The sequence below is a fragment of the Triturus cristatus genome, chromosome 1_2, assembly GCF_964204655.1.
Source record: "Triturus cristatus chromosome 1_2, aTriCri1.1, whole genome shotgun sequence".
Classification (NCBI taxonomy): Eukaryota; Metazoa; Chordata; class Amphibia; order Caudata; family Salamandridae; genus Triturus; species Triturus cristatus.
This window is the reverse complement of record NC_140580.1, coordinates 1,017,862,032-1,018,150,389: the sequence shown is the minus strand read 5'-3', so window position 1 is coordinate 1,018,150,389 and position 288,358 is coordinate 1,017,862,032.

Genomic DNA, 288,358 nt, shown 5'->3' with positions numbered 1-288,358 from the left:
CGCCGGCTCAAGGGAAAACACAGGGATGCGCCATTCTTGTGAATACGGTTCACCACTGCATTTTTTAAAAGACAATGGACGGTGCTGCAAAATTCCTTGTAGCGCCACGCTGCTTCATTTCTTTGCAAATATGCCCCAATATCTCATCACAAAGGGGACTATGGCAAATTTCCCTATATTTCAGTCAATTAATTCATGAGATAATAAAGTTCCAGTGCACTATATTTAAATTAATTTCAATGGCCACTATTGCAAATTAGATAGAGTGTGCATAATTTGTATAAAGATTAAAGTGCTTGTTTAAATGATGTACCAAATGTAATATTTAAAGTAAGCTACCTATCTTGTTTTGCAATTCCGGAACTGAATATTTATCAATAACACAGCTTCTTATATTTCATGAACTCAATCCTCTATGCAGCAATCTCCTATCATCAAAACCATAGTAAGATTTCATTTTTCTATTCGCCCTTATATCCTATATTTTTGCTCACTTTTGTCCGGACTCCTCTAGTGTTTGGATTCAAAGTGCATATTGCAAAACGGACAAGACTTAAAGTGCATGGGGCACAAGACAAGATAACTCATGTCAACATGTAAACAGTAGACACCTAGTTCTTGGTGCAATGTGGACAGCTCTTAAAGTGCAAAACACAAAATGATCCTGGTCAACATCTAAACAGCGTAAACCTACGCCCATAGCAATCCGAGGAGTGATAATAATTCATCTAATTCAAAAATCATATATGGGGAAATTGGATCACAAGTTAATTTCAGTACTTCCTAAATTTATAACCGAAACATCACAAGTCAGTTCTTTCATTCTGTCTCAGCATTAGAACTCATGGTCTACTAGTGTCTACATTATTATCAGCTGACCAATCTAGGCTCATCATTCGTTGTTATTTTTCTCCTTCATTCCTGCTGGGATTGGATGGTTACAACCATTTATGCAGAGTAATCGTCTCTGATCCTGTTCCTCACATACTTCATGTGTTGCATTTCTTGATTTGTGAGGAAGCTTTCTCTAACAATTTTGGAACATGTAGTTATTTAAGACAATGCTACATCCTGTAGCTGTCAGACGGTCTTTAAAAGTCTGCGAATCTTTGTTAATACATTTGTGTTGGGTTGTGTACCCCTTTCCGCTTCTTTTTGCCACTGCTACTCTGCCCTTTTGTGTCTGCTTCTTGTTTTTATGCCTCGTCTTTTAATTCTCTGTTTTGTACTCTTATGCCTCATTGCCCTCTGCCTTTTTTCCCTCCCTTTCCCTACCCCTAGGACAAGTTACATTTTCCTGTGCTCTACCATTTCCTCCTCGTGCATCTAGTGCCCCTCTCCTGCCCCTGGACTCCACCCCCCTCCTAGGACTTATTTAATGGTAGCCACAGCAGTGATGTGCATCCCATCTGTGCCTGTCCACTCCTGGACCGTGCCCAGCAGCAGGAATCCTAGTCATACCCCAACCTGCCACTACCCCGCCTCATCTCTCCACAGCCTCAACCTCTGCTGCTGCTCACTGCACTGCTGCGATGCTGCACCACACCACATGGAAGGAACCTTCACTTGCACTGCCTGCCACTCCACCAACAAATCCATGCCCACTCTCAATTCCCTAAAATCCCCCACAACCACACCTACAGCACCCAGCTGCTCAGGCCTCTGATTAAACCCCATGCCTCACTGTCATGCATGATCCACAACACCAGCTCACTCAGCAAATGCACCACAGAGAACTAGGACCTGCTAGACAATAACACCCAGGACCGTCTCTTCCTCACCAAAACATGGCTAATAAAAGCGTTGGCACTGGACATTGCTACTGCCATCCCCACCGGGTATAAGATCCTCATACAAGACTTCCAACACAGGCCCAACGTAGAATGGCAATCATTATCAAGGACACCATTAGCTGTAGCACATCCGCTAATAGTGAAGCCAACGGCATGGAGCACCTCACCCTCAAACTTCAAATCACAGCCAGCTTTACCCTGTGTGCCACGGTGCTCTACAGGTCTCCTGGACCTTGCACCAATTTTACCTTCAACTTCACAGACTTCGTCGCACCATTCACCATTGACTCCAGCACATTCGTTGTCCTAGGAAACCTATACTTCCAAACATAGGACCTCACTGGCCCCAACTCAGTTGCCCTACACGAACGTCTTGCAAACCTCTGCCTTACTCAGCACATAAGTGATCCCAAACATGCGACTGGACATATTTTGGATCCTGTTTTCACCTCCGTCAGTGACATTACAATCCACAAACCAACACTCATCACCTGAACCAACCACGTCCTCATCAGCTTCAACATAAATATACTGCACCACAAATGACCAGCCAATGCAGGTCCAGCCGCTGCTGCTGGAAGAACATATCAGAGAAGGATTGGACTTCTGCCCTCTTCAAGGTCCACCCCTATTATACCAGGACCCTAGCAGAGCACATCAACAACTTAAATGAAAGCATCACCACCTGGACCAACACCCTTAACCCCGCAAACAAATCCAAACAGCAAAAATACAAACCCAAGCCAGCTAGTACACATAAGAACTTAGGATTACCAAGCAGCACTCCAAGTAACTGGAATGCAGGTGGAGAATGAGCCAATAAGCCGCAAAAAAGGTAGTCATCAAATACCCCTTGAGCCTCTACCACCAGAAGATCTGAAACATCAAGCGGGCACTTGTTAAATCCTTTAGTATGGATATAAATCTTCATGACACCAGTTCAGTTGTAGAGATTTATTCCAAGATAACAGCACCGACCGTTCAGCAAGATGTCTTATCTTAGAATGGATGATTCATGACATGCCATGCATCACTCCATTCTATGACATGGACAGAGTTCTATTACATCAGATTACAACACATCCCCTTTACAATAAAAGAGACAAATTAAACTAGTAAAAGAAGAACAAAGGAAAGAGAAAAAGAAAACAATTGCATTAATATAAAACTTAGGGGGATATTACCAAGAAATTGCGATAATTATCGCAAAGCGCGCTTAGCGCTGTTTTTTATCGCTGGATTTCATCGCGGAGATAACGCGTTATTATCAACGCTTATCTCCAAGGCGATAGAAAATCCAGCGATAGCGGCGAAACCCAGCAATAGCGCGAGAAATCCAGCGATAAATTCAAGGTGCTAATGAAAAGCTTGCTAATAGGCAGGTGAGGACTTAACTTTACAATCCACCTCCCATTGACTAGAATGGTTAAGTCAGGTTTTTAGCAGGTGTTAGATTCCAGCGATATTCAGTTGGATAGGCAATTTTCTGCACCTTCTGGCAGAATTACCTGCTTCTCTGTCATGAGTATTCACACAAAGATCATGACCATCAGGAGAGAAAGATGTAGGAGCATTGTGAGATTTGCCAGTATATCTGACCGGCCTGGACATGCTCCACATGCAACCAGTGTCAACCTTCACAATATTTTTCCTGATCCCAATGATGGTATAGGGACCCATGAAGCTTGAATTCCCCTTTCAGGTAAGTCTAGGGTTCTTCACTAGAACTCGATCATCAAGGCACCATTTTTTACCTTTCACAAGCATCTTAGAGTCATAACTCAATTTGCATTTCTGCTGGTAATCAGAAATTCTGGAGCGTCTCACCTCAGGAGGGAGATTCACTTTACTACATGCAGGTAACCATGATGGATTTAATTTAGGGAAACCTTTCCTTAATCTCAAGGCCTCAGAAGGTGAAATCAGCGTGATCGCATTAGGAACAGCATGTATCTCTCAAAACACTGCTGAAAGACATCCTTGATTCAAGTGCACGTTGAGCACAACACTTGACCACTCTATTCTTTCTTTCCGTTAAACCATTTGCCTGTGGTGCATACAGGGCAGTTTTCTGGTGGACTATGTCAAGATATTTAAGGAACATGCACATTTCTTGTGAAGCAAATTGCACCCCATTATCCGTGACTAAACATTTAGGCACGCCTTCAGACACAAACACATCTCTGAGGAAATCAATGACAGTTGTGTTTGCAGTAGACACACGCCTCGTCACCACACACTTGGAGGTATAATCCACCAACAAAAGGACAAACCTTTCGTAGGAGGGCATGAGTTCAAAGGGACCAATAATGTCCAGACCTAATTTTGACCATACAGCATCTGGGACCTCAACAGGAGATAAAGGCACACGGATGGTGACATGGGATTTAACATTGGATGCACAAGACACACAATCCTTGACGACTTCTTCAGCCATATGATCCATTCCCGGCCACCAGCATCAATCCCTCAGACGAGCCTTTAAGAGACTTCTACCTAAGTGACCTTCATGGGCAAGGTTAATTACCTTGCTCCTGAAATCAATGGGAGGAATCACTCTGTCTCCCCTCATGAGATTGTCACAATAAAACGATAAATCATCTTTCACAGACCAATAGCATAACAGTGCGCACAGTTCCTGGCCCATTCTCCATGGGAAGAAACTTTTCCATAGGACCTGCAAACTCAAGCATAGTGGCCCTTAATACCACATGTGTTGCACACTGACCCTCTGGCATAACAATTGGGATAACTGGAAAAGTGTGAAACGCTTCCACACCTAAAACACTTCGGTTTTTGAAGATCTGCCACATTTTTGTCATTGAAATCACCATCTACATTGGGAGAACGAGTGTCACGCTCTATTCTTGATGAGACTCCTTTTCCAGGACCACGCACAATACGTGTGTCCCTGTCCTTTCCTACAGTTTTGTTATTTTCACTAGATGAAACTAAACAGTCAGAATCCAATAAAGCATGTACATCTCATTGACCATCCTTCTTATCTTCTCGGTTCTTCCTTATCTCCTTCACCCATGTAGAGGTGTTCTCTATCCTTTTTACAATAGCAACGGCTTCAGATAAGGACGGATTCTCAGATAAGAGTTTTTTTTTAACACAGGTACATATTGGTGCACTTTACCAACTAGTCTCTAACCAGGGAGTCAGAAATATCTCCAAATTCACAAGTTTGTGCTAAGGTTTTCAGGGAAGCAACATAACTTCCCATCCGCTCAACTGGACCTTAAACCCTAGTAAAGAATCTATGACGTTCGAGGACTACAATGATGCGGGGACCAAAATATCTCTCCAACATAGTCATTGACATTTCGTAAACATCCGCTGGCTCTCCATCACCATTGCCAACTGGAATCAAATCCATACTGTCGTAAATGTTCCTTTCTTCTACTCTCAAGTTATGTAAGAGTATGGCTTGCTTCCTAAAAGCTGAAAACCTCTCACCACCAATGGACACTATGTAAGAATCAGAAAGGTTCCTCCATCTCTTCCAAGGAAGAATCGGATCACCTTTTTCATAAAGCAAATCAGGGGGTTGCGACATACTGGTTGTAGTGGCCATAATAGTGATATGGTATGACTCCTTGATAAAATAAAATGGTACAAATAATGTCACAATTTGTGGTAGAAGTTGAAGTTCAATAAATAATGCTTCAATACGAAAGTTTAGGAGAGGAAAATTAAAATTCAGTTCTACACCAAGTTACATATGTAAAAATATGTTGTTCTTACAGGAGCCAACTCAGTTCATTTTCTTTTTTTTCTACTGATGATAAAATCTGTGTGAAAACAGTACGATTTCAAGTATAAATGTCAATTCTCACCGCACTATAAAACCATCCGTGTTATGACGTTTCAAAAAGAAAACAATACAATGTCCAAGATATTGCCACTCTCACCACAACTTCCAAACTCTTCTCTATTGCTCCGTTTAAAAACGAGGTAAAATGGGTTCAAATACACATTCAAAATGGTGGCACGCTACGTAGTCACAACGCATTTCATACGCGTTGGAGTGCAGCGTGCGTTTCAGTGTGCATTTAACAGTGTGCGGCTGAAGCAGAGAGAGCGCGAGGTAAACAGCTAACAAGATGCCAGCGTGAGGGGGAGGCTAGCGGCACAACCGTTGCACAAGTAAGCCTCAGCAATAGCCTCGCGCTTATTCAGTAATAACCTCGTATTTAGAAAAATTATGAAAACTCACAGTTCCATCGGAGGCACACAATTACTTGTAGCCACTTTAAACAGAAATGCAGTCTTGAGAAACAATGGTTAGAGAGACAGCCTTCGGTGTAGAGTGGGCGGGCAGGGGAGTCGGTGCTAGTGTTGCCTGTCCCCAATCAGGCAAAAGCTATTCGTCGCCAATGTTAAATCGTTTAATATGGATAAAAATCTTCATGGCACCAGATTAGTTGTAGAGATTTATTCCAAGATAACAGCACCGACCGTTGAGCAAGATGTCCAGTCCTAGAATGGATGATTCATGACATGCCATGCATCACTCCATTCTATGACATGGACAGAGTTCTATTACATCAGATTACAACAGCACTCCAGCAAACCGCATCGATGCCAGCTCCAACAGCAGCAAAGACATTTTCTTGATCGGCAAAGATTTTGCCACAGCCACAGTCAGTAACATCACCCCAGTGCAAAAACTGTGCAACAACCACTCTGATTTTTTCAGCAACAAAACCACAGCCATATATGACAAATACGATCCTCAACCTGAACTTAACTTCATAGTCAGTCTTCCAATCTCAGCTGGAAAACACCCTGACCAAATGGAATGCCATGACCTCAGATTAGACCACCACAATCATAAAGTCCATCCACTCCAGGACCCACCAGAACCATGCCCTCACCCCACCTCCAACAATAGACTCATTCCATCAGCGAAGTCCCCACATTCAACCTCAACAGCTCCATCATGACAGTCCCGTTCCCGGAAGCCTGGAAGCATGCAGTCACCAACACATACTGAAGAAGCTAATGGCAGACCGAGAGGGGCTTACAAACTACTGGCCGATCTCCCTCCAACCTTTCCCAATTCTTGGACCTGGAAAAATTTCATCAACTCTTGCTTCAACGGCCACCTCATAAACCACTAGCTTCTCAACACCACACAGTCAGGATTCAGACCCAACCACAGCCCAAAGACAGCTCTCATTGCAGCAAGAAACAAGGTCTATATAATCCTTGAAAGAGGAGAAAGTGGGGCCATCATCCTACTGGTGCTGTCTGCATCGCTTGACACGGCCTCCCACCCGATCCTCATTAGACGTCTGCATGAGACTGGCAATCAGGGACCTACCCTCCAATGGATCTGCACTTTTATGACAAGAAGATCTCAGAAAGTTATCCTTCCATCATACTCCTTGGAGGCCCAGTAACTCATCTGCTGAGTACCTCAGGGCTTCTTACTTACCCCGTTAATGTCTATATGCCGCCTCTGTCCGACGTCATCCATGCCATAACATCAATATCCATGGACAAATCCCCCAACAAAATGAACAAATTCACTGCCTCCATGTCTGAAGTGGCCTCCTGGATGAAGTCAATCTGTCTCAAACTAAACACCAATAAGACAGAAGTGGTGATCTTAGGAAAGGAGGACTTGCTGTGGAAATCCACCTGGTGGCCTACAGACCCTTAGACCTACTTCCACCCAAGCCCACATGCCAGAAACCCTGGATCATTATCAATAACAACCTGGACTTGTCTTCCCAGGTCAACAGCATCACCGCATCCTACCTCCACACTCTGACAATGCAGAGAAAAATGTACAAATGGCTTCCCAAAAACACAAGAAAGACAGTTTCATGAGACCTCATCACCAGCAGACTGTACTATGGGAACTCTCTCTATGCAGGAGTCCCCAAACAACGCACAAGAAGACTGCAAACCATCCAGAATGCAGCAGTCAGGCTCAACCTCACATGCAGCACTCACATTACACCACACCTGAGGAGATTCCAATAGCTTCTGATACACATGTGTGAGAAATTAGGTTACTGATTGACTGGGGTGTGACCCTTCATCAAGCAGCGACCACAATCCTTGTAAGGGAAAGACACAAGGAAAACTCAAATTAACCTGTGCTCAGCCCCTGGTAGCTCGGCAAGGAGCAGTCGGCTTAACTTAGAGGCAACACTCCAAACAGTATTACAGTGATAACTCCACACAGAAAGGATCCCACACTAAGTTAGAGAAATAGAGCAAAATGTAAAAAATAAAACAAGACAGTAGAACAGGAGTAAGGAATTTGTAAAGATTTGAGTGAAGATCGCACCAAAAAGCTTAGAGCGCCCACTTGGGACAACTGGTCGTGCTGGGCCCAAGTCAAAGGCACACTTTCAGGCTGACCGCAATGGGGAACAGGTCAGAAACAGTCACAAGGTTGGGCCTGCTGCAGATTACCTGCTCAAATTTGTGCGACGAGTCGTGTTTGCGTTGGAGAGGGCTTCAAGAAGAGAAGAGAGTTGTGCAGGAGGCTGCTGGCATAGCACAAAGAGACGGTTAGTGTCGCAGTGGGCTTTGCTCGAGCTTCGCTTTGGTGGTACCCCACTAGCGGTGGATGCTATAGCACAAAGAGGCGGCTGCTGGAGCTTCGCATTTTAGTCCCCAGATTTGCAGTCAGTCACTGACCAGAGAAAATAAATATATGTTTAACAACATTGGGAGTCAAATTGATCAAGTCATCTACACCGAGAACTCTTTAACCAGTGACAAGTAGCCAACCCGACTCTCCTTTTGCTATCCCGATTTGGTATACTTTATTGGAAATCATGACCCAGCTGTCTCTATATCTTACAACGATGTTGTCCCTCCAGTAATTCCTTATTCGGTTGGAACTGCAGTAGCATAAAACGTTTCTAAGTATTTTTGGTCCAGCCTGAGTTGATCCCTGCAGGCACCTAGCTCACTATCGCTGGAATACCCAACTAGTTAAGTTGAAATATTGGTGGCCAAGATCACTTTTAATCAGAGTGTGCATTTGTGTGCAGAGGGAAGTGGTATTGACTATGCTTGCTCTAATTTCCAAGGGGGCAGTCCTTCAAGTGTCGTAACAGTCTCTCCTCACCTCTGTACAGTGAAGAGATGTAGCTGTTGAAGTGAGCCAGTTTTGTGCAGCGTTTAAGTTGGAGCCTGGCTGGTCTGGCTTCTGAGTAAGGTGAGATTAATTAGCAGGAATGTTAGGTCTGTACAACACGTGCTTTTAACAAGAAATGTGGGCCAAGGAATTATTATCCAGAAGAAATTGAAACCATTTTAAGTCTGCCACTTAAGAATGCAGTGAACATACAGCGGTTACTATCCAACTTCTGGCATTTAGTTTTCTGACATTCCCTTTTTTTACAGCACTGGTTTGCAGCCAAGACAGGAGTTGCAAGTCCCATCAGACCAGGGAAGGTGAAATACTGGGAATTCCTTCTCTTAGGGTAGAACAACACACTTCCGAACATGAATTGACAAAGCCAACAGATATGACTTTGTACGTCAGCTTTTAGGCTTTGGTAATTCTTGTCTTGTTCTGTCATGGTTTGAGCAAAATCTAATTGTTGGGGAAGCTAATGGCAAAACAAAAATATTTCTTGAGGTTAAAAAAACACACATTACTACAGTATTCCCTAATGCTGAGGGGGACTATGGGGCATATTTACAAGCTGGCGATAAAAAATGATCGCCGCTTTTGCAGCCGTTTTCGGCCGAAAAGTGGCGATAATTTTATCGCCTAATTAGCAAGGCCACGCTAACGTGTGAAACCTTGCTTTAGCGTGGGGATTCCTAATGCCCAACTTTGCATCTCTAATGAGATGCAAAGTGGGCGTTCCTGACCTAACATGACAGGAGAAATGTCGCTAAGCGACATTTCTTCTATCATCAAGCCCCACGCTATGAAGCATAGCATCAGGAAAAGTAGCAATAACCCCTGTTATCGCTACTTTCCTTACGCCTGCTTCAGGACTGACTTAGCCATGATATCCTATGGAAGGTGGATATCATGGCTAAGTTTGTGAGTCCCTATCAGCAAACTAACGCCACATTGCGTGAGATTATCGCTGGGTTTCCAGCGATAATCTCACGTTAGGCAGTTAGCGTGAGAATTTTTATCGCTGAGGAGAGTCTGCCACTTAAGAATGCAGTGAACATACAGCGGTTACTATCCAACTTCTGGCATTTAGTTTTCTGACATTCCCTTTTTTTACAGCACTGGTTTGCAGCCAAGACAGGAGTTGCAAGTCCCATCAGACCAGGGAAGGTGAAATACTGGGAATTCCTTCTCTTAGGGTAGAACAACACACTTCCGAACATGAATTGACAAAGCCAACAGATATGACTTTGTACGTCAGCTTTTAGGCTTTGGTAATTCTTGTCTTGTTCTGTCATGGTTTGAGCAAAATCTAATTGTTGGGGAAGCTAATGGCAAAACAAAAATATTTCTTGAGGTTAAAAAAACACACATTACTACAGTATTCCCTAATGCTGAGGGGGACTATGGGGCATATTTACAAGCTGGCGATAAAAAATGATCGCCGCTTTTGCAGCCGTTTTCGGCCGAAAAGTGGCGATAATTTTATCGCCTAATTAGCAAGGCCACGCTAACGTGTGAAACCTTGCTTTAGCGTGGGGATTCCTAATGCCCAACTTTGCATCTCTAATGAGATGCAAAGTGGGCGTTCCTGACCTAACATGACAGGAGAAATGTCGCTAAGCGACATTTCTTCTATCATCAAGCCCCACGCTATGAAGCATAGCATCAGTAAAAGTAGCAATAACCCCTGTTATCGCTACTTTCCTTACGCCTGCTTCAGGACTGACTTAGCCATGATATCCTATGGAAGGTGGATATCATGGCTAAGTTTGTGAGTCCCTATCAGCAAACTAACGCCACATTGCGTGAGATTATCGCTGGGTTTCCAGCGATAAACTCACGTTAGGCAGTTAGCGTGAGAATTTTTATCGCTGAGGAGATAAGCGTTGCTAATAGCACACTATCTCAGCGATAAAAATCCATGTTACCCGGCGATAATTATCCTCACGCTAAGAGCGCTGAGCGATAATTATCACTGGTTGTTGCTGATATGCCCTTATGTTCTGTGTGGATGTGTTCCCTGTAAAAGGGCAGCATGTTGCAACTCAAAGGGCAGACAACCAGTTTAACAGTATTAAATCTTTCCTTTTTTCCTTCTTACTCTTGGCAAGCTACATTTGATTTATAGCCACTCAAAAGAGGAAACACCAACCAGTAAAGCCTTTTCATTCTCTAAACAGGGTATTAGTTAGAGTAATGGATATCCACCCTAGAACTCAGTAGGGTCACATGGAACCAAAAAGCGATGCACCGTAGACAACATCAATCAATCAATCAAACATTCAATCAATCAGGATTTATAAAGCATAGCTAACCACCCAATAGAATATCCAGGCGCTTGCAGGTCTCTTCTCTGAGGCTTATTTAAACAGCCAAGTCTTTAAGGCTAATTTGAATTCTGGAAGTGAGGTGATGGTAAAGAGTTGTGAGGGGAAGCTGCACCAGGTCTTTGCTGTGATGTGGGAGAAGCAGCATCCTCCACTTCTGCTTCAGTAGATGCAGGGAGCATGGGCAAGTGAGAGGGAGGGAAAGCGTAGTCTTCTCCATTTAAGTTATGGTGGTTATAATTTGTGACATTTGACCTACATTGGAATGCTTGCTATAACGTATGTTCACTCCGAGCCAAATACTTTTGACCTGGAGTTCCATTCAGTAGGAAGATAGGGAGCATCTCACAGTACACTATAAGGGTGGTCCTCAAAACAACAAATCTTATGGTTTGAAAGGGAGTTCAGATGGTCAAATTGCTTTTGTTTGAGAGCAGAGTCAGAGGTCTTCAGCTAAGTTGCTTCAGGTGGTACAACCAAAAAATTATATGAAGATATAGATGAGGGTAAGCCAGCAAGCAATGGTCTATTCATCTCACCCTTCCATTATTCGAGATAAGTTAGTGGTTCCTTTGTCCATGCAGTATCCCTTCAGGATCCATTCTGGAAGCAACTAACTAATATAGATCTAATCCTGGACAGCAGGTTTTGTGTGTGGTATTGAATAACAGCCATGGGACAGTGTGGACCTGTTTGAGTTGGCTGCCAAGGGGATTTTGGGTGACATCTGATTCTAAATCACCTAGTTGCCAAAGCGCATGGACATGTGGTAAGGGAAATGGGCTTTACGTCGCATGTCAACAGGGAATACATGTGGCTTTAAAGGTGGTGATAAAATAATAAACATAAAATGAGAGGTTCTGAGTGTTTTGTTTCGGTGGGAGGAGTTAGACTTAGAAAAGGAGGGGATAGGAAATTAGAGGGTAAAGTATGGGTGTCCCACAAGCCCTATTTACCAATTCCCAGGGATGTCATTGATGATTTCATTTGTGATGTCATATGTCACATTGCAGTCAGTCATAAACAATTCAGTCAGAAATTAATTATGGCGATAGTACATCATGAGGCAGGGGCCTACAAAATCCGCTCGGATATGGGCAGCAGAACAGCGCAAAGGCAGTGGGAGCTGGGCTCTAGAATGGCAGAACTCAGGAGTTTGGGAGCACAGGTTCAAATGAAGTTTCCTGCATTGCTTAAGGTAATGTGGAACAATAAGATGCATAACTTCAGCTCCCCAGAGGATGTATATGTTCTCTTGCCGCAAATGAGGGGGTAGTCTCGTATAGCTTCATTTAGTTTTCTTATGGTTGGCTTGTTTAGTACGCCTCATGGCAGTAGGATTATTAGGGTCTTCAGATTTATAGTGAGTTGTGTGTGGAAAAATAAAAACCATAGTGTAAAGGGTGAGAATAAGGGTGATGGTTGTTAAAAGGGAAAAAAAAAAAACATATAAAATATAAAACAAAATAAAGAGCATGGATTTCCCCCCCAAAAATATAAGAATAATAGCGGGGGGGGGAGGAAATTTATGAATGCTGTGTGAACCTTGCCCGATTGCCATGCCTATCGGGTACTTGACTACGGTGAGATCTTTTCTTTTCGCTAATGGAATAATAGCGAGGCACTAGGTTGCTCCATGGAGGGTCCCATCTGGCGGTTTGGCGCCAAGGGATGGAAGGTGGGTTCCTCAAGGGTGGGTTTGGGGGGGCACAGGTGGGTGGGAGGGGGGAGGGAAGAATTGGAAAATTGTCCTCATACACGTAATAGTAAAGTTTAATGGCTCAAGTCAGGTAGTTCCTCTCTGGATTGGGTATGAGTAGTCTACGGGAGATTAAGTTCCTCTCCTGGAATGTAAATGGCCTTAGGAACCCCAGGAAGTTATCCCGGGTGTGTGAGTCTCTAAAGAAGAATGAGGCCCATATCTATCTATTGCAGGAAACCCACTTGGAATCCCAGGAATGCAAAAAAGGTTTCAATAAGCTTAGTTGGGTTCAGGAGGTGATGTCCTCAAATCAAAGGGGTTGCACAAGAGGGGTAGCTATGATCAAAAGATGTAATATGGGGATCAAGGTGGAGAAATGGGGCAGCAATCAATCCGGGAGGTGGATAGTGGCAACTCTCTCTATTTGTGGTATATCAGTAGTATTTGCCATCTATTATGGGCCTAATGAAGATAATCCGGGCCCTCTGTTGAATCTCCAGGCCAGCTTGTTAAATACATCTGCTCCAGTTATACTTGGAGGAGATTTTAATTTAGTGTTGGATACTCAATTGGACCGCACATCTAAAGTAAAGTATAATGTGCCGCCCAGAACCTTCTCCATACTTAAGACTCTTGTTAAGGAGCTTAGGCTGCTGGAAATATGGAGAGTGGATAAAGGGAATACTAGGGAGTACTCCTTCTATAGTAAGAAATATAGACAATATTCAAGAATCGATTACTTCTTAGTAGATCAGAATCTGCTCTCAGCTCTTAAGTCCATAGCCTACATTCCTGCGTCAATATCTGATCATTCCGTAGTTGACCTGGAGCTTAACCTTAAGCTTAAAGGGTGCCAGAGGAGATGGACTTTAGACAGGACTTTACTATTAGAGGAGAGGGTGAGGGTTGAGCTTGACGCAAAAGCAGAAGAGTTTTTTAGGTTTAACATAGCCTCCACCAGTGATCAAATAATGTGGGAGACTTTTAAGGCATATCTGAGGGGACTTTTGAGTTCCTTAATGATCAATAAAAGCAGAATAGCTAAAGAAGCAGATATAGATAGCCTCAGGAAAATTAAGGAAAAGGAGAAAGAACTGCAACTGGCAGCTTTCACTTCCCGAAGCCTTATGCCACAATTAGAGAGGGAGTTGGTTTCCTTGCAAGCCGATCTCCAAGCCAGGACTGATAAAACTGTGAAGGATAGATGGGATGCCAGTAACCTACAGCATTTCGCCTATGGTGAAAAAGTGGTTCTCTGCTGGCCTGGAAATCTAGAGTAGATAGGGTTAGGAACCATATCAAGAGCCTGGTCCAAAGAGGGTCCGGAGTCCTGCTGCAGGAAGATGATGAGATCAGGGAGGAGGCTAGATCCTTCATGCACGATCTATATAAGGAGGACACCGTTTACAGACCGGATGCTGTTAAAACATGGCTGAACCTGAGGGATCTCCCTCGCCTGTCTGAGACAGACAGGTTGTACTTATCAACTAGTATCTCAGAGGGGGAGATCAGAGAACAACTCCAAAAAATGAGCAGGGGTAAAGCTGCGGGGCCAGATGGGCTCCCCGTTGAGATATATTTGGGCATATCAGATAGGGTAGTGCCGGTTCTAAAAACTCTTTTTAACAAAATATATCTATACAGAGAAGCTATCCCCCCTCATGGTCGGAAGCGACAGTGTCCTTGATCCTTAAGCAAGATAAGGATCCTCAAAAAATTGAGGCATACAGGTCTATTTCATTCCTTAATTTGGACCTCAAGATCTTTTCTGGGATTCTGGCTGCTAGGATGGCAAAAATTATTAAAACTATCATTCATCCCGATCAGAGGGTGTTTATACCTGGAAGGCAACTCAATGAGCTTACCTTTCAAGCCATAGGGGCAATTGATGTTGCAACTGAAAAAAGGTTGCCACTAACTCTTGTTGCAATCGATGCCGCTAAGGCGTTTGATCAGGTCAGCTGGAATTATCTCTGGGAGACCATGCGTAATTTTGGTTTTCCTTTGAATTTTATTGAGGCTGTCAAATCTCTTTATTTAACCCCACAAGCAAAAGTTTTAGTTAACGGTATGGTTCGGTATTTCAAGAGGTACCAGACAGGGCTGCCCCCTGTCACCCTTATTGTTTAATTTATATATTGAACCCTTTGTCTGCTACCTTAGAGAAGATCCCCTTATTTTGCCTTTTAAGATCGCCGACCTGGAACTTAAGTTTGCTCTTTATGCAGATGACCTTTTAATGTATACATCTGACCATGTAAAAGCCATACCTAGGCTGTTCGAATTAGCTGGGGAATTCGGTAAGGTTTCTGGTTACAAAATTAATAGAGAAAAAACTGAAATAATGAGTTGGAATTGCGCAAATGCAATACCAGGGGCTAAAGGTCGGATGAGATATTTGGGGATCCACTTAGCGCAGAAGCTGATAGATACATCTAAGATCAGCTGGGAGAAGGTTTCTAAGGAGGTGGGTTGCCTATTGTCACGCTGTGCAAATTTACCATTGAACATATACGGGAGGGTGAACCTTGTAAAAATGATAATCTTGCCTAAGTTAACTTTTCTGTTTAATTCAATCCCACTTTCTTTCAATATCAGAGATCTTGCTACCCTTCAAGGTAAAATCGGGTCATTTATTTGGGCCACAAAAACACCGAGAATAGCGTGGAAAAAGCTGAGGAGAGGGCTAAAGATAGGAGGATTGGCCATTCCCGACCTACTTTCCTATTGCCATGCTTTTCATTTAAAATTTTTTTGAATGTTAGCAAACAAAGTGGATTCTTCCTCTATGGGCCGTTTGTTTCAGGCATTGTTGCATGATGTTCCGCAGGGACAGGAGTTTTTCCTCTATAAATTTGGGGACCCCAAGTTTTACAAAAAAGTTCGACTTAAGATCCTATCAGCTGCACTAAAAAACTGGGTGTATATTAGGAATATATTGCGAATACCATATTACACGTCACAGGCCCCAATCTGGGACTCTCCAGGTACCCCGGAATGCCTTCAGGACCAATTGTCAAAACCACTTAGATTAGCAGGCATCAGGCTGTGGGGAGATCTTCAGAAAGATTCACAACTTATCAGCTGGGACTCAATGTCTAATATAACCAGTGGGACACTGACGAGATTTAAGTTCTATCAATTGTCCGCATGGTGGGCAATACAGTCATGGAACAATGAAGATTTGAGCACAACCATTGACTCTATTTCTAGAACAGGATCATGGAAACGTGAAGTGTCCTTCTGGTATGGGGCTTTTAATAGATACAGGGGATCGTCTAGATTTAGAGTTGGAGAGACGATGGGGCAGTGCTTTCTCCGAAAGTGGGGATGACTTACGGAAACTCTGGTGTGACTCCTTTTCTATGTTACAGGCTGTGGTTAAACCAGCTAATCTCAGGAGAAATTATTTATACACCGCTTACAGAGTGTACTGGACTCCGGGTAAATTATCTAAGATGTCTGCAACGATCTACCACTGCCACAGATGTAAGTATCCAGCTGCTGATGACCTGCATATATTTATGGATTGCCCGAAGATCGGCCCCTTCTGGACTGAGGTATGTGGTTTCCTGGAGGATGTGTTGCACATGCAGATTGAAGTAAGGGCAAGGCTAGTTTTTTTCGGTCTTTTGCCAGACTATTGTTGAATGCCCCAGCCTCGAAGTTTGCATTCTATGTAGTAATCATTGCTAGGAGGGAAATTTGTAAAGTTTGGAAGCTTGAGGCACCTCCTTCCTTTGTGGACTGCCTAAAGAACATCATCATGACTATTCAATCTGATATGGCCTGTGACAACTCTAGCGCCCAAAAAATCTGGGCAGCACTAGAGGTCTGGAGAGGGAAGTAAGATCAGTCCTATGATTATGCCGGAGGTCTGTCGGTCCGGTCCTCCCCAGTAACAGTTGGTGCCCCAGGAGTTGTGAACGGGAGTGGGACCAGGATACAGCCGTATCTCTGGGAAGACTCTACCCCTCCTTCAGGCCCACCATTAGGGCGGTCTCCAATAAGGGCTTGTTTGGAGGGTGTGGAAATATTCCATCTAGAGCATTTTCCGATGGCATGTATGAGGACTAAAAAAATAAAATTAAAATAAATAAATTAATTATGCTTCGAGCAGCTAACAGTTTTTGGTTTATTTTCTAATAATGTCAATTAATTATGAATTTTTCAGAGAATGTCTGAGATTTGTTTTTAAATATATCTTAATGTTTTAGGAACAAAATCACACCCGCACCTAAAAAGATTTTTTCGCTTGCAATGACCATTTACATATTAATTGCATAGAAATACCAGCATACAAATAAAATTGACTTTAAATCTTAATAAAAACATATCTCAATGACATCGCTGGTAATGGGTAAAACACATTTCATGGAAATGTCTAGCACCTTGGAGGAGTTTAAGGTCTGCCCATGTTCTAAGTTGAAACTGATTATGTTTGATTATCTTCTTATGTTTGTGGGCTTTGGGGTGTTCCTTAGGTATACCAAGGGCACTATTCTAGCAGTCATACTCTTCATCTTTACTTGAAAAAAGTCTAAAGCCACCTGTAGTGAGTGGTGCTTGATGTACCTCCAATGGCAGGAGAAATGATTCAAGTTCCTCTATTAATGGATAATGTGAAAGGGCCAGATGATGTTGTCTTTCACCAGCACTATCATCATCACTGCCAATAAGTTCATCAGGAGAAATGCATGGAGTACAACAAGAGCTGGAAAGTGGAACAACTTTGTAAAAGTGGGTAATAACACTCACAACACTCTACTGCAAAAAGGTAAGTAGTGTGATCAGCTTAACATCTCATAGGAAATTCTCTGACTCTCTGTTGTAATGAAACTCTGGCTTCCCGTTCCCTGCACTCTTTTTCTTTTCCATTTATGTAATCCTGCTCCGCTTCTTTGTTTTATCATCCATGGTAATAATCCTCCTCTGCATCAGTTGGAATATTGAGAGGAGGCAGCTGAGGTGATTTTGCCTGAAGGAAGAGTGTTGACGTTGTCAGCATTTTGCTAATAAAACACTTGCTTTAAACAGTGTTTGCAATTACTTCACTCTGCAGGCTGCTTCTGGGACACTGGACCTCTTGCTCAAAATTAGCCATTGGAGGCTTATATTCATTGTTATATCATTGAGTCTGTGGGTTCATGTCTGTGCTTATTCCACACATACTGAAATACATAAAGAATAACAGGAACTAAGGGGCATATGTATCAACATCTCCATTTGCGATTCTCAAATAGCGATTTTTGGAGAATCGCTATTTGAGAATTGCAAAACGGGATGTATCTAAATTTTGCGAATTCTTAAAATTCCTTAATGGCGATTAGCAAATTGCGAAATCGCAATTAAGGAATACCTTCCCATTCATTCCTATGGGCCAGGAGGCCCATAGCAATGAATGGGAAGTCCTTCTCAATTTGCGAATCGCTATTTGCTAATCGCATATTGAGAATATTTTCAAAGGGGCAAGGGTGTCATGATGACACCCTGATGCACCCCTGAAATCAGCATGTGTACACATATGGCGCACATACATGCCCTAAGGGCATGTATGTGCGCCACATGGCACTTTGAAATATGCAAAAAAGTGCATATTTCAAAGAAATCGCAAATTACCACCACCTTGAAGTTGGTGGTAATTTGCGATTTCTTAAGGAGAAATCGCACAACTAGGGTGCATGTTACATTGCATTTAAGAAATCGCAATTTGCGATTTCTTAAATGCTTACGCAAACTTAAGAAATCGCAAAATTAGCGATTCCTTAGGATTGCGAGGCTGAAATGCCTCATACATCTCATTTTGCAATTTTGTATTCGCAAACGCTGTTTTTTTCCGATTCGCAGCGTTTGCGAATACAAAATCGTTTGATACATATGCCCCCAAGTGACTAAAATTCTTGTTGTTAGTAAAACATAGTTCATCAAACTAAGATAGTTGCTATATGCTTATAAGGAGTACTTTTTAGGTCGAGGACTACCGGTCTGCCGAAAGGCAGAACCGGAAGTCGGAGATTTTATGACTTGGAGAAGAGGGGCTTTAACCCGCCCCTCTTCTCCCCTGTTCTCCATTGGCTGGCCTCGTAGCCACTGGAGAAGAGGTCAGTCATTCCAAACAGGCCCGTCCTTTTCGGATCGGGGGGCGTGTTTTTTGCGAGAAGTCTCAAGGAGGAGACAACAGCAAAACACGCCCCCGAATCCGAAAAGGACGCTGCCTTTCTGCCCGATGCCAACGCCCGCTCTGATCAGTGTGTAAAGACTCTAGCCACCCTCTTCAAAGGCATTCCTTGTACGTGAAGAGAAATACACAGGTCTGTCCTTCGACAAACGCTGTCCTCGAGTAAAACACTTGCCATTTCATTTTACGAGACCTAACAAAACGAAAGTGATTTCAAATCAGATTGTAATTGCTCCGGTATGCAACGTTATATTACACAATGCTGAGTGTTGTTTATTTATTTATTCAGCCGTCATATTTTATGTTATGATATGTACAGCGTGCAACTGTGTGTTATACTAATGGTATGTTTGCCCGCTTTTTTCTTGTGCATTGCTGCTAGCTGGGTGGCTTCGTAGCGCTCCAAGGTGTTAGGGAATAGCATGGTATGCTATTGTGTGTTGTGCTGGTGCGCGCTGCTATAGCTGGGTGTCCTCGGTCCTGTGAGGAGAAAGCGTAGTTTAAAGATTGTTGCTTCTGAAATGAGGGCGCACTTGTCTGGGGTAGGAGTCGAATAAGCGCCCAACACCGCCCGCCCGTCATCTATTTGTGAAGGTTCCTTTGATTGGACACCAGTCAAACCGCTGCTTTACCACGATGTGGACACAAGTTTGTACTGTGCGTGCGGTAGCCGTGTTCCTCATCATTGTGATACGCACTGGACTCCGTGTTTTCGCACCCTGGGGTTCTTCACTTCTTAAAGGTGTCTCCTCCTTTTAACTGCCCACAAAATGACGAGATGACTTTACAGAATCGAGGCAGGCACTGCGCCCACACTGGAGGCAGTGAGGCACTCTGCCCCCAGAGAGAATTGTCCCCCTCCAACAGCGACTCAGGTACCCCACAGATTCGGTATTCTGTCCCCACTCATAGGCTCGGGCTGGTGCCCACGCTTCCGTTCCTCGAGTGGCTCTGCCCCAGTGGTACCCTGCGCAGGATTAATGCTCCGTTTGGTACCCTCACCCCATTTTCAATACATGCCTGCCCTCCACAGGTGCCTTTTTGGTGCCTCGCACTACGGGGGGTGCCCTGTTTCGTACCCCCACCCCAGAACATGCTGTGTTTGGTGCCCTGCCCTCCACAAATGCCCTGCACAGTAACCCCACTCTCTTGCCAAGTTGGATGGGTACCCTGTCCTCCAGGGGGCGTGGCCTCAGCCACCTTACCCATACTGACCCCTTGCTCCCCAGGAGCTCGGTTTGGTCAGGAACTTATCTTCAGAACCCCCAATAGCGCCTCGGTGTGGCACCGTGTGGCCTCGCGCAGCCTCCTCTCCTTCGCGGTGCTGTGAGCTCTGCCGCTCTTCTCTCCCTGTAGCCAGCCCAGCTGTGCGGACGACATCTGATCGGTGCAGTCATGCCCACCCCAGCTGTGCTGACGAGCGTCATTGGTCCGTCTAAACTCCCTCCACCCCTTGCTGTTCTGTGCTGATGTGGTGCATTCACCCCCCCCCCCCTCACCAATGGTCTCGGCATTGGTAAAGTTAGAGCTATTGGCATTGCTCATGACATTATTTTTGTTTGTTTTTGTTTTTAAACATTTAAAGAAACGGCATTGTCATGAGCAATGCCAATAGCTCTAACTTTAACAATGCCAAGACCGTTGCATTGTAAATGCTTGTTCATGCCAGTAACCACATTTTCATACTCTCCTCAGAGAAGTACAGTTTACGCGAGCAGCAGGTAATTGAGTAGAATACCCCATTAGTTCTTTAAAATGCGCTAGCAGGGAGAGAATAATATTATGCAAAAGCACACATATTAAAGGCTTAAAACAGGCAATGGATCAGAATAAGTGGATGAGGTATCATGGTCAAAAAATGTAGGGGCATATTCTCAAGAACGTGTGATAACCATCGCAAAAGTAACTTAAGGCAACTCTCAACATCGCAGTCTATCGATGGGAAAATTACGCCGTGTTAACTAAGTATTTACAACACGGCGGTATCATGCAATAGTCACCAGATAAGGCACCAAATGGCCACGTTAAAATCAATGCCCAGCCGCAAAAATTCGAAACACAAATGCTAAAAAAGCTGTGATGAGGTCAATTGCGATACAAAAATCTGCGAAATCCAGCGACAGGCCTGCAATTCACAGGCGTCAGGTGGGAAAATCACCATAAAAGCAGAAAAAAACAGACAAACAAATGCCAAACAACAGCGAAGCACAATGGATGTCGCCGGAGCAAGTATGGAGGAGAACCAGAACCCCAAAAGCCCCCCAGAGGACCTGCCTGGGACCTTGGGGTCAGGGAATGCCAAGGAGAAGAAGAGTAGGAAGAAGCGCTTCAGTCCGCAGGAAAACAGGATCCTGATAACGGAGGTGGTAGAACACCATCAACAACTTTGTCACCTCCACTGTATCATTGGCAACCAAATATGGACTATGGCAGTCCATCGTGGACAAGGTGAATGCAGTCGGAGTGCTGAAGAGGACAACGGAAGAGGTCAAGAGGCGCTGGAATGATGTCAAGCGCAAAACCAAGTTGAAACTCACCAACAACCGGAAGGCAGCAATGCAGACTGGAGGTGGGAGTCCTGCGCCACAGGAGGAGCTGGACGAGATGGAGGAAATGCTGTCCACAGTCATCAGTAGGGAGATGATGGCAGGAGTTGGGGGCCCAGACACTGCCCAACATGACTGGACACAACAGCAACAGGGTGAGTAGCGAACAGGGACTGGGGGGATGGTGGGAGATGGGCACAATGGCACACATGCACAATTGAGCTGAGCACATCTGCGGACAAACCATGCCCCAGCCCCTAGCCCCCAACTCCCACCAAGAGATCAATGAACACAAGTATGCAACATCTCAGCACTGTATAAGCACAGAAGTCAATGGCACAGCGCATGAAAGGGATAAGGGGCAGCAAAATCAGAGCTGCAGGGGCGACTCTCCCAAAATGCAGCACACACACAGAACATGCAGAGCACATGAACATTGACAACAGTGTGGCACAAACCGCAACTCGTCCACAACAGAACACAGGACACAACTGGTGCCGACTGGGTGTAGACACTGGCCAATCACAATTGGCATGGCAGGGACATGTGAGTTGATAACTTACAAGTACACACACACACGTCTGTTGTCAAAATGTCCACTGTCCCACATCAAATAGGCAGCTCCTTCCAAACAGCCACGATGTACACAGTCATGCCTTCTGTATGTAAACATGTACAATGCAACAACATACATGTTAACACATTGTTAAACTGCATCTCCCCTTCACATTGCAGAGGGAGAATTAACACCTCCTGCAGAGCAGCCCGAACCTCACTTCTCTGATGACGAAAAGGACCACCATAGCTTCGACTCCGACACCCTCCAACTGCTCGTGGAGAGCCTCCGCAGACCACTTCCAGGAGCTGGGCAGCCCAGCTGCAACAGGGAGACCCCACCCCCTATACAGACCACACAGCAGGCAGCACCCACCAACACGGCTGCCTCCCAGGGCCCCCACAAAGAACACATGGCCTTCCAATGCCGTATGTTGGTGTGCCAGGAGCAGCTGGCTGAACAGGTGCGGGTGGGCTTCAACTGCATGGCAGACAAACTAGATGCCATACGTGGGTGTCTAAGTCTCATAAGGGACCAGTCACAGTCCCTGACGGACACCCACAGGCAGCCCCATGCTCTCCAATGAATCATGGCTGACATCGCTGGAGCCCTGACTCAGATAATAGAACAACTGTCCAGTCAGAGTGGCTCTAGCAATGTCACACGGGAGTTAGAAAACATGCGGAGGTTAATAGAGAGCATGGAGCGGGCGAATGCGGAAAGAGCTGCTGCCACGGCTGCACACCAGCGAGTGGTAGCTGGGTTCCTCAATGACCTCAAGACCTTCCTCATGGCATTGCTGCTACAAGGCCAGGCACTGATGCATGCTACTGCTACCACTACATCCACATTTCCGCCCCCTGAAGTGTCAGTGCCACACAGTGTGGCAGACATTCCACCTCCGGCCCCTGAGGTGTCACTGACACACAGTGCTGGAGAAAGGGCACCACCACCCACACGTGAGGCACATGAAACAGCAGAGGATGAAGATGCGGATGAATCTGGCTTTGTGATAAGAAGGACGCAGTAGCATTCATCTACACCATAGGGCCTGTTTCTGCTTGGTTCTGCCCTCTGCATCATCACCTTCCACTGTCCCCGATACATTCTGCGAAACTCACCTTGGACCTCGACATGGACTGCCATATATCGTTTGATCGCCAATGGCACAGCAATCAGACAGCAAACTGAACACTTGCCTTTGGACTTGTCATTCCCTGAAGGACTCTGGCTGGCCCTCCATGGGCCAACATCGTCATGTGGGGTTTGCACGGCCCTGTACTGCTCCAGATGCAACACTCCACTGAATGTGTTTTAAACATTGATAATCACACAGATGTGTCGTGTCTATGGTCTTTCAAGTGTGGGAGTATGGATGAATGTAGGGTCAGTGAATTCTTCTTGCGTCCATGTGGCTCATGTTGTTGGATTTGGGTCACAGGGTGACACATTGCCGAATGTTGTCCGGGTGGCGCCGACGCAACAACAGGGACACATACATTTGTTACTTCCTTGTCCAGCCCCGTACAGAACCACGCCCCGGGGTCATTGTTCAAACACTTACGCTGGACTGGCATACGCCAGGCCAGCCCACTCCGCTTACGCTCACAGAGGGGGACGGCAATGCTATATGTCTCAGGTCTGCCCTGTAGTAATCTGCTGATCACAAGTCTAGTTGTCAGCATACCACAGCCACTCCCTCACAGCTGGTAGACACCAATACCACACCCATCCAGCACACACGTCACAGGCCATGTGACTCTGCCAATAAAGAGGGCTGGACGCACGTGCTCGACGCCATTTCCTGCCTCTCTCTGTGTGTATCTGTGTGGTGTACATAGGGGCCCAGGGGCCTGCAACATCACATTCCGCCAGCCCGGGGGTGACATGATGGTGTCCGCACCATGATGCCCAATCATAGAGGGTCCATGACTTCTGGGGCACAGACATGGTGGCACTGGATACACTGCGGCCGGCACAAGCACACCGCCACGGGACGGTGACTTTCGGTGCACTGAGGTAGGGGCACCTGAAGTGCTGAGCGGGTGTGCTGCCTGCGATGATGCCCCGTCCCGGCAGTCCAGACTGCTCAGGTTTTGTGTGCCCTGTTTGACCGCAGTGTAGGCCTGAGCCAGTGGACAGCAGGGGCCTACCGCCATGTGGCGTCGCCTCCTGGATCACAGAGTTAGTGGCACCTATAAGGCTGAGCGGGTGTGCAGCCTGCGATGATGCCGGGTGCATGTCCTTTGCCATGGCGATATCAAGACCCAGAATCAAATGTGAGACCTTATGGCCTGCCGAGCAGGGCTGCATGATGTGGAGGGTGCCATGTCCGCGGGCCTCGGGCTTGTGGCTTGCAGCAGCATGTGGTGGGCCCTCATTGCTACACGCCAAGGGCGGAAGGGGAGCAGTGAGGCCTGGGTGCACAGGGGCAGGCATGCACCGTTGGGCGGCGGGAGGGGCTGGGGTGCATCTGCCTGGGTGCGCAGGGGCGGACAGGCGATGATGTCTTGTGCAATTGTATGTTCTTTGCCATTCATTCATGTATCTGGACTCTGTTTCAGATGACTGAACTGTTTCAGATGTGTGACCTGGTGAACTGCACTACATACCGGCACGTGGTTGGAGACACACCGGTGGCAGCAGGTGAGCAGTGTGGCCTGGGCGCGCATTGTTGGCACTCTCTCTCCCTGTCCATCTCCCCTGTTATCTGGGTCTCTCTCCCCCTCTTTGTCCGTCTATCTTTCTCCCCCCTCTCTGTCCGCCTAGCTCTCTCCCCCCTCTCTATCCGTCTATCTCTCTCGCTCCCCCTCTATGTCCGTCTTTCTCTCTCTCCCTCTCTCTCCTTCGCTCTCTCTCTGTCCTTTGATGTGCGCAAGACATACCTTCTCATCATGATTTTTGTCTTGCAGGCTGTGACCTACGGATTGTCCCGAGGGGAGCCGCCATGTGTCTTCATTTCTGTTCTGTGTTTCTTTGAATAAATTTGCATTTGTAACATCGAAGGTGAATGTGTGATGCTCATGTTTGTGACGACACATGCATGTCACCAAATGTGATTGTGCGACATCAGGCGGATTATTTGGTAAATGATTCCGTGTAGATGATGTGGCATGTCTTTGGCCCCGGGGGGAGGGGGGGGGGGGGTTGCCCGGGGAGGAGGAGTCCTGAGGGTGGTGGCGGTGGGTGTTGTGGCCCTGTTGGGGCTCAGAGTTGCATGATCAGTGGCTCCATGGCATCTGCTGCCCTTCAGGTGTGACTCTGGGCTGGGCTTCATTTTGTGGTGCAGGCTGAGGTCCGACTTTGCACCAGGACAGAGCAGGTGTTATTTTCCTGCAGCTAACGCGCCTTATCGCCTGTTTTGTGATCTTATTACCGATCTGGCTGGTCATTGAGAATGTTGCGGAGTGGTGTTGTCGCTCCTTTTTGCACAGGAATGGCTACTCTGCATCTCATTAGCGATAGTTGCGGGAATCATCTGTGGCGATGTTTTTAGGGGCTGCTATCGCAGGTAAACTGGTGCTATAGGCTATTAGCACCAGCTTGTAAATGGGGTGATACATTTATCGTGACTTTGGCTGCGATAAAGTGCCGTTAACTCGGTGATAGCTCCTTGAGAATATGCCCCGTAGTTTAAAAATGTTTTGAGATTATTTCAAATGAAGTGATCCCATGAAGATCTAAATATTATGAATCCGTTCACCATTCTAGAGACACACAGAACTAAGACCTTGCAAGAAGTGACTAGTAATAAAGAATTATAATTATAGATAGAGAAAGGGGTTTATTGGTCTCTAAAAGTGCAAATGGAAGAAGCTGTCCCGCTGGGATTCTCCCATCATGGATGAAAAACTGGATCTCAAGCCTGGAATTCAACCACAAAGTAGTGGCAACTTTGCCACATATGCATAATGATGTTTCTATTCAATTCCAGGTCAAACTTGATGATTTGGAGAATACATTAAAGGGATATAATGTTAGGATTATTGGCCAGTGATGGAGTTTCTTGGATATGTGTAGTTTCACATCTTCCTAAGGCTCTCCTTGAAACACGAGGACCAAAGAGAATTTACCTAGCATTTCCAAGGCAAAATGCTAAAATCAACAAATTGCTTCCAACCCAGACCTATTTTTTTAATTAAATTGCTTAAGAGAGGGCACTATCTCCTTCAGGAACAAACACAATTTGACACAATTTTGAAGATTTACAAAGGAGGTGGAAACACAAGAGATCCATCAATATGATTTATGGACTTAATCCTGAAGTAAATATGATGATCCTGTCCACTTGATATCAACTGCGGAGTCCCCCAAGGATCATCACTCAGCCCCACGCTTTTCAACATCTACATGGCCCCCCTCGCCTCCATCGTCAGATAACACGGGCTCAGCATAGTATCTTACGCCGACGACACCCAGCTCATCCTCTCTCTTGAGAAGAACCCCGAAGACACCAGACTCTGTTTCCAAGAAGGAATCGGAGACGTAGGTGCCTGGATGAAAAGCAGCTGCCTGAAGCTCCACTCAGAGAAGACCGAGGTCCTCATCCTCGGACCCTCCACCTCCGCCTGGGACGACACCTGTTGGCCCTCCGACCTCGGTAGCCCGCCCATCCCAACAGACCACGCACGGAACCTCGGCATCATCCTCGACTCCTCCCTCACCATGACCCGCTAGATCAACGCCATCGCCTCCACCAGCTTCAACTGCCTTCGGATCCTCCACAAGACCTTCAAATGGATACCCCCAGAATACAGAAAAACTGTCACCCACGCACTCATAACCAGCAGATTGGACTATGGCAACGCCCTCTACGCCGGAATCAACAGAACCCTCCTAAACAGGCTGCAGACCATCCAGAACGCTGCAGCCAGACTTGTCCTTGGAACCCCGCAGCACGAACACGTGACCCGTCACCTTCATAACCTCCACTGGCTGCCCGTCGAGAAAAGAGTCACTTTCAAACTACTCACCCACGCCTACAAATCCCTCCACAACATCGGACCTAAATACCTCAACGAGAGAGTCTTTTTCCACGTACCCAAGAGGAACCTTCGCTCCGCAGACCTCGCCCTCGCAGAGACCCCCCGCATCTGCAGAACCAGAGCTGAAGGCAGAGCTTTCTCCTACGTCGCAGCCAAAGCCTGGAACGAGCTCCTAGTGAACATCAGACGCTCCCCCACCCTCCACACCTTCAGGAAGAACCTCAAGACCTGGCTCTTCGACTGAACCGGAGCTACACCCCCCCCCCCCAGCACCTTGAGACCCTCATGGGTGAGTAGCGCGGTTTATAAATCCCCTGATTGATTGATTGAATGAGAAACACCTTGTATTTGCGGTAAACATTAAAGGCAAACAAGCTGTTTGTTAAAAATGATATTAAGTAGGGTTGGATAAGACCTTATCAAACATATTCCTATTTGACTGTGGATAATGATTAGTAATAAATATATAAGGCATGTAAGGCACAATTTGAAGGTTTTGTTCTCTTTCAAAAGTATGATAAAGGATTTAGGGCCCCATGCATGAAACCAAAAACCGCTTGCAAACGGGCAGACTGGTATTTTTGCATTTGCGATGCATCATCCCAAATGAAAAAATCGCAACTTAAGGAATCGCTAAAATTGCGAGTATCCCTAAATTACGATTGCATTTAAGGAATCGCATAATGCAATTCCTTAAATGCAATGCATTAAGCAAAAAAGTATTGCGATTTCACTATTAGGAATCGCAAATCACCATCAAACTAAAGTTAATGCTAATTTGAGATTGCTTTGCATTTTTCAAAGTCACATTTTACACACACATGCCCTTGGGCAGATAACACGGGCTCAGCATAGTATCTTATGCCGACGACACCCAGCTCATCCTCTCTCTCGCGGAGAACCCCGAAGACACCAGACTCTGTTTCCAAGAAGGAATGAGAGACGTAGCCGCCTGGATGAAAAGCATCTGCCTGAAGCTCCACTCAGAGAAGACCGAGGTCCTCATCCTCAGACCCTCCACCTCTGCCTGGGACGACACCTGTTGGCCCTCCGACCTCGGGAGCCCACCCATCCCAACAGACCATGCACGGAACCTCAGCATCATCCTCGACTCCTCCCTCACCATGACCCGCCAGATCAACGCCATCGCCTCCACCAGCTTCAACTGCCTTCGGATCCTCCACAAGACCTTCAAGTGGATACCCCCAGAATACAGAAAAACTGTCACCCATGCACTCATAACGAGCAGATTGGACTATGGCAACGCTTTGTAAGCCGGAATTAACAGAACCCTCCTACACAGGCTGCAGACCATCCAGAACGCCGCAGCCAGACTTTTCCTTGGAACCCCGCAGCACGAACACGTGACCCGTCACCTTCATAACCTCCACTGGCTGCCCGTCGAGAAGAGAGTCACTTTCAAACTGCTCACCCACGCCTACAAATCCCTCCACAACATCGGACCCAAATACCTCAACGAGAGAGTCTCTTTCCACGTACCCAAGTGGAAACTCTAGGCCCATAGGAATGAATAGGAATCAATTCCTTAATTGTGACTCGACTCGCAATTTGCGAGTCGCAATTTGCGAGTCGCAATTAAGGAATTTGTAGGAATCACATTTTTTTGCGATTTCTACATGCATTGCATTTTGCGAGCTAAATAGCGAATCGGTAAATTTCGCTATTTAGAAATCGTAAAAGGCGGGCTTGATGCATGTGCCCCTTAGTCTCTCTTTTTTCTTTGCTCCATTTCACAAAATGAATTGTATTTATAGTTTCATGAAGTTAGCAAAGTACAAAAAGAATCTGTGAAGACGTTGGTCAGAGGAAAAGACCAGTATGCAGCCTCGAAAACCCACACTTATGATCCGTCATTCTTTTCTATAGTGTTAGACATGTTGGAAAATTGGGCAACAGACCATCGCCCTGTCCAAGAAAGAGCTGAGAGCTGGATACAATGACGGTAGATGACATTTATGGCAGGGGCATACCCTAAGTAGAAAAACACAATCTTTAGCACCTCAAATTGAAACATGTTGTAAGCTAGTTTGAAAAGAGATCTAAAAAAGAAGAAAATTTGTAAACATCGTCATGAGGAAAACTGTGTTTTAAAATCTCAACTGTTTGTAAAATTTAATTTTAATAAATGCGCCTTCAGATGTTTGTTTGTCAGGTCTTTGTTCTTTTTGGTCAAAGGAGGCTAAGTAAGTTCTACATCTTGACCGTTAAATCTGATTCTTTCCACAGGAAACCAATGTGCTGCCCCCTCAGGAAGAATGCAGAAGTAACCTCCATCCTTTCAAAACATGGAGTTGTGAATCCCTTTTTGGCCTGTATCCACATAGGCTGCTATGATGAGCTTACCTCTACTAGACCTACTTTTTAAAAAGATCTGCCCATTCTTCAAGTTTTTATACAGGAATATTGCATTCACAATACAGTAGTACCACATTTCACATTGCAACTCATTAAAACCATGCTCAATTACCACAAGAGAAATTTCGTAGTAATTCCACATCCATAAATGCGTACAAACTTTGGGAAATATTTTGTTTTTATGCAAATGAATCCCAATTAATACAGGAGAGACATCATGTAGCTTGAATACAGTCCAAGGGGTAGATTTACAAGAAGGTGACGCATCTGTAAAGATGCATCAGTTTCCCTGCGCCACCCTGTGAGACCCTTGCTCCACAATGGATGTGCGGTATTTACAATACAAAAATAACTATTGATGGACAGAATGCAGAACAATGTTATACATTCACCCCAGTAAAGAGATCTGGGCCTAAATCCATCGTTTTTTTGCTCACCATGCCATTCCAGTTTTAACCCAGCCATATGCAAATCAGTCTTGACCCTGTGCCCTATGGAAACAGTCAAGCCCGAACTGCCAGTCCAAGTCCTCCTTGGACTGGAAACAAACATCCTAGGATCGGTTTCGGGGTTTCACCTCTCTTCAGCCAGGATAGCTTCATTCCTGTGGCATGGAGAGCACGGGTCTCACGTCTGAGCATACCCGTCCCACTCGGGGTGACAAATGCAAAAAGAACTATTGACGGACAGAATGCAGAACAATTTCATACATTCACCCCCGTACAGAGATCTGGGCCTAAATACATCGATTTTTTTGCTCACCATGCCATTCCAGTTTGGACCCAGCCATATGCAAATCAGTCTTAACCCTGTGCTTGTTTCCAGTCCAGGGAGGGCCAGGCCTGGCAGTTCGGCTGGACTGTTCCCATTGGGCACAGGGTCAAGACTGATTTGCATATGGCTGGGTCCAAACTGGAATGGCAGGCGAGCAAAAAAAAGATGGATTTAGGCCCAGATCTCTGTACTGGGGTGAATGTATGACATTGTTCTGCATGCTGTCCATCAATAGTTCTTTTTGCATTTGTCACCCCGAGTGGGACGGGTATGCTCAGACGTGAGTCCCGTGCTCTCCATGCCACTGGATTCAAGCTATCCTGGCTGAAGAGAGGTGAAACCCCGAAACCGGTCCTATTATGCTTGTTTCCAGTCCAGGGAGGACCTGGCCTGGCAGTTTGGGCTGGACCGTTCCCATTGGGCACAGGGTCAAGACTGATTTGCATATGGCTGGGTCCAAACTGGAATGGCATGGTGAGCAAAAAAACAGCATAATACCTTGCTAGTATCTTCTTCATGCCATTACCTGCAGTACATTTGAGACACACAGATGTAAGAGGCAAGAACTGAGAGCTAATGGGCTGCAGGGAGCCATGATTGCCATTGTCTGCTGGTCGATGTTTGTGTATACTAATTGTAGTTATTCATTGCACTATAGAAGTCCTGGGACATTGTTGATGATTGCTAACTCATTGTGGCCAATTGTGGTATAATTCCAGCTGTCTCTAAAACAATTTTGGTGAAAATCTCAGCCACAGCATGGACAAACCTGTTTAATGGTGATGATAATTAATAGACATTCTTACAGAATTTATCCTTTTTATGAAAAAGAGAAACTTCTGTTTTGTGTAGCTATACATATTCATCCAACATGAATCTTCAGTTTCGTGGTGAAATATCTGTGTTTTCAGAAACTGGCAAGCTGATGTTTAGGAGAGGTTCTGGAGTGACCAGAGCCTATGTGGTTGAGTGGGCCTGCACACCTATTTTTGTGTACCTATGTTTCTTATATAGCAAAAATCTTTAGTGTATTTTAAGCGTGCTTTCACGTAAAGGGATGTGAGTCAACGTCCCTATCAGTAACGATGAGTGGGAGAGGTTCTGGAGTGACCAGAGCCTACGTGAATCACAGCTCGGACCCTCAGGTCTCAACAGGAGTAAACCAAAACATATACAAGTTGTGCGAAAAAAATTTTTTTACAATGAAGCTAGATGCTAATGATAAAATATGAAAGACAACAAACAAGTTCTGTTTAGCCGTGAAGGGTTAGAGTTTAACCCGAAATGCATTGGGATCTAATCTTTGTAATTGTTGAATGTTATTTTTTATTGTGAATTGAAACACAGAATCTTTATTGAACGTATTGTGGTGTTAACAATACCCATTAAGCTTGTTTTTCAATACAAATAACGGCTAAACAGAACTTGTTTGTTGTCTTTCATATTTTATCATTAGCATCTAGCTTCATTGTAAAAAATTTTTTTTCGCACAACTTGTATATGTTTTGGTTTACTCCTGTTGAGACCTGAGGGTCCGAGCTGTGATTCACGTAGGCTCTGGTCACTCCAGAACCTCTCCCACTCATCGTTACTGATAGGGACGTTGACTCACATCCCTTTACGTGAAAGCACGCTTAAAATACACTAAAGATTTTTGCTATATAAGAAACATAGGTACACAAAAATAGGTGTGCAGGCCCACTCAACCACATATTAAGCTGATGTTTAGGACAGTCTCTGGCTCTGTTGCTCTTAGTCTGTCATTGTGAAATGTGAATAACTTTGCCCTCTCAAAAGGTTCTCAAAACGTGTGACTTAACATCTCCTTTTAAAAGGCAGGATGGAAAATTGAAGTGAAGAAATATTCAATATATATATTTTGAAAAATGATAGGGAATATGACATTACAAAATATGATTAATTGTAATGCCTTCAACAAGTGTATTTCTCTAGCCAATTTTTTGAGAAATGGTGCTGAAACATTTGCTGATCTGACATAATTAATTCAAATATTTCATGAGGTATCTATGATAGGCACCAAAACCCGGAGGAAGGGAAGGCTTGCCAGAGTCAGAACTGACAATACAAACAAACAAGCATTTGCAATGCAAATAGGTCTCGCATTTGTGAGTTAGAGCTATTGACATTGTAAATGGCAATGTTTTTTACCTACACGTTTTATTTTTGGAGTGAATGTATGTAGTGTGCAAAATCCCTTGGAAAGGTCCTGCACTTCGTAATAAATATATTGAAAAAGACGCAAAGTGTGGATTGTGTCAACAATTGATTGGCACATACCTCATGGGTGAAGTGTTGCCACACATGCACACTCTGGTGCTTTACTAATGCAAAACTCATTAATAAAAGTAGTGCTTACAGACTAACCAACGTGATCTGGATCGGAGCATGTGAATCCGAATCCCGGCTTCTCTTTCATTTTCTAGACTATTTGACTCACTGTCCTGCGTCTTGGTTATTCCCCAAACACTGGGAGGCAATGAAGTTTGCCAAGGGGGCGGGGGTGCTTCGGGGGTACATGAAAATGTATTCATTGCCTAGTTGTCAAAGGTCGCCTGGTGCTATTAGTTAAAAGTGTGCAAATTTCATTAAGATATTAAGAGTACTTTACTCGCATCTATGAGAAAATTGACCTTAACTAAACAAAATGCCAGCATGCGTGTCAGTTTTCACAGTGTTTTAGACAGTACTGGTTGCTTAGTTTCATTGCATTCATTTTTGTATTTACTCTTTTACACAGCATCCAAAGTAGGTTACCTAACCCCAAAGCCCGAGTTGTTAAATGACCCATAGAAAGGAGTGTTTTATAGTTGAGCAAATGTGTCCAAATGTAATTTTGGTAGTGCCATGGAATGATCAGCCAATGAGGTACTTGATGAGCAGGTATTTAACTACACGTTCAAAACGTACGGTTTGTTTGTACACAACCACCTCTCTTAATGTGTTTATTAACATAGAGCTTCATCTACCAGACAGTGCTCACAGAGGGGCGACTAAAGCACAGAACAAAATGTATTAATTTATCCTGAGTGTGAAGGCACCCAGAAGGCTAAGGTGCCCGCCCGGAGAGGCTAGGGATCCCAGCGCTTCTACAGACTCTGCCGTGCTCCTCTGCACCAGCAGGGCACAGCTCAGAATCTGCCGCTTTTGCTAAGAATAGGTGAGGGGGATGAGGTTGGGGCATGCGGGAGTTGCCTGCAGATTTCCAGGTTATTGAAAGTGATGATTCTGATGTGAGGCAATGGAGACTGACTTTGCCTGTTTGTCTGCACCAGTCTACTTCTCTACCATCTACCGGGCTCACTGTCATGTATCCATTCATCTCTCTTTGTTAGAGGTGCACGAGCCAGTTTATTCATTAACAGGTAGAGCCAGCCGGAGACGAGCCAAGTGTATACGAGCCAGTGGGTGAGCCGTGAAAATGATCGGCATATTAATCATATAGTAAACATGATGTAAATGTGCGATAATGTCTCTTCAGAATTCAAAAAAGTGCATTTATTTAGCACGTCACCTCAGTACACAAGATTATAGCACTGAATTGAGAGGAAGTTATTAAAAGTGCTCGTTTTAAGCATGAGTTAAAACACTGCCGCTCCTCCCGCCCGACAATAATGCCATTTGTGAACTAAGAGGCGTCAGTTGCCATGCATACCCCAAATGTTGCCTAGAGTCTTATTATATTTAGAGTAAAATTAAAATCTAGTTCATTAAACACAAGAAGTTTTTGTACAGCACGCATCTTGAACTCGCATATTTCATGGTGGCAATAATAAAGATGAAAGCGGAAGTGCCGGCAGGCAAGAAAACGCGAACGGTAGTGGGGGGGCAGGGGAGGGTGAGAAGTCACAGCTGGCGGAGGGGGCGGTGGGGTGGGGAGACAGGGAAAAAAATAGTGTTAGGAGTAAAGGGGCCAATAGTCGTGGAAGGATGCAAATGATGAATGAGGGGGGACTAACAAGCCTCAAACCAATCGGAAGGCAGCATTTAAGACAAAAGCCAATGGGCAGAGAGTGGGCGGGGCTTCGACAAAGCTTCCACACTACAGTATATACTGCATGTCTTGCAAAGTGACGGCAGTGCATTAGCGCTGCAATGCTAGGCGAGACCTAAAAGAAAATAGTTTCAGAAGTAAAGGGGCCAATAGCCATGGAAGGATACAAATGATGAATGAGGAGGGACTAACAAGCCTCAAACCAATCGGAAAGCAGCATTTAAGACAAAAGCCAATGGGCAGAGAGTGGGCGGAGCTTCCACGAAGCTTCCAGACTACAGTATATACTGCATGCCTTGCAAAGCGATGGCAGTGCATTCGCGCTGCAACGCTAGGAGAGACCTAAAAATGAGCTATGATATGCATGCCCTAGGAAGTGGGTAATCATGGACGCAGGTGGCTCAAGAGTGTGCTGGTGAATATATATATCTGTGGTCAAGGGTCTGATTAGGAGATGGGTCTTTAAAGCAAAGTCACAGGAATTCCATACAATTTTCATGTCCTGGAAAAGGGCTGACGGTGGTCAAGATTCATTTCTATAGCCAGGGTCACTGGTGTTTAGACGAGGCTCATTGTTGGGTTGAAGCGCATGTAAGCTCTTTCTATGTGTGGGAGACTTTATACAAGGCCCGAGCATTGACAATAGCTCGAAAACAAATTCTAGTTTACTGGGCGTCAGTCCACCTTTGTAACTGTATTAGCTTTTTCATGTCTCCCTTTAGCTGAATTTACCTTGCTGTCCTGCTAATTCTTGCTCTGATTAGACCTTCTTTTCTCTTTACTTCCTCATAAAGTACAATATTCTATAGGTGACTACCAGTAGTGGCCAGTATCGGAGAAGTGTGGCGGGGTAGGGTGACAACGACAAAGAACAAAAAGGGGGTAACAAAAAAAGAACTTACCTGCCGCCTGCTGCCTGCCGGATCACTGGTCTTCTGCTCCTCTCGTGGCTTCACTGCAGGCACAGACTCCCAGCCTCCACTGCAGCCAATCCTGAAGCAGCTTTCATGCATGAGAGCAATTTCAGAAATGGGCTGAGCACCGAGGATTTGTGCTTCCAGGGACAATGGGAGCCTGTGCTTTGCTGTCTCTAACCCAGCAAAGCAGCTGGATTGGAGAGAACTTCAGTGCACAGAGACGGCCGGCCAAACCGTCATGCACTCTGATAGCAGTGTCCACCACTCCCTTCGGTGCCTGTTATCCCCCTAGCCCCGCCTCCAAGACGCGGCCTGGATACAAAATAAAACGATAATAAACCAAAGTTTATTATCGTTTAATTTTAATTTTTTTACGCTGCTGGCAGGGTGCGATGCTCCCCTGCTATGCCGCCGCTCGTGACTACAGACATTCAATTCAAACTCTAAGCAGCTCTGAGTTCTACTGAATAAAATGTCAGCATCAGTAAACTGCGAACTAGGGTTAAAATCTTGTCTCCAGCACTTGACTGAAAGTTGTGTGACTCTGATCAAATCACATAGTATTCCTGTGCTTGAATTTGTAAATATCAAGACATTATGCTTATATGTAATGTAATTATATGTTTAAAGTATGTAAGTCATTGATTAAACTATACAATTTACCATGTCTCCCACTCCCCGGTAATGTACATGAACCTTTTTCTCCCTAACTAGTTTGGTCTACATATACATACATTGCATGTTGGCCTTTATAATTGGTTTTATAGACACCTTTTGATGTTTCAGATGCTAAGTAGCATGAATTATTCATTTTGTTTGCTGCCAACTAGCACCATGTAGGATATAAAGCTTCATATTGCTATGAGTCCCCCTCAGTCTAGGCCTGAGGCATGGAAAGACTAACTTTTCAAGAGCAGTTAAACACTGGCTTCTTTCAGCTGTCTGTTCGGGCTCCCAACACAATGTATGCAAAAATGGCGGCTTTGATTTCCAGTGTTCTTTGTGTAATGCACCTCGTCCCTCTCCCTCTCAGGCCTGCCCCTTTCACTGCGCCAGAGGCTTTGTGAACCTTGCTGTCAAGAATGGAATCTATGTTCTGCAATTAGTTTGGAAGCCATTTCCTTCCCTAACCACAAAGCCTTGAGCGAATCTGGATTTCAGACACAGTTAACAAGTAGACTATGGAAAGGGTTCCCCACGAGCCAGCCACAAAGTCAGGCCCTTTCAAGTTTTGAACCACATTCAATAGTTCAAATTCGACCCCTCAAACGAGTGCATGCTTTTGTTTAAGATTTTTACCCTAAAACTACTGCTTCTAAAAGAAGGGATAGTTATTTCTGGCAAGAAGCGGTTCCTTCCTGACAGTGATCTTCGTTTTCCAGCTACGCCTGATGTCCATAATACATAGGAGCTGTGTTGTCGGGCTCTGTGCTGCCTTTCGTGTGCAACATCCCCAGACTCTGTACTGTATTGTGAGCCATATACTAGCCCTGCGTGAAATTTGTGTAATTTCCTTTGCAGACATGTTATAAATTCCACAAAATTATGCAAAATTACCGAAATCCCGTGGAAGTTAGGGGCGGTGCATATGTACAAACAAATGGCGCAGCATAACGGTGTGGCAAATTTTGCAGTGCCACGCTGCATAGTTTAAAAAAATGCAGGGATGTGCCGTATTTACAAGAATATGGCGTATCCCTGTGTTTTCCCTTGCACTGCAGCTAAATATAGCTGCTAGCACCAACACAGACATCCTTGCACCATAATGCAAGGATGCCTGCATTGCAGGAATCATTGTTTATGTGCAGGAAGGTGTCCCTTCCTGCACATAAACAATTGATAATGGTGATTTGCTACTTCTATGTGTGCTGCATTCCGCAGCACCCATAGAAGTAGTAAATCACCATTATTTAATAATTATTTTTGTGCAGGAAGAGACACCTTAATTCCTGAAAACAATCATTAATGGTGTTTTGCTCTATGTGTGCAGCACACACAGAAAAAGCATAAACGAAGAGCAATATGAGTATTTCCCCTTGTGGCGTCACTCTAACGCCTGCTTTTGCATGGCCCTAGTTTGTGGCACTGCCTCAGATTTACAGATCCTTGTAAATTATGGGACAGCATCAAAAAGCAATGGGTGTGCAGGGAAACACCCACAGCAACCTCCATATTTACAAAGTGGCCTAAAGCCATGCAAAGTGGCTTAACACCTCTTCGTAAATATGGTGCCAGGCATTGTGCCACCGGAATGTCAAAAAAGGTTATGTTCCGGTGGCTCAATACCCTTGTACATATGCCCCTTAGTCTTGCGTCCATTTAGGTGCAAAGACACAATAGCTTACAATTACACATGACATGAACAACAGACTATTGCGTTGAGGTCATTTGCATTATTCTCGTGCTATCGCAACAGTATTTTTACCCGAACTAAGGGGCAAATATCAATATTTCATGCAGCAAGTCACCTTGCTGTGTAAAAGGGCAGGAATGCACCATTTTAACATTACATAACGCATTCCTGTCTTTTCCTTGCACTGGCGCACTATGTTCTGCCAAGTGCCAACGCAGGCACCCTTGTGCTGTGTTGCAAGGGTGCCTGCGCTTTAGAAAGGATTGATATTGTGCAGGAACGGGCCGCTTTCTGCACAAAAACAATCCTCTGAGGCATTTTACTCTTTCTATGTGTGAATGCAGCACACATAGAAAGAGGAAAAAACAAGGAGAAATAAAGATATTTCCCCTCGTTACGTCCCCTGGGGAAGCGTAGCAGTTTGACACATTCCCAGGTCTACTAGTCATGGTAAATCTCACAATGTGCCAAAATCCATGGGTGACTGTGTGGGAACACCCGCGCTCCACCCATGGAAGGCCTCTCTGGGACAGAGTAACGCAATGCAGAGATTTGTGATGTGTTGCGTTACTCTAGAATTATCAAGCTACACAGGCCTTGAGTGGCTTGATAAATCTGACTTAGTGGTTGCGTCAAACTTGTGTCCCCTTGTGCCTCCTAGCACAAGGGCGATGCAACTCATTGATAAATCTGCTCCTAAATGTTCATTATGCAACATGGAGTAAAAGCACAATATCAGGCATTTCACATAAAGAGAGCGATGCAAAATGCTACATATTACATGATATTACATTAGCATAACAAAATTGCAACCGGGCCTCTAACATATGCAGACCTGTTTCAATATTTATTTCAATGTGTAAGGTCCTAGCTGCCTCGTCCTTGTACAATTTCTCTGTATGCACTGTACATAATGCAAAATCCTGCGAAAATGATACTTCTGAAAGCGTTGGGATTTTGAAGATATTTTAAAACAAGTTGAAATGCACACAACAAACAGAGTGAGCCATGTGCATCAAATAATATATGCTGGTGGGATTTCCCAGGTACCCCACGCCCCCAATTACTGCAAGGTGCCTCTGACACTAACTACTGACCAGAATCTATATAGAGCATAGTTACAGCATGTGTCAATGGCTAACTCCAAATAAACTTTGGTTTAAACAGGCAGACCACGTGTCAGAGGCTTGAAAGGGTCACCAGGGGATGAAAATCTACTTAAAATAAACACCATACCAAGACAAGCAAGCAGGAGAACATAAAACGCAGGTTAAAATAACAGAAAATCAGAACACCATATAGTCAATGGTAGATCTTGGCAACAGCTTGAAGTGCAAAAGAGAAAACACTTATTTTCAAGATATTTTGCAGGAACAATAAAATAATCCATACTTGCAATATGTTTAAAAATAGGATTTTCTGTTTCCGTTTGTTGTGGCTTCTGGTGTGATTCCCAGTAGTTTCTTAACTTTTTGGAAATCATTGTGTTCAGGAATATCATGTACATTGTATTAAACACACAATAGTCAAAATGCTCCTGTTTACCAACCCTTGTCTACTGGGGGTGTGGGGGGGATGAGGGGGGGGGGGGGGGGTTTAGGATTGAAGCCAACGTAGGAATGAGAAGTAATGCGCCCATACCCCGAGTGCAATAGGTCTGTGCCCATGGTTGGGAGGTGTTTGTTTCCGCAGTAGGTAGGGTTTCTCGTGTTATAGGTACACATCCTGCTCATGCTGGGCATTCTGCTCCTGGCTGATGATGCTGGATGTGTACTACTTGTCTCTGAGAGAATACGACGGCTACAGGCATGCTTATATAGACCTCTGATGGGATTGCTGCATCCCTGTCTCCTTCCTGTCTTCAACGTCTCGTGCTCACTGATGATTTGGCTCCCAATCCTGGAGGCTTGATTCCTAATATTCGTTGCCATGTTTTACCTACTGGGTTAGATCATTTAATCTGAGTAGTTTTATTAAACATTCCAAACTCAACCTGCCTATGATCACTTCCTGTGATATCGCCCCTTTCAACCTTTTCCTAGTAAAGAGGCTCTGGGCTGTGATTCAGTGCATCACAACATTGCTCCATGTTGGATGCTTGCTGTGAATCCTCTTGGTGCTTCTGTTGCTGCTACATCTCCTGTTGCCTTTCTTGGTCTGCTTGCACTAACCTCCAGAGGTTTCTTCTGCTCTCAACTTTTCCTCTGGAAGCTGGAGTTTTCTCCAGTCTGCATTTCTATCACTGTCCTACCTCAGTCATAATATATCATTCTAAAGTAGGGAACTAGTTAGGGGCCAGATGTATGACCGGCAAAATAGCGCCTCGCAAATTGCGAGTCTTTTGCGACTCACAATTTGCGAGGCACTGTTTTTCATGTACAACAGTGTTTTTAATACTGTTTGTGATTCCCAATAGTATCGTAAATTGCGAGGCTCATGAATATTAATGAGCCTCTCGCAATTTGCTAGCCCATTGGGAATGACAGGCCCTACCAGGGATGGTGGCCTGCTGGGCTCAGCAGACCACCATGTCTGGGATTGCTTTTAAATAAAGCAGTTGTATTTTTTTAAACGCAGCCCATTTTCCTTAAAGGAAAACGGGATGCATTAAAAAAAAAAAAGAAAATGAAATATTTTCGTTTCATTATTTAAGGGCAGGCAGTGGTCCCTGGGACCACTGTCTGCCCTTAAAAAATATTTTTGGAGCCAGTCACAAAGGGGAAGGGGTCCCCTTCTCATTTGCGACTTCATTACCACCCTCTTGAAGAAGGTGGTAATTTGCGAGTGTTTTGCGACCGCAATTGCGTTTGCAAAACATTCATACATGGCTCTGAGGTCGCTCTTAGAAAGGGAACACCCTTCCTAATAGCGAGTCGCAATACACTATTTTGCGAGTTGCAAATTATTTGCGACTCGCAAATAGTGTAAGTACACAGCCCAGACTGAAATAGCATGCGCAAACGGGTCGCAAACCCGTTTGCCTATGCAATTTTATGTCGTACATCTGTCCCTAGAAGACCTGCAGGCCATTTGCTGAAACCAAGAGAAGAAATACAACTTTAACTCTACAAAGACCAGGCATTGTGTTACGCTATCTTCTCAGATTGTGCACCTGATCATGATCATGGACAGTGTCAAATCTTACGCATGTATGAGCCAATGAGTCCCTAGACAGCAACAGTACAAATTCAAAAAAGTGCATTTCAAGGAAATACTCCTCAAGAGACGGGAATAAAATGAAACCTACGAAGGTTTATTAAACGAATGCAGCGGAAATACAGAAGCAGAAGGCAAAAATTAAATCCGTATCGGGAATTAGAGAAGCAAATGCAGCAGTAAAATGAAAAGACGTCAAGGCAAAAATATTCTAAAAATATCTCAACGTAATAAACAAACAGACATGGGTTCTGCTTCTAAAGTTAGGGAGTCAGAAGACTGACTCACCTCCAAAAATACCCCAATTTATAGCCTTGGCTACAGGGGAAGGCTGGGTAAATCGCACAGTCACCATGGTGTGAGCAAAAGTATCAATGAATTAGCAAATCACATGATAGAGTTATGCAACGCTTACAATGCCACCATCCTAACAGTAGCCCCTAACTTGCATATTGATGTGCCCTATTCCACCCTAATGTCTTCGGACGTGACAGAACAAACCAGTTACAAACACTATTAAAGTCAGACAAGCACATAGCAACTAGCAGGATGCAAAGGCTCACTCCCTGGTTCAGATCACCAAGTACAGCATGTCAATATAAAACACTATAAGCACACGTTGATTTTGTGCGATGAACCGCAGAATGAAAACAAGCATTATGGCTGCTTCTGAAGGCAAAATGTAGTCGAGGCCTAGTTCTGCCAAAAAGGGGGATGGGCGTGTAGTGCGAGAGTGCATACACAATGGGACATGAACCAATTCTTGGTATGGCATGAACCTATCAGGTGGTCTCACCCAAGGGCCACGAGAATAAAAGGTAATATTTTAGAACTGTGACAGGTTTATGCCTTAAGTATTAGTATAGGTTTCTGGGAAAAATTCGAATATCAAAGTCCAGTGTTGCGTTTTTAATATAATGTTTCTTTATTTATTCGTTGTCATAAATACAGGGGAGCAAAAGAACAGCCTAGTTCTGGCTTAGTTTTCAAAACATTGGAAAACGACAGTCCTATTTTAAATGCATGTTTTCATTTAGAGTACAGCAAACTACATGTTTAGCACATAGTTTTTAAAACGAAATCATTTTCTTCAATTGATACAGTGTACGGCGTGTTTATAAGTCCAGCCCCTCTTTAAAAAAACATAAACCCATATCTTAGTGTTTATAAAGCGCATTCCTACATAGCAGTGCATTGCCTTAAAAAACTGAAATATTGCAAGATACATACTGTTCTGCATTGGTAGTGTATCCAACGGCTTCAGGGAGGGTGTAATAGGTATTCTTGATATGTTTTACATTAATACATCTATCTCACAAAGGCCGTGCTTCAAACTTAATCATAGAACAATAGGTTCCCGAAGGAGTAAGTTATATGTACTTTGAATTCAATTGGTTTAAAAATCCAACCCATAATGAATTAAACAAAGAAAGCCAACATATAATAAGGAATACCACCAAATTAAATTGTGAAAAAGGTTTTTTATATATATAAAGTTCGCAAGACCGTCTTCAGTACTGAGTGACCAAAACAAAGCTGAAAGGACAGAGCCCCAAGTAACCAAAGAAATCACCAAAAGATTAAACCATGTCCTACTTTTGAAAGGTCAATCCAAAAATTATTTGGTGAAAAAGCTAAGGGCACATAGGTCTGTAATTCTACAAATTATTTATAAATAGGTTCACGAAGAATCTGACCAGCAAAGAGCGAGGCTTGGCCGCTCTCGAGGGGTTGGGCTGCCAGGCCTTGCAGCCCACCCCATGCCATACATAGCCTAAAACTATGCTCATTATGTGAATATTACTGTTCATGCAGCTAGTGGTTAAATCTTAAGGTGAACCGCATCAGGCCTAGCTAGTGTTGTCATTCAGGTGCAGGTGACACAACCGGTGGCCGGCCATGCCCAGATCTTGAAGGCAGTGCATCTAGTAGAGTCCAGCCTGCTGGAGACAGTTGTAGCTTGATGGATTTGTGCTGAGCAGCTGATGATGGAAGTGAGAGGGGGTGTTTACTGCTGGTAAGAGTGATGGTACACAATACACCATATTGAAATTAGGGTCCTGGTGCTGAGACTTGCAGGGAGGGTCCTGTTGAGCATCTGGAAACTGTGCTGCTGGTGTGTTAGGGTAGTCTATTATGCAGCACATGAAGCTACTGGGAATTGCAGTGTGCTTCCTGTAGAAGCTGCTCAGTGCTCTTACTCAATAATCAGCGAGCTGCTGCTATGGATGGCAGGGGCCAAAGAGTGATTAATGTTTATCTAATGAGACTTCGGTGTCTGGTAGAAGGGGTCCCTTTAGAAGGTGATGAGTGGTGGGTGGGACAACTTCCTGCTGGGCACCTGGAAAAGTTGTCAGCAGTGGGAGAACCTTAAGATGTAGTTGGTATAAACGACTCCCAACTGGGTAATAGGATCCTGGGCAGGAGGGAAGGCCAGTGCTGCACAGGTGGTCAGAATGATGGCGAGCGGAGCTCCTTGCTGGACATCTGGTTAGTTTGTCAGGGATGGTGCATCCTCCTAGGCAGCAGAAGAGGGTGCTTGTCATGTGGCATTACCTCCAGGGCATCTGGATAGGGTGTCAGCATGGCATGCACCCGCTGGGCAGCTGGTGAGGGGGCTGTGAAGGGAGCTCCCTGATGGGCAGTTGGTGTGTCTAATGGATAAGGGTGCTCCCTGCTGGTTGACTAGTGAGGGTGTTCTTCTGGGGTGTTACCTCCTCAGTAGCTGTTGAGGCTGCTTCTAAGCATGGCAAGTGATGCCAGTTGCTAATCTAATGAGATGCTGTGATTGACAGGGGTTGCTTTCTGATTGAGCCTTGGCTGGCAGGGGCACTCGATGGACTGAGAGCAGAATGTTTCTAGACAGTAAGAAGGCCAATAAGCTCATGTTATGTGATATTATGTTATGTTATGTTATGTTATGTTCAGGTCCACATGTATGCCTTTCATAACAGCAACACGGTTTGCCCAGGGTGAATGGTGTAGAACCATATAGCACCTCTATCCCTGGCATACTAACTGGCATTGTCCATTAAGGGATGATAGGAGGCCTCACCATTCTGGCATCACCCTGTCACTGAGAATCTCTGTAGGCAGAGAAGCAATCCAGGAATAGAGTCTGGGGTGGAGTAGAGCTATGCAGGAAAAGGCACATGAATGGGATTTATGGGATAGAGAAGCTGTAATGCACTGCATCTTTTGAATTGTTCACGCCAGCATGAGTGAAGTGTTTTAGTGCGTGCCGCTCCTGTGCATGCACTCCTGTTAATGATATGTAGTACTATGTTTGTGTTCAAAGTTGTGTCTCACGTGCGCGTTATGTGTGGTCAGCTCGTATTCCATTACTGAGCTCAGTAAGCTGTTGGGATCTAAGTTGGCTAGACGCGACGTGTCGTGGGCTGTATTATTCATGAATAAAGTTTTTCTCCATGAGACGCAACTGCATTTACCGTATTCACTTCATGTTGGTGATAATCTGCTTACCCAGCCCACTGACACACTTCTGGTTGGAATTTTGGTGACTTTTAGGCATTGCATGAAGCACTGCGAGGAGCTGCACAGCACCCACTCTCAACCGTGTGGTCATTGTTTAGCAAGCCCTACGTCGTATCCTTGAATTTGCTTGCAGCCGGCTTTTTGGATATGCCCTGCTCAACGTGGAAATTGGTCAACCCCGCTTCATTGAATTGTGGTTGGTTTGTCATTAGTCTTGGCCAATCAGTGAATGCCTCCTGTTCACTTCCTCATTCTACATGGTCCAACACTCTCATCCGGTGGCACCTTTTGACCTTACACTCCACACCAGATAAGCGCTGGATCTCACCTTTATATACATCGCTTAGGGGCTGCAATCCTTTACGTCAGCCATATCGGATTGGGCTGCATCCAGGAAGTTACGGTTATTTTGGTGTCATTTCGTTTTTTCTGCTTTCAAGTGTTTCACTCTATGGTTGCTGAATGGTGGTGTCATGATAAGACCTCAACTTTTGGATTTCAATTACTTATATCCAACATTATGGTTTGTTTTATTCAGATGCAGAGTCAGATGCAACAGCATCGAAATACTTTCATAAAAGTGCAGTACTTCAAGTAATCACTAGATTCCCCTCTTGAGTATGATTCAACTTATTGAAGTCTTTGGAAAACTGCAGTGAATAAGGTTACTACTAAACGCCCTTTTGGTTATACACTTTTGCTATTTAAATTAGTTGGAAGGGAATGAGTAGAGTGCCGTCTGCATATGATATGATGCTCAGTCTGTGGGATCTGACGATGCTGACCAGGGGTGTCATGTGGGTGTTGAAGAGGGTGGGGCTGAAGGTGGAGCCCTGGGGGCCAACATAGATGATTTCCTCAGGTTCGGAGGTGAAAGGTGGTGGGCAGACTTTCTGTGTTCTTCCAGTGAGAAATGAAGCGATCCATCTGAGAGCATCCCCTTTGATGCCTTGTTTTGTAACCTGGCGACCAGTTTGTGGTGGAATACGTGTCTAAAGCTGCTGAGAAGTTGAGGAGGATCAGGGCTGCCGTCTCCCCTTGGTTGAAAAGGGCGTGGATGTCATCGGTGGCTGTGATCAGTGTAGTCTCGTGCTGTGGTTGTTGCGGAATCCAGACTGTGATGAGTTAAGAATGTGGTTCTGCTCGAGATGTTTGACTTTTTCCAGAGACTTGGCTGGAAAAGGGAGTAAGGAGATGGGTCAGTAGCTCTTGAGATTGCTGGCGCCGGCTGATGGTCTCCTGATCAGGGGCTTGAACTTGGCATGTTTCCAGTCTTCTGGGAAGGTGTCCATGGTTCTCAAGGTGTTGAGCATGGCGGCGAGTTTGTGGATTATTCTGTCACTTACGAGGTTTAAAATGTGGTGTAGGCAGGGGTCCATGGTGATCCTAAGTGGATGGAGTTCATGACGGTGGCAGTTTTCTTGGGAAGTGAGCAGTTCCCATGTGATGAGTTGGTGGTCGGCGCAGGTTCCGGTGTTAGTGAATCGATTGAGGACGCCTGTAGGCTTGGGATGGGGTATGACGTTTGAGCAGTTGATGGATACCGTGTCATGGAAGAAAATGGTGAGGTTATCGCAGACCTCTTGCGAGGAGGTGATGCTGTTCTCTTAGGCTGCGGGGTTGGTGAATTCCCTGTTGATGGTGAAACATTCCCGGCTGTAGTTGGAGCTAGACTAGATGCGGATCACAAGCGTGTCTTTCTTCCTTTCCCTCAGTAGCTGGTGGTAGCGGTTTAGGGTGGTCTTGAAGGAGTTTGTCAAGTTGAGTTGGGCAACTGGGCACTGAGAAAAAACAAAAAAGTGATGGGTGGATTGCTTAATCACAGCCAATACAATAATTCCAACCATCACATTTGTATTTCCACATTTTCTAAATCACCAGTGTCCCCATTGCAGCTTAATAAAAATAATCCGTATGACTAATGTGATCTAGGTCCGTGAAACGGTTTGTGTCTGCTCCGTGAGAGCTTTGTAGCTAATGTACAAAATAATAATTTATGTAGTGCTAGGAGCAGTCAAAAAGTTAAAGCATTTTGGGCCACATGCATCAACGAGAAAACTGGTCGCAAACGGGCAGATTACCAGAATTTGCCCCTTTGCGACCGGTATTTTTGCATTTGGGATGCATCATCCCAAATGCAAAAATCGCAATTTAAGGAATCTCTAAATAGCGATTCCTTAAATTGCGATTGCATTTAAGGAATCCCAAATTGAGATACCTTAAATGCAATGCATTAAAGTTAAAATATTAGCGATTTTCAGCCTCATGCATCAACCCAAAATCCAGTCGGTAAAATACCGATTCGGTAATAGCTCCCGGTATTAAGGAAAAAATACCCAATCCCAATGCATCAACCCAAAAGCAGAAATCGCTATTTAAGGAATCCTTAAATACCGATTCTTTAAATAGGGATTCCTTAAATACCGATTCCTTAAATAGCGATTGCATTTAAGGAATCCCAAAGTGAGATTCCTTAAATGCAATGCATCAAAGTTAAAAAATTAGCGATTTCGCTAATAGGGGGAGCAAATTACCATGAAGATGAACTGCATGGTAATTTGCAAAAACTTTGAAAAATGCACTTTTGTGCATTTTTCAAAGTTTCATGTTGCGCACACACATGCCCTTAGAGCATGTGTGTGTGCAACATATGTGCACATTTCATTTTCAGGGGTGCAACAGGGTGTCCTTTTGACACCCTGGCACCCTTGAAAGTGCTCCCGCTATTAGCGATTCGGTAATACCGAATCGCTAATACAGACTGGCTTTACATTCATTCCTATGGGCCTCCAAGCCCATAGGAATGAATGGGTAGGTATTCCTTATTACCGATTCGGTATTACCGATTCGGTAATAAGGAATATTAAGGAATCGCTATTTGAATATCGATTCCTACATGCATAGCCTTTTGCTATTCCTTATTAGCGATTCCTTATTTTTCGCTAATAAGGAATCGCAAATGGCATTGTTGATGCATAGGCCCCTTAGCTAATAGGGGGAGCAAATTACCATGAAGTTGAACTTCATGGTAATTTGCGAAAACTTTGAAAAATGCACTTTTGTGCATTTTTCAAAGTTTCATGTTGCGCACACACATGCCCTTAGAGCATGTGTGTGTGCAACATATGTGCACAGATCAATTTCAGGGGTGCAATAGGGTGTCATTTTGACACCCTTGCACCCTTGAAATTGCATGAGCAATTTGCGAGTACCTACTGGTACTCGCAATTTGCTCATGCAATCTCCAAATCATTCCAGGCCCATAGGAATGATTGGGATGGAATTCCTTAATTGCGACTCGCAATTTGCGAGTCGCAATTAAGGAATTTGTAGGAATCGCTATTTTTATAGCGATTCCTACATGCATAGGCGTTTGCAATTCCTTAATTGCGATTCCTTAAAAATCGCAATTAAGGAATCGCAAAAGTCTTTGTTGATGCATGTGCCAGTTAGTTACACAAAAAGGCAGAATACGTGCAAGCTCGTCATGTGTGCACATGCACATCAAATCGGGCTGCACCAAATCACGAATCTCAAGGCTCATTTTCTGCAGTGCTTAAATTAACGGACACGCACACGACCTTAAAACAGTAAAGCTGGAAAGTGCGTGGCACCAATTTTGCCTTTAACACACTTATTTAAAGTGTTCAATTTGAGGTCACGGCCAAGGTTCTGGCAGAGCACGTAGCGGCTGCTTGTCTGGCCCCAATCCTTTTATTCCGCCCTACTATGCCCAACAACTGCAGTGGACGCGTCTGCAAAGATAAGGCACCATCTCTGTTTATAGCAAGTATGGCTCCGTCCGTAGCAGAATGACGTTTTAAAGTGTTTGCTGCTGCCCTCTCTCACCTCCCTCTAATTACATGCGACCTCTCGAACCTTCCCTGCTTCCCCAGGCCTCCTAAAGATCTCGTTACAGCTGGGCATGCTTTCTGTGACAGGAGAGGCGGTAAATTTGGTGTTGTTTAATTTTGCGGAGACATTCCCAGCTTTGATGCCAGAGAGTTTAATTATGTATGAAAAAAACAAAAAACTTCTAAGCTGGGATTTCTAAGAAAGCCCTCTCAGAGTCTGATTTAGAGCGTTTATCCCCATGCCCACGACCTGACCTTGAGGCTCGACGGTGATATTCGTTTCCACTTTGAAAGTGGAAGCTTTTCAGTCCACGCTTCTAATAGGCTAGTCTGGTGCAAAAGCTACGAGTACGTGAATTTAACGAGCGTGAACTTCTTTCCAGCCACGCCCCATTGGTCGGACAGGAATCCAGTAGACCAGTGGGCTGTTTTACATTCCAAAGCTCGTGGTGGCGAGCCAACAAATTAACAAGACAGAGCCGAGCCCAGGGTTTGGCTCGGTTCTTAAAGCCCGGGCACTAGCCGAGCCCTGAACATATGTATTATACTTATATAAACAAACTCCACAAAATATGACAAAATCTCTTCAGAGTTCAAAAACGTGTATTTCTTTAAAATGTTGAAGGTTTGAAATTATTAGGGTACATTATAGCACTCCACTGAGAACTATTTATTAAAAGTGATAGTTTTGTACAGCTGGTAAAATAAAATATTTGCCTCAGATCACACAATTTAAGCAGGGAAGCCGAGATTTATCTTGGTTTTATGGTTTTACTTTGTACAAATCAGACAGTAAATGAGTACCTATTTGTCTTTCCTTATCTTAAGCCTTTCGTTTTACCTTCTATTGCATTCTTCTTCAATTTGTAAAATACAGTGCAGTATTGAAGAGCACCGATTACATTACAGAAGGTTGAATGCATTCTTAATAGACATGGGGAGATTAAGTGATTTGCCCAGAATCACATGATGTTAAGCAGACGTGGAGACTCAAACCTGGTTCCCGACTTTCCTAGTTGGCATCTTTGGCACAAATACCAGATCCTGGATAGAGGGAGGGAGACAGAAGCCAAATGAAAGCTCGGCTCGTTATAGGCTCGAGGTTCCAACAGGACATTGAGTGGAGTTAGAACAAGCTCCAGCCTGGCTCGAGCCTTCTTTGCTGACCCACCTCTATCCAAAACAGACATATATGATGAAGAACAACGGAAGAATGACCCAATTTGAACATATTTTAGTCAAAATTAGCAAAAGCGACATGAGAACATTGCAGCCATAGAGAAAATGCGGAATTCATGGCTCTGAGTGAAAAAGATCTTTCAAATCCATGAGAGGTAGTGTCATGGATAAAGTATAAATGTATAGTTAGCCGAAGCCCTTCAATGTATCTGCAATCAAAATATTTATTTTTATCTTTTGTTCTTTGCTTATAGAGCCCTTGTGACACTTGAAGGCCACTTGCAAGCACTGGGAAGAACGTTTTGGAAAAGGTGGTTGATGTATGGATGACGAGCAGAGATGTAGGAGAAAGATGGAATGGGACCCTTCAGAACCTTTGATGCAATCAGGATAGAAGCTGAGACACAGCGAATGGGAATTCAAATAGAGGGCCCAGGGAAACAGAAGGCTCTGTCTCCATTACATTTGCAGTGTGGGTAGTGAGCTGTATTTTGGGTGCCCCATCTTAAGCATCCAGTCTGCTGGTAGTTTATGAAGAATCTGATAACGATTGGGCCTAACTCCTATTAATTTAATCTTCTACATCCAAACTAGAGCATGGTATGGTTTCCTTAAGAGCACTAGACAAATCTCAAATAACCACCAAAAACAACTGAAAACCCCCTCTAACCTTGGGTTCGGGAGCAGCGTGTTCATCGGCTTAAATCACTTAAATGCCTCATATGGGAAAGTAAGTGCTATATAAATGGAATTGCAATATAATACAATATAATACAATACAATACAATACAATATGTAACCCTCATGTCCCACACTAATACTAATGCCATAAGTATCAGTAGTGGGGCAGTCGATTACAATTCATTCAACCGGCATAATGATTTCCTTATATTATTTGACCCTCTCCCACTGACATAGGAGACAAGTGCTATGTGTCATGTCCATCATCCAGTGATGTACCAGTCCACAGCAATAAACCAGCCATCACCAACTGAGCAGGCATGGAATAACTAAATACATTTGCAATGTGCTGCTAGCCAGCGGAGGACTCTATTTAGTTCACCACTGCAGGTCCCAACAAGCTACATACTATGACCACTTCTTTACATCTCCCAATGCTAGTCAAATGTGGAAGGATGATATTTCAAAAGCCCACCACAGCACATTTCTCCACTGTATCGTCCTCCAACCTATGCCTGCTCAGGACTATAAACTTTAAACTTTAATACTATCTCGGAATGGGGGGCGTGGCTTGGCGCCCGAGGAGTATGGCGGCACACGGGTGAGGCTCTCCGGCTCACCTGGAAGACTCTGCGCTTTCGGGCAGCTTTCCTTTCTGTTGGGGACGTTTGCGGACGTCTGAAGACTCAGGGCAAGTTCCGAGACCCTCGGCGATTTTCCATGTGACTTAGTTCTAAGCAGCTTTATAGATCGCAGTGAGTTCTCTCGTGGCTCCATTTTTACCGCGGCCGCAATTTTGAATTTATCGCGTGTCTCCTCACAACAATGCCATAATGAAGCCCCAATTTATTAAACTCGCCTGCTTTCACTCCTAGCATGCCAGAACTGGAAATCTGATGTGTTTTTTCAAGTTGAAGTTGTGGAATTCAGCTCTGCGCCTTAATAATTGAATCCTGTTCAGGCACCTACAGATCAATGTGCAGAGCAGCCATTTTATAGTCAATTATAAACCTTTATAGCATCTCTTCAAAATATTGCCACAAGGTTACCGCAACTTACAAAACTCGATTGCCTTTGCTTCTCGCACATCTAGGAATGGGAAATTGCTGTTTTTGATGCTACAACTTTGTTACTCAGTGCTGCTCCTCAATAATTGAATTATGCTTGAGCACTTGTAATGCAATGTGCAGAGCAGCCATTTTGTGATTATCAATAAGCCTCTACAGCGTGTATCTTTATTCATTCCCATATCACTGTTTTGAAGGAGGCACGAAGTCTATTTCAATGATTTTTCAGTTCAAATAAAAAGAGACTTCCTTGCTCAAACATTGGAGGTACATTCATATGTCGCTGCATTGATTCTCTTCGTCACGAGTCCTCATCATTTTGTGTGATATTTCCTTCACTGTGCTTTATTTTCAGTGCATCAGCTTCAGTAAGGCGTGTTTTTAGCGTGATATATGGGCAGAATAAAAGCACCACACCCCTCACTTTCTAAAACAAAGCACATTTTTGTAAAGAATTCTAAGATTTTCTCTGAGTTCTCCAAATTAGAGGATTCTCTAGCATCTTCTCCTCAAAGTTTGGAGATAACAATGGAGCCTCCTCCCGCAGTTCCAGGGAAATCTAATACTAAACGACTAAAAAAGAACCCTCCATCACCACCTAAATCAACATCGCCAGTTTCCATGGAGTTATTGTTGGAGGAAATTAGAGCTCTTCGACCCTTCATGGAAGAGACTAATACCAAATTGCAAATCTTAACGGACAATTGGTCTCAACTTGAAACAAGGGTCTCTTCAGTTGAACAAAGCGTTACTTCCTTAAAGGAAACCTGTGTCAATGTCTCTCAACTCCATTCTCAAATCTCTACGCTTCAAAGAAAGGTTAAGGACTTGGAAAACCGCAACAGGCGAAACAATTCACTTATTTACTGCCTGGGAGAAGGACTTGAAGGATCTGATCCTCTTACCTTTTTCAAATCATTCCTCCCCAAATTACTTCACATGCCAGAAGGAACGATGCTCAACATTCAACGAGCACATCGGCTGGGATGTATTCCATCTCATGCTTCGCCTTCACAAAGACCTTGAGGAGTTATTTTATACTTCTTAGAATACACAGACTTATTGAAGGTATTATCAGCGGTCAAAGCTTCTCCAAGAATTACATGGTCAGGCTTATCTTTGTTTTTTGCACAGGATTACGCCAAAGCTACTGCTAACCGACGCAAGGCTTTTCTAAATATGAGAGCTGATCTTCGTTCAATAGGAGCCAGATATGTTTTTTTTCACCCCGTCTCTTCAAAGTTACACGCAATAACAGAACAACAACGTATGAAGATCCGCAGCGTTTACAAAGCTTCATAAACTTGTGCAAAATGACTACTATGGATTCCTCTGACCCTTCTTCTTCATTTAATGCTTGATACTGTATTTTTTCCAAATAGGTTGTTTGGGCTTCGTTCTCTTCCTTATAATATTTGGTAGTTCGAGAATTGAATGTCCTTGTTTTTGTTACATTTATTGTTGCTATTGCCAAGGTTCACATTTTGCAAATTTGTTCATTGTCATTTTTGGTTATTCCTGCTATCGTCCGTTCTAGCACTTTTTCCTAACTTTTATTATTTTCCGTCTCCACTGATTTTTTTCCCTTGTCTCATGGTGTCTTCCTGGTCTTCCGTTGGGCCATCCCGGGATGTGTGGTCTATTTCATGTGGTTTCACCCCCCTCCCCTTGTGTACCTGATCTCTCCTCATTTAGGTATGTTACCTTCGTACATTTCTGCCCTACGTTTGTTCCTAATCTTCTTTCTTTTTTTCTTTCTAAATAGTCCTTTTAATCTTTTTGTAGGTGTCGCTGACTTTTTCCTTCACTATGACATTTCTCACTTTGTTATCTTTTGTCCTTCGGTTACATTTAATATTGATGTTGTTAATCTCCAGCTCTTATTGTTAATCACTTCTGTTATCTTACAATTACTTTCCTATGTTATTCCTTTTAATCACAGCTTCAGCTATGTATCTTCCCATTTTATTGCTTTTTCTTATCCAACATACTGTCTCTCTTTTCCGCTTTCTATGCATCTTTCTCTCTTTATTCTAGTAATGGTACTTATGTATGTGATATTTTCCTTCTCTCATATTTTCTCTAATTGCATCATTGAATTGGATAATTACTGTTTCTTTTCGTAATTTTTTATTCTTCTTAACCTGCTATGCCATTGAAATTAGTATCGTGGAATGTTAGAGGACTAAATTCCCCCATAAAAAGACAGAGTCCTAACTCAGTCAGTCAGTCAGTCAGTCAAAGTTACTTTAATCGGTTCATAGCAAAAACCATACAAGTACGACGAACATAAAACAATACAATCATTTAAAAACATTTGACATAAAATTACAATCGTATTAAAACAAATAGTTTTTTACTCAGAAATCAAGAATGATATACACTATAACCATGTGATCTTTTTCCTCAGTCTCATTGATATTACTAAAAAAGTGGCTATGTTAAATATCTCCCAAGGAGAACCCAACATCTGGTTTTACCTGTCTGAAACCTTTATTTTTTAAAAGAGGAATAATGTATTTTTTACGGATTAAAGACAGGTGGTCACAGAAGAAGATAAAGTGCGTAGTGTCTTTTATGGAGAATCTGTCGCACGAACAGATCCCCAAATCCTTCTCCTTAGTCCAACCAGGAGAGTCAGTAAGTAAAAGATGGAATTTGTTCATTCTGAACCTGGTTAATAAAAAACGATGGTTCATCTTGTTGACAATACCCAAGTAAGGCTCTAAACTGTTAGATGTAGTAATCAGCTGGTGTGCCTTTACAGTGGGTTTGAGTAATTCCCTTTCTTCCCTTATTAACGTAGCCCTCTGTTTATAGGTGACTTTAGCCCATTTTAAATCCCCCTTTACTATGATGCTTGGATTTTCAAATAACTCAGGTCGGCCCAGGTACCTGGCTAGAAATTTAATATGGTTCAACCACAGTATAGTTTTACCATACTCTAAAGATAAGCAGTCTTTTAAAATTACATGGTTCAGTTCTAGTTCAGGATTTAGCCAAATTGAAATCCATTTCAAAAGTGGGGCAATAGCTATGCGATCAGTTAAGTAGTCAATCCCACACTCTTGATGGACGATATAGCCTGATGTTGAACAGGGAAGGGATAATAATGATTTTAAGAATCTATTTTCTACAACCTGTAGATCAGAGATATTTTTAAATCCCCACAAGTCAGCCCCATATAGTGCAATGGAGGTGCATTTTGCTACGTAAATGTTCAACATGGCTTGCATGGGCTTCACCCCCAATTTGCGTCCAAACTCTAAGACAGCAAGTGTGGCCCTAGCAAAAGCATTGCGTTTGGCAGGCAATTGTGGGGCCCAGGTGGACTTGTCGTCAAAAATGACACCTAAATAAGGGAATCTTGTGACCCGTGATAAAACATGACCTTCACAAAACATAGTTTTAACTCTCTTTGGATTGGAACCCACAAAAATCACATGGGATTTGGAGAAGTTCACTCCAAGGTCAAGTGCAATCATGAATTTAGCAAAGAATCTAAAAGATTTTGGAGCCCTACAGCCGTACGTGCTAAAAGTGCGGCATCGTCAGCGTACAATAATGCTGGGATGGCAAATTTGCCTGCCCTGGGAATATCCTTGCAAGACTTAGGTAATGTAGAACCCAAATCATTAATATATAGTGTAAAAAGCAGGGGGGCTAAAATGCATCCTTGCCTAACGCCGTTAGTGATTCCAATTTTATCCGTGGAATTGCCATGACGGTCATATCTGACCGTGGCGGTAAGGTCTCTATGCAAATCCGCTAGGAAGTAAACAATATTGGCATCTATTCCACAGTTAAGTAGTAACCCCCACAATTTTGAACGATTCACTCGGTCAAACGCCGAGGACAAGTCCATAAAGGCCAAATACAAGGCCCCTTTTTTTGCAATGGTATACTTGCCTATTAGAAGTTGAAGGTTCAGGCTCTGGTCTATGGTCCCGCGGCCCTTACGAAACCCATATTGTAGACACGAGAGAGTAGCTGTGTCTTCTAACCAATCAGTTAGTCTGCCCAGGACCACACGCCCCAGAACCTTCACAGCTGAATCAATAAGGGAGATAGGCCGATAGCAGCTGGGGTCCCCTCTGTTACCTTTTTTAAAAATGGGTATGATCACTGATTTGGACCAGGTGTCAGGAATCCCAGCGACACATACCCGGTTAAAAACATTGGTTAGAACTATGGACCAAGTCTCAGGATCAGATTTAAAGAGGTCCGCTGGTACGCCATCGGGGCCAGGGGCCTTATTACTTGTCATTTTACCGATGGCCTCAACCACCTCTTGCTTAGAGACTAATAAAGTATATGGGTTCACGGTGGTGGAAGAAATACTCAGTTCACCACTAGTTCCCATTTCGTAGACTGATTTAAAATGAGAGTGCCACGATTGTTTCCCGATGCCGCAATCTAGTTGATCGTTTCCTGTATCGGAAAAAAAGGGTTTATTGACCACAGACCAAAACTTTGCACTATTTCTTATTACATCCACACTGGAAAGTTCTTCCCATGCTTCCTCCCTAATCACCTTTTTCCTGGCATCCAGAGTTTTCTTGTATTCTTTTCTCAACCCCGAGACCAAAATCCTGTTTACTGGCTTAGATTTCAAGGCGGCCATTAGCTTTCTGTTAGCGGTTGAGCAGCTTTTATCAAACCAGCCTAGCTCTGCCTTATCCTTGTGTTTCCCAGGACGGCTCAAGTCTGCTAAGATCTGACTGCAGATAGCTGAATATGCCGCTAGAACCTCATCATCCCCTGCTTCGAGGTCCAAGCAAGTTTTTAACTCAGATCCTACCTTACTTTTCAGGTTGTTGTAAAAGTCGCCTGGAATTACTTTGCTCCATCTAATTCTACGAGCCTGATCTGATGGGCGAATATCGGATTTATCCACTGTTGTTGGAAGTTTAGCCGGTTTTTCAAAAATGTGGCAGAGACTTAGAGTCACGGGGTTATGGTCACTAAAATGGGACCAGGTCGTCATGTAATTTTTAATATTAGCACCCAAAACAGAACTAACAAAGATGTAATCAATAACAGAATCTTTCCCAGTTCCTTTAAAAGTGGGAATAATTTCGCCCTCCATAGACGGGAGAAACAAACCGTGGTCTGCCAAAATGGATTCGAGAAGATGTCCCACCGCTGTGTGTTCGAAATGTGCAGCCCTTGATTCGATCGGTCCCAAGGGATCCGAGGAGAGACAATGAAGTGGACAGCCATGGATGTTAAAATCACCCATCACTATAGTAAGGCAATTCTTACTGTTGAGTTTATTAGTCTCCTTGTGATCGGCTAAAAAACTTTTTAATGCAGCCAGGTGATCGGTCGTGGCAACTCTATCATATGAGTTATAAAAATTAATTACCAAAAAATCAGGTCCCTCATTCATCAGGATAAAAATAGCCAAACAGTTTGGCGAGCCTGTTTCTAGTTGAGAGAATGAGCCAGGTATAGATGCTGAGATTAAAGTAACCAGCCCACCCTTCGCCCTCCTAGAACTAGATGGGGTAGCGGATACAAAAAAACTCTCATACCCATCAATGTACAACGTGTCCTCAGAGTCCTAACTCATTTGGCTAAATTAAATGCAGATATAATATTTTTACAAGAAGCTCACCTCACAGAAAGTGAGTCATCAAAATTAAAAAGCGGTTGGGTGGGGGGAATATTCTATTCCAAGTGTGAAGGCAAACGCAATGGAGTCATGATGCTTTGCCGTAAATCCCTTAATTTCAAACTTATTTCACAAGAATCTGATGCAGATGGTCGGTGGCTTAATGTTAAACTGATGTTGAAGGATGTTCCAGTCCCTTTTTTCAAAGTTTACGCCCCTACTGGTGGTGATTCCTCTTTTTGGTCTTCAGTAGCTCAGCAAATCACTCTTTGCATGGAAGACAATTTTGTACCAGCAGGTGACTGCAATCAGATTTTTGATCCTTTTATAGATCGAAATTCTAAAGTTTCGTTCATTCCCCAAAAATCACACATATCTTTTATCCACACTGTTACACAGCATAGACTTTTAAATCCATGGAGATTATGTAACCCAGTCACAAGAGAATATACTTTTTATTCCCCGGTGCATCACTCTCAATCACGAATCGATTACTTTTTTGTATCTCATAACATATTGCAAGCACTTCTTAGCGCGGAAATAGGACCTATACTATTATCTGAGCATGCTCCTATTTCAATCTACCTAATCATTTTACCTGAAGCTAATGCTCCCAGAAGATGGCGAATTAACAATTCTCTTCTTCTGGACCCAGCATTTTCCCCCTCATTTATCGCATTTTTTGCTGAATATTTTTCCATTAATCAAACTGAATCCCTACCTTTCTCAACTATTTGGGATGCTTTTAAGGCCTCAGCGAGAGATTTTATCATAAATTACGTGGCCAGAAAACGTAATATTGCTCGCAATCGCACACACACCCAATTCCAAGACATTAAGTGACTGGAGCATTCTTTTTATACATCTAACTCAAAGGATGTTCTCAATGCCCTTATAAAAGCAAAACTACAGTTCAACAAGGAATCAACAGATAATGCCTCGTTATACCTATTGAAATCTAGTGTAAAATATTATGGTGTTAAAAATAAGGCAGGTAAAATTTTGGCCAACTATTTGAAAACCAAACACAACAAATTGAATATTGATTCTATTTACGATGAACATTCTACCTGAAAATTCAAGGATGCGTGTAGTAAAATAAACCAGACAGCTCCTGTAATAAGAAGACAGTTTATTAACACATCCCAAAGTGCCTAGCCTGGCGCTCCTCAGTACACCTCTCAACATTCTAAGGTGCACTCCCAATACCTAATCCAGGCTGTACCAAGGTAACTAAGGGGGGGGGGGGGGGGGGGATGGGAAGATACCAAGTGGGAAAGTTACAGAGACGCAGTATGATTATAACACATCTCCTTTCCCATGGAAGAACCATGGACGAGGAGGAGAACAGGGGGGAAAGAAAATTGTAAGATGACAAAGAGATGAATACAAAAGCAAAATCCCAAAAGACACCCTACATTTCCCACAATTATGTAGAACAATGTATACTCAAAGATTTCCTTATGGGTTATTTCATGACATAGTCCCCATGCCAACTGGGAGGTTTCGTGTTCCTGTCACCGTGCTTAACTACAGGATTACTGTCATGTATTCTGTTCCTTGCGTCCGACTTGTTGACATAACTCTGTTCTGAATAAGGAACTAGTCTATCCTTACTCCACATTTTCTCGTCAGACATAGTAACTACATTTTTCTTGACATCCTTTATCCTGTCCGGACCATAATATCTATTGTACCTGTTGGTACCATCAAGAGGCCTTTTAACGTAAACTAATTGACCAGCTTCCCATTCACGTGACTTTGCTCCCCATCTGCGATCATAAGCACTTTTATACTTATCTTGGTTGCACTCAATTTTTTGTTTGATTGAAAAGTCATCTTTGACAAAGGAACTGTCCTCAAATAACCAGTTGGGAGTAAGTTTCGATCCTGGTTTGCGACCTCTTAGAAGACAAAAAGGAGAATACCCCGTAACACTGTTAGGAGTGATGTGGTATGACCAGATAGTGTCTTTGATGGACTGAACAATTGGTTTGCTTGCAGCCATGGCCAATTGTATAGACTCTTTGATCATTCTGTTGCACCGTTCCACCAACCCATTTGCACGAGGACAGTATAAAGGAGTACGGATATGACTTATTGCCAGACTAGTAAGAAATTGTTGCATTTCTTCAGAAACCAGCTGTACCCCATTATCCGTGATGAGGGTATGGGGAATACCTTCATTGGCAAACACATCCGACATGAAAAGTATGATCGTTTTAGTGTCTACCTTGTTGACAAACTTAAGACTGATCCATTTTGAAAAATAGTCTACTAGCACAATAATGAATCTCTCTTGCAAACCTTGAATATGCAGAGGGCCAATAATGTCCATACCTACTTTCTCCCACGCTTTTATGGGCACATGAACAGGTTCCAAGGGTGTTTTCCGTGTGCTCTTGGTTTTATCACTGAGACCACAAGCATGACATCCTTTGACTAATTCTTCAATGCAGTTGTCCATGCCAGGAAACCAATATCCTGAACGAAGTTTGCTTTTGGTAAGGCTCCTACCCAGGTGGCCCTCATGAGCTATTCCACAGATGCGCTCTCTAAGCTCTCCCGGGGGAACAACCTTGTCTGCTTTGAGCACATTGATGCCTGTAATGGATAACTCATCCCTTACGTTCCAGAATGGTTGTAGCTCACTAGGCAGGTCACTACGTTTCTTGGGCCACCCCTTAATGATCTTTTCCTTAACCTGTTTTAAAGTACCATCCTTAGACATTAGCAACAGTGCAAATTTTGAATGAATTTGCACTGTTTTACAACTCATTATACTCTTCTGAAACAAATCCCACAGACCTCATGCTGTTACACTTCTTCTCAGCCATACAAAAAACTCTTTACAACAAACAAATGATGGACGGAATGCTGACAATGCATACATTCTCCCCCAGTCAAGAGATCTGGGTTAAATCCATCGTTCTTTTGCCCACTACACCACCCCAGTTTAGACATGGCCATATGCAAATCAGTCTTGACCCTGTGCCTCATGGGAACAGTCCAGCCCGAACTGCCAAGCCATGTCTTCCCTGGACCGGAATCAAGCATCCCAGGACCGGTTTCTGGCTATCAGCCGTCATCAGCCAGGATAGCTTGACTCCAGTGGCGTAGTGAGCACGGGTCCCACGTCTGGGAATACCCATCCCACTTAGGGCGAAAAGCGTTACAACAAACAAATGATGGACGGAATGCTGACAATGCAGATATTCTCCCCCAGTCAAGAGATCTGGGTTAAATCCATCGTTCTTTTGCCCACTACACCACCCCAGTTTAGACATGGCCATATGCAAATCAGTCTTGACCCTGTGCCTCATGGGAACAGTCCAGCCCGAACTGCCAAGCCATGTCTTCCCTGGACCGGAATCAAGCATCCTAGGACCGGTTTCTGGCTATCAGCCGTCATCAGCCAGGATAGCTTGACTCCAGTGGCGTAGTGAGCACGGGTCCCATGAGGCACAGGGTCAGACTGATTTGCATATGGCCATGTCTGAACTGGGGTGGCAGAGTGGGCTAAAAAACGGTGATGGATCAAACCCAGATCTGTTGACTGGGTGTGAGTGTTTGATTGGTTCTGATGCTCCGTCCATCACCACCCCCTTTTGTACCGCTTTGTTCGCCATAAGTTGGCAGGGTATGCTCAGACGTGAGTCCCTTGCTCACTTTGCCACTGGATTCAAGCAAGCCTGGCTGAAGACGGCTGAAATGCCAGAAACCGGTCCTAGGAAGCTTGTTTCCGGTCCAGGGAAGGCATGGCTTGGCAGTTTGGGGTGGACTGTTCCCATGAGGCACAGGGTCAGACTGATTTGCATATGGCTATGTCTGAACTGGGGTGGCAGAGTGGGCTAAAGAACGGTGATGGATCAAACCCAGATCTGTTGACTGGGTGTGAGTGTTTGATTGGTTCTGATGCTCCGTCCATCACCACCCCCTTTTGTACCGCTTTGTTCGCCATAAGTTGGCAGGGTATGCTCAGACGTGAGTCCCTTGCTCACTTTGCCACTGGATTCAAGCAAGCCTGGCTGAAGATGGCTGAAATGCCAGAAACCGGTCCTAGGAAGCTTGTTTCCGGTCCAGGGAAGGCATGGCTTGGCAGTTCGGGCTGGACTGTTCCCATGAGGCACAGGGTCAGACTGATTTGCATATGGCCATGTCTGAACTGGGGTGGCAGAGTGGGCTAAAGAATGGTGATGGATCAAACCCAGATCTGTTGACTGGGTGTGAGTGTTTGATTGGTTCTGATGCTCCGTCCATCACCACCCCCTTTTATACAAAAAACTCAGCAGACTTCTTCTGATCTCTCATCCTTGGAAACACAGGTAACACAACAAGAACTTTTAGCTGCACTCCAACACCTCAAAAAAGATAAGGCACCCGGACCAGGTGGATTCACTGTCGAATTCTTTCTCCATTTTTCCACACTATTACTAGCCAAATTACACCTTTTGATTAACTCCTTTTACTCTCTATGGAAATATGAAGGCTCCTTCTCAGAAGCACACATATGTCTAATACACAAACAAGGCAAAGATTCAAAGTATTGTAAAAATTATAGACCCATATCACTTGTCAATTTAAATTACATTTTTTTTTCCAAAGCATTAGCCCTACGTTTAGACTCCCATCTATCAAATATATTAGGCAAGGAACAATCCGGCTTTGTGAAAGGACAAGTAATCACAGATAATACAAGGCTCTTTTTTAATATATTATCTAAAGCTCCACATTTGAAACACTCCCTTGTAGCTAGAGCGCTAGACGCAGAAAAAGCATTTGATATAGTTGAATGGCAATACTTATTTTACACCCTCAAATGGTTTGGTTTTGGCCCAACATTTATATCCCTAATTTCACTGTTATATTCTAATCGCCGCGCTGCTATATGTGCTAATGGTCTAATATCATCATTTTTTTATCTTGGCAGAGGAGTGCGTCAAGGTTGCCCTTTATCCCCTTTTCTTTTTAATTTGGCCCTCGAACCCTTTATCTCAAAAATTCATCCAAATGCACATATACAGGGTTTTGAAACACCCACAACTCATGTTAAACTTCCAGCGTATTCTGCTTTTCATTTAAAACCCTAGTGAGTCGCTCCCTGCCTTTCTAAAAGATGTTCAATCATTTTAATTGATCTCAGGGTACAAATTAAACAGTGATAAATGTGAGATCTTACCCTTGACTAAGTATACTTATAAAGCAGATTTCAGTTTAGCTAATTTTACTTGGAAGTCCTCTCATATTAAATATCTAGGATTAAATTTCACACCTACAATTAAAGGCACAGTAACATTATGCATGAACAAATGCATCACAAGAATTCAGAGCTTACAACTAAATGGCATCCCCTTTATCTATCCTGGGGGGGTCGCCTGGATACTATGAAGATGATGCTTTCTCCTATAGTTTTCTATACCATTTCAAATATTCCAGTTTCAATCTCTGCTAAACTATTCAAATCTGTTACTTCAATACTTTCTTCCTTTTTATGGAACTATAAGAACCCCCGTATGTCTATTTCTAAGCCAACACGTCCTAAAGCTGAAGGGGGAGTTAATTTTCCCAACTTCTCTGCTTATCAAAAAGCATTTCAATTACGACAGGCCTCATATTGGCTGCTTGATTCTACAGCAGACTATCCCTTATGGACGTCAGTTGAAAATTATTTTCTGTCCCCTTTTACTTTTCAAGAATATCTTTCCTTTTCTCGTAAACCCCAAGCATTGTGCACTCCCTTATTTAAGCTCACCTCCAAACTTCTTGGCCCTCTATATCCCTCAATCCAGGACACTCTTGATTCTTTTCTTGCCTGAACCATATGGCACAATAAAACGTTATTGATACGCAATAGACCCTTTTATTGGAAAACATGGAGACAACATGGTTTAATATGGGTCCACCAATTATTCTCAAACTCAGATTTTTTTTTTTCTCGCTTCGGCAGCTATATAATCTACCCACCTCTTTCCTTTCTAAATACTATACTCTTCGCAAAGCTGTGCTTGACACATACAATCAGTTAGCTAGCAAACCATCTACGACTCATACTGATGATTTGCTTAGAGATATGTCCACTCTTTTACACACTAAACCTAAAGTTTCCACTATATACACTTTTTTACAATCTACAGGTACGATAAGACAAAAATGCAGCATTGAAATCGCTTGGGAGAAAGATTTTAATACAGAATGGCCTTTACCAATGTGGAATAATATTTGGACTAAAGTACGTAAATCCTCAAGGACATAACACAAACAATGTTTTACATATATAACAGGCTTTTATTATCTCTGCATATCTTAAATAAAAGATTCTCCACTGTACCAGATACTTGCTGGTCATGCACGTCTCCAAACGCTGATTTGTTTCACATGCTATTTTTATGTTTACCGGTGCAATATTTTGGGAAACGTGTCTGGTCTCAAATTAATTTAATTTTCGGCACCAACACCCCATTTTCTGTAATACACATCTTTCTGGGAAGCCTATCACCAATTTGGAACAATTGCGCAATCAATATCAAAATTATTGACTTAGTATTAGCGGTTGCGTTTCAACAAATAACAAGAAACTGGAAGGATTTCACGAAAATTTCCTACAAAGTCTGGTGGTATATTTGCCACAATCATAGATTAGATACATTTTTCACTTTTCCTATACGTATGGCTATGAAGCGAATTCAGCTATGGTCACCTGTTACAACGTTCTTTGATACTTGTGCCAAGCAACATTCCTTACCGCATCCTTCCCAACAAGAAGTACTTAAACCCCCATCATTTTTCTAGATGCTCCCCCAAATTCAACTTGAATATGTATTATATTATTCTTTATCATTTCAATGTTGTCGTTTTTATATTTTCATCTCACTCATGTTTTAGCTGGATTACATATGTGATGTATTGATTCATGATTAGTCATATGTACTATATGTTGACACCTCTTTACCTTTAATAAAATTCTTTTGAAACTGAAAAATACTATCTCGGAATGGACAGTCCAATGCAGTAACTAGCTAAGTGGAATATGATCATAATAAATACCATAAATAGACTTGCTTATCTGTTGCAACCTGACAGTTTACTGAAAACTATAAACTGTGTGTCTATCTCTGACACTTCTTCATCCATCACACTGCTAAGTGCTGCATCCCATAGCACGATAATCTCAGCTCAGTGGTCATCATGCACAACATGGAAACACTTCACACATAGGATCAAAACAGGCAGAACACTTCCAAATACACACACTATTTGGTGTAGGCAAATACAATACAATAACACAGCAAGGCATCCATCTAAGCATCAAATCTGGGTATATTGGGGCAGTCTCTTTGTGCTAGACTGGACAGGAAAGGGGCATGTCAAAGGTTTAGAATTCAAAGCTAGATAGATTTACAATTAGATCTCAGGGACCTGAGCATTTTTCTGAATTTGAGCTAATTTAATTTGTTTTAGAGTTTCTGCTGGAGTTTACTCTTTAGGGAAAGCTTCTAGAACTCTGAAAGTCTTACCACTGAAAGAAACCCAATTAAATAGGGGAATGATATGATGTTTGGAGAGGCTGAATGGAGAGAACGGGAAGGAGTATAACTGAAATGAGGAACAAGACAGCTAGGAAGTTCAAGTTGAAAACATTTATGGATAAGGCAGAGAGCTTTACGAGCAATTAATTTCTTTGTGGGCAGCCAGTGAAGAAATCAGAGAGTTCTAAAACATGGTCAAACGTTTGTAAGCAAAAGATAAACCTTGTCATAGTATTCTGAATGTACTGAAGTTTAGTCAGATATTTTGCTTTAGTGCCTAAGAATATGACATTATAATGGAGAGTTAATGAAACATTGATGGCAGATATTTGGTGAGTCATCCCTATAAAATGGAAAATGCGGCACAGCAAACACAATGAAATAAAAAATGTTGTAATAGTTTGAACATGAAAATACAGTGAAAGACTAGAATCATGAAAGACATCAATATAGCCGACTGATGTGACCGGTGCAGGGCAGGTACTCATAGAAAAAGCCTGTAGGGCATTATCCCATATTTAAGGGCATTGCAGGTTAAAATAAGTTTGAATTTAGACAGATTTAATTTAAGGTAGTTCAGAGTCATCCAATTGCAGACATTTTTCTAGGCTTAAAAGTAACAGATCTCTATCAATTATCTCAGCCTGACTGTCAAATAGAAGAGGGGAATGGAGTCAATAAGATCTATAGAATGCTTAACTTCTTTCTCAGGCCGCATCTGATGCCTGAGCACATATATGGTCTTATACAGCTCTTTAGGTGAATTAACGGCCTTGCCAATCTTAACATCATAGATTTCCATTTTTTCAATGAAATGGGACTTACTTTATGAAGTTGATGGCAGTAGCACACTTCCTCTTCCTAATTGCAATGCCTGTGCTAAATAGTTTCTGATCTCTGTAATTTCACTTTTTCTGTGTTATGTTCGGAATAAACATACTTTTTAAAAGCTTCACTGAAAAGATAAAGCATCAACAACTGGAAAATTAACATTTGTCACCACCACTCCATTCAATTTTGTCTAATTTATGAAGTGTAACTCTTGGGTTTAAAAATCTTTGTTGATCACATACAGCTTATTAAAATCAATTGAGTGGTTAAGGAATTGGAATTCAGAGGCGTGACCTCTTTTTGAGTAGTACCTTGTTTTTTCTATAGACCTCAGTCAGCTTGTGGTGCCTTCCAACAGCATGTTCTCTTTGCTACAGGACTCTGCTACTGTGAGTATACTCCCAGCCGTGATTTCTCAGTAGTAGAAGTCTATTACTTAGCAAATCTGCTGCAGCACTGTCCATTAGGTGAGTGCAGCAGTGTCACTTTACACAAGAGGACTGGGTGCATTAGCCCACAGTTTGCACTGCATGGGACTGCACATCAAATATGGGATAAAGGCAGTTACATCACACTTGCCCTACTCATCAAAGGGTAGGATGAAGGTGAATCATTGAGTCTCACTGCCCACACCCCACACTTATGACCAGAGAAGAACAAGTAGGATTAACGCTTGACACTGCCGTTGTTGTCCAGAGGCAATAAGGCAAGAGGGCAGAGGCAAGAGGGCAGGCAAGTTTGACAGATAAATGTGGCAGAATCATTTTGAGAATAACAAAAAGAATTGTTAACCGCGAGTGGGGCTACTTGAAAATACAGCTGCTAGTTTTCTGATCCCTCTCACCGTAAACGCTGAAAATTATCTGTCCCTGCCAAGTTAACACATGTGCGAAACTGACTAACCCAAGACAAAATGTAGTGATTAGTAGTGGTTGTGATTAGGGGTGAGCAGATTGTTCCCTTTCTGTCCCACGGAAATGGCCGAATTTTGAACACTCCATGTTTCTCTTTAACGTGGAGTTCTGGCCATATTCCGCCAATTGCCGCATGGTGGAATTTTTCTCCTATGAGGCTCCAGAATTCGTGAGCTAGATTTGAGTTCCCCTTGTGTTAATTCCTAATGCTGGCAGTCAACAGCGTTCGCAGTCATAGGGCCACCATTTGAGTACATTTGCTGCTGCTCGAGTAGATTTTCTACTATTTAAAATGATTATTTTCTACTTTACAGCAAAATCAACTTGAATGGCTGCGCGCTCTTGCGCAACGCATGGTGCCATTTGTGCTAATATTCTGCTACTGTTCGCGCTAACGGAGCTAAATTGTAGCACAAGCAGCGCTAGCTGCATATTTTTCACCCACCACCGGAATTACGTGGAATCTCGTTGAGTTTTTCTGTAACTCTGTGGAATTCCATTGAGTTAAACTCCGTGAGATGAGCCCACCCCTAGTTGTGGCACTAAAGCACACTGTTACCCAGACAACTTTCAGCCCATTAAATGTAGCCATCTACAGTTAACAATCTGCTTACTACTGGAACTGAAGTGACATTTGTAGCTTTTTTCGATCCACATGATAACAACTTGGAATGGTATGCTTTCCATTTAATTACGTACACTTGGTCAAATCAGCACCCACTCCATAGATCACGCATGTGCCAAATGCACTTCCTGTTGCAGGCAGCTGAATTTTCCCGAGCTCTGAGATAATAGTATTGGGGTTAGTGCCTGCTGTATTGCAGTAGCGGCTCCTCGTGGGAGTGCTGCGGGGCGGTGGGCGGGGCGGGGGAGGGGGAAAGTGGGGGGAAGTAAACTCCGGTTTACGGCCGAATGAAGTTAAGGAAATAAATAAATAAAGCAAAATAAAACGAATTACATTGCGCGGCCGATGGCGATGCAGCGCGCACAATGTAATTAATTGTATTTACTTATTTATTTACTTAACTCCATTCGGCCCTAAGCCGGAGTTTACTACCCCCCACCCTGCCCCTCCCCGCCTAACCGCCCCACCGCACTCCCACGAGGAGTCGCTACTGCTGTATTGTCTCTTTATGTCAGGCGAAACCTGTGCTTGATTTAAGCAAGCGGCTGCAAGTGGGGCCCAACAGCACTCATTTTTGTGGACTGAGACTTATTTTTTATCATCAGAAGTTGAGCTAAAGAAAAAGAGAGAAATATAGAAAAGCGGTAAAGAAGGAGAAAGAAAAAGATATAAACAATGATAAAGGGAGAAAGCAGGGATGGAAAAGAACCTGTAAGAGTGAGATAAAGGTGCAGTCAGTGTATAATGATGGATGGAAGAGGCATAGGATGGAATCAAATGTAGACATCTTATGTATTCTGTAACAACGACAGGATTCTGTGAAAAACCTTTGCCTCCAGCACTTATTCCTTTACAAACAAAGCACTATGCCAAACCTTGCTTTGACATGACGTGCTGCTCTATTATTCATATGGAACCTTCTGTGTGATGGGCAACTTCAGATATTTGGGAAACATGCAGGTCACACATTCAAATTCCAACATGACCAGCCCAGCTTTTATCAATTAGAGGCACTATTGAGTTGGAAGTTAAAAATAACCTGCATAGAGTAAAGAGTGAAAGCCAGAGAGAGAGACTGCTGAAAGTGAATTTGGAAACAGTGGCAGGGGATGAGAGGCTGCTGCAGGTAACAAGAGGAGAAAGAGCACGAGCTGGAAAAAGAAGACCTTGCAAGAGGGAGAGAAATAGAGGAAAAAGAGACATACAGAAAGAAAGTTACCTTAGGTGAGAAAATTAGAATAGAGAGTGACTGGGGGAGAGAATGTGACTTAAAGGGCAATGAGTGAAAAAACATTTAATCCATGAACTAGACAAACAGGAGGGAATAGAGTTTCCATGTTAAAATAAGAAGGTGACCGAGGTTCAGGTACATCAAAGAATGTGAGGATACGTTCTCAGGTATTATTAGAGCCAGACCCGAGTGAGTCTGGGTATTAGCAGTGGCCGAACCTTTGGAGGGGCAATGAATATTTCCAACATTTTCATCAAGGGGAAGTGGGAGTTGAAATGCTCCAAGCCACCCTCTCAAGAGTATGTTGTGCTTAATTCTGTATGGGGGTGGTGCTGCGTCCCACGTGTCTGAAGGTTCAAAAGTAACCCCTGCACTGAATGTGTGTAGCAACCGCTGCTTTGAATATGTGTGTGCCTCCATCAATGACTCGTTTTGCCTGTTACAGGGCAGGGTCATATCTCTGACCCATGGACTTTCTCAAAGTTAGATTATTCCACTGTTGTTCCCCAATGCTATACTAATATGAGTATACCATGTCCTCCCTTGCACCAGGACTCTACCAATATTTTACACTCACACGCGCCCTGGTTCCAAGCTATATGTTTCTATTAGTGACAGCAGTGCCCTCTGCATGGAGTCAGACTCTATTAATGTTTGTATGATCGCAGCAGGCTGCCTCGTGCTATTAGAGTGTACCAATACGAGTACGTCACCACCATCCTCTGTATCATGCCATAAGACAGCACCATTGTGAGTCCGCTCATAGGAGCTCCTAGCAGCTGCTTTCCTATATTTCATGATGTGGGTATATCAACAGCATTGTAAAACAGAGCAAACATATCTGCTTTGAGGTTTTTTGACAGGAAGTGTCTGAGTTGATCCATGTACTTTGAATGTTCCACAGTACAATGCCTTCGGCCACTGTTGTCATATATGATATACAGGAACAGACAGCGTCCAGCCTGTGTTTACAGTTTCAGAAGCTTAAACGGAGCCCCTTAATTTGCCCTAGGTGCATTTTTGCCCTGCTGCAGGATTCCAGCAGTTCACTCTGCCTCGGAGATGCTAATTATGGGCAGATGGAAGGTGTTTGCAACTTTTATGCAAATGAGCAGTAATTACTTGAGACACGATTCTGGGTCCCATGGAAGTAACTTCTTCAAGGTAACCAGTTGGTAAGTCAAACTCTAGAAGTGAAATTATAAGGACCCAAAAGCGTCACAAAAGTATCTTATATGTGCAAAGTTTACATTGTGCAGTGTCAGACTTTGTACACACGAAATTCCAAAATACATTGTAGAACAAGCTTTGGAAAAGCCAATAGGTCTCACCTATGCAAAAGCAATTGGCTTTGTCAATATGTTTTACTTGTCATACTGCACACCAGTGTGGCTGCTTCTCAGCATGGCTAAAAGTGGGGTAAAGGAGAGTGGAGTGAAGTGTCTGTCGTAAAGGAGTAGAGTGGAGTGTTCTGGAGTGGCATAGAGTGGTGTAGGGTACAGTTGAGTGGCATGGAGTGTCATGGAGTGGTGTGGAGTGTCGTGGAGGGAGTAGAGTGTTGTAGAGTGGAAGGACGAAGAGTGGAATAAGAGTTGAGTAGCATAGACTGGAGTCGAGTGTTGTGGAGTGTTGTACAGCGGAGTGGCATAGAGGGTGTTGCGTAGAGTGGAGTAGAGTGTTGTAGAGTAGAGAGAAGTAGATTGTTGTAGAGTGGAGTGGTATAGAGTGGAGTAGTGTAGGAGAGTAGAATGGCTTAGAGTGGAGTAATGTGCTGTAGAGTGGAATGGTGTAGAGTGGAGTGGCATAGAGTGCCATAGAGTGGATTGGGCTAGACTGGAGTAGAGCGGAATGGAGTAGAGGACTAGTGTGTTGTGGAATAGAAAAGAGTAAAGTGGCATGGAGTGGCATAAAGGGAGTTGTTTAGAGAATTGTAGAGGAGAGTAGTGGTGCAGAGTGACATAGAGTGGAGTAGAGAGTTGTAGAGTGGAGTGGCATTGATTGGAGTAGAATCGGGTAGTAGAGTGGAGTAAATTTAATGGAGTAGACGGTCATAGAGTGGATTATCGTAGAGTGAAGTTCCGTAGAGTGGAGTAGAGTGGCCTAGAGTGAAGTGACGTAAAGTACAGTAGTGCAGAGTAGACTGGCATAGAGTGTATTGGTTTTGATTAAAGTGGTGTAGAGTGCATTGGCATAGAGTGCAGTGATGTAGAATAGAGTGGCTTAGAGTAGAGAGGCTTAGAGTGTAGTGCTGTCGCGTAGAGCGCCGTGGGGTAGAGAAGATTGTTTCAAAGTAGAGTGAAGTGGCACAGTGTGGAGTGGTTCAGGGTAGAGTGGAGTGGTACAGGGTAGAGTGCAGAAGTGCAGAGTAGAGTGCAGTTATGTAGAGTGCAGTGGCATGATGTGCAGTGGTGCAGAATAGATTAGAGTGGCCTAGAGTGATACACAGTAGAGTAGAGTAGCATAGAGGTGAGTAGTACAATGGCATAGAGTGCAGTGGCATAGAGTAGAGTGGTGCAGAGAGTACATTGGTGCAGAGCAGAATAAAGTGATGTAGAGTAGTGACGTAGAGTGCAATGGTGTAGAGTGATGTAGCATAGAGTGGTGTAGGGTGCAGTGGTGCAGAGTTGAGTGGAGTTGAGTTAAGCGGCACAGAGTGCATTCTTGCAGAGTAGAGTGATGTAGAGTGCAGTTGTATAGAGTAGAGTAGAGTGGTATAAAGTATTGTGGTGCAGAGAGCAGTAGCCTAGAGTACAGTAGTGCAGAGTAATATAGCATGGCATAGAGTGCAGTGAAATAGAGCGCAATGGTGTAGAGTGGCTTAGCATCCAATGGTGTAGCATGCAGTAGTGAACAGTGCAGTGTTGCAGAGTAAAGTGGTGTTAATTTCAGTGGGGAAGAGTAGAGTAGAGTGGCACAGAGTAGAGGGGTGCAGAGATCAGAGGTGTAGAGTGCAGTGGTGTAGAGTAGAATAGAATGGCATAGTATGCTGTGGCATTGAATGCAGTGGCAGAGTGACATAGAGTCCAATAGCATAGTGTTGCAGGGATGAGTATAGTGGCATAGAGTGCAGTGGTGCTGAGTAGTTGGCATAGAGTGCAGTCATGTAGAGTGCATTGGTTTCGAGTAAAGTGGCGTTTAGTTTGATAGAGCGCCATGAGGTTTTGAAAATTTGTAGGGGTGCATCATAATCACGTATAGTCCGCATCCACACATATATTTTATGTTGTATTAACAGATGATCATTAGAGAAGTAAATGTAATAATAAATAATGTGAATGTAATGTTAGAAATGTAATTCCTGTTAGTCGAAAGAGTAAAATGACTTTTAAAATGTAACCGCCGATTTCAAAGTGTCTAACGAATTAATTCATGAGCAATGTAATGCAGTAGATTTAAACGTGCACAACATTTAAGGCTGTAGGAATGATTACTTATATATTGAATGTAACGAAATATAGTGCTATTCAAGTGTAATGTACATCCCTAGGCAATTTATAAATTTGTATTCGTCATAGATCTATGAATATATATGCTTTTCTAGTGCAAGCAGTCAAAAAACTGAGTGTAACAATCAACATAAAAAACAATAATGAAAATTATGTAAAATTAAAAACAGGAATTTATTACAATATTAAAAATACAATTCGTGGCACATGTTAATCTCATATTACATATCTTGTTCTCATATTTATACAATGTTTCAATGATTTATGAGCATTTATACATACATCAACAAAATTGTATCAATTATCTTAAAACAATTACATAAACAACAACAACGTTCATTGTGGCCGAGAAAATTAAAATAGTGCCCTGCCCTAGGAATTGCTGTATCAATTCGACAGGGGGTCCTTGTTACCTTTCATTATATGAAATATAGTGCTTACAGATGCAACGTTATTAACGTGTGTCGTTTTTTCGATGTATAGAGGCCTAACTGAATGTCTATGATTTACTATGAGAGGTCTACTCGCATTTCTTATGTTAGCTGAATTGTGCAGGCCAAGATGTACTTTCCCTGGGAAGGCTCTCATTTGGAGGTAGTCAGAGAATTTCAAGGGCAGGTAAGGATTTTTCTATTCTCAGGCTTCTGTTGCAGGTGCAAGGACATCGTCCTCGTTAGCTAGGACTAACCTTTTGTTTTAGGAGTTAGGTATGGAGGAGTGTTTGCTACAAGAGTCTCCAGGAATGTAGATAATGAGAAGGCGATACTTTCGGTGCTGAAGGAGCCTGGGACTCAAGGACGTTTCAACCGTTATTGGACAACATACAGGTTTCAATGGAAAATTACCTCCAGAAGATGTTCATCCAGAAGAGGTGTAACGAAGGCGTGTCCTCCATGTTGTGTATTTTGTATTAGGGACAGTGCCCCGAGGGATGAGTGTAAGAGAAGGAACAGATGAGGGTAGAAGGAAGAGATCGACATTGAGGAAGGAGGCTTAGAACAAGTTTGGTAGCTTTAGCTACTGACCCCGTCAACGTGAGTGTACTTCTTAGGATGTCTTCACGAGCTGACACCTTTTCTGAACTTGCCTTAGGAAATGCTAAGCAGGGATGTCACTTTAGTGGTAGAGTAGGGACAGACTAATCAATTTCTTTGTAGGTATTCATGAAGACTGATTTAGATATTGGAGAAGTTATCTTTTGCTTGATATTTTTAGAATTCATTATCCTTTTTATGCTTCATCGAATTAGGTTGCTGCGTAGATTAAAGTTTGTATTAGTGCCCATGTATTTTCTTAACCTCGTCATGAGGTGCTTGTATGTACAGATATTTTTGGCTTTGTAATAAATCCCCTAAACCTTAACTCGGAATAAGTGATTCATTAGCGTTGGAATTATTTGTTTACTGATCTTGTTTGGATGGGTTAGTTCTCTCCCCTTTACACTCCACAGCAGATAAAAAGATCTAGTCGGCCGAGGATTCTTAAGAGATGGTAAGATAAGATAAGAATCCGGCGTTATCAGTTGGTAGCAGAGTAGGATAGTTATCTCTGTAGTAAGGCGAGATCTAGTTTAGGGTAAGTCACTATCAAGTCCCCATAGAGCCCAAGTGATGGTGATCCAGTGGATCGTGAGCGGAGGACGACTGCGTTGATGGAAGCTGACGAAGAGTAACGGTGCGGCGAAAGCAGCAGTTCGTGGGAGAGTGAGTATGAACAGGGTTGTGTGTCTGTTAGATTTCAGTGTTGTGTTGATTGTGTGATGTCTTGCGGAGTTGGCGTGAGAGTCGAGTGATTATGGTTTCGGATTGTGAGCACGTGCGGTCCATGAGATTTGATTTTGATATTCCGGGATAAGAGATCGTGGTGTAGAAGACACTCAGAGTTGAAATTGTCTGACCAGGGATTGTGGGAGTCATGAGATGTCGTTGATTGACCCACCGGTGATAGGGAAATGTGTGTGTGAGTGCGTGAGTAACTGACGCAGGTCGTGGGTTGCTGTATGTGGAACATCGAGTGTTTGGATTCTATCGATTAAGTACATGACTGTCCGGCCGTTCGTGGGCAGATAGTCTGAGGCAGTTGTCCGGTCGTTTCGCGGACAGACGATTACCGGAGTTGAGGTCGACAATTGTATGGGACTGTCCAGTCGTTGGTGTGAGAGACCAAACTTTTTTATAGTCCAGCAGCGCCAGGGAACAACGCTCTAAGCTCTCGGGTTCTCCTGCCTGGATTACCAATATAACAGAAACACGGGATTCTTCTAGATGGCATCAAAGATCGATTTATTGGCTGCAGCCAGTAGCAGAGGTCCAACAAGTACCACACAAGTAGGTTGCGAGGAGACTGCTCAACAATACAAAGCAGGTCGCTCTTTTTATACCCAAAATCATGCCTCAGGCAAACATTCTTTGAAGTGCAGTTGGTCGCACCCCATGTACCCAAAACAATACTTTATTATTGATGACAATCCCATGTGTCCGGCCTCTTGGCTAAAACATACGTTCTTCTGGGGTTGAAACCGGACCAACCTAACATCCTCCTTTGAAGAGACCGTCCACTCATAACAAACAAATGGTCACCTCCCCACCATAAACAGGTCATAAAGGAAGGAACAGAAACGGAGGAAAGAGATAGTAAGTAAGGTTGGGCAGGTGTGTGCGGGTCATATAAGTTTATACAACACTGGCCTTTGATCAAAACCTCGCTTAACTCGAGGGCAGGTACTGGTTTGGCAAGTTTCGGCCCCAGGCAACAGCGTCAGCTTTCGCCAGGTCATGAGTCAGCGCAAGGCCAAACTGGGGGGGGGGGTGGACGTGTCATGCAGGGTCAGGCTGCCTACAGTGAGGGCAATGAAAACAAAATGGATGCCGTGCACAAGATGGAACCCGTGTGTTCTTTAACGAGACTTACTAATAGGCAGCAAATTCATCGGGAAGCGCGACAAGAACACTCGTACATACCAAACTCGCTATTTACGATATGCAGATACCAAAATCGTAACGGAGCCATGATATAAACACACGGGTTCAGAATTTACGGAACCACAGACCCTCCTTTTGCCCTCATTTAGGCAATAACCCATTCTGAATCTGAGTCAATATCAATCTTCATCAGATCATCAGTATGTTGCTGAAGCATCATCCTACCTCTCTGTTCCTCCCGTGAAGCAGGCGGACTGCGCACGCATACCGTAGCGCAAAGGCTACACAAGGCAGGACCACACTGCACACAGAGGCAACAAGTGAAAAGGACTGCTAGAGCCATTCCACTGATCGTCAGAATTCTCCATCCCCACGTGGACAACAGTCCCCAGAACCAATCAGTTAACGACCAATCTCCTTCGGCCATATGTATAGACTCGGAGATCTTATGTAACCTGGAAATGGCCTTGTACACTGTTGGAGCATTGTCTGGTATGAAGACACAGCAGCTCGATTGGATCACTTTACATACTCCCCCTCGGTCAGCAAGTAGAACATCTAAAACCATACGGTTTTGTAATGTCATGAGGCGATCCGCTTGAAGCTCAGCTGTCAAATTACTAAGGGCACCAGCAGTTTCGTTCACCGTGGACTCAACCACTCGGGTTAGTTGTCTCAAATGCCTACTATTTACCATGGGTCCCCAGTACGGCAGGAATCCCTTAAAGAAATCCCCTGCTTCTTGACCCGCGGTGTCCTCCTTATCGAAGACACCTCTCACAACTCTCGTCTTGTGATAGTCAGCGGAAGCGGTATACGTAGGGGGCAACAGATAGGCAACAAAGCAAATGCCCGAAAAATCTGGGGGCAGCCATGTATAAGCCTGATTGTGGCATACAAAGTACGTACCCTTAGCAGCCAAAAATGATGGGGAAGACTGCGACGGAAAAATGTACGTCTGAGTGCAAACACTCTTCCCTAGCTGAGCCCTCGGATTCGTACCATTTCCTTGCAGACAAAAATGACCTCGGTGGGGTATGACCCAAATCGGAGACGATCTCTTACGCTGTTTCCCACCCAGACTAATGCGGTATCCAGTTGCGTTCCACCCAGTGTAAGCTGATAACTCGTCCCTGGGAATAGACATATAGGCATTCACATCTCTGCTCATGTTCGCAATTCCCTTCACCAAGGCTGCATTCGAGTTATGTTTCACAGAACGCGGGGGACGCGGGGGATAGATTTCCAAAGCAAAAAGGAACATCGTCTGAAAAGCCCATGATGACCCGTTTTGACTAAAAGGTAGGACTAAGTAGGGGATACCCTTTCCCATTGTATGTGGCATCAAACCACACACCCAACAATTAGTGGTGTTGACTATTAATTGGTGTTGGTGAAGCAATTGGATGAACGAGTTGTTTGTGAATTCCAGTCTTCTAGTTTGTTCATGTTCAGGCAAGGGGTGAAAAGAGTGTATAGAAACAGTGGAAAACAAAGGAGTAGACGTAGGTTGTGGGGTAGGTGTGGATAGGAACTGAAAAAGGAGGACAATCCCACCCATCAAAGTTATCGAAATACTGAGTGTCAATAGGGCACATTTAACTAGAAAACTCTTACTAAAAAACATTTTATCAGTTAATCCCATCAAACCAAGAAACTCCACCCTCTAACGAGCCGTCCGCGGCGGTTGGGTCTTCTGTGCTCAGGACTACGCCTACTAGCTCAAGGAACGCCCTTAAGACCAATAGAACCCCTGACCTTGTGTCAAGGAGCCTGTACTCCTGAGTCTTTACACCGCGACCTTCCGGCTGAACCCGGGTGGCGGTTCGGAAAAAGGTAAAACAACAAAAAAACAAGCAAGTTTCTTGGTTGGGAGTAATGTACACAAAAATCATAAAAAAAAATCAGTTCATGAGAGTTCGGGGACGTAGGTTATATCTGCTTCTTCCAGGTCGAGTATGGTCCGGAAAAAGTTCAGTAGCAGGAGTGTTCGGGTCTGTGAGTATTGGCAATGTTCCAGAGTCCGTAGGTGACGGTAGTGTTCCAGATTGTTCAGTAGTGTCTGAAGTGATCACAGATTCATGTCCTTCAAATTGGGCATCAGAAAAAGGAATAAACCGAGGGATGGTTTCGGATTCGGAATTCCCCACACCCTCTCGAACCCAGGAATCAAAAGGTAAAGGGAGTGGTACTCGCTTTGTATGGGCAGCGTGTACCCAGTTTTTTTTCTCCTTGAGCCGGACTGCAGTGCGGGTGGACAAAAGGACCATATACGGGCCAAGCCAGCGAGGTTGTAGATTTTCGGTCCTCTGAAAATTTTTGACCAAGACTAGGTCGCCTGGCTGCAACTTGTGGCCGGGATCTTCGGATGCCTTAGGTAAGCTCTCAACAACCTGCTGATGAATGATTCGCAATTTAGTAGTCAAATCAAATAAATAGTCAATCAACATTGGATGTTCTATGCTACTAAATTGTTTAGGTCTCGGGACACCCCAAATGTTGGCAGGACGACCAAAAACCACCTCGTATGGGCTAAGCCCAACTCTTGAATGTGCGGTCGTCCTTATGGACAAAAGCGCCAAGGGCAGCGCGTCTGGCCATGATAATCCAGTACTCGCTTGAATTTTAGCCAGTTTTAGCTTCAGAGTGCCATTATAGCACTCAACAAGCCCCGCTGATTGGGGGTGATTTGCACTATGGAATTTCTGCCTGATCCCCAGACCAGCACACACTTTCTTCATTACCTCACCCACGAACTCACTTCCATTATCACTCCACACAATCTTTGGCAACCCATACCTAGGAAAAAAATCTTTGAGCAGGATTTTGGCAGTGGACAAAGCAGTGTTATCCTTTAACGGATAAGCTTCTACCCATTTTGAAAAGGCGCAAACTACGACAAGGACGTATTTCAAGTTGTTGCGTCTTTCCATGTGAATGAAGTCTAGCTGTAGGACCTCAAAGGGGCATGTAGGGGGAGCAAAGTGGCCTGCAGGAGTTGGAGTTCCCTTACCAGGATTGTGCATCAAGCACACCATACAATTCTTCACCACATTCTCTGCACACTTAGAAATTCCGGAATTCTTCCACACTGGAGCTAGCACCTTGCAAATCCCTTTTACACTGATGTGCGACAGACCGTGTGCCATCGTTACTACTGCATGTACATACGCGTTTGGCAACATCCATCTCTGATGCTCGGACAAATCAATCCAACATCCAGTCGAATCCAATTTACCCGTGCTTTCTTTCCATACGTTCTTCTCACTCTCAGTAGCTTCAGCTTGAATCTGTTTCACACTTTCAATCGTATCTTCACACATTCCAGTTTCACTCATCCATCTCGCATTACTCGCAACATACATTCGACTCATCATGTTTCTCGCTGTCTCTTTCGCAACTTCATCCGCAAACGCATTCCCACGACCAACGTCATCTGTAATCTTTTGGTGCGCGCTGCATTTCACAATCGCAACTTGCTTTGGCAATGTAAGTGCTTCCAGAAGCTCATTCACCAACTGTCCATGCTGAATCTTTGTGCCATGGGACGTCAGGAATCCCCTTTCTCTCCACAGACGTCCAAAACTGTGCGCCACACCAAATGCATACTGACTATCAGTATACACATTCACTCTCTTTCCCTCAGACAAAACACACGCTCTTGTCAATGCAATCAGTTCTGCAGCTTGTGCGGAGTTGTGATTCACTCGTGCTGTTTCAACAATCGTGCTCAACGTCGTCACCGCATACGCAGCAGTTGTATCACCATTCGGCAACTTATAGCAAGATCCATCCACCCATAATGTACCATCCGGATCTGAAAAAGCGGTATTCTGTAAATCCACTCTTCCTTTTGTTTCTTCTTCCGTCCTCAGAAAACAATCATGCTCTACCTCATTCGCATTCATGGAAACCGGCAACAGTGTCGCAGGATTCAGCACATTGCACCTTTTTATGTGTATGTGACTAGCTAATAGTGTCAACTCATACCCTGACAATCTCGCACTCGTGAGGTGTTGTGTTTTAGTTCTGTTCATCAAGGTATCCACTGCATGTGGAACCAATACCAGCAGGTCATTGTCCATCACCAAACCAGCAGATTGTCGAATAGAGACTGCGGCTGCTGCTGTAGCTCTCAAACAACTCGGCAGTGCTCTAGCTACCGGATCTAAAGTTGACGAGAAATACGCACATGGACGTTGTTTGTCACCAAATAACTGTGTCAAAACCGACAATGCACAACCTTCTCTCTCGTGAACGAACAATGTGAAGGGCTTACTGTAGTCGGGTGTACCCAACACAGGAGCCGAACAGAGTGCAGTACGTAACTCCGAAAAACTTTTCTGACACTCGTCAGACCAAGGAAGAGTATTGGGTGTATTTTTGCATGTCAGAGCCAACAAAGGTTTTGCTAACAAAGAAAAATTGGGGATCCACTGGCGACAGTATGACGTAATACCTAAAAACGCACGCACTTCTCTCTGTGTACTTGGTACAGTCATTTGTGCAATCGCTCTAATTCTTTCTGGGGTCAACTTCCTTCCCTCCTTTGATAAGAGATGACCTAAGTAGGTCACCTCTTGACAACAATACTGTAGTTTCGAAGGTGATACTTTATGTTTGTAGTCAGATAAATGACGGAGCAAAGAAATCGTAGCTGTTTTACATATTTCCTCATTATCAGCTGCCACAAGAAGATCATCTACGTACTGAATGAGAGCAGCGCCAGCCGGCAACACAAGAGTATCAAGCTGCATTTTTAGAGCCTGACTATAGATTGAGGGACTCTCACAATAACCTTGGGGAGCGCGCCGAAATCTGAAACTACGTCCACCTAATGAGAAGCCAAAGATATCTCTGCTTTCTTCAGCGATCGGGATGCTAAAGAAGGCATTCTTTAAGTCAATAACCGAAAACCAGGATGCTGAGGCAGGAATTAACGTCAGTAAGGCAGTTATGTCCGGTACCACAGGAAACTGTGGGATGACAATTTTGTTGACTTCGCGAAGATCTATCACAAAGCGGTATACGGGTGGCTGAGAAGAATCTGTACGTTTCATAATCGGTAGAACTGGACTGTTGCATACATTACCCCTAGTTTCCTCAATCACACCCTTCTCGATCAGATCATAAATGATCGCCAAAAGTGCTCGCTCACCATCACTCGAAATCTTATACTGAGGAATGCGTGGTAGTTTAACATTTGTTTTCAAAGTCACAACATATGGTGGGATCTCAAGGAGGCCCACATCATTAGGACCATCAGCCCAAAGAGAATCAGGGAGACAGCGCAATTCCAGTGGAAGCTTATCTTTTGACACATACATTGGAGAAACCACTCTCCGTCCCAAGGTAAGATGTACTCCTGAGGGAGAACAATGCAGGGTCGCATATAATCTTTTCAACAAGTCTAGACCCAACAAATTTTCGCCGCAACCTGTCGTTAAGATCAGAGGAGCTTCCAATTCATAAGGCCCAATGGAAAGAGACAAAGGACTAGACACTGGATTATGAACCGGGGCGCCAGAAAATCCCACCGAGACATTGGTTAAGCCAGACAAAGGTGCGCCAGGAAGTTTAGAGTGCATGATAGAACTCTTAGCCGCACCAGTATCCAGAAGGAAGGGCTCTGTCACACCTAATGTAACTACAGAGACATAGGGCCCTTTTTGGTCTACTGGAACCGACACTACTCCCTCTCCTTGTCTATGGCTGTCCTAGCAATCTGCATATTCTACTTTCTCATTATCGACATGATAATCGTCAGCATAGTACTGCTGAGATCTACCATCTTGCACATTCTGTCGATCAAAATAGTTCTGTGACTGTTGTGGTTGAGAAGAGCGCTCATTCTGAACAGGGGCACCACGTCCTCTACCCCTAGCTATCTGCTGAGAATTACCACGTCCCCTTGGAACAAAAGCACCATTCATACGTTGCCGTAAAGCAGGGCACTCACCTTTATAATGGCCCTCTTCTCTGCAATACGCACACTGATTCAAACCTAAGGGCTGTGTTTGATGGTAATAATCAAACCTGGGTGGCATTCGCTGATGCTGGGGCTGCTGTTGATACGCAGGGCGTTGCTGTACTTCAGGCTGGTTTGAACGGGGTGGATACGCTTGTTGTAACAGGACTTTAGTTTTCAGATCTTTCGTCTTTTTCTCTACCTTGTCTTTCTCCTCCTTGTCTCTATTCTCATAATATTGAGCTGTAGCCAATATTTGAGCTGTAGATGAAACTGCCCAAGAACTCTCGGAATCTTTTAACTTATGGCTCAATTCAGGAAGTAAGTTAAAAACGAATTTGTCTACAAATAACCGTTGACCACCCTCAGAGCTCATATCTTGACCACTATGGTCTATGAAAGTTTCTTCAAACCTTGTGAAGAAATCAGAGACACTTTCATCCTTCTTCTGTTTGCAGGCAGCTAACTTATCCCAATTAACCTTCAGCGCCGGCATTAGAGTTTTCATGAGAGTAATTATCCTACCTGGCAAATCCGTCACTAACTGTTCTGGCTTCGCACCGCCCACTTGTCTACCATCCGCTAAAGCAATGTTGTCCCACGTATCACCCAGTTCTGCTACATGATTTTCATGCCGAATTTTTGCCCAAATAGGCTGTGGTACTACATTGCCAAACAGCATATCAACATCAGCCAAGTTCAGTACGCAAGCTTCTACTGTCTGCGATAGCTCTTTATAATACCCTGCAGGATTCTTGCGGGGATCGGGTAAAGTCTGCTTAAGAGTCAATACTTCCGATCGTTTCCATGGGACATGTATCCATACGCGCTGGAAGTGTGGTAAAACAGGAGGATTAGCATTTGCATCTCCCTCTCGCCAAACTGGAGGAACCTCTCTCATAGGATACTGTCTAGCTTTCATCCCAACTGAATGATCAGGTTTAAACAGAGTTCTCGGCGGCAGAGCAGACCTATACGAAAGAAGTGTTACTACCGCATTTTTAACTTCAGAACCCACAATCACACCTTTAGCAAACTTGCTCCGTAGCTCAGACAACTCCTCGGGAACTGTATCTAACTCATCACTATCCCAATCTTCTTTAAGGAAAGCACACATAATGTCAAACACATATCTTTGCGTAGGCTCGTCCCACTGCAGAAACGTATCCAATCCCACCTGCGGACTATATTTGGCCGGTTTAGAAATCCACTTACGAGCTAACAAATCCAACACTTCTCGCTCCTGAAATTTAGGGAGCTGGCTACGTCTCTGTCGACTGTCAGAAACGGCGTTCGTAGTTAACGAACTAAACAAAGGAGTCAGAAAGTTAGCGACAGTGTCAGCTACTCGCCGACGAACAGAAGGAGAGTCAGTCATAAGGACAGGAGAGAAAAAGTTCGGCAAAGTAGTGGGAGGCAGGACAGGCACAGGTAAAGTAGGTACAGGTGCAATAGGTAATCCGGGCTGAGGAGGTGCCGGAGGAACTTGGACAAACTGGGGAGCAAGAACGGGAACATGCAATTGCGGGGGAGCAACCTGTGGCAACATTGGTGCAGTAGCACCTTGTGCGTACGGGGGAGGAGACTTTAACAAATAAGACATCAATGGATCCTTTTCAGAATCTTCCGCTACTTTTTCCAACAGAGGTGTTAATACTGGATAGCATCTATCGGTTGCCATATTATGCTGTCGTTCAGACACCTCAAGAGCCTTATCCTCTACATCAATTTTAAATTGCCTAGCAGCTTGCATAATAGATATGTCATTTACTTTTCTATCTTTCTTCGCTTGTTTAATCTCGCGTTGTCGGGCTTCTTTACGCCATAGGCGGAAAGAGTCAAACATTGCGGGTCTAGCCTTTTTCTTAAATAGCTTTACTTCTAAATTATCTAAGACTTCTGTTTCAAAGCTTCCATTTTGGGGCCATCGCAAAACACCATCTTTCTTGGTGTAGCGGACCCATATTTCATTATACGTGATTGGACCCACGCCATGCTTTGAGTAGAGCTCATACGTTGGAGTTCCAACTGGAGGTATCGGACACGAATCCTCCAACCGGGAATCCCTGTTGCAACAAAGAACCAAATTACCAAAAATACTGCGGCTAGGCATCGTGCTCACTAACCCAGTTTCAAACTTCGAGGGCTTATCTTTACCGATATACTCGTAAATGTACGAGACCCTCGGTTTTTGGAAATTGCAATTGCCAAATAAAACTAAGGACCCAAACTAAGTTACCAAAGACCAAGTTACCAAAGACCAAACCAATATGCAAAGGACCAATGCAAACCAGACAAACCAAGGTGTTTAAACCAAGGTACCAAAGAACCAGACCAAATACAAACCAAGGTTTTTAAACCAAGGGACCAAAGAACTAAGGACTGGGTGCGACCCACTTTATACTTAACTCAATTTATTGATGATCGATGACGTCATCTGAAGATCACCCGTCTAGTGTTTCGCCGTCCAAAGAATTATGAATGGGTCCAAGGCAGGGCGACAGTCAGGGCAGCAGTCCTTCGTAGCCGTCTGGAAGAGGGAACCTCGCAGAAAAAGACCTTCGGACCACTTTTGCGACATACAGGGATCGATGAAGTGGGAGATCTCTTCCTCCGGAATTTTCTTACGAAGCCCCACACGTTCTTCAAGCTTGGACCGGTACCGCTGATATCGCCGCACGTTCGGGCGCCAACTGAGAGACCAAACTTTTTTATAGTCCGGCAGCGCCAGGGAACAACGCTCTAAGCTCTCGGGTTCTCCTGCCTGGATTACCAATATAACAGAAACACGGGATTCTTCTAGATGGCATCAAAGATCGATTTATTGGCTGCAGCCAGTAGCAGAGGTCCAACAAGTACCACACAAGTAGGTTGCGAGGAGACTGCTCAACAATACAAAGCAGGTCGCTCTTTTTATACCCAAAATCATGCCTCAGGCAAACATTCTTTGAAGTGCAGTTGGTCGCACCCCATGTACCCAAAACAATACTTTATTATTGATGACAATCCCATGTGTCCGGCCTCTTGGCTAAAACATACGTTCTTCTGGGGTTGAAACCGGACCAACCTAACATCCTCCTTTGAAGAGACCGTCCACTCATAACAAACAAATGGTCACCTCCCCACCATAAACAGGTCATAAAGGAAGGAACAGAAACGGAGGAAAGAGATAGTAAGTAAGGTTGGGCAGGTGTGTGCGGGTCATATAAGTTTATACAACACTGGCCTTTGATCAAAACCTCGCTTAACTCGAGGGCAGGTACTGGTTTGGCAAGTTTCGGCCCCAGGCAACAGCGTCAGCTTTCGCCAGGTCATGAGTCAGCGCAAGGCCAAACTGGAGGGGGGGGGTGGACGTGTCATGCAGGGTCAGGCTGCCTACAGTGAGGGCAATGAAAACAAAATGGATGCCGTGCACAAGATGGAACCCGTGTGTTCTTTAACGAGACTTACTAATAGGCAGCAAATTCATCGGGAAGCGCGACGAGAACACTCGTACATACCAAACTCGCTATTTACGATATGCAGATACCAAAATCGTAACGGAGCCATGATATAAACACACGGGTTCAGAATTTACGGAACCACAGGTGGACAGGCAGTCAGAGAAGTGACTGTTCGGTCGTTTGGTGGACAAACAGTAATTTCATTGTATGAAAGAGACGCGTGAAAGTGTGAGACGAATTGTAAAGGAGGGGAACTGGTGCATGCGGAGGAAGAGTGACGTTAGAGGGTGCAGCGCTGTGATAGGTCGGTTAGTGTGAAGCCGCACTGGTATTGGTGGATTAACATCAGGAAGTAGAACGAAACGCTGTGTGTAAAAGAGTTGATTTCACCATGAAATATTTTATAGTTTTACGAGACATGTGTAGAGGAGATAGAGCGGTGGTTACTCGGGGAGGAGAAGAGGCTCCGCCTGAAGATACCCCGGCTCATTACATGGAAACAAATGTGGGATTGCATACTATAATTTGGCTTGAGAATTGCCATAAAATGACGGAAAAAGAGGGGGAATTGGCTTTTCGGAGATATGGTACTTTCAGATTGGAAGCGTTGTATCATTTAAAATTGGTGATGTCTTTGTTGCGACCTCTACCCAGACCAACACAGTTCGAAGCGCTACATGCATGGATTAGAGCAGCACATGACAGGAAACAAGATCGAAGTCAGGAAAGGGTGAAAAAGTCGATCAGGGCATTTCAAGATGGTGATGGGATGCGTTGGAGAAAAGATGGAGGGTGGAGACTATCGAGGGAGATAGGCTATTCCCGTTAATGGTGAAGGTGTTTGACACGCAGAAGAAGAGTACAGAAGAAGACGATAGTGACACAGATGATGGCTTACTAGAGAGGCTTATGACCCAGGCTCAGAAGAGGGAAAGTCAGTACTGACAAAGGGTATTGTGAACTCGCAGACTCAACCTAATGCGAGAGTAGTTGGGAAAATCTCAGCAGGAATAGAAGGGATGAGGGCACAGACACCAGCAAGTATTGAGGCTAACGGAACTGCAAGGTTACTGGATGCTTTTATAGTCTCTCTCAGTCCCCTTTCCCTTCAGAGCTCAATGTTCAGTAGAACTGTTGTCTCCAAGGTGGCGCTGACTGTGTGTGGTGGTGGTTGGGGGGATGATTTAATTTCCTCTCAAATCCTCTGGAGCACAGGTACAATAATTTACCTGAAAGAGCACCAATTACCAGCTAAAAATATAGATGCATGATTCTATTGCTGAAAGAAAATTACGCATGGATGCAGATTTACCTAAATGCCAAGTTTATAGGAAATGACATCACAAACCCTTTGACCACTGGTGTCATCACTGAGCTACGGCTCCACTGCAGGTCTCTCAACAGCCCCTTAATTGCTACGAGAGGGCTAAGGTAAGGGCAGGGAGTGTACATATGGGCACTTTGCCTCCAGTTCACTTGCTATTCCTGGTGCTGCCTTTATGTCCTCAGAGTGCAGGAAAGGGTCACTGTGGGTATCAAAGTATACCCATAGGTAATACCTTGGAGCCACTCGCGTCACCGAAACGATGTCCATGCAAGTACAGTGACAATGATAGGCCCGGTTCTGCGCAGTGGATTATTTGTTCCAGTCAGGCTTGGCTCCAGTTTGTGAGAGTGGTGGAGCGAGGTGGCTTGCGCACCGTCGCAGTCCGTGTCTGGCAGTGGCTGCAATAAATCAAAAATTGTAATCATGAGGATTGTCATTGTGACCGTGACAATCATCATGATTAAAATGTCTGAGTTATTGTAAGCGCACGTGACGTGACGGTGTGAGGCGAGCAGGGCAACTGCAATGAGCAGCCGTGGGTGCCGCGTCCGGGCCACGATTAAAGTAGAAAGAGCCTCAGGCCCTCAACCGAGGTAAATTAATACAGGCCCCGGCCCGGGCCCGGTTCTACTTCTGCGCTGCACAGTGGAGACGACCGTGAGGAGATGATTGTTTGCACCCCACCGCCCCTAATCTGCTCCCCAGGTCCGACTGTGATTCACTTTCAAAGCTATAAACTGTTTGATATTAGGGCGGGTGCTCAACTAATATCAAATGGTTTACGGCTCTGAAAGTGAATCAGAGTCGGACCCAGGGGCAGATTGGGGGTGGTGGGGTGCTGGCAAACATCTCCTCACCACCGCAGACATGTTAAGGGAAAGGGGCAGTGGAGACACCAGCAATAATGGCAGGGAGGGAGGAAAAGATGGAAGGGCTGAAGAGATGAAGGTAGGAGAAAGGGATAAGTAAAGAAGGAAGGAGAGCGAAAGCAAGAAAGACTTCTAGAAGAGAAAGAAATGTGAAGCATGAGAATGAAGGGCAAGGGGTTGTCCGTAGGGATGACAGGAGAATGTGTATGGGTACATATGACTGGGTGGGTAACCTGGTGCTCTTTAAGGTCATCATCTACTATTTACTGTGCTTTGTAAGTTGACACAATTAAATATGTAATGAAAAATGTGCTGTAAAATGCACCATTTAGGTCTGTCTTTTTCCAACATTTTCTTGGGGGGAGAACCCCACCCCCCAAACCCCCTTGTAGTCATGAGGATCACGACTTGCCGGACGGGGGCTGGTCTAGCAAAATTTGCCAGGGTTGGAACCACTACTATCCGAACCACCAGCCGACGTCTCCCCACGGCACTAGGTCAAATGTTACTCACTGCCTCAAGGTGCAATGTCTTTTTGCACCTCACATTGCTCATATGTTCAAGGATTATTATCTTTAATCACCCCTACATATAAATACCCTGACAGGCATTTAATCAGGTACATTACATTCTCTGACTTGCATGTAATATGACTTTCAATTGCCAGGGATATCCCAGACCCAAATCCACAGATTTCATATCGGTAGTAAGTGGACACGCTTGGCACGATGCATAATGTCCTGTTACCGGGGATAAACCTCATAGGACCGAATCTGTCTTAACTTTTGGTTTTGGTGCCTGTGGTCTTGTGTGTACTACTATGTTTGTGATACTCACACTTTTTTTGAAGAATAAAAGAGGGTTTTCTAGATTCAGCCCATTGGAATTTAGGATTTGGCAATTCTTGGTAATAATTTTTTTTACAAAGTTGGAGGCTGTACTGAATGTAGTTACACAGATGTTTCTATCTACTGTTTTTTTTTGTATCTCCCATAGTGTATCTCTGTTGTTGTTTTGAGCTTGTTTCCAAGCCCTTTATTGCTTAGCTTTTCACTCTAGAAAAGCTGCCTGAGAAAGTGCCCTTCCAAACTCTTATGCCTTCTTCTTCAGTGCCCCATTGATCATTGTGTCGTATGCCTAAATGACTTAAGGAACAATGTAATTGATCCACCTATTTTCCGGATAGGTGTCTTTTTTACTGCCACATCACGCTCATCCTATAAGGAATCAACCAATGGACTGAGTGGTCTGACAAATTTAGGTGATGCCAAGCGGTGTCACCCCCAGAAACTGATCGAGTATAATTGCTTATTTTATGAGAACTTGATGGATAGCTTGATGATTCTGCTGCTGGAGGGACATGGACTCATTTTTGTCAAAAGAGTCCTTGTCATGTTTCTCTGACTCTTGCTGTTACCGCTGCAGACTGAGTCAGATTACTGTCTTGATGACTTAGACTTGCTACTTGGAACTTTGCTGAACTCTCCTGAAAGTCTTCGTGGAAGGCTCACATGGTTACCTATTCATATTGACACATATTCTGTATGTCGTTAGAATCTGCCTCGGCTGAGGAAAATTGCCCCACATACTCACCTTAATCCAGAAGCTTTGGTATATTTCATTAAATCTTTTACCAATTGAATTCTAAATCTATATGCTACATTTATTTTTGAATGTAAATGTTCCCTGCTTTTAACTGAAGAACTAAACTTTAATATTTAATCTGACTCTGCTGTACTGGCTCATCATTCCTTGTGAGTGAGCATTAATTCTGGATAATCCATGCTTAGAGATAAATGTTGAGAGATTCATTTATTTTGACAAGGTAAGTTTAATGTATGATTACCAAAAATATTTTACAAATACAGGGCCCGATTCACAAACCTAACTTAAGACAAAATCCTGCACTTACTACCATTTTGGTATTCACAGAAGGCACTTACTCATTTTGGTATTCACAGAAGGCACTTACTCATTTCGGTATTCACAGAAGTTAGGAGTCCTAACTTTAGGACTCCTAAATGCCTGCTGTGAATACCGAAAGTCTTAAAGTTAGAATTTTTCTCAGTTTAGGAGTAGTAAAGTTAGGACTACTAACTTTAGGACTCCTAAATGCCTTCTGTGAATACCGAAAGTCTTAAAGTTAGGATTTTTCTCAGTTTAGGAGTAGTAAAGTTAGGACTACTAACTTTAAGACTCCTAAATGCCTTCTGTGAATACCGAAAGTCTTAAAGTTAGGATTTTCCTCAGTTTAGGAGTAGTAAAGTTAGGATACAAGACGAGGCTGTTCCAGTCATACCAGTCAACTTTCAGGACAGCGGGTCCAGTCCTCCTTTTATCTTCACAGGTACAGAAAGTGTCCTGTGGGGGTGCTTCGAGCTGTCTAATTTATGTTTTACTCTAGCCAGTGGTTGGGGGTCACTCCCGGACACTTCCTAAACAATGAAACACTTCTGGTTCCACCTAAAAGGTCCTTTCTGGGCTGATAGGGATCAATGTCACCCCACTTACTCTATCCTGTCACCAGCCCTAAGCCATTTTTCTTCGCAGGGCCCATCTTTCATAACTCATTAAGGTCAACACTTGCTGGGCTGCTGCTAGCATAATAAGGCTGAATATTCTCCAAGAGCTTCAGGCAGGAATAAGCTAAATTTCTAAGTCTACATTTTCAAAATTATTTCCTAAGTCTGTCTTCTACACAGAATAACATTTTTAATAAATGATGCCAAAAAAGTCTTACAATGACTGACTGATCTGTTTACTGTCCAAAGGTAGGGATAAAAGTGTCTAAGTGTTTGTAGAGATTATCCTGCTAGAGACCTGCCAGTGAAAGTAGATTTTATCTCTAGTCGTAGGAGCAGCATGCCGATTTGAAATTCCCACATATACCACTTTTAAAAAGCAGGCGTCCTACCTTCTGTTCAAAAAGGTGGACTTTGGGGTGGCTTTTTGAGAACTAAGAGCACGATTTACATACTTTCCAAAAATGTTCCTTTGACTCTTGACAGCAGGTTTTTAGTCAGCTGCAGTCACACTACAGAGGGTAGGCCTGAAGCCATGTTGTACAAGGCTGCCGTGTGAATGGCATCATAGTTGTTGGAGTACACATGTGGGGCATTTATTTACCCACAACTTGGTGTATTTTGTACACTATATATTAGGAATTTTAGGCAAATAAAAAATGTCAATCAGCGATAAGACACTATAACCATTTGTAAAGGAGGTGCATAAACTCCTTCACTCCTGTTTATCAGGGATAAAGTGCAAAGAGATCAAAATCCCCCTAAAATAGCATTCAGAAAAGGCACAACATTATGAGCAAATCAACAAGGAAAGATGGTTTTCCAACCATATGGCACATTTTTTTAATTTGTAGGCACAGTATATTTTTAAGGAAACAACAGACACTTTTTGTTAATAATATTAACAATTGTTTTTTTTAAGTGGGTAGATCAAATCTTCATCCTCTATGAAATCTAGGAACAAAAGATAATTTCAATATCTGTGGGGGAGGCGGGAAATCTACATAACCTTATTACAGTCCAACATACAATTGTTCTTATGCGTCCAGGCATAGTTCATGCCTTCCTAACACATGTAGCTTTAGGCAAAGGGAATGATGTAGTTTGGGGAATGGGTAGGAGTGGGGTATGGGAGGGCTTTGCTGTAGGGGAGTGATTGTGGGAATGGGAGGATATAGGTACATGGTAGGGTTTGTGGATATGGGAAGATATACGTGCCTGTGGGGACTTGGGAGTGTGAGAAGATGTTGCTCATGGGAGACCAGCGCTGAGTGCATAGTGTCTTGAGTAGAGGTGCCTGAGGCAAAGGAGACCTCAGCCCATTTCCAGACTGTGTGTTGACAACTTTCTGGGAATACAGGAGTGAGGCTGCTGATGGAACATATGGTGGTGGCAGACAAAGGAGCAGATGTCACATACTGGGATGGTTTTCTCAGCACCACAAGGGACTCAGAATCTGTAGTTGTTGTGGCCTCCTTGACAGCCCCGTCATCCTCAGTGATGCTGTGTCCGTTGGTGTCTGTAGCTCTACCTTTGCACTCTCAGTGGCTCTCCTGTTTCACCCCAAATGTTTGGCCAATATCTCGTTTACTAGCTCCTGATGAAGCTGAAAGCGCTCATATGCTTTCATCAGTTGCAGAGTACAGAGGACAATGAACACATACAGACATATCAAAGAGGTACACTCATACATTATTTTCACATACAATTTTATTTAAAGGCCACACAAATTAACATTAATAAGGGAATACTTGTGATTTTGGAATACTGTTTGCTTATTCACAAATGTGAAGGATATTTTGCTACTGTTATTATGTGATTTTAGCTATAACATTTATATTAATGTTAAGAGGATATACGTTATATTTGTGATGGAGTACCAGCAAAAACTATAAAAAGGTGGCCCATAATTTATGCTGTTTAAGTCAGTTCACTTTACCCCTGCTAACCTTGCATAAAGTGCACGTGCTCCCCTTTAAACACATTTATACTGCCTTATTCCTGATTGACATATTTAACTGCTGATAAGTCCATAGTATATGATGTTGAAAAAGCATCCAGGCCCTGAAAGTTCAAAGTTACTTGTGGACTGCAGAACCTATAGTGCCACTGTGAAAATTGTATCATAATGTGTGGTGGACATCCCCCCACCTCAAGGAATAATAACAAATCTTGTCAGGGTGAACCTGCAAAGTAAACCCCCTTGTTTGTTCTTCTTTTGACAGAGTAGCATAACAGCAAACACAAAAATATGTACCAAATTCTGCGGCAATAAGTATTCTAAAAAATGTCCCCTCAATTTTGAGTATTTTAAGCGCTTCAATAAACAGGTTAACTAACATTTAGAAGTGTTAGTCTCTCAGAAACTTGTCAGATTTAACATCCTTCTTTTACGGCTCCCTTAAATGCTATGTTACTTTGAATAAGGTGGATGAAATATTCAGGATGCTTGAGCTGGGTTTTGACCAAACTCTACACTCACCATAAATCCCAGGCTTACATTTCATATGTGAGTGTAGAAGCTGCTGAATTTAAAGACATTTTAATACCGACATTGAAAGAATTGTAGCTCAATACACAGTTGTGGCTCTTGTCACTGTTCCATGGCCATCAGCTTCCTATCCAAGTCAGGGTAGGCCAGTGCAGAGCATCATGGAGGTCATGGACCACCACACATGCCTCTTTTGTAAGGAGGACCTGCCCAGTTTTCGTAGTATGTGAGGTGAGTCCACTGTTGAAGATCCTCTAGCCTTATCTGACAGTGGATGTTTGCAGTGCCCATTGACAACCTGCTGCCGCATTTGCCCGGTAATATCCTTCTAGATTATTATCTTGTATGTATATCAAAGCAGTACCCTTTCAGGCTTAGAGTGCTGCATAAATTATGCAAACCAGGAAGCAGGGAACTCTTTGTGGTACCCAGGTCCAGGTGGAGAGCAGCTCCTATATATGATGCACAATACAACCCTACCAACAATCTGAATCTACTCACCTCAATTATCTGTTTCTCTAGCGCATTGCCATCCATGCTGAGCTAAAGAATGACAAAGCCTTTTGCCATTTTTACTGCAAAGTCTTTAAGCATAGGATTAGCAAGTGCCATCCACACCAAGATGAAAAATACCATCACTCCAGGCACAGTAATACAGCTTTGGATTGATAAAATACCATCCAAGCCAACCTGAAAATGTCAGTTTAAATGTAACATGTTAAACTAAAAAACACTGAGCTATAGTTATTTCATGTAACTTTAACTTTGAGCTGGATGAATATGAAATTCAATCTTACAATGTGGAACTGCCAGTCACTCTTTTTGTAGCAGGTCCTCCAGAATTTCTAAAGTTCTTAAGGATTTTTGTCAAAAACATTTTAATTTCTGACACAGAAAGGAACTCTCCAACTTCCAAATTTTAACAGGACCAATAGATCTGTTGTATCCAACTCGGCCTCCATCATGGTCAGCCAAAAATTGCAGTGTAGTCCCAGTCTACTGCAACCATTGACTTATATTTGGTGCCATGTGTTTCTGGGTGCTTTTGAATTTTAAATCTTTAAAAGTTCATATCTCCACTTTCCCTATTGGATTGTTTTTGTTGTGCTGTCGTTTAACTCAGAACATTATTTTATTATGATAACATTGGTTGTGGAGTTTTAATGTGTCTTGTGGTCAATTTTCTACTGTTTCTACTGTATATACACCATTGAAAGAGTTGACACATTGAATTTGATTGAATCCTGACTGCTTTGCATTACATTACCATGGAATGAGCACAGGTTTTTTTTAGTGACATTCAGCAAGTGGTAGTCTTATCATTTGAGGTGCACATTTGTCCACACCTCATACTAATCCTCTTTAAAACTAAATTAATTATGGAAGGGTGTGATTTATGCTTAAAATGGGATGTGACACCTGTTTGGATTGATTTCTTTTATGAGCTGTGTTAAGGAAAGAGATGCAACAGAGTGATGAAATGGTAGATAGTGACTAGTTAATGTATATATTTATAATTGATAAACGACATGTATGAAAGGTGTGTTAATAGGATGCTATCAGTGGAGAGATTGCAGTTAGAGAATAGGGATGCTAGATTGCTGAAAATTGGGTAGTGTTAGAGAAGCATTTTATGGACATACCACTCTCCAATCCACCTGGAATTCCCACAATGAAACCAGTGTGGAATATGGATAACAATTTCTTCACCCATGTCATGATGTAGAGGGGTCTGAGAGAACCACCACCTGTTGCCCGGGCATCTCTGTGTGCCATGGAAGTGAGGGAACATACTGTTTTCTGTAAATTATTCCAACGTGTGGGAAACCATACCACAAACCTCAAAGATGTAATGGTGCGCTGGCCAGTTCAGTAGTCAGGCTTGTTATGCAATCCCCAGCCTCACCAACTTGAATTATATTATCCACCTTAATAGTTTTTCTGAAAATCCAGGGGCTCTTCTAACAGTCATTTTGATAAAGAAAAGAAAACTACTGAAGTGGGCTTGCTGCTGCTATGTGAGGTGAGAGTGGTAAATGGTTTGTGTCTTTAGAGTAGTAGTTTGTAGTGTATGGTGCAGGTGAGATTGGTAAGTTGATTTTGTGCCGCGGTGTATGTTGAAGGATGCCATCTGAAAATATGTCTGACATTGCTGTACTGCATTGTGATGTTCCTCCCTCCTACTCTGATGGAGGACAACTCTACATATGAGAGACAGATATACTTCATATCAAACAATAATGTCTTCCAACAATGTGCTGAGAAGTAAACAACTGAGTATTGAGAATTCGCCCACTTACCCTACTCTGTCATGATGGTCGGCAGTCCTTCAGCACAAACTTTAAATACGGCGGATGGTATTCCAACAGCGTGGCCAGTGGATACATTCCTCCATGATGGAGCAACTACGGCCTGTACTCCAAAGTCAAAATCAGCCCCTTTGATTCAGATCTGCAAAAAGAAAAATGAAAAAGGGAAAAGAAGGAGACAGAGAAAGATGGATAAACAGTGACGAAGATGGAAAGCAGGAATGAAACAGAACTTGTAAGAGGGAGATAATGAGGCAGAAGGTGCCCCGTGGTGGTCGATTAAACCAGCATCAGGTGGAATCAAGACTACCCAGCATTGGTATTCGGCACTCCGTTCTTCAATAAATGACCACTGGTGTTTTAGCAAATCTTTGGGCCCTGCCACTTATTCATTAACAAATGAAGCACTAACCAAAACTCTTAGTGAAGTTACCAAGCTGCTACACACTGCACATATTCCTAATTTTGCTAACCTTTTACTCTACATTTTGTGGCCATCAAATACCACAGGGCTTTCTTTACCCAGGATTGGCCTATATTTTCACTGATGAATCAACCACATTTGGCATTTTAACTTTCAGTTTGTTTTTAAGATTCAATCCTATCCCTTCATATACCTGTACGAAACAAAATGAGGGGTTGTGCACCCAAAGACGTGCATTCAGAAACACGTTTGGGTAATTGGAGTTAAACCTCAATCTCTCTTTCTTAGTCAGTTCAAAGGGAAACCTGATGTATACATTAAATAGTGCAAGGGAAAAGCCACAAACAAAGGGGAGAGGAGCTGAGATACAGGATGTCATGTAACACATTGGATTCTGTCGTCCTAGAAGGAGGGATGACGTCACAAATCAAGATCTGATACCCCAGCACTGATTTCAACCAGGCCAGCAACAGCGACCAATCCTCAATATTGAACGCCACCAAGAGATACAAGATAAAAGGGACCAAAAGCTTTTTTGATCCGCTGCTTGATCGAGGGAATGGAACACACAAGATTGTCCCTGGAGATTTTACTGCTCTATGAAACAATGACGAAGAACACACCTTGAGCAACTCACCCTTCCTGGCATTGACACACACAATCTCACACACAGAAGGAAACAAAACAAGCATTAGCATAGCCAATAGGTCTCGCCTTTGGGACCTTATAAGTGTTCAGCCATGCAACAGTTGCATAACTAAATACTTATAAGGTCCCAAAAGCGAGACCTATTGGTCATGCCAAGCAGCCGTGAATGTGAAAGTGATCGCGATCGCGATCAAACATCAAAGCGGCCATGAAAGTGAAAGTAATCACGATCAAGCTCGGCGCGCGCACCCGTGCACATGCACTGTAGCTCTAGGCTGGCCATGGTAGCACTTTTTGGAGACCTCTCAAAAAGTCTCGCCAGACCAGCGCATGCGCTGGGTCAGGCGAGACCTAAAAACACACACAGTACGCACATGTAAACTGAATGCCATTTTCACCTACTATAAACCGGGGAACAACCTTTACAACGCAACTTTTACAACGCACTACACTTACAACGCATTTTTTACAACGCAAAATCCATTACAACGCACTACACTTACAACGCATGACACTACAACGCATTTTTAAAAACTACCTTTACAACGCATTCCATTACAACGCCTACCATTACAACGCATAATATTACACTACACTATCCAACACTTACCCTACTGTTGCACCCCCTGGAGTTAGGATAGTAATTTTTACCCCTATACTATCCAACACTTACCCTACTGTTGCACCCCCTGGAGTTAGAATAGTAATTTTTACCCCTATACTATCCAACACTTACCCTACTGTTGCACCCCCTGGAGTTAGAATAGTAATTTTTACCCCTATACTATCCAACACTTACCCTACTGTTGCACCCCCTGGAGTTAGAATAGTAATTTTTACCCCTATACTATCCAACACTTACCCTACTGTTGCACCCCCTGGAGTTAGGATAGTAATTTTTACCCCTATACTATCCAACACTTACCCTACTGTTGCACCCCCTGGAGTTAGAATAGTAATTTTTACCCCTATACTATCCAACACTTACCCTACTGTTGCACCCCCTGGAGTTAGAATAGTAATTTTTACCCCTATACTATCCAACACTTACCCTACTGTTGCACCCCCTGGAGTTAGAATAGTAATTTTTACCCCTATACTATCTAATACTTACCTTAAATGCAATTTAATATTATGCGTTGTAGTGTCATGCGTTGTAAGTGTAGTGCGTTGTAATGGATTTTGCGTTGTAAAAAATGCGTTGTAAGTGCATGCGTTGTAAAAGTGTGCATTGTAACGACATACATCCCTATAAACCACGTGTATCTCTTTCACACATAAGGGAGTAATTGACCTACGAACTCAATGAAAGCGAAAATAATTTAATATAAACAGCACTTTAACACAGTCAGCACATTAGTCATGAACATGTCACTGTATAAATTAAAGGTGTAGATTGTATTACTTTTATAATAGTTTTTTTCGTATTTAAACATGTAATAATGGCATTTCAAAACCATTACCTTTAAAAAAAAATAATAATAATTCCAAGCATTGTTTACTCAGAGGCAGCACACTAAAAGTTGTTTCAGCATACTGATTACGTTTACATGTTCTCTGAGAAACAAACACCCTGGCAAAAAAACAGTCACACTGGAATGAAATGGTTCCCGTGGATGAAAGGACTTTGCCGCCCCTGATCTCCTGCCAACCCAAGGAACTATCTGGGTGTGCCAGGTTATAGGACCAGCCCTGGAAGCACATCTTTTTTAATAAGGGAAATGAAAAGGGTACTAGGCTAGATTGTGAAACATGTCTTAATTGTGCATGGCAGGGTTTATTGCAAACAACAATATTTGGCAGGCAAGGTAAGGTGTTAAGGGCTGGTACCTCACTCCATTTCATTAAATCTTTGGTGGTAGCTACAAAATGTATAAACACATTGGAAACATTATCCTGACAGCTAAGACACAAGATCAACCTCACGGATAAATAATGAGGTCTATGTAGATAATATACACAATTTATTGGCTGACCGAAATTGAGACATACATTGCAATTTTTGCAAGTTGTAATAAGCTCTAGCTAAAGTAGCTAACAGAAGATATTTCGTACTAAGGGTTATTATGTTGGGACAGGAATGCTCCCTGCATGGAGTACAGTTGTGTGCCCCTGCCCTGGGTGCCCATCTACGAGTACATGGTTTGATTCTGGCCCCATTCTCATGATAATCCAGCATGTGTGTGAGAGCATACGGCGGTCTCTCAACATGAGACAGGTCCTGCACTCCACTTGTGTCCAAAGAAGTGCACAAAGTGTGCTCTTATTGGTTAGAAAGCGGACTGCAGTCTCTATTATTGGTTTAGTACGCTTCACGGTGGTGGCAGCGTGCCATGTTTTATGAATCTGTAGTTGTGACCAGACTCTTTTATCTGTGTCATGGGAGCATAAGATTTCTGACTCCTGAGCACTACCATTTGGTAGTTTGTAGTGGTGAAGGGGGGGTCTACAGTCTCTGTTCTTGAGTGTGAAGGCCAACTTGGTGTCTCTTTTCCTGACCACCGATCAGTGAGGCTGTTAATAAATATATACAGAATGCCCACATGTCTTTGTGCTTCTGTTGTGGGTGCTCCAACTTGTATATGCAAAAAGAGGCAAAAGAATGATGGATTTAACCCAGATCTCTTGACTGGGCGAGAGTGTTTTGATTTGTTCTGCAGTCCGTCCATCAATTGTGTGTCTTTTGCCAACTTGTATACGGCTCTGCTGTGATGAGCCTCAATCTGCAAAATGTCTGATTCTTGAAGACAGCATGGAAAGGACACATGAATAGAGAACCAACCCAAACTGGCTCTAAAAGTGCAGACACAGTATACTTATCCCCTCTATGCCATATGTATATAAAAGTGTGGGTTGTTAACCACTCGTTGTTCCAGTTCTAAATTCTCTTGGGCCATGAAAGGCGGTGCCCCATTGTGCATAGTAGCCGGAGGACTGCTGTGCAACCTGAGCTAGTGTCTGCCTGACAGCCCACTTCCATGAGACAGAGGGGACATCACCTAGAGTCTAACTAGGAAGAAAGCTGTGTCTCCCTGTTCTGAAGTGCCTGGAAGTTGACCTGCCTGAGATGAAGAGGGAAGGAACGATTCAACTGTGTAGGAGGATCGCACTGCCAGAGACCGCAAGAATCAGCTGACCCCAGAGCTGTGGGTCCCTCTGCCCAAAAGGACCCTCAAAAGAGAGAACTCCTGAACTGAAGAGTCATCTATATAGCTTGCAGCAGCCCATGCCAGTGCCCCATCCTGAATGGTGCATGAAATGGAATACACTGCTGTGATTTATGTAGTGGCAGGACTGTGGCACTGTTTGATGTATGCCCAAGCAGACTGTGCCACTGTGACTTTGAATGTGGCCAGTGCTGTGGCACTGTCCTGAAGTGTGCCCCAAGTAGACAGCACCACTGTGATTCTAAAGCAGCAAGACCATGCCACTGCTGAAGTGTGCTCAGTCAGACTGTGCCCCTGTGGTCATGAGCATTTTGCCCAAAATCGGACCAAGCTACTGTATCACCACAGAGTATAGTTGAAGCCACCCTGCCTTCTCAGAAGTCACCCTGTGACCTCTGACCCAACTCAACTTACCCCCTGCCTGGAAGAGGGCCAGCGACCATGAGGACTGCCAACAACACTGGAGTCTGCTAAAAGCCAGTCTGCGGGTAGTGGCATTGCAGCTGCTACGTCCTAGACCAGAGCCAGAGTGCAGCCATGCCCGAGGGCAGTGCATGGCTCTCCTGGAAGGCAGAGAATAGACCAGATGCATGCTGCAGGCCTGACTGTTTCCTGTAGATGACTGAAAGACTTGCATTTGTGAGATTGACATTGGGATTAGAATATAGAAAACCGAGCATTCCCAGCATTGAGTACAGTGGGCCACCCCAGTGGGTTAGTGCCTGTATATTGTAGAGTTTAGTTTCTCATTTTTGAATGTTTAAAGTCTTTTTATTTCAAATAAATGCATTGGGTTAGACAATCAGTTATTGTGCTGCTGGTTGATTGTTGAGTTTTAAGATTGAAGAACTCCCATACTACCTTCCTGAGAAGCCTGAGTCCTCACCACCATTACCACTGAGTGTCAAGTGCTGAAGAGGTGCAGAGCCATAGCACAACAGACAACAGGACATCTGAGGCAAATGACCCTAGGTCCAGTGGCTGTGGTCCAGCATCCTGTGCTAGCACTATGGCCACCCGAACGGGTACTAACAGGTTATACTTGTGTTCTAAATGTGGTTTCAGTCAAAAGTGAACACCGTGGTTTTAGTTACATCTTTTTTTTACAAAAGCCTGATATTTTTTCATCATGTTCCTCTGTATTTAATGTTATTTTATTGATGCAAGTTTAACTGGGGATAAGTTTGTAAAATTGTTTAGAGAAGAAGTGCTTTTCGTGGGACTTTTTAGGTTGATAGTTACAAGAAACATACCTGTTGGGATTTTTGTTGATGCAGAAGCTCTGCCCATTTGTCCTCGTTGAATTGCATTAAAGTGAATGCCTGGCTTTGGTGCTCAAACAATTGAGTAAATATAAAGGGTAAGATTTTATTCATAATATAAATTATTTTTGGTGGTGCCATAGTAAATTTGGGAATCGTGGCAAAATACAGAGGCTCTGCTGCGCTTTCATGAACCATGCAGGAAAGAATAGGGGTTCTGTCTTATGATTTTCTCATGGAAAGTATGGTAAATGCTCCAGAAGCTAGAGTATGTAAGCTGTATATGTAGTTCAGGTTTGGCACGCTTCCATTCAACGCTTGCATCGGCTCATGGTGCAATACTAGCATAGCCACACGGTCCTGCCCTCTCTTCACTGCATCACCTGAATCTCCAGAGCACGTTATTTTTGCCTGCCCGCCTATTCTGGCCACAGAACCAAGTGACTTACACCCCTGTGCAAACAACTGGGGACTCGAGTCCATACTGAAGCCCTAGGCATATTAAGATCTGATTCTAGACAAGTTATAGCTTGTTCAGTCGCAAAGTTCCTGGGCCATATGTGGGGCATAAGGAGGAATCTACTGCAAAGAGGAGGAGCTTGTTAATTCTGCACTTTACTGCTATTATCTCTTGCATGAAATAGTTACAATTTATTGTTTGTTGGATTTGCACATGTTTGTGATGCTGGTTGTCTTAAGTCTCGGGGCTTCAGACAGACTAGGGCCATGTGATTTGTTATAGCGCGGACCGCGTGATTTGAGGAGAATCCGTTAGAGGACTTCTAATCTGTAAACAATGATTAGTTTTAACTGGGCCTACGCACAGGCCATGTTTTATTATTTTATCTTTTGTACTTTATTGTCTTTGTACGGAATCAACTGCATATGTTTTTAATGAATTTGTAATTGCACTTTATGCCCTCTCCAACTATGGACAATGGAATGATGTATGAGCAGATCTGCATATTGTACCTTTATGATCAATGACCGAATAAAGTTGATGAATGAATGATGTACTTCTAACAGTAGCAGCAGCCTGTCATTTGTTTTTGCAGTGTACTTTTCGAGCTTCACTACAGAGTTCTTATGAAGAACTAGAGCACTAACATTGTATATTTAAGACAAAATTGAGGCTGATAGCCATTTAGCTGGAATAGAAGCAGATAGACGTAAAGCATTTCCTAGAGAATTAAAGGAGGGTCGATGTCTTAATGCAGATATGAAACCAACAGGGCAACAAAATATAAGGAGCCATTAAAAATGTGAATGGAGTATGGATTTGTAGTCATTTATGTATAATATACTTTAAAGGACTCTAAATAGATACCGAAAGAGATCTCTTCCTATGTCCTGCATCTCCTTTCCACATCTGTTACCTCAGATTATGCATCCTCTCTGTTGCTCAATGCCTCCTTTATTAGAATTTTTGGTAAACATTGAAGTTTTTTTCCCTCCATTTAAATGTGTGAAAGTAGATTTTCAGAGGTGAAGGAAAGTATTTGCAGACTATTCTCTTATTTAAAGTCAATGGATATGTGCTTATTTGGATGGTGGAACCCGTCAAATGAAATGTTGCTTGGACAAATAATTTTTCTTTTTGCCTTTTCCACATCGTTTTAGAAGTAGATCATTTTCCTTGCATGAATATGCAATATCCAATTTCACAACAAGCAAAACTGCCAGCACACCTAATATCTACTCTGGCTCTTGGCACAGCCAAAGACGCACCTCTTTAAATAGCATTACACCTTGATGAGGTAACAGTCTACAAGAGCATTGTAGAATATGGTTTACTTTGAGGAGACGTTTTTCATCCTTCTCAGGCCCTAGATTATGTCAGACTCTTGCTGACCACCAGATGACCTTAAGACTTGTTTTACCTGTGGTATTAACAAAGATTGTCAATTCAGCTGCTCCTCTTCTGCATGACCACCTACATTTTCTTTTCTGGAAGTCTGAATCATTCATCCAAGTATATATGTAAGTAAAAAGGCCAAAGTTCCTGGGACCTGCAGTGCACTTCTCGAAAGGAAATCACACAGCATAGATGCGGACTGGAGTCCTCATGTATATAGTTGTATCATGTGCCTTCATTTCATATCTAATACCTCTTCTTTCCCTTTCCAGTAGAAATAAACAGTGACAAAACGCTCATATGTGCTGATCCTCTCTCCCCAGCGCCTTGAGACCCTCACGGGTGAGTAGTGCGCTTTACAAATCCCTGATTGATTGATTGATTGATACTGGGTGCTGCACATAAGCATCTAACCTCTTCTGTGCCCATGACGAGATAGTCTCGTCATGGAGCACGGTCGCGCTGTGCCCATGACGAGACTATCTCGTCATGAACCCCACCCACTAATGCAACGCCCGGCACAGGAGGGGGAAAGGGCGTGGCACTGAAGGGGTTAAACTTAATTCCAAAATAATTTATAAAATATGTCCGTGCATTGATATGTAATGATTGAACTACAGAGGTCTCTAGGTCCAGTTAAAACATGCTGTGTTGCGACTTGCATGATTCCTCTTTTAGCTTCTATAAGGGAGTATCCCATCAGCCATTTTTTTTATCCATTAGCAATGACATTGTGAATCTTCCATGGATTTTTATGGATGTTTTCTCTCTTTCCATCTTTTAGAAACTAAGAAATCAATAATGTTTAGCCACTGTGTTTCAACCAATATTGATTGGCTGATTAAAATGTTTATGTGAAAAGAACGTTAAGCTTTTAATGAATTTACATTAAATTATATTACCTGCCTTGATTCCCTACAGACCCCTTACTCTGTCTTCACACATTTCACACTAGGGTGGAGTACTCTAAATATAACCCCCTGGAGGCTGTATACTTTTTCTTTTGTCCCATTATAAAACTGTTAACCAAGTCTTCTCTAGATGTAACCCTAAACGAAGGAACTTGTTTCCTGAAAAAACAGGACTTGCCCAATTACTCATGTAATTTCACCTGAAAACCCACCTTTTCAATATAGCTCTATTGTCAGAGTAATTTCATCCCCGTTATTATTCTTGCTTTGTTCCTATGTTTTCTGTGCATAGCTTTTATTCTTTTTAGGTATGTCGTGTTCTTTGTAAATACCTCTGTGGGTTAATACATTAATCAGCAGATGTACCTCTCAATGTATTAACGACTTCATGATAAGCAAAGTAAGGCCATGCATTGCCTCACCTTATAATGGCTAGTTGTCTTACCATTGTGTAAACAAGCATTTGCAATGCAATAGGTCTCACAGTTACACGAGTTAAAGCTATTGGCATTGTAAATGACAATGCTCTTTATGTTTTTAAAACGAAAACAAATATAAAAGGCATTGTTATATGCAATGTCAATAGCTCAAACTTGCGTAAATGCGAGACTTTTTGCATTGAAAATGCTTGTTTAAGTTTCGATTAACTACAACAGCCAATTAATTTTCACGTCTGAACCAGTGCCTTTAATGCAAGATACTAGAATTTGTTAAGTAAAATGGTGTTCGTCAGTCACAGAAACTAATAGTATCAAGAGCTACAGTGGTCCCTGCACGATGACCTAAGTATCACCACACATGACCCCAGCATCACGACAATGTTTGTGCATTTTATTTCACTCGTCTATGATGGTAAAAAAAAGTATGCGAAAGCAAATTATCAAGCAGGCCAGTAGCAAGCAAAGAAAGAGTAAGTGTGTCTGAAAGCAAAGAATGTGGGCGGGGTGAAATAGCTGCCAATGAGCAGCGACGAACGAGAACAGGCAGATAACTGGCATAATTTTATTTACACCAAAAAACGCCGAGTGCAGGGGAAAAGATGACAGTAAGCAACAGATGAGCTGAGGTGGGACAGCAGTATGGAGTACAAAGAGGGAGTGTGAAGGAAGAAGCACACAGGAGAGTATGCGAGAAGAACACAAAGTAAAATAAGTTCTCTCAATGTAAGAAATGCAAGGACACAAGCCACCCGAACACAACATAGTAAAGAAGAAATGCTCTCGAGTCTAGAGTCAGAACAAAGAATAGGGATGAAAGCCACTGAATAAGAAGCAAGGGGCGAATTCAGAGCACACGATTTGTATGTATTTTAAAGTATTAAAGCCAAAAGGTCATTGACAACATACACTTTAGGCAAGACCTAAAAAAGGCATCTGCTGCTGGAATATCACTATACAAAACTGGACATGTACCTAAACCCAAAGACTTGATCTAAGAACATGTAAATACTAGAGTACCAATAGCACATTGATGCAGCCTTCTGACTAGGTGGGAAGGGACTAGCTGAATTCAGTAAAGCAACATTATCGGTAGAAAACATTTATGTATATTCGATACTTCGCAGCAGATAATGTTGGTTCCGATTCCTGCAGTTTGTCCAGGTTTGTACACAGAAGCTAGCAATTAATAGGCACCAAAACTTTCAGAAAGTTATCAAATATATATCTATTTTAAGTCAAATTGTGCCTAATAAACACCAAGCTGCCATCCTGAAATATATAATAACATTATTTGCACTGTGCTAGGCAGTAGCATAAGTTTAGAGGGAGAAATTCAAACTCAGATTGCGTTAACTTGCAAAATAAGAACATTCAATCCGTATTAACTATTGTTCAGCCCTTAACATACTGTCGGGAGTTGTGTGTTGTTTACTCACTACCGGAGATTACCAACTGCCATTCCCCCATCTATTAGTTGTAGTAGACCGTGTGTACAAGTCGTGTGCAATACCGTAGGGAAGTGACAGAGTATCCGCCACCCAAACTCAGGATGACGTCAGTTACCTACAGGGTGTGGCTCAGGGGAATTCCTTCCTACCATGTCCACAGTGAGCTGCAGCTCATTGTAGAGCGTCCCAGCATAAAAATGAACATCCTATTAATTGATATTCCAAAGTTAGAAATCTATATTATGTTCTCAATTCATATTAAATATAATACACATGCACCCCTCTCGTGCTATCAGTTGTATAGAATGTATTAAAAGCGTGGTTACACGCATGTTAAATCCAAGAAAATGCATTAGCAAGTTGTAAGATTAAAAATACTCGTTGAATATATATTTTGGCTGTATTAGCTTGTTTTGTCAGTAGTGCTTACCCTAAAAATGCAGATGTTTATTTCATGAACTGAAATGGTCTCACTGGTGTGTGTTTTTTTATTTGCATGCTTCTCCCGGAACTCCACCCATTTATTTGTAATCAAGTCTGATTTTATCAATCCCTCGCCCACATTTCCAACTAAAACCCATAGCTCGAGACCAGGGACCGCTCAAAAGAAAGATAGGAGAGGCAGAGATCTCCAACCCCACAGCTAATACAACCCTACTTGGAGGTATGGCTGTCGAGCGCATAGCAGCGATGTAACGGCTACACTACTGCTCCCAAAAGAGCACAGGGATCTGACCAAGAAACTCATGCAGCCAAGCTGCCTGAATCTTAGCAAAACACAACTGTGTAAAGCCAACATTGAAAGCTCTGCAACGCCTCCCAGTGGTGACAAGAATCACATTCAAGTCCACGGTACCATACGTCGGGTACATGGGACAAAGGGCGCAGCAACCTGCAAAGCCTGGCCCCTGTACCAGGTCGGCCAGGACCATCAATTCTGAAACTAATCTTCAAGAACAATACTTTAAAGGACAAAATAAGGAAATGTGCGCATTCGGGGCCTCAAAGTTCAATTCACTTTAGAAACAGCTGTATTGTAGTTTGACGAGATGGACTGTTGTTTATTTATTGTGTTACATATGGTGTGAACAGGGGGGGGGGCCTGATCCGCTTCTGTGCCTTTCTGGGGTGTGAACGACAGCATCCTTAAAAGTGAGGCTCTGGTACCGGGGTATTTTCACGCTGCGCCACACAAAATGTCTCTCCGAGCCAGCGCATGTGCTGGGCTCAGCGAGACCTAAAAAGCAAGCTGTTTCACGGGCATCAAAATGGCAAGCACTCCAGACAATATATTACAGGACTATGCAAACAAATCCTGCTTCATTTTTTAATAATTCTAAAAAAAAGATCTTGAATGATTTCTTTGGTCTCGTGATGGTGAAGTGTAAAATATACACCCGTACCCCTGTGCTCAAAGTACACTTGTCAAAAACTGGAACAGTAAGGTTGCACAATGATGCTTCTACAACTGCTCTTTCATAAAATGCCTGGAAAATGCAGCATGTTTTTGGACTTGCCCATTTCATTTTCCAGCTCTTCTGGAACATCCTTTGCCCACCTCGGGAAAAAGAGAGAGCTCAGTGCACTACTAAGGACACCACATTACTTTATCGCACCCTGATGTGCTGGAGCAGAGTTTTCTGTTTGAAAATTCGCTGGTTTTTGAAGCTCTGGCATGTCTATTTGTCATATTAATTTTCTAATTACTAATAATTAATTATTTTTCTTGTGCAAGTGTGTTTATATTAATCAATCCGTTTGTCCTAATAAGAGAGAGTTATACGTGGGTGCGCATAAATGTGCTGTTTAACAATAACGTGCGTGTTTTCATGTTTAAACGTTGCTATGTGCTGTTTATTTTTGAGCACAAAACGCTTTCCGAATTAATGCTTTTTCTATGTTGCAAGTGCTAGATAGATGCATACACATAAGGGTATTAGTGGGGTTAACACTGTTTAATCACTATCCTGTGGTAACGTTGATTTTGTTTCTTTTAATTAAGATGGTCTATTGTGGCCTATGGTGGCCTAGTTAAAGATGGCCGATTTTGTAAGCCTGGCCTCGATTTGAAAATAGAAAACTGTGATGGAAGAGAGCCCTGCTGAATATGGTCCTGAAGTCAGCTGACCACAGTCCTTGCTTGCCTTGTGAAATTTTCCGTGAGGACATCAGCAGCCGGGGTAGTCTTCGAGTGAAATGGAACGTCCTTGGCAGCCTTGGGAAAACAAAGGAGCTTTAGAGAAAGACTCTGAGCATTGGTCTCATTGCCGAGGAGAAGTAGAACTAACAAGATACATTTGTGATTCTTGGTTCCTGTTCCGTAGTCTTTATTTTGTGATTTTTCCTGAGCGGAGATTTTCGAATGTAGCAATGTTACATCCTTTCCTTCTCGCTCTGCTCAGCGGTCCAGCGGACATTACAACTTTTCTATGTATCTTTCTTTTGTTCGATTCAGTATAAGAATTGTTAGCCTAGAGAGGGTCTTGCCACTTGCCATTTGCCTTTGCCGCGTACCGAATCTGCGCTGCTGAGGATTGATGCTGAAGGGACTTCGTCTTGAGAGACTTTACCGAGAGACTTGTCCTGACCCGTTCTGACATTTAGCTAGAATAGGTAACTATGAGAAAAATGATTTATTCTGCTTGATTTCATTTGACTAATTTCAGATAAAGCAATATAATTTGAACATGGTGTTGGATATTATTTTTTGTCAATTATTGTGTATTATATTTTGATTATTGCTGTATAGGTTGTATAGATTATGTTTATGGACAGTCTCAATAACCAGATCTTATCGACCCGATATTGATGCAGGGTGACTAGGAGTTTCCTTCCACCGGTTTATTATTGCTGGTAGAGTATGTGAGCGTATGTTTAGTGAAATGGGCCCTAGCGTATGATGAATGTATGTGCGTGTAACTGTGAGATTACTCTATCTGTGGTAGTGGGAATATTATACACACCCTGATCTCTATCAATTTCCTGGTAGCAGAGTAGGATGGTTATTGATGATTGTCTTGATCTGATAAGATTGCATGTACATTAGCTTATCGATTATTGATTATTGATTGATGTTGGTATATGTACTAATACTATATGTTGGAGTCGTAATGTTGAGTTATATGTAGTGCTTCTGGAACTTGGGAGCTGGTAGCAGTTCCGTAGTAGGGCAGAGGGAAGTATATGCTGCTCTCGGGAAAGACGGAATTGTAAGGAATAACGTGTGACAATTGAAGTTGCGCGTCACATTGTCTGGGTTCGGAATCAGTGACATCGTCATATGTTACTATTAGATATTTCTGGTATATAAGGAGTGTGTATGATAGTGAAGGTTATCTGTGAAACTCTGGTCTTAAGTCCCAGGGATCCGTAAGGATTACCGTTAAAGCTTATCGCGGGAGAAGTAATAGGTATTCTCTGAGCTTATTTGAAAAACTGAACAGAGGAAAGCTGTTTAGTTGATGTATGTTATAATTCTGTAGTGGAGCAGATTGTCTGTTCTCGGGAAGCAGGATTCTGTGCGTATGTACTATATTTCCTTGTATGAATGTGCGTGAATGTTCGTACATTTAGTTGATTGTAAGACTCTTTGGACAAGTCCTAGAGGAAACAGTTAATGAATGTATGTTAGAAGGGCAGAGTAGAGGAAGTGCTACTGTGTCAATGAGAGATTTCTTGTGAAATAGATTCTTTTTTTCTATTCTGTGGTTAGCGAAGCAGACAATGGAGATGTTTTTATGTTGTAACTAATAGATTTTGTAGAAATTTTTGACACGAAGTCTACTGAAAAGATTTTGTAAAGGAGGGGTAGACGAGTGACAGAAGACAGGAGACAAGCGACTGCAGCGACTGTTGACGTCAGAAAGACCGCGCTCTGATTGGATAGTAGATCAGAATAGTGTTCGCGCTAGGATTGGTGCGTTAGTGTGAGCCGCGCTAGGATTGGAAGGGCTATTTAGTGACATAGACGCGCTAGGATTGGTGCGTTAGTGTGAGTCGCGCTGCTATTGGTTGAAAATTCGTATTGTATATTTATAATACGGAAAGAGAAGAGAGTTTTTTGGTAAACGCTAAAATGTATTACCAAGAAGAGAAAAAGAAGAAAACATTTTTTGGTAAAATTAAAAAGTGGTTTAGCAAGGATAAAGATGTTAAAACGAGAGAGGGTGAGTTGTTACCTCCACCGAAAACACCTGCATCCTTCATGGCTGCAAGACATGGGTTTCATACCTGTATATGGTTGGAGAATTGGGTTAGGTATACTAAAGAAGATGGTTTTTTTAGCATTTCCAGAACATGGTTCATTTAATCTGGCCGTGTTGAGAAATTTACGGGAAAAGATGTTATGTCTAGACCCGAAACCAAGACCTACACAGTTCGAGGCTTTAGTGGAATGGGAAGAGGAAGTACATGAGCGAGAAAAACAGAGATCTGGAGGGTACTACAGGTACATGTTTGGGAGGAGACATGATCGTGAGACTCATCATGATCGAATGAAAAGGTGGCGAGATGTTAGTATGTCAGAGGGATTATATCCAATGAGAACAGTTGAAGGAGGAGCAGAAAGGGTTCCTGAGTCTGAAATGAGAAAATATGGAGTTAATGAGTATGAGGATGAGGTCTTGAATGACATGATTTACAAGAGACCACCTCCATATAGACCAGAACCGGATAAAAGTACACCAGTTGTTTCTCCAATAAGAGATACAGTTTGTGTTAGTGAGACAGAAAATGAGACACCTGAGGTAAGAAGTGATCACTACCTTGATGAGAATGCCAGACAATTAGCCAGAACTACAACAGAGTTGACTGAGAAGATTAGGGAGTTAACGAAGAATCTAGAAGCTGTTACGGTGCCTGTAACAATAGGTCCGGTCATGCCTGTGTTTGACAAACAGAGGACAGGTGAAAATGGATTGGTGATTCCATATGTTGGGAATAATTTGACAAATTCAGTTGGTCCTTCAGGAGATTCAGGCAAAAGAGCAGAAAGAAGTGACCTGAGACAATCAAGACATGACACATGTAGTGAAATATTAGATGCTAGTGAAGCTAGTTGTTCAGGGATGCCAATTTTAGAACCGCAGAAGAGAGTGGTTCCAGTGAGAAAAACTGCTGAAATAACAGTGGAAGATTTGAATGATTGGATGAAAGCTCTACAGAAAAAGGATAAAGATTCACAAGTAATTGATGTGGCTAGGTTACGTGTAGAGCTAGAAGAGCTTGTTACAGGAACAGTTCCAACAGAAATTCTGAAGAGTCATCATGATGGTGAGCTAATGTTCATGTGCAAGAACATTACCTGGAGAGCAAGAAATACACATGACAGGCTAAGAGCAATAGCGAATGAGCAGGGAGTTGACATTGATAAAGTGAAAGCTTTACAAAAAACTTACAAGATGGATTTTACAGAGAAGGATATTGAGAATTTGAATGCTACTGGTAGAACAGGACAGATTAAGGAAATGGTAGCATTATTGCGAAGATGGGGAGATGTAGAAAAGTGGAAGGATAGGGGGTATAAGAAAAGAGATGAGGCTGAAGATAGAACAACTTATTCAGCATTTCCAGTGAGAGAAAAAGAGAAACCAGTGGATAATTATCCTATGAGAGAAATACCTGGAGGAGGATATGTACATGTTCCATGGACCAGACAGGATATTTTATCATTCACGAATGATTTCCCTCGATTGAGAGAAAAGCCCGTCGAGTGGTATAGGCAGGTAGATAGGTTTGTGAAATTGTCAAAAGTGCTGTGGGTTGACCTGAATAGTCTGTTTGATATAATTGTTCCAGCAGACTTGTGGACTGAGTGTAAAATAGTTGTGAGTTGGCCTACTGAGGAATATCCAAGAGACCCAAGAACAGGGGCACCAGATCCAGAGGTAATGAGAAAGTATGATCAGGTGATGGTGTACCTGAAGAGTAAAGTTCCTGCAAAAGAGACAGACTGGGTAAAGATAGATTGAACACAACAGGAAGCGAAATAATCAGTTCATGCTTTTTACGAGAGGCTGATACTAGCATTTAAACAATTCAGTGGAGATGAACACCTGGGTGACAAAGATTTGAGTCATTTTGTATACAGATTTGTATATGGCCTTAGACCTGAAATTGGTGAGAGAATTTGTGAGCATACAGTGGATTGGCAGAGTAAGAAAGTAGATGAGATTCTGAGACATGCAAAATACTTCAGTGATGAAATTGAAGCGAAACAAAGAAAGCTGAAAGAGAAAGCAATGTGGGCACAAGTGAAAGTTGCAGAAATACAGGAAGCACAGTTAGTGGAACAGGCGAATAATCCAGGAAACAATGCAGGGAATAGACCTAGATATGCAGGGAAAGGAAAAGGAAGTCTTGAGGAAGCGAAAAAAAAGTTTCCTTGTCACAACTGTGGCCAATTGGGGCATTGGAGATCGGAGTGTCCTAATCCACCATTAGTGAGTAATGAGAATAAATCCTTAAATCAACAGGTGCAGAATGAAGGAAATAATCAACAGCAGCAACAACAGAAAGTTGTGAGACAGCAGAGTCAAGAGCCAAAACCGCCCTTGCCGCAGAATAAAGGGTTACAAAAGTATAATCAGGATTCAGGATTCTACAATGATGAACAGGTAAACAAACTAAGACGTTCAAACAAGGTACAACAGTACTTGTTAAAGAGTGAAGGGAGTGAATCTGAGGGTGATTATTGACGGTGCCGAGGAGAGGAAGAAGAGTGCATACTTGGTGCAACTCTAGAAATAGACCAGGCAGGACCATTTGTGGATGGGAAAATAAATGAGGAGAGTGTTACTTTTTTGGTAGACACAGGTGCGACAAGATCAACTGTCAGGTCAACAGATGTTAGAAATCTTCCTCTCTCGGATGAAGCAATCCAAGTAGTTGGTGTAGCCAATACGCAAATCAGAACACGTCTTACTGAACCAGTAAGAGTACAGATAGGGAAATTTTCAGACATGCACAGATTTATTGTCTGTGACACGAGTCCAGTGAACCTGTTAGGTAGGGACTTGTTGTGCAAGATGAACTGCACAATTTTTTGTACACCGGATGGAATAGCCTTTGAGACACCAGATGAGGATGTTTTGTACCGAGTGACTCTAGAGAATAGAGAAAGTGAGTTAATTGGTGCATTTGCTGTGTTTAATCCGGAGGATTTGCCTCGAGAGCTGAGAGACACAGTGAAAAGGACAGTTTGGGATTTTACTGGAGAGGATGTGGGATTGATGAATAATGTAGATCCAGTGAAAATTGCAGTAAAAGAGGGAATTACATATCCTAACATTCCTCAATACAAAATGACACCAGAAATAATTGAAGGGATAACTCCTATAATTGAGAAAATGATTCAGCAGGGAGTCCTGAGAGAACTACTGAGTAGTCCGTGTAATTCACCGATAATGGGACTAAAAAAGCCTAATGGGAAATTTAGAATCGTACAGGATTTGAGAAAAGTTAATCAAATTGTGGTGGCATGTTGTCCTATCGTGCCAAATCCATCAGTGATCCTGTATCAAATTCCACATGATGCCGAGTGGTATACAGTAATTGATTTGTGTCATGCGTTCTTTTCAATTCCATTACTTCATGATAGCCAGCCGATTTTTGCATTTAGGTTTGGCCAGCGTATCTTAGCATGGTGTCGAATCCCACAGGGGTATACGGAGAGTCCTTCGATATTCAATCAGTTATTGAAGAAATCGTTGGAGAGTTTGATCATGCCTGAGAGCTCAGTACTAGTGCAATACATTGATGACCTACTTGTGGCATCAAAGACACGTGAAGCTTGTGAAGTAGATACCATAGCTTTACTGAATCATCTGGTAGATGGAGGGTTAAAGGTATCTCCAGCCAAATTGCAATTTTGCAAGAAAGAGGTGCATTATCTTGGACACAATATTGAAAAGGGTCTGAGAAAAGTGACGGATGACAGGATCAGTATAATCAGAGAAATGAAAGATAATTAATTTTTCCTTGATAGCAAAGCCACTGATTAAACTGACAAAAAGTGAGATGACAGATCCATTGGATCTAGATGCAGAACAAATGGCAGCATTTGAAGAGCTCAAAAATAAAATGTGTGAGGCTCCAGCTTTGGGTATGCCTGACTACGAAAAGGAGTTTGAGCTGTACTGCAGTGAGAGAAATGGATGTGCACTTTCAGTGTTAATTCAGAAGCATGGATTACTGAGAAGGCCTATTGCGTACTTCTCATCGACACTTGACCCTGTAGCTGTGGGTTTACCAGGTTGTCTGAAATCTGTGGCTGCAACATGCAGGAGTCTGGAACAAAGTGAGGGAATCATAATGGGATATCCTGTAAGAGTATTCGTACCTCACAATGTGGCAATTCTTTTGACAAGAAGCAGAACCCAGTACATGTCACATAGTCGGTTGACTAAATATGAAAAAGTGATTCTGGGAGCATCAAATGTGACTCTTGAAAGATGTGTGAATGTGAATCCAGCGACACTCTTGCCGGATATTGAAAATGTGGGTGTGAAAATGGAAGATGATCATGATTGTTTGGATGTGCTTGAGTACTGTACAAAACCGAGACCAGACATAAGGGATCTTCCCTTGCATGAGAGTGATCATGTGTTGTTTGTGGATGGATCATGCTTGAGAAATGATGATGGTGTGCTATGTGCAGCATATGCGGTGTGTAAAGTTTCAGAGGTCATGGAAGCATCACCATTGAAAGGAGTGAAATCTGCGCAAGTTGCTGAATTGATAGCATTGACAAAAGCTTGCGAAATTGGGAAAGATTTGAGGACGACTGTGTTAACTGATAGTCAGTATGGATTTGGAGTGGTGCATGATTTTGGCCAGCTTTGGCTACAAAGAGGTTTCTTGACATCGAGTGGAACTCCAATAAAGAATGCTGAAATGATTGGTAAATTGCTTGAGGCGATACAGCTGCCTAAAGAGTTAGCAGTTGTAAAATGTGCTGCCCATGGACCGGGAGAAGATTTTATCACGGTTGGAAACCGTTACGCCAATGATGTTGCGCAATACTGTGCCAAAACAAATCAGTCCATAAATCGGGACCGAGAGGGGGAAATGTCTTTTCTCTCTGTGATGTTTACTAATGTCTTAGAAACCTGGGATGAAGTGAAACAGTTGCAAGATGAGGCAGGAGAGGAAGAGAAAAAAGATTGGATTAAGGCAGGATGTGCTCCAAGAGAAACAGACCATGTTTGGGTCTACAGAGATGGCAGACCAGTAATGCCTAACTCCATTTTGTCGTCAATGGCAAGAATGTATCATGGCCAGGGACATTTGGGGAGGGATGCGATGGTTAGGTCATTTAAACAGACCTGGTACAATGCAAAGTTCAGGACAATTGCAGAAATCATCTGTCAAAGGTGTTTGGTTTGTCAGCAATTTAACACTGGGAAAAAGACAGTGGTGAGTCTGGGAACAATAGGCAGAGAAGGAGGTCCTTTTACAAGAATGCAGATTGATTTCATTGAGATGCCCCAAGTAAACAGACTGAGGTATGTTCTAGTGGTAGTCTGTTTGTTTTCAAGGTGGGTGGAAGCTTACCCGACTAGAAGAAATGATGGAATAACAGTGGCAAAGTTACTGTTAAGGGAGTTGATTCCTAGGTACGGGTTTCCAGTAACAGTTGAGTCTGATAGAGGTGGACACTTTCAAAATGAACTGATGGGTTTGATTTGTGAAGCATTGAAAATACAGCAGAAGCTACATTGTGCATACCGACCAGAGGCTTCTGGTGTGGTTGAGCAGATTAATGGCACAATAAAGAACAGGATTGGAAAGATGTGCTTAGCCACTGGCATGAAATGTCCAGATGTTTTACCTCTAGTGCTGATGACTATTAGATCTACTCCAGATAGAACTACTGGTTTGAGTCCGCACGAGATAATCATGGGACGTGCAATGCGCCATGCATTCGTGCCTGTCAATAAGTTGGTGACAATAACTGATGACATGATTTTGGATTACTGTAAAGGCCTGGCTGACGCAGTTCATTCTGTGTTTCACCAGGTTGGAGAAGAAGCTACCACACTTGAGAAGAAGCAAGCCCATGATCTAAGTCCAGGAGACTGGGTGAGGATTAAAGTACACAGAAGAAGAAATTGCTTGGTTCCAAGGTGGGGAAGGCCAAGACAAGTTATTCTGACTACGACGACTGCAGTAAAGTGTGCTGGAGTGAGACACTGGGTACATGCAAGTCATACTCTGAGAGTTCCGAACCCAAAAGAAGGGACTGGTAAGGAGTATTTTGAAGAGTCAGATTCAAGTGATGATGAAGATACAGAATCAGTGGGGAAAGAAGTAGGAAAAGCTTCGAATGAACCACTGCGAGTATCAGAGAAGAGATCAGATTCTGTAAGAGAGCCTGAAGTTTCAAAAAGCAGTGAAGGGAAAAGAAAAGAAAAGAGAAATTTCACAGAGACTACTCCTGAATCAGAAGAGGAGGAGATTGAAGAACCACTTGAGATTATACTTGAAGAAGTAGGGTCAGAAGAAGATAGAGAGGGACAGATTGCGGAAGACCCCCGAGGAGGTGTAGGGAACATTCTTGATGAGCTAGGTGAAGGGACAAGTAGACAGCAAGAAGATTGCGTGTCGGAGACTCGAGGAGGGACAGAAGTAGGGAAATCTCAAACAGTGGTGAAAAAATCTGTGGAAAAAAGAAAGCTGCTAGAAAACGAAAACAAGAGGCACTTGAAGCAGAATTGGATGATGAGAATGAACAAACAGAGGGTCGAGTTCTGAGAAAGAGAACTTGGATTGGAGAAAGAAGTAATAAAGAAATAAAGCCGAAAAAGGTGATAAAAGGAGATCGTTGGCCTAACAACAGAGTTAAGAGGCTGAGATACAAAATAATAAGAGCAAGTACATCGAAAGCTGAACAAGTGAATGAAGTATCGAGTCAAAGTTCAAAAGCCGAAGGAGAAGAATCAAAGGAGTCAAAAGAACCAGTGGAAATAAAAAGAGTAAGAAGACCCAACCAAAAGTACAGATCACCGGAATGGTCTTATGTGGCACTGTCTGAAGGAGGAAAAGAAGAAACAGTGACTCGAGATAATCCGGAAGAGATCTTGAGAAAAGTGGTTGAGGAAGATACTGGTGAAATTTTGAAAGTACTCTTGACTGACATTGGAGAAGAGTCGAGTACTGAGGATTTTGATGTTGGAGATCTAATACAATTTGATGTTGAAGAAATTGAAGTGAAGAATGACAAGTATCCAAATTGAATAAAAGAAGGATTCACTTGAATTAAGTGAACGAAAGGATCATTTGGAAAAACTGAAAAGCTGAAGAATTGCTGAAGAATTTAAGAATTCCGACAGTAGTGGAGTAGTAGAGGCTAAACTAAAGTAGTAAAATGGCTAACATAGAGGATAATAGAAGTAGATGTGCCTTTTTTAAAAGGTGGTGTAGAATGTGCTGCTGCTGTACTGGATTATTAATGCTTCTATGGGGTGTTTTAGTTTTATTAGTTACTTTTAAAGTAGAGTTTGAGATGCATACAGAGAATGTGACAAATGTAGAGAAGAATTCGCAAAAAGTAGTTCCAATTAGAATTAGTAATACTTACATACACAAAGATAGGTCAATTAATAACTTTTCTTGTAATGTTTTTTCAAAATTGTTATATGAATATGTGAAAACAATGGAAGTAAGGGATTGCTACGTTTGTATGCAATTACCTGCATCCGTTTCAGAGGGTGTTACTTATCATCATTTACCAGCTACATATGGTATTTCTTGTAGTATTTTAAGTAGTGTTTTTTATTTGTTAGGGAGAGTAGATTATAAGATGTCTAACAGAGATAGTATTTTTGGGCACTTGCCAATGAACAAAGAGCTGAATCCAGCTAAAGAAGCTAACACTTTTGGTGAAATTTTTATTGAAGAAAAAGGATTAACATTAGATTACATTTTTAAGAATAATTTAACTTGCAGTTTGAAGGGAGAGGAGAAAGCTTTCCTGAATATGGTAGAAGAAAGGAGATTGAACATGCAGGAGAAAGCAGGAAAATATAAAGTGAGTGAGACAATTTGGGACATTGAGATGGGAAAAGAGTTGAAGAATGGGGCTAGTCCAACTTTAGCTTTAGATGCACCACAGAAGGGTAAACTTTGCATTACAAGAAGGAAATCCCAATATGATACATATTTTGTTGGGACTAGTGAGTGCCATGATACATACTTCATTGCAACAGGTTGGGGTTTTAGAGGTGGAGAAGATACGATTTTTCCAGGAGTATATTATGTTTGTGGGAACAAGGCTTATTACAAGTTGCCTGACCATTGGTATGGCACGTGTTATGTGGGCCTGGTTTTTCCAAAGATTTTTCATATAGATAAAATAACAGATGTAGAACATATTAATTTACTAATGCGTTTTAAGAGAGAAACTTGGTCTGAAATAGTGGGTGATATTTTTGGAGTTTTGATTCCAGCAGTGGGAATTTCTTTGAATGCTTATGGAATTCGGAAACTGTCCACAGTGGTTGATCGCTTATCGACAAATACCGCTGGAGGGTTTCTTTTGGTGAATACGGAATTAAGTGCCGTACGTGCCATGTCTATGCAAAATCGACTTGCCCTTGATATTCTATTGGCCAAGGAGGGTGGAGTCTGTGGAATGCTAAAAGTTCAACATTGTTGCACTTACATTCCAGATGAAAGCAAAGACCTGAAGGTCTATATCAAAAATATTACTGATTTGCATGAAGAATTAGTACCACTTGAAGCTGAGAATTTATGGACTAAAATAGCTAACAAAATGATAGCTGTTAAGGATTTTATTGCAAAAATAGGTAGTACTATTATAGGTAGAATATTGTTTCCTTTAACTTGTATAATTGTTGCTTTATTGATAATAAGATTGGTGTGTGTGTGTTGTAAAAACAGGGGAGGGAGGAAGAAATTGAATAAAGAGAAGAAAAACAAGAGGTTGAAAAGAGAACCCCAAGAAATTGAATTAGAAGAATTGAGGGAGAGTGTTTACTTAGAGACAAAAAGGGATGATGAAAGAGTGACTGGTGTGTAATGTTGTGTAAGGGGAAAAAGACATTTCCGATTTCTCCTAAAATGGGACTAAATTTTCACTAATTTTTTTTTGGGGTTTATTTGGTGATAAAATCACCAAAGGGGGGATTGCTGGAGCAGAGTTTTCTGTTTGAAATTCGCTGGTTTTTGAAGCTCTGGCATGTCTATTTGTCATATTAATTTTCTAATTACTAATAATTAATTATTTGTCTTGTGCAAGTGTGTTTATATTAATCAATCCGTTTGTCCTAATAAGAGAGAGTTATACGTGGGTGCGCATAAATGTGCTGTTTAACAATAACGTGCGTGTTTTCATGTTTAAACGTTGCTATGTGCTGTTTATTTTTGAGCACAAAACGCTTTCCGAATTAATGCTTTTTCTATGTTGCAAGTGCTAGATAGATGCATACACATAAGGGTATTAGTGGGGTTAACACTGTTTAATCACTATGCTGTGGTAACGTTGATTTTGTTTCTTTTAATTAAGATGGTCTATTGTGGCCTATGGTGGCCTAGTTAAAGATGGCCGATTTTGTAAGCCTGGCCTCGATTTGAAAATAGAAAACTGTGATGGAAGAGAGCCCTGCTGAATATGGTCCTGAAGTCAGCTGACCACAGTCCTTGCTTGCCTTGTGAAATTTTCCGTGAGGACATCAGCAGCCGGGGTAATCTTCGAGTGAAATGGAACGTCCTTGGCAGCCTTGGGAAAACAAAGGAGCTTTAGAGAAAGACTCTGAGCATTGGTCTCATTGCCGAGGAGAAGTAGAACTAACAAGATACATTTGTGATTCTTGGTTCCTGTTCCGTAGTCTTTATTTTGTGATTTTTCCTGAGCGGAGATTTTCGAATGTAGCAATGTTACATCCTTTCCTTCTCGCTCTGCTCAGCGGTCCAGCGGACATTACAACTTTTCTATGTATCTTTCTTTTGTTCGATTCAGTATAAGAATTGTTAGCCTAGAGAGGGTCTTGCCACTTGCCATTTGCCTTTGCCGCGTACCAAATCTGCGCTGCTGAGGATTGATGCTGAAGGGACTTCGTCTTGAGAGACTTTACCGAGAGACTTGTCCTGACCCGTTCTGACATTTAGCTAGAATAGGTAACTATGAGAAAAATGATTTATTCTGCTTGATTTCATTTGACTAATTTCAGATAAAGCAATATAATTTGAACATGGTGTTGGATATTATTTTTTGTCAATTATTGTGTATTATATTTTGATTATTGCTGTATAGGTTGTATAGATTATGTTTATGGACAGTCTCAATAACCAGATCTTATCGACCCGATATTGATGCAGGGTGACTAGGAGTTTCCTTCCACAGGTTTATTATTGCTGGTAGAGTATGTGAGCGTATGTTTAGTGAAATGGGCCCTAGCGTATGATGAATGTATGTGCGTGTAACTGTGAGATTACTCTATCTGTGGTAGTGGGAATATTATACACACCCTGATCTCTATCAGATGCAACGCGAGAGGCTGACAGAGAATACCATCCCGGCAACCTCTTTGTTTATGTTATAGTTAGCATTTATTTATTTATTAGTATTAAGAAGTGTTATATAGCGCTGGCCAGACCCGAGGGTATCGGAGCGCTTTACAACAGAATTAAGCTGAAATCACATAAGAAAGGTATAGTCCAACATAAATGTTCAGAGAACCCAGTGTGCTGAGCATCATTGAGGTGGGGAAGTTCTGCGATAGCCTCGATGAGCGCACATTGTCTTGGGCTCAACCTCATTCCGGGAGGAGGGAACGAGGGGGGGATCGGGGAGGGTGAAAGAGGTCAGTAGAAGTGGAGCATTGTCAAGGGGATGTAAGGTGCCTGAAGAGGTAGGTTGAGGTGGAGCATTATCGAGTGGCTGCAGATTGTAGGAAGAGGTAGGTTGTAGTGGAACATTGTCAAGGGGCTGCGGAGTGCAAGCTTGTGCGTTTTGGTGGCTGCTCTCGGTTCAGGAAGGCACGGTTGTGGTAGAGGTCTTTTAGGAGTCTTTTGAATGTTATAAAGGAAGTGATAGTCCTGATATCAGCTGGGAGGGAGTTCCAGATTTTTGGTGCATTTCCTGCGAAGGATCGTGCAGCAGTTTTTTGTTTGCGCGTTTTCATGGGGATGAGTAGCATGGTGTTGGAGCTCCTGAGATTTCTTGTCTGTCCGGCTTTCTTGAGTTTGGAGGCCAGGTATTCCGGTTTCCCTGTGTGCAAGGCTTTGTGCGTGAGGCAGGCAGTCCGAAAGCTGGCCCGCATGTCGACAGGGAGCCATTTGAAACATTGCCACTGGTTTAAGAAGCAAAGGCTTAAGGACTGATTGACTGATTCTTCTAAAGGCAATGCTCTTCCTGACCTAATCATCTCTTCTCTTATTTTTTATCACCCAGTCTTCATTCAGAACATCTCAGATTCGTGGAGGCAGATTTGCGAACAGCAAACATTGGCTAACTCAATCGGTCTAGTTTTAGCGTGCTAACAGAAAAAACAGGCAAGCTTCAGGGCACATCGACGATATGTGCTGCCTCACCCTGATACCTGCTGCATGGCACCACAAGCTCTGGAAATGAAAAAAAATAAAGCACTGACATAGAAGGCACCAAAAGGGTCTGATTGCACAGAGACGAGACTAAAATAATCTGTAAACATTTGTCCATGTCTGTGTTTACATGTGTTAGCACATTAAAGTAAAACCCCGTTACTTTACCATTTCTTTACAAGTGAATGTTTGTACAGACGTGGCACTGGTGCTCTGTGTCCCATAAGACTTGATCTGTACCTCAGAGCTGCCACAAAAACAAGATCAACCACAACAGCAGGAATCACAGATATAGCCAAAACTGGCACCACAGCATGGTAAACAAGTACAACAAAAGCAGCAGCACAGCAGGGAAACAACCTTGAGTTCAGTTGCACCCCATTGTAGTGCTAGAGGCACTCTTGTGGTCTGACGCCCTGTGATGACCTTTGACTACCATTATTTTAATTGACTTTAGTGTGTTATTTTATCCTAGTCTAAATGTATGATGTCCTGCATATCCCTTGCTTCTCTTACAAATTGATTTCTTGTAATCTTGCAGTCTTTCAGTGGGACCTGTCACGGAGTAGGACAGCCTTGCCAAGAACAGATCGTGTTGGATGTCCATTTGAAAGCGTGAGAGGGAGAGAGAGGTGTGGAATGTACTTTCTGGTCTCGAAGTGCAGTGTTGTGGGCAGTGATGCACAATTGTGCATTGTGTTGTACATTGATGAGAATTATGAAGTTTTTACTATTGGCTTTGACCTGGACTCATGTCATCTTGTTTTCTGACTTCGCCTTGCTTCAGCTTTTTCTGCGTGCACAGCTGCGCTTGCAAGTTGCTTGGGTTATTCACGTTCAAGGATTGTTTTTTGTGAGAGATTGTTTAATGTACCCTGAAGGCTTTTGTGAGCTTCGTCAAGATAAAGGCTGGAACATGCGACATTTGGAGAAGGGGACCTGGGAACTCATTCCTGCCATGGGAGTGCTTGCTTGTAACCTGGCCAGTTTTGGTACGATTCCTCAGGCGCGGGGGGAAGTCTTTTCCGAACCTTCTAGTGTGTTTTGAGATTGGGTTGTTGACTTAGAAATCGGGAGTTTGGAATCTGAATGGGGACGGACGCATCTACTTCGGAGCATGGATCCCTGGCTGCTGAGGCTCTCAACAAATGCTGTTTAACTTCCCCAGTCAGGAGTGGGCTGCGATGCAATGATTGCACCAGGTGAAGTATTGAGTTTTGGTTATTGCCATTGTGATGTTTGGCCAGTGGCTTTGATCATTTGAGGTGCTTTCTCTGTGATGTGGGGTGAGTTGCGGTGCACATCTAAAGTAATCATTTGATGTATATATAGCTTTCTGATCTCTTGCAGAATGTCCAGTATATTTGCTTGAGTCTTATTTCATATTATTTGCTGCTTGTTTATTCATCAGTATTATTCATGCATTATATTTACCAAGTGTGTTATTATTGCTTGCATATAAACATATATATCTCTACATATATTTGAATGCTCTGCATTTGGCATCTGGGAAAGCCTTTCTGTTAGAGAGCATTGTGTAAAATAAAACCCCAAGCCTTATTCTAAAAGAGAGAGAGTCCTTGCATTTTGTAAAATAAAACCCATTTCTGAAGGTTCTGTGTTTATGTCTCCTGCTTTGCTTTGTGGGTTTGAGCTTCCGTGTGGAAGATTCTGTATTATCTGATAAGCAGAAGCAAGACACCCACGAGAAAAAAAAAGATGAATGTATTGCTTGAATTAATATCATGCACAAGTGTTTAATCTGGGCCACACTGAAGTTATTTTTTTTACTCACTATCCCCCTACAGATGGGGATCAGTCATATGCAAGTTAACATTATTCCTGCTCCTATACGAACAGGCTTTTGCCTGGTTGGGCACTCATCATTGAGGTACTCGTTGAGTCCTATGGCACTGTTGTTCGGATAAATGAAAAGACAAGAGGCGTTCGGCAAAACAGGAACAATTTGGTTTAATTAAATGCTGGGGTCCGGAAAGCCTCAACAGAGCGTGTCTGCTCAAAATCTCTTGGTGTACAAAGTTTTGGCCACTGTTTTATACAGTTCATGAGATAGAATAAAACAATGTTCTCCATTCCAAAAAGCATCTCAGTTGTATATCAACAAGCACGGCCATCTTATAAAGACACAGATGGCTCTTGACCTCGGGGAGAACTAGTGTGGGCCAGTGAGTGTGTGTGTGTGTGTCCAGATGTCCGGCATGAGGATCACGTGAACACTATGTGTAGTGTGAAGGTTGTGTTCTGATTGGTTGATTGTCTCTCCATGTGGTACCTAGCTTTGTGGTATGCTGGGGAACGCTAGCCCTTGGCCAAACGCATTTTATTGGGGCTAATTTCCTCGGACCTGTTTGTGGTGCAACTATCTATATGTGGGATCAATCAAGGTTTTCCCTAGGTGTGCACATATTTTTAGGTTAAGAGAGGCCTGTGACCTGGCATTCGATAGGCGTGAGTGTGGGTTGATGCTGAGGCCACCTTGGGTGAATCCAACGGCAAAGATACGAGTTCATTGGAACTCCATAACCTAATATGGTAGTCACTGGTATCATTTCTATCGACATACTTAACATTGTGCATACAGTTGTCATAGCACACTTTGACATTGTTCTTACTGGTATTGACACGGTTAAGTTTGCTTAAGTCATAACGTACATCAACATTGTTTTTACTAGCAACTGTATCATCATTTGTGCATGGATTTTGACATACATTGGTCTCGTTATTGCCGGTGTCGGTGCGATTGTGCTGGTACAGGTTACGACATACATTGATATTATATTGCCAGGTATTGGCATGGTCCTGCGGGCACAGTTTATGGCACACATTGATATTGCCTTTATTGGTATTGCCGCTGTCAGGCCTGCACATATCATGGTTTTCATTGACATCGTATTCACCCATTCCAACAGAGCAAAGAGCAAGGGACTCAGTTTTGTATATACCCTCTGCACCTAGAGCATACTGAGAAAAGCAAACAGCAATGGAAAGCCAATAAGACCTGCTTTAAACTGCTAACTTATGTAAACACAGGCTTGTATTAATTTGCATAGACAATTTTTGCCTTGTTTCTGTAAAACCTGCTCTTTCTGTGGCTTCTATGTCTGTGCCTCCTATATATGTGCCCAGCTTTTTTATTCCCCAAACTTGAAGTGCTATGCAGCACATTGCAAAGACATGCACAAATAGTCTTTGAACATGTGTGTACACCTGTGTTTGAATGCATTAGCACATAGAAGCAGACCTATTGTCTTTGCCAATGTTTTTTGTTATGTAACATTTTCTGGAATAATCTGATCAATGTATAAATGTAAAATATAAGGAAGAGTTCTTATGCGCTGTATTGCCTATTGTCCTAACCCCTGTATTTGCCTCATGTATGTAGTGAGAGCATTAACCAAAGCTAGTGTTAGGAAAAAGAAAGTTCGCAATTTTTTAATTAAACATTGATTTCATCGCTATGTATTAATCATGCCTGCTCCTTCCTTCACATACTGAATTGGTTTTTATTTACTGCACTTTTTGCACAATATGCAAATGATCTTATGGGAGGTAAGTTAGCTGCACAGATAAGAGTAATAAAAACCTTTAGGTTACGATCTTCTCCTATTCAAATCTGCTTGTAAAGTAACCGATGGCATAAGTATTCAGAAACTCAGGAGCATATGTAGAAGGAGTTAACGCCGTCTTAGCGGCACTTTTCCGACGGTTTTGCGGCAAGATTTGTATCCCCTTATGTACAAGCTGCCGCTAACGTCTGTTAGCAGCAGTTTTCCTGCTAAAACGTCCATTCTAAAGATCGCCACTTCTGTTTGCGATAATGACGTGCAAGAGAGGCGTCCCATGCAAAAACATCCGCTAACCCCACTTTACAATGGGATTCCTGAACTTTGGAGGATCAAAAAAACTGCCGCTAACTGCAGTTAGAGGCAGTTTTTTAAGACCAGAACATAGCTGGTCTTAAAAATGGAGATAACACTTGGGGCCTCTTTTCAGAATGCTGTGGTGGTGGACAGCACTGCAAGCGATGTCGCTGCGCTGCCCTGCAACAAAACTACAGGGCAGGAATGCACACCATCAATAAGATAATGCGCATTCCGGGGCCTCAGTCATGAAAAGTGTTGCAGCGCTGCGACAAGACAGCATTGCAACACTTTTCACTACCCCCTTCTTGCGACAACATGGATTTGCTGTATTCACTGGACAGCGCTCCATGGTGCAAGTAATGACAGACACGTCTGGAATCCTGACATATCTGTCTTGCGCTAAAGTCATGCATTGCTGCAGTTGTGTCACAACCATCACGCAACTACAGCAATGCATGGGGCCAGCATATCCCTGTGGCACTGTGTCACCCTTACGCCTGCCATCATGCTGGCTTAAGGTACTGATGCAGTGCCGTTCTTGAGGGGTGCCTGGATGTCGTCGCAGTTGGAGATCCATCGGTGGGGGTTGCGTGCTGCGGTGTCATCGTCTGTAAGCGTTGGCAGAGTGGTAGTGCTGAGGGAGTTGACAAGACGTACATCGGTGGCCTTGATCCATCTGCGAGGGGGACGATGATGGCGGTTATGTACGGTGGGCATAGTGAAGACGTGATGAATACAATGATGGTCGGTCCAGGAGAGTCCGGTGGTGTGGCTGTAGCTGAAGGTCTCGGTGGCGAAGGAGACGTGCTCCAGTGTGTGTCCTGCTATGTGGCTTGCTGCAGTGACTAGCTGCTTGAGTCTGATGTTGTGGAGCTACCTCAGGAGGGGGTGGTTTTCTGGTCACTGGGGTTGTCCCGGTGGAACTTGAGTTCGCCAAGTAGGATGTCGTCTGTGGATGAAAGAGCCTGGTTTGCAATGAGGTCTACAAGGTATTGGAGAATGGGTGTCCATGGCCCTGTGGCCTGCAGATGAGGGTGCCGTAGAGGATGGGGTTGGGGTTGGTCCAGATCTGGAAGTTGAAGTGTTCCATGGTCACCGTTGGGTCATTACAGTGCGTGGTCAGTCGGAGTGTGCTTCTGTAGGTGAAAGCAATGGCCCCTCCTGGGCGGTCGAGGAGGTCCTTGTGGGTGATTTAGTTGCAGTCAGTGATGGCGATGGTGATGTTCGATCCGGAGCAGATGTTTGTCCTGGCAGGCGATGTGGCATCCAGGGTTGATGGCGAGGAGGTTGCTGGTGCCGTAGGGGTGGAGTGTCCGAGAGGAAGGGTCCTTGGTGCTGAGCACAGTCCAGGGGCAGACAGACGCAGACAGGCTTTCCTATGGCTTGCCTTTGGCATGGGAGATGTCCATTGCAACACAGGCATTACATCGTAATACAATGCAACTCCAACAAAGCAGGTGCCTTTACATAGCATTCCATTACAACACATTGTGAGGTCAGTAATGGGATATTTTTAAGTTTTAGGTTGAGTATGGGCTTTGGGTGTCTTAGATGAAATGTGGAGGGTATTATGGGGTAAATTTTGAAATTTGAGGTGTGTTTTGGGGTCAATCATGAAAAATGAGGTGTGTATTTGGGTCAAATATAAATTTTAGGGTGTGTTTTGGGGGCTCAAAGTTCAATTGTCGCGGTCATTGTTTGGCTATTGGTGCAAGGGTTAGTTTTAGGGTTGCACTCACTGAAGTGGGAATAGTAATGTTACATCTCCGCAATCCAACACCTTCCCTACTGTTGCAATATGCCTAGTATTAGTATGCATTGTAATTGAATGCGATGTAAGGGTATGCGTCGTAACTCCATATATACTTTTGGCTTACCAGTGGTACGCCCGCTGCACGTGGCCGCACATCGGCTGCCATTGAGAAGTGCTGCGGAGGAGACTGAACAGCTGGGAGGTCAGAAATACTGGAAAGAATATTGGATGGGCCGTGAACACAGGGGTGTGTGTGTGAGCGGGTGTTGTAAATATTTAAATGAGAGAAATCTTACCTCGAGGCCGGGTCCCGTGTCTTCGTTGCTCCTGCTCTCCTGAGTCTGCTTCCTGGAACAGGAAGTAGGCAGCCAGTCTCCCTCCCCTAACCCAATCACAACCCTGCAATGCAGTGTTGTGATTGGTCAGTGGCGCCGGGACGAGGCGTTCAGCCAGGGGCTGGAGGTGCAGACCTGTTCTCCATGCAGGCTGTAATGCAACCTGCATTGCGAACAAGACAATGCACATGACTGCTTTGTGTGGCCTGAGCAGGCCGACCAAACGGTCACTGTGCACTTGAGTGGGCATGCCACTCCTCCCCTGCCCTGCTCCATGAGTGGAGCAGCACTACCCACCCTCCTGCCCACAAAGGAAACATGGCACGATTACAACAGGAAGTTATTATCATGTTATGATTGTTACACTTCTTGCACTGCTTGAAAGTAGTGGGGCGACGCTCTTCCGCCATAGTGGATGGCCCGACACTGGGGGTGCGTCATCTAGAGGTGCTAGGCCTGGGCGACTCGACCCCCGGGCCTCCTCCGCTACATGTCCCACCTTCTCCTTAACAGGACATTGACACCGTGGCGCAATCCGCTAAACTCTCTCCAAATCTGTGACTCAGACAGCAGGAGCCTCAGCCAGGTGGGATTTCACAAGCCCGGGTACAGCAGTCACCGCCAAGTCTGCTGGTAAACCTCCTGATGCAGTTGATGCAGCAGGGCCCCTTAGGCGTGAACTTGCAGAGCTCCCGCAACACAAGGTGGGCGCAGCTAAGGGGCCTCCCCCTTCACAGCGTCCGGCCAGCGCAACCTCATCCGGCCTGTGATGCAGAGAGGTGCCGCCCACCATTAGTAATCCCCTCCTTGCACTCCGGTGTAGTGGTGGATCGTAGTATACAATGCAGACCTCCCTACATTGGTGCGCAGGAGCGCCTCTGCCATTCACAGCTCCAAGGAGCACAAAGTGGTCTTCTCACACAGGTCAGCAACGTGTCTCCATGCGACCGGCCAGACTTCACCACCAGGTACAGGGGATCGCCGCGCCTCAATGTCTACCGCCACAGCTCATCGACTCCACAGCTCCTCCTCATCCCACTCCAGGCTCCAGACGCAGGTCAAGTGAGGCATCCAGCCTCCAGACGCAGGTGCAGCAAGGCATCCAGGCTCAGGGTGCAGGTCCAGCGAGGCATCCAGGCTCCAGGCGCAGGACCAGCGAGGCATCCAGGCTCTCATCCTGGTCATCCTGGATGTTGGGTGGCTTTAGGGGGTTGTTGATGTGTGCTGCACTTGGCCCGGCTACTCCATTCTGCAGTTCATTCGTTTTTTATGCCTTTTTTCAATTGGAGTAAAACCAAAGGGGATGATGGATGGAGTGTCGAACATTGCAAGCACTCACCCCCAGTCAACTGATCTGGGTTTAATCCATCATCATTCGTTAGCTCACTCTGCCACCCCAGTTCAGACACGGCCATATGCAAATCAGTCTGACCCTGTGCCTCATGGGAACAGTCCAGCCCAAACTGCCAAGCCATGTCTTCGCTGGACCGGAAACAAGCATCCTGGGACCGGTTTCTGGCTAATCAGCCGTCATCAGCCAGGCTAGCTTGAATCCAGTGGCAAAGTGAGCAAGGTACCAACATCTGGGCATACCCTGCCAACTTTGGGCGAACAAAACAAAACCAAAGGGGATGATGGACGCAGTGTTGAACATTGCAAGCACTCACCCCCAGTCAACTGACCACCCCAGTTCAGACATGGCCATATGCAAATCAGGCTGACCCTGTGCCTCATGGGAACAGTCCAGCCTGAACTGCCAAGCCATGTCTTCCCTGGACCGGAAACAAGCATCCTGGGACCGGTTTCTGGCTAATCAGCTGTCATCAGCCAGGCTAGCTTCAATCCAGTGGCAAAGTGAGCAAGAGACCCACGTCTGGGCATACCCTGCCAACTTAGGGCGAACATTGGAGGTCGACTAATAGGCAATTGTTTCCATTAGAGGCAAAAACAACTCATGTTGGGCTGACTAATATGCGTTTTCTTGCTGCTAATGGGCTTGTCATTGCTTTTCGCCCAATAACACCGGAATTCCTATTGCCATCGTGCTAATGTTAGTGGCAGTTTTCGCCACCGATCCCAGTAGCTATCGCCATGTTGTGACGGCTTATACATACGTCGCTAACATGGCGATACTTTTCAGCAGAACGCGGCGGGAAGCAAACTGGCGCTAACGTTACCAACATTTTTCGCCGGTTCTTGTACATATGCCCCCCAGTGTTACTACTGAATGTCGACACCAACAATGTCATGGTAAAAGAATATCAAGGACATAATATCGAGGAACAAAACATCAAAGGTAAATTCATATGGTGTAGTATAAATTTACTATTCCTAACTCCACATCTACACACCTTGAAGATATATACTGGATAGGTACATACATGTGGAGTAAAGTATAGAAAATCTAGACTTACCTATCTGTCGATATTTTATTTTTTGATATTCTATCCTCGAAATTCAGTACACCCAAAATCCCATTGAAATTACCAGTGCTGGCAAAACACAGATTAAGTTTCTTTGAAACATAATTTCTCTTTCAGAAGTTTATTTCATAAACATTTAGGATGCCGTCTACATTGCAAACTAGGTTATTGTAATTATAATTGCATTCTTTGATCGTGTTGTAAAGCAAAGCATTAATCCCTCTGACCCTGTGTCTGTTTCTCCTAGGTTTGAAGAAAATGTACAACTTTTTTGGATCTCTGGATCTATGCCCCTTCTCCTACATTCTTCAATTACAAGAGGATTTGTCTCCCAATGCCCATCCCAGATTACGATTTACTACTGTCTTTGTCCTACCTCTATGCCCTTTGGAGCAGAAATACCACACTTAGGGGCCGATTCCGATCCGTGTAAAATATTCCCCGTACGAATCGTATCCGTATTTTTTTACGTACAAATCGTACAAGTCCCATACAAACTGGGAAGTACGATTCGTATGTAAAAAACTCCATACGAATCGCATTGGGAAAATCCCCGACACGTCCCCGGGTCGGAAAAAGTGTCCGACACGTCCCCGGACAGTTTTACCTACGAATCGGGAAACCGAAGTCCGAACGCGCAAGTACGATCAGTCCTGTCCGTCCGAATGCACAAACGTATGGTAAAAACACGGTACAGAGCGAACCACTATAGCAACCATGTAGACGTCCAAACATGTGCCCGCATACGCGCCGAACACCCCCCCAGCCCCTCGCGGATGTACGCGCCGGACCCCCAGCCCCCCCGCGGATGTTCGCGGCGGACCCCCAGCCCCCCTGCGGACGGATGCGTCGGACCCCCAGCCCCCCGCGGACGGACGCGCCGGACCCCCAGCCCCGCCACAGATGTATGCGCTGGACCCCCAGCCCCCCCACGGATGTATGCGCCGGACCCCCAGCCCCCCGCGGATGTACGCGCCGGACCCCCAGCCCCCCCGCGGATGTACGTGCCGGACCCCCAGCCCCCCCGCGGATGTACGCGCCGGACCCCCAGCCCCCCGCGGATGTACACGCCGGACCCCCAGCCCCCCATGGGGGTACGCGCCAGACCCCCAGCGACCCCGTGGATGGACGCGCCGGACCCCCAGCCCCCCACGGACGGACGCACCGGACCCCCAGCCCCCCCGCAGATGTATGCGCTGGACCCCCAGCCCCCCCCACGGACGGATGCGCCAGACCCCCACCCCCGTATGTACGGTGCGGACCCCCACCCCGTATGTACGGCGAGGACCCCCACCCCCGTATGGACGGTGCGGACCTCCACCCCCCGTATGTATGGTGCAGACCCCCACCCCCGTATGTACGGTGCGGACCCCCAGCGCTATGCGCTGGGGGTCCGCGCCGTACATACGGGGTGGGGTGGGGGTTCGCACCGTACATATGGGAGTGGGGGTCCGCACCGTACATACGGGTTTGGGGGTTCGCGCTGTACATATGGGGTGGGGGTCCGCACCGTAGATACGGGGTGGGGGTCCGCACCGTACATACGGGGGTGGGGGTCTGGCGCGTCCGTCCGCGGGGGGGCTGTGTGTCCGGCGCGTCTGTCCGCGGTGTGGCTGGGGGTCCAGCGCATCTGTCCGCGGGGGGGCTGGGGGTCTGGCGCGTACATCCGCGGGGGGGCTGGGGGTCCGGCGCATACATTCGCAGGGGGCTGGGGGGGTGTTCGGCGCGTACCGGGCCCCCTTTTCCTCACGCTTCGCGGTGTACTTGGCTTTTCCGGCACTTTTTGGGTGCCGTAAAAATATTGCCGTCCAGAGTGCTGTCGGTACGAATCGTACTTGCTGGTACGTAAAAGGCTGCCTAACTCCGTCCGCATGTTGCTTATGCGCTGTCCCGGATCACATTCGTATTTTTGTGTCGGTCGGTGTTTTGTACGATTCGTACGGAAATGGTGTTTCCGTATGAATCGTACTTGCATGTTTGTATGGTGTTTTTACCGGGTACGAGTCGGATGGAGAAAACGCTCCATCCGACGATACGTACCCAGTTTCTCCAGGAACGGAATCGGACCCTTAATATTGCAATTCATGAGATCAAATTGATTTTCAAATGTTAAGTAACAGGAGTTTATTCTCATAATCGGAAATGTTTGCTCATACTGACCTCTACTGTATTTTAACTCTGCTTTAAGTATACTTTTGGTATGCAAATTGAGAATTTTGTTTAATTGATTTGTTTGCTCATATAGGTTTAACAGGTACACAAATATTTTGGAGAATTGTGGCTCCTTTTTAGGTCTCGCTTAGGCAGCGCGCATGCGCTGTCTCTCTGAGACATCAAATAATCTGTATCAGGGGTGAAACTCCGCCTATTGCCGGGGAATTTCTCCTGCAGCCTGCCATTTGAAAACATGACATTGGTTTACTTAGAGGACTTATTATTGGCTGTAGATCCGATGCCTCACTTCCGTTTATTCCGGAAGCAGAACAGCCTAAGAACAGTTTTCATCCTCTCTTGTGGGTAATGTGTGTCCGAGGGATCTTTCTTTTTAAGGCCCTACGTGCATACATAATCAGCGTGGTGCTCATCATGAGCGCGACGCTGTTAATGGTTTCAATGTTTTCAACAACCATCCACCCCTCTTCCCCCCGCTTTCCGCTGTCACTCCCCCCTCCCTGCAGAGTAGCTCAGGTTTCGCGCTGCCCTCCCCACATAAAAAAACAACAGTAACCACTGGATTAACAAGTAAGCTTGGGTTCCGGAGAAATGTACTATTCTCTATTCGGTGTTAACAAAGTGTCACTGCATGAATCTTCCCCCGAGCCGCAAATGAATCAGCTCTTGTGTTCATAACATCCAGTCTGGGTCACGGACATAAAGCAATTGACAAGCTTAAATCTGGAGAGCATGAATGTTCGATGATAAATTTGGAATTTGATAATATGGAAAAAAAATCACACCGACTAAAAATGCCATTGATTTATAAAACCACATTTCCACTTCCTGTAACGCAACAAGCTTTCCTTGTGTCACAGTTTTATTTTTAAATGTAGGGGGAGAGTTTACGTTGCAGGCGCTCCGAGCATGTTTGCATGTTTTAGTTGGGGCTAGACCAGCAAGTTTATATACACGAAGTACACATGCTGTTAAACGCCTGTTAAAAAGACTATAGGGTTTGTCGAGCCGCACAGGATTTTATAAACATGCCTTAATAGGTCTTGAATATGTCACGGTGCAATGGGTGTTTTTTTAATTAAAAGCGAAGTCAGCATTTTTCAACCGCCGGCTCGTGACTCAGACGCATACACAGCTTTTGTCGTACCCTCTTCCATTTAGTTGCATATGCTAGCATGGCCTAGTAAGCGTATTTGTACCCTTTTTTGTTAAAACCTCATTGAATAGCTCATTTTTTATCGGACCCTCGCCTGTGTCTTTGTGCCTACCTAATATTTAATCCTCGCTGACTATGAGGCTCAGGTAGTGCTCGCGTTTCCTAGATCCATTAAATAGTGGTTCATCCAGACCAGATTTCTATATTGCACTCTGTTTATCCCATTTAAACAGCAGGACTACAAGTCCCAGAATGCAACTTACCTATCATGTTGGAGCTATGCACACAGGGGGAAGGTCTAACGCTCATTTACGGACCTTGCTCGCTTTGTTTTCTTTCACTCCATGGCGGCGCTATGTTTGAAATTACTTAAAGAAGAGTTTTATCAAAAAGTGCCGACAGGAAACGACTGCTGTTGACTCAAGTAGTGTAATTTGATCACTGACTTGAAGTGAAAATGTTAGTTTATCTACCTGAGTTCAGCGAAAAGACAGGTGCCTGCAGTGCCTTTTGTATCATTTGATTCACCTTTTATGTGTGCCACTCCCCATGACAGTGCATAACATATGTGTTACAATATAGCATCCCAAGTGTACTTTTTCGATACAGATAGATGCAGTTCAGACATTTTCAAAGATGTTACCTAACCACCTACAAATTGCAGGCATGTAGCTGACATCTTAATTAAATGCATTCGAGTTTCCCGGTCTGTTCTTTACCTTTTTTTTTCATCACAGTTTTATATAGCGCAAAACTGCACCAACGCTATTAGAGCACTTTACACGAGTACCAGATTGCACTGCATAGTGTCAGGATTTATATTTTTTGCTAACGGAGAAATTATGTGATTTGCCCCCAGAAACATAAGGTGTTAAACTAACGTCTCATCTGTTTTTTGTAGCACTGCCAGTAAAGTATTTTGCATTACACAATTGAAATTTTACCCCACCTCTTTTCGTGAAATTGTACCACACCTTCTTTTCGTGTTTTTTGACATTACAGAGGGCACTATACCAAACCAGAGCGCCACCTTTCCCATTTAATATACGGGCCCTGGGCGGCCTGCTGCGGGACTAAATAATGCGCTAATCCTTCACTTATGTATACGGAAAAGTAGATTAGCAGGGATGCTTTAGTTTCAATGCGTTTGCTTATAGCACACATTTACAGCAAAATACTTGTTGAAGATCAGGGATATTTGATCTCCTTGTGAGTAGAGGCTCACTAAAAGCTATTGCGGTACTCTTCACATTGAATAGCACGGTATTATTACTACTCTCAACTGTACCGGTTTTATCACCGTAAGGAGGATAATAATCTGAGTGAGCCCTGGGAAATTAATTGATATGCCCACAATCACAGGATATTCAGCTGATGCTGTGAATCAATCTGATTCTCAGTTCCAAAGTTGGCAGCTCTGGGAGTGTGGCCTATATTAATTGGTAAATTATCAGAACATGAGGGCTTACCTCTATTGTATATAACATAGGGCTGGCAACGTGGCCATTGCTTAGCCCTTTGTTGGAATCTCTGTCAATCTACTTTACTGCATCCGAAATGGCAACCAGATCCCATGTGTCACTTCCATCCCTTTCTCTGGCGCAGGGACCAGGCACAGATTTATTACATTTAATTGGTGTCCATTCGCTTGCGCCTTCATTCAAGTGCTATTTAATTGAAGTGCAATTTTTTTACAGGGGTTGCTGCTTTCCTCTCCCACTCACCACTTTCCATGTTGCTGACCCCTTCGCCCACACCCCTCCGGTCTTGCTTGTTTTGTTTTCATTCGGATTGTTACACCACACAGAATTCCACAACTAACAATTGCAATCAAACCCACATACTTCCACTTCACACCACATACATCCACTCCACACCAAACTGCATAAAAAAGTACATTGCCATTTACAACGCCAATAGCTCTAACTCTCACAAATGCGAGACCTATTGCATTGAAAATGCTTGTTTAGGTTTGTATCATCTACTCCTATGTCAACAAGCACTGGCAGAACCAATAGGTTTTGTCTATGGGAGAACTATTTTCTTTTTCAGTGTCATCGTCTTTTAGCCATGATGTATAGCAGCACACCAAATGTTCATCATGACTGAAAATTAGGCAAAAAGCAATGTGATCCAGCTACATAAGAGTTTTTCTCAGAACTGTTTGTCTTAGTCACGTACAAACTACGCGTGGCTCTCAGATTCGCCCCTACCTTCTGCAATTCAGAACTAAGTTCAAAACCTAGTTGATCAGTTAATTCCTTCCTTCCCACTGGATTACCTCATAGACCTTAGTCTATGAATAGCTGTGAGCATATGGTTATCTCTCCCATGAAAATGAACTTCTTTATATATACTTCAACACCTCATCAGGAGTACTATTAAGCACTATGGGGCAGATTTATGAGCCCCTTGCGCCACTTTTGCGTCACTTTTAACATGAGAAAAGTGACGCAAAAGTGGCGCAAGGGGCTCATAAATCTGCCCCTATATGGATAAATATTCATAACTCAAGATACGTAGTAGTGGTAATATGTACAGAGTAGTACTCCCTTGAGTGCTAGTCTTTACTCTGTAAAAAAAAACTAACAAAAATGAAAGCAAAATAAATGTTGACATGTATAGTGGAATATTCATTATTTTTGCATGTCAAACATACAACAAAAGTCAGGTATGACACAACCCTCTGTCAATGGAAAGACTCTTCCATATGCTAATGGACCTTGCATTAGCAGATTCACATCCACGTAGTAATGGGTCTGGCATTACCATGTTAATGAGCCTCTCATTGACGTTTGTACCACCGACTGGTAATGGGCCTGTCATTTAGATTTCACCTTCCAATGCTAATGGGCCTGCCATTTGGACTCCCTCTCCCCCACCCCCAAAGTTAATGGCCTGGTATTAGCACCTACATGCCCAGGACAATGTCTCCCTGCTCCCTGCCTTCCCAGAGCCAGGCTAAATCGCATCACTTACCTCTCCCTTCCCTTGCTCTTAAAAGACACAGAGAAAGCATTTCTTTGTGATCGTTTGCAGGCACACGGACAGCTAAGACACAGTCCACCTGCTAGCAGAGAGTCACTGACAGCAGTTACATTAACACCGAATACTTGTCGATAGATTGCAAACATAGTGCACTGGCAGAATACTCTTGCATTTGTAAATTGTAAGCACTGTATGTTTTTTATAGTACACAACATACTCATCCACCCATTGTGATGTTTGCAGTTAAATGTCTAATATATGCTTTGATACAAATTGTATAAATTGGTCCCTTAATATACAAGCAACTGCTACGGATATTAAACTATTTGAAAAAGAGATCATTTAACATCCCGATTAGGAAAAGTCCTTACATCAAATAATGATTCTTAAAAACTATTGCATTTTTTGTAATTATGTTTTCTTTATAGTATTACTAATTGACTGAGAAATCCTAACTTAGTCCCTGATTACAATGACGGTCCGACTGCCATCGCCACTGGCAGGTGTTCGCCCGACAATGAGTCAGTGGTCCCACCTGCCCTTTTATGATTGGGCCGCCAGGCAGGCAGTCAGTAAATGCCTTTTCCTACTGGGGCTTGTTCTGCGGCCCAGGAAAAGGGCCGCAGCACAAGCCGCAGTAGGAAAATGGACTTTGTGCAATCCATGCATGGTGCCTGGCATAAGGTGCATGGATGTGTGGGGGGGCACTACATTTGTCCCCCGGGCCACTTAGAAATGGCCCACAGTGGACTTGGGCCCTGCTTGGGGCCCCACAAAGTCCCTTTCTAGCTGCCATTTCATGGTGGTCCAGTCGGAAACAGACATCCTAATCCCTACAATGGTGCCTCCATTGTATGGATAGGAATCCAACCAATGCCCCGATGGGATCCTAGATCCTGTCGGAGGGCAGCGGTCTTCCCTCCAACAGCAATCCGGCGGTTGGACCGAAGTGCTGTCAGCCGGGCAGATCAATAGGCCGTTGGTGGCGGTGCATCTGGCATCCAAATGAGGCCTCAGAGTTTAATGTTAATGGTGGTGAATTTCAGTCTGTTTCTATTAGGAAAGTGGAGATCATTTTGCCACCAGATTCTAGTACTGATTTAGCTTGGATAGAAGAGAAAGATATCCTCTCACCATGCCAGGCCGGTTTTAGGCAGAAAATAAGCACAATCGATCAAGTTTTTAGACTTTTTACTATAGCGTGGAAGTATACTAAAATAAAGCTGGGTCATTTATATGTCGCCTTCATCGACTTGAAGGCAGCTTTCAACTCCATCCCGAGAGATTGTCTGTGGAAATCTTTGCAGAAGCAGGGAGTCCCAGAGGAGATCCTATCCCAGAACATAAGGCTTCATGAGGGGAACTTTGCAAAGGTCCGCTGGTGTGTAGGAGGGGAGCTCACAGAGGAAATCCCGTCCCACACTGTATATGTGAACGACATGGTAGAGTATTTGCAATTGGCCTTACATGACGCACCGAAGCTTGGAGGCAAGCATATTTGTGCTCTCACATTTGCTGATGACACAATATTGCTGTCACAAACCCAGAGGGGCCTCCAACATTTACTTGATAGCCTCGATAAGTATTTTAAAACAAAAGGATTAGAGATAAACCCTAATAAAACTAAGTATATGGCTATCAAACCACATAAAAACTTCCAAAAAAGATTAGCTTTGAATGGGGAGCTTTTGGAGTCCGTTCCAAACTTTGTATATTTTGGCGTTACAATAGATTCATAACTCACATGGAAGACACAAATAAATAAATCCAACACCATGTTAATGCAGAATTCTATTCCTATTGCGAAGAAGCAGCATCTGACTGCATCCAAGGCTATTACTCCGGCGCTAGAAGTTTATAAAGCCAGAGCCCAATCTGCCTCACTTTATGGATCTGAGTTATGGGGAGGCGATAATCTGCAGCCATTAATTATTGGGGGAAATAAAATCTTGAGAATGTTTACGCATTTACCAAAAAATACCCCAATGACCCTACTCACATATGACATTGGGTTAAAAAGGCTAGACCATCTTGCTGTTTGGAGACTCTTGGCCTACTGGATTAGAATCTGGACAATAGAAGAACTAGAGACCTATAAACAGACTCTGAGGGAGCTGCTGCAATTGGATGTTTATGTTACTCTGCCCTGGCTGGCCCATGTTCGTAAATGATTCTCAGATCTAGGCCTGAGCCGGTACTGGGCAAACCCAAACCTGTTGATTCCTGACTCAAAGAGAGAGATCAGGAATGTATATTGGGAATTTATTTTGCACAAGATCACTTTAAACCCCGAGTTAGGGAGACTGACATCACAATTTTTGTCTTTTAAAATGACCCCGAGTTTTGAGCCTTTCTTGGACGAGATCGAACCGCAATTGGCAAAATCACTCTACATGAAATTTAGGTATGGGATAAATCAAGTCAACACTTTCACAATAAAATGGGTAAAGCCCGACTTGATTGAAAGGGACTCTAGATGCACGTTGTACCTATTAGGCGCGAACGAGGATATTGCGCATGTCTTATTCTTCTGCACAGCTTATGCAACACCTAGACGAAAGTGGATTAAGCCTCTGTGCAGAAAACTAAATAGTAGGAGCTACCTAGAGGCACTAAGAATATTAAAATCTGACAGCTCCCAACTTGTGGTACTGGGCGTTAGTACATTTTTCTTGGCTACTAGTTATATAAGGAATAAGAAAGGGCAACAAATGTAATACTTTTTTAATACTTAAAAGCTTTTTTATAGCACTTGAGATAAAACTAAAGTTGTATGCGTGCATTGAATAGTAATTTATGTACTGTATTTATAGCAATTTCTAAAGAATTCATGATCTCAGTGTAATGCTTCATCTAAGAAAAACAAATAATTTTTATATACTTTGTTTTTTAAGTATTTTATCTTTGAAAATCTGTTTTTATACATTTGTACTAGATGGGCTAAAACTGTAATGTTTTAAGGATGTGTTTGTATGCTCTAATGATTCTTTGAATCGAATAAAGAGATTTTTGATTGATTCGATTGATTTAGCTTTTTTTTGCAGACATTTTCCATTACCATCAAACAAGGCCCTCATTATGATTGGCCAGTGAAGTTTGTGTGATATTTCATGCATCTGAATGAAATCTGAAACTAGAGGGGTCAGAATTACCTGAGTGATCTAATAACACCTCTCATTAGTTTTTGGGAGAAATATTAGGATTTTGGTGCCTATTGCAGCGAAATCAGCACGATCTGGTAATTACCAGGCATAATTCAACTATTACATTCTGGCAGAGATGACCTGTCGAAATTTAACAGGATATGTAAACTTTATTGCACCCAGTAACTACAGAGAGTGATAACTTTTGCAAAAGATATAATTCCTACACAGGGTTTAGTGCAGGTGTCAGAAAACAGAGGAGCAGATATAATGAGAAATCAGGCCCTCAGTGATCAGACAATGAATGTAGTTCCTTAAGAGATCATCTAGGTGTACCTCTGCCCATACTATAAGAACAGGATGAAAGCAGGCCAATATGAATCAGCCTGCTTGTAATCTCTGACCCGCCAGCCACAATTTGCCTTAAGAACGTGCTGTGGAGTCTGGCAGAGGTAAAGGTGTAGTGCCCATGAGTGCTCTAGAATACATGGTTCCACGAGGGCATACAATACTGTCCAGGGGCCTCAGGGTATGCTATCAAACAGGCAATGAAAATCTGGTCAAGGGTTGACTTTAAGCTGCTGGTAGCCTGGGTTTTGCCAGATGCAGCAAGGCATCCAGTTCCCAGTTTTAGGTTAAGCCTACTCAGCACTTGTGCTGTTCTTGTTAAATCTCCTGTAAACAAAAACAAATGGGCTCAGAGCCCAACCATTACATACGATTGGTTGGCTTTGACCTGTTCCTCACCTTTGGCTTCCTCGTGAGGCATTGCATGTGTCCCCACCATGGAGCATGGACAAAGTACATCTTCCTGTCTGCAGCTAGTGTACTTCAAGTCCCTTTGTCTCAACCCCGCACTCCTCCCGGTGCCTCTTCTGTTTATCCAGCCCTGCCCTCCTACTACTCTCTGTTCTTTGTTCCACACACTCCTCCCTTGTGTCGCGTGCCCCCACTAATTCCCCCATGCTGTATTAAGATATATCGCACAGCAGCATGCAACATGTAAAAAAAAATTGACAAAGCCAATAAATCTCACAGAAGCTAAAGATATTGACTTTACCAGTGCTTGTTGGGACAGCATTTGGTGTGGGCTGGTACTAAGCAACATCACAGGGAGATTCCTTTTTAGGTCTGGCGCCTAGCGTTGCACTGCATAGCACTGCTCGCGCAGCGAGAGACCTCTTGTAGGGGGTTTCAAAACGGACCTAGGAATCGCACACGCTCGCGCGTGTGCTTTTCCTTTTGGCCCACGCTATTGACCTTTGCGTGCGTCTTTTTATAAAAGACAGCACGCAATTGGCCAAAGGCGGGCGCATTGCTCCACCCATGGCCTATTGGTGTCTATTACGGGCACCGCTGCCATGTGGTTTCAATTATCGTGCCCAGACACAGACGTGATAATTGAAACCACATGGCTCGCTGTGGCGGGCGCACGCGCACCACTCTCGGGCTCACCGCCTGCTCCCCCTCTCGCAATTAACTTTCACGGCCACTGGGCCGTGCTTGTATTTCAGTGCTTATTTTGTTTCTGCGACAACACATGTTTTTAAACTTCAGCCGCCCTGGTCGCCCTTGAATGTACATTGTGCACCCCCCTACAAAATAAAGGGGGGGGCTAAGTCCCCCAGTCGCAAAATGGGAGGGAAGTAAGAAGAATTGAGGCATGATAAAACGCCGATACTGAGTTATGTACAGGACAAAAACGGAAACTTTATAAACATTACAACCAGTGGAAATATATGTGTAAAAACTTAAATAATACCAAGTACACATCATAGGCCAAAGAACAATTGTTTAGTTTACACAGAGTTACAATACATGGCATATAAATGGCGATCCAAATAATGTATATCAATAATGACCCCCAGTCCCTACACCCATGGGCCCACTTATGCAACCTTCATGCGCAGCACTCCAATCAAGCCATGCTCACCACATCCCGACCTGGACGACCAAACACACGGGAGCGGACTATCACAGCCAGGAATAGGAGCAAAACCTTCCAGCCAGGGACACGGGGGGGTTTGTCACACTGTCCCTCACTCACCCTTTGTCTATCCTCACGACCCTCACCATGCTCGCAGCTCCTCTGCTTTCAGAGGTGCACGAGCCAAGCAGCAGCAAACCATTTCCCACGGCGTGAGCCACTTAAGACGACCTGGTGTCTTAAGAGCCCGCCCCCCAGGGGCAGGCAAGACCCCATCACAGACAGGGCACGCCATCCCAAGTGCGAGCTTAAACGGGAGTGTTGGTGGAGTGCCGCGAGCCTTCTGGAAGCCAGGTGCCAGGAGCTAACCAGAAATAGAAAATAAGGTCGGACTACACTTTTTTTGCAGTTGTATATAGCGTGTACATGACCCGAAGGTATCAAAGTGCTTTACATGAGCACCAGTTTTATTTACAAACTGACATATTCATTTTTAGGCACAGGGAAATTGAGTGCTTTTCCCAGAATTACAGGATGTTTGAGCCTCCCGCCAGACTCGAATTTTGAAGAGAAGGCTTGGCGTTCCTGGACGTTCGGGAGAGGCGTGGCGGGCAGAGAAGAAAAATTCAGTGCATTACAGAAAGATTTCTAGAATTTGCAACCGAGTATGGATTTCACAGGTCTCTGCATAGCTCATTCACAAAAACAAATGCCACAGCCCAAGTCCAACCATCAGGACCCAACTGCCCCAGGATTATGCTGTGAAATGGTGGGCGCCACTCCATGTAAGAGTTGATTTACATCTTCAATTTAGCTGTCTTCATCTCAATTGTTTGACCCTGCAGTCAAAATCAAACGAGCACCCACCCAAACACTAATTTGTGCAAAAGTAAATCTAGAGCTTCAAGTGGACCGGGTCCTGCAAGTGCTCAGCACCAGCAGTTCTGAAAAGCAAATGCCCTCACCGTCAGCGTGAAAAAATAGAAAATGAATTCTGCCGCACTAACACCCTTCACTGCCACTGATGTAACTTCATAAATACTCCTTATGTTGCTTTCACAGTCTAACCATATCACAACTTGCAGCATTTTCAATGTTATGTACAACAAAGCCATAGTTGTTGCTTATTTATCTCATGTAACTAACAAGCATTGACAAAGCCAATAGTCCCGGCTCGTTGTAGCTCTAACATTACTTGTTGTAGTATATATCTGCAGGCAATGACAGAAGCAGCAAAATACTAGTAGAGTGGCAAACTATGCTAAGCGCAGACTTGAACTTGTGTGTTTTAAGCAACGTCCTTAATTACATCGGCCACGCCTCTTTGAGAGACCTACAGTGTTTTCCATCCCCCTAAAATCCCGGTGTAAATCCACTGAATGCACCCACTCCAGAGGAGGCACAAGGATTCTGCACAGGGTCCCATCAGACAAGAATCCCCACGCAATATCACTGATATTACATCCCTGGTAGCCAAACAACTTCTGTTTATGCGTGCCTTTTACAGCTACCGCATGGACAACATTCGTCACACGTATACTTACCACCTGACATTGTGAGCACCAACTAGAACTAGAATGAACGTAGCTCTACAGTTCCGGCTCACACAATTGTCTTATGGTGAGGCCGTTTCAAAGCTAATGCCTGAAGTTACTCGTATTCCCGAAAAAGTTGCTGTCTTTAAACATCAGCCCCCCCCCGGTCCCCCTCGCTTGTAACTTGTGCCCCCCCTACAAAATATGGGGGGCTAAGTCCCCCAGTCCCTACACACATGGGCCCACTTATGCAATCATCATGCGCAACACTCCGACCAAGCCATGCTCACCACACCCCGACCTGGCCGACCAACCACACGGGAAAGGACTATCACAGCCAGGAATAGGAGCAAAACCCGGGGGGGGCTTGTCAGACTGTCCCTCACTCTCCCTTTGTCTATCCTCACGACCCGAACCATGCGCGCAGCTCCTCTGCTTTCAGCGGTGCACGAACCAAGCAGCAGCAAACCGTTTCCCGCAGTGTGAGCCACTTAAGACGACCTGGTGTCCACAGAGCCCGTCCCCCAGGGGCAGGCAAGGACCAATCACAGACAGGGCGCGCGATCCCAAGGGCAAGCTTAAACTGGAGTGTTGGTGGAGCGCCACGAGCCTTGTGGAAGCCAGATGCCTGGAGCTAACCAGAAATAGAAAATAAGGTCGGACTACACTTTTTTTGCAGTTATATATAGCGTGAACTTGACCCGCAGGTATCAAAGCCCTTTACATGAGCACCACCAGTTGTATTACAAACGCACATATTCATTTTTAGGCACAGGGAAATTGAGTGATTTTCCCAGAATCACAGGATGTTTGAGCCTCCCACCAGACTCGAACTTTGCAGCGAAGGCTCGCCGTTCCTGGCAGTTCGAGGCGGGCGTGGTGGGCAGAGAAGGAGACAAGGGCAGTGTGCACTTCGGCTCTGCTGTTGGCAGCTGCCCCTCTCTCTTTGTTCCACTTATTCCCTCTCTTTATGACTAGCTCTTCCTCACTTAATGAAAACTGTAACTTCAAGGAATAGTTCTCAGCCTCTCTTTCCTTCTTTCATTTATTTTTTGTTCCCCTGTGAAATAGATCCAAAATATAACAAGCATTTGCAATGCAATAGGTCTCGCATTTACGCAAGTTTGAGCTATTGGCATTATCAACTCAACTCAAAATATCTTTATTTCGGCCTTTCTGGCCATAAAAGTACATTTAAAAATACAACACATTTCATACAGTTTAGTAATGCAAAATGAAATAAAGTGCTGTACAATGCAATATTTAAAAGGTCTCTGAAAAAGCATTAGTATATATAAAACTACTCAATTTTTGTACAGTAAAAAGGGTTAAAATTGTTTAAAAGGTTAAAAAAATCAGATTAAACCAGGTTAGATTTTAATACAGTTAGACGGACACACCACATAGAGAATAAGTATCGGGAAACTGAATACACAATAGGGAGGCTGGTATCATATTTTAATATTCTATAAGCCTCCACACAATGAGTTGTCCCGAGATTCCGGGAGACCTGTTGAAGCCATCAGTGTATAATCTTCTTGTATTCCGGACAAACAAACAGCACATGTTGGTCCATTTCTGGAGTGTTATCACAAACCGGACACCCCTTGGACTGTGCACCCCCCCCAGTTATTTGTAAAGGCACGGAGTGGTAGTACACCGTGCCTAAATTGCAAATAAAGTTTTTAGCTAGGGGGGGGGGGGCTGAATAGTGTCAAGAACAGGTTCTAACTTGTATTGGTCCTTCACTTCTAAAAATTGTGCAGTCAGTGTGCAAGTGATGGAATTCCCCTTGATCTGATTTACCTTATATTCTCTGAAAAGCTTAGAAAGAGCCTTCCTGGGAATTGTCGGGCAGGATACTTCAGCGTTAGCCCATAACTCACCCATCCTTAGAGCAACTAAGGTATTTTTAATATAGGCTAACCATGGGATTTTACCTGCTCCCTGCAAGTTTAAGACCTCCTTCATCTCATCCTTGAAAGCCACTAACTCTGGTGTGCACCATAGATATCGCCAGTGGAGAAGGGGCCTGAGGGCAACTTCCTAAGCAATTGGACCGACCCCGAGATCTATACGAAGTGGCGTCAATGGTGTACTTTTCGGGAGGCCTAGAGTTTGTCTAATAAAGGAATTTTCATTCCTAGAGAGGGGATCAGATGGTTGATGGCCTCAAATTTCTGCCCCATATAGGGCCGCCCCCTTGCTTGTGTCTTATAGATTTCCATAACTGGGCCAACCATTTTATGAGTGCTTTTCTTGAGCATCTTAGCCAGCCCCCCCGAAGTTTGGACCAGTCTTAAGCTGTCCTTCCTAATTTGCGCGTGCCACTGTATTTTATCCGTGAGGGTTTTTCCAGTGGTTTCCCATCTAAGCAGGGATTTGGACGTGTGGAGTCACCTGCATTAAAATCCATTTATTTGGTCTTTAAAGAGTTTATCTCCAAACCCCTACTTTTGCAGAATGACTGGAAAATATCTAGGGCCCGCTGAATTCCCATCGGGAATTTGGATAGTAGCAAGGTGTCGTCTGCGAACATCAGGGCCAGAACCCTGTGTTTCGCCAACCTGGGGGCATCTGCATCCCTTTTTATTTATGTTTTAAAAAATGAAAACAAAAAAAAGGCATTGTCATTTACAATGTCAATAGCTCAAACTAGCGTAAATGCGAGACCTATTACATTGCAAATGCTTGTTCCAGTTGGCAGCAAGGAGAAATGCAGCTATTTTGACTTCCTGCGTTCCCAATCAGCAGGAAGAACGATGATGCACAACTTGCCACCCAAGTGCAGAGTCTGCTGCAGCTTAATTTTGAATGACCATTGCAGGGGTATTATAAAAGGGAATGGGTGGGCTACCCATTTAGGAGATGATGTATAAAAGCAAAAAAATATAAATGTATTGGAAAAAATATTGACGGTGAAAGATAATTTTCTGCAGTATCTTTATTTTTACACAGGTAAAGCACACATGGCCATTCACAGCTGCAGACCAGCGTTGTTAAGTGAGATTTATTTTATATTTTAAGTTCTCTTTTTCGGACTTACAAAAGACCTCTTATTCACGATATCAAAAACCTACAGTGGGCAGCAATCAGGGGAGCCCAGATAATTCAAAGATGTCCCTCAAGTGGACCCACAGGCCGAAGGCACTGGAGTCGCGAGAGGACCTCAAGCAGCTCACCAAAGAAAAAGTCCAAGATGCAAGTGATGTGGTGAGGATGAAGATCTTGGTCACTGGAGATGCTTGAGGTAGGGGCTACTTGGAGCCCAAAGATCTTGGTGGAAGAAATCCAACAAGCCTTTACATCTGCAAGTCAACGCAGTACACAGGGGTTCAGTTCCTGCGGCTCCGACGAGGGATACTGGCCTCAAACTTGGTGAGAGGACAGGGATGGCCTTGAGGGATGTGAAGAACTATCACCTATGTTACTGAGCCTTTCAAAGTCCGTGGGAGCTCAGGATCAGCAGACCGGTCAGCTTAGTTGCAGTGCCAGCGGATGTAGGGAAGTGACTTCTTCACTTCAAGGGAGATTCCTTCAGGTGTCTTTGATGCCCACAGGCCTTGGAAGGTTCCTGTATGGTGCACAGGCACAGACATTGCAGCAGACGATCAGGGCGATGAGATCAGGAGCAGCAGGAGTCTTCCTAGTTGCAGCCTTGATGCCCAGAGCAAAGTACAGCGAAGTCCAAAGTCACCAGATGGTCGATGAAGTCGTGGTGTCTGAAATAAATCTTGTCCCATGATGAATCTAGGGACCCACCCACAGGTATGCACTTAATTACCCTAAGGAATGGGTTGGGACGATTCAGGGGTCCCTCCCAAAGGAGGGGCTGGACAAGGGGAAGGATACTCCCCTGTCCTTTGTACAGTTTCATGCCAGAGCAGGAGACAATGGCTCCCTGAATTGGTCTGAACTGGACTATGCTTGGAGGGCACCAAGTGTCCCCTGCATGCAGGCTATATGGCGCTGGCAGCGCTCCCACCCTGCCTCAGTACACTAAATCCTGTCTGGGAGAGGGTCACACCTCACTGTGACAGGATACCTATTCTGCCTCCCCCTTCAGTAGCAGGAGGGCAGAAAAGTGCCTCTGGCCGGTAGCTGCCCTAGCTTGCTGTAAGGGTCAGGAAAACTGGTACTGGGAGCACCGAGGGCCTCCAAAGGAGCTTTACGGTGCATGGAATCATACCTCCCACAATGTTTATGGTGTGGGAGGTATGATTCCAACATGTTTGATACGAAACATGATAGGATTTGTTACAGCCAGTTTCGAGATGGTGCCCCTCTATATGTCATATGGTTGTCTCACTTACAACGTGGCAGAATGGTCTCCATAGGCTGTATGGGTGTTCTGCTCATGCAGGCGCACCCTCACACTTAGAACCAAGCACCCTGCCTTCAGGATTGAAAGGCCTGCATTAGGGGCGACTTATAGGTTTTAAATGCAGTTACCTTAGATATATAGAAACCTACATATTTCGTAAGTGGTGCTAGCACCAGCTTACACAGGCTGCAATGGCAGGCCTGTCATTACAAATTGAATGGTCTCCCATGGGTGGCATTATACATGCTTCAGCCCATGGGGGACCCCTGGTGTACTATGCCCTGGGTACCTTTGTACCATATACTAGGGACTGATAGGTGTACACCAGTGTCCAATCTGGGATGTACCTAAGTACTTACCAAACCATTTGAAGGGAGAAAGCACAGAGACCGGGGTCCTGATTAGCAGGATCCCAGTCAGACTAGTCAGAAACAGCATTAGATCAAGCAAAAAGTGGGGATAACCATAAAAGCAGATCCTACTTTCCTACAACATGGCTTTTATAGCTTTGTTTACCTCATCAGTAGGGAACAGTGCCTTAAAGGTGCTGGTACTCACATCTACTAAGTACCTGCACTTATACTTTTTCTCCTCTTAATAACTAAGGAGAGTACCTGTACTTATAGGAAGAGCAAGGCAGGCTTGGATATATGCAACAGCGCAGATACGGTTCTTTTGCAGAAGACAAATGTGTTGTGTCCGATTAAAGTGCATATCTGCAGCACTTTTAAAGTCAAAGCATTAACTCTGCTGCTGAGGAGCTGATCAGCCATTTGGGGAGCTCATTTACGTTCACTAATGGTGACGGGAAGGAGCCCGAGTCCCCTCAGAACCGTTTCAGGGCCAAACTGTCCCAACATCATGATTAGTTAATAAGCTTTATTTATGTTTGAACATACAGTCATTTGATTTAGAGCTATTCTAGATGTCAGTAGTGGAGGTGATTGCATGGATGTCACAGCGAGTTGAAAGCACCATTGGAAATATCCAATGCACCTCAGGTAACAAATTCAATCCTGGTGAGGCAGATTTTACTTTTCATCCTTTCCATGTCGGGAGAGTGAAATCTGAGTAGCAGTGCCCGTTATTAAAGGCATTCAAGTGCAATATGAAAACCTATATATGGACAAAAATGCAGTGTGGTTTCGCAACAATAACGGTAAAACCCCCTTTAAATATTCCATATCTGTAATGCAATGCTTGTTTACAACTCACATATTCACTTCCATCATACATCCCCTGAGTTTTTTTCCAGATGTTTCTGTAATTTTATTGTTTATGCAGCATGCAGGGTGTGTGAATTTCTCACAGAGTATGTCAGTGGGTGATAAAGGTGTTCATACTAAATGCATATCCAATCCCTGGCTTCACAACAGAGAGCAATGGTCACTTATGTGCAGGGCTGCTGTATTTATGCCGCACCACCTAAGCACGAACGCAGCACCCCCACCTTAACATAACTCAGCACCACCACAGCATCACTGAGCACCACCTCACCATCACTTAGCACCACCTAAGCATCACTCAGCAGCACAACAGCATTACTAACCAACACCTCAATCTATCCTTGGAATTTGGCATCTCTTCACGCTCCCCTACTGTACGCCCGCTGCTCGCATTATAATTTAATAACTTTTTCACCAACTCCATCCTCTCATTATTTTTGTCCCCCCTCATAACAAAAAAAACCTATAACAAACAAGCATTACAACATGAAGAAAGAAGTTGCTACTATTGCAAGGGCAAAAATTAGGCAAAACATTTTTTATGATAAATACTTTTTTTAATAAGGTCGTTCAGTTGTACACAATGTCTTCTAGGCGATATATAAAGTAACAAAAATGCTTATATTACTTTTTTATTATAACTTATAAACATGCTGTACAGCAGCCCCAATACTCTACAACATAGCTTACAAAAATTGGAAAAATCAGTAGGTCTAGCTAAACACATATAAGGTCCCAAAGGCAAGACCTTTCGGCTATGCCAATGCTTGTTTATATTGCTATCAGCAAATGTTGTTCCACCCTGCACTGTCTTCTTTTATCAGTGCATTGCCGTCTTCAAGTTAATGCCCTCACACCATGAGCTTCATTCTCCTCCTTTATCCTATCCATTGTGTCCCACTCCTAGACCCTTTTAAAACTTTTTAGGTCTCGCCTGAGCCAGCGCATGCGCTGACTGGCGAGACATTTAGTGAGTGGGCTTTAAAAAGCCCGACCACAGCATTTTGGGTGGCATAGAGCATGCCGTTACGCACACAATGATGAGCAGAGGCGCCATCTGGCTTTTCTTTCTCGTTATGGTGCGTGCACATTGCACACCACTCGCCAGATGTGCCTCCTTTTTTTTTTTTTTAAATTGATGCGCGAGGCACGCTCGCTTGTTAAACATGGCTGTTGCTTGCCTTTCTTTTCTATTTTTAACAAGCGCGAGGCGCGCGTGCTTGTTCTATTCATAACCCGAATACTGCAATTAGAATACAGCAAAAAATTTGCAAGAAAGCAAGTCATTTTTAATCAAAACTCAAAAATGAAGCCCCTTGGAGAACCGCTTCCCTCATCCTGCCATAACTTTTTATCAAGAGCCCCCTTTCCCTTCACCCGCGACATTATTTATTTCCACAGGAAATTCCATTACCACCTTACAAAGTCTACTCCTTGTCCTAACAGGAGTAAATAAATCCACTATCACCCACAAGAGTATATCTACCTTCGTATGAGTAAATAATTTTGTCAGCGTGTATCTGGATTTCATTTTAATTACAGAGGCTGTTTTGCACTAAACAAAGGAAATTCAGCGCCTGTAAATCAGATTTTTCACTAGGTTAACGGATGAGTCTCATTCTGCTTTGTAAAGCTTGAAATTGTACTACTTTAATAATTGGTCCACTTTGCCAGGTGTGGTACGTCTGTCTAAGCAACTACTCGGGCGATTAATTCAATGTGGAAAAGCCATGAACAAAGTGAACTATTTTAACGATTCCGGATTATATTCTCATTCAGTATCATTTCTGTCTCGTAAGGATTTTCTTTTCTGTGCTATTTCGTCTCACCCTTGTCCTCGATAGGATACCTTGGTTAACAGCCTGCGTTCACAAGCTAAATTTGCCAAATTTATCTGTCACCTCATTATGAGGCAGAATATTTCATATGGAAAGGTTGTACCTCAGCGCAGAGCTGCATTTAACAAACCCCCAGTAAATTACTGCCGAGCTCTTCAGCAAGCTCCACTTTGTTAACTTTAGAAGCAATAAAGAGACGACAGGTTGGCCCTGTGTGTAATAAATAAATGCAAACAGGAAATATCTTGTGTGATTTCAGACTCGATGACCCATTACATTTTAACACTGGAAATAAATTGCTAAAGAGTTGCAGAACTTCTGAGATACCATTGGGGACTGTCTACAGACTTTTGGGGATATAAAATCCCTTACTATATTAACAAGCATTGGCATAGCCAATAGGTCTCGCCTTTGGGAACTTATAAGTGTTTAGCCATGCAACAGTTGATGTTGTTGCACCAAGGATATTCTGCTGCATAACTAAATACTTATAAGGTCCCAAAGGCAAGACCTATTGGCTATGCCAATGCTTGTTTTAATGTATTCCCTTGGCCTTAATGTTATTCTTTGCTGCCCCCACCATTGAATTTACACCCCTCGTGGTTCTTAAAACAACATCATTTTTTTAATTTTTGGAGGACTCAACAGCTGCCATTTGTAGCCATGAGACTCCGCTGAAAACAAAAGTGATCTTTTGGGCAAGTAGAAAGTCTTTTTATTTCATTATCACCTCAATTGGCGTCCTTCATCTTGGAACGGCAAATAAAAAATGTAAAAAGAGACTCATATCATTCAGGAGGTGCATTATAGTGTATGCACGTGCATGCGTCACCTGGTCACCACGCATGAGTGCACCTCCTGAATGATATGAGCCTTTTTTTACATTTTTTATTTGCCGAGCAAATACCGAATGACACATACCCTGCAGCATCATAATATACAAACGTACATGCGCACCTTTGTGTTATTGTGTCTTTTTTCTTTTCTTTTTTTGCTGATTCTGCAATTCTGCACAGCATCAGCAAAAGCATTGGCAAACCGGAAAGGTCAACAAGGCGAGACCCATTGGCTTTGCCAATGCTTGTTTGAGGTTGTTTAGATTTGATCTTGAATGTTAGTGTGACAGGTTAAGAGGGTCATCGTTGTTTTCAGGAGTGCAAAGAAACTTACACTGGCAGGAGGTCGTTTGAACCCGATGTGGAAACTGAGCTGTCTGTACATCAAGCTAAGTGTTATTAAACAGAATAGACAGACGAATTGACTATAGGGATTTGGTTCACTCAAAATGTTTGTAATGTTATGTTCCTGCTCTAAATGCACACCATGGGAAAAGGGGCACTATTCATGAGTGTCCATGTGAACAGATTTAATACATTTTGGGCATTTGGTCAAAAGAAACCTTCAAATGAGCTGCACATGGCACTTTTCATGTGCCTGCCTAATTATGCCAAGTTGGGATTTTTCGATTCCACCTCCAGCTCATGTTTACCACCTAGAAAGGATTTGCATCCAAATGGATTGGTTACAGATTAGTGATTGATTGTTTTGTTTGAAGTTTGAACACACGTTTGTGGACTAATAACCATACCACTTTTTAGCCAAAAGATACTACTTGCAGAATTGTACCCTCAAAGTAAGTTGCAATTAAGTTTTTTAACTGTGTGTGTAGTACGAAAACCCCAAAACGTCGTTCACACTCCTGTTTAAAATCCTCAGACGATATCTTAACGTGAGGAGTTTTAATGATGGCAAGCTGTCTTCTGTTTTGTTAAAGTCCCACATTCCGAAAGAATGAGAACCGAAATGCCTCAGAATTAGTGAGAAAGAGCAACCTTTAACCTGCCTCGATAAGAATTTCACTTCAGTGGAACCAGTTCTCCTCTCTCCCTTCCAATGTGATTTGTGAGGATTCACTTTGGAACCCTGAATTATGTGGCACCTGGTCACACAGTAAAAGGTGGTGATTAGGTGCATGCGGCAGCAAATGAGCCCATTGGAAAGAACCAAAGAAACCTACAAACAGCCGAGACAGGAATGCGGCATCCAACAGGACTGAGGCCGGAGCCCTTCAGGTGAAGAAGTCCGCGGGTGACGTCAGGCTCTCGGTGTAAACCTGGGCCTCTTCGCAGCAGCTGGTATTTGGCAGATCCTCTAAAATATTTACGAGAGCGCACTACCGCTTGTAAATCCTCCTTTGTAAGCAAGGGAGGCTTCAGGAGTGGCTTAGGGTAAAAGATTCTTTCATTCCCTTTGCTTTGATCTCACCTCCAGGCACTTAAAAGAGGCCATTAGAGAAAAACACTGCAAAGCACACACCGTGCTAGGGACTGACATTACAACAGGCATCTTAACTCACAGGTTAGATGGGAAGGACCAATCATAGCAGGGCTATAAAAGATGTGTGGGTGCCCCACCATCGCTAGGAGGGACATTTTTCAGGATGAGTGTGTGTGAGACAACGAGGGCTCGAATCACGAAGCCATTTACACTCCTCACTTCAATTAAGGTGCGCAAAAACCCTGATTTACGAGTGCAAATTCATCTTTGCAGGTCAAAAAACAAGAATGTGTATACTCACATGAAATATTGCAATATGGTGCACACCAATATAGGGGGATATTCACAAGGATCTATCGCCGAGTTAACGGCACTTTATCGCAGCCAAAGTTGCTATAAACTTATCGCCCCAATCACAAGCTGGTGTTAACGCCCACAGCACCAGTTTCCCCCGATAGCAGCTGCAAAGAACATCGCCACAGATGACCCCCGCAACTATCACTAATGAGATGCAGAGTAGGCGTTCCCGTGCCAAAAGCCGCAACAACACCACTCCACAACATTCACGACGACCAGCCAGAACTGCAATAAGAACACAAAACAGACGAAAATGCGTGTCAGCAGCAGGAAAATAAAACCTGCTCTGACCTGGTGCAAAGTCAGACCACAGCCTGCACCACAATAGGGAGCACAGCCCAGAGCCACACCTGAAGAGCAAGAGATGCACCCGGGCAACTGAACATGCAGCCCGTAGGGCCGAAAGGGCAACAACACCCGCTGCCACCAGCCCCAGGACCCCCCGTCCCCGGCACCCCCCGACCAAAGACATGCCACATTAGCTACACCTAAACATGTACAAAATAATCCGCTTGATGTCCTACAATCACAACTGGTGACATGCATGTGTCGTCACAAATATGAGCATCACACATTCACTTTCGAAACAACAAATTAAACTTTATTAAAATAAACAATGAAATGAAATGAAGACACATGGTGGCTCCCCTCGGGACAATCCGTAGGTCACAGCCTGCAAGACCAAAATCATGATGAGAAACTGTGTTCTGTGCACATCAAAGGACAGAGAGAGAGCGAAGGAGAGAGAGAGGAAGAGAGGGAGACAGAGAGATAAGAAGAGAGGGGAGAGAGAGATAGAGAAGAAGAGAGGGGGAGAGAGAGCGAAGAAGAGAGGGGGAGAGAGAGAGAGAGAAGAAGAAGAGAGGAGAGAGAGAGAGAGAAGAAGAGCGGGGGAGAGGGAGAGAGAGATAAGAAGAGAGGGGGAGAGAGAGAGAAGAAGAGAAAGGGAGAGAGAGAGAGAGAAGAAGAGAGGGAGAGGGAGAGAGAAGAAGAAAGGGGGAGTGAGAGAGAGAAGAAGAGAGGGGGAGAGAGAGAGAGAAGAAGAGAGGGAGAGAGAGAGAGAGAGAGAGAGAGTGCCGCCCCTGCACACCCAGGCCACACTGCTCACCTGCCACCGGTGTGTCTCCAACCGCTTGCCGGTATCAATAGCAGTACACCAGGTCACACATCTGAGACAGAGCCGTCATCTGAAACAGAGTCCAGATACATGATTGGCACAGTACACACACTTGCATAAGACAACATTGCGTTCTCACCCCTGCACACCCAGGCAGAGGCCCCCTAGGCCCTCCTGCCGCCCATTGGAGCATGCCCGCCCACGCACACCCAGACCTCACTGCTCACCTTTCACCACCGGCTTGTAGACAGGAGATCCCACCACATGCCGCTGCAAGCCACAAGCCTGGGGCCTGCGGACATGGCACCCTCCACACCATGCAGCCCCGCTCCGCAGGCCACAAGGTCTCACGTTTGGTGCTGGGTCTTGATTACTCCTTGGCATAGGACATACCAGTGCACCCGGCATCATCACAGGCTGCACACCAGCTCAGCCCAATGGGTGACACTAACTCTGGGATCCCGGAAGCGACGCCACGTGGTGGTAGGCCTGCTCTGCCCGTTGGCTCTGGGCTACACTGCGGTTCAGCAGGGCACACAAAACCTGAGCTGTCCAGACCGCCGGAATGGAGCATCATCGCAAGCTGCACACCCGCTCAGCAGCTTAAGGTGCCACTAACTCAGTGCTCCCAATGTCACCGTCCCGTGCGGTGTGCCTGTGCCGGCCGCAATGCTCTGGGTGCCACTAACCCTGTGCAACCCCAGTCAGCACCATGTGGTGGTAGGCATGTGACGGCCGCAAGGCCTCGGGTGCCACTAATCCCGTGCGCAACAACTCATAGGCCCTTTATGATTGAGAAACGTGGAGCGTCCGTCATCCAGTCACCACCGGCAGAGGGGAATGTGACGTTGTCGGCCCCTTATGTTGGCGGAGTCACATGGCCGGATGGGTGTGGTGTGCATGCAAACCTGCCCTCAGGGAGTGGCTGTGACATGCTGACAACTACACCAGTGACCAGTACACCACCAGCGAGTACGCCTGCGACGGGTAGTAATGAGGGCGCCCCTCGGCGCGTAAGCGGAGTGGTCTGGCCTGCCGTACGCGGACCAGCGCAGGGCTTGCAACAATGACTCATGGGCTATGGGCGAGGTTCAGTCCATGTCCGGCCATGTAAGGGACTGAAGCATGTGTCCCTGTTGTAGTGTTCACGGGACCCGGTACACAATATGCAATGTAGCACCCTCTGACTGGCATCCCACAGGATGAGCATCATTGACGCAAGGGAAATCACTGTCCATACATTCATCCACACATTCATACATGAATGATGAAAAACATGACACAGCAGTGCGACAATGGATGTTTATTGCACATGCAGTGCAGTTCTGCAGCTGGAGCGGTACAGGGCAATGCTGAGCACACTACACAATATGGGCCCGTGGAGGGTGTGCCAGAGTCCATCCGGGGATGACAAGTACTGCGGAAGAGAAAGGGTACAGTCTGCAGTCTGGTCGCCATGTCATTGGTCATCAAACAGGATATGGCAGTCCATGTCGCTGTCCAAGGTGAGTGCATCGGGGCTCAGTGGAAGGTCATGGGGCCATGTGTGGCACCAAGCAGAAACAGGCCAGGTGGTGGAAATGAATGCTAGTGCCTCCTGATCACAAACCCATCCACGTCCTCGTCCCCGGATGTGTGCTCTGACCCACCTGTGGGTGTTGCAGTACCGGCTGAGGCACTGTGTGCCACTCACACATCAGGTGCCGGGGTGGATACGTCTGCCGCACTGTGAGGCAATGGCACACCAGGGGGCGGAGATGTGGATGGTGTGGGGGCAGCAGCATTCATCTGCGCCACACCTTGTGGCAGCAATGCCATGATGATGATCTGAAGGGCATGGTAGATCCCAGCTACATTTCGCTGATGTGCAGCGGTGGCTGCCATCCTTTCCGCCTCCATCCACACCATGTCCTCCATAAGCCTCCGCATGTGTACCAGCTCACGGCTGGTATCGCTGGTGCCCCTCTGAGCGGACAGGTCTTCTTCTCTCCGCATCAGGACTCCAGCCATGTCAGTCAGGGCTCGTTGGAGACCATGGAGCGGGCCTAGACACCCTTGGATGGCGTCCAGTTTGGTGGCCATGAGGTCGAACCCCACCCACACCTGCTCAGCCATCTCCCTCTGGGCCTCCAGCACACGGCGTTGGAAGGCCGTGTGTTGTTCCTGGGGGTCTTGGAAGACTGCTGTAGACGTGGGTGCCTCCTGCTGGGTGGTTTGGGTGGTGGGTGGTGTCTCCTCAATGCAGCTGGTCAACCCTGATCCTGGAGGTGAGTCGCGGATGATGTCAATGATGTCTAGGAGGGCTTGTGCGTCGATGCTGGGGTTGTCCTCCTCGTCATCAGTGAAGAGTGGCTGAGACTGCTCTGCAGGGGGTGCTGCCGGTGGCCCTGCAATGTGAAGGGGAGATGGTGAATTGCAATGTGTCCACATGTATGTAGCCGCATGGTACATGTTGACATTCAGACAGCATGGCATTGTACATTGTGACAGTCTATAGATCTGGGAAATGATCCAGAGTCATTGTGGGTGTTCACTGTGCTCTGCTTGATTGTGCATGTGTGCCATCATGGCCATCTTCACCTGTCCCCCCAGTACCTGGTGGTCACTTACCCTGTTGTGTTTGTGTTGTGTCCAGTCGAGCAGTGGCCGGTCCCCTGACACCGGCCACAGCATCCACACTGATGACTGTCGACACCAGCTCCTCCATGTCATCCAGCACGAGCTGTGGCACTGGGCCCCCACCTCCAGTCTGCATTGCTGCTTTCTGTTTGGCTGCGAGTTTCTCCTTGGTCTTCCGCTTGATGTCATTCCATCGCCTCTTGACCTCGTCCATTGTCCTCTTGTGCTGTCCTACGGCATTCACCTTGTCCACAATGTCCCACCATATACCAGTTTTGGTGCCCAATGACGCGTTGGAGGTGACAAACAGTTGTTGATGGTGTTCCATCACCTCCATGACTATGATCCTGTTTGCCTGCGGACTGAACTTCTTCTTCCTCTTCTTCTTGTCCTTTCCCTTCCCTGTCCCCGAGGTCCCGGGCTGGTCGTCCGGGGTGATTGTGGAGTTGCGCTCGTCCTCTGCGCCTGCTCCAGCTGCCTCCATGGTGCTTGGGTGTTGGTCAGTTTGTGTTTGGGTGTTTTTTCTACTTTTACGGTGATTTTTCCCGCAAGCCAGGTGTGTGTTGCAGGCCTAGCGCTGTTTATCGCTGATTTCCTCATCGCGCATCGCAGTTTTTTTTGTGTTGTGGTTTGTGTTTTTATCTCCATCGAGGTGGTTGTATCGCGGACTTTGTCTGCGGTTTAGGAAAACTATTGCATGGTACTGCCTTGCTGTGAATTCCACGTTGACACAGGGTTATTTTCCCGTGATGGGCTGCGATGTTGAGAGTTGCGTTAAGCTACTCTTGCGGTAGTTCTCACACGTTCTTGTGAATATACCCCATTGAGTATGCTAGTACTTAAAATAATCTTCAGATGCAGTTGCGGCTCCTCGAGGGAGAGCTGCGGGGCTGTGGGGCGAGGTGGGGGAGGGGCAGAGTGGGGGGTAGTAAACTCTGGCATACGGCCAAACGGAGTTAAGTAAATAAATAAATATATAAAACGAATTACATTGCGTGCGCTGCATTGCCATTTGGCAATGCAGCACGCGCAATATAATTTGTTTTTTAAATTTATTTACCTAACTCCGTTCGGCAGTTTGCCGGAGTGTACTACTCCCCACCCTGCCCTTCCCCCGCCCCACCTCACCGTCCCGCAGCACTCCCTCGAGGAGCCGCCACTGCTCAGATGGCTTCCATGCACTCTCGTAAAACTCTCACCCAAGCATTAGTCATCAGTCGCCTTGATTATGCCAATACCCTGTATCTGGCCTCCAATGAATCTCTTTTATCTAAACTGCAAGTGATCTAAAACACCGCCGCACGAATGGTAAATACCTCCAAGGTCCTCGTCAGACCCTATTCTAAGGGCACTGCACTGGCTCTCCATCCGTAAGAGAGCACTATTTAAACTACTTTGCCTAACACATAAATCGCTCTCAGGACTAGGCCCAAAATACCTTCAGCACATATCCTGTATGTACCTAGAAGTAATCTACGGTCTAGCAACCATTGTCTTCTCTGCCCAAGACAGATCTGTACTGCCAATCATTGTAGTCGATCCTTTTCATACCTAGCTCCGTTCCACTGGAACAAACTCCCCCTGTTCATGCGCACATGCTCTCTTCCTGCTGAAGTAAAAAAACACCTCAAAACGTGGTTGTTCTAAATGCTGCCTTCTGCCTCCTCCTGCCATCCCACCGCTGAGATGTCCCTATCGGGATGAGTTGGGCGCTATATCAAGTCTTAAATAACAACCTAACATAACATATGCTTCACACAGTTGGTGAACACCAGCCAACGTGAGTTTGTGGGCATTAACTCAGTTTTGCAAGACATATTCTCACCACAAGCACAATCAGAGGTTTACTCCTGTCCAGGGCAGGAGCAGGCAGGACTTTAAGTGGGCCAGGTCTCACCGGTGCTGAGCACCGGCAGCTTTTTAAAGGAGGCCTCGAGACAGGTCTTTATCGGGCTCTGTTTTGTGCCCAGGCACAGGTGTCAATTGTTTTCCGGACTGCAGTGACAGCAGGCACATCGATGTGTTCGTGCTCACGTTGCTCACTTCTGACTAGTGGAGAAGTTACGGCATGACGTCATGCCAGGTGAGCGTTGTAGGAGAAGGGAAATACTTTAAAGAGAGTCATTTTCTCTCTGGATTTCCCATCTCTTTTTGAAACTCAGGAGCAGCAACATTGTCGTGGTGTCACCAGGGCTTTAAATGGAAGCTTTTTCAATATGATATACAATCCATAGTTGCTGCCTATTTATCTTAGGCAAATAACAACCATTGACATAGCAAATAGTCCTGACTTGTTGTAGGTATGATGTTACTTGTTGTATCATATATCTAGATGCAATGACAGAAACTGCAAAATACAAGTCAGGCGGCACAGATTTTTAACTTATGTGTTTTTAGTGCCACGCCCTTAATTACATTGGCCACGCCCCTTTGAGAGACCCCCTCCAGACTTTTTCATCCCACTAACAGCCAAGGGAGCAAGTCTAAACCTACGGTGGAAATGGGGGTTAGACCACTCAATTATCAGGGGTCTAGGCGAAGTGGTTCCGACACAGCCCGGATATTTTTCCTGGCATTTACTTATGTTTAAATTTATTACATGTGCATTAACACGTGAACCTCATGTGCATGTGAGTATTTCTGGAAAGCTGTTATGTCAAAGTTTCCCAGGGTACAGTTGGAATACATTTTAAAATGAAAAACAGTGATACATCTACTCCAGTCCAAACGTAGGTGAAAATATTCTTGTAGTTGACAATCTTTTTTGAAAACTGGATTGTCGAAATGCTGCTCAACAAATATCAAATTATCACTTACATTCCGCCATCTGAGTCAGTAAACACTGGCAGAGGCAATTACATCAGTGTTAAACCTGCAACAATGTGCAAAATAGCCATCCTCAATACCACCACTGAAACTGATTGTGACAAATTTTAAAATTAAAGATATCCTGCCTGTAAGATGTTCGGAGTGACACACAGGGGCAGCTCCTATGCTAAGGTGGAGGAGCATCGCCCCACTTCTTTAAAGCAGTGTAAAGTAAAAATAAAATCCTAATAACGACCATCCGTTATTATCATTTTATTTTTAATAATACAGTTGCAGTGCAGAGCAGCCCCATTGATAGGGTGGGGCGGGGCCAGCCTCCCCTGATGTCGAGGCCGGAGGAGGAGTGGTGGCTACACCTAAAGTGCGCATGAAGGTTTGTCCGCCCAAACCGTCATGGGTACTGTGCATGTTCTCCACAGCCTTAGTGGAGAACATGCCAAGCATCCAAGCCCTAGTCTGAGTACCAAACCACGGCACTCAGACCAATCACAACGCCTCTTAAGGCAGCGTTGTGATTGGTCAGGGAATTCTGAGAGGCTGGGTGCCTCCTGCTGGAGAAGACGCAGCAGCTGCGATGGCGACCTCCAGGTAAGTTTTCTTTTCTTTTTTACTTTTGTTTCCCCTTACCCCCCACTCCCTAACCCCCCCACTCCCTCCCACTAACCTGCCACCGTTCCCTACCAGCACCCACTGGTGACACAACTATCATAAAAAATATTAAACTGCAGGCTTAGTGCAAATACTGCCAGCATCTAAAGACTCCAGCCTAAATTGACATTATAAAGAGGTCAAACAAGGTAGAATACCAACTTGTACCTACCTTCTCCTGACAGTGGGAAGGCAGAAAATGCTGTGCTTGTGCACGATATTTTGAAAGCCATTAGAAAATGTACCTTTGAACTCTCCTGCATAGGAGCTTGTGACCCTGCTTGACCTCATTTTCACCACTGTTCAGTTTTCAAAAACTGTAATTGGGGGCAAGCCCTGGCTGAATTAAGATGGCAGTAGGCATGTTGTCTGGTGCCTTGCTTAGAACCTTATTCTATAGCTTTCACTTACCTCCAGACCCAGTAACGGTGTGACCAAGGGCCCCACAAGTGTTTCAATTGGTAAAATAAATAAGTGCCAGGGCCCTTCTCAAGAGCCAACCGAAGCTTAGTACCAACACAACTATTAATAATCATACGCCCACAAGTGCGACAATTCGGGCTATTCCAGGCAACCCAAAGCTATAAGAATGGTCTGGGCCGTAGGTATTATAATTTCTTTTATGTATATTGAATTAGTAAATACTCATCTCAAAATTAGACAAACAGCGCCACCCTGTGCTGAACCGTCATGTGTGCCGTCATTGAGAATCAAATTCCGGTGCTGAGCAACCACCTGCTGAAATTAAGCACTGGGCCTCAGAAGTGTGCACAGGAAGAAGAGTCACTATTAAAGTGATAGATCAGAGCACAGAAAAGCCCAGTCGACTGGACACCATAGATACCCAAAATGGTATAGAAGTAATGCAGCTCCTGCGTGCATATTGTAATATAGGGCCTGTGCAATATAGGGTGAGCCGAAAGCCAGCGGTGTAATGAAACGTGAGGGGTCCCCCCATGCAGGCCCCCCCATACAGTGGACCCAGTCTGGAGCTCTCAGGCCAGGGACCTGCCAGTGCCAGAGGGGGTCTCAGAGCTCAGGCCCCCCACACTACTGGCGCTACGGAGGCTTTTGTTACACAACTGCCAAAAAGCCAGGACAGTCCAGGAGAGGATCACATCCCTTGCCGCCGTGTGAAGATGGAGGTTGTTTGTTCTCCAGATTACACTCACTTCAAGCTCTTGCTGAGCAGGCACTTTGCTTGGGCCATACAATAGGGCTGGAAGCCATAAGGCGATCTGATTTGTAGAGAGCAGTTTCATTGAGAGCTGTTGTGGAAGAATGCATGCAAATTGTGAGTAGAGAATAACTCCTAGACTGCAGACAACATTAACATGCAATCAAAACACAGCAGAGGCAGGGTAAGATGTATAATATCCTTTTGAATAGGGACTAAAACAGTCTTCTGATCAGAGGGCACCAGAGCTGCTGCAACTGCTAGCTACTCAATGAAAGAACATGCAGTTGGGACTGCCACAGACCCATGAAGTTGACTACTGATAGACTCACACATGTGCTGACTTGATGAACCTCTTCTCCAGCATTCATCAGCAGTAGTCCCAGCGATTACCTAAGTGGAGTTCACTGTACATTTAGTTTGAGGCTTTGAGGGGAGTCAGTTCCCAGCCCCCGAAGAAGGATGGTTCATCCTACTGCTGGAAGTGGTCTTTGCTTGGGACCCGTTGACAGACTATGGCAGGCTGATAGAGCAACTGTAGCAGTAGAGTATGGCCAGTGAACGTATTGCATTGGACAAAGGGCATTAGCGAGACATCCAGGAAATCCGTACCAGATCAACAATTAGATTGGCAGATGATGTAGTCGGGACATAGGTGTGGAAAACTCAATGTCAGATAGAAGTGAGCAGAGGGATCAAGCCCTGAGACAACTATGATCAGTCTGCAGAGAGACAGTAGAAGAGCCAAGCACTTCAGAAAGGGAGTCTTAATATGAGCTTGAGACAAGTTTAATTTTTCAGGCAAGAACAATGTATCAGTGTATTCCCATATAGTCTTGTTATTGGTTGTGTGTTGCTTTGGGAGGATCCGGGTGATGGGTTGGTGGTGTTGAAAGCAGACAGGAAGAAGAAGCATAGAAAATGAAAGTAGTGAATTTCATTTACCTAAGCTAGTAAGTAATTTCAATTACTTGTGTAGGTATGGAGGGAAGCCCAATTACTTAGGACTTCTAGATAATCTTCTGCAGGGGAGGGGGGGGGAATATCAAGTATATGAGCTGTTGGGAAATCATAGCGGTGGAGTGAGCTATTTCCCAGGCAGGTCTAATGTTTGGAGAGGAGCCCAGCTGTAAGTGATGAGACAGTAGTCTGAGATGATTAATTAAAAGTTACTTTGAGTTTGGGAGGGGAGGTGTGAGTCTTTCTTGGGGATTGGTGGTACATCTTAGAGAGAACAAGAGAAGCTCAAATGGGTCTGACTAGGTATGCTAGAAACATGCAGATGGAAATGCCTGCCTACCTTAGGTTACACACAATTTAAAGCTTTGTTTCATTAATTGTTACAGGGAGGTACAGATGCATGATTTCTATCGGATGATTAAGAATGGATGAGATCTAGACACTTCCCAGGAAAATACATCAATACAAAAATGTCTTTGCTTGACACTCCCAGCTCATTGTTAGGAGCTGTTTGAAGGATGGATAAATGTAGCTGCTTTTGGAAGGTCACTGAAGGAGAGATCTATTTCACTGGTATTTATATACTTCCCAAACTCAGGTAGCATACTCATTGTGCAGCTCTGCAAAGAGTATTTGTGGCAATGTTGGGTCGCTTTTCCATAGTGCATTAATCCTTGTAATGGACACAGCGCTAGAGAGAACGAAGCAGTGCTCTGGGTGTACTATTGCCATCTGAACACTGGGTAAGGCCTGCCCTGGCCCCATTAGCTGTTGGTGATACAGGCACCTCTTGAAGCAGTGCCTTTTTCTTCTACTCTATATATATAGTTTGGTGGACAACTGTTACTTGAACAACCTAGCCATGCAGACCAGGGCTCTTTGACATGTCTATACACTGGATGGTAGTATAATGAAGTCTGTCTTAAGCATCCAGTGGCTGTTTCAGGTATATTAATTGAAATATCGAAATATCTCACCCACAACAGCAGCCAAGAGGTAGGATTAGCCCTGCATTGGGATGCACTAAAAGCATTATTGACGATTTGTTTCATGGCTGAGACCTCAAAAATGAAGAAGATAAAGGAATCTTAGATCACGCCAATGGCGTAGGGACTGCATGGATTAGAGGGATATGTTAAAAACACAGTCAATGAAGCTATGTAGCAAGATCCTCTTACTGAAGCAATAAATAAAGATGATAGAAATGGACAAGGGAGAGTAACTATAGAATCGATTGCATATGACTTATGATGACGGAAAGAACAAGGCAGGAAAACTCCTAGTCAGTAAATTTAGAGCTAAGCAAACCCATGGATAAATCATGGAAAACTTTAAAGAATGTACATTACAGGAACTTTGATTGTTTTACAAGGTACTATTTGTAGTGCAAATGAAGGAGGGTTAAAAAAGGAGTATCTGAAAACCATGAGACAATCCCTACTTTCAGATATAAGGAGACACAGAATAGAAGGCGCTAACATGAATGAGGAGGTTCCTATAATAATTAGATAGCTTAAACAGGGAAAAATCCAAGGCAATCTCAAATTCATGGTCAGATTCTAAAGGATATGTGTTACTAGTCGACTGACACTCTGGTGGAGCTGCTACATTCCTTTAAGGAGGCTAAGGCAATTGCACTGTCATTATGGGAAGCCATGATTTCCCTTGTATTGAGGCCAGTGAAATGTTGTACTGGACAGTCTAATTTTCTCCTAAATGCTGATTATTAAATTATGCAAGGTTGGAGACCTTTCTCTTAAATAGTGTAATGTCCACACTAGTCTAATCTAACTAGGTGGGCTTCATTGGAGGTCAATAATCCAGTGACAACCCCAAGAAGATACTCCGTATCCATGACAACATTCAGAAACAAAATTAAGAGTCGGTACTCAACTAACTGGATGCCAAGACAGCCTCTGATAGGGTTGACAGGGAGCTCAATTGCTCCGTGCCGGATCAAATGGGCTTTTGAGGAGGACTGCACATTTGCTTCTATTGGTCTATTACTCACCGATTGCTAGGATTAAAGTGAATGGTTGTTTGTCAGAGGTGATCCCCATTGAGTGAAAAATGAAGCAGTGACATCTCCTGTCTCCGCTGATATTCACGTTCAAACTAGAGCCTGTTGCCTGGAGGAAAACAGATGTTGCAAAGTTTAAAATGATGTAGTTGGCACAAGATTAAATTAATTAGACAATGTTCATTGATGACATTATGCAATCTTTAACATCCCCTTGTGAGAAGTAGGGAGTGGTTGCTGGCCTCAATGTGTATACCAAGAAATTAGACTGACTCCCACGGGTATTTGACAAGTTGATTCTTGATTACCTGGAAGCTGAGACCGAGGGCCCGATTCACAGAACTAACTTAAGACAAAATCCTAAACTTACTACCATTTTGGTATTCACAGAAAGCACTTACTCATTTTGGTATTCACAGAAGGCACTTACTCATTTCGGTATTCACAGAAGTTAGGAGCCGTAACTTTAGGACACCTAAATGCCTTCTGTGAATACCGAAAGTCTTAAAGTTAGGATTTTTCTCAGTTTAGGAGTCCTAAAGTTAGGAGTCCTAACTTTACTACTTCTAAACTGAGAAAAATCCTAACTTTAAGACGTTTGGCATTCACAAAAGGCATTTAGGAGTCCTAAAGTTAGGAGTCCTAACTTTACTACTACTAAACTGAGAAAAATCTTAATTTTAAGACTTTCGGTATTCACAGAAGACATTTAGGAGTCCTAAAGTTAGGAGTCCTAACTTTACTACTCCTAAACTGAGAAAAATCCTAACTTTAGGACTTTCGGTATTCACAGAAGGCATTTAGGAGTCCTAAAGTTAGGACTCCTAACTTCTGTGAATACCGAAATGAGTAAGTGCCTTCTGTGAATACCAAAATGAGTAAGTGCCTTCTGTGAATACCAAAATGGTGTTAAGTTTAGGATTTTGTCTTAAGTTAGTTCTGTGAATCGGGCCCCGAGTGTTGACATCCAAATCTTGTAAACTCTAATTAGGGGTGAACATAACTAGATTTGCAAAGAAGACCATGACTCACAGGTATCACGTGAGAATTTGGTGATCTTGCAAATAGGAAAGCCCCATCAGCTTCTGTACATGTTTAAGACCTTGCCTTTATGGATAACCCAGGAGAATTTACTGAAGTTACAGTATTATGTCATTTCCATTATTTGCATGGTTGGTAGGTCAGGATTAGTGAGGGTGGGGAGCTCACTGACCCCAATGGCAGGTGGACAGGGTATCCCGAACATTGTCTGTTACTGCCAGTCTACTCAGTTATGATACATGGTAGAAAGGATGAAGTAAGGAAAATGAAAGGGGGTGAGGAAGTTTCAACCACAATTTAGCAGGTCACCCACAGCAGGGGATTATTTGAAGCAGCAGAGATATAGTAATCTGTGCTGTGACCTAATGGCCTTCATAACTCTAAGGATGTGAGAGGTTATGCCAAGAGCTTCCCTCTGCCCTTCACTTCACCAAGGAAACTCAGTTTTCAGCTCATGGGCTGCAAACGAGGATCTTAAACATAGGGCAAGAGGGGGCTTTAATAGAGGGATTATGTTTTCCATAAGTGGTGCCAAAATATTGAAGGAGCATAAGCAAAACTGCAGTTTCCAGAACGTGAATGGTTAAAGTACATACACGATGCTGTACTTTACACCAGGAGACTTGCAGGAGGGGCAATATAGGTCTTACTCCACTTGAAAATTATGGAAGGGTTCACAACCACTCTGCCCATGCCTTTCCCTGACAATATAAGTTCTTAGTGAAAACTAGATCAGACCACAGGTCACAATTTCAGGTAGCATGGAAAAAATACTGGGGCCCAGATTTACAAAGATTTTGCATTGGATTGCCTAAATGTTTGTAATGCAGACCTGAAGCAAAATCTAGGTTGGTATTTACCAACACAAATGGTGATTTGCGGCAGTTTGTAACCAAAAGTAATGGAACGCAGCGCAATGGACTGCCTTACATTACTTTACATCATGGAGGCAGTCAATGGGTTTTGCATGGGCACTCCTGTGCATCCACCCATGGATATTGTTGCAAACCATATCTAAAAAGGCTGGTAGACATGGATTTGCACCAACATCCTGTTCCTCCCTAAGGTTAGCACAATGAGAAATATTTCTCTTCGTTTTTTCCACATGTAAAGAGAAAATTGCCTTCCAGCATAGCTTTTGAAGAGGAAGGGACCCACTTCCTGCACCAAACCTATGCTAACCACAACACAGACACCCTTGCACTATGGCACTAGAGTGCCTGCACTGGCGCATGGCTGCAGTAAATGCAGCAGCTCAGGGACACAGCAGAACTGTACCACTTCTTTGTAGATTTGGCACAGTTCTGTTCTCCCCAGTTCACACAACGCAGCACATCAACTTTGCATGCTGTTTTGTGTTGAGCCAAAGCTCTGTAAATCTGGGCAAGGCTGTTCACCTAGACCTCAAACGATGAAATAAAATCAGAAACACAAACTTTGGATTTCATGCATGGGGATGGGAAAGCTTATGCAACATAATTCAGCGCTGGAACCTTACAGTTGACTGACTGCACATGTTTAGTAGGAAAAGTCCAAGCTGTTGAAAAGAAGGGTTGATCTTGCATATATTGTTGATTAAGGATGTCTGGATGAGTGTGTTAGCAAAAATATGATAAACAATGGGCAGTAAAGTGGCTGCATGCTGGATATAATTCAGTGAGGCTGATCATCCGAGAAGATGTGCCTCCTCTACACAAAAATAGGCATACTTATTTCAAATATGCTTCTGGTGGCCATGTAGATGATCCTGGCACTTTCAGGAAAGCTGCGGATACTGACAATGAAATCATCACTACACCACTTGTGATTGCTGTTGAGGTGGAAAAGCTTGCGCTTGAACTCGACGGGAGTGATAATAGAGCCTCTGTTACATTTCCTCATCAAAGACTTTCAGGAACTATGTTGCCAAAAAGGTTCCGAGTGCTCCACATCCTGGAAGGAGATGCATGGGATAGAGCGGGATGTCCTTGACTGTTGAAATCTAGGATATCTGAGGTGCATGGGTCATGGGAATCATCGGGATGCATTGTTTCCTCAGGGATTGCAATATATTGGATGGTGATGGTACTGCTTTGGGAGTTCTGAAGAAGGCGTTCATTACTATTTTACAACTGGTCTAGGTTTCTAAAATGTTTGAAGTGGTAATGTCCAGCTTTCAAAATGAGTTAAAATTCTAAGAAAAAAGATTGAAATGCAAAAACACTTATTGTCGCCCTCCAAATATTTAGAGATACATAGAAGATCATGGTTCTGATGCAGAAAGGGTACTTAATTGAAATTATTCTGATCTGTAGAGGAACTGATCAATGCAGAGGAACATCTTGTAGAGTTCTTACACAGTAGATATGAGATAGTAGATGAAGTTACACCAATAGCTTCTCCTCCAGAAGAAACATGCACCTCAAATCAGGTAGCATCACTGCAAAGTTTCAGAAGTTGAAGATCAGCGTAGGGTGTTAATGAAAGTACTGTGTATCTGGAAAGAATATGGGGTAGAGACCAGTTGTTCTTAACCGTTTGTAAACTGTGGGGCCCCACTTAAACCACTCAGCTAGACTATTTCTTCCAGTTGCCCCACCAGTCATTCCAGTTCAAGAACTCTGTGCCATCATGCAGAACAAAGTGAAGTTTATACCAAAAATACTATCTTTACTTGAAACAACTGCCCATAATTAAAATCAAATCATACTGATACAGGAGAAGGTTCCAGAACCTACAAAACAGGCAGTTGTTGTTTCTTTTGCCAGTGGGCAAACAAGAGTGGGCAGATAGAAGTGGAGATCCCCATCCACCGTCCTAGTGTTAAATCATAGTGACAAGGAGCAGCAGTTTCTTTCAATAGGCCTACACCCTATACCCTATTTCCACGCCGTCCGGCATCCGCATACCGCATTTGTTTTAAAATGCTAGGTAATACCAGTAGCAATGTTACTTACCTGCCCCAGTCCTGCTGCCTGCCTTCCAGCCTGTGGCTCTCCGAGTCAGGCATGGGCGTCAGGCAGGACAGGCAGGCGGGTTCATGTGAAGTGTAACCCTTTCGCTTTGACATGTGTCACATTAAAGTTCTGTAAATCGGGCTGACATGGTGCCAGCCCGGTAGTCACTGTTTTGGCCTTTTTGGGGGCCCTCCCTCAACTGACTCCAGGAAGCATCATATTTTCAGGCAGCCTTGGGCGGGTACAGTATAAGCCCTGTACCTCCCGAGGCTGCATTGTTTAAAGCTGGCAGTGACGACCCCTCAGACCCGCCCTATCACAAGTCCACACTGTGCAATGGCCAGCCAAGGCCCACTGGGCTATGGAACGCCAACTCAGCAGGGATAATGCCAGATACGTTTTGTACAGTAAATAATTCTGAAACAGAAAGTTTTAAATACACTTTCCTTTTATTTTTAATGTGGGTGTGGAGTATATTACATACATTTTGCAGAGAAATGTTGTGCTTGTGTTTCATGCAACATCTTTAAAAAAAAATCTTTTAGATGAAAAGAAAACAAGACCTCACAAATGAGAAATTGGAGTGGGGATCAGAGAGGTTATGTGCAGTAATATTGGTGATCTGCTGTTGTGTTACAATATTGAAAACATACACCACTAGTCCTGAATATTAGATGTAAACACATTTAGAACTTGGATGACTGTCCCTGTGCACTGTCAGTGACCTGGCCAACTGGGAATGAAGGAGCTGAAATTGGATCAAAAATTCAAAGCTGTCCTGAAGAGGGGCCCCAAAATATATTTGTAGCAGAGCCCCCAAAATCCTTAAGATGTCCCTGGATAATGCACTGGGAAGACATTAGGTACAGGCCTGGCTGTTTTCCCCATCTGCAACAGACCCCTCTCACCTCTTCACGCAGCAGCAGGATATTTTTGCCATGCCGAATCAAAATTAATATTTTTTAGGTAGGTTACTCACTGATTTACACTTTCTAGGAGCGGAGGAACTCGGAGATTAATTTCTCAGCATTTGTCACAAATGCTTGCCAAAGTCACTTCTTGCTTTCTCAAATATGCTTGAAAAGGCACTATTTGCTCACTCTTTTTTCAAAAATTACTCAGGGGAGAATGCCCCTAACCACCCTTATGATGGTCAGGCTCCCTCGTTATGCTCGATCGCCACCGGACACTCTTCTAGAACTTTTACGACTCACCACTTTCAAATGTCACCAGCCGCCACTGTAAGGGAACAATCCTTATGTGCTTTTGTCTGCCAATATGAAAGCATACTACCCGTAAATCTACACCTAAAAACATTAAAGTTCAGAAAAACAAATCAGAGTGACCTCAGAGGACAGACTTCATAGCATGGAACTCTTGATATTCTCACAGACTACCGGTAAAGGGTAGCCCCTGAAACTGATGCTTGTACATTAAGCTTCTCTATGAAGAGTTGTTATTTTTAAAGCACAAACAGCTGCTTCCGAAAAGGCGAACCCGGCACTACCAGAAAGGGATTCAATTATACCCAGCTATTAACTAAAAAGGAAGCTTTTGAGCGCTTTTTAAAAATGATCTTCGAAGTTGTACTTTCTCACTGGTAGTCTGCTCCAAAGATTTGCCGCCAAAAAGGGGAAAGGGTGTCCGCCCTTCTGGATCTATAAATTCTGGAAGTAAGTACAAGGCCCTGATTGGCTGATCATAAGGATCTAGATGGTGCAGTTTACTCAATTTATTCATGAAAATCCAAAGTAACTGAGTCGAAAAACATCGAGGTGTGGATATTATTTTTGTTTGCGATTATAAATACATTAAAAAATATATTATTTTTTTTAATTACTTGACTTGACTCTAATTGACACAAGGGTGCATTTAGGATTTAATTCATGAGCTGATGCATTGATGAATTTTATCTGATCATGCTACTGCAATATAGTTCATGGAATTATTGCCAGCAGAATAACGAGAAAGAATGAAGAGTATTGAAGGATAAATACTGAAACAGTGATGAAGAAAGGTAAATGATTGCAAAATGAAGCAGTGGAGGCTGGAATCCAAGGAATGGCTCGTTCTATCTAGCAGCGGTGGTAGGGAAGGGGCATGCTGATTGCACATCAACACTCCTAGGATGTTTTTAAATGTTGAGTGATAAGGAAGCCTGCGCTGTTTTATTTATTAACTAAACGAATCTACACTGTTTTATTCAAGGATGAGAAGCAAGCACTGAATTATTCAGTAAGTGAAAGGAATGGACACTGTTTTATACAGTAATCCGCTCTCTTGTGAAGACTAATTCCGACTATGAAATGTATTTGAAGTCACAGCACCACGCTACTAACCTCGATTCTTATGAGCTACATGGAGGTGCAAGGAAATACTGTTTCTGGACTCTCTCCCTGCTAGTCTGAGTTGCCCTTTATTATAAATTAATCCCCATGGAATGAGGAATAACTATGTGGATCCAGTTTCTCCACGTCTAATTTGACACAGTATCTCCTATTTTGTGCAGATGTATGCTCCCGTTTACGCCTGCATGTGAGGAGGAGGTAAATGGGAGCGGGGCCATTGTGGGGCGTCGGTGTGGGAGATTGGGAGAGTGGTAAAGTGCAGTGGGGAATAAGGGCTGACTGGCGGATGAATTGAATGCTCTCCCTTTGCCACTGAAGGTGGTTTGAGGAAGGCTGTGGCATGGCTATACTTGCAGTTCAAGCCTCATTAGAATTTATCAGCTGGGTTTCCCGGCCAGTAGAATCAGGCTTGATGTTCCTACTCCCACTTAATCCAGTTGCATGAACACCGGGAAATTTGAATTTGAGCAGAACAGAAACCCACTCAGGGATACCACTTCACCCAAGTTATAATAGAACCGCCTTATGGGTGGTGGTGGAGAAACAGCAGCGACCCGTGCCAGTAAGAGCGGTGGGGTGGTGGGCCGAGTTGGGGGGGGCGTGGGAATTCAACAGATGACCACGAGGGAAAATTAAATAAATAACTAACCCCAGTCCCACTGCCCCACTGCCCCGACCTGCACAGGCAGCTGCAGTGGAGAAGGGAGGAGTGGAACAGAGGAGTGAGTGAGCTGTTAGTGAGCAGGTTATCAGTTTCAACAGATAGTCCGTGTCAGTTCTAGTCAAATTATGCGTGCATCTGACAGAGCTCTGTCTTGCAACCCGTTCATGATATTTAGTGAGGAAAGGGGCCGCTGGATGTCTCTGCTGAGGTGCAGTAGGTAACTGGTCAGTATCTCTAGCAACATGTCTGACTTGGAATCTGTAGCAGATTATAGTGTGTCAGTTTCTTCCAGGTTTCTTGGAATTCATCTTAGAGGGGAGGTGCTAGACAAAGTTACAGATGCCTTCCAAAAGAGTGTTTTTTCCTTGAAACCTCTGTCATTAATCATTGCATTCAAACATCTAAGCCTCCATACAAGCACTAATCTAGCATTCACGCACTCAAGCCTCAACAATAAAAGACTGGCACAAGCTTGACAAGCGTAGGTGGGATAAAATAAAAGTTCACTAGTTGGACAAAAATGCCATGACCTGAACTGAGCAGGCATATTTTTCCATAAAAAATAAATAAAAGACTAAACATTGCTATTTATGTATGGATGGTAATGTTCATTGTGTATCTTTGTTATAAAGATACAATTTGTTCCGCCACATTTAGGAACAACATGTAGACCATCTTGGGAATCTAAAACAATGATACACTATGCACAATGCCATTCCAAGACAAGTAAACATTACACTAGACAGCCATCTTGGAATGCTATTTTGCATGGTGTATCATAGTTGTACCAACCAGGACGGTTCATATGCTGCGTATGAAAAAGGTTACCACCTTGTAAGGGTAAAATAATGGTAGAAAATGAACACTAACCTTTGTGTGTCCTACCTGGTTTAGAAGTAGTGGTCGTATGGGCTGCGGCACACTGCAGATGAAATGAGTGCAAAACGAGCTGCTTCGGGAGATGCAGGTGCTCAAAAACAGAAAATAAACATATAACGAAAGAAATGAAAGAAACACTACAGAAGAAAATAATGGGAACTAAACAGCTGAGCAGCCAAATTTGTCACTGAAGCACACTTGTTTTCAGGTGGATGTGAACATGTGATCAGGTAAAATGAAGTTACTCACAGGCCATTCAAGCCAATAGTTGGGAGACTGACCTATTGTCTCATGCACAGTCTTCGACACTCAGAGGAGGTGACAATACAAACACCAAACCCTTACCTACTATGGCAATATATGCGATTCCTTGCAACAAAATACCTGTCTACAGTTCATCCTTAAAAACCTGATAGCTTTAACATGTTAACTTATTGGAGTAGCACAAAATGTTCCCTTTTCATAAATCTATGGATCACGTATGTGCGTTCCAGAAGAGGCAGTTGGAGGAGGGAGACTCAGCTTGCCAGGGGTCGTACTGCAGTTCCGCGCTGAATACATTTACCATTTATCTATTCAAAGCGTGTGAGCTGCTTCCTAAACTGGCAACGAGGATGGGATGCGATATGGCAGAAAGACATTGCTGATGGCAACACTATGACCCCTAAGAGTCACCTAGTGCGCAAGTAACGGTCGACATTTTGAAGTGTGAAACAGGCACTGTCACCTTAATGTACATTGTGGGCCCGATTATGACTTTTGGCGGTGCGGGGGGCATGCCACCACCACAACCCTGCACCACCAAGAATCACTGCTGCCCGCCCTCCAGATTAGAACTTAAAAGTGGTATAGTTGGTCGGTGGCGTGGCAGTTCCAGCGGTGGCACCTCTTTCAAATGGGAATGCCACACAAGGTCCTGCACAGCATGGACTGTAACATCCATGCCATGCAGGAACTGGTGTGCATCCACAAAGGGGTGCACCCATTGCACCCCCTGTGTGCATCCACATGGCGTGAGGCACCGGGGCCACTCTTGGGCACCCTTTATTTCCTCTCTCCTGTGGCAGAGAGGAAACTCGTAATATGCTTGGCGGGACCACAGTGGTCCCACCCAGCATATTGCGGCCTCAGGATCGCAGTACCACCTCCAAGTAACATGGTTTCCTGGTGGCAGCAGTGGTCCAATGGTGGTCCAACCGCCCAAGTCATAATAGGGTGGTCGGACTGCCAGTGCAGCGGTGGCTGGACCACCACCGCCGCTCCACCACGAGTCTGGTGGTTCTCGGATCGCCAGACTCGCTATAGAGCCCTGTATGTTTTTTCAGTTACAGCGGCTTTCTACTAGAATTACAGTGTTGTGAAAACTGGGTACAGCTATGTCATGGTAAAATTTTTACTGTGGAGGTGTGCGCAAACAAAAAGTGAGCTCGCGAGTTGCTGATGCATGAGATAGCTGGAGCGAGGTCTAAAGTGTTCCTTAGCCTGCAGCCATGGAGCATGTTGCACGGCTGTGGAGTGAATAGCATACTGGGTCCACGAAATTTCACAATAAGGTCTCACTGGTGGCACTGGTCTTTTTGCTGGAGTGTGCTAGACAGCACCGTAACCATATTGAGGCTTACAGCGTCAAAGCGCAGTGGAAGAATGTACTGGCTGTACAGACATCTTCTCAGTGGCACTGGATTCTGTGACAAGGTGTACTTATAAAACAGGAACAAAAATAGAAAGAAGACTGGAACTAAGGAAAAGAACAAGCAAAACAAACAAAGGACCTATGAGTCTTGAGAGAGGAGAAGGGTTATTGCATACTGATCATTGGCTCAAAGTGTATTGGTGTGTCATTTGGTGTGTCATTGTCATCAAACGGTTGAATTTTAATTCCAGGCAAGCAAATACAAGTGCAACAGTTATCCATGGTGGTCAATGGTGTCTTTTGTTTTGTTTTGTTAAATGGCATTTCCTACAGCAGACTACAGTGACTATTTTCGTTATTTTATTTAATTGTGTACATATCACCATGTCAGTTCAAGGCATATTTGCCCCTCCCATGTTTCTACATGATCCGGGATTACCCATTATGTTGTGGGGAGACTGGACTGAGCCTTTTGAGGAATATCTTGAGGAATTCGGGGGGATGTGCTTGTTGTAAGAAATAACTTCGCCATGCTGCAGTACACTTCGAGGGTGGAGGGCAGGAAAGTCTTAAAACCTTTACAGTGCCTGTGATTAATGTTAAAGATGCTGAGGCTGTGTTGGACACTGATGGTGCAGCCATTGATGAGTTTGTGAATGCCATGAGAGCTTTGGGGGAAAAGGTTGGTAGTCAAAAGATCCACGTTTTTTCATGTGTCCAAATGCCTGGGCAGACCATAGAACAATACCTCATGGTGTTGAGAACATTAGTAGCCACGTGTAATTTTCGAGAGTTACATGAAGACATTATTTAAAATCAAATGATCAATAGAACTTATAAGCGTTCTGTATAAATTTTTAGATGTAAAATATCCTTTCTTAGAGAAGTCTATCTCCATCTCACTACGTATTGGAACTCTTCAAGATATGTCAAGGGACTCAGTAGGGGTGGGCATAGGAGGATGGCAGAATACAGAGAGACCAGTATGGTGAATAGTGTTGTCAGAAGTTGTTCCATCCTCACTACCAGGGCCATTCCAGTTAGCTCTACTGCGATTGCAAACATGTTTGGTGGCAACGCACCTGGTTGCAGAACCACACCATATGGTGGAAGCAAAAGGATGTCAGTCTTGAACACATGACACCGCAAACCTGCTGTGACAACGCACATGCTGTGTCAGGTGTTGGTGTTGCTGGGAATGTCATCTTCTGGAGGCCTTATCACCAAGTATTAAGAAAGGAAGAACATATTCCATGATTCCTGCAGGCAGCCTCCTGGAGTAGGTTCCCTCTATGAAAGTGGTACAGCCCGAGTTCAATTGCCCAGTATTTTGGAAAAACCGGTGAGAGAGGAAAGCAGTCCAGAGCAAGCACTTACAGTTGAATCATTTTGAGATTCAAGGACAAAACCTGAGTGTTACTAGTAAGGATGCGCATGTGCCAATATTAGGGGTTGGCAGCACACTCCACTCTGCCAACAGAGTTTGCGGAGCTTTGCCCACTCCGCGCTCTGATTGGGACGCGAAGTTAGGCAAACGCCGCCCACCGCCACATAGCGGAGTTACCGGCGCCCAGCCCCAACTAATCAAATCACTGTGCTATCCATAAATAACACCATTCACTCTGTCCGTCCCAGATACACTGCACAGATGTAATACCCCACTCACAGAGCACACCGCCTACCATGCAGGGAAGAGGGTACAAGTGCATCCGCAATGGCTGCAGCTCCTGGTAGCTTGAAAGTGAAAAAGAGTTGCTAAGAATAGACCCGCCTCCCTGTCCTCTACCCTCCGGAAGTTTATTGCTTGTTGAACCAGTGCTTCGCTTCCTATGGACAGGATTGTCCCACGCACTCGACGATGGACTGCTGCAGCCTCTTTGGCCGCTAGCATCACTGATGTCACATTGAGGGGTTGGGCACCGCACCATCTCGCTTCATCTCAGCTGCACCGAAGTGCACGCTGTCCTCAATGCCAGCCATAGAGCCTCCACGGTTGTGCTACTGCTCTGCCTGCACACACCCGCCCAGGGCTGCTCGACCCCCTGCCACTGGGAGTGGGACGGGGCGCTGCACAGGCTTGACTGCTGCTCGACCTGAGACCCCACGACCTCAGCGCTATTACCACTCTCCAGCTACCTGACTGGAAGTGTGCATGTTTATTCATCTTTAATTAAGAAGGCCCTCACAGCACAAGCATCCCTTACACCTCTCCCCACCCCTGTGGCACGGGTGCACATTGGCACAGAGAACAGGGTGTGAGGTATTTTACAGTGTAATATTATAGGCCCGTGGGAACAACCAGAGGCGCAGAGGGTTACACCTCCACGGTATGCAGAGGCAGAGCGGAACTCTGCAGAATTCATCAGAGTTTTCGGTCACTAGGCGGAATTCCCCAGAGTCCGCCCACGCCTGTCCAATATTCTGTCTTTGTTTTCCTTAACGGATTCAAAAGTCAGGAGCTCTTTCATAAACAGTGATTTGGGGGCTTGCTTAGCTCATGTTTATTTAAAGATAACATTCTGTCCTTACTTTCCTTGATGGATGAAAAAGGATAGAAGCTCTTTCACACGGCAATTATGAATGTGACATTCATGTTTATTTAAAGATAAAACTGACTAAAGTTTTCTTAGGTCAAGTTTGTAACCTACAAGACTAATTTATTAGGAAGAACCATTAGGATGCTATAAATATCCTTAGAGTAATTGCACAAAGGTCAAGAAGTAAATGTCCCTGAAAGTCACTTAGTTGTTCCTTTCATAATATTTGAGGGAATTTACCAAAAAGTAAAGAACATTGAAAAATCTGAATTATAACTCAAATTGCATTAATGTTTGTGAGCAAAAGATTCGTTTTTTACTAAGACTAGAAGGAGCGCTATCTAAGTTGTACATGAAGAAATTCTGGAGAACAACAAAGACTAATAAGGACTAAATAAAAGGAAACTCATAGTTTTCATTTGGTCCAAAGGAAGAAATGATAGTCTTCCAAGTGTAAGAGACAATTGAAAACAACCTCTGTGAATATGTGCTTATGTGATAATGCTTTACTAATATGTTGATACAATTCTTCCATTATAGAAATCGAATGTGATAACTAATCACTGTCTTCCAGTAAGAATAGATACTTGGGTGAGCTCCTAATCCTTACTAACTTGCAAGAGGCGAGCTATTCTTTTACAGGTAATCGCTGTAACTGTCTAATAGTTTGTCCCTCAATCTAGCTGGTAGATTGGGACAATAAGAACAAGGAATAACAGGCATTGTCTTCTCTTTCAGGTCTTCCTCCTTGCTATCCTCATCCCAAAACCCCTGTCCTCGCCTGGCCACTCCTACACCCTGCGCTAAGCTGAGTTGGTGGTGCCAGAAGGTGGACCCAGGTGAGAACCATGCTGATCCTGAGGATTAACAGAATTCTGACAGGTGTACACAAATCTGCAAAACAATTGTATGGATGCGGAAGTGTGAAGCATTTGTCAGAATACAATGCATTCTAGTAGCTAAAGCTAGATGCTTCAAATGTAAAAAATATAGATATTTTTCTAGAGTGTGTAGACTGGATGATGGGGTAGTGAGTTGGCGGGGAGTGAAATTGATTGTAGAAAATAAAGATGTGTGTACAAGTAACAATCCAATTGTGATGTGAACGATGTTGAAGTTCTAGTAATGAGTGGAGTAGGTGCTCAGGAGGATGGTGAGAACATGTTCAAAGGAACATATTGTCCCTCGAAATGTAGGTTGATGTTGAATGGCAGTGAAGTTAATATGTGGGCAGATTCTCGCTCTCCATTTACAATAATTGACGAGGCCATTTTGAAGGGCCTGGTGCATAATGCTAAGTTACCTCTTATGTATTATGTTACTGCTGAGCTGGAATATTGTGGTAGAAAATCATTTAGCAAAGAATATGTTGTTGACAAAGGTAGGATGTTGTAAGGATGGAAGGAGCAACATGCTTTGGGGATTGTGCTTTATCCTGATCACCCTGATCAGGTATTACTCACTAGTGGAAGTTTAATTGACAATTGGAGTTCAATGTATCTCAAGTTATTTGTGGAAAAGTTGGATTGTTTGTGAACATTTGAGCACCTTATTATTCTTTTAGAAAGGCACAACTCTAAAGGTGCGCAAAGTGGTAATTGCTGGGATTATCGAGCCCATTGACTCTTTGGAATGCTTAGTCCCATAGTGTTGACTAAGCCTGGGCAAAGCACTACGCTACACTCGCGTAGTTTGCGAAGTTCGCGCTACTTCGCACTACACGAATTGCACATAGCACAGTGCGAACACGCGTAGCGTAGTGTTGCGTAGTGCTGCGGTCATTTTTTGCTTGCTCGCGTTCCTCAACGTCAAGTTGGCGACCGCGAGCAAGCAAGATGACATCCCAGCGAGACTTTTTCCTTGTTCGCGATCAGCAACATCAAGTTGGCGATCGCTAGCATGGAAAATAAACCTCCCGGCGAGATTCCCAACGTGAGGAGGTCAGGTTTCTTATTGCGAGTGGTCGCGTTTGCTCGCGACCGCTCGCGATAAGAAACTACCAGTTCGCGTTGAGAAAGCTGCTGCTCGAGTAAAAATCTACTCGAGCAGCAGAAAACTACAGCTCGCACTGTGCAAGATGCCATTTTCAATGATTGCACAGTGCCGGTTGCTTGTCCGCACTGTGCAATCATTGAAAACGACATCTGGCACAGTGCGAACAAGGTACTATGCAGTTCGCGAAGTGCTACGCGTAGCTCGCGTAGTGCAAAGCGCACTTTGCGTAGCTTCGCGAAGTGCTACTTCGCGAACTACGCCCAGGGTTAGTGTTGACTAGAAAAGCCAATGGGAAGTAATGAATGTGTGTGGATCTCATAGGCTTGAATGATAATATCTGTATAGACATCTTTTTCTATGAATTAATAAGATGCTCATTGGAGTAAGAGGGGCTAGGTGTTTCACAACCTTGAACTTATCTAGTGCATATCCCTGGGTTAATTTCCACCCTGAATCTAGGCATTTAACATCTGTTGTGGCACCGAAAGGGGCGTATCAATTCAGCTGCATGCCTTTTGGTTTAGCCTCAGCATTGGCAGAGTTTCAAAGTATCATGCTAAGAGCATTGTGTGGATTGTCCAATCTATCTTTTTTCCAGAATGATGTACTTGTCTGGGGTTATGATATGGTACAACATGATTCAGTTTTGGAAAAGGTTCTGAGTAAATTGGAATCTGCTTGACTTACAATTGGTGAGGAGGAGTGTAAGTTTGAAGTTGGTGAAATGGATTATCTGGGACCAACGTTGTTGTGTGAGTGGATGTTACTCAAATTAAAGTTAATGGAGGCCATTGCGAGGGCACCACCGCCCATGGACAGAGATCATTTGCGATTATTTTTTGGTTGGACAAAATACAATTCTAAGTTTGTGTACATTTTGCTGGAAAGGTACATGCGTTATACACCTTGATGAAGAAGGGAGTAGATTATCATTGGTCAGATGTTTGTCAACAGGATTTTGAGACAATGAGATAATATATCATCAAGACAATTAAAACCATTTGATTTGTGTGATCACACCATTGTTGTCGCCGATACCAGTGATTATGGTTAATGCTGGTATGTAGGGGTCAAGAGAGGTTTGTGGCATTTGCGTTGAGGATGCTTATGGGTGCTGAGAGTACATATTCCGCAATTGAGAAGGCTTTGGTGTGTTGGTGGAGAGTACAACACTTCAGGACATTTGTATGGGGTACACAGTTTGAGCTGTGCACTGATCACAGCCCCTTATTGATTTATTCTCAACTAAGGAGGAAGGAAGAGCAACTCCAGCATATACCCAAAATGCAGTTTTGTTTGCAAAATAATGTATTTACCATATAATATGTACCGGGAGTTAAAAATATAACTACTGAATGTCTTCCGGTTTTACCTTTGGATGGTGCTGAATATTTGGAAGATGAGGAGTGGCTGGTGGTCAAAGTGGAGGAGTCCTGTGAAAGACCTATTTCAGCGGAGGATTGGAGGGAGTCACTGACGAGGGATCAAAGTTTACAATCTATGATAAGTAATTTGCCATTGAAATCATTAGGAAAGAACAAGGAGGTCTTGAATACATTTAAGAATGTGTGGGAAGAATTATCAGTGGTGAATGGTATTGTTTGAAGGTGTGACAGGTTAGTGGTGTCAACTAGTCTCCATCCACATTTGTTGGTTTTGTTGCATGTTGGACTTGGAGGTATGTCGACCATGACAAGTAAAGCACGTCTGAAATTTTGGTGACCTGGCATGGACAATGACGTTGAGAGATTTGTCAGGAATTGCGTGGCATGCACATGCAGTGACAGGTCTCACCTATCCATGGAAACATCTATTGTACCAGTCCTTGTGCATCCTTTGCCAGAAAAACAGATTTGCCATTGTAATGGTAGACTACTGTTCCAAGTGGCTGGATGTAGCATTTCTGAGGGAGGTAAATACTTCCAATGTTGTTGTTTTTTGGGAGAATATGTTCAGAAGAGAAGGGTGTCCCAGAATAATATTTTCTGACAATGATACACAATTTGTGTCAAAAGAGTTTGAATCTTTTGTCAAGAAAGAAGGGATCAAGCAGCATAACACAGCAGTTTACCACCCTCGTGGAATTGGTTTGGTGAACACTTCAACCATCTATTGGGTGAATGTATCTAGTTGGCTATGTGTGGGATTTGAACTGGAAGCAAGAAGTGAGAAATATGTTGTAAAACGTCCGAACTACTCCACATTTTGTGACGAGTAAATACCCATTCTTTCCTTTAAAAGTAAGAGTGGCATGTTCAACAATTGCTGCAGCCTGGATGGAAAGGACGACTGGGGTGAACTAAAATGTTCTGAGAGATAGAGTGTAAATGTATCAAGATCAGTATGTGCAGAGACACAATGCCGGATTGGTGGGAAAGAGCAGGGTGATAAAGGTAGGCGATTGGGTGCGAGTAAATGTGGGAAATTTCAGGAAGGGCAGTTCGAAATGGTTGTGTCCAAACGAAGTGTGTTATGCAAAAGGTAACACAATATGTTTGAAGGATAGCAGGTGGTGGAATGTAAGGAAGGTAACTAGATGTTATTTGGAGCAAAAAGTGTGGATTGGAAAGGAAATTTCCAAAGCAGCAGTTGATGTGAAAACAATGAGTTAGTCCAAACCCAGGGTCAGGTAAAGAAAAAAATGAAATTGCTAGATTATAATTGTGAATAATTACCATTGCATTGTATTTTATTGTGTGCTACATTTAGGTTACATCTTGCAAGCTTTATTTGAATGTAAGTTTTTAGATGTAATTTCCTTATGCTATTCATTTAGTTACTTGGGAAAGGAGGATGTTTTGTAATGTTGACTTAATTGAGCAGCATAGAAAGCTGCCTTCTCATGATTCTATAGATGAGGTATATATATTCCAGAGGAGTTAGAGGGGGGAGATCCAGCTTGCCAGGGATCATACCGATGTACGGCACTGAATACATTTCCCATTTGTCTATTCAGAGTGTGTGAATTGCATCCCAAAACTTTCCACAATAAATAAGGCAGGCTTACTGCCTTTGTCATAAATTTCATAATAAACAGATTCGATTTACAGCACTTGACATAACCTTTGCCAAAGAACCATTCATGACTGTGGGAATGATTACACTTTTAGCGGGCTCACTGCCAGCCCGCAGCAGTCGGGAAAACGCCAACAAGCAGGTGGCATCCCAACCGCTGTATTACAATATCATATCACAGCAGGGCTGGTGGTGTGCCTGTGGCGCAGTTATGGTGGCAGAATGCTGCAGCTCTAGTTAAGAGCCACAACCAATGCCGGCTATGCTGAGAAGGCTCTGGGCGGTCGGGAACACTGTTTCCCAGCAGCACGGTCTACAGGAAAAACAGTGCACGCCAATGTGCTCAAGCCATGGGGGTATGCACAGAGCAGTAAAAGGAACATATCTCCAAGGCACACACACCCTGGAGACCTATTTGCCTCCCAAAATCTGCCTTTCCACCGACCTTTTCATGGCAGTGTCCCATCATGAAAAAGTTGGCAGAAAGGCAGGTTGTAATATTGGCCAAGGTGCCCAGGCTGGCACCGCTACTATTGAATGCTGCTCTCCCCACCACCACCGCCATGGGAGCTCAAACATTGGTGGTGGTCTCGAGTCATTCAGATGGCAGTCTCAACGCCTGCATCGTAATCAGGCAGTCAGACTGCCAAAAGGCGATGGTGGTCCCCAGAACGCCAAAGTCATAATTAGGCCCTAGAGGTTTTATCAATGACTTATCACTAGTCAGGCCCACATTGTTGAGCATAAACATTCCCACAAGCCAGTCATCAGAGCTCGTATTTCAGAAGAATATTCTCTGCCGAAACATGGTGTGACATTATTAAAGTGTGTAAATATCCTTTATAAAAGTATTGACTAAATGGGAGTAGATTATTAATTATGAATGATATTTTTGTACCCGACATTCAGTACACAATATTTATGTCAATCTGTATTCTGACTATGAAGGTGGTCATGCTTCATCATAGGGCAGCTCCTCGTTGGCCAGGTGCAGGGGGGCTCTTTGCCAGAGATCTTTTATAGACCGTGGTCTCAGCCGCAGAAGATGTTGTGTGTGGGACATGTGGTGTCTATAAAAAGTGAGTAGAGTATAGTGGATTAAAAATAACTATGGGAGCCTGCTGAACTAACTTTAATTAGCAGGTTCCATGTCATGGTTAAAAAAGTGATACTTGAATGTAGAGATGCTAGTGGTCTCATCAAGTATTTAAGTGAAAATGACGGTCAACATGTTTAATGCCCTATATTGTCAAAATGATCGTGCCGTGAGGGTAGGTCGGCGGCAGAGTCGGGCTTGACGCCACTGTCCGTCGTGTGTTTTCCGGCTCCAGTTGTCCACCACTTCTGGTCCCTAATGAAGAGGAACATGACTGCAGATGGTGTACAGGCTGCAGATGACATTTGGTTAGGGTATGGCTGACGGACCCTGTTCGAGTAGTTAGTAGATGTTTTAGGTCCTGAAAAAATGCCACGCTCATTTTGACAATATAGGGCATGAAACATGTCGACCACTACCAGGAAGCGCATACCTTGTTATTTATATATGATATTACAGTACCACATCTTCATCAAGTACACAGTCACAAAATTACAAATAATTCTAAGATCACAGCTAGCATAACAGCTATTGACTGGGTGTTAAATAGGATTAGCACAGTGCAAATCATACTAGAAAACCAACACTAAAACCCTTGCCTACTACAATTAAACTGGGAGATTTCATATAAGAAAATACTGGCGTATCAGCTTTAACACAGTCTAATAATAACCACCCCTTTAGCTATAACATATGCTTTTCATAATAAATTAGACATAATTTATTGCCTTTATCATAACTTTTTTTAATGAAAACAAAGTGATCTGTGGTACCAGACATACATTTTCAGGGCTATTCCCTTTATCATTAGCTTATAACCACAACCAACTCAGGGCTGCTGTACCGAGCATTAGCTTGATCACAAGGCAGCCAAGAGGCATACAGTCATACAAGTATAAATGTTACAAAATTGCATTTGACAAAACAACATATAACCCCTCCAGAAATGGCTCAAAAATGATTATCAGACTGCACATTTTATACCCCCAGGTTTTGTCAGTGGGGTTATCCAACACCAAACCTCTTGCCCATTATGGTAATCTGTGAGATCCCATGTGACAAGAAACCTGGTTTTAGGATTTAGCACAGTCTAATAATAATTTCCTTTAGGGGCATACTGCCTTAAACAAATGCTTTTCACACTTACTAAGTCAGGCTTTCAGTCTTTTTATTACATTTTCATGTTAAAATACTCCTTCCTAAGAACTAATCAGGCCTTTAGTCATTATCATTAGCTTATACCCAGGAGGTAAAACAAGCATACTCTTTTTACTGGAAGGACACACCTTCTGCCTAATCAAATGTTAGTAGAGCTAAACAGCAACATGTTGCAGCCAAAGCCCCTTTCTCAGAACTACTTCTCAGTTCTTTTTCTGGTGACCACATCAGGTCTGGAAGCTAAAGCGCTGCCAAGCAATAGCTAAATATCAACCAAGGAATGTGGACCCCATTTGGACTTCACACCACGTACGGCTACATTCAGTGCCTTTACTAGAAGGTTAAATTCCATTAGGTGATTTTAAAGAATTTATAACATTTATCCAATTAAATACATCGGTTTTAGTTGTACCAAGCTGATGGTTCAACAATGTTAAAAGAAGACTGGCATTAATGTCAAATACGTGAAAAGGAAGGTTAAATGTATTGAGCACTTGAAATTTAGGGAAAGTCTTATGCTAAAGAGTGTTAAATGTACAAAGACTCAAAAGAAATCCCCTTCATGCTGTGGCACATTCTTGACCTCAAGCAGCCATCATCAGTGTACTCTGGCACATGCAAGATCAGAGAGCAAAAGACCGGTCACATTTTATGCTTTTATGCTCTCATACACTAGAAATAAGAAGGCAGATTCTTCTACCACTGTTTTGAACTTACAACACACATAGACGGGTAGCGAGACTTTATTCCTCTCTCTTCAAAGTGACATAGGACCTATGCCCAAAAAGGTGGCCCTTTATATCTCTCGGCCATGGGCCTTGTCAAGGCCCAATTTTCATTACCATACCAAAGCACAGATCTGAGCACTGCAGAACTAACAGAGATTAATTGCACCACATTAACTAGTGCTGTAACATAGTTTTTTATGAGATTTGCACCGATCGATATAAAGCTTTATTCAGGATTGTTTGTATTTTGTATGGCCCTAGGGATGAAATAGTAAATAGTAAATACCACTGTTACTAATACCCTAATTATGAGTGCCTCCTTAATTACAAGGGGTAAAGTACATTTTTCGCCCCAGAGTGTTGACACACTTAAATTTACTTTACATAACCCTATGATCTAAAAAGATTTGCTAATGGTACACATTTGTGCATGTAATTTCTCTGTATCCTAAATCGGCACACATATTTCATTCCATGAAATATATTCCCATCTCTAATGCAAGTTTCATGATAGGGATTTCAATTCATTTTTGGGTATGGGCTGCATTGTGTTTTGTAAATACAGACCATGAGCAACACATAGCACCCTTTTTTAGTGAGTCATTTCAGGATTGCTGCCAGGCAGGGGCAGCAACTCCGTAATGGCTGATGAGCGCCTCCCCACTAAGTCATTAAGCGGTAAATAAAAATGATAATATAACAATATTATGTATTTTTTTCCCGCTGACTGACTGAACCAGGGAGTCTTGGGCCATGCTGGGCATGGCAAGGAAGAGGGGTAGTGTGCACTGTAAAGTGGACATGTCGGTTTGGCCGGCCGTCTCAGGCCGGCCAAACAGACATGCACACTTAGGTTTCTCCAGCCCAGCTGTGTTGCACAACTGGGTTGGAGAAGCTTTGCAGGCAGTAAGGACCTGTCTGAGTGGCAAACGTGGCTGTTCAGACCAATCCTAGTGCTGCTCTCATGCTATAAGATCAGTGTCTGGATTGAGTATGCTAGTGCCCCAGGGACTCCTGGGACACTTCGCAGTGAAGAGGAGCACCGACGAGTTGGCTGCAGGACAGGTACATTGTTTGAAATTGTATCTCCCTTACCCCACCCCCAGTGGAGTTTTGTAGCAGGTGAACTGCTGCCAGCAGAGGGCTTCATGTTTCCCCTACAAAGAGCGAATATAGCCATAATGTTAATGTAATGGGCAGCCAGCTGTTTCTTTGTCTAGGATGGCTAAAATTCTTGTACCAACCCTGAGGTGGCATTAGGAGAGATCCAGAGGCTAGAGACTAGTTTCAGCACAATATATGCATTGAGCAGCAATTAGGGGTGGGTGAAATTCGCAGAGTTTCACTTACCGGAATTCCGCAGAGTTGCATAAAATCTCCACCAGATTGGGTGGAATTGGCATGTCACTCTGATTTTTAGCACGTGGAGCTTGTTCCGTGCTGCAAAATCAGTGTGAATAGAACCATGTGGCATGCAATAGAGTGTTTCTTCTTTGCTGCTGCTTGCGTCGATTTTATACTCAAGTTTCAGCTTTCTCACCGCGAATGGTCATGCCTGCCCACAACTGCCGAGTTTAGAAAATCTCAGCGGGTACCATACTAGTGCCAGAAACTAGTGCTAGGGGATGCCAATTCTCCCTCGCCAACTTAACGCTGGCAAGCAGCATGCGATAAAAAACTCCGACACACAGCGGTTGGCAGAGTTTTTACCGGAACTCCTCATTACAAGCATAACACAGAGTGGGCAAAACTCTGCAAACTTCACCAGTGTAGCGAAACTTATCGCTCACCTCTAGCAGCAGTTAGCCCCGTCCCCCTTCTGATGCCAGTGATGCTCAAAGCAAAGGGTCTATTTGCAAAAGTAGCAATTGACCAATAGAAGAATATTATTGAGGGTGAAATCAGACTTTGGATTCCCTTGACTGAATGAATGAATGAATGAATGAATGAATGAATGAATGAATGAATGAATGAATGAATGAATGAATGAATTGCTGCTTTATTTTAGGTAAAACAAAACAGTCAAATAGTGCACAAAGATGTTACGAAAAACATAAGAACACATAGTGATTTTTTTATATCTATGACATAAAAGTTACAATTCTACAAACAGTTATAAAGAAATATAATAAATAGGACAGACTTGGCTTCTAGAGTCAAGAATGATATCATGCTTGTCAGTAAAACTCTCCACAGACACCAAAATAGCACTACAACTACCAACTAAAAACATCAATATCTCAACCAGTAACATTAAGCCACTGATAATAATGCAGAAAATATGAAGTCTTTCAGATTAATAGCTTCAACAAAGAGTGTCCTGTATTCCATGCTGTTGTAATATTTTTGGAAACTCTCAGGCGGCAGAAGGATTTACGTTTGCTCCCTCTGTATAAATGTCTCGGCTGACCTGCATATTCCTTAGCCATGAATGGCTTGATCCATTTATCCCTAATCATGTGTTTTAAGGGCAGGTCATCAAGAAATGGGTGATGGATTTTTGTTTGCAAGGACAAAATTTACAATGGCCAGAGAACACTTGGCTTGGGTTTTGCGTTCTAATAATATATGCCAATGGCAAGACTTCTAGCAAAAATTTTGAAAAACAAGATTCTTATGTAAAGGGTCATTGATGTCTAAATACCATTCACATCTTTATAGAGCAGGTAGTTTAAGGCCAAGCAGCTCACAGCTGACTTCTCACCCCATTGACATCCAGTACTCTGCTTAACCTACAACCTTATCAGTAAGCATGTTACTCTCTTGCTTGAGCAAACTACCTGACATAGCAATCTTATCTAGTAGCAGTTTGACTCTAACAAACCACTGTGTTATAACACAACTGTCAATTTCATCACAACTTCCACTGTTTCTCTTGGAGAACTCCAAACTCGAATTCAGTAGGCAACTTGGTTCCAATCAGCCACATACTTCATCTTTTATTAATCCCAATACTAGTAGGAGTGACAGGTTTGGGATTTCTGGTGAAAGGGCCACCAAATTCTCGCAAAGGAAGCTCTCCTTCATACTCTGCTTAAGGCATATCACATTTACTGTAAAGATCAATATCATACAATGCATGGGTCTAGGCTTGAGTCCATTAACATTCTAAAACATTTCTTACTGCCTCTTCTGAAAACAGGGCACATAACCTTAAAATAACATCTTTGCGCTAAACAAAAGCTAAAAGAAATGTTTGTCTAGTGAATGTTACAATAACCTTAGACTTAAAGTTGGTACTCGATTAATCAAACTCTCACAAAGTTCTATTTATGTTAAATTGCTGATTAAATCCCTTCTGTGGATTAATGATCATGATTTAGTATTTACCATATTCCTTTGTAATAATATATGATGTGCCTCCACAACAAAAGCATCCAACAAAGATTGTAGAGCTTGAGTGAGATAGAGAGTAAACCTGTATTACCCACAAATAATGAAATTGCTATCAAAATGCCATTAACCTTAGGGGTATCATGAGTGTGCATTTAATCTACTTCCACATCATTTTAAAACAAACTAAAAAGTGTGGGGGGAAGAACACAGCCATGTCCCATTCCGTGTTATATACCGAAAATGTTGTGTCATTTCCCCATGGCTTTGTTTAGTTCAGATAACTATAACTCGCGTGCCCGCAATCCTCTGCTCATGACGTCACATATTACATCACTCATGACATGGTCAGTGGCATCACTCTTGACATCACTGATGACATCATCCTTGTGATAGAGTGGCGGTCGCGCGAGTTATAGTTATCTGAACTAACTATAACGGTGGAATTTCATTGGTTTTTTACGAGTGAAATATCCACCTAACTATAACATGTGTGAAACCTATGGTTTTTTAAGTGAATTTGCAAGGTTTTTTAAATGCTAATTCCTAACTATAACGTGTGTGAAACCTATGGTTTTTTCAGTGAATTTGTACGGTTTTTTAAATGCTAAGTTATGTATGTATTTTTATTTTTTTATATATTTATTTTTCAATAAACTACGTATTAAAATTTTTATTTTTTTATTTTTATGGTTTTCACCGTGCGCGCATGGTGCGCGCACCCCAGCGATTTAAAAAAAAAAAATGTAAATGTTTTTTTCTGGCTTCGGGGTCCTTCAGGGACCCCCTGACAAAGGCTAGGGGGTCAGGAACTCTCTACCCTGCCCCCTTTTCACGTTCGCCACCATCCTTTTTCACTCTCGCACTGAAAACAAACATAATGGCGGCCGACACTTCCTGATTTCGACCGATTCGAACGTTCACTGACATGTAACCACCAATCAGAATTACGCTCGCGCACGGTGTACGGCTATGGATATGTATGTGCTTTAACTGCAATTTTCTCAGGAACTACTGAACAGATTGACTCCATATATGCAAAAGGCACATCCCTGACCCGAGGACTACCTCTCTGCCAAATTTCAAGTAATTCTGTACAGCCGTTTGGGCTGTACCTTCGACTAAAGGTCCTATGGGAAAATGTATGGGGAAAACGTGTTTTGGGATCCCCCTTTTTTCTCGGCCCCCGCTTGACGAATCCCCCCGAGACTTTCAGGGTAGGAGCTGAGCGGAGCGCCCCATTAGTTTTGAAAATTTCGCGAAGATTCGTCAATTGGCGCCAAAGTTATTCAAAATAGAATTTTGAGATTTCCTATGGAAACACGGTCCTAACTATAACTATCTACTGGCGACCACATATATATATTATCTACTGGCGGTCGCCAGTAGATAGTTATAGTTAGGACCGTGTTTCCATAGGAAATCCGCAACATTTTATTTGGAATAACTTTGGCGTCGGTTGACGAATCCTCGCGAATTTTTCAAAACTAATGGGGCGCTACGCTCCGCTCCTACCCTGAAAGTTTCGGGGGGATTCGTCAAGCGGGGGCTGAGAAAAAAGGGGGGACCCAAAACGCGTTTTCCCCATGCATTTTTCCATAGGACCTTTAGTCCGAGCTACAGCCCGAACGGCTGAACAGAATTATGTGAAATTTGGCAGAGAGGTAGCCCTCAGGTCAGGGATGTGCCTTTTGCAGGTCTTGTGTAAATCTGTTCAGTATTTCCTGAGAAAATAGCATTTAAATCAATATATATATCTGTGGGCGCGCTCCGTGCGCTTACGGTAAGCTTACCGTACGCGCACGGTGCCGTGCGCGAGCGCGATTCTGATTGGTTGTTAGATCAAAGTAAACATTCGAATCGGTCGAAATCAGGAAGTGTCGGCCGCCATTTTGTCTCTCGCACTCTGAGGGGGTGAAAAACAAAGGTGGATAACGTGAAAAGGGGGCAGGCTGGACAGTTCCTGACCCCCTAGCCTTTGTCAGGGGGTCTCAGAAGGACCCCCAAGGGCAAAAAATTAATTGAAATTTTTTTTAAAAAAATCGCCGAATACGCGCAGCGTACGCGCACGGCGTAAACGGAGAAATTCCGCGAAATTCGCGTAATTACGCGTACCGTGCGCGCACGGTAAAAAAAAATTTTCAAAAAGGAAAGCTTAAAAAAAAATAAAAAAATTGTGAGGTAAGGTTGGCTCTTAAAAGAGCCGTTGGGTTCATACAGGGATGGAGGAAAGAAAGAATGGGAATATTATGAGCGTCTACAAACGTGCTGGTCTATCTTATTGTTAATAAGGGGAACACTGGTCTCCCCAAAAACAATAAGACCAGAACACGTTATACACCTCATTACAACCCTCCCAAATCGAGGGTTAACGTCCAGAGGAGCAGAAGAAGGTGATGCTCCCACCTCAGAGGAAGGGCTCAGCTGAGCTGCCGATGATATACTCGGCTGAGCTTCTGAGGTTGGGCTCTGGTGACTTACTGAAGAGTTTTCTCCAGTATGTCGAGCAAAGGTCCTGGGATGTTTATCCCTAAGGTGTCTCATCATAGAGTGATTTCCAAAGGAATACTTCTTCCTTGGATTTCCTCTAGATAAAACACGGTCACAAAGTGTGCAAGTGACCAATGGAGCATTGACCTTTTTCTCCCCCTCTGGAAAAGTAAAATACTCCCATACAAAAGAATTCTTCTGTTTCCTCCTTCTCTGGATGATGGTGGTGCTGCTAGCCTCACTCTCAGAAGAGGTCTGCTGTTCTGCCATTGTATCTCAATGTCAATTCAGCTCCTTCTCCTAAGGGATCTCAAGCAGTATTGAGGGGAATGGGTGTGGTGTGGGAAGTTTCTGGAACTGAAAGTAGTTTCAACCAATGAAAAGTGTTCTTTGTGGATCACATGACCTACCGTGCGCGCTCCGTAAGCTTACGGTACGCGCTCGGAAAAAAGTACGCATGCGCGAACGTGACGCTTACGGAGCGCTTACGGAGCGCGTACGTAAGACGCACTTGCGCATGCGCATTACACGCCCCTGCGTAACCGCGACGTTGCTTCCGCGTGTACGTGTACGTCACGTACGTATCACGTAAGCGCGCTGTACTTATGACGTGCGGAGCGCGTAGCGTCAGCTTACCGTATGCGTATCCTATCACGTACGCGCACCGTACTTATGACGTACAGAGCGCGTAGCGTCAGCTTACCGTACGCGCACGGAAAAAAATGCATACAAAAAAAAAAAAACCTTTCCATAATGCAGGATATAGTACATATATTATTTTATACATAGGTTTACAAAAAATCTCAAAAAAAAATTTGCATTTAAAAAACCGTACAAATTCACTGAAAAAACCATAGGTTTCACACACGTTATAGTTTGGAATTAGCATTTAAAAAACCTTGCAAATTCACTGAAAAAACCATAGGTTTCACACATGTTATAGTTAGCTGTACATTTCACTCGTAAAAAACCAATGAAATTCCACGTTATAGTTAGATCAGGTAACTATAACTTGCGCGACCGCAATCCACAATGTTTCATTTCAGATGTCATCATTGATGTGATGAGTGATGTCACTGACCATGTCATGAGTGATGTAATATGTGACGTCATCAGCAGTGCATTGCGGGCGCGCGAGTTATAGTTACCTGATCTAACTATAACGTGGAATTTCATTGGTTTTTTACGAGTGAAATGTACAGCTAACTATAACATGTGTGAAACCTATGGTTTTTTCAGTGAATTTGCAAGGTTTTTTAAATGCTAATTCCTAACTATAACGTGTGTGAAACCTATGGTTTTTTCAGTGAATATATATATATATACATATATGTGTGAAAAATCGTATACAGTGTTGTGTAAATAAATAATGTGAACTATCCACAGATGTGTGTAAGGCTTGGGGGCTTACATTTGACATAAACACATTACTCAGTAATACATTTTATAGTGACTTTTGATGTCACGTTTATTACTATATTGCAAAGGCCAAAGTTCATGTTAGGCCAAAGTTCATGTTAATACAATAATATGGCTTTACAATTTGTGAATATAGCATATAATACATACACATACATGCAGGTGTGTGTAGAATGTCAGTTGTAAATAATTTAAATAATGTAAACTTGTATGTTTTGTACATGAAAGGATATTTGTAAAATTCTAGGATAAAGCATGTGTTAATTTTTGCAGAATCTTGGATTGAAGAGAATTTCTTCTAGCAAAGGCACTGGTTTGTTAACACCTTGCTTCAGTCAGAGACACACAGACATGCACGCACACCCCAAACCCCGGTAGCTCTGACGAGGGGCCATTTTAGGAATCTACTTTTTAAGTTACTTCTGCAAAAAGAGCTGAACGAGAGATTATCTTCTCAGGTAGGAGCTGCCAAACGCTCTGTCGCGCGTGTCTCACCTGCCGGGATTGAGATGAATAGAATGTCTCGTGCTCAGAAGAAGCACGTGGATTAGTTCAGGGGGAGAGGAACAGTAGTCAGAGGAGGAGAAGCGCTCGCTGCACATTCCTCATGTACACAAGTCCAGACCATCAGAAATAACTGTGAGATGTCAGCAGGAACACCCTGAGCTGCCAGCCTGGATTATTTCCTGTCACACAATTGTTGCAGCCGCATGGTTTTCATGAAAGAATGGCGCCATTTAAGCACGCCATCCTTCACAGCAAAGTGTTTTTGTGCGCTTGGTTACGGTCAAGGTGAAACACTTTCTGTGAAAAATACTGGTTGTGGCGCCACTGAAACTTTTTTTCTTACTTATTTCTTTCCTTAATGATGATTGAGTGGCAAGGAGCAGAATCGTACAAAACATTTTATTGTGTTAGATCAGCAATCAGCCTTGGTGATTTTAAGCAAAGCCAAAACGACATATATGCAGTCACATACATAACCTAAGTCATAATTTTACCTTTAGTTTACCGTAGGAAGCTCTCTACCTCGACTGTGGAGTCTTCACGCTGTAAAGTTTAGAGAAAAGTAAAAAAGATTATGAAAATTTATAATAAGTCTGTAAAAATATTTTTATGAATAACTAATAATGTAGTTTTATATATTTATTTTAAATGTAGAACAACATAAAAACAGCTACAGCACTTTTAACTTAATTTCGAAATAAATCTTTACATAATTTAAATATAATAAATGTAACAAAAATTATTTCTATTAAGTTTAAATTAAAAATATATATTTTTACACCTAAAGAAAAGAAAATTGTTTTATTTTGTATTAATAATCATTAAAAGTGAGGTATAAAAGTCGTTAAAATAGTTTACTTATATTTTATAATATATAATGTTTTATATATTCAAGAAAAAACTGTTAAAATATTTTATGATTAAATAATGAATACATTTTATTATCAGATGTTTTACATTGAATTATACTTACTTATACTTTTAGCTAATTCAAATAGTTTAATTTAACATTATTTCCTATGAGCTTTTATTTTAAATCCTTACCTTCATTATTATTGATTGGAGTGCCTTTAAGAGCAAAGCCTCTCCGATAAAAAAAAACTTTCTACAATGAAACAACTTTATCAGAAATACAGACAGAGTAAGATATGGCACAAAAGGTCATGTACTCTGATATTTGAAATGATTACTGAGGGCAGACAGAGTTGTGTGCTTTCCCCAACAGTGATCAACCTATTAATAAACAATGTTGGTCAAAATTTGCTGACTCTGGACCTGGATTTACCAGTGTTAGAAGGTGTTAAAACACGCATATTCCTGTTTGCAGATGACACAGTTTTATTAGCCCGTACACAGCTATCAATGCATTGGTTACTCAGAGGGTTCAAGAACTACTGTCATTCTAAACAACTTGTGATCAGCACTATGAAATCAAAGTTTATGATAGTAAACTCATGAACCAGCTTGAGGAAAACATTCAAAATCAAAGGTAAGGCTTTAGATTGAGTCCTTTGATAGAGCGTCAAGATGTTCTGAAAATTGTAGGGGTGCATTATACTTGTGGGCAGTCCGCACCCGCATATAATCAAGTGTTGTACTAAACTGATCATTAGAATTGTATAAGTAATAACGAAACGCGAGATTGTCATGGTAGAAAAGTATTTTTTTTGTGGGTTTTTTTTGTATTTAAACAAACTTTATTGGTTTCCTCAAGAGTACAACTTGCATCAGCATCAGTACACTGCATAACATAACCATATCGACAGGTGCTTCAAAGAGGCTCCAACCTAAGAAATCGTTAAACAGATAGCTACAGATTACCAATGGACCAGTCCAACACGTGGCACCTAGCAGTGGTCTGGTTATTGCGTCATCCAGAAGCCTGTTAGTAGGTCTTCAGCAATCTTGCCTCACGGATGAGTGCAACACCTTGTAGAGTCCATTATCTTCAATAGTTTACAATCAATGTCTCATTAAATTCGCTTTATCCAAACCGATCTTAAAAACAATTCCCACCTCCCAACCGCTTCCCCCAAACCAACTGCCCCCCCTACCCCTCCCTATCCCCCCCTCCCGCTGCCGGGTCGCTGTAACTCAAGGTTCGCTTATCCGAGTACTCACACGGGGCCACCTGCGATCTCCCCTCCTTGACCTGGGGTCTCCCCCGCTCCGATGGACAGTCCTGCTGTACTGGATATAGTGACCTGGGAGGCCTGTCCCGCTATTTCCTGCATCATTGCGGTAGAAAATTAATTTGTGCCACCGAGAAAGTAAAGTAGCATTTAAATGTGATTATATACCTTTTGTTGTTCATTGCAAATACCTAATGAATTGCTCATGTCTAATGTAAAGCATTAGATTTAAACGTGCATCATATTAAAGTCTGCATATATAGAAATGATTAATTGTGCCTTAAAGTGATGAAGTGTAGGATTATTAATGCAATGTTTCTTAATGCGTGTAGTTCTTGATGTATAGAGACCTAAATGAATGTCCTTGTTGGGTCCTTGTTATCTGCGTAAGAGGTTTGTCTTCTACGCACCAGTGAGGACACTGCGCTCATCTGCTCAGCTTTTGCTGCAGACCCCTAGGTTTAATCGCCAAAGAATGGGCGGGAACTCCTTCGGCCGTAAAGCAGGCCTTGCCTGGAATTCCCTGCCTGTAGCTCTTCGCGCTACCCAGGACCCTTTTCTGTTTAAAAGTAAATTAAAAACCTTGCTTTTCTAGCGTGTTGGGTGTTTTCCTTTCTTCTGCCTCTGGCCTTGAGTTCAGCGCCGGGACACTTTCGAGCAGCTGCGCGCTTTATAAATCAAAGATAACATAACATAACATAACAATGTTCACGTTTTGGTATGAAAGGCCTATTGGTATTTCTTATGTTAGCTGAACTGTGCAGGCCGAACTATACTTTCCTTGGAAAGGCTCTCATTTGGAGGTAGTCAGCGAATTTCATGTGCGTGGAAGGATTTTCTGTTCACATGCTTCTGTTGCAGGTGCCAGGACACCGTCCTTGTTAGCTAAGACTAACCCTTTTGTTTTAGGAGTTAGGTGTGGAGGAGCATAGTTACAAGAGTCTCCAGGAATGCTGATAATTGGAGGATGATACTTTCTGCACTGAGGGAGCCTGGGACTCAAGGACGTATCAACCGTATCAACCGTTGCTGGACGAAGTACAAGTTTTGATGGAAATTTGACTACGAGAGGTGCTTAGCCAGAGGAGGTGTTACAGAGGTGTGTCTTCCATATTGTGAATTTTGGGTTAGGGACAGTGACCCGAGGGATGAGCGGCAGATGAGGGCAGATGGAGCAGAGAGCCGTTAGAGGGTAGAAGGAATAGATCGATACTGAGGAAGGAGACTTAGAATGAAGCAGTAGCTTTGGCTAATGACTCTTTTAACGTGAGTGTACTTCTTAGGAAGTCTTCACTTGCTGACACCTTTTCCATTGGTCTTGTCTGGAAAATGCTAAGTAGGGATGTCACCTTAGTGATAGAGTAGGGACAGATTAACGGATTTCTTTGCAGGTATCCATGAAGACTGATTTTGATGTTGGAGCAGTTGTCTTTTGCTTAATATTTCTAGTGTTCCTTACTCTTTTTATGCTTCACAGAATTCGATTATTGCGTAGAATGAATTTCGTATTAGTGCCAATGTATTAGTTTCACCTCGTCATGAGGTGCTTGTATGTTCAGTTATTTTTGGCTTTGTAATAAATCCCCTAAAACCTAATTCGGAGTTAGTGATTCTTCAGAGTCGGAATTGATTGGTTTATTGGCTTCATTTGAATGAATTGGTTTTCTCCCCTTTACACTTCACAGCAGGTAAAAAGGTTCAGTCGGACGAGGATTCTTAGGAGTAGTAAGATAAGATAAGATAAGAATCCGGCGTTATCAGTTGGTAGCAGTGTAGGATGGTTATCTCTGTAGTAAGGGGAGTAGTAGAGAAAGGTAGATATTGATCCCATAGAGCCTCATGGATGGTAATCCAGTGGATCGTGAGCGGAGGACGACGGCGTTGATGGAAGCCGGCGGAGAGTAACGGTGCAGCGGAAGCAACAGTTCGTGGGAGAGTGAGTACGAACAGGGATGTATGCCTGTTAGATTGCGGTGTTGTGTGATGTCTGGCAGAGTTGGTGTGAGAGTCGAGTGATTGTGGTTTCGGACTGTGAGCCGCGCGTTCCATGAGATTTGATTTTGATATCCTGGGATAAGAGATTGTGGTGTAGAAGAAACCCAGAGTTGAAATTGTCTGACCAGTGATTGTGGGAGTCATGAGGCGTTGTTGACTGACCCACCGGTGATAGGGAAACATGTGCGATGAGTGCATGAGTAACCAACGCAGGTCGTGGGTTGCTGTATATGGAACATCGAGTGTTTGGATCCTATCGATTAAGTACATGACTGTCGGGCCATTCGTGGGCTGATAGACTGAGGCAGTTGTCCGGTTGTTTCGCAGAGAGATGATTGCCGGAGTTGAGTTCGAAAATTGTATGAGACTGTCCGGTCGTTGGTGGACAGGCAGTCAGAGAAGTGACTGTTCGGTTGTTTGGTGGACAAACAGTTATTTCATTGTATGAAAGAGACGTGTGAGTGTGTGAGAGAAATTGTAAAAGAGCGGAACTGCTGCATGCGGAGGAAGAGTGACGTCAGAGTGTGTCGCGCTGCGATAGGTCAGTTGGTGTAAAACCGTGCTGGAGTTGGTGGATTGACATCAGGAAGTAAAACGAACGCAGTATGTAAAAGAAGTTGATTTAAGTTGATTTCACCATGAAATGATTTGAAGTTTTACAATACATGTATAGAGGAGATAGAAGGGTGGTTACTCGGGGGGAGAAGAAACTCCGCCTGAGGGTACCCCATCTCATTACATGGCAATGAATATGGGATTGCATACTATAATTTGGCTTGAGAATTGGCATGAAATGACTGAAAAAGAGGGAGAATTGGCTTTTTCGAGATATGGTCCTTTCAGATTGGAAGCGTTGTATCAGTTAAGTCTTCATTGTGACCTCTGCCCAGACCGGCACAGTTCAAAGCACTACATGCATAGATTAGAGCAGCACATGAAAGGATGAAAAAGTCAATCAGGGCATTTCAAGATACGCGATGGGATGCATTGGAGAAAAGGTGGTGGGTGAAGACTATCGAGGGGGATAGATTATTCCCGTTGATGGTGAAGGTGGGACACACGGAGAAGAAAAGTGCTGAGGAAGATGATAGTGACACAGATGACAGCTTGTTAGAGAGGTTATTGTCAGAGAGACCATCCCCATATAACCCAGCCTCAGAAGAGGGAAAGTCAGTACTGATAGAGGGGATTGGAGATTCGCAGGCTCAACGTAATGTGAGAGTAGTTGGAAAAATCTCAACAGGAACAGAAGGGATTAGAACACAGACCCCAGCAAGTGATAAGGCTAACGGAGTTGCAAGGTTACCGGATGCTCTTACAGTGCCGGTCAACATTGGCCCATAGTATCAGTATATGACCCAGATCAGGCAAGAAATGGGAGCTTGGCACTGTCAGAAGAAGGAGAATAAATTAGCTCTGGAGGGAATGGCACAGTGAGTGGTATAGCTCACCTTCCGAGTCCCATAGAATCGAGTATGCCATTACCAGCCACTGCAGACTCCTCCAGAGGACAAGGGATGTGAGAACAGCGAGACCAAAGTCTTTGGCAGATTCAAGATCAGACCTAAGAATATGGGAACCACCAGTAAGAAACCAGAGTGACAGGATGTCAGGAGATTGGAATCGCGGAAACTCAGAAAGTCGGCCAGTCCTTAGGAATATAGCGGAAAAGAACCGATGTGGAGATCAGAGCAGTGAGAACGAAGAGTCGGGTGGCGCATCTATTCGAGGACCCTGAAGGTTGCCCTAAGAGCAAAGATGTTGGATGTGGTGAGATTAAAAGCTGAAGTAGACGAGATAATTAGTGGGAACCTGCCTTTGGAAAGAGTGGAACTTTATGAACCAGACGAGTTACTGTTTGTAGCGAAGGATGTAACTCGCAAGGCGAGGTCAACACATGAGAAACTGACTGAACTGGCAAAAAGAAATGAGGTAGATCTGTACAAAACAAAGATGTTACAGGGAAGCCACAGGTTGCAGTACAGTGATCAGGAATTGGAAGAGAAGAGAATCATAGGGTTAAAGGCTCACATTCGAGAATTGATTATAGGGATACGAGCATGGAGCATGCTTGACAAGTGGGAGGAAAGATGGTCCAAAAAGAAAAGCAATAAAAGGAACATAGGAGAGACGCCACTTCCAGGAGGTGGGATGATAGGAGTGGAGAATTACCCTTTACGAGAAGTACAGATTGGAGGGTGTGTGCATGTGCCTTGGAGTAGAGGTGATTTGGCAGCATTCACAAATGACTTTCCTCGGCTGAGGGAGAAGCCCGTCGACTGGTACAAGCGGGTCGATCGTTTTGTTAAAATCTCGAAGGTGTTGTGGGTTGATCTGAATACATTGTTTGACATTGTAGTACCGAGCGATTTGTGGGCAGCTTGTAAAGTTGCAGTTGATTGGCCAACTTCAGAACCAGACAGGAATTCTGTTACAAATGGTCCTTCACCTATTGTTATGAAAAAGTTTGAGCAGGTAATTACATGCTGAAATCCAAAATCTCGCCACAAGATATTGATTGGGTTAAGATAGACCGAACAGTTCAGGAACTGAAAGAATCCGTCCATGAATACTTCGAAAGGCTCCTACAAACCTTTAAGGAGAATAGCAGGCTAGACACGTTAGACCCCAAAGACATGGGACAGTTTGTTTCCAAGTTCATATTTGGTCTCAGACCAGAAGTTAGCTTCATGGTTCAGCAACACTTCATCTGTTGGCAGAATAAGTCAGTGGACGAAATACTGTGGTATGCCAGATACTGCAGTGATGAGGTGGATTCGAAACACAAGAAACTTAAGGATAAGCTGATGCTAGCCCAAATGCAGACCACTGACAGGGAACTCCAGATGCAGTCAAATGGAGGGACGCTAGGGAGAAGACAGGGAAATAATCAAGGAGGAAATCAGAATGCACAGAGTCAAGAGAAAGGGAAATCTGTAGACCCCAAGACAGCAACCCTGAAAAAGGCCACTGCATGTGACCTTTGTCACAAGATCGGGCATTGGAAGCGCAAGTGTAGATTGGATCCAGCAAATCAGGTGCAACAAGAGGCAGAGATAGTGCAGGTACCTGAGGTTGTCAACACAATAACGAGACCTAGATCCATGCAAGGGGAGACGATGGTCCTGCGGGTGCAAGTTCCGCAACCTCTGAGGATTCCACAGGGAAATCGAACGTACCAGCAGATGCCCCTTTTTGAGAATTGTGATGAGTACAGCTCAGACCCGTTGAAATGATGGTGCCTGAGAGGGAAGGAAGACTGCACTCTTGGGGCAGTCTTAGAGATAGACCAGAGGGGACCGTTTGTAGCGGCAGATGTTGACGGTCATCCTACCATCTTTTTGGTTGATACTGGTGCTACCCGTTCTACTGTAAGATCTGCAGTAGTTCCCAACCTACCCCTCTCAGGACAATCAATCCAAGTTGTAGGTGTGGTAACAAGAAAATGACTAACCTTTTGACTGAGCTGATTCCTGTGAGAATAGGAACCTTCCAAGATCAACACCAGTTTGTGGTGTGTGACTCGAGTCCAGTCTGCTTGCTAGGACGAGATCTTTTGGGCAAGTTGAATTACACCATTTACTCACACCCAAGGGAGTAGAAGTACAGACGGAAGACGATGATGCCACCTTTAAGGTTGCAAACCAGCATTTGTGCATAGAGATGTATCCTGTGCTGACAGTGGAAGAGCTTCCACTTGACTTGAGAGACTCTGTTTCACTAGATGTGTGGGATTTCACGGGAGAAAGGTGTCGAGCCAGTTAAGATCCAGATTAAGCAGAATGCTGAGTTTCCAAGAACGCCCCAGTATAATCTGTCACCAGAGACGATCGCAGGGATCAAACCTGTGATTGATTCCATGATTAAGCGGGGCATACTGAAGGAGATAATGGGCAGTCCGTGCAACTCACCCATTATGGAATTACAGAAAGCAAGCGGAAATTCAGAATCATGCAAGACCTGCAAAAGGTCAACACAATTGTTGTTAGCATGTTGTCCGGCGGTACAAAATCCATCAGTGATACTGTTCAAGATTCCATGCCAAGCTGAGTGGTTTACTGTGATTGATTTGTGTCAAGCATTCTTTTCAATACCTCTCCACGAGGAAAGCAAATTTTTGTTTCCTTTTCGGCTGGAAGACCGTGTGTTAACGTGGTGTCATATCCCTCAAGGGTATACAGAGAGTCCATCGATCTTTAATCAGATCATGGAAAAGAATCTTGAGAGTCTTGTGTTGCCCCAGAACTCTCTTCTTGTGCAATACATTGAAAACCTCCTTATTGCGTCAGAAACTGAGGACGCTTGCAGGATTGACACGATTGCCCTACTGAATCATTTGACAGAGAATGAACACAAGGTGTCCCCAAACAAGTTGCAGTACTGTTTAAGTGAACGATCATGAACATGGCTGTACCTACTACACAGAGGGAGGTCAGAATGTTCTTGGGGATGGTTGGCTATTGTCGTCAATGGATTCCCAATTTCTCTCTGAGGGCGAAGCCTTTACAGAGGCTGACTCACAATGATGTAAGTGATCCGGTACCATGGGACCGTGATTGTCTGGTTTCTTTCTTGGAGTTGAGAGAGGGCATGTGTCGTGCTCCGGCTCTGGGAATGCCTGATTACAACAAACCCTTTTCATTGTTCTGTTGTGAGAGAGAAGGTTGCACATTGTCAGTCCTGACTCAGAGTCATTGAAGTGTCCGTAGGCCAGTTGCCTACTTTTCAGCTACTTTAGATCCAGTAGCTTCAGCGTTGCCCGGATGTCTCAAATCCATTGCCGCAACGGGTGTCAGCATTAAGGAATGTCTGACAGAATATCGCCGGACAAAAAGTACAAAAATATCGACACAAAAATATCAAAGTCAAAAATATCGAAGTCCAATCTGCTTAATGGTAAGTACATAAATATCGAGCAAATAAATATCTTTGTCAGAAATATCGGGGCATATCAACAAGGGCTTTATCTCTGCTTTTTTGGCTTTAAAAGCCAAAAAAGCAGAGATAAAACTAGCGCCCTATCAACAACAGGGTGCTAACACGCAAATTTGCATGTTAGCACCATTTTACTCTACGCTTCCCCTTGCATCTCTAATGAGATGCAAAGGGGGCGTTCCAGAGTAAAATAATAGGAGAAATGTCGCTAAGCGACATTTCTCCTATTATCAAGAATGTCGCTAACCCTGTTAGAGACAAAAAAAGCAGCGCTAACCGCGGTTAACGCTGCTTTTTTACGTCTGCTAATTTTCAGACTTAGCCATGATATCCTATGGAAGGAGGATATCATGGCTAAGTTTGCCTGTCCCTATCAACAAGGTAACGTGAGATTATCGCTGGGTTTCCAGCGATAATCTCACGTTAGCCTGTTAGCGTGAGGATTTTTATCGCTATTGAGATAAGCGTTGCTAATAGCACGCTATCTCAGCGATAAAAATTCACGCTAGCCGGCGATAATTATCCTCACGCTAAGAGCGCTGAGCGATAATTATCGCCGGTTGTTGTTGATATGCCCCATCGATGTTAAAAATATCGTTTTTTAAAATGTTTAAATAATATTGTAAAATTAAGTAAATAATACATATAATTTAAAGAAATATAGTTAAACAATATTAAAACATATTTAAAAATAATAACTAATGCAAATAATGTTAAAATAATTTAAACATAAACATATAAATTAATATATGTACTTACTCCACAGAGTGCAACAGTAGGGAAAGCGTTGGATAGCGTAGGGGTAAAAATTACTATTCCCACTCCAGAGAGTGCAACAGTAGGGAAAACGCTGGATTGCGTATGGGTAAAAATTACTATTCCCACTCCAGAGAGTGAAACAGTAGGGAAAGAGTTGGATAGCGTACGGTTAAAATTACTATTCCCACTCCAGTGAGTGCAACGGTAGGGAAAGCGTTGGATAGCGTAGGGGTAAAAATTACTATTTCCACTTCAGAGAGTGCAACAGTAGGGAAAGCGTTGGATAGCATAGGTGTTAAAAATAACATACTTGTAAATCAAATAAATATTGTAATTAAATAATGATTTATAATTAACAATAAATAAAATAAAAACTACAAATATATCAAAATTAATTATTACTTTAATAATATTAAATACTTTCCACCCTATTCCCCAATAAACACACAACACACTCCACATAAAATTTCAAACAATTAATTTAATTTTCAATTATTCAATTAATAAAAATTAATTTGCAATTCATAATTAATTAACAATAAATTAATTATCAATACCAATAAATATTATTTAATACATATTAAACAATTCATAATTAATGAACAAAAAATGTAATTATCAATACCCATTTTTTTATTCATTACTTAATTACAAATAAATTACTTCCCACCCTATTCCCCTATAAACCCACAATCCACTCCAATCATAAATTAATACAAATAATATAATTATCAATTAATAATAAGTCATTACCAATTAATAATTAATTAACAATAACTTAATGTTTAATACCAAAACTTAAAAATTATTAATTACTTAAATAAAATCAAATTACTTCCCACCCTATTTCACTATTAACCCACAACCCGCTACAGAACTAAAACACACAATTTAATTAAAAATAATTAATAATTCCTAAAAATTATTATTTAATTTACTATAATTAAATTACTTCCCACCCTATTCCCCTATAAACACACAACCCGCTACGGTACTAAAAAACATAATTTACTTAAAAAAAATTACTAATTTAAAATAAATGTATACATATATTTAAAAAAACAGTACAATACTTAACAAAAAATATAAAACACATACATATAAAATACGTACTAAAATACATAACACTTACATAAATATCGATATTATTAACATCAATAATTTTACTATCAATATTACTAACATCAATATTTGCAACATCGATATTTCTTACCTTAAGTTCGATATTCTGGTTGTCGATATTCTTGATGTCGATATTCTGTCCCTACGATATTTGAAAATTCAATATAAATGTAATTCGATATATAAAAATCGAAATTTTGACTTTTCACCAGCATTGAGATGTGTGAAAGCATTGTCATGGGTCACCCTTAGATAGTCTACGTTCTTCACTCTGTTGAACTGTTGATGACGAGGACTAAAACACAGCACCTGACAAACAATAGACTCACATGCTACGAGCAAGTTACACTTGCCGCAGAAAATTTTACTATGAGAAGGTGTTCTGTTTTAAATCCTGCTACATTAATGCCTTTGCCAAATGCAGATGATGAAGATTGTGAAGACCATGACTGTCTCGATGTGACTAAACTTTGCACCAAACCGAGACCTGACATTGTTGATGAATCTTTGCCTGACCCTGATGAATTCTTATTGTCGATGGTTTATGCTTAAGGGACAATGTTGGTCAGTTGGGAGCAGCGTTTGCTGTGTGTACCATTACAGGAGTGATTGAAGCCGCCGGTCTAGAAGGAGTACACTCCGCACAAGTGGCCGAAATCATTGCCTTGACTCGCGCCTGTTTGGCAGCAAATCAGATCCGAATCACCATCTACATCGACAGCCAGTATGGGTTCGGTGTGGTTCATGATTTCGGACAGCTATGGTGTCAAAGGGGTTTCATGACATCATCTGGTTCTCCCATTAGGAACAGGGAATATGTGAGACAACTGTTGGAAGCTTTGCAATGTCCTAAGGAAATTGCTGTATTGAAATGTGCAGCCCTTGGGTGGGGTAGCTGACTTTGTTTCTCTTAGTAACAGATACGCGGACGAAGTTGCATGTGTTTGCGCTGAACAAGGTTGTAGTTTTACGGGAGATTACACAGGAGAGAGCCAAGAGAGAACCGAGCTCAACATGATGTTAGCCATGCCAGAAACTTGGGATGAACTTAAGCGCCTGCAGAAAGAGGTTTCAAGACAGGGAAAGGAAGTATGGGTCGAATCAGGCTGTGGGAAAAGGGACAGTGACATTTGAGTTTCAGGTGATGGAAGAGCAGTGTTACCAGAAGAATTATTGAGCCTGATGGCAAGGCAGATTCATGGTGCTGAACACCTTGGAAGGGATACGATGGTGCGAGTGTTCAGACAGACGTGGTAAAACCCACAATTTCGTAAGGTTGCTGAAGCAGTGTGTCAGAGCTGTGTTACTTGTCAACAAATGAATGCTGGAAAGAAAACTGTGGTTACCCTGAGTCACATTGGGAGGTTGGGGGGCCTTTCAAGAGGATGCAGTTAGACTTTATCAAGATGCCTAAGTGCAATGGATTGAGGTACATTCTAGTGGTGGTGTGTGTTTTTTCACGGTGGGTGGAAGCTTACCCAACATGAAGGTGTGACACCCTCACAGTGGCAAACCTGCTACTGAGGGAGCCGATTCCTAGGTTTGGTTTTCCAACCTCGTTGGAGTCGGATAGGGGGATGCACTTCCACAGCGAGATCATGGAATTGCTTTGTGCCGCCCTAAATGTTGATCAGAGACTCTATTGTAGCTATCGACCAGAGGCATCTGGGATAGTGGAGCAGATAAATGGAACTTTAAAGGCACGGATGGCAAAAGTGTGTTCGTCTACATCTCTGAAATGGCCTGATGCATTGCCTCTGGTGTTGATGAGTATTCGCAGTGTCCCAGATAGAAGAACTGGTCTTTCCCCGCATGAGATCCTGATGGGGAGGGCAATGTGATCACCAGCAGTACCGTCTACAGCTCTGATAAACTTCACTGATGACTTAATCATTGATTAATGCAAGGGACTAGCTGATGTGGTCCGTTCTGTGTCTCAGCAGGTGCAGGCTGCCGCTGCTCCTACTTCAAGTGACCTATGCCACGATTTGTGCCCAGAGATTGGGTACTTGTCCGCAAGCACGTGAGAAAGAGCTGCCTGGATGCTCGGTGGTGAGGCCCTTATTAGGTGATGCTGGTAACGAACACAGCAGTGAAGTGCAAAGGATTGCCAAACTGGGTACACACCCACAAAGTTTCAGCACCCTTAGAAGAAACATTTCCTCCCCTGAATGAAAATCCAGCTGTGGTTTCAGGGCCACGAGAGAGGACAAGTCAAGCTGTGAGAGTTGCTGGCAAAGCTGGTTGCTCACCAGACCAGGCTGAGGAGGGTCACGTTATCCATAACCCAGATATTGACTCTGAGGAAGAAAGTGACGTTGGGAGTGGCATAGAGTCAGACACAGCGGAAGGAAGTGGTGCGCAGAGTGTCCAAGAAGAAAGCAGAAGAGCTAGAAGCACAGAAGAAGCCTGGCCTGGGAGCCAGAGAAGGTTGAATCTGAGGCTGGCTCCCGAGACAGATCTTGCCCCTGTGTCTGAGGTCTCTGAATCGGAAGAGAGTGAACAAGAACAAACTCGAAGTCTGAAAAGATCAAAAAGTACAAGAGCACCTTGCCAGAGATACACTGCCCCGGAGTGGACTTACACAGTAACCGATGCCGGGAGTAGTGAGTTCCGGGGGGCTGAGGTCAGTGAAAGTGCTCAGCAGGAGTTCTCGACTGAAAATCGATGTGGTACTGCTAGTTCCAGGACTTGAGATCAAAGGGGTGTTGACAATCACGGTTTCGAAACCTCCAGTTTTGAGTAAAGTATGAATCCTGATTTTGCACAGATTGGTTTTTCCATTGTTTTAATTTGAACCACCACCTCACCAAATGGTAGATGTTCGTCTTGAAATTTTGCATCATGTGTTGCAATTGGATCTGAACTTATCGTGGATTACGAATGAACTGTGTTTTGTAAATAAGTGCTTAAAAAAAGATAACCTAGGCCCAAGAGAAAGAAGAAGAAATTTAGGGACTTTCTGTAGAAGAAGAAAGAGGGTTAAGGAAGTCTTTTTGGACTGTGTAAATAAAGAACTAAGGGGCCTATGCATCAACAATGCCATTTGCGATTCCTTATTAGCGAAAAATAAGGAATCGCTAATAAGGAATAGCAAAAGGCTATGCATGTAGGAATCGCTATTCAAATAGCGATTCCTTAATATTCCTTATTACCGAATCGGTAATACCGAATCGGTAATAAGGAATACCTACCCATTCATTCCTATGGGCTTGGAGGCCCATAGGAATGAATGTAAAGCCAGTCTGTATTAGCGATTCGGTATTACCGAATCGCTAATAGCGGGAGCACTTTCAAGGGTGCCAGGGTGTCAAAAGGACACCCTGTTGCACCCCTGAAAATGATATGTGCACATATGTTGCACACACACATGCTCTAAGGGCATGTGTGTGCGCAACATGAAACTTTGAAAAATGCACAAAAGTGCATTTTTCAAAGTTTTTGCAAATTACGATGCAGTTCATCTTCATGGTAATTTGCTCCCCCTATTAGCGAAATCGCTAATTTTTTAACTTTGATGCATTGCATTTAAGGAATCTCACTTTGGGATTCCTTAAATGCAATCGCTATTTAAGGAATCGGTATTTAAGGAATCCCTATTTAAAGAATCGCTATTTAAGGATTCCTTATATAGCGATTTCTGCTTTTGGGTTGATGCATTGGGATTGGGTATTTTTTACTTAATACCGGGAGCTATTACCGAATCGGTATTTTACCGACTGGATTTTGGGTTGATGCATGAGGCTGTAAAAGTACTGTAATGGGAATTTCCAGCACTTACGGAGTGGTGTTTGAACTGGTTAAACAGCCACTTGTGGTGGAGAAAGAGACTCTAAGGGCATCATTAGGATGCTGGCGGAAAAAGGGACCGCCCGCCATAAGTGCGGCGGTCCCGTGGGGGTGATTAGGATTTGCCTGCCACACTGGCTGGCACATCCTGCATTTTAACATTGCGGTGGGCGGTGCTTTCAGCATAACCCGCCCAATGCCAAAATTGCATGTTGTGCATATGCATGCACAACGTGGCAGGCACCGCGCGGTGCCTGCCATGTTGTGCATGCACATGCAGGGGGGTACCATAGGTACCCCCATGTGCCCCCATCACACCCCCAACATCCTGGGGGCCTGCAACGGGCCCCCAACTTCTAAATCCGCATGCCTTTCGCCACGGAAAGGCTGCCTCCCGCCTGCATTATAATATGGATGGCGGTGTCTAGCAGACACCGGCACCATATTTAACCATTTTCTGCCCGGTCGACTCGTCGACCGGGCTGAAAAACAGCGGACGGTCTTCCCGCCCGCCGCGGTACCTCCCGCCATACTAATATGGTGGGGGGGAAATGGGTGGCAGGCAGGGAAGGATGTGGGGCAGATCGCCACCGCTATGCAGGCGGTGGCGTTCCGCCCTACATCCTAATGGACCCCTATGTGTGTGTGTGCTGAAAACAAACCCAACATCAAAATGGAAATCCGAACCATATGTCCAAATGTATGATAGGTACACTCATAGGAGGAGTGATGGTTTCAAAAGTCATAGTTATCATAGTATCTGTTGCTATTCCACATGTGGTAGAAGTCGTAGAGGTGAAGGGAACGCCTACGCCCAGTACTTCGACCAAGAAAGAGGGTATCATAGGAGCTGAAAAGGCTATGCTAGATCGGAATAATCGCAGATTGCATGTGGATTTGTCTAGAGGTAATTTCAAGCTTAATGCATATGCCAAGCTACTATATGAGTATGTTGAGGTGATGGATGCGATAGATTGTTATGTGTGTATGCAGTTACCTGCCTCAGTGGACGAGGGCATTACGTTCCACCATCTTCTACTGATGTATGGAATTTCGTGTAGTTTGTTGCTTAGTATGTTCTATGGGAGAGGCCACTATGAGTACTTCTTTTTGAATTACGATGCAGTGCTTTCAGAGCCAGCTTACAAGCACCTGAATAAGTATGATTATTATAAGCAGAAAGATAGGATTGGGAAGTATTTCATACCGACTACAACGTTAGACACAGCGTATGCCCATAGACATAATCTAACCTGTTCGCTAACAAGTGTAGAGAAGAAATTTGTAGACTAAGTAGAAGATAGGTATAGACAGCTAACACAAACACGTAACACAGGAGAAAGTCCAGTGGATTGGACAGAGGAGGAGAGAGGTCACAAAGCAAAAGGGAGCTATGGCCCTATAACACTGGACTTAGCGCAGAAGGGGAAGTTGTGTGTACAACATGTGCAGACTTATTATGATAAGGTCTCTGTGGGGCAGAGCATGTGTGACCATGTTTTCACCATGTAGGAGTCCGCAAAGAACTTTTTGCAAGGTCCGGTGCAAGTAGTGCCAACAGTATATTATGTGTGTGGATAGAATGCTTATGTGAGATTGCATGCGAATTGATATGGTACATGCTATATGGGAATTATCTTTCCTAAAAACTACCACGCAGGGGAATTAGAACTTTTGGAAGCTGAAATGCATGCTAGAGCAAGGAGAGATGCAAGTGCAGGGGCAGTGATTGGAGATATCTTTGGAACAGTAATACCAAGTGTGGGAGTGATCCTGATTGATGTGTGTAGGAGAGTAGGATCTGCTTCTTATGGTTACCCCACTTTTTGCTGATGTTTCACTGTTTTTCGAATTTAGTCTGGATGGGACCCTGCTATCCAGGGCCCCAGCGTAGCTCCTTCCTATTTAAATTGATTGGATGTTCTTTAGGTACCTAGGGCACAGGTACCCCAGAGACCTCTCAGGGGCTGCAGCATGTATTATGCCACCCCTGGGAGACCATTTAAAATGACACAACAGGACTGCTACAGCAGCCTGTGTAAGGTGGTGTATGCACCCCTTACTTAGATATAGATTTCCTATATCTATCCATATCACTGCACATATAAACCTATCAGTCACCCCTATGGCAGGCCTTATCAATCCTGAAGGCAGGGTGCTGGGTTTTATGTGAGAGGGTGCCCATGAGCAGAGGCCCTCTGCAGCCTTCGGAACCTTTATTCCAGGGTTGTTTGTGATGCAGCCAAACCATATACTCTTAAGTGACTTATAACCTCGCGGTAAATGCTAACTTTGGATTGGCTGCACGGAAACATGTCGTGTTTGGTGTCAAACACCTTGGAATCATACCTCCACACTAGTAACTGGTGTGGGAGGTATGATTCCACCCTACTAGAGGGAGAACCATGACTTCACCGGTACACCCGGTACCAGCTTCACAGACCCTGGCATCACAAAATCGATGCTGCCAGCCACAGACACGAGTCTGCCCCCCTGCTGCTGGATGATACTCCGGCAGGGGAGGCCTGGACAATAGGTTTCCTGTCAGAGGGAGGTGTGACCACCTCCCAGGCAGGCTTTAGTGAATTGGGGCTGGGTGGGTGCACTCCAAGAGTGCTTTGATGTCTGCACTGGGGGCACATTTGGTGTCCCTGTGCATAGTCCAGCTCAAACCAGTTGCAAGGGCTACCAGCCCCTGCTCTGGCGTGAAACTGGACAAAGGATATGGGTGTAACCACCCCTCTGTCCTGACCCTCCCATAGGTGGGTCCCCAGAGTTTGGCCCACCCCTTCCTTGGGTGTAAAGTAGGAACCCCTGACTACAGGACTTTAGACTTACCTGGATGAAACTCTGCTACAGAATCCCAGGACTTCTACTATCTACACGACGTTGGATGACCGAATTATCTCCCTTGAAGTAAAGGAGTTACTCCCCTGCAAGGCAGGCACCAAAGACGCATCTGTCTGGTTTGCAACTACGCAGCTCCTGAAGGACTCCGAAGACTTTGCAACACAGGAGGTGGGTTTACAAGCTTCCCCGAGGCCGATCCGTGCTCTCAGCAATGCTGAGATCCAAAGCCCTTGTGGGGACTGTGCAACCCGAACCCCTGGACACCGTGCACATTTGAAGCAGCATGTGCTTCTTAGCGATCCCTGAGACTGTGCTTTGGGCTACTTGTAGTCCAAACCCCGAGCAGTGATTTCACTGAAGATTGCTGGCCTACACTCCTCGAGTGACCCGTGGGCTGGTATTTAGTGATTCCTCTCGAGGTCCCTTCGCGATCCCTTGTCCATCAACTTGTGGGTCCCTGAGAAGGCTACTTTGACTTTCAGTGGGCTTACCTGGTTGCTCCAGATGTGCCCTGACTCTCCATCGCTTGGGGAGTCCACAGCACCTTGCTGGTCCACACCGAAGACGTTTTACTCTCACCGCGTGGGTTGCTGTAGCCAAGGATTGTTGGCCTCCAATCCGAGCACCGACCCCCCATCACTCGACATCCTTCGTGGGACAGCTCGCCTGCAGACTGTTGTTGTCGTCGACGCCTCCTGGTCTTGTGGCAGTAGAGTCAAGCCTCACCTCATGGCACCTGAAACACCTGACATCGGTGGGCATTTGTCTATCGTGCCCCTGGTCCATGGCAAGTGACCCAGACTCTGTCCCCTCTGCTTTCAAGTTCTGCACATCTTCAATTCAGGCTTCGATCACACCAGACACTTTTCCTTTCCACAGCAGCAAGACTTTGCAGCAACTCTACATTGCGACAGCAAAGATTCCCGACACCCTTTGACACATATGCATCCAGCTTCCCTGGGTTTGGTAACACGAGTACTCCGGTGCTCACATAGGTGCTGGCCTTAGAACCTTCTAAATCTAAAAGGGTTTGCTCCAAGTCCTCACCTAAGTGTCATTAATCTCTAAAATTCCAACCACAACTTTCCCATAGGGTTGTACGGAGCTCGCGGCTGTGTTCTCATACTGCACGCATCCTCCGTGGGTCCCCTGTGTCGCTACCTTGGGTGGTTCCTTGGGGTCCCAGTGATTCTACGTGCTCTAGGCAGTGTGTCTAGTCAAGTCGTGGTGCTTATACCACTTTCTTAATATATGGTTTGGTCTCCACCTGGGGCCCGTTGTATATTGTGATATTTACTGTCGTTTTAGAACTGTATTATTGTGTGCCTTGCTCTCTAATCTCATAAAGAGGTTAGTAGAGAGTGTTTAGTAATAAATACACATATTATATATATATCTATATATATACCTTGTGTGGTTCTCCTTTCATTTAGTCATTCAAGAGGTTATAATCTGGTAAACCAAGCTGCTTTACATTCCTTCGAGACTTAGCCTGAAGTCTGCTCTCCATAGCTACCACTAGGATAGCTTTCAATAAAGGTTGTCTTAAACCTAATCATAAATAAGGGTTGTTTGGACTGGTGCAAGGTGCCCACTATAACTAGTGGACAGCATATACCAGGCCAACTTAGCACATTGGTGTGCAACGGTTGGGATTCAAGCTTGCTATTGCTTCACCAGATAATCTCATTCAGTGACTAACTGAAAACCACAATAGGTACATATAAATCAAGTTTAGAATACAGTACGTTCTACTGAACTTAGAGTTGTCTGTCAAGGGCTTAGCACTCGCTTTCTACAACTCAAGAGAGTTTAGTAGTTCCCACTAGGTTAGGTAGGTGCAACCGCTCACTACACTATTATGTCTTCAAGAGCAGAAGCCAGTGGCTCCTTGCTGACTAAGTATGACCATCTCTCATTTCAGGAATTGAGAAATATGTGTGCATCTAGAAAATTGAAGACAGGGAAGAACCCTAGGACTCAACGCCTCATAGAGGCTTTGCATATAGATGTCCTCAGAAAGACCCCAGGGTCTGATGAGGCAGGCAAGTTGGGTGGGGCAGAGAGAAAAAGTCCCGGGCACATGTAATGAGGATAACACAATTCTTTCTGGTAGCAATGTCTGGTATTTGTGAATCAGTGGTCGACACCAGTGAAATGATAAGAATGTTATTTAATGAAGCGACAAACAAAGAAACTACAAGCCGACACGTATTTCATCACATGCGGGAAGTATCCCGTGACTCTTCAGGGCCACGTGACAGTACGTGAACTGTCTCTAGATGCAAACTATGCACTCATGCGGGTCCGCCAGAATGCAAATGATATCGGGTGCCACTGGGGACCAAGGGTGGGAGGTCCTGTGGTTGAAGGGTGCCTGGGGGGGGATATGCCCGACACCTCACATGCACGGTGGAAGACTACGTCCGAACAAATTCCGGAAAATTGAACACAGGGAACAACCCTAGGACTCAACGCCTCATAGAGGCTTTGCATATAGATGACCTCAGAAAGACCCTATGGTCTGATGAGGCAGTCAAGTTGGGTGGGGCAGTAGAACATGACAGGACTGGAAGTGAAAACATCCAGGACCTGGAATCTGAAGCTGACCAGGGGGATCAAGAGGATTCTAACCTGGACTATCCAATCCTTCCTGCAGGTGAAGGTGAGAAGAAGGCATTAATGACCTCTCTTTACCCCACCTGGAAGGGTTAGCAGTGTATCAAGAAGGTCTAGATCTCCTTCTCAGGAATCTAATCATTCTAGTACATATATAGGGACCTCTGTTTCTAATAGGACTACCTCGCATAAAAGGGGGTCCTCTTATGACAGGAAGTGCAGACTGCCTGACTTTGAGAGAGCAAAGCTCAGAATCAAGAGAGAGCAGCTGGCCCTAGACAGGGAATCCCTGGAGCTCCACAGAGCTTCACAAAAGTTGGGGCTAGAGCCCCATGGTGGCAGCAACAGTGTCCCTAGAGGTAGAGATCATACTCATGACCATAGGAACCTGAGCAAGAGTGTCTCTCCCTACCAGAGTGGGAATGACATCCACAAATGGATAACTGTACTTGAGAGTGCCTGTAAAATACAGAGGGCCCGATTCAAAGAACTAACTTAAGACAAAATCCTAAACTTACTACCATTTTGATATTCACAGAAGGCACTTATTCATTTTGGTATTCACAGAATGCACGTACTCATTTCGGTATTCACAGAAGTTAGGAGTCCTAACTTTAGGACACCTAAATGCCTTCTGTGAATACCGAAAGTCTTAAAATTAGGATTTTTCTCAGTTTAGTAGTAGTATAGTTAGGAGTCCTAACTTTAGGACACCTAAATGCCTTCTGTGAATACCGAAAGTCTTCAAATTAGGATTTTTCTCAATTTAGTAGTAGTAAAGTTAGGACTCCTAACTTTGAGACTCCTAAATGCCTTCTGTGAATACTGAAAGCCTTAAAATTAGGATTTTTCTCAGTTAAGTAGTAGTAAAGTTAGGAGTCCTAACTTTAGGACTCCTAAACTGAGAAAAATCCTAATTTTAAGACGTTCGGTATTCACAGAAGGCATTTAGGAGTCCTAAAGTTAGGACTCCTAACTTCTGTGAATACCGAAGTGAGTAAGTGTATTCTGTGAATACCAAAATGAGTAAGTGCCTTCTGTGAATACGAAAATGGTAGTAAGTTTAGGATTTTGTCTTAAGTTAGTTCTGTGAATCGGGCCCAGAGGGTCCCTCAGGAGCAGTGGGCATCAATCTTGTGGCTCTCCTTTGCAGACAAAGGTATAGACAAGCTCCTCACTGTTAGAGAAGAGGATGCTGACAATTACAAAGTCTTGAAGAGTACACTGATTGATGGGTTTGGCCTAACCACTGAACAATACAGGATAAAGTTCAGAGATACCCAAAAGTCACAGACTCAAGACTGGGTTGACTTTGTAGATTGTGCTACTAAGGCTCTGGAAGGCTGGTTACTTAGTAAAGTATGTGATTTTAAAAGATTGTACAATCTGATTAAGAGGGAGCAAATCCTTAATAATTGCCAAAATCAGCTGTTGCATCTGTACCTGGTGGACTCTGATAAGACCTCTCCCCAATAATTGGGCCAGAAGGCAGACAAATGGGTCAGAACCAGGGTGAGTCAGAATGTTTAGAACCAAGGTGGTGACTCCAAGAAGCAGGATTCTAAGAACTCTGATAAGGGCAGGGAAAAGGGTAAAGACCAGAAGTCTTCTCAAGGGCCCCAAAAATATGCATCTGGTGGGGAGTCCCAATCTAACAAAGGAAAAGGCCAAAAGAAACCATGGTGTAAAATCTGGAAACAGAAAACCCATTGGACAAGTGATTGTACCAAGTCCAATGACTCAACTCCAGCCACCATTGCCTCTAAGGCATCTGTTCCCCCTAGTTCAGCTCCAAGTGGTGGTACTCAGAATAAGGGTGTAGTAGGGTTCACCCTGGGATCTGAGATGGACTCCGGCCTAGTCAGAGTTCCTACTCAGGCTGTACTGATCTGTGATGGAGGCATGGATATGGCCTCCTTATTTGTCAGTCCCAATAATCTGGGCAAACACAGACAGCAGCCTTTGATAAATGGAAAATAGGCCTTGGCATTCAGGGACACAGGAGCAAGTGTCACAATGGTGACAAAAGATCGTGTGGCTCCTGAGCAGATCATACTCGGGGAAATGCACCAAATGACCAATGATAGCAATGTCAGGACAGGCCATTCCTTGGCAGTTGTTAATTTCACCTGGGGAGGGGTAACTGGCCCTAAGAAGGTTGTGGTAAGTGCAGACCTCCCTGTTGAATGCTTGCTTGGCAATGATTTAGAAACTTCAGCTTGAGCTGAAGTGGAGCTCAGGACTCATGCAGAAATGTCAGGAATCCCAGCGGATGTGTTTGCTATGACCAGGTCACAGGCAAAAATGTCTAACACTGGACAGGCCCTGGATCCTGGAATAATGGACCAGGTGCCTCTTAAAGAAAAGGAGCAGTAGGGGTAAGGCAGTGTCTTCCCCCCTGACTCAGAAAGCAGATCAGTCTCTCGAGGGAGATGATCTCAGTCCTGAAGAAGGAACTGTCCCAGATGAGCTTAAACCTGACCAGGTTGAGTTCTTGAGGACAGGGGGCCCTTCCAGAGCAGATCTGAGCCAGGAGCAGCTGAGCTGCCCTTCTCTTGAACCCCTCAGAAAGAAAGCTGTTGATGAGGCTGCTGGGAATTCTAGTAGAACCAATAGGATCTATTGGGATGATGAGCTCCTGTACTCAGAGTGTAGAGACCCCAAGCCTGGTGCCACCAGGAGGTTGGTTATACCTCTGAAGTTCATGGCGCTTCCTATTAACACTAGCCCATTACATTCCCTTAGCAGGACACCTAGGCCAAAACAATACTTGGGACAGAATTTTCCCTCACTTTCATTGGCCTCACATGTCTGAAGACACCAAGGCGTTTTGTCGCTCCTGTGTCACCTGTCAAGCCAGTAGTAAAGCAGGTGGTACAACAAAGGCCCCACTGATACCACTACCTGTGGTGGGGGTTCCCTTTGAGAGGGTTGGGATTGATATACTTGGTCTCAGGGATCCTCAAACAGCATCTGGGCACAGATTTATACTGGTGGTGGTGGACCATGCCACTAGGTATCCAGAGGCTATTACCCTTAGGACCACCACAGCACCTGTGGTGGCAAGGGCCCTACTTGGAATCTTTTCCAGAGTGGGTTTCCCTAAGGAGGTAGTATCAGACAGAGATGCAAGCTTCATGTCCAGTTACTTGACTGATATGTGGAAGGAATGTGGTGTGAACTACAAATTCACCACCCCTTATCACCCACAATGCAATGGGTTAGTTGAAAGGTTCAACAAAACCCTCAAGGGCATGATCAAAGGTCTCCCAGAAAAGCTTAAGCGCAGATGGGACATACTTTGCCCTGCCTTCTCTTTTCCTACAGAGAGGTTCCACAGAAGGGGGTTGGTTACAGCCCATTTGAGCTTCTGTATGGACACCCAGTGAGGGGTCCATTGTGTCTAGTGAAGGAGGGATGGGAGTATCTCTCAAACCCCCTAAACAGGATATTGTGGACTATGTAATTGGTCTCCGCTCCAGGATGGCTGAGTACATGAAGAAGGCAAATAGAAACCTTGAGTCTAGCCAGGAATTACAAAAGGCCTGACATGACCAAAAGGCTATGCTGACTGTTTACCAGCCATGCAGAAAGTATGGGTGTTGGAGCCTGTGGCCCCAGCAGCCCTCTAAGATAAGTGGAGTGGCCCCATACCATAATTGAGCTAAAGGGAGAGGTGACCTACTTGGTGGACCTGGGAAGTCCCAGGAGCCCCCACAGGGTGCTCCATGCCAACAGGCTCAATCCATATGTTGACAGGGCTGACATGGGCTTGCTCATGGCTACTGATGAGGGACAGGAGGAAGAGAGTGACCCGCTCCCTGACCTGCTCTCTCAGAACCCTGATGATGGATCAGTAGATGTAGCCTTGGCAGGCAGCCTCACTGTCCAGCAACAAACTGACTGCAGAAACGTTCTCAGCCAGTTTAGACATATGTTTTCACTGACTCTAAGTCAGACTACCTGGTGCACTCATGAAGTGGACACTGGGGACAGTCTGCCTGTTACAAATACGATTTACAGGCAACCTGACCATGTCAGGGACTGTATCAGGGCTGAAGTCCATAAGATGTTGGAATTGGGTGTTATTGAGCCCTCAGATAGCCCTTGGGCTAGTCCAGTAGTCTTAGTGCCTAAACCTCACACCAAAGATGGCAAGAGAGAGATGAGGTTTTTTGTAGACTACAGGGGTCTCAATGCAGTCACTAGGACTGATGCCTATCCAATCCCTAGGGCAGATGAGTTTATAGACACTTTGACCTCAGCCAAGTTTCTTAGCACATTTGACCTGACAGCTGGCTACTGGCAGATCAGACTAGCTGATGATGCAAAGCCAAATACCACATTCTCTACCCCTAGTGGGCACTACCAATTTGTGGTGATGCCCTTTGGTTTGAAAAATGCACTTGCCACTTTTCAAAGGTTGGTGAACAAAGTCCTTACAGGCCTGGAAGCTTATAGTGCAGCATATCTAGATGAGATTGCTGTCTTTAGCTCCACCTGGGAGTATCACCTGGTCCACCTAAGAAATCTTTTGGAGGCCCTGCAGAAAGCAGGCCTAACTATTAAGGCCACTAAGTGCCAGATAGGGCAGAGTCAGGTTGTATACCTGGGCCACCTTGTGGATGGAGGCCAGGTTCAACCATTGCAGACCAAAATCCAGACCATAATGGACTGGGTTAGTGGGTTGCTCCAACCACCCAGACTCAGGTCAGAGCTTTCTTGGGCCTGACTGGGTACTATAGAAGATTTGTCAAAGGTTATGAATCCATCGTGACCCCTTTGAATGACTTAACTTCTAAGAAAATGCCAAAGAAAGTTCAGTGGACAGTCAGCTGTCAAAAGGCATTTGATGACCTGAAGCAGGCCATGTGCACTGCTCCCATTCTGCAAAGTCCTAACTACTCCAAAGAATTCATTGTTTAAACAGATGCATCTGAGTTGGGGGTAGGGGCTGTGTTATCACAATTGAATGATGAGGGTCAGGGTCAGCCAGTAGCTTTTAATAGCAAAAGGCTGACCCCCAGAGAGAAACGTTGGTCAGCTATTGAGAGGGAGGCCTTTGCTGTGGTTTGGGCTCTGAAGAAGTTGAGACCATACTTGTTTGACACTCACTTCATTGTTCAGACAGACCATAAGCCCCTCTTATGGATAAAACAGATGAAGGGTGAAAACCCCAAACGTTTAAGGTGGTACATTTCCCTACAGGGGATGGACTATACAGTGGAACATAGACCTGGGAGTAACCATGCCAATGCAGATGGACTCTCCAGATATTTCCACTTAGAACATGAAGACTCAACTGGGCAAGGTTAGTTTAATGTCCTTACGTTTGGCGGGGGTTGTGTAGGAGAGTAGGATTTGCTTCTTATGGTTACCCCCACTTTTTGCTGATGTTTCACTGTTTTTCGACTTTAGTCTGGCTGGAACCCTGCTATCCACTAACTGGTGTGTGAGCTATGATTCCACCCTACTAGAGGGAGAACCAAGACTTCACCGGTACACCCGGTACCAGCTTCACAGACCCTGGCATCACAAAATAGATGCTGCCAGCCACAGACACAAGTTTGCCCTCCTGCTGCTGGACAAAACTCCGGCAGGGGAGGCCTGGACAATAGGTTTCCTGTCACAGGTGACCACCTCCCGGACAGGCTTTAGTGTATTGGGGCTGGGTAGGTGCACTCCAAGAGTGCTTTGATGTCAGTACTGGGGTCAGATTTAGTGTCCCTGTGCATAGTCCAGCTCAAACCGGTTGCAGGGGATACCAGCCTCTCCTCTGGTGCAAAACTGGACAAAGGATATGGGTGTAGCCACCCCTCTGTCCTGACGCTCCCATAGATGGGTCCCCAGAGTTTGTCCCACTCCTTCCTTGGGTATACAGTAGGAACCCCTGACTACAGGACTTTAGATTTACCTGGATGAAACTCTGCTACAGAATACCTGAATTTCTACTATCTACACGACGTTGGATGACCGAAGAATCTTCCTTGGATTAAAGGAGTTACTCCCCTGCAAGGCAGACACCAAAGACACATCTGTCCGGTTCGCAACTACGCAGCTGCTGAAGGACTTCGAAGACTTTGCAACACAGGAGGTGGGTTTCCAAGCTTCCCCGAGGCCAATGCATGCTCTCAGCAATCCTAAGATCCTTAGCCCTCGTGGCGACCGTGCAACCCGAGCCCCTGGACATCGTGCACATTTGCAGCAGCATGTGCTTCTTGGCGATCCCTGAGGCTATGCTTTGGGCTACCCCGAGCAGTGACTCCACCGATGATTGCTGGCCTACACTCCTTGAGTGACCTGTGGGCTGGTATTTAGTGATTCCTCTCGAGGTCCCTTCGTGATCCTTGTCTGTCGACTTGTGGGTCCCTGAGAAGGGTACTTTGACTTTCAATGGGTTTAAATGGTTGCTCCACACGTGCCCTGACTCTCCATTGCTTGGGGAGTCCACAGGACCTTGCTGGTCTACACCGAAGCCATTTTACTCTCACCGCGTGGGTTGCCGTAGCCAAGGCTTGTTGGTCTCCAGTCCGGACACCGACCCCCCAGCACTTGACATCCTTTGTGGGACAGCTCGCCTGCAGACTGTGGTCATCGTCAATGCCTCCTGGTCTCCGTGGCAGTGGAGTCAACTTCACCTCATGGCACCTGAAACACCCGACATCGGTGGGCATTCGTCTATCATGCCCCTGGTCACTGGCAAGTGAACCAGACTCTGTCACCTCTGCTTTCAGGTTCTTCACATCTTCGATCCAGGTTTGGATTACACCAGACACTTTTCCTTTCCATGGCAGCAGAACTTTGCAGCAACTCTCCATTGAAGACAGCGAAGTTTCCCGACACCCTTTGAGACCTATGCACCCGGCTTCCCTGGGTTAGGTAACACAAGTACTCCAGTGCTCATGTGGGTGCTGGCCTTAGAACCTTCTAAGTCTAAAAGGGTTTGCTCCAAGTCCTCTCCTAAGTGTCCTTAATCTCTAAAATTCCAACCGCGACTTTCCCATAGGATTGTACGGAGCTCGCGACTGTGTTCTAACACTGCACGCGTCCCCCGTGGGTCCCCTGTGTCACTACCTTGGGTGGTTCCTTGGGGTCCCAGCGATTCTACGTGCTCTAGGCACTGTGTCTAGTCAAGTCGTGGTGCTTATACCACTTTCTTAATATATGGTTTGTTCTCCCCCTGCTATTTACTGTCATTTTAGAACTGTATTATTGTGTGCCTTGCCCTCTAATCTCATAAAGAGGTTAGTAGAGAGTGTTTGGTAATAAATACATATATTTTATATATATATACCTTGTGTGGTTCTTCTTTCATTTAGTCATTAAAGAGGTTAGAATCTGGTAAACCAAGCTGCTTTATATTCCTTCGAGACTTAGCCTGAAGGCTTCTCTCCATAGCTACCACTAGGATAGCTTTCAATAAAGGTTGTCTTAAACCTAATCATCAATAAGGGTTGTTTGGACTGGTGCAAGGTGCCCACTATAACTAGCGGACAGAATATATCAGGCCAACTTCTCACAATGTGAAGATTAGAAAGTTGGCGACGGTTGTTGACAAGTTGTCGACTAATACATCTAAGTTGTTGATACTTGTTGATGGAGAGATGTTGTCGATAAGGACGATGGTGATGCAGAACTGGCTTGCTTTAGATGTTTTACTGGAAAAAGAGGGCAGATTCTGTAAAATGTTGAAGGTTCAAGAGTGCTGTACTTAGGTACAAGACAACAGCAAAGATCTGGAGAAATATACAAGTAACATCACAGTGATCCATCATGAGATCCAGGATCTGACTGTGGAGGGTGTTTGGGAAAAAGTTGGTAAAGGATTTGGCAGAGTGAGAAACTGGTTTGCGAATTTGGGAAAAAGGTATTCTTGGTTATATTCTGAAGCCTATCATTATCATTGTGGTTTATGTCGTTTGCTTGTGGGGATTTGCCAGAGCTTATCAGTGGTACAAGGCGAATCAAGTTGAAAGGTCCCTTAGGGAGCAAGAGATGAGGATGGCCAGACTGCAGGACAGTCACTACCAGAATATCAAGAATCTACAGAAGTTCCGACAGGGAAGAATGGCAACGAGCTCTGTTTAGGTTGGTTCTTTCTCCAGGGAATGATAATTTGTGATCATACTAGTCATCAAAGGGGGGGAACTGATAGAGCGTCAAGATGTTCTGAAAATTGGGGTGCATTATACTTGTGGGTAATCCGCACCCGCATATAATCAAGTGTTGTACTAAACTGATCATTAAAATTGTGTACGTAATAATGAAATGTGTGATTGTCATGGTAGAAAATTCATTTGTGCCACCCGAGAAAGTAAAGTGGCATTTAAATGTGATTATATAACTTTTGTTGTTCATGGCAAATGCCTAATGAATTGCTCATGTGTAATGTAATGCATTAGATTTAAACGTGCACCATATTAAAGTCTGCATATATAGAAATGATTAATTGTGCCTTAAAGTGATGAAGTGTAGGATTATTAATGCAATGTTTATTAATGTGTGTAGTTCTTGATGTATAGAGGCCTAAATGAATGTTCACGTTTTGATATGAAAGGCCTATTCGTATTTCTTATGTTAGCTGAACTGTGCAGGCCGAAGTATACTTTCTTTGGAAAGGCTCTCATTTGGAGGTAGTCAGCAAATTTCATGTGCATGGAAGGATTTTCTGTTCACATGCTTCTGTTGCAGGTGCAAGGACACCATCCCCGTTAGCTAAGACTAACCCTTTTTGTTTTAGGAGTTAGGTATGAAGGCAAATAGTTACAAGAGTCTCCAGGAATGCTGATAATTGGAGGATGATACTTTATGCGCTGAGGGAGCCTGGGACTCAAGGACGTATAAACCGTTGTTGGACGAAGTACAAGTTTTGATGGAAATTTACCTACGAGAGGTGCTTAGCCAGAGGAGGTGTTACAGAGGTGTGTCCTCCATATTGTGCATTTTGTATTAGGGACAGTGCCCTGAGGGATGAGCGGCAGATGAGGGCAGATGGAACAAAAAGCCATTAGAGGGTAGAAGGAATGGTTAGATTCTGAGGAAGGAGACTTAGAATGAAGCAGTCGCTTTGGCTACTGACGTGAGTGTACTTCTTAGGAAGTCTTCACGTGCTGACACCTTTTAAATTGGTCTTGTCTGGGAAATGCTAAGTAGGGATGTCACCTTAGTGATAGATTAGGGACAGATTAACGGATTTCTTTGCACGTATCCATGATGACTGATTTAAATGCTGGAGCAGTTATCTTTTGCTTAATATTTCTAGAGTTCCTTATTCTTTTTATGCTTCACAGAATTCGATTATTGCGTAGACTGAATTTCGTATTAGTGCCAATGTATTTGTTTAACCTCGTCATGAGGTGCTTGTATGTTCAGTTATTTTTGGCTTTGTAATAAATCCCCTAAAACCTAATTCGGAGTTAGTGATTCTTCAGAGTCGGAATTGACTGGTTTATTGGCTTCATTTGAATTAATTGGTTTTCTCCCCTTTACATTTCACAGCAGGTAAAAAGGTCCAGTCGGCCGAGTATTCTTAGGAGTGGTAAGATAAGATAAGATAAGATAAGAATCCAGCGTTATCACCTTCAGTACGACTATTTATAAATTATCTTCCACAGATCAGGTAACAAAAATCCAAACTACCATGAACCTGTATGCAGGGGCAGTATTATGCTTTTCGAACAAATGCAGATGAAGATTAACCAAACCTGCCCTCCAAACATTCCAAATGAAAGCCCTGGCTGTTGGATCTTATGGAGCAGAGCTCTGGAGATTCAGAGAGGCACAAGAGATGTAAAACATCGAAAATTTATTTTCTGAACTTATTACACCTTTGACCTAGGATTCCAATGTCTGCGTAAGGCTACAACTGGCCTCATCCAGAGTGAAAGTAGTACAAGCTTTGAAACCAGTCTTGTACCGGAGACGTCTTTGAACTAATCCCAAGCTTGGGCCCTATTTAAACCTGCCCTGGCTCAATCACAATGCAACCATGTTAAATGATCTAGGCTATATAGAGTACTGGTCCTACTCTGAATGGATGAATAGTTCAAGTTTACAACAGGAGTAAAATTATATTGGATTTTTTGCCATTGAAACCACGTTAGACAAGGAGGCAAGCTAATGTCTTTGTTTTTCTAATTTTTAGAATTAAAGTCCAGTGCTGCAGTCGAGAAATATCTGGATCTACTCTTCCCTTAAATGAAAAAGAACATTAAATGTGAGATTAAGGGCCTTTTTTTTAGTTTGCCGTTCCGATAGACCACCAATCCCTTGGTGGTGGTGGGGCTTCTGCCGCACCAGTAGCCTGACCGTCCTATAACAAGTTGGGCGTTCGTACCGCCATGAGACAGCTGCTGCTGCCAGGGCTCCATGATCCTTGGAGTCTTGCAGTGGTCTGAAGCTCCTAATATGCTGGTGGTGCCACTGCAGCACTGACTATTAGGAGTTTCCTCACTGCCACAGTTTTCATGGCAGTCAGAAAACAACCGGGGTACTCAAGGGCACCCTGGTGCCTCGGCTCCAGGGGATGCAGGCAGGGGGGCACATAGTGTGCCCCCCCTGTCTGCTTGCACCTCCAGTTCCTGCATGGTATGTACTTGACACTACATGCCTCATGGAATGTGCAATGGAGTTCCCACTGCGGGGCCTTGCTAAGGCTCATTTATGAGCCTTAGCACTGCACTGCAATGGGCCAGCTGCCACAGGATCGCCCAACCTGGTTTTCGGTCAGACTCAGGTGGGTGGTCGCATTATGGCTTTGGCGTTGTGGCAGCAGGGAGCTGGGGTGCCGTCCGCTGCCACACCGCCAAAGTCATAATAAGGCCCTTTGACTAGGCACATTACTAATAATTTTGTTCACAAAAAATGGTCTAACAAAGAACCTAGAATCAGTTTCTTGAATTGTATGGTGGTGGTGATGGAACTTTTCTGAGCTTTATGCTTCCTTGTACCAAATCGCTGCCAGAAAGAAGAATGTACCTCCATCCCATCTTTAATAAATTTAGTATCAGATGGCGCAAGAACACACTGTCCTTATGCTACTGGACAGATACTGATGTCTTCTTCATGCCAGTAGCCTCATACATCCTTGCAGTATAGAAGGCTAATAGACCAGTTAAACTATAAATTCATTGGTATCTTTGCAGGGAGGTGATGGAAAAATTGATTTAACAAACTCTGATAACGTGTGCTTGTAAATGTCCTCTTTCTCTACAGCATATAAACAAGCACTGCTATATATCTCATGACACCTTGTATAACATGAGTGGTTTTGGGACAAAATATTGAATAAAAATATAGAAATAGAAAATATTGTTTCAAGAATATTGAAATGTCAAAAATGTTTTCGACAGAAATATCGAAGGTATGAATATTACTTTGAGTGTTTTTTAATATCATTATAAAATATATCAGTTTAGAAAATATCATTGTATAGAATATAATTTACAAATTATACTTTGTACCTCATTACGGTGCCGGTCGGATCGCAACTGACAGGCCCCCAGTTCCAGTCCGACTGACATCTGGTCCCTTGGTCTGACTGCCGCATCATGATGCTGGTGGTCGGAGGCAGGGGTGGAGGGACCAAGCGACAGGAAGCCTGTCTCACTGGCGGTCGGAATGTAATACCCTACAATAGGAGTGGTGACTGCTCAGGCACCACTGTAGGGATTTCGATATCCCTTTCAGACAACCTTTCAATGGTGGTCCAACCCCATTTAAAAGCTGTTGGAAATGGACTTAGGGGTCACCCTTCCCTCACGGCCTCCATGATGGGCCCTGGGGGCACCTGTGTTGCCCCCTAAACATCCATGCATCTTGTGGCAGTCACCATATGGTGCCTGCCACACAGTGCATAGATGTTTAAAAAGTTTATTTTTCCCACAATCCACAAAAGGATACACACTTTCTGACCAGCTTGAAGGTGGTTGCATCATAATTTTGGGAACGGGACCGCCAACACCCGCTCCGCCCGCAAACACACTGTTGAACTCTGGAACCTACTCGACTCAGCCTCCCCAGATGTCGCCTTCCTGACCTGGCTGAACCCCGCCTCAGCCCCCGACATCGCCATAGCTGTCCCGGAAGGCTACATGATCACCCGCAGGGGCCGCACCAACGGAACAGGAGGAGGAATCGCCATCGTCCACAGGAAAACTCTCAGAGTCTCAACCAACACCGACAACACCCTCAGCACCGCCGAACACCTGCACTTCCAGATCCAAACCGTCCCCAACACCACTCTCAGAGGAACCCTCGTCTGCAGACCCCCCGGACCCCGACCACAGTTCAGCGACTCCTTCGCCGACTTCGTCAGCACACATGCCCTCGCCTCCACGGACTACATCGACACCAACTCCACCACCCTGATCGAAAACCTAGACAACCTCGGACTCAGACAACTCGTCACAACACACACTCACGCCACCAGCCACACACTTGACCTCATCTTCTCTGCAAGCCCCCACGTCTAATTCAACCACACCACCGAACTCCACTGGCCCAACCATCGCTGCATCCACTTCACCTTCAAGAAGCCCAACATGCACCACCGCACCCAACAGATGCCTCGCCGCTGCTGGAGCAAAGTCACCGAAGACCACCTAACCACCACCCTCGCCCAGAGCCCACCCGCCGACTCCACCGACCCTGACACCGCTGCACGCAACCTCAGACAATGGATCGACGACTGTGCCAACACCCTCGCCCCGTTCAAGAAACCCTCCAACAGTCACACGAGCAAGAAAGCCAGCTGGTTCACTGAAGACCTCCAGACTGCAGAAGAACTGGCTCCGTGAACGAGCACCGGACAACTATGCAGCCCACAAGAACGCCACCCGCAGACACCATCACCTCATCAGATCTGCCAAAAGGGCCTCCTTCAAAGACTGCCTAGACAACAACCCACACAACAGCAAAGAGCTCTTCAACATCGTGAAGGAACTCTCCAACCCCAGCTCCAACACCAACGACATCCCAACCTCGCAAGACCTGTGCGACTCGCTGGCCACCTTCTTCCACTGCAAGATCGCAGATATCCACGACAGCTTCAAGACCACGACTGCCCCGACAACCACTGAGATCCCCACCCCCACGTCCACCATCCGCACCAACCGCCTGCTATCCTGAACCAACATCAACGACGACGACACCATCAAGATCATGAACACCATCCACTCAGGATTGCCATCAGACCCATGCCCACACCACATCTTCAACAAAGCCAGCACAGACATCGCACCCCATCTCCGGAAAGTCATCAATATCTCCTTCGAGACAGCAACCTTCCTGGAGAGCTGGAAGCATGCCGAGATCAAAGCCTTACTCTAGAAACCCAAGGCGGACCCCAAGGACCTCAAGAACTTCCGGCCCATCTCCCTGCTCCCGTTGCTGGCGAAGGTCATTGAGAAGACCGTCAACAAACAACTGACCAGCTACCTCGAGGAGAACAGCATCCTGGACCCCTCCCAGTTCAGGTTCCGCAGCAACTACAGCACCGAAACTGCCCTCCTCACCGCCACTGATGACATCAGGACCCTGCTAGACAACGGAGAAACAGCGACCCTCATCCTCCTGGACCTGTCGGCTGCCTTCGACATGGTCTGCCACACACTACGAACAAACCTCCACGATGCTGGGATCCAAGAGAAGGCCCTGGACTGGAGCACCTCCTTCCTCCCTGGCAGAACACAGAGCATCCGCCTCCCCCCGCCACCGAGATTATCTGCGGCATACCCCAGGGCTTATCCCTCAGCCCAATGCTGTTTAACATCTACATGGCACCTCTCGCCCACATCGCCTGACTACATGACCTCAACATTATCTCCTATGCCGATGAGACTCAGCTGATCCTCTCCCTCACCAAAGACCCCCACACCGCCAAAAACAACCTCCACGAAGGAATGAAGGCCGTCGCCGTATGGATGAGGAACAGCCGACTGAAGCTGATCTCAGACAAGACGGAGGTCCTCATCCTCGGATCCACCCCATCGGCCTGGGATGACTCCTGGTGGCCGACCATACTGGGAACAGCTCCAACACCGACCGACCACGCACGCAACCTAGGGGTCATCCTCGACTCCACCCTCTCCATGACTAAGCAGGTCAATGCCGTCTCTTCCTCCTGCTTCAGCACCCTCCGCATGCTCCGCAGGATCTTCAAGTGGATCCCCACCGAAACGAGAAGAACGGTCACCCGGGCCCTCGTCAGCAGTAGGATGGACTACAGAAACGCCCTCTATGCAGGAGCCTCGGCCAAACTCCTGAGATGGCTGCAACGCATCCAGACCGCCTCTGCACGCCTGATCCGTGACATCCCTCGTCTCAGCCACATCACACCCCACCTGAGAGACCTGCACTGGCTCCCTGTCAACAAGAGGATAACCTTCAAGCTCCTCACCCATGCACAAAAGGCACTCCACAATACCGGACCAGCGTACCTCAACAGAGGACTCAGCTTCTACACCCCCACCCGCCAGCTCTGCTCCGCCGACCTCGCCCTCGCCACAGTCCCCCAGATCTGAAGAGCGACCTCTGGCGGCAGATCTTTCTCCCACCTCGCCGCCAAGACCTGGAACACCCTCCCCACCCACTTACGGCATACCCAAGACCTGCTGACCTTCAGAAGACTCCTCAAGACCTGGCTTTTCGAGTAGTAGCAGCATTCCCCAGCCCCAGCGCCTTGAGACCCTTACGGATAAGTAGTGCACTTTACAAATAATATGATTGATTGATTGGTCCTGTTTACAACACGATGCCGGTTGGATGCTCATTTGACCAGCATTGTAATGATTCCCTTTGTATTTATTTTATTGTAGTGTTTTTGATTTTATATGTTAAGTAAAAAAAAAAATTATATGTGTATTTAGTAAGATATTATATTAATTATGAAATTTTTTCAACGTGTATTTTTGGTTGTATTCATGTGTAAAAATATTGTATTTATACATATTTTCTAGTAGCGAGATGTTGGGATTTAAGGGAATTAGGGTGGGGACATATTTTAATAGTGAACATTTTAATTTAAATGTAATACTAATTTTATTGGTATGCAAATTATTATTGTGAAAGGAATTAATTCATATTGTTACACTAATAATTTCTTTGGATTGTAGTTTATCATTTTTTGCAGTGTTTATTTAAATGAAATGCAAAAACTACTTATTTTGGTGCCAATTCCGATCCTGTAAAACCCGGGTACGAATGGTCGTACGGAGCGTATTCTCCATACGACTCGTACCCGGGAAATCCTCCTTACAAACCCACAAGTACGATTCATACAGACATACCATTTCCCTACGAATCGTAAAAAAAACACCGACCGGCAAAAATATACCCACAATTCCGATCCGGGACACCGCGTACGTGACGTCCGGACGGAGTCAGGCAGCGTTTTACGAACCAGCAAGTACGATTCGTGCCTACGTCACTCCGCACGGCAAATATTTTACGGCAGCCAAAAACTCCTGGGAAATTGAGGACGACGTGAAGAGGGAGCACCTGTACGTGACGGACAGCCATGGACCCCATCCTACGTGTCATCCCGGCCCTCATAGCCTACGACCTGGTGCAAAGGAACCGACGCAGACGCCGCAGAAGGTCAGAACAACACCCAGGGGCAAAGGTGGGGGGCAGGGGCAGGAAACATAACCCCCACCCAAGTTAACAAGTAAACATACATGTACATACCTTACCTCCAGGGTCTGGTCACTTCGGGGGGTGGGGGCGTGTCCACCAAGGCCTGCGTCCCGCCACAACGGAAGAGGACGTGGACGCGTCCCATTACCACAACAATTGCAGTGTTGCCGTAGGCGTACGCCATAGTGCTACGGGCCGTACCTGCGTGTGTACGGCCCGTAGCACTATGGTAGTGTTGCCGTAGGCATACGCCATAGTGCTACGGGCCGTACCCGCGTGTGTAGGGCCCGTAGCACTATGGCAGTGTTGGCGTAGGCGTACGCCATAGTGCTACGGGCCGTACCCGCGTGTGTAGGGCCCGTAGCACTATGGCTGTGTCGCCGTAGGCGTACACCATAGTGCTACGGGCCGTACACGCGTGTGTACGGCCCGTAGCACTATGGTAGTGTCGCCGTAGGCGTACGCCATAGTGCTGCGGGCCGTACCCACGTGTGTAGGGCCCGTAGCACTATGGTAGTGTCGCCGTAGGCGTACGCCATAGTGCTACGGGCCGTACCCGCGTGTGCAGGGCCCGTAGCACTATGGCGTGTGCCTACGGCAACACTGCCATAGTGCTACGGGCCCTACACACGCGGGTACGAGCCGTATCTCTATGGCGTACGCCTACGGCGACACTCCCATAGGGATAGTACCAGTGTGTACATGTACGTGTGTACGGTCCGTACACACACGCGTACTCCTACCCAAAACCCATATAGTGATACGACCGTACACACGCCCTCAGAGCGTGTGTACGGTGCGTTTCACAGCTCACACTGGTGATAGGAGGCGCACAGGAAAGGAATGGAGGTGTCAGACTCGCACAAGGATGGACTTCAAGTCATTGTCAGTGCAGTGCTTCATGTGTAGGGCCTAGGTGTGTCAGGCAGTGAGCTGGCACATGTCTCCTCATGTTTTAACCCAATAGTTGTGTGATGACCTGTGTACACATGTCATGTGTGATGGGGCACTATGTGGCGCACTTCCCCTTCACACCTTTTACATGTGTGCATGTAGTTCAAACTTGTCAAGCACTGCATCACTGGCATGGCACAGTCACCAACACCCGCAACTGTCCCCTGATGCCAGGTACATGGATGATGACACCTGACATCTCACTACCAGCGTGCCTCGATGTGACTATGTCATGTGTGTGTCATGTGTTTCCATGATCTTGCTGTTGGTGTTCCGTCAACGGCATCTGCTGTAGCTGCATCCAACATGTGTCTGTGTGTAGATGCCCATGTAACACTATTACGCACACCAGGACCCATGTGGAATAACACGTAACGTGTGTCTGTATGCATCGAACAGGGACTTGCGAGCTTAGGACATATCAGCGTAGTCTCAATGTCTGTGTGATCATTTTTGACATGTACCCCTTCTTGGCAAGGTGTGTGGTCTGTCCTTTTTCCATGACATGTGACCTGTGCGTCTAGCTTGCCGGCAGCTGTCTGTATGAGATAACATCCTTCAAATGCACATATGTGGATGTATGTCACTCCTATAATGTGTCTGGCTGTTCACTCACAGCGGCCCACAGCTACTTTCATGGCATGTCATGTAGACCTTGACAATCCACGTTTGTAGCTGGATCTTGGTAGGAGTATCACCTGGCTGGCATACGTGTGCAGGATGTATTGCACAGACCAGACTCTGTATGTAGCATATGTGTATTAGCTGTTGAACATGTGCTCAGTTCATTGACATTGGTGTAGTAATGTACTCAATCTTCGTTATTCCTTCCAAATTTCTGCAGGGCACCGCCTCTCCCCCGACCAATGCCAGACTTGGCTGCCATGAGGGAACGTGACTGCATACGCCCCTACAGATTCAACCAGCAGTTAATTGTGGACCTGACAAACAGGCTGACCCCACACCTCCAACCGTGACACAGTTATCCGACTGCGCTGACCCCCAAGATGAAGGTGATGTCAGCCCTACATTTCTTTGCCACCGGTACGTTTCAATTGACCATAGCTGATGTGGGTGGCATGTCCCAGACCATGTTCAGCCATGTCCTGCATGATGTTTTAGAAGCCATGTTGGAGCACCTGGATGAATTAATCCATTTTCCAACTCCTGAGCAGTTGACAGGTATCAAGGGTGAGTTCTATGCCCTGGAAGGGATGCCCCATGTAATTGGGTCCATTGATGGGACACATGTGGCTTTGGTACCACCACAGGCACAGGAGGTAGCCTATCGAAATAGAAAACATTATCACTCCATCAATGCCCTTGTGGTGTACAGGTGCGGGGCTGTGCTACGGTGTTGGGGTATGGTGCGTACAGGTGCGGGGATGTGCTAGGGTGTTGGGGTACGGTGCGTACAGGTACGGGGCTGGGCTACGGTGTTGGGGTATGGTGCGTACAGGTACGGGGCTGGGCTACGGTGTTGGGGTACGGTGCGTACAGGTACGGGGCTGGGCTAAGGTGTTGGGGTATGGTGCGTACAGGTACGGGGCTGGGGGACAGGCCTTGGGTGTGGCGCGTACAGGTGGGGGGCTGGGGTACGGTCCTGGGGTATGGGGCGTACAGGTGCGGGGCTGAGGTACGAGCCTGGGGTGCATCGCGTACAGGTGGGGGGCTGTGCCAAGGTGTTGGGGTACGGTGCGTACAGGTGCGGGGCTGTGCTGCGGTGTTGGGGTACGGTACGTACAGGTGCGGGGCTGGGAGACGGGCCTGGGGAGCGGCGCGTACAGGTGCGGGGCTGTGCTACGGTGTTGGGGTACGGTGCGGAGGGGGGTACGGTGCTGACATACGCGGGTACGGTGCTGACATGTGTGGGGTGTGGGGGCTGTACGACTCGTATCCGGGCACAAGTTTACCCGTGTACATGTAGGCTACAGCGTTCGCTCCGTACGGGGCATTTTACATGCGGTTGTGTATTCGGACGGGCGGTACAGATCGTACTTGCGCGCTCGGACTTCTGTTTTACGATTTGCACGTAAAAATGTCCGGCTCCCTGTCGGACACTTTTCCCGACGCTATTCGGACGTAAAAAGTTATGGCTCCCTCTCGGACCATTTTACCGACGCAATTCGTATGTATTTTTCATGTACGAATCGTACTTTGCAGTTTGTACGATACTTGTACGATTCGTACGTAAAAATATACGGATACGAGTCGTACGCAAAAAATTTTTCCCGGATCGGAATCGGCACCTTTATTGGAAATATTAAATTAATGTTTGAAATTATACTAAATTTGGTACCATTTTAAATATATCAAAAATAATTGGTAGTATAAAATAGTTGTCAGTCATTATTTTTTAAATGGATATTTCATATTTATTTGAATTCCACGTTTTAAGTTTGAAATGATTTTTGGGGATTTATTTCATTGTTGCACATTATAATGCCATTGTAGATAGATCTTTGAAAAAATATATATTTTCATCATATACATTTGTTTTAAAAGTTTTGAAAAAGTTGGCTAATTAAATTATGTAAATAGTAAATGTCACTCCTTTAGTGTCCAACACCTTCCCCAAATTGCCATGCTTTGTAATGGGAATAGTAAATATCGCCACTTCAGTGTTCTACACCTTCCTGAAATTGCTTTAGATTGGAATGAGAATAGTAAATGTCCCCCCTTTAGTTTCCAACACTTTCTTTAAAATGGTTTACGTTGCAGTGTGATTATTTAATTTTATCATTTTAATGTGAAATACTTGTTTTAGTTTATGTTGTTTAATTAGTATTGTTAATGTTTAGAAAGATAGTGAAAAAAGTAGTTAGTTGTACATTTATAATAAATAACATTATTATTTAATTATTATCATAGAATAAAGACAACTAACACACTTTTCAATTACTATTTATTATATAAAAGTATAATTAATGCATATTTTTACAGTTTAAACATATATATATTTCTCATTACATATTTTAGTGTCAATACTTTCCCCAGGATTGGTTTAGATTGGAGTGGGGGTAGTAAATGTCACCCCTTTAGTGTCCAACACCTACCCCAAATTGGTTTAGATTGGAGTGTGAATCGTAAGTGTCACCCCTTTGGTGTACAGCATCTTCTCAAAATTAGTTTAGATTGGAGTGGGAATATTAAATATCATCAATTTAGTGTCCCAACACCTTGCCCAAATGGGTTTAGATTGGAGTAGGAAAAACAAATGCAATTCTTTTATTGTCCAACAACTTCTCCAAATTGGTTTAGATTGGAGTGCAAATAGTAACTGTCACCCTTTTAGTGTCTAACACCTTTAGCAATTTTTTTAGATTGGAGTGGGAATAGTAATTATCACCCCATTAATGTTCAACACCGTCCCCAAATTGGTTTAGATTGGAATTGGAATAGTAAATGTCACCCCTTTAGTGTCAAACACTATGGGGCCAATTCCGATCCGGGTCGGAAAGCACTCCGACCGAGCCGGCTCCGGAGTGTTTTCCGACCGAGTCGGAGTCCTGTAGTCCGATCGAGCGAGTACGATGCGGCCGTATGCTGCCAGACTCGGTTCGGTCGGACTCCCATAGACGTCAATGGGAGCCGGTCGTACGACACGTACATGGGCTCCCATTGAGTGAATGGGTACGTCGCAGACAAGTGCGCCCCCTACAGTGGGTACACATCGGTGCCATCTGCACCACACATGCCTGTGTTGGGGAGACCCATGGGTCTCCCCCTGTGTCCGAGTCGTAGGGCTGCGGGTGACAGGGGTCCGACGCGGTCCCCCAATGGCAACCACCCGGACAATTTGCGAGCCGGACACTCCGGCTCCCACAGGCTGTCCGACGCATGCATCGTACTGGCTCAGTCATGAATCGCATCCATTGCAAGCCACGGTTAGCTTATGACCGAGATGTACGGAGCGGTTTGGACTTGGAAACGACTCGGTCGGTGAATTTCATGTAGCTCGCATCGTACTTGCTCGCTTGAACAGCTGTACGAGTCGGCTGGAAAAAACGCGTACGGCTCGTGGTTTTTCCGGCCGGATCACATTCGGTGCCCTTCCGACCCGGATCGGAATCGGCCCCTAAGTTCAAAATGGTTTACATTGAAGTATTATTATTTAATGTAACCATTGTAGAGTTAAATGCTTTTCTAAAATTCTATTTCTATGTAGTAAGAGTAGTTTATGTTGTTTTATTAATATTGTTGGTGTTTAGAAAGATAATTAAAAAAAGTAGTTAGTTGTATATTTATAATAAATAACATTATTAATTACACATTATCATAGAAGAAAGACCTATAAAACATATTTCAGTTTTTATTTATTGTTTAAAAGTTTATTAAATGTATATGTTTACATTCTTAAACATATATATTTCAGTTAAAAACATTTATATGTTAATAAATAACACTATTTTAATGCATTTTCAATATTAAATAAACAGTGTAAATCATATTGCAATAGTATTGTTGTTGTACGTTTGCTATGTTTCTTCTACTGTTTAACTTTTTTTAACATTCCTTACATTGTTTCATATACATATTTTTAACATAATTGTAACATAGGTTTTTCAGTATATCTTAAGTAATTGTATAGTTTTTTTATACTATCATTTATTTTATACTTTACACATTTTTTTATATTTCTTTATATCATGTGTTGACATGTTTTACATGTTTAATAATTTTGGGCTTTTTTTAATATTAATTAAGCATTTTGTAACCTATTTTCGCATTCATTTCTATTGTGAGATATATTTTTTTGTTTCATTTAGTAGCCATTTATGTTTTACTGCTACCTTCTGTTTTATAGTCTACGTGTGTCAGGCACACACTGGTATAATCCTGCAGGAGTTAGGCAGAAGGTAAACTGCTGGGTCCCACCTCCACCTCTGGACCACAACTCATCTGTTACTGAACACAGAAGTGGGGTGCGTTGCCAGAGGGGAAAGGGGGAAAGGATTAGGAAAGATAGAGCGTGCAAGAATATTTGTGATGTAACTTTTTCCGCCCCTCTGTGATTTCATGGACTGCTCTGAACGGGTGGTCTGCAGTTTGTAACTTTAACAAGGATTTTAGATATCATATCATGCTTCTACACTTTCCTATTCCTATAGTGTATCTTTAAAATTATGTAGGTCTCTAAATGTATATATTAGTTTATATTAGTACCTGTTTAATCCCACTTAATCCCGCTTTCTTGCCGTTGATAAACTCTCTCCCTAGATTCACTTAACTACTCTTTTCTGCAGTGTCTTTTAGCAAAGAAATTCCTATTGGTAATCTATTCACCAAGAATCACTTTCAGAAGATCATTACTGTTATGTCTCTTACGATGGCGGGCGCCGCACGGCTAAAGGGACCGCCCGCCATAGGTGCGGCGGTCCCGCCATTCAGATCAGGATGCGCCCGCCACACTGGCGAGCGCATCCCGTATTTTGTACACTGCAGCGGGCGGTGCTGTAAGCAGCACCTGCCACAATGTACAAAATGCATGTAATGCATTTGTATGCACAACGTGTGGTGCCTACCACCTTGTGCATGCAAATGCAGGGAGGTACCATAGGTACCCCCCATGTGCACCCCTCAACCCCCAACACTCTGGGGGCCTGCAAGGGGCCCCCTACAGTGCATCATACATGCATCATAATATGGATGGCAGTGTCTTGCAGATACCGCCACCATATTATGCCCCTTTTCCGCCCGGTCGACTCGTCGACGGGCGGAAAAGTGGCAGACGGATTTCCCATCCGCCGCGGACCTCCCAGCCATCCTAATATGGTGGGGGGTCATTCTGGCATGGATGGCGGGAGGATCGCCCCTGCCGGTCCGGCAGGGGCGATTCTCCCACCATCCTATCAGGCCCCTTTATGTATTTTCGGAACACGGTGGCTGTGTTCCACTTCCAGAATCTGGAGTTTATCAGATTCAAGGAAGCTGGAAGCTAAGTAGCCGTGGAGCTTCACAACTGGGGGCCATTTGCCTACTCTAATAAAGAAGCAGTTTATTCATTACACGGAGTTTGGTCTTCTTAAAAGTGGTGAGAGAGCGTCACTGGTGTTAAGATTTGTAGGGGTGCACCATATTCACTGTTAGTCAGCACCCATATATAATTCAAGAGTGTTTAGAATTATCATAGAAATATATTTGTTGATACAGAGATGTAGAAATGTAATCAGGCCTTGAGAGAAATAAAGGCCATCAGTTATTATGAAATGTATTTGTATTACGTTTAATGTTTTAGTTCTGCAATGATGAGATGTATTAAGTAATTGTAGGTCATGTTAAAAAGTTAGAATGTAGGTTGCCCACGTATAGGTATAAGATGATTATGCTGAAATAATGATTGTTAGGAGTTTTATTTTGCAAGGCCTAATTGTCTATGTAGAAGAGAAGGCCTCTTCGTCCCTTATTTTAGCTATGTTTATTAGGCTGACAGGGCTTTTAGTAAAGCTTAAATTGCAGTGAAATGTAAAACTTCATGATGCGAGGGTTTTTCCGTTCCATGTTTTTGTTGCAGGTGCAAGGACATTTAGCTTGTTAGTTACAATAAGTCTTTGTTGTAGGAGTTGAGATAGAGGGAGCAGATTAGAGGGGAGTGAATTGGAATGTGAAATTGCAACTCCTAGTACGGAAGGAGCCTGGGACCCAAGGTCGAATCAATAAACAAAGGAAGATGAAAAAGTCTGGATGGAAATTTACTGAAGGAAGACCTGTCTGAAGCGGTGTGCTGAAGGGCGTGTACAAGGATTCTGGGGTTTTGTATTAGGGACAGTGCCCCGTGGGTTGGGCAGACGAGACTTAGGAGAGAGGCTAGAAGGAGCACCATAGATCGAGCTCTCATTAAGTGAGGACTTCTTAGGAAGTTTCACTGCTGACACCTTTTATGCTTTTCTCACCTGAAAGGGAATGTTGTGTAGGGATGTCACTTTAGAATAGAGTAGGTACAGACATGCTTTGATTAATGACTTTGAAATTTGACATCACGATAGCAATTTTGTACCTGATGCTTTTAGAAGCTGTAATCCTTTTTATCTTTAGTCGAATGCGGACACTTCGTAGAGTAGCATTTGTGTTAGTTCCCATTTATCTTTTGTGCCTTGTATTGAAGTGCCTATATATTCAGATGTTTTTGCTGATAATAAAAGGTCAACCTCCCAGACTTTGAGTCCTCTTTTATGAATAATGTCAAATTGTGGTAAATACGTTATGATAATTGTGTTTCTTCCCTCGTCGCTATTTGGCAAATAAAAAGATCCTGGCGACCTGAGTGGGTTCTTGTAGATAATTGGGTAGAGACAAGAATCCGGCTTTCTCAGTTGGTAGCAGAGGATGGTTTATTTCTGGTAGCGAGGGAAGATTTAGACTAGGATAAGTGATCTTTGAGGCCTATAAATGTGAAGTGACGGTGAATCATCAGAAGGTGGGCAGCAGACGACCTGGCGGACGGACATTGTTGGCGAGTAGCAGTGCGGCAGAAAGCAGCAGTTCGAGGAGCGAGTATGAATAGGATGCGATGTTGTAGATTGCGGTGTTGAATTGTGTGAAATGTTTTGCGGAGTTGGTGTGAATGTTGAGTGATTGTGAGATCAGGCTGTGAGCGCGCGCAGCCCGGGAAAGTCTTAGGTGATGAGAAGCCTAAGCGATTGGGTGTAGAATACACCCGTGGTAGATTTTGTTGACCACCCGAAGGGGATCCTGAGGTACCATCGATCACCTGGACCGAGATAGGGGGAGCGAATGTGTGAGTGTATGACAACCTGTGCTGGTCGTGGGTTGCTGTATGTGGATTTGAGTATTTGTAACCTATCAGAGGCGATCTGTCTGCCCGGACGGGGACAGATAGTTGCCAACCGAGGTCAACAATTTCGAGAGACTGTGGACGGACAGTCAGAGGCTGTGGATGGACAGCCAGAGAAGTAACTTGTTTGGGACAAATGGTTATTTCAGTGTATGGATGGGACGAATGCAAGAGTAAGAAGTGAGTTGGGAATAGGGAGAATGGCTGCGAGTGGAGAGAGAAGTGACGTCAAGAGGTGTCGTGCTGCAATAGGTTGGTTGGTGTGCGAGACGTTGTCATTGGTGGACAGCTACCAGGAAGTAAACAGAAAATTGTACGCATTCAGAATTTGGCCATTATGAAATGTTTTAAAGTGTTTCGAGAATTGTGCAGAGGTGATGAACATGTGGTTACTTGTGAGGGAGAAAAAGCCCCTCCCGAGGATACGCCAGCACACTACATGGCAAGAAATGTGGGGTTGCATACTATAATTTGGCTTGAGAATTGGCACAAATTGACCCAAAGTGAAGGAGAGTTAGCTTTCCCGAGGTATGGCTCATTCAGGCTAGAAGTGTTATACCAGTTGAAGTCCGTGATGGCTGCTTTAAGACCTTTGCCGAGGCCAACACAATTTGAAGCATTACATGCGTGGATTAGAGCAGAGCATGATAAGAATAGAGATAGAAACCAAGAAAGCGTGAAAAAGTCGATTAAGGCATTCCAGGATGCTAGATGGGATGCGCAAGAGAAAAGATGGAGAGTACAGGCAATAGAGGGACACAGACTGTACCCCTTGTTAGTACAAACTGACAACATAAAAGAAAAGTCAAAAGAGGAGGAGGAGGGCAGTGATACGGATGACAGCTTATTGGAAAGGTTGTTATCTGAGAGACCACCTCCATATAACCCGGATTCCTCAGGGGCAAATGAGACAAAGGAAGAAGAGAGTAGGGGAGTACTACCCCGATCAGAGGTGAGGGTGGAAGGAAAGATCTCGATAGGAACCGAGAATACGAGGAATAAGTCTGTAACTAGCTTAGAGGTTGAGAGAGGTGTGAGGTTACCGGATGCTTTGAAAATACCGGTTATTATTGGACCTATTGAGTCGATGTATGAACTTGAGCCAGAGAAGGTGGGAAGCTCAGAGCAGTCAGAGGTAGGGGTGAGGAGCGTGGTCGAAGGAAGTGGGTGAGCAAGGAGAATGGAGCAGACTCCGAAGCCTATAGAATGGAGTACGCCACTGCCAGCTACAGCCGACTCCTCGGGAGGACAAGGAGAGTCGAGACCTGGTAGACCAAGGTCTTTAGCTGAGTCAAGATCAGACTTAAGAATGTGGACACCACCAGTGAGAACCCAAAGTCAGGGCGTGTTGGAAGCAGAGAGGGTACGAGGGACGATTGTAAATCGTTCTGTTCCTATGGGCATGGCAGGAGAGGGTAGGCCACAGGAACGAGAATGTGGGTACGACGAAAAAGACGGTGCAGGTTGTCGAGAAGTCCTGAGGGGAGCCCTGAGAGGGAGGATGCCGGATGTCGTAAGACTAAAGTCAGAATTGGACGAGATAATATACGGAAATTTACCCCTTGAGAGAATGTTAACGTACGAACAGGATGAATTACTCTTTGTAGCGAAGGATGTGACTCGCAAAGCGCGGACATCACATGAGAAATTGTCAGAGCTGGCAAAGAGATATGGGGTGGATTTGTCGAAGACTAAAGCATTGCAAGGAAATCACAGGTTACAGTACAGTGATCAGGAACTGGAAGAGAAAAGAATCATGGGATTGAGAACCCATGTCATAGATCTAATCATAGCAATGCGGGCATGGATCATGCTTGATAAATGGGAAGAAAGGTGGTCAAAGAAGAAAAGCTCCAGGGGAGTAGTAGGAGAGACGCCACCTCCGGGTGGAGGCATGACGGAGATAGGGAACTTCCCTTTACGGGAGGTACAGAATGGAGGGTATGTTCATGTACCTTGGAGTAGGGGTGATTTGGCTGCCTTTACAAATGATTTTCCCCGCTTGAGGGAAAAGCCTGTGGAGTGGTATAAGCAAGTTGATCGCTTTGTCAAAATCTCGAAAGTACTGTGGATTGATTTGAATACTTTGTTTGACATAGTGGTTCCGGGTGATCTGTGGTCGGCATGTAAAATTGCGGTTGAGTGGCCGGCCTCGGAGCCTGACCGGAACCCGTACAAATGGTCCGTCGCCGATAGTGATGAAAAAGTTCGAACAGGTAATCACATGGTTGAAGTCGAAAATCTTACCTCAAGACATTGACTGGGTGAAGATAGATAGGACAGTGCAAGAGCCTAAGGAGACAGTGCATGAGTTTTACGAGAGGCTTTTGCAAGCTTTTAAGCAGTACACTGGCTTGGATGCGTTGGATACCAAAGACATGGGACAGTTTGTTTCTAAATTTGTGTTGGGATTGAGGCCAGAGGTTAGCCTCATGATACAGCAGCATTTGATTTGTTGGCAGAACAAGCAAGTGGATGAGATTCTACGGTATGCTAGATACTGTAGCGATGAGATAGAATCTAAGCACAGGAAATTGAAACACAATTTGTTATTGGTACAGATGCAGACAGCCCAGGGACAGCCTAACAGAGGAACCTTGGGAAGGAGTCAGGGAAATTATCAAGGAGGAGCACTGAATGCCCAGGGACAGGGAAGGCCAAGGGGAATAGACCCTAGGACAGGAATAGATGTGGTGATATTGAAAAAGACCACAGCTTGTCATCTTTGCCATCAGATTGGACACTGGAGACGGGAGTGTCCTTTGAACCCGTTGAACCAAATGCAGCAAGAAGGGGAGATAGCTCAGATCCCTGTGGCGGACACAGTCCCTACAGTGATGCGACCTAGGATGACAAAAGGGGGGATGGGTGCTCCGCTGGTGCAGGTTCCCCAACCGCCCAGGATACCGAATATGCAACAGGGAGCTCGGACCTATGTGCAGATGCCCCTGTTAGAAGTGAATGGGGAAGATGACCCGGATCCAGTGGCGAGACCCTGAGGGGGAAGAGAGAATGATTGTACACTCTGAGCTGTCCTAGAGGTAGATGCGAAGGGGCCCTTTATAGAAGCTGAGATCGATGGTCACCCTACGACCTTTTTGGTTGATACGGGTGCTACGAGATCGACTGTAAGGTCTGCAGCGGTTCCGGATCTACCCTTTCTGGACAAATGATCCAAGTTATTGGTGTGGCAAATAAGAAACTGACTAGCCCACTGACGGAACCCATACCCATCAGGATAGGGAATTTCAGGGATCGACACCAGTTTGTGGTGTGCGATTCTAGCCCAGTCTGCTTGTTAGGGAGAGACCTATTGTGCAAGCTTAACTGTACTATCTACTGTGCCCCGAAGGTAGCGGAAGTGCAGACGAGGGACGATGATGCGACCTTTAAGGTTGCGAACCAACATTGGTGTGTGGAAATGTATCCAGCACTAACGGTGGAAGAACTCCCATTCGACCTGAGGGACTCCGTGTCAGTTGATGTATGGGACCTCAGTGGTGAAGATATCGGACTAGTTAAAGGAGTAGACCCAGTGAAAATCCAGGTCAAACCAAACACAGAGTACCCGAGAACACCCCAGTATAAGTTATCTCCTGAAACTATTGAGGGAATTAGACCTGTAATTGAGTCTATGATTAAGCAGGGAATCTTGAGAGAGATTATGTGTAGCCCATGTAATTCGCCCATTGTGGGATTACAGAAACCGTGCGGAAAATTCAGGATAGTGCAAGATTTGCAAAAAATCAATGAGATAGTTGTCCCATGTTGTCCCGTGGTACCGAATCCATCTGTGATCCTGTTCCAAATCCCATGTGAAGCGGAATGGTTCACAGTGGTCGATCTGTGTCAAGCCTTTTTTTCGATCCCTCTGCATGAGGAGAGCCAATTTCTTTTTGCTTTTCGGCTGGAAAATTGTGTGTTAACATGGTGTCGTATCCCACAGGGATATACTGAGAGCCCGTCTATTTTCAATCAGATTTTGAAAAGGAACCTTGAAGGTCTGGTGCTTCCACAGGAGTCTGTCCTTGTGCAGTGCATTGATGATCTGCTAGTGGCGTCAAAAACTGAAGACGCCTGCAGGATTGATACGGTAGCGTTGTTGAACTACCTGGCGGAGAATGGGCATAAGGTGTCCCCGAATAAATTACAGTACTGTCTGAGTGAAGTGCAGTATTTGGGTCACCGGATTGAAAAAGGTAAAAGGAAGGTGTCACCAGATCGTATAGAGGCTATTTTGAAAATGCCTGTTCCTGTTTTTGGGAATGGTTGGTTACTGTCGCCAATGGATCCCAAACTTTTCCTTTGAAGCGAAGCCCTTACAGCGGCTGACGCGCAAGGATGTGAGTGATCCGGTACCATGGGATGAAGACTGTTTAAGGTCATTTTTGAGACTGAGAGAGGCCTTGTGTTGCGCCCCAGCTTTGGGGATGCCGGACTATAACAAGGCGTTCGCACTGTTCTGTTGTGAAAAGGAAGGTTGCGCATTGGCAGTGTTAACTCAAGTTCATGGGAATGTCCATAGACCAGTTGCCTGCTTTTCGGCTACTTTAGATCCAGTAGCCTCTGCGTTGCCCGGATGTCTCAGATCCGTTGCTGCAACAGGTGTCAGTATCGAAAGATGTGAGAGCATTGTAATGGGTCACCCGCTTACTGTGCATGTGCCACATTCTGTTGAACTATTGATGACCAGGACTAAAACACAGCACCTCACGAACAATAGGTTGACGCGTTATGAACAAGTCATCCTTGCGGCAGAGAATGTGACTCTAAAGAGGTGTTCTGTTTTGAATCCTGCCACATTGTTACCTACCCCAAATGTAGATGATGAAGATTGTGAGGATCATGACTGTCTCGATGTGACTGAATTGTGCACCAAACCTAGACCTGATATTGTCGATGAACCACTTCCAGATTCAGACGAAATATTCTTTGTGGACGGTTCATGTTTGAGAGACAGTGCTGGTCAGTTGAGAGCAGCGTTTGCTGTATGTACCATCACTAGAGTGGTTGAAGCCGCTTGTTTAGAAGGGGTATACTCCGCACAGGTGGCTTAGCTTATTGCCTTGACTCGTGCCTGTTTGGCTGCTGACAAGATCCGTATAACAATTTATACGGATAGCCAGTATGAGCTTGGTTTTGTTCATGACTTCGGACAGCTATGGTCCCAGAGAGTGTTCATGACATCATCTGGGTCACCCATCAGAAACGGGGATTATGTGAGGCAATTGTTGGAAGCGTTGCAATGTCCAGATGAAATTGCAGTTGTAAAGTGTTCTGCTCACACGAAGGGAAATGATTTTGTGTCACTAGGTAATAATTATGCAGATGAAGTTGCTCGATTTTGTGCAGAACAGGGATGTAATTTCACGGAAAGACATATTGAGGGAAGCCAAGAGAGAACCGACTTCAGTGTGATGTTAGCCATGGCTGATACATGGGAAGAGCTAAAACAGCTGCAGGACGAAGTGTCTGACCAGGAATGGGATAGCTGGGTGCGAGCTGGATGTGAGAAAGGAGACGTGGATGTTTGGATTTCCAATGATGGGAGAGCTGTGTTACCGGAATGTCTGTTGAACCCAATGGCAAGATTAATACATGGTGCTGTACATCTTGGTAGAGATGCGATGGTACGAGTGTTTCACCAAACATGGTATAACACGAAGTTTCGGGCAGTGGCCGAAGCTGTGTGCCAGAGGTGTGTCACTTATCAACAAATGAATGTAGGGAAGAGAACAGCTGTGACATTGAATCATATAGGGAGGTCAGGTGGGCCTTTCAACAGGATGCAGTTGGATTTTATTGAGATGCCAAAGTGTAATGGGTTGAGGTACATATTAGTCATAGTATGTGTCTTTTCTAGATGGGTGGAGGCTTACCCAACACGTAGATGTGACACACTAACTGTAGCTAAGTTACTGCTGAGGGAGCTTATTCCGAGGTTCAGTTTCCCGACCTCTCTTGAATCAGACAGAGGAACGCATTTCCACAGCGAAATCATGAAATTGCTTTGTGCTGCCTTAAATGTAGATCAAAGGTTGCACTGCAGTTACCGACCTGTGGCTTCTGGGATTGTGGAACAAGTTAATGGGACATTGAAGTCCCGGATGGCAAAAGTGTGCTCTTCGACTTCTCTAAAGTGGCCAGACGCATTGCCTTTGGTTCTCATGAGTCTCCGGAGTGTGCCTGATAGGAGAACTGGATTGTCCCCCCATTTGATCCTCATGGGGAGAGCGATGCGTGTGCCAGCAATACCTGCCTCTGCTTTGATTAATATCACTGATGATGTAATTCTCGACTACTGTAAAGGCCTGGCTGATGTGGTCCGTTCTGTGTCCCAGCAGGTGCAGGCAGTAGCTGTTCCAGCCGCAAGTGACCTGTGCCACGACTTGTGCCCAGGAGATTGGGTATTGGTGCGCAAACACGTGAGGAAGAGTTGCTTGGATGTTCGTTGGCGTGGGCCATACCAAGTCATCCTGGTCACGAACACAGCAGTGAAGTGTGGGGGATTGCCAAACTGGGTGCATGCCTCCCATACCCGTGGAGTCCCAGCACCCTTGGAAGATAATGCCCCTCTCGTGAACGAAAACCCAGCTGAGGTGGTAGAGCCATCTGAGAGGGCAAGTCAAGCTGTAGGGGTGGCTGACGCAGCTGGTTGTGCACTGGACCGAGCCGAAAGGGGATGTGAGAGCAACCCTGAATCGGAAACGGAGGAAGGAGAAGTTGCAGTCAAATTCTGCCGAAGAAGAGAGAAGTGCACAGGGTACCAGAAGGGAGAGCAGTGGTGTCACAGAAGCAGAAAGAGTTTGGCCCGCAAGCCAGAAACGGGTAAACTTGAGATTGGCACCAAGAAGAGATCTTGCCCCAGTGTCTGAAGTGACAGAGTCAGAGCAGAGTGACGAAGATCAAGCCCCGGATGCTCTGAGAAGATCGAGGAGAGTAAGAGTGCCGTGTCAAAAGTACGCCTCGCCAGAGTGGACATACGTAGTGACAGATGCCAGGTTTGCAGAGTACGGGAGGCTGAGATCGATCACACTGGTCAGCAGTTATCTGACTCCGAAAGTGGAAGTGCTGCTGAAGATTCCAGGATTGGAGATCGAGGGTTATTGACCATCAATATTCCGGATCCACCGCTTCTGAGTAACGTCCGTGGTCTGATCTTGGATACATTGGCTTTCCCGACCGTTGCTGTTATTCCCGCTCCCCAAGAACTGAAAAATCTCAAACTTGAAATCTTACAGGGGGTCCTAGAGCTGTTGGGACCGGCAGTTATTTTGGACTAATGATGAACTTTGTTGAGTATAAGCTCGAAAAGGAGATAACCTAGACCCGAGTGGAAGAAGAATAAATTTAGGGACTTTTCTGTTGGAGATATCGAAAGGGGTTAAGGAAGCCTTTTTCTGAACCGAGTAAATAAGGAACTGAAACTTTGTTAGGGAACACTAGCTACAGAGGACGATTGCCCTGGGTTGAGACGCAAGTCTGGATGAGGAGGAGACTCTTGCCCATTGTCATTGAACTGGACTTTGAGCACAGTGGGAAGATGGCTGAAGCTGGAAATTCTCATCGTAGAGCCAAATTAGTAATAGGTACACTTTTAGGGGTAGTGATAGTTGCTATATTTGCAGTAGTGATAGCGTCTTATGTAGTGGCACACAAGCAGGAGGAGGAGGTTCAGGGGACACCTACACCTACCACTTCCAGTAAAAAGGGGGATACCATAGGAGACCGAAGAGCTTTGACGCTAGAAGAAAGTCGTATGTTTCATATAGATCTGTCTAGCGGCGATTTTAAACTTAATGCTTATGCAAAGCTGTTGTATGAGTATGTTGATACGATGGATGCGAAGGATTGCTATGTGTGTATGCAGCTGCCTGCTTCCGTAGATGAGGGTATTAGATACCATCACCTTCCATTGACATATGGGATCTCTTGCAGTTTATTGCTTAGCCTGTTCTATGAAAGGAAACAGTTTGAGTATTATTTCTCTAATTATGACACAGTGTTTCCTGACGTATCAGCATTTAAGCATTTGAATAAGTATGATTATTATAAGCCAGAAGAAAGACTTCGGACTTATTTCATACCGACTACAAGTTTAGATACAGCTTATGCCCATAGACATAATCTGACGTGTTTGTTATCAGACACTGAAAAGAAATGTATTGGTCAAGTTGAAGACAGGTATAGAAAGTTAACCCAGAACCAAGATGAAGGAAAGAAGTCAGTAGACTGGACTGATGAGGAAAAACTACATAAGTCAAAAGAAAGTTATGAACCCATAGCTTTAGACCATGTACAGAAGGGGAATTTGTGTGTTGCTCGTCCTCAGTCTGATAAGGACAAAACCTGGGTTGGACATAGTACGTGTGATCATACCTTTACTATGGAAGATTCAGCTAGGAATTTCTTGCAAGGTCCGGTACAAGTGATTCCGTGTGTATTATGTATGCGGAAGGAATGCGTACGTGAGATTGCCTGCGCAGTGGTATGGTACTTGTTATTTGGCTGTTATTTTCCCTAAGATATATCACGCAGAAGATTTGAATCTGCTGGAGACCGGACATCATTCTAGAGTGCGGAGAGCTGCAAGTGCAGGAGCAGTGATTGGTGATATTTTTGGAGCAATGATACCCAGTTTGGGCATGGTCTTGAATGATGTGAAAATACGAAAGTTAGCAACCGTGGTTGATGAGTTGTCAATGAACACGGCGAAATCATTGCTGTTGGTGGATGGAGAGATGTTATCGATAAGAATGATGGTTTTGCAAAATCGTCTTGCATTAGACGTATTATTGGCGAAAGAGGGCGGAGTCTGTAAATTGTTGAAAGTTCATGAATGTTGCACGTATATTCCAGACAATAGCAAGGAGTTGAGGAGATATATAGTTAACATTACTACGATTCACCAAGAGATTGCAAGTTTGGCGGAAGAGAATGTGTGGGAAAAGATTGGCAAGGGATTTGGGCACGTAGGAAACTGGTTTGCAGATTTGGGGAAAGGAGTTCTCGGATACGTGCTGAAGCCAATAGTCATTGTGGTGGTTTGCGTGATCTGTTTGTGGGGACTTGTAAGAGAGTTTAAGTGGTACAGAGGAAATAGGGCTGAGAGGACTCTCAGAGCGCATGAAAGACGAATGGCGCATATACAGGATAGTCAATATCAGGACCTTAAAAGAATGGAGGGTTTCCGACAGAGCAGGATGGCTACCACTTCCGTTTAGATGGATTTCTTCAGGATGAAATGAGATTGAAATGATGTGATGACAGTTGTCATCAAAGGGGGGAACTGAGAGAGCGTCACTGGTGTTAAGATTTGTAGGGGTGCACCTTATTCACTGTTAGTCAGCACCCGTATATAATTCAAGAGTGTTTAGAATTATCATAGAAATATATTTGTTGATACAGAGATGTAGAAATGTAATCAGGCCTTTAGAGAAATAAAGGCCATCAGTTATTATGAAATGTATTTGTATTACGTTTAATGTTTTAGTTCTGCAATGATGAGATGTATTAAGTAATTGTAGGTCATGTTAAAAAGTTAGAATGTAGGTTGCCCACGTATAGGTATAAGATGATTATGCTGAAATAATGATTGTTAGGTGTTTTATTTTGCAAGGCCAAATTGTCTATGTAGAAGAGAAGGCCTCTTCGTCCCTTATTTTAGCTATGTTTATTAGGCTGACAGGGCTTTTAGTAAAGCTTAAATTGCAGTGAAATGTAAAACTTCATGATGCGAGGGTTTTTCCGTTCCCTGTTTTTGTTGCAGGTGCAAGGACATTTAGCTTGTTAGTTAGAATAAGTCTTTGTTGTAGGAGTTGAGATAGAAAGAGCAGACTGGAGGGGAGTGAATTGGAATGTGAAATTGCAACTCCTAGTACGGAAGGAGCCTGGGACCCAAGGTCGAATTAATAAACAAAGGAAGATGAAAAAGTCTGGATGGAAATTTACTGAAGGAAGACCTGTCTGAAGGGGTGTGCTGAAGGGCATGTACAAGGATTTTGGGGTTTTGTATTAGGGACAGTGCCCCGTGGGTTGGGCAGACGAGACTTAGGAGAGAAGCTAGAAGGAGCACCATAGATCGAGCTCTCATTAAGTGAGGACTTCTTAGGAAGTTTCACTGCTGACACCTTTTATGCTTTTCTCACCTGAAAGGGAATGTTGTGTAGGGATGTCACTTTAGAATAGAGTAGGGACAGAAATGCTTGGATTAATGACTTTGAAATTTGACATCACGATAGCAATTTTATACCTGATGCTTTTAGAAGCTGTAATCCTTTTTATCTTTAGTCGAATGCGGATACTTCGTAGAGTAGTATTTGTTTTAGTTCCCATTTATCGTTTGTGCCTTGTATTGAGGTGCCTATATATTAGATGTTTTTGCTGATAATAAAAGGTCAACCTCCCAGACTTTGAGTCCTCTTTTATGAATAATGTCAAATTGCGGTAAATACGTTATGATAATTGTGTTTCTTCCCTCTACGCTATTTGGCAAATAAAAAGATCCTGGCGACCTGAGTGGGTTCTTGTAGATAATTGGGTAGAGACAAGAATCCGGCTTTCTCAGTGGCGACGATCTGAAAGGAGAACTCTAATGACACGACCAAACGTGTGAGTGGAAACGGAACCTGCGGTCCCCTGGAAAAGGTCAATTGAGAGTTTTGCTGTTCCTTCCCTACAGCGGTGTCAGCACCATTTCTACAATTTCGGCTACTACAGCGTTACAGCCGGCATAGCGCAAGCCGGCACATAACGGTCATTGTGTATGCACGCTTGGAGGCATAATCGAGCAGGCAGCGCGTGTGCCATCGGTCACTGTGTGTGCGGGCTCGAAGGCATAATCGAGCCTTGTGTAAAGCCGCGCGTTTTCTACTGCAGCTCGGCGATCGCATGCACCTACCACTCAACCACCTCACAGTGCAGCTCAGTTCCTTTTCAAAACTCATAGTTACAGCGCATCTTGTCTCGTGCTTCCTTTTTGTCATCATGTTATAGCGCCTACAGTTAATTGGCGTATCTGAATACGATGCATATTTACCACGTTGTTGCATCCTCCTAACTCCTCGGTGACAGGCTCACCTCGGATTGGATAGCACACGTTGACGTTCCGGTGCATTCAGCCTGTCACCACGGTGACAGGCACACCTTGTGTAATTTATGTATTAAGTGGGATCAATCTGAAACACATACAACGCTCATCAGAGTGCATGCATCCACATTTCCTGCCGCATTTATTTGTCACATGGAGACAAGTACACTATGCACTGAAACGTCATACTGATCTGCACAGTTGCAGTAAGATGTTGCACTGTATACAGGGACATTGTTGGTGATGCTATTAGCTTGCCATCTTACTCAGTGACACCTCCTCATTATTTTACCCAGTTCCAAACTGTTCACTAGTTTTCCGGTGACTGGCACACCTCTATTTCTATGGTGCATCAGTAGACAGTCCTGGTCAACCATGCATGGGATGTGAGGATTAGAAGGATGCCTTCATGATGTACCTTGAGGCAATTGGAGGGGATGTGTTTGTTGCAAAAAGGACATTAGCCATTTTAAAGCACAATTTAGGCATTGAGGAGAGAAAAGTACTACAAATCTTACCCATAGAAGAGAGGAATATGGATGAAGGATCTGATGCTGATGAGGATGTCCATGATATAGCTTTAAAACCTTTAGAAGAGACCTATGGAAAAAAATAAGTGTGGTGGTAAAGAGACGTAAATTCTTTCTTGCTCCCAAGCCATAGGTGAATCGGTGGATCAATACGTTGCAGCTTTACGCAGATTGGCTGTCATGTTCAAGTTTAGGAATTTTAGATACGAAATTACAAGAGATCAAATGATTAATAGAACATGCAATAATAAAATTCAGGAAAAGTGTTAAGAAGACAGACACTGGAAGATTTAATGGTGGTTTATTGTCATCTAGTCGCACCACCAACTATCGCTGCCATCTCATCGGTCCCCCAGTCTCTAACTGTCTCAGCAGAGATATCACCATGGAGACCTAGAACCAACTCGCATGAGCTAGAGTGCATGGCAAGACAAGTCATTACAGCACATCCCGCTAACCCAAAATACAGGAAAACTTGGAGAAAATTGAACAAGGAGAGAAAAAGAATATAGAGTTACAGGGAAGATAATAGGAGGAAAGACAAGGAAAATGAGAACAAAAGTACAAGGATAAAACATGAGAGAAGATCATAAGGGAGAACAAAAACATCATTACTTCAATACATCACATAATCCATTAAATGTTCTGGAGAACGGCGAGACCTGGAAGAAAAACCCCTTGCATGAGAATCAGAAGAAAGATAAGGTTTAGACAAGTTGGATCCAGGCAAATTAGCTCCAGAACATGAAGGGTGCAACAATTTGTCAATTCAAAATTTCACAAGGTGTGACATACTCCACATACCACCATTGCGCACTGTCACCACATTCCTCTTGATGGAAGTTATAACAAAGTGACCCATAAATTCAGTGACCGCTTTCCTTTGCCACCTGGGTTCTTTATGAGCACACACTTACCAACACACCATGTCCTTTCCTTCACCGATTTCTTGGAATCATATCTATCCTTATATTTCCTTTGATAAGATTCAATTAATAATAAATAATAAAGGCATTTATTGAGCGCGTAGCTACCCCAAACGGGGTGTCCCGGCGCCCTAGCAGACAGAGGGCAGGGGGAGGAGTTGCGCAGAAACTAGTCATTCCGACTAAAGAGCCAGGTTTTCAGGGACTTGTGGAATTCCTGTTCAGACTGTATTATGCGTATATGGGGGGGGGTTGGGGGAGGGTAGGTTGTTACAACATTTTGTAGTGCCCACCTCAAATGTTCTGACTCCCGTTCTAGCTTTTGCAAACCGAGGAGTGGCGAGGAAGTGTTTGATGTTAGACCTTAAAGATCTAGATTGTTGATAGGGTCGGAGTCTCCTCCTTAAATACGCCAGCCCTCTTCCTTTGTCTGCACAATAAGCGAATGTCAGGGCCTTGATTTCGATGCGTTTGGCTATTGGCAGCCAATAAAGTTGTCGCAGCTATGGGGAGATGCGGTGTCCAAGCGGGACACCGCAGTCCAAACTGGCTGCGGCTTTTTGGATGATCTGAAGTCTACGGATCAGGCCAAGCGGAAGACTCCTGTATAGACCATTCGCATAATCAAGGTGACAGGTTATCAAGGCATGGACCACGGTTTTACAAGTTACATTAGGCAGATAGTTGATGAATTTCCTAATAATTTTAATTTTGCCAAAGCAGGCTGCCGAGACCGTTTGAACATGCACTGAGAGGGATAAATCATTGTCCCATCTCACCCCTAAATTTTTTACCGAGTCCTTAGGTGAGGGGGCATTACCCAGTTCAAAAGGCCACCATATGTTAGAAGGGGGGGGTGGTTAAAAAAACAAGTCTTCAGTCTTATCCGCATTAAGTTTTAGAAAATTGCGGTTCATTCTGGCATCAACCTCCTCTCTATCCAAACAAATATCTTTTTTCAATGGCAGCCACCCAGGATTCAACTTAGACAGGGCCAACCCACTCCTCAAAAGCTGAAACGGAGAACCCTGCATGACACAATTAAGCGTGGTACGATGTGCCCACCAACCTTTTGTCCAAAGCTCCCCGAACACAAACTTTAACCGCTCTATTAATGCACTTCGCAAGGCCATTGGCCTGCGGCACATAAAGGGCTGTTCTCTGATGAGTTATACCAAAATCTTTCAAAAAGTCTTGCATCTCTTTAGAGGTGAATTGCACCCCGTTGTCAGTAACCAGGAACCTGAGAATGCCCTCACTCGCGAACTCATCCTTGAGAAAATCCAAAACCACTCTAGTACTGACAGTGCTTACACATCTAAGGGAAACCCACTTTGACTAGTAATCCACCAGGAGAAGTACAAATCTTTCAGAAGGCCCCAACAGTTCAAAAGGACCCATCAGGTCTAAACCCAACTTAGTTCACGACTCACGCAGACTCACCAACAGAGACAGAGGAGCAGAGTTAGTGACACGAGACTTAACATTGGTGGCACATTGATAACACTCCTTGACCACATCTTCTACCTGGTGGTCCATCCCTGGCCACCAATATCTCTCACGGAGCCGAGTGTTGGTAAGGCTTTTCCCCAAGTGTCCCTCATGAGCAAGATTTACAAGCTTAGATCTCAAATTACAGGAGGGTACAACCCTCTCACCATGCATGAGTACATTTTGAACCAACGTGAGTTCATCCCTGACTGACCATAAAGGCAACAGATCAGAGATAATTTTCTTACACACAGGCCACCCCTTAACTACAAAGTCAGCAACAACTGGTAGCAAAACATCTTCAGCCCTGGCCTTCTCCCACTCATTCTCTGTGATGGCAGGCTCCTTGACCCAACATACTCCCGTGGGTTCTACATCACAAACTTCACAACTGCCTTCAATTGGGAACCTGGACAAATAATTTTTCAGGCCCTCACTCCACCGCTTCAATCTAGGCGTCAATCTCTCACTCTCCATGCAAAAAAACACTTACACCGAGGGATGATGGTCAGACCTTACTACGAAAGGTATTCCCCACAGTTATAACTTAAAATGTCTGATTACCCAAGTAATAGCAAGTGCCTCCCTCTCAATAAATAAATATTTTTGTTCAGCCTTCTTCAGTGCTCTAGACGCAAATGCCACAACTTTCTCCTCACCACCATCCAATTGAGTAAGAACTGCGCCAAGCCCACAAAGACTGGCATCTGTGGTTCTCTTCTTTGCGTCAAAATGACCAAGAGTGGGCATCTCTCCAATAGCATGTAAGACAGAGTTAACAGCTGATTGCAATCATCTGATCAGGCAAATTGGGTCCCCTTCTGGAGGAGAGCCCTAATAGGTTCAACAATGGTGGCAAAACCCTTAATGAACTTTGAGTAAAACTCAGCAAGACCAAGAAGGGACCTCACTTGCTCCTTGTCAGTGGGAGCAGGAGCGTTGACAATGCTCTTAGCTAATTCAGCTTGGGTTGAATGCTCTCCCCAGAGATGACATGCCCCACATCAATCTTACATTTCACTTTGTTCACAGTGAATCCCTTGTCAGTCAACTTCTTGAGAACATTTCTCAGCACATTATCATGTTCTGTGTTATCTTTACCATAAACCAAGATGTCATCTTGAAAGAACATGATGTTAGGCGTATCCCCAAGAACCATTTTCTTGACGCGCTGGAAACAAGCAGCCACCGCGGCTAACCCAAAATGGCATCCTGACAAAACAAAAAGCTTCCAGCGGCGTCACAAAGGATGTTAAATGTTTAGAGTCCTGGTGTAGGGGTACCTGGTGATAAGCCGAGGACAAATCTAACACGCTAAAGACTTATGCACCATCCAGCATGGTGATGGATTCAGTAATATTAGGAAGAGGCTGTCGATCCACCCATATCCACTTATTCAGACTTCTTAACTCCACCACCCTCCTGATATTTTTCCCATCGTCCTTAGGGGCCAAAACCAGTGGTGCCAACCATTCTGTGGACTCAATCTCCTCAATAACATTCAGAGCCACAAGTCTATCAAGCTCAACCTTCAGGGGCCCCACCATCCTATTGAGAACCCTCCTCACTTTATACACACACGGTTCAGCGTTCTTTTTTAGAACAATCCAATGCTTGAAGTCTCTTAACAACCCAAGTTTGTCGCTGAACACTTGTGGGAACTCATCAAAGAACTTAGTAGTGCCACCACAATTATCTATAAACATGACCTGGTCAGATGCATTACGTACATTTGGGTTACGTATGATACTCAAGTTTTTTTGGTGTCTCCAACCTAAGAGATTGTTGCCTCGTTTGGCTACATAAATCCTACCAATAGTTTCCCTGCTCTTGAAATGTATTCTCATTACAGCATAGCCAACTACATCAATATGCACACCCCCATAGCTTACTGGGTTAATATCAGGAGAAAGAAGTTGGATGTCAGGAAACGCCTTGTCCCACAATTTATTACCCACCATTGTGAAGGAAGAACCTGAATCAGCTAATACAATAAACAATTTACCATCAATCACTTCTTCACACTCAGGCATGCTTAAGGAGTCAACATCCACCACACCGTCACTTCTCACATTCAACATCACCATTCTTGGGTCGTCCTTAATGGTCTCCAAAACTGAGCTTTTACTTGCGTCCGTGTGTGGCCGTTACCAAGGAAACAGGAGAACAAAGATGGCATCATACGTGGCATACGCAGCGTGATGACGCTTACATGCTCGTTAGAATCCAGTGCGTGAATAGATGCAGAATTCCAGGTGGGGAGGACAATTCTGAGGTAACCAATGATGAGGAAGTTGAGGTATTGGTGGTGGAGGATGCATGTTCTGTCAACATGTCCACGTAATTTCCCCCCAAGTGTGTGGTTAAGATGAATGTAAAGGAAGTATATGCATGGGCCGATTCTTATTCGCCATTTACCCTAATTGATGTGCACACATGGATGGGCATACAAACTGAAGAATTAAGTCCGGTTGACATTGAACCGGAGGGATATGGTGGCCAGAAGATACCCTTGTTAGGAAACTTTAGGTCAAATTTGGAGTTGCAGGATAGGGAAGCCAGAGGCAAGGTATATGTTGTTGAAAAGGAGCAGTGTGAATTAGGAAAAAACCTACTGGATTAGTATGTTTCCTAAATTGAATTGGGATGTTTGACCAGGTTTGAGCATCACATCATATTGAAGGTAAGCCTGGGCGGTGAACTCTGCTCCGCTCGCAGAGTTTGCGGAGTTTTCCGCACTCCGTGTAACATGGAGCTCACAGAGTTCTGAAAAGCTCCACTCCGCGTAGTGTAGCAGAGTTTTTTTCCTTGCTCGCTTCGTCATCGTCAAGTTGGTGAGCGCAAGTGAGGAAAATCCACCTCCCGGAGAGATTTTTCCTCATTCGCGATCGTCAACATCAAGTTGGCGAGCACAAGCATGGAAAATAAACCTCCCGGCGAAATTTCTCAATGCAGGCGGGGTCAGGGTTCTCATTGCGAGTGGTCGTGTATGTTCATGACCGTTCGTGTTGAGAAACTGCCTGTTCGCGTTGAGAAAGCTGCCGCTCAAGTGAAAATCTACTTGAGCGGCAGAAAGGAAAGCAGCGCCCACTTGCACTGTGCATGGTGCCGTTCGCGATGATTGCACAGTGCGGACAAGCATCCAGCACTGAATATCACCACGAACTGCATTTTGCTATTGCACTCCACCGCTTGTGGAGCTCTGCATAACGCGGCGGAGTTTTTTTCCACTTCGTGGAGTTCGCGTAGCACAACTCCGCAAACTCTGCCCAGGCCTAAATTTGAAGAAAGGTGTAGCCAAGGTGCACTAAGTGCGAAATGTGCCCTTGGTATTGAGAGCACCACTGAAGGAAGAATAGGCGAGACTGTGGAAGGAGGGTGTGATCAAACCGATTGAGGCTTCGGAATGGTTGAATCTGATTGTAATTGCTAGGAAGCCCAATGGGAAAATTTGCATGTGTGTTGACCTCAGAGACCTGAATAGTTCCATTTGGGGGATCGCCATCCCCCTCCGAGAATCAACGAGATGCTGGCTAGCGTTGAGGGGGAAAATATTTCACTAACCCTGGGCGGCATCCTCAAAGTGGAAAAAAAACTCCACTGTGCTACGTGGAGCTCCGCAAGTAGCAGAGTGCAATAGAAAACATGCTGTTTGCGGTGATTTGTGGTGCGGGATGCTTGAACGCACTGTGCAATCATCGTGAACGGCACCATGCACAGCGCAAGCGGGCGCTGCTTTCCTTTCTGCCGCTCAAGTAGATTTTTACTCGAGCTGCCGCTTTCTCAACGCAAATGGACAGTTTTTCAACGTGAGCGGTCGCGAGCATACGCAACTACTCGCAATGAGAAATCTGACCCCCCGCGTTGAGAAATCTCACCGGTAGGTGGAATTTCCTCACTCACGCTCGCCAACATGACGTTGACAAACGCGAGCGAGGAAAAAAAACTCTGCTCCGCAACGCGAAGAAGAGTTTGTGAGAACTCCATGATCTCTGCCTAACACGGAGTGCAGAACTACGCGAGCGGAGTAGAGTTCATGCCCAGGGTTATATTTCACCACCTTAGATTTGTCCAGTGCTCTACCATCAGGTACGATTAGAGAAAGATTCTAGGCATTTTACGTCTTTTATAACACCTGAGGGTGGATATAGGTTTATTCGCATGCCATTCGGCTTAGCTTCAGCCTCTGCTGTCTTCCAAAGGTTGATGCAAGGTGTACTAAATTAGTCTAACATCTTAGTATTCAAAGATGATGTGTTGGAGTTGGGTGAGGACAAGGAACGGCACAACGTATTGTTAAAAGAGGTCTTGTACAGAATGGAAGTGGCTGGTTTCACCATTGGATTGGGAAAGTGCACGTTTTGCACCAAGGAAGTGGAGTATCTGGGGTACATTTTGTCACGGGATGCAGTAAACTCAAACTCAATCTAGTTGAGGCCATCGAGAAAGCCCCTGCTCCCCAGGATAAGGATCAGTTGAGATCCTTTTTAGGGCTAGCTGAGTATTACGCCAAGTTTGTGCACAATTTTGCTGATAAGGCACACGCACTAAGGGCCATCATAAATAAGGGTGTCCATTTTCAGTGGTCAGAGGAGTGTCAACTCTCATTTGTTAACCTCAAAAAGGCCATAGTGGGGGCAGTGGCACTCAAATCGTTTGATCCCAAGGATAGGACCATTATTGTGACGAATTCCAGCAGCATGGTCCATGGGCTGTTTTGATGCAAATTCAGGACAAGAAGGAGAGACTGGTAGCTTTGCATCACACACTTGGAAGGGTGCAGAAGGTTCTTATTCTACAGTGGAGAAAGAGGCCGTTGTCTGTTGGTGGGGTGTGCAGTATTTTCAAAAATTTGTGTGGGGGTTAGAGTTTGAGCTGCGCACTGAACACAAACCCCTTGTGGATCTATTCACGACAACAGGTGCAGGGAAGGCTACACCTCGCATTGCCAAATAGCTCTGTAGGTTACAGGAACATTTGTTCACTGTTTAGTATGTTTCTGGCACAAATAATGTTAATGCAGACTGTCTATCCCGATTGCTGTTATCTTGTGATGAGGAGATTGAGGAGAATGAATGGATGATGGCTGTGGTGTTTGATTTTGGAGGTGCCATTAAGGAGGATGTGTGGATGAAAATTGTGTCCGAAGATGTTGTCCTAACAAAGCTTATTGAGACCTTACCTATTGAACTGGGTTGGAAGAAACATGTGGAGTTGGAGCCCTACAAGAATGTGTGAGGTGAGTTATCTGTGAATGGTGGCATTATCAGAAGAGATGTGTGCTTAGTTGTGCCTTAGGGACTCAGGGTGAAAGTGATGAATTTGTTACATGAGGGCCATGGAGGAATTTCCACCTTGAAAAGAAGAGCTAGGGTAGATTTTTGGTGGCCTGGGAGTGACAAACACCTGGAGAGTGCTTACAGTGATAAATCTCACGTGGTGAAGGAGACTAGGATTAATCCGGTAACCCTGCCCATGCGACCTTGTAATAGGTTTGCCATGGATATTTGTGGTATGTTTGAAGGTCTGGGTGTCTGTGAGAAGTATACCATTGTTATTATGGACTATTTTTCTAAATGGCCTGAAGTAGGATTTGTAAAGGAAGTGAAAGCTAATAATACCATAGCCTTTTGTGAAGACATTTTTCATTGAGAAGGTTGCCCCGCTGAAATTATGACGGAAAATGGCCCGCAATTCACATCTGAAGAATTCAGCGAGTTCCTTAAGGAGTGGGGAATGAGGAACTGCAAAACCCCTGTGTATCATCCATGAAGTAATAGATTGATTGAGCATTTCAACAGTGTTTTGGGGGAAAGCATTCAGTTGGCCTTGGCAATCAGTCTTTGTTGGAGAAGATAAGTGAAGGCAATGCTATGGAATTATCGGGTCACTCCACATACTGTAATGGGGAAAACTCTATTTTGCCTTCTTAAGAGAAGGATGCCGTGTACGGTGGCAGTCCCAGCCTGGATGGCTCGGCCTTGACAAGGTTGTGTGGATTTAGCCAAATTGCGTGGGAAAGTTGACAATTATCAAACAAGGTATAAAGATCGTCACAATGAGAAAGTTAAGATGGGTGACAAGATATTCGCAAGTGGCACCTGGCTCAGGGCAAAGGTCGACAACCTCAAAAGGAAGGGTGGTTTTAAGTTTTCTGCACCAAGGATTGTGGTGGTGGCTGTGGGGTACTATATCAAGGTGTCTGATGGCAAATGGTGGAACACCCGGAAATTGGCTATGTGCAGTGAAGTGGAAAAAAACTAATGGATGAGAAGGGAGGGGGTCAGGGACCAGAATCGTGATTTGTGCAGGAGGGAACCCAGTACACGTATCAGAGCCATACCACAGGGATTGTCTGACTGTATGTGTTATTAATATCTTCTTGGGTATATAGGATATGTTGTCCCTTACTATGTTTTATCGATGTTTTGTCTTTATCATGTTTGTTGTTAGTCTAATGCAAAGAAGGGAGATGTGTTATGCCTTTATATGTATTCTCGGAACACAGTGGCTGTGTTCCACTTCCACAATCTGGAGTTGTCAGATTCAAGGAAGCTGGAAGCTCTGTAGCCTTGGACCTTCACAACGGGGTCCGTTTGCCTACTCTAATTAAGAAGCAAGTTATTCATTACGTGGAGGTTGGTCTTCTTAAAGATTACAATTAGAAATCGTCACATACCAGGCCCTTTGAGAGTTTTGATGGAGAAATGTATCCTTTGATACATTGAAAAATGTATCCTTGCAGCAATTCTCTCTTTTCCTAAAATAAACTCTAAGAACTTTATCATACACTGATTTACACGGCTTTCCACACATGTATTTTTACCATACATTTGCAAATGAGGTTCAAACTTTTATCTAGGCTATTAACAACAATTATTCATTAAAATAACATTGCCTGTCTTGTCTTCTCAGAGATTGAGTGGGGCTACCATGCCTCTTGGAAAGTATTGTGCATAATTATGTATTTAAGAGTCCTAAGAGTTCTACTCTAGCGCGTTACCACCCAAAGATGCCTTTTGAAGTTCTTTTCTTTCTTTTCAGATGGTCAGATAATGTGGAGGAGTTCTTTGGATGCAGAAGAGAGGCAACTTGAAGGCCGAAAGGTCCTGATTTCAGGGGAGCAGCAGATGAGTTCTCCTTCAGGTAAGATTATCAACGGTAAGCAATCTTCCAAAACACAGACATGGCTTAAATAGCAGCTGCACCCAAGATGGTCACTTGTTATCGTGAGATCTGTTATTCTTGCGAGAGATCCAGCACAAGTTTCCACATGTCTCTCACAGTACCCATGGCAAGTCGGACAATGCAAGGCTACTTCCCTGCATGATAATCTCTTGAGAGGATTCATTAATTATTTACACTGCAGGCATTCTGGTCCAGTTTGTGGTAAGGTGCTGCTGTTCACCGAAACAGATAGTCCATTCTTATTGTTTTTTTAAGGGTTTTGAAGGTAGGGGGAGGTCTAGGGGTTAGTTATGGTGTTGTTTGTGTTTTTATGTACATTTAGTGGCTGATTATGATGTCAGTCGGAGTTTCCTCCTCCTGACACTGACTCAGAATCTGGACCGACCAACTCGTGGTTGGCGATTCCTCCTGACTGATTACGATGCTTCCAAACACTGTTTGGAAGGACTCTCATTGACATCAATGGGAGCCTGTGTTCCGACTGATGACACAGGCTCCTATGGGGAAAATGGGTGTCTGTGGAAAACCTTGCACCCTGTTGCGGGGACACCATGGTGCCTGCCACACAGTGAATGGTATCACAAGGGGGTCCCTTTGGTGCCCCCACAGTTCCCAACCAGCGGCTTCAGGATGAAGGGGGGCTTGCTCGGGCCCCCAAAGTCGGTTTCTGACAGCCTTTTTGTGTCGGACAGACCGAGTCTGAAAGGCTGTCGGAATCCGACATCGTAATCGGTTGGTCAGAAACGCTGTACTTTGAGGTGTACGAATCGGCTCCGACCGACTCAGAGTTTCTGAATGCCTGTCAGAACCAAGTCGGTATGACCGAACGGTTACCTTTCCATCATAATCGGTGGGTTGGAAATGTTCCAACTCGGTAGGAAACATAGGTTCCGTCATTGTTTAGGAAAATTCAAATGCCACTTGGAGCCTTTCTGACTGACATCGTAATCAGGCACTAAATTGTATAAATTGTAGTGTTTTTCGCTAGTGTGTTGGTTTGGGTTTACGTACACTATTTAGTAATGTATCAATTTCTTACGCTATATTGTGTTATATTATTTGCCTTATGATGATCAAGTGTAATGTAATTTTTTTAGTGGGTAGATTGTGTGTTTTACCTTACATGTCTTTTCTCTATGAAAGTGTCCTATGGGCATTTGGATTTTCCTTTTTTTTTTTTAAGTAAATCTCTTTTAGTTTATAATAAACCAATATTTTTAAACACTTTTTGGGACTTTTAATGGTTCCTATATTCTTTGAATTGCTTTGAGGGATCACTATTGTATTTGTTTCATATTTGCATTTTTGGGGGCTTTTTGTAAAAAATATCTCTCTTTTATGGATTATACTTTTTGACTACATGGATACAGAGGATGATCTGCATCTACAGTACATTAAGTCATATTAGTTTTGGGTGGGAAATATATATATATATTTTTACTTTTGTAACTATCATGTGATTGTTATTTGGAAATCTGCATTATATGTGTTATAATTATTTTACGCAACAGGTTGAGTTTGTTCTTTAAGCTTTCTGGGTGGTGAGGTTTAGATTTCTATTATAAATATTTCATGGATCATTTTATCGAATCAGTTGTATTTCAGATTGGAGTTTATTTAATGTTTTGACTGATGTAAATGTTTATTATCCATATAAAATGAATTTATTATGTTGGTTAAGATTATGTCATAGTTTATGTTGTACGGCATTATAGGGTGCATGAAGGACACAGGGAAGTTGGGTCTACCTGCTTGCCCTGGCAGGCTGGCATATGACGCTGCAAACTGGTGGGCACATGAGGATGGTGGGAGACAGCAATCCAAATGTATGTGTTGGAACTGCGGAAGGGTGGAAATGTTGTGTGTGCTGCAGTTAGGATAATTTTTATTTTATGTGTGTCATAACATCGTGGTGTCCTCCTGACATAACTGTGGTGTCATCATGTTCATATTGCTATGGGAGGTGTGTACTGTGTGCAGTGTTTTAGTGATATACTGTGTTGACAATAGAATGTGTAGCTGAATGCACAATGTTATCTATACAAGTTGCACTATGGAAAATGTAATAGAAACACAAAAAAAAATTCATAGTGTCTTGGTAGATTTGTAGGTTAGAATGTATTTTATAATATGCTTTTGGCTATTATTATTGATAAGGGACTTATTACGAGTTTGACGGTGTGGCAGAGGTCCGCCATGCCAGTGCCCTGCTGCTACGCCACCAAACCTGTACTGACACCGCTGGCCATCTTCTGACTAGAATCCAGGTTGGTCGGTCCTGCTTTGGCGGTCCCCTGGTGGTGTCTTTTTAAGGCCCATATGTGAGCTTTAAGAGAGCGCCTAAGTGCATTTCTGCATGGTATCAACTGTGAAGTCCATGCCGTGCAGGAACAGGGGGTGCCGCCTGCATGCACCCCCAGCCCACGAGGCAGCAGGGGGCACTATAGAGCCCCCTTAGTTTCCTCACTTACACACTTTTCATGGAGGGCTCTCTTCCATGAAAACTGTACAGTTGAGGAAACTCATTATATGCTTGACAGCGCAGCAGCTGCTTGCGACTTGGTTTAGAAGATCAAAATTGTCCAGCACCAAGATTGATCGGTACTTTTCATATTAAAATCTACATTAGTAACCTTGTTAGTTTGCCTACTTATTTATGAGGAATTAACACTTAAAATCAAATCCAATATTTTGTTATCTCTTTTTTAAAATTCTTTTTAATGCTTTGTATCTTTGTTACATCTTTTAATATGTTGTATGTATTGTCGATTAATTTAATGAATTTGAACTGACAAATAAATAAATAAAGATTGATTCTATGGGATGGTTTTGCAGCACCAGCTGTTGGCCATGTGTAGTGCTGGACTTACTCCGGCTCTGTGCAGGCGTAATTTACTACTGTTCTGGGTCCCTTTTTCGCCATTGTAATTTTAGAAGTGCAGTTTGTGAATAGCAATAGACTTTCTCTGGGTGAATATATGTCCCTAGGATACAGCCCATTCCTCTGCAAGAAATGCTTTAGATCAACATGAAGCTGGGTTGTGTCAACATAAAAGTTAACAAGTTTATGACCACATCCAGCATGTTCTGTCTTTGACTTATGAGGTGCAGTAGGGCTGAGATGCTACAGTACTATGTGTTCCAAACGATGCAAGAGACCTTACTATAAATGAATTGGAAACAGACTAAGACCATGATGCTTGGGGAGGAGAATAAGGCAGCACACTAGTGCTTTACTGGTTTCTAAACTTAGGAACACTTCAGTCCATAGCACCGACTGTATGAAACATGGGTGTCTTATTAAAATCAAACTCTTCTTCATTTCCCAAGTCAAAACAGTGGCCAGTGGCCTCGGCCTCCCATTCTCTTTTTGAAATCCTCTCGATCCTCTAAACCAAACTCTGGGTGAACTAGCAATAGGTTTGGTAATTATCTGATTGGACATTTGCAACTGCTATTCTAACACAAGAGGATGTCTAGAGGAGATCAAATTGTAAACTGACAAAGGCTGTATTCTTAGACCCCAGAGAAAACACTTAGGGGCTCATTAGGATAGCTTAATGATCGCCACTGCTGAGCCAGGCGGTGGCGATCGTTATGCCATCCTACCGTGAAATATCCCCGCTATATAATGATGGCGGTGGGTATCGCAATGGACGCAAAGTCCGTCCGCCGCTTTTCTGCTGGTCGGCAATTGTTACGATTGCCGGCCGGGTGGATCTGGACCAGTAAAATGGTGGTGGTGCCTGGACGGCACCGCCAACCATATTATGATGTGGGTTGCTTGGAGGCCTTTCCATGGCGGCGGTCCCATCGGCGTTATGATGGCGGGCGGACTGATGTCCTTCCCGTAGCACACTCCACTGCCACTCCCTGCAGACTCACTGGCAGGGCTGTCTCATTCTATGGCACCTGAATTCCAGAATAGAATCCAGCAGGGGAAGCCGAATTCTTGGGAAGCGTTATTTCAATGCTGCCTCCTTATAACTAGGGATGGGCGGAACTCTGCAGAATCCCGCAGAGTTTTTATGTAACTCCACGGAATTCTGTGGAGTAAAGCTCCACAAGTTCCACCCTACCTCTAGTCAAGAGGAAGAACATTTTACAATACCTCCATACTAACAACTATCTGCTGAGGAATTCTCAAAGCATAAATGGGACTGGGTGGGAACAATGGTCAGCAGTAGTCGGACGGTACCTGGGCACCCAGGGAAACACTGCCCTCCAGAAGCTGGTCCAAGAAGTGCGGAGTGTCCATCCTCATTTGGAAGAAGCTTCCCTGCAGGGCTTTAATGAATGTAGATTGATAAGGAGTGACGCTGGGCCCTTGCGAAACTAAAGTTCATTGACTGGACCATGATCATAGGGTCTAGCCATGCCCCTTCTTCTGACAAAGAAACAATGAAGAGGAGTACACCCGTTATCCCAGCAGAGACCGGGCAATAGTTATATCAAAACAACAACGTCTCAACTGGGTATCATTTAAAAGAACACGTTTTTTAGTGATAAAAATCACAGAGGGAGGGGGGAAGGAAAAAGGGGAGACCACAAGAAAAATTAGAAAGGAAGTATATATTGTAGGTAGTTTTTACAGCACTACAGTACAATAAAAGTACAAATGACCAAAAACACACAAGGGTGAGCACTGGGCGTGCTAGTGATAGTGAACGGCGCAGTGACACAATGGGTGAAAAACAGCGTGAACGGCGCAAATTAATATAATAACAAAGTGGTCAAAGAAGGAATAATTATATACAATTTGCTATGTACAAAAGAATCTTTTTCAATGACCACAGACAAGCCAAAAGTTCTTTGCTGGGATCTGTCGACGGCGTTTCAACCTGGTAATTTCAGGCCATCATCAGGACAATGGTCATAATTATAACGTGGGCTGTAAGGACAAAGGAGAAGTGAGGTTTAATTGTCCTTTAGGGGAGAACTGAGAAAAGTGACCCCAAAGTGAGGGAAGGTGAACAATACCTGGGCGTAGTGCAACTAAAGTCCAGGGAATCCTTAGGAAATGAAGGAAAAACTGATATAGATCGACATGTGATCTAAGCAGAAAGAAAAGGGAAAAGGGGAACGCGATTAGTGAGAAAGCCTAGGAATAAATCGTGTGACCAACAAGTAAAAGAAAGGAGGGTCTCGTATTTACCAGGCATTAGGGCACAACATCCGGAGTAATTGGTATTGGCCCGGCGTAATAAGGGTCCAGGGCTCGGAGATAGAGATTGAATCTGTGTAAAGAGAAGGGGGGAGTTAGGGAAAAAAACGGGATAAGGGAGGGGGAAAAAAAGAGGGGGAAAAATTAAATAAAGGGGAGCGACCTATGTAGTCATAGGTATTACCTTGTCAGTTGTTCACGCAAAGGATCCAAGAAATGACGGTCCAGAGTACGAGGAATACATCCAGGGAGGAAAGACGGAGGGACGAGTGAAGCGTCCATGCCAGTAGCGGCGTGTGTGTTGACACGCCATTAATCAGGAGTGAGCGAGGTCACATGATCGGGGCCGAGCAGGGAAAAAAGACTAGAAGTGTGTAGTGGGATAGTGCAAAGGTGCCCCGGGGGAACGATAGAGGTGGAAGTGAGGGAACGCCCGAGCCAAGTATTACAGAATGAGTGGTTCGAGACTGGTGTCATACACAATTACATACATAAGGAAAAACAATAACATTAGGTCCAATAAACATGTACATTATTGTTGGTGTCATTCATAAATACACATATAAGGAAAAACATTAACATTAGGCACAATGAACGTGTAAATTATTTAAGACAACGTCAAAAATAAGACAAATTACAATTGAAGGAAGGGGAGAGAATGGGAAGGGAGGGTGGAGAGAAAAGGGGGGGATATGACGGAAGGGATGGGGGAAAAAAAGGGGGGGGGCGAGTAGGTGGGTGGGGTGAATGGGAAGGAGAACAAATGAGAAGACATTATGCAGAACAGGACAAATATTGCAAATAAATAAATTAACACAAGAAATAATATTGCAAATAAATAAATGAACACAAGAATGGACAAAAATAGTTAACAATAACGATTTAAGGGATGAAAAATTAACATAAAAACAAAAATAATATTTATACAACAATTGACATATAGTATAATATATATACCGGTGGTATGTCCATAATTATGAAGATGCTCTGTACACTTGTCCATTAGATACAGATAACTCAAATAAAAGTGCTTTTACTATGATTGCTGAGCGCTTTTACTATGATTGCTGGCTCTACCTGTAACTTATCTGCTGACACATTTGTCGTCCCTTAGCCCCCTCCTTTGCTCCTGCCCTTCCCTTTTATTTGAGTTATCTGTATCTAATGCACATACACACTATGTGGGTCTTGTACCATGACTAAATAAGGCAGACCTGAATTAAATTTTTCCCCGTGGACGAGTCTGTCCATTGTAACTTAAATTACCCTCTCCCCCCCCCCCTTTTCCTTTTCACAAGTGTACAGAGCATCTTCATAATTATGGACATACCACCGGTATATATATTATACTATATGTCAATTGTTGTATAAATATTATTTTTGTTTTTATGTTAATTTTTCATCCCTTAAATCGTTATTGTTAACTATTTTTGTCCATTCTTGTGTTAATTTATTTATTTGCAATATTATTTCTTGTGTTAATTTATTTATTTGCAATATTTGTCCTGCTCTGAATAATGTCTTCTCATTTGTTCTCCTTCCCATTCACCCCACCCACCTACTCGCCCCCCCTTTTTTCCCCCCATCCCTTCCGTCATATCCCCCCCTTTTCTCTCCACCCTCCCTTCCCATTCTCTCCCCTTCCTTCAATTGTAATTTGTCTTATTTTTGACGTTGTCTTAAATAATTTACACGTTCATTGTGCCTAATGTTAATGTTTTTCCTTATATGTGTATTTATGAATGACACCAACAATAATGTACATGTTTATTGGACCTAATGTTATTGTTTTACCTTATGTATGTAATTGTGTATGACACCAGTCTCGAACCGCTCATTCTGTAATACTTGGCTCGGGTGTTCCCTCACTTCCACCTCTATCGTTCCCCCGGGGCACCTTTGCACTATCCCACTACACACTTCTAGTCTTTTTTCCCTGCTCGGCCCCGATCATGTGACCTCGCTCACTCCTGATTAATGGCGTGTCAACACACACGCCGCTACCGGCACGGACGCTTCACTCGTCCCTCCGTCTCTCCTCCCTGGATTTATTCCTCGTACTCTGGACCGTCATTTCTTGGATCCTTTGCGTGAACAACTGACAAGGTAATACCTATGACTACATAGGTCGCTCCCCTTTATTTAATCCCCCCCCCCTTTTTTCCCCCTCCCTTATCCCGTTTTTTTCCCTAACTCCCCCCTTGTCTTTACACAGATTCAATCTCTATCTCCGAGCCCTGGACCCTTATTACGCCTGGCCAATACCAATTACTCCGGATGTTGTGCCCTAATGCCTGGTAAATACGAGACCCTCCTTTCTTTTCCTTGTTGGTCACACGATTTATTCCTAGGCTTTCTCACTAATCGCGTTCCCCTTTTCCCTTTTCTTTCTGCTTAGATCACATGTCGATCTATATCAGTTTTTCCTTCATTTCCTAAGGATTCCCTCGACTTTAGTTGCACTACGCCCAGGTATTGTTCACCTTCCCTCACTTTGGGGTCACTTTTCTCAGTTCTCCCCTAAAGGACAATTGAACCTCACTTCTCCTTTGTCCTTACAGCACACGTTATAATTATGACCATTGTCCTGATGATGGCCTGAAATTAACCAGGTTGAAACGCCGTCGACAGATCCCAGCAAAGAACTTTTGGCTTGTCTGTGGTCATTGAAAAAGATTCTTTTGTACATAGCAAATTGTATATAATTATTCCTTCTTTGACCACTTTGTTATTATATTAATTTGCGCCGTTCACGCTGTTTTTCACCCATTGTGTCACTGCGCCGTTCACTATCACTAGCACGCCCAGTGCTCACCCTTGTGTGTTTTTGGTCATTTGTACTTTTATTGTACTGTAGTGCTGTAAAAACTACCTACAATATATACTTCCTTTCCAATTTTTCTTGTGGTCTCCCCTTTTTCCTTCCCCCCTCCCTTCTTCTGACAAAAGATTCTCCCTCACCCACCTGGCTCATCTTCTCACTCCTTTCGGCAAGACTGTGATACTCCTGGGTGAGGACTGAAATCTGGCCCCGGACCCACTTCTTGACAGGTCGGGCCAAAATTATGTTCATAGCAAGAACGACAGTCATTCTCCATGACCTCTTGGGAGACCAAGAACTGGTGGTCATTCGGCGTGTATTACATTCATCTGCCAGAGAGTACACATTTATGTCCGGACCACATGGTATCAAATCTCGATTGATTACTACCTTGCACACGGGCACAGAGTGTTCCCCTTGACACACTGTGAAATTATCGGGAGGAGTCTCTCAGATCATAGTCCAGTAACTCTTGGGCTGGAGGTAGGACTGTCCCCATTAGCTGGCAAATGAAGGCCTTTGCCTGCAAACTGCCCAAGGACAATGAGGCACTCTCGGACCACGTCACCACTTGTCTCTCATGCAATAAGGGGTCAGTGAGATCCCCAAGGATTCTTTGGACGGTCAGCAAACCCACGTGGTATTGAGAGATGATGCAGGATAGTGATTAGAATCCTCTATCCATGATCTCATAGCCCAGTACACTCTCATGCCCACGCCTGACACTGACTCAACAGGAATGGAATATTGCAAAAGTGTACCTCAATGAATATTTTACAGTCGCCACAGTGAAGGCATTGATCAAACTCCAATGGTGCAGGTAGGACCATGCGGAAAACGTGGGGAGACTGCTGATGGCACAGCTGAAACAATGCAACTCCCAAATGCCAATACCTGTCATCTGTGATGCCACAAGGACACTTCTGGTCCACCACCTTGACATTGTCTACTGATTTGCTACCTACAACCCCTCCCCTTTTAACCTGGAAAGCATAGCCACTGACACTCAGGCACAAGACTTGCTGATACCTCTGCATCTCCTACAATGGTGGCTGCCATGTAATTAGAGGGGTGGGCAAAATACAGGTGATATTAAAATGATTTTCAAACATGCCTCTTACCTTTCTCACCTGCTGTGTGACCTGCTCCTCCCTCAGGTGTCTTCTCTCCTCGAAGCTCCAGATTCAGGAAACTGCACTACCCAATCCTGGCCCTGCTCTCATGCTGTTAAACAGCATGAGAGAAGTGCCAGGGTTGGAGGGAGTGGCCTCTCTCATCCCTTTTAAGAGCACTGGAGGCCTGTGCTTTCTCTAACCCAGCAATCAGCAAGACAGCTATGTAAGTAAAGTTTAAAATGTGCATGTCTAGCTGGCCCGTCACAAGACGGCCAGCCAAAGGGACATGCGCTGTTTAATCATAAGTGCACAGCTTCCTACTGCCACTCAGGAGTAATTACCCCAGCTTGTCCTGACACTCAGTTCAGGACGGGTTGCTGAAAAATAAAACGGAACATTTTTTACTTTATTACCATTTTATTTTTCAGCTGCTCTGGGGCATTTTTTCAGTGGAGCAATGCTCCTCCGCTCTCACGGAGGAGCCGCTCCTGGTCTCCCAGTGCTGCCGGAGAAGGGCCATGCCCTCTTTACTGGGTATATTATAGAAGAAGAAGTGGTAAAGACCATTGCCCTCACTCTGGACTTGCAGATCCCAGAAGAGCGCGTGTTCCTGGGGGGACTGCTACAAGACTGGATGGAGCATACTGGTTTTTGTCCTTTCCAAGCCTTGCAAGAAGCGACAGGAGTTGACATACTGGGAGCTATATAAAACAAAGCTATTATCACAGTTCTCTCCAAGGAGGGCAAGGACCCATTGGACTGTACCAGTAGCCGTCCCATCTCCTTACTTAATGTTGACCTGGCGATGGGTTTGAGCAAGGTGATACCCCACCTAGTGCATACCGGACAGGGGGGTTTGTCCCACTCAGAAGGTCATGCAACCACCTCCGAACTCTGGCCTACATCTCTTAGAGCTCAAATGATGACTTGAAGGATGGGCTAGATTTGCCAAAAAAGAATTGGACCACATGGAATGGGCATACCTTTTCCAGGTCCTAACACACATAGGGGTAGGGGACGACTTCACCTGCAAGGTCAAACTCCTGTCTGACGCACCTAGAGCAGAGATCACATGTGGAGGACACGGGAAACAACCATTACAATGCAGTCATTACAACGCACTGCCTTTACATCGAATGCCATTACAACGCAGCCATTACAATGCATCTCACTACAACGCATGCTATTACAACACATGCCACTACAACGCATGCCATTACAACGCATTATAAGGTAAGTAATGGGAAATAGTAATTTTTACCCCTCCACTATCCAACACTTACCCTACTGTTGCACTCACTGGAGTGGGAATAGTAATTTTTACCGGTACACTATCCAACACTTACCCTACTGTTGCACTCACTGGAGTGGAAATAGTAATTTTTACCCCTACACTATCCAACACTTACACTACTGTTTCCCTAAAAGTATTATGCGTTGTAATGGTATGCGTTGTAATGATATGCATTGTAATGGGATGTGTTGTAAGTGTAGTTTCTAAAAATGCGTTGTGATGGCATGCGTTGTAAAATCATGAAATTAAATTAAATGAAAATTGGTACTTGTAAAGCACACAGCTACTCCACAGATTGTCCCGGCGCTGCAGGACCGACTAGGGACAGAGAAATCGTTGTAATGGATGTTGTGATGTAGAAGCTGCGTTGTAAAGGCATGTGTTGTAAAAGTTTGCTTTGTGACGTGTCCTATTCATCCTGCCCCCGGTTGCTGGAAGTGCAGGGTATCCCGACTGAGGCCGGAGAAGAGAAGTCCCTTCTCTACTCCAACGACATCCTGCTCCTACTGTCCAATCCAGCATACTCCATAGCTGTGGTGATGTCACTCGTTTCTGACTTCTATCGGGTTAAGAAATTATCTGGGTGATGAAAAGTGAGGCACTCCGAATGTCAAAGGATACCACAAATGTTAATATTGGCAAAAATATCATTAAATGAGCCCTATAGAACCTGCGATACCTGGGAATAAAAATCACCCATGGCCTCACATGCACAGTGGAAGATAATCTCCTTCCCCTGATGGCGAGTACCAAAAGTGCTTATTTGAAGTGGTCATAATTGAACCTCTCTCTATGAAGCAAAATCTAATCTATTGAGACGTTAGTGGCCCGCGATATAATTACCTCTTTAGCTCCCCATGCAGATTCCCAAACCCTTCCTGTCCAGCATCAATGCAGAAATCAAATCCTACATCTGGAGCAGATGCAAACACAGATTGTGAGTACCCCAACTTTGGGCGGACACCAGTGCTGGAGGGTTGCAACTACCCACATGCTTCTCTATAGCCTTGCGTTCCATCTATCACAACCAGCACCCTATCTGTGCTGGCCTCAGGACATGCCATGGTGGGTAGGATATGAAAGACATCTGACAGGGCATGCTGACATGGAGCTTCGAGTGTACCTCTTGTCTTCGCTTCTGCGGTGGCAGGGAACTCCATCCACCAGTCCACGCTATATGTCTGGAAGGAGGTTCGTAAACTCATACGAATGGCATCACTCCTGCATCCTAAAGCGCTGCTTTGGCACAACACAGCCCTACGCATTGGGGGAAGACATGCCGCTGGAGGTCCTGGGTGGGGAAGGGTCTGAAAAGAGTGGAACAAATGTACAGTGCTGGAGACATTAACCGTCCCTGAAGTCCGGCTTGAATTTGAATTCCAAAACTTGGACAATTGGAGATACAGCTTGCACACTGTTTGCGCACTAAACTGGGGACAACTCTGGCTGAGCTCCCCTCCTCAACCATACTCTAGCATACTGGCCTTGGGCCAATACTGTGTGGTTATCTCTGGCCTCTACAGGGTGCTCCTTAAGGACCTCCACTCTGGTCCCTCCTGCAATGGGGCCAGTCTGGCGTGGAAGATGCTGCAAAACACGATATATACCCTGGCAGGGTGGTCCTCCCTTCTCTTAACCCATGACAGAATGCTTAGGAATCAAGACTTGAGTTCCTCTATTTGAAAATACTAAATGACTGGTACGGGTCCCCCTGGAAATTCAAGAAGGCCAGGCTGATACCACACAACCAATGCTGAAGATGCAAAAGTGAGGAATGTAACCTATACCTTATACGCTGGTCATGTCCAGTGATGGCTGGCTACTGGTCAGAGGTGGGGACGCATCTGAGATGCAATAGCCCCTTCCTGTTTCACATCATTCTACAGACCATTCTCCTCTATGACACATCAGACATTGTGGACCTAACCTCCCACACACACCGGTGACTGGTAACAGCGCTCATGGTAGCCAAGGTCTGCATTCTCCGTTATTGGCGCTAGACCTCTCTACTGACTGGCATGGAATGGCTAACTGAACTACACAGACTTGGGGGGGGGGGCATAAAAGGATCATGTGCAAACTCAAAGATAAAGTGTAATTATTCAATGGGGTCTGTGGCCACATTAAGACGTCTGTGGCAGATTCTTCCTGAACTCCCACCCTCCACTGGATCACTTTTACTTCCCTGGTGACCCCCCGCCCCCCCCATATCCTGCAGGTCCCTCCCCCACATGATGCATCCAGCAGAGGGGCTGGTCGTGTTTTATACTAGTTGTTGTCTGCATTGTCATTGTTAACCCCTATCAGAATACCCAGGAGTGGCGTGGCCCCAGAGCACTTGGTCAAAGGACTCTTAGCCCTCCCCGACTCTTCGGGCTGCATTGCCCGCCTTCTCCCCTTCTCTTCACTTCCTAGCCTTTCCCTTGTTACCCGACCAGTACATTGCTTCAGCTAGTAGACCCTTTGTTGGACACCCGGCCATTGTTACCTTGCAGTGGTGTGCCTTGAGGTGGAGGCCCAGCGGAGCTGAAACCTTCATCTGGTTCCCTCACGCTAGGGATCGGCTTATCCTTCTGTTCCTAAACACTTTACTGTTATGAGGCCATGGATTGCCTATCTGTATTTGCAAATGTGAATTTTCTGTTTGTGTGTTCTAAATGACGAAAATAAATGTTGCAAAAGAAATAAATAGTGACATCACATACCACGTTTCCATTGACATTATTGATGATTTCACGATGCATAGACTATCCTTTAGTTTTGGAGGTGTGGTGTTAATTAGTAGTATTGGGCCATTAATTTCTGTTATTTATTGGAAGAAATATTGTTAGACCATGACAATTTGGTACGTGAGTTATGGTCTTTTTCTGTCAGAAGGTGCAAATTAAGGTTTGTGTAATTAACAAACCATAACTCATGTGCAGCCTTGTGCAGCAGGGGCTGTGCACTAGCAGTTGAGCTCAGGCCCTTCCTAGGGCCAGGAAAGGGCTTGCACAGTGAAGGTACCCCAGGGCTTGGTCTCTGGCCAAGCCCTGCACCACACCCTTGTCAGGTATCCAACCCCTGCTGTGTGGGTGGCTAGCCTCTACTGCATGCGCCTTCGGTCCTGTCCATTTTTGATTGGGCTGGTGAGGTTCCACTCAACATTCCACAGGCATACAACTCCCGATGCACACATGTTCAAATGTCTTCAGTTGGCAACAGCAGAAGATAGACAAATGGCCTGGCCAATGGTCAAGTTTCTGCCCTCCCACATTAAAACATGCTACTTGCTTAGCCCTAACGCTTGCTTGTATTATTATTACTCTTTTTTAGGTCTCGCCTGACCCAGCGCACGCGCTGGTCTGGTAAGACTTTTTGAGAGGGCTCCAAAAAGTGCTACCAGGCCAGCCTAGAGGTACAGCGCATGTGCGCGGGCGCGCGCGCTTGACCACGATTACTTTCACTTTCGCGGCCGCTTTCATGTTTACCGCGATTGTTTCAAGTTTGTGTTCCTGTTTATTGGAAAAACGTCTTGATGGTAGCACCTGTTTGCAAGGTTTGCCCTTTTTCGTTTGTCGTCTTTTATCTGCACAGACAACTGAGCTTGCAGATGTATGGGAGCTGCACATTTGCTTAATCGTTGGCCCTTAATAGGGCACAGGTTGGATCACACATTGACGCCAGGAAGGATACAAAGCTAAGGCAAACACACCTTTTTTAAAGATATTTAGTCGGTCAGCCTCCAATCCACCTACAGCTTTCAAGACCAGGCTTTTGTATTGTGTATTTTGCAAATGGTTCTTTCATAAATCTCTTTACGCTCGGCACCCTTATCCTTCCAAGTCAGGGGGAGATTTTTTAACATTCTAAATAAAAATAGTATGAAAGTATTGCCCTAGAACATGTCTGGCTGCAAATATAGAAGTGGCTCTTGGGGGGAAGAAGGCTGCAATCTCAAGCTGCTCCAATATCAAAGGCTGTAGTGTTCACAAGTGAGGTGCTGCCTGCAGCCCTAGGACTCGTGTGATGACTTGGATCCCCAGTAGCTGATTTCCCTCGTGGGACGAACTTAATGAGTGTCATCTGCTCCTCTGCACCAGTACTAAGAGGAAACTCTAGCACAGACTCAAATGTGACAGTGTGAAGCAGCCTGACAAGCTTGGGCTCCCATGCACTGTCGCATCACCCGCGCGTGTCTTCGTTTTGTGACTCACTACTTCTCCAGTACTCACCTGGTCCAACAGCCATGTTCTTGCTTCTTTCCTGGAAAGGAGCCCAGAAACCAGTCTGAGAGGTACAGCATGCCTGACATCGATGAAGCTTGAGGAGAAAATGAGTGTTTGAGTCAGAACGAGGAGAAGGGGCAATGGGACTTGATACTTGGTTTACTGAAGTTGTTGTTAAAGTAGTGTCACAGAGGAAGACGCCTGGGGAAAGCTTAAAGGAATATTAGCAGGGGAAAGGGAGGACGAGAGTGACAGGGATTTATTGGCCCCCAATAACAGGAACAGGGTGTAGGCCATGACACCTCGGAACAGGCACTTCCTGCGAAGGATCCAATTGAAGAAATGCATACACCTTTCATCAACCACTGTTCATTAACATATTGCGGCCTTGGACTTCCAATAAAGATTGTCTAAAAAATATATATTGACCCATCATCGAGGGTGAAAGGTCCTGCTATGTCACTTCCAGTGATGTCCTGGAATGGCAGTGGCCTTGTGAAGCTTTATTGAGGAAATTTAAAGGACGGAAGAAGTTTCTTTCGTTTTGTGCATTCCTAGAGTTAGACACATAATTGTGTAGTAGCTAATAAACAGTGAGTTTCATACATGTCCACGTTTTAATCAATTTCCAGCCCGTTTCCAAAGACTCGCCTGCCTTTACTTTCCTACTGCCCGAAGAGGAACTGTGCCTGACACTGCTACATCCCACCTCTGTGGCTTTAAATCTGATGAGTGCTCATTGGGGGTTTCCTCTCCGACTTAAGGGCTACAGCTGGAGAACCCTTGGTAGCACTGACATGCTTACAGTCATGAGACATGACTGCAAATTAGCAATAGCTGCAGGTATGATTGCCTAGGCATTGACGCTTCCGTGCGGATTCAGGTATGCCTGCTCTGTTATACTAATTCTGCTGTTTGGCTCCTGGGAATAAATTCATACAGCCAGGAGAAATGCGTGGGAGAAGCCCTTCTCAGCATCATTCTTTTGTTATTGCATATACCATCATGTCACCTGTGTGTGCCACCACACAGAAACAAGGAGCTGCTGTGAGCAACCAGCCCGGGACCGCTGGACCCCAGGATATTCTGTCTGGCACATAAAACCAGACAAGCATTGGCATAGCCAATAGGTCTCGCCTTTGGGACCTTATAAGTGCTTAGCCATGCAACAGTTGATGTTGTTGCACCAAGGATATTGTGCTGCATAACTAAACACTTATAAGTTCCCAAAGGCGAGACCTATTGGCTATGCCAATGCTTGTTACATAATGTCTTAGTGCCCACTTTAAAGGGTTAATCCATAAAGATTTGTGTATATCTTGACAATCAGTTCACTGAAACTTTGCAAACATAAACAAATTTAGAAAAATAAACGAATCCCTTTCAATGAGGGAGCTTTTTCACCCATCATTCTCTGGGGCTTTGTGGACACAATCAGGCATAGCTGAATGCCTTGACTGGCAATCAGTAACTGTAAACATATACTCAGTGGCTTTTACTGAGTGGAAGGTAGTGAAGCCAGCAGCAGGCCAGGCCCTGTGTCCAACCTCTGTGGAACATGGCTGAAGGCAGAGTGCAGTGAGAGCTTAGCTTCCCTGAGGGTTGGAAATAGTGGGATGTAAAAATATGTGAGTGGGGTATGGGGTGTTATCAAAAAGCATCGATTCACTGTATAGAGAATGGTGTGGTTGTGTTTGGTCGAATGACATTCATCTTTGTTTAAGAAACCTCAGAAATTACTTGAAGAAAGCACAGTTACAGTGACATTAAGGTTACTAACCAAACATAGCAATACTAAAATTAGTCATTTACGAATACCTGTGCAAACCCTAACTCACCCACAATGCACTGCAAATATCTTCACACATGCTATTGCACACATGACCTTTTCGATTACATCAGTGGTGATATCATTCTACATAATGTTTTTCCGTCCTTTTATGTACAGCTGCTTCTCCTGTTTGATTAACTGTTTTTAGTAATTCACTCAAAATGGAGGTACCTGCAAATGACAAATTACTGTTTTCACCTGTGAAAGTTTTTGTTTTCTAACAATGTGTTTTCGTCAGTACAATAGGAAAATAAAATACGGTACACTTCCGAAGGAGAACATATCACACGGAAGATGGTCCTGACAGGCACTATTGTGCTCGTAATACCACAGACCATTAGTGAGACAAATTGTGATGTGAACAAAGGACGTCGGAGTGTGAGGTTGTCAAAGACAACCCGATATCATCCTCATGTCTAGATGAACTAGATAGAGACTAACCCCCGTGTTGACGATGAGTTTGATATTCACACTATAAGTGTATATTCCAAATATAACTGAAAGAAATCCACGGACAAGAAAACGGCTGTCCGAATTGGTCATCGTAATCGCTCATTCGTAATCCCAAATACAACAAGCATTTGCAATGCAATAGGTCTAGCGTTTGCGAGAGTTTAAACTATTGGCTTTGTAAATGACAATGCCTTTTATTTATTTTTTAAAATCCAACACATAAATAAAAGGCATTGTCATTTACGATGGCAATTGCAGAAACTTTCGCACATACAAGACTATTGCATTGCAAATGTCACACACAGAAGTAGACAGAGGAACACATGCAAGTATACACACAGACACACACACACACACACACACACACACAGGCAGACACGCACACAAACTCATTAAAGAGTTAATTTACAAGCCCACGTTAAATGGAAAGGCAAGAAAGTAGTCGCACGCAGGAAAATGAGTTTGTAAGAAGCGCGGGGTGGGGGGGCATCACGGACAACGGAGGGAGGGTGAGTGGGGGCGACACAGACCATAGAGGGAAGGCAGGTGGAGGGCAACATTGACAATGGAGGCTTCAAATGGGATTATGGAGGAGAGTCTGGAAGGGCAGGGGCAAGCAGACAGACAACCAAGGGTTGGAGGAAGGGGGTATGGACCACACACAGAACGGAGGGTGGGCGAATGGAGCACCCCGTCAACAGAGGGTGGGAGGGAGGTGCTGGGGGGGGTCCATTTCTCAAACTATCATCTCAGTCTTGGTTCTGTTTATGCAGAGGAATCTTTCCTTTATTCAGTAGAAAGAGTATTCCAAGCACAAGGTGATATAGGTAGTGTGGTTTTGATTGCTATGGAGCCAGAACTGAATTTGTCTGTTGCCTACATACATTTCTATACTTATATCATACTGATTGCAACTACTAAATGTAGTTTCTAGATAAGCTATCTGGAACTGAATCAGATTATATTAACTTTGTACCAGGGCAGTGCACTTTTGTACTATTTGCAGTACCCGACTTGTGCAAAAACAACATTTCCAATGATTCACTGGTGTGAAAATGAGTTTTTTTGCACCAGTCTTCATATTTAATATTTGTTTATTAGTAATTGGTTAGGGCAAATATTATTTTTGCACTGGTCAGTGGGCAAGTGCAAACATTTTTACACTGGCCTGTTGATGTGGCGTGTGTTGGAGCAAAACTTCACTGTGCTTGTGCCGTGTAAAGGTAGTGCCGAGGGCACAGCACACAGGTATGGTAGCAGCGGGAACTGCAGTGCCAACGGATGGGTGGCGGGGGGTTTGTTGCCTCACACAGGCATAGGATGTGAGGGGGGTAATGAGGGGGAGGGTTTTCGATCCCCTGCCCAAGAAATGACTGCTGTTCTGGCTCCATGCTGCATGGGGAGAGGTTTCGGGGAGCCACGTGTGTCCGTGGATGGTGGTTCGAGGCCCGGTCTTCATGCCTCAGCCTTCATCTTTCTAAGGCCGGTTGGAAGGGTTGCAGTTCCCGTCAGCTGCGATTCCTGCGGGCGCTCCGGAGGCATGGGCGGGGGGTCGGGCGATGTCTGGGGAGGGGGGAAGGGGTGTTATTGCGGTGAGAGGTGTAAGGAAGGAGGGAGGGCCGAGGTTTCTTAACATTTTTACACTGGCCTGTTGATGTGGCGTGTGTTGGAGCAAAACTTCACTGTGCTTGTGCCGTGTAAAGGTAGTGCCGAGGGCACAGCACACAGGTATGGTAGCAGCGGGAATTGCAGTGCCAACGGATTGATGGCGGGGGGATTGTTGCCTCACACAGGCATAGGATGTGAGGGGGGGTAATGAGGGGGAGGGTTTTTCGATCCCCTGCCCAAGAAATGACTGCTGTTCTGGCTCCATGCTGCATGGGGAGAGGTTTCGGGGAGCCACGTGTGTCCGTGGATGGTGGTTCGAGGCCCGGTCTTCATGCCTCAGCCTTCATCTTTCTAAGGCCGGTTGGAAGGGTTGCAGTTCCCGTCAGCTGCGATTCCTGCGGGCGCTCCGGAGGCATGGGCTCGGGCGATGTCTGGGGAGGGGGAAGGGGTGTTATTGCGGTGAGAGGTGTAAGGAGGCAGGGAGGGCCGAGGTTTCTTTGCGCAGATGGTGCAGAGCAGAGGGTCGCCTTGCACAGTGGGAGGGCAGGGGACGAGGCAGTTACACACAATAAACAAGACAAGCCCGCCGCTGAAAAAAACCATGAAGCTGACGAGGAGGGAGTGGGAGGGGCTTTCACTGAAAGTGACACAGCAGTGAAAGGAAAACAAACAAGCCCGGCGGAGCGTGGCGCGCGCGCTTGGCGGGGCGGGGGAGTGCATTCCAGGCGGGGGAGCGGACCCTTTGAAGTGCTCCCAAAAAGCGGAGTGCATGGCGGCACCAAGCGCGTGATTGTGTGCGTGCTAGCAATGCAATCCGCTTTTTGGGAGCACTTTGAAATGCCCTTTTACAATAGTCTCGCTTTGCAATCGCTTACGCGATAGCAAGGCGAGACCTAAAAATCGAAGAAGAAATGAACCAGGTAAAAAGAAGGGGGAACGAGTGGAGAAAGGTTTTTAGATTAAAGATTCAACCTTCTCTGTCATCAATGATTTGCATGCTCTACTTCACACTCAAAGAATGCATGTTCTTCTGGTTAGGGGATCACTCTGGGAGGAATAGAACTTTGAAATCGAAAATCCTCAGATTTTGGGACGAAATGCTAAATCTGAAGTTAAATACACCTGCAGAATTTCGAGCAGCAAATGTTGGAATAAAGTGGGCTGCTGGATTCTCCTTTTGATTTTGCCTCCTGCAGATTTTGGTTTTCAGCATTTGCGTGTTGTTGAAGGAAATTCCAAATTTCCTCCAGAAATTTAAGGATTTTTAAGTTTTTCACTCAAAGGTAAATCAGTCTGTATGTTACCTTGAAAAAAATACTTCATCCTCTACAGGACTGGTCCTCATAACTGTAAAAGAAAAGCGCCTAGAAGTAGAATCTTCTTCCATGATGTGCTGCATAAATTTGGAAATTCGTGGTTTATTTGGCAATTTATTTAAGTGTAGATATAACATACTGGCTACAGCGTTCAGATGATGATTCTTTATCCTGAAATAGAACTTTAAACCTCATATGAGAGAGAAAGAGATCAAGAGAGACAATTACAGTGTTTCAAAAGAAGCACTCTTTCTATCAGGAAGTCCTGTGGTTTTTAATTTTCCCTTTTGAAATTATGAATGTTTCGCCTGCCCAGCAGGCCTCCTGAAGAGCAAAAGAAGGATTTTAAATGAATGACTGTTCTTTTGTTTTCATTTTTTTGTCCAAATTTTAATGAAAGACAAAATCACTTAAATATGCACAAGAGAATCACATGTTTCCTTTGATCTCCAGTATCAGCGTGGCTCCTTCGGATTCACGAAATGAGATGTTACTTCAATGTTCTGACGTTCATCAAAAACTGCAGTACTGCTCTGCTGCGTATATGCGAATTCGGAAAAGTTACCAATAACTAATTCTACCACTATTGCAAAGTGTCATCTGCTTTTCAAACCCCTCCTTGAGCTGCAGAATTCCAACTCCTATGCCTCAGCATTCCTCCTCTCATCACTTCCTGAGGCTTTGAAGGTCAAAAGAAAAAGAAGTCCTAACAGTTACACACCTTCCAATGTAACCCCTTTTACAAGGCACATCCTTCTCAGTCATTGTAGAAACCCAAGGGCCATATTATCAAGAAGGGCGATAACATTATCACCGCTTTAGCGGCAGGAAAGTGCCGCTAAAGTGGCGATAAGGGGCTTGATAATATGCCCTTGTGAATGCCAATAGAAGCCCAGGTTTGATGTCCTTCACACCAGAACCTGGGCTTCTATTGGAATTCTCTAGGGCCTATTATCAAGCCCCTTTTCGCCGCTTTAGCTGCAGTTTCCTGCCGCTAAAGCGGTGATAATGTTATCGCCATTCTTGATAATATGGCCCCAAGTTCTTTCATTCTCCAAAATAGATGTATTGGAAATGAAGTCACACGTTAGTCATTAGTTGTTACCTAATGCCACCCAGAAAACAGTAGTCCATGCCCTTATCACATCACGGCTGGACTACGTGAATGTTCTCTTTCTGGGTGCTAACAAGGCTGTGACCCGTAGATTGCAATCGGTGCAAAACTCAGCTGCAAGACTCCTTTGTAGGGTCCCCAGGTTCTCTCCCATCTCTGGCCACCTTCGAGATCTACATTGGCTTAGAATTGAAAAGCGGATAGAATTTAAAGCACTGAGTTACATGTTCAAGATCAAGTGGGGCTTAGCACCGAACTATTTGCACACTTTGTCTGCCCCTACGTTCCTACTCGCCATCTCCGCTCTGCCGCGCTTGAAAAATTTTCAGTGCCTAGGTTCAAACTTGCCAGAATGGGTGGCAAATCTTTCTCGGTTCTTGGTCCTATTCTTTGGAACTCCCTTCCTCTTGCTCTACGCAAAGAAACCATGTACACCCATTTCCGTCGTTCATTAAAAACGTGGTTATTTAATCAATAATTCCTTTCCGTATTGTTGTCTGCATCCAGTGTCGTCCAGGCGCCGGGAAACCCTTTTTGGGTAGCTGTTGCGCCTTATAAATCTAATAAATAAATAAATAAATAAGGGGCATATCAACAAGGGCTTTATCTCTGCTTTTTTGGCTTTAAAAGCCAAAAAAGCAGAGATAAAACTAGCACCCTATCAACAACAGGGTGCTAACACGCAAATTTGCATGTTAGCACCCTTTTACTCTACGCTTCCCCTTGATTCTCTAATGAGATGCAAAGGGGGCGTTCCAGAGTAAAATAATAGGAGAAATGTCGCTAAGCGACATTTCTCCTATTATCAAGAATGTCGCTAACCCTGTTAGAGACAAAAAAAGCAGCGCTAACCGTGGTTAACGCTGCTTTTTTACGTCTGCTAATTTTCAGACTTAGCCATGATATCCTATGGAAGGAGGATATCATGGCTAAGTTTGCCTGTCTCTATCAACAAGGTAACGTGTGATTATCGCTGGGTTTCCAGCGATAATCTCACGTTAGCCTGTTAGCGTGTAGATTTTTATCGCTATTGAGATAAGCGTTGCTAATAGCACGCTATCTCAGAGATAAAAATTCACGCTAGCCGGCGATAATTATCCTCACGCTAAGAGCGCTGAGCGATAATTATCGCCGGTTGTTGTTGATATGCCCCAAAGATAGTTAACCACACATTGCATGTCATCACAAGGCCTCTTCCTCCGGGGCAGGCCACTTTAATTAAATTAAATAGATTTGTATGAAAGTTTGTGGCTCCCGCATGGTAATAAACAGCGCCTGACAACAGGCAGAAGCAGCTCTTGCCCCACTTACTTTAGAACATCACACTAGTCAGATTGATGACATCACAGGGGGATGTAAAGATGTCCGGAATGGACTCTATCGCCAGTGGTTGCTCGTATTCCTCCTGCAGGTCACTTCACAATGGTGTTAGGAAACTTTTTATAAAGAGCAGTGGAACTGTGGACTGAAAGCGGAGGGAAACAGAGAAAAAGAATGTGACAATATTGATGACAGTTGATGGTTTCAATCTCAATTTTTACTCTCTTTAACATTAAAATCGTCAGATTTGCAAAAGTGTCCCTTTTCTTAACATTATTTGTTTATTTCGAACACATTGATTTATAAGAAACTGTTCATGCTGAGGCGTGAAGGATATCTTTGCAAGTCATTATCGAAAAGGCTCTTAGCCCATTTACTGAATGTTCTGTGGAATAGCCTCATGTAGTTAAAAAAAGTTCCCTCTGGCCAGCAGGCTGCCTTTCCCAAGGACCACACCTTGATCTCGTGAGCAGGATTTGCAGACGACTGAGCTCCGTGCCCCTTTCTACACATGGCTCAAGCATGCCTGCCTATCGCGCCACAATCCACTAGCAACGGATCTGACCAGGTCTGCAAAGGGGCACCCCAAACACGAGGTAAGCCCAGGCTGTAAGGGTAAGCGAAGGATTACTAAACCCTTCATTGCGTGTGCGGTGGGACTGTCAGGCACAAAACCACAGAACGGAAATACTCTTAGCAGATGGTAGAAGGATTGCTGAGGATGGTGCGCCCGAAGCCAAGTTCTTCCCTTCCTAGTGAGCGATAACGTGTGGTTCGAGTCTTTCTCAGAACTAACATTGCTTTGAACTTATTGGGCTGTTTTTCTCATCCCAAATTCCTCCAGGCACAATTCAGAGTAATTCGGGTGGTGAAAACAAATTTGCACTTAGCTCAGGATGTTGGACCAGGGACAAACAGCATCTTCATCTGGTTTCATCATTACCAGGGGACCAATGCTTCATTTTTAATAGCATAAGTGCTGGGGTTCAGTGTTTTGTTCAGACGCCCTCAGCTGGTGCTATGAATATCGTGGGTGCCAAATACCAAGGATGGGTAACTTGATTGTAGGCCATGCCTCTTCCATCCACCACCAGACACTCACTGACTCTTGATCTCACTTTTGTAGGTTCTTTTTCATTCTTGCTTTTTCCCTTTGTCACTATTTTTCCATCGTTTTCTTTGTCCTTCTTTCCATTTTCTCTGGGGTTTTTTGTCTCTTGCTCTGGGTAAAAGGCTGATGAGGAAAAAAAAGCCCAGGTCTCGAAAAATACACCCACCTGCAACCATTGGCTAAAATTAAGATCTGGACGTGACCCAGTAATAGTATCAAAGATGTGTGTTGGGGGAGGGGTACGCATGTGTGTGTTTTTTGGGCAGATGTTCTGATTCTTCTCACACACGTTCTAAATGAAAGTTTGCTTAATTGCAAACATTGCATTTTTGCGCCTCAGGTCCTCAGGAATTCGGCGGGGATACCTATTGAGGTGCTAGTCATACAGGGTCTGCCCACTTCCAATTATAATTGGGCAGGCCCGAATGGAGGCACATTGAACACTTCACGCTAGCAGCAGTGATATAAAACTAAGGCTGGAACTCTGGACATTCACTTGTCCAGTTTCTCCACTGATGACGCCAAACCAATATTGGCACTGCTTATAATATTAATCTACATCTACCACAGGTCGGACCCTTTCCGACTGATATGAAAGGTTTACATTCTGACCGCCGAATTACAATGTCGGCGTCCAGATTGTAAACCAGACGGTTATTTCGACTGGGTTGCAACAGGCTCAGGGAGCTCGTCGGCCAGTTGGAAGGGCCTCCTAATCCCTAATGGATGGCATTTACGCCAACGGAATTATGATGGCACTTTCCGACAGCAGTTCCATGTCGGCCTTTGCGACATGGAACTGCTGTTGGAAAGTCCCTTAGTTGGCTGCTAGCAGGGCCCCTTCCTCTCTGGCCCGACAGTTGTGGCCCTGGGGGCACATATGGGGACCACCATCACATCCCTGCACCATGTGGCAGGCACCGTTTTGCAGAGATGTGCAAAAATGTCATTTTTTCAATGAGAGCTTGTGATGCAGGAGGTTTTGGCCCACCGCACAAGCTCCCATTGAAAAATGGAAGTTTGCGACTGCACCATGTGCGGTCGCATCCTAATTCGGTATGCAGAACCGCCGAAGGATGGTTGGGCGGTTCCCTCACCGAAATGGTGTCCGCCCGATATCGTAATGAGGGCCTCAGTATATTCTCTTTCACGAATCACCTAATATTACTGTAAATGCAAACAAAAGAAAAAACAAGGGCTACTTGATCTTGCCTTTTAAATATTGTCTAATAAGTGGAAAACGGTCAAGTAAATCAAAGTCAGATCAATTCTCACCTTATATTCGCTGGCACAACTGCTGGTCGTGACATTACGCCTGTTCTGCTTGGTGGTCTGTGTTCCTATGTTCTGCACTGGAGGTGACCTCATCTATAACACTCCAAGGACATTTCAAAATGTTCAAATAAATATTGGTCCTGCTTGCAAAGATATTTGTGTATTTAAATTCAGTTCACAACTACAAATAGCCTTTGTTGCATCTGTAAAATCACTTTTGAAATTCGAAAAGGTTGTTTTACACCATGGCACCGATTACGAGTCTAGCGGTCCATGGGCCGCCCATGGTCTTGCAGCGGTGGCGGTCATCCGACCTCCCAAATCTGACTTGGTCATTGGGACAGCCACAGCCCCCCCGCAGCAGCCAGGGAACTTCCATCCGTTCCCTGGTGGTGTTGCGGCAGTCAGAAGACCACAATATGCTAGGAAAGACCGCCACTCTCCTGCCAAGTATATTACGAGTCTCCTCTCCGCTGGCGGTGTCATGGAAGTTCTTCCTCCATAAACACCGCGGCAGAGAGGAAGCAAAGCCTTTGCCTCCTCCGCATGGGTATGCACACAGCAGGACATAATATGTGCCTCCCTGTGTGCATGCGCCACAGTTCCTGCACGGCAAGAACTTTCCAGTCCATGCTGTGCAGGAACTGTTTTTGGCATTCCCATTGTGGAGCCCGTTTTTAGAGGCACAGCCCTGGGAACGCCAAAAATAAGCCCACCAGACAGGCGGAAACTTATAGGACCCGATTCACATTGGGAAACTGAGACGAAAGTCTAACTTCATGACTTGCGGCATTCAGGCCCTAGGTGAGAAAATCACATATAAGGGCAGAGAGGCTTTTTCAGGGCGTGGAAGGGGTGTCTTCTAAAATTCACAAACTTTTCACAAACTTCATTCATCAACTTTTTCACACACTGTTATCCCATTCTCACCCTGGAAATAGTTTTAAAACGTTACTCCTGTCAAGGACAGGAATAAATCCCTTTCCAAAGATTTGCTCGCTTATATATGTTACATGCTATGATGTATAATTGTAATTATATGTAATCCGGTGCATGAAACCAGTGTATCTATGGAAACAAACAGAGATGCCATTTCCACCCAGTTAGGATTAGCAGACACACCTCACTTTCATAGTTTCAATCTGAGGGCAACATTTTGGGATTAGTGTAGCAGGTTTTATGTCCTCACGTCATAAGGAGCTGGTTTTCTGGTTATATCCCAGGGCTCTGCGCCAGAGAACACTGTGAATCTTCATCAGCGTGGAGATTTTACCAGCATTGTATAGTGTTTTTTTTTTTACCCTGATTAAGTTTGCATATGAAACTCGATCATGGAATAACCTTTCTGGGCTGCTCGTGTTATTCTAACTAAAACGTAAGCCAGTCTTTTAATGTGCCCTTTCTTAACTGTCATGCATCTGTGGAGTATATTTTTGGGATTTGTATGTCTGCCGTCCCTCTGCCCGCCCCCTTAGATCTCCACAAGTTTTCACATTCCAGCCTCTTGCTCTGCTACCTCAGCACTTTGGCGAATGACTCTATCCCCTGAGCCCACGAGAACTTCTATATTTTCCATCTGTTTGAATTATATGTGGATGTTGCTTGGTTTTATTTCTCGCAGTAGCTATTAAATCCTCTTGCTAGATTCTTTGTGGTTCTGTTGAAAGACTATTTTCCACTGAACGCAGGGTAGGAAAAGAAATTGCATAGTTAGGTCTGTCAGATGGACTGAAAAAGAGAGGGAGGGAGTTAGACATAGATGACGGACTGAAGCCAAAGCTCATTCAGGAAGGGCCTGAAACAGATCTTCTCTAACGTACTGTACAAAGGGCTGAAGAGTGGGAACAAACACTCTAGGCCGCGTACGAAGAATCAATTTGGTAAAAGTGATTGCAAACTGCACTTAAAGTTTACCGAATAATTTTTGATTTTGAGATTCAACGTATGTACTAATAGGTTGGTTCACAAACTACTGAATCATAGTGAGTCACAATTCAACCTACCTCATCAATATTCACAAGGTAGGTTGCAAAGTGCACCCCACTATGATTGGCCACAATAACAGAGATGGAAGATTGCTGGACTTTGCAGACGACAACATTTGTGTTTGTTTTCAAACAAAGCAATCGATTTTAAATGCAACCCATTTTCCTTAAATAAAACTGGGTGCTTAAAAAAAAGAATCAAAAGTTACACAGTCCTTGTGGCATCGCCTCCGGCGTTCCTCTCAACTCCGACACCAGGAATCCTATTGGGCGGGTGAGACATGCTGCTGGAGGCTGCCGGGCAGTGCAGGCAGGTCACCAGTGGTTCACTTACCTTGCAGTGGCTATTCTGCCCGTGCTGTCGTGCCCCTGCCTCTATGGCACAAATTACTGCTGGAGGATGCCATCAGCTCCTCCAGTGTCCTTCATGCTTTCTTCTTCTCAGGATTCCCTAGGTGAGATCCTGGAATCTAATACTGCCTAAACCAAGATGGCCAACTCGAACTATTCCTCCGTTAACTTATCCCAATCCAAGATGGCTGCCTTATAACTTCCTGAGTTTCCTGCCCTATATAAGGAGGTCAGTCGAACTTGATCCTTGCGTCGCAATGCTTCATGCTCCTGCCTAAGTGTGAACTGCTCTGGCTTCGATTGGATTTTCCCAGTTAGCATTTTGTCCTCTTCCTTGTTGTTCTGCCTTATTCTAGCCCTGCTTTGAGTTTGGTTCCTACCAGTTGTATTTAGTCCAGATTTTTCCTCCCTGGATTCCAACTGCCTTTTGAGGTTTTTTGTAGGAGTGGACGTTAAACCCTGCTCTGCTGGTGGAGTACATGGAGTTTTGTCCACTCTGCACTTGGCTTGGAGGGTGGAGTTTGGCCAAAATTCCACCTACCGCCGTGTCGCAGACTTTTTCTCATTCGCGGCTATCCAACGTTAAGTTGGTGAGTGCGAGCGGGAAAAATTAGAACTATACCGCCTCCCGGCAAGATTTGTCAACGCAGGCGGTCACAATTCAGATAATAGAGAAACACCATCTGGAGCACTGCGTGGTGAAGCTTGCGCTGATTTTACAGTACGGGACGAGCCCCCTGCACGAAAAATCAGAGCAAGCAGCATGATGGACCAGAATCCCACTGCTCATGGAATTCCACGGAATGTCGCCGAGTTTTTAGGTACCTCTACTGAATTCAGTTGAGTAAAACTCAGCGAGTTCCTACCACCCCTATTTTTTTGCCCTATGGTTTTTTCCTCTGTTGAGAATCCTTCTTGGGGGCACTTTCCTGGTTGAACCTTCCCAGCGTCGGCAGCAACATGGCTGATAGAAGGGGACGCCCTTACCTCTGGCAGACCGAACTGACAAGACCTGAAGTTCTTTATCAACCCACAACCACACTCTAACAAGTAGGCATCTGATTTCTGACAAATCTTGTAAGAAATTGGGTTGCTGGTTGAGGGTGGTGAAACCCTACTCAAGCATAAACCACAATCCTTGTCAGGGCGAAGTCACAAGCAAACCCTAAATTAACCTGCTCAACCCTCATGTAGCTTGGCACATAGTAGTCAGGTTTAACTCAGAAACATTGTGAAAAGTACGTGTGCAATTCTTCAAACAGTAACACAGTGAACACATAACTCAAAAGGATCACACACCAATTCAGAAAAAGAAAATAATTTTTAATAAATAAAATAATACCAAAACAACAAAACTCCAATCACTAGAATAGCAGATGTGCAGGTTTTAAGATTTCAGTGAAAATAGGGCTAAAAAGCACAAAGTGTGAACTGTGGATATTTGGTCGTGCCGCACCAGGGCGAAGTCATGAAATCATGCTGACTGCAATGGAGTGCGGGTTGGCTAAAAGAACCCAGTTAGGCCCACTGAACAAAGTACTTTGAGTCCTGCTGCGGAGCATTGCAAGGTTCCGTACCGAGGATGCGTCATGCAGGAAAAAACATCCTTTACCCCGCATGCGTTACTCCGCATGCCATTACCCCACATTTTTTACTCCGCAAAATCTTTTACAACGCAAACTATTACAATGCATTCTTCAAAGTAATTCCCCTGTGGAGTTAGAATAGTAAATTGCTTTGTAATGGGGAATGCATTGTAATGGATTGGGTTAAAAAGCCCTGCATTGTAAAAGATTTTGCGGTGCAAAAACTGCGGGGTAATGGCATGCGGAGTAAGTGTGCGGGGTAAAATGTCCTATCTGTCGTGCAGCCGAGGCGATGCATCTCTGAGTTGCCGTGGAGCTGCACTGAGAGGTCCTGCATCATTGTCGAGGATACCATCGACGAGGGCTTGCGATGCAAGTCTGGTGTCGTGTATGCATCATGCAGTCGAGGCGATGCATCAGTTCCGAGGAGCCATGAGGCTGTGTTGTGAGAACCTGTGTCGTCATTGAGGGTTTGCGGTGGGAAAGCTTTGCACAGGCGCTATTTTGATGTGGGCTGCGAGGTCGATGCAGCATCCTTTGTGTCAGGAGAACCCTCACAGCAGAGGGGATGCGTTGATTCTGCTCGGAATTGCACCATGCAGAAGAGGAGATATACCAGTACTGCTGGGTTCACAGGTGGGCTGGCACAGCACATGTAGGCCCACTTTCAAGGATCCAGGACTGGGGTGGCGACATTAGGCTGGTAGGACTCACAGATGGCAGAGTCCAGGTGCTAGGTTCAAGGTTGTTGGAGATCTGTCCCTGAAGCTGTAGTCATGAGGCCAGCCAACTAGTCCTTGGGGTCACTTTGGAGTCCTGGATTCAACAGATACAGGTCCAGTCACTCTCACCCAGGCAAGAAGACGGTATGCAGCAGGTCAGCATAGCAAGCCAGCAGTCCTTCAGAGCAGCAGTTCGGCAAAGTGCAGTCCTTTCAGCAGCACAACAGTCCTTCTATCCACAGGTCCAAAAGTGTACTGAAGAGTTGGTGTCTGAGGCCCAATATTTAAACTTGGTTCCCTTTCTCTGGAAGGTGGGAGAAGCTTCTAGAGGTTTCCTTTTGAAGGCATCCTGCCTTCCCTGTCCTAGCTCCAGACTAACTACAGTGGGTATGCAGCCCTTTGTGTGGGGGCAGGTCAGAGTCTAGTAAAGTGTAAGTAGTCCTGTGCCCAGCTCCACCCTCCCTTCCGGCCAGTGATGGCCCATCCAAGCACACCTAAGCTTTCTATTGTGTGAAGCTGTCTGCGTGAATACGCAAAGCCAAACTGTCAACTACACCCAGTAATGTGACCCAGGGACAGGCTGCATGCACTAAAAGTGGCTTAGGCATGAACATGCCAACTTTCTAAAAGTGACATTTTTGAAATTCTATTTTAAATTCTGACTTTACTGTGCAAGAGGATTTTTCTTTACAATTCCAAAGACACCAAACATGAACTGGTTACCTGTTCCCATTTGGAAACTACAGCGTATTAAATGTCATAAGGTCCTATGGAAGAGGTAGGCCTTGCAGTAGTGAAAAACAATTTAAGAGTTTTTCTCTACGAGGACCTGTAAATCTAAAAGTGCATGTCCAACTTTTTAAATACACAGCACTCTGCCCTCTGGGAGGTCCAGGGCTTACAATAGGAGTGACTTATATGTATTTAAAAGTAAGATTTGGGCCTGGCAAAAGGTTTTTTTGCCCGGTCAAAATGGCAATTTAAAAACTGCACACACAGGCTGCAATGGCAGGCCTGAGACATGTTTACAGGACTACTTAAGTGGGTGGCACAATCAGTGCTGCAGCCTACAATTAGTATTTAATTTACAGGGCCTGGGCACATGCAGTACCACTTTACTAGGGAGTTACAAGTAAATTCAATAGGAATAAGCCAATGATACCACGTTTTAGGGAGTGAGCACATGCACGTTAGCACTGTTAGCAGTGATAAAGTGCACAGAGTTCTAAGGCCAGCAAAAATGAGATCAGCAAAAAAGGAGGAGGAAGGCAAAAAGTTTGGGGAAGACCGCTCGAAGGCTGTCAATTCTAACGAACCTGTTTTAGCAGTAGGCAGTGGTCACATGAATATAAAAAATATTTTGTCAACATTCACAAACGGATATAGTCCCAAAGGACCCTTTCCCGTTTGAGTATCTCTTACCACCTCCTCTGAGTTTCTGGTAAAATATTAATGTTTGCAACCAGATTTCAGTGAAAAAACATTAATACTTAGCATAAGGAATCATTTTATGGAATGGATTACCTAAACGCGCTCCTTCCAAAAACTGATTCCTTCTTATTTCTTAAACCCATTTAACTATTCAGAAAACCTTTTTCAAATCGTTAATTGGGTTTAGTATGTTTTTTAAAAACAATTATTGTCCACAAACTCTTAGGCTTGATGAAGAGGAGTGTTTGCTACTATTAAAACAGTTTCTGGGTGAGGCCCAAATTTCCAGGACCTTTGTATCATGTTACATACGTGGGGGCAGATTTACAAGCCCCTTGCGCCTCTTTTATGCCGCCGTTGCGTCACATTGTGGGGTATTTACAACGTGACGCATCTGGGAGATGGGTCACGTTGTAAAGCCCTGCGCCAGAAGTAGGCGTTCCGGTGCAGGGGGGGCGTTCCGGCGCAGGAACGCCTCTTAAAAGTGGCTGAGTGAAATCTACAAGATTTCACTCAGTCACTTTTAAGCCCATGCTGCGTCAAAACCCTGCACCTGCTTGAAGCAGGCGTAAGGATTGACGCAGCATTTCAAAGATAGGGCACCCCGGAGCCTTGCTGGAGTTTCGTCGCGCTTGTGACGCAACTCCAGCAATGCGCCACCTTTACGGCACAGATGCGTTACGCATCTGTCCGTTTTTGCCACATGGTGCTCCGCATTGTAAATGCGGCGCATCCATTGTGGCGGAGCCGTGACGCACAATAACTGGTGCATCCCTGCTGATATGCAGGGATGCGCCAGTTATTGTAAATCTTCCCCGTGTTTTTTTTGTACAAAGGAGTCTTATCTCGCTGCATGGTTTTAAAAAGGTCTTCTTACTCACAGCACAGCATTTATTATTAATATGAATAGCATTGTTTTTATTTTTCTTAAAGTAGACCTGTCTAGCTCAGAGGGTTTTAATAGGTATATGGGGGCAGATTTACAAGCCCCTTGCGTCACTTTTGCACCGTCGTTGCGTCACTTTTGTGACGCAGCGGCAGCGTAAAAGTTGCGTCCCATTTACAACATGACGCATCTAGGGAGATGCGTAACGTTGTGAAGCCCTACACCACATTAAACCTGCGTCAGGTTTAATGTATGCAGGGTGGGCGTTCTGTCACAGCAAGCCCCGTAAAAGTGACGCAGTGAAATCTACAAGATTTCACTGAGTCACTTTTACGTCCATGCTGCGTCAAAACCCTGCGCCTGCTTGAAGCAGGCGTAAGGAGTGACGCAGCATGTTAGGCATAGGGCGCCCCTGAGCATTGCTGGAGTTGCGTCGTGCTTGCGACACGACTCCAGCAATGCGTGACTTTTCCGTCAACAGATGCGTCAGAATTTCTGACGCATCTGTCAATCATTGCGCCATGGCGCGCCGTATTGCAAATCCGGCGCATCCATGGTGACGCAAGGGTTTTGCATTTTGGCGCAGGGAAAGTGACGCATCTCTACAGATGTCTCACTTTCTTGTAAATCTGCCCCATGGTATTTAACTGCTCACACATGGATGTTTAAGAATATTTCGTTTAAAAATAGCAAAGTTTTAGTTTTACAGGAGTAGGTTGAAGGTCTGAATTTTGGAATGACAAATTTGTCAAAGCAAAAAATGAAGGGAAAGGGAGCATTGGGGAGAACTTGAAGAGAGGAGGGAAACTGATTTAACAGACAATGTGAGTGTAAGGATAGACAAAGAACAACATTGGAAGCAATGAAAGGATTTAGAAGCTCTAAGGGGTCTTACATTTACGGATCTGGCAGCGTGAGCCTGTGTTTTTTCATTTAGGGGTACAGAACTATTTAACAGTATTGAGAGTAAGCCGACACCAGAGTCCATTGAAGCAAAGATACGCGCAGTTCCTAAAACTCATTAGGCAACGCGGGCGCAGTCTGGCCGCAAGATGTTGGGCCCAGCCAAGATGGTTTCATGTTTAAACTTCATAATAAGTTCATGGTAAGCTGTCGGTCTGAGTTCCACTATACTTCAGAGTGGAAATCTGTAAGTAGAAGTGAGCGTAATCCTTCTGCTCTCTAGACTCCGACACGCAGTAACCAGACTTCTTCTTAAATGCAGTTTCCGGCTAATCATCGGACCGCGCTTAGCTAGCAGATTCCTGCCAGAGTGCCCCTGGAATGGCTGATAATCACAGGCTGCAAGGTGCTCAGATTTCCTAGCCAGACCTGCCTTCCAACATGGGTGAAGAAACTCACGGGCTTATTTACAAGCCCCTTGCGCTGCCGGTGCGTTACTGAATGATTGACACAATATGTGAGGAATGGAGTTCTTTGAAAGAAAATAACCAAGGTTAATTTTAGAAAGGTTAAGGGGCATGTTCTCAAGGAGCTATCGCCGAGTTATCGGCACTTTATCGCAGCCAAAGTCACGATAAATTAATCGCCCCATTCACAAGCTGGTGCTAACAGCCGATATCACCAGTTTTCCGGCGATAGCATCCTCAAAGAACATCGCCACGGATGACCCCGGCAACTATCACTAA